This window comes from Rhinoderma darwinii, chromosome 2, assembly GCF_050947455.1.
Source record: "Rhinoderma darwinii isolate aRhiDar2 chromosome 2, aRhiDar2.hap1, whole genome shotgun sequence".
Taxonomy (NCBI): Eukaryota; Metazoa; Chordata; class Amphibia; order Anura; family Rhinodermatidae; genus Rhinoderma; species Rhinoderma darwinii.
In genome coordinates, this window is record NC_134688.1 from 385,667,124 (window position 1) to 385,955,481 (window position 288,358).

A 288,358-nucleotide genomic window follows, 5' to 3' on the forward strand; every position below is an offset into this window, starting at 1 on the left:
GCATCTTCATCATAAGGTTCTCTACCTCGCTGTAAATCACAGGGGGAATACTGTGATATCATTTCAGTATTGGCAAGCTTTTTCCTGTGTCAATAGAGTGTTCTATGGCTCTTCTGCATTCATAATCATCTTCAGCCTCAACAAAGACCCAACCAAAGTGTGTAAAGAGGGTTAGCTTACAGTTGGCTCCAGGGCCATCCGAAGCCGGGTGATTCTGTGGTCTGGCTATAGTCGTTTTGTTCTTAACAGCATATGGCCACTAAGAAGATATTGGGTGGATGCAACATAATTATAGGCTGGGGCAAACCTGCGGAGAGGCTGACTGGATCATCCCCATTGTTGAAGATGAGTATGGTGGCCATTCCACTCATCTCAGAGTATGACCCACCACCCACAACTAGCTTTTCCAGGGCCCTTGGACCGCTTTCACCAGCATTGGTGCATGTGGGCTTATCCCCACCCAGCATGGGACACGTATTAACATTGTCTATGATGTTCTGAAGTACCTGCGCCTGATGGAATTTTTGCTGCAACTGTTGTAGGGGTGTATAGGTACTACAGGCCTCTGACACTCTGACACAGTACTGTTTATCTCCAGTATAACTGGAATCCCACTGCAAACTGGGTTCTGCACCACTACGATCCCTTGTGGCCATATAAGCCAGCTAAATAGCTCATACAAAGACCCATAGTGCCTGCCACATGGGACAATTCCTTAAACAAGCCTTGAACTGACATTGTAGTACTCGATCGGCATCAGGCACAGAATCCCAGCCTGTCAGATCTTTCCAGGCCAGATGGCCCCACAGTTTTGTAGGCCTATAAATTCACCCTCTGATTGATTCCTGGTATAGTATTATTCTTAAGGTCTATGGTGGGAGTGGTATCCCCACCATGAAGAACACCTCTAGGCAGTAAAATATATCATCGATGTTACCCTCTGGTAGATTGTCAATTCAAACACAGCTTGCCGGACATCACCTTTCCAGACTAGATCTCCTTGTTGACCTCTTGGGACTTGGTAAAGGCGGGTTGTTGTTTTTACCTGCTTTTTCCAATCCATCAAGGATATGGTATGTTCTTCTCATCACACTTTGGTATGCTTGTTAGGGCGAACCCGATGGGTATGATTTTGGCCACTTGCCTAGAGGGGTTTGCTGCCCCCACACTGCTTCTGGGTGCGTCTGCTCCTCCTGTCAGCGACATGGATCCTGTTGTGTAAGCGGAGCAAACTGCAAACCACACCAGGTTTACTAAGGCTTTATTTGGATTTGTACTAAGGTTAAGGACCTCGACCCTATGAAAGTCCCCCTTGGACCAGTAGGAATTCGCTCTTGTGGTTGGGTGTCTCACAACTTACAGGTGCCTCTACAGATCATGGTTGTAGCCAACCACTCTCTGTAGAATACCCAAAAGCGACTGCACTGTGAACGTTGGCACATGCAACCTTACTTTCACTGGTCCTTGCAGTGGCTCATTGCTACCTTTGCAGTTACCTCCCTCAGTTGGTGAACCTGATACGTCAGGAGCACCTCTATTCACACGTTTCGTTACAGAGACGGGTACGGGTTATAACCATGCAGCAGTCCGAACACTAGTGTAAGACCTGGAGCCTGATACCCAGTAACTGTCTGAGTACCCTATATACTTCAGATGGTTATGCACACAGTGAGGGATACTAGTGGTAGTGGGAGGAAACTGACCAGTCATATTTAGTACTGTCACTTGGTCAGGGGCTACAATACAAGCCCTATGCTCAGTCCCCTCCCTGGCACAGCAGTCCTTTCTCTTCCACTTGGGGCCAAATTCTCATTCCTCCCCTCTGCCAAATTATCATTCCTCCCCTCCCACTCTCTTTCCCCTACTCTTAATTCTTCCTCTCTCCTCATTCTTGGTTGCCTTCACAGCGCCTGATTAGACGCATTGGCAGCCGCCAGCCTCTTATCTCAGTGCATCGGCGGATATGCGTTCGCCTCACAGTTATGAGAATGCTCCTCTGCTAGCATCATGACTTGCGAGACCCAAGGCTAAGCAGTGGGGAAGCTTTGGTTGCAGGGGAGATGGATTTCTCCCTGGGTGCAGCCACAATAAAGTGTGCTGCTACTGCTGCTACTAATGACATAAAGACACACTTGGAAGGGGAGAGATCTGGACAGAGAAAAGCACAGGACAGACACAAGAGGGCACTTAAAGAGGCTCTGTCACCAGATTTTGCAACCCCTATCTGCTATTGCAGCAGATAGGCGCTGCAATGGAGATTACAGTAACGTTTTTATTTTTAAAAAACGAGCATTTTTGGCCAAGTTATGACCATTTTTGTATTTATGCAAATGAGGCTTGCAAAAGTCCAAGTGGGTGTGTTTAACAGTAAAAGTCCAAGTGGGCGAGTATTATGTGCGTACATCGGGGCGTTTTTACTTCTTTTACTAGCTGGGCGTTCTGAGGAGAAGTATCATCCACTTCTCTTCAGAACGCCCAGCTTCTGGCAGTACAGACACAGCGTGTTCTCGAGAGATCACGCTGTGACGTCACTCACAGGTCCTGCATCGTGTCAGACGAGCGAGGACAGATCGGCACCAGAGGCTACAGATGATTCTGCACAAGCATCAGCGTTTGCAGGTAAGTAGCTACATCGACTTACCTGCTAACGCCGATGCTGCTGCAGAATCAACTGAAGCCTCTGGTGCCGATGTGTCCTCGCTCGTCTGACACGATGCAGGACCTGTGAGTGACGTCACAGCGTGATCTAGCAGAAGCTGGGCGTTCTGAAGAGAAGTGGATGATACTTCTCCTCAGAACGCCCAGCTAGTAAAAGAAGTAAAAACGCCCCGATGTACGCACATAATACACGCCCACTTGGACTTTTACTGTAAACACGCCCACTTGGACTTTTGCAAGCCTCATTTGCATAACTACAAAAATGGTCATAACTTGGCCAAAAATGCTCGTTTTTTAAAAATAAAAACGTTACTGTAATCTACATTGCAGCGCCGATCTGCTGCAATAGCAGATAGGGGTTGCAAAATCTGGTGACAGAGCCTCTTTAAGATACAATTAGAAGGCGGAAAGGTATACTTACACACACCTCCCCCTAACAGCATAAAAAAAATCCCCAAAAGCAATGGAAGAACTTCTGTTTTTTTCAAACCCCCTCCCCCCAAATAGCAACCTCTAACCAATAAATTATATGTACCCCATTGAAAAGCGCAACTTGTCCTACAAAAAATGTCAATGGGAAAATAAAAAAATCACTTTGTCGTGAGGTCCAAAATAAGCCATTAAAGGGTTTAATGTGTTTTCTGCTAAAGTTTCATTACAAAGTTTGTGATTTACAATCTATTAATTTATATTTATTCTGTTACTTCTTTATGCTACTCTGTCAGAAAGCAGCATAAAGAAGTGCCATGTACGCTGATTTCAGCGTGCTATCACTTATTTAGTTATGTTCAGTAGTTTATAAGTATTTCGATTTTATACTTACGACAGGCGGTCAGCGATGTAGCCGATGAGTCCATGTATGTTCATGTATGCACGCTTCCCCCGCCTTCCCCAGATAATTGTCCAGTATGTGTGTGTCTGTTGATATTTGCTACATATTTCTGTCTATATAAGTTCCACATTCTGTATTGTTAAATGTCGGTACTTCTGATTAGTATCTGCATGTTCAAAGATCATTTGAAAGCACATGTGCATAAATAACCCTAACTAACTCAATATGTTGTATCAGCAAGTCAGTAATATAGCTATAAATCACAGAGGGTGACATGTATTTGTAGTCAATGAAGCATGAAAAAATAATGAAACAAGCTAAAGAAAAGTTTACACCGAGAACTCGTAAAAAAACTCTGAGAATATAATTCCCTGTAACTAATGGAATGAATATGAAATACTGCTCAGGAAATAACACTGTGCTTTTTGTTACCACTACTGAAAAATTGTGCACACATAGATCAGAGCGCATAGACAGAACAATGCTGAAATAATTAAAAGTGTATTTCAAAGTGGATTGTTTCCATTTGGTCAATCTAATATGAGATGATGTTGCTTGGATAAGTATAAACATAAAATCCACAGCGAAATACAGTAGCAGCCAGGTAGATGGGATTATATCAACTCTCTGAAAATTTAACCTACACACTGAAACTTTTTCAGTACGGAAATTGACCTTCAGTGCTGTTTTAGAAATTTGCAGCATGTCATTTTATGTTGTGGGTTTCTCACAGATTTTCCCCATTGACTTCAATGTGGAAGTCAAAATCCGTAATAAATCTGCAATGAAATGTATTTTTGTGGATTACTTGCTGATCCTCAGCAAATTCTGCAAATGCGGGTTTTAATCCATTGACTCCGAAGAAAAATTTGCAGCTGCAAATTCGCAACAAATCCGTTCAATTTGGTGCGGACTTGTCTAAATGGGTTGCTCTACAGATTTTTACAGATTTCCTGCAGAAATTTTCCACAGCAAATTCGTCCTGTGTGCATTTACGTTTATGTTTCTATTTTTTGCATCCAGTTCTAATTCTAATTTTGGTTTCAAAATTCTTATCCAAAATACTAACTAAAAATTCAATGTGTAAATAAGGACTTTTGATATAGTAGAACAAGCTATTAATTATGAAGGAATGTAGGAGTAATTCAGAACATAAGGGAAGGGATAAATAAAATAAATTTTAGTATTGTGTTCCTAACTCAATTCTCCAAAAATGTTGGAAAAATAAAAAACATCATTAGTAGACATTGGAGAATATATACAAATTATACGATAATAGGACCACAATTACCAGAAAAATCCCCAATACATTCATAGAACGGCCCCTAAAAATAAAACAGTGAGGAGTTACATTAGAAATATAGAGAAGAGCAAAAATCAGGGTAACTTCACGACATGTAATTTATGTGTTGGTTGTAAAAATTATGGGAAACAAAAGGGGGGTGGAGTTTAAGATTTAAATCAAATTACAATGTAAAAGAATCTAAAATTCAGGGAATGGTTAGTTGAGAAACTACTGGGGTAATAAACAACGAAGTACCCATGTGGCCTCCAGAACATGGGAAGGACTCTGAAGAAATAGAATACTAGGATATGAGAACACTTATAATATTACAATACGTTTAGAAACACATAGGGGTGGAATTCACCAACAGGTTCATGCCTGTTTTGCACAAAAAATTGTAACTTTTTTTTACTTTTACACTGCTCTCGACACTTTTTAAAAATGCAGGCTGGGCTAAGAGGAAGGGCAGGGTCAATCATGGCCTTTTAAGTTTACTATAATTTACGCCAGAAATTGGAGTCAATTATAGCTAAAATCTACACCAGCTCTTAGCTGCCGTAGATTTCAGTTTGTAGGTGCACAGACAGCCCAAGATTTTGTCTAAAACTAGCAAATGAAAGACAATCATAGTAAATCTTGGTCATAGTGTGCTATGTCACTTTAAGAAAATTCAGAAATGCTCACCGAAGGGATTGCAACTCTATGGTATACTGTAGATGTTATACGAAGTCGAGGGGATGAATATCACATGCAAGATAAATAATAGAGAATCAAAATAGAGCTGAGCACCATGAGCCATAAGGTTAAACATTGATACTGGTAAAGGAATACAAAACAGGACAATGTTGCACAATATTTAGAGTATTAAATAAAAATAGATTAGTATAGAAATACTCTGGGGATAGGGTGATTAGCTATTTTGGGAAGAGGTTGTTCGATAGGATTGAGTGTTTTAGGTCATGGGATTAGAAGCAAGATGTGAATGTGGTATAAGATTTTATGAATGCATTACAAAAGAGTCTATAATTACTGAATTTACATATCTGTAAGTTTTTTATTTAAATTAAGGGGATATCTTTTAATTAAGATTCTTCTGTTTGGAAAATCTTTAAAACATTTTTTTTTTGAACTGTGGTTTATATATATTAATTGGGTAATAAGGATACGCATGCAAGAGGGGTATTGTTAGGAAAACACCTGTTCCCTTAAGGTCGCTATGACAACCTGTCTAGCTTCTGGGCGGTTTTTCTTTTGCCATGAACTTATCTCTCTTCTTTGTCCTTCTGCCAATCAGCCGTAGGGTTGTATCTATCCACCTGTCTTTGCTTGTGAATTTTCCTATCTCCTGGTTTCTGATCAAGCTCCTGACTGATCCTGCACTTCTGTTTCCTGAACCTCGTGTATACTGACCTTGGCTTGTCTCTCGTTAACCCTCTGCTTACTGATCCTGATTAGCCTTTCCTGGCTGGTTTTGACCGTGACTTGTCTGATTACTTTTACTCCGTTTCTGGACTTTCAGTTAACCTATTGGCTTTCTGGTTTCCAGCTCAGGTTTGCCTGCATTGCACCTCTTATCCAAAACTACACTCTGTTAAAGTGTAGCTAAACATTTGACAAACTTCTGACATGTCATAGTGACATGTCAGAAGTTTGGATTGATGGGAGTTCGAGACTGAGACCCCCACCAGACGCTAGAACAAAGCATCTGAAGCGCTCGTGTGAGTGCTCAGCCGCTTCGTGTCTACTCTGCTTTTTCCGGAAAGCCGATTGTAACGTCCGTGGCTGCGGGCCGTCAGCTCCAATCCCCCCCTGACAGCCGCAGCCACGAGTCAGGAGACGCCAGCACTCTCTTCCACTCACCTCATGTCCGCTCCTAAAGGGACAGCACACGTACCGGACTTTTGATGAACTTTGACCCATGAGTACCCTGGACTATAAGAGGGGTCCAGCCCCCTGCTTCTATGCCTGAGCATTGTTGATGTTTCCTAAGTTTGTCTATGTGATGGCCTCCTAGTGTGTTCCTGTTTCCTGTTCCTGTACCTGTATCTGTTCCAGTTCCGGTTCCTGTTCCTTGCATTCCATACTATCCTGGTCGAGCACTGTGCTGTGCCAAAGTCGTGTCGTGCTGTATCCCACGTCTGTCCTGCTTCACCTCGCCTGACGTCTACCAGCTGCCTAGTCCCAGCCAAGCCTGCCTTACTGCTGTCCGAGCAGCCACATGTACCTATACAAACTATAGACATTGTGCTATTGACTATCGAACTATTAACATTGCGCCCTGTTGGCCAGCTGCCATACTGCCAAGGCAGTACGGCCCAGTGGGTCCACGAACCCTACGTGACAGTACGCTCAGGTCATGGACCCCTCTGGTCGATTCAAGACCATGACGACGTCACAGGAGATGTGAGCGGATATGCTGGACCTCCGGTCTCGACAGGACCAACTCCTCCAGGCATTGAACATTCTCACACGTCGGCAGGAGGCACAAGCTTCAGCTCCTCCTACTACACCTCCTGGCAGTGTTGATCCTCAGACTACACCTCCTGACAGTGTTGACCCACGTTTTTCTTTGCCACTTCCTGACCGCTATGATGGGGACGCAGGTACCTGTCGTGGATTATTGAACCAGTGCCAGATCCACTTCAGCCTGTATACTAGGACATTTTCGTCTGATGGCGCAAGGGTCGCTTTCATCATCTCTCTCCTCACTGGCAAGGCTCTTGCATGGGCGAACCCTATCTGGGAGAGACAAGGACCAGAGACCCGTGACTTCCAAACTTTCCTCCGGACTTTTCGCATGGTGTTTGAGGAGCCTGGTCGGGTCTCATCTGCAGCGGCCACTTTGATTAACCTACGCCAAGGAGACACCTCCGTGAGTGAGTACGGAGGGCTGTTATGGAACAATGAGGCCCTGGTGGCTGCATTCTGGCATGGATTGGCTACTTAGGGTTGCTAGGAGTGACAACCTTGGGTAAAAATGGACTTCCGTCTAAATTGTCCATACCTGTGACCATAGTGTAACTGCGTATCAGGTCTCTGCGTATCTGGACTCTAGATCCGCTGCTAATTTCATCCGTAGAGACCTGATGGACCTTCTGCAATTACCCATCACCCCTCTGGAGAACCCGTTGCCAGTTGCTTCAGTGAATGGACTACCTCTGCCAGACCCAGTTATAGCTGTGACCAAACCGCTGAGGCTCCAAGTGGGATCGCTTCACTCCGAAGTTCTGTCTTTCTATGTGCTATCCAAAGCTGTTAACGCTCTGTTGCTGGGCCTGCCTTGGCTCCGACTGCATGCCCCAGTCCTGGACAGGAATTCTGGAGAGGTTCTCCAGTGGGGCCCTGAGTGTCAAGGCCATTGCTTGGTTCAGATTTGTTGCCTGGTGCAGCCTTCGCTGCCTCGGTCATTGGCAGGATTGCCGAATCATTATGCTGCATTTTCGGACGTCTGCAGCAAGTTGGAGGCGGAGACATTGCCTCCACATCGGGCGTATGACTGCCCTATCGAACTGATTCCTGGTGCATCCATTCCCCGTGGTAGGGTATATCCTCTCGCCTTGCCACAGACTATGTCCATGTCCGCCTATGTGAAAGAGAACTTGGAGAGGGCCTTCATATGAAAGTCTTCCTCCCCGGCAGGAGCCGGTTTCTTCTTTGTCAAAAAGAAAGATGGCTCTCATCGTCCTTGTATCGAGTACCGAGGCCTCAACCAGATCACGGTGAAGAATAAATATCCATTGCTACTGATCTCTGGACTGTTTGATCGTATACGTGGTGCCAAGATTTTTTCTAAACTAGACCTGTGTGGGGCTTACAACCTAGTCCGGGTGATGAATGGAAGACTGCATTTAACACCCGTGATAAACACTATGAGTATCTAGTAATGCCCTTTGGCCTGTGTAATGCTCACGTGGTCTTCCAGGAGTTTGTTAATGACATTTTCCTTGACATCCTCTATGTTTATGTAGTAGTCTACCTTGATGACATCTTGATTTTTTATCCAGATCCTGTGACGCACCAGAGACATGTCCGTCAAGTTCTGCTGCAGTTAAGGGAGAATCGTCTGTACGCCAAGTTGGAAAAGTGCGTGTTTGACAGAGATGCACTACCCTTCCTGGTCTGCATCGTCTCGATTTGAGGTTTCGAGATGGATCCTGGGAAGGTAAAGTCTGTTCTGGAATGGCCACGTCCTCAAGACTTGAGGGCCATACAGCGCTTTTTGGGATTCACTAATTTTTGCAGGCAGTTTATTCCAAACTGCTCCTTCATGATTTCTCCCATCTCTAACCTAACTAACAAGGGTATGAACGCCAAGGTGTGGACTCCCGAGGTAGAGTCCGCATTCACTAGCCTGAAGAATGCCTTCACGTCAGCCTCTATCCTCCATCATCCGGATGTCTCTCTGCAGTTCTCATTGGAGGTGGATGCATCCTCTGTCGGTGCTGGTGCACTCCTGTTGCAGAGAGGTCCCAAGGGCAAGTCAAGGGTATGTGGATATTTCTCTAAGCTCTTCTCTTCCGCAGAACGCAACTACTTGATTGGGGATCGGGAGTTACTGGCCATCAAATTGGCTCTGGAAGAGTGGAGACATCTACCAGAGGGCGCAGCCCATCCGATCCTAATTTTTACAGACCACAAGAATCTGACCTACCTCCAGACGGCCCAACGGCTGAACCCTTGTCATGCCAGGTGGTCACTGTTCTTTATCAGGTTCCAGTTTGAGCTCCATTATCACCTGGCCGACAAGAATGTGAGGGCCGATGCCTTGTCCAGGTCTTTCGAGACGGAAGACATCTTGGAGAGTCCACAGAATATTATTGATCCGTCTTGCATTGTCTTTGTCAATCCCCTGCAAGTTGGGGAAATTCCTCCAAGGAGGACTTTTGGGCACCTGGCTAAGCGTGGAAGAATCCTCCGCTGGGGACACTCCTCTAGACTGGCAGGTCACACGGGGGTCCGTAAGACCCGGGATCTGATTGCTCGTCATTTCTGGTGGCCCACGCTGCCCAAGGACATTATGGACTTAGTTTCTTCCTGTTCTGTATATGCAGCCAACAAGGTCGCTCACTCCAGACCTTCTGGTCTGCTCCAGCCATTGCCTGTGCCCAATGCTCCCTGGCAGCATATAGCTATGGACTTTATTATGAACCTGCCTCTCTCTGGTGGATGCAGTGCTGTCTGGGTGGTGGTGGATCGATTTTCAAAGATGGACCACTTAGTTCCTCTGACCAGACTTCCTTCTGCTCCTCAGCTGGCCAAGCAGTTCATCCAACATATCTTCCGCCTGCACGGCTTTCCACAGCATATTGTGTCTGATCAGGGAGTTCAGTTTACCTCGAAGTTCTGGAGAGCCCTCTGTGGACTCCTCGGTGTGAAGTTGGACTTTTCATCAGCCTACCTATCAATCAGATCTTGGAGAACTACCTACACCACTTAATTTCCAAGCAGCATGATGACTGGGTGCAGTTGCTTCCGTGGGCTGAATTCTCCTACAATAATTACACCAGCGAGTCCACAAGGAATAAACAGTTCTTCATTGTTTACGGCCAGCACCCACAAATTCCTCTCCCGGTGCCCAATACTTCTGAGGTACCAGCGGCTGATTCCGTTTTTAGAGACTTCCTGCTGATCTGGCAGCAGACTCGATCCTCCATGCTAATGGCAGTCGACCGCATGAAACGAAAGGCTGACACAAGGAGAAGAGAACCTCCTCAGTTTCTTCCTGGCACGAGGGTTTGGCTGTCTTCCAGGAATATTCAACTAAGGGTGCCATCATGCAAATTTGCTCCCAGGTTCCTCGGAGCCTTCGAGATCCTACAGCAGATCAACCCTGTTGCCTAGAAGCTTCGGCTGCCTCCTACCCTCAAGATCCCCAACTCCTTCCATATCTCCCTCCTGAAGCCGGAGGTTCCGAACCGCTACACCAAAACTCCTAGCCCTGTGGTTGCCTCCAGCAGCCCTTCAGACACCTTTGAGGTTAAGGAGATCTTGTACACCAAAGAAGTTAGAGGAAAGACCTTTTATCTGGTGGATTGGAGGGAGTTTGGTCCTGAAGAGAGGTCTTGGGAGCCAGAGGAGAACCTCAATGCTCCTACTCTTCTGAAGAAGTTTCTCTCTCGCTCTGGTCCCAAGAAGAGGGGGCGTAAGAGGGGGGATACTCTAATGCCTGTGGCTGCGGGCCGTCAGCTCCAATCCCCCCTGACAGCCGCAGCCACGAGTCGGCAAGCGCTGGCCCCAGCCTCCTCCTCAGGAGACGCCAACGCTTGCTTCCACTCTCCTCAACCGGATCCCATATGGTGCACGCGCACGCTCCTGCCCGCTCTTAAAGGGGCAGCGCGCGTACCAAACTTTTGATTAACTTTGACCAGTGAGTACCCTGGACTATGAGAGGGGTCCAGCCTCTGCGTCTATGCCTGAGCGTTGTTGATGTTTCCTAAGTTTGTCTCTGTGATGGCCTCCTAGTGTGTTCCTGTTTCCTGTTCCTGTACGTGTACCTGTTCCAGTTCCTGTTCCTTGCATTCCATACCATCCTGGTCGAGCACTATGCTGTGCCAAAGTCGTGTCGTGCTGTATCCCACGTCTGTCCTGCTTCACCTCGCCTGACGTCTACCTGCTGCCTAGTCCCAGCCGAGCCTGCCTTACTGCTGTCCGAGCTGCCACAGGTACCTATACGAACTATATACATTGTCCTGCGCCCTGTTGGCCAGCTGCCATACCGCCAAGCCGGTACGGCCAAGTGGGTCCACAGACCCTTCGTGACACCGATGTATCGGAGTATGGGCTCATAGACTTTCTATTGAGTCCGTAGACTGATACATTTATTTCTGTAAAAAGCCGAGCCGACACTAGGCGGCTGAACGCTCACAAGAGCGCTTCACCTGCTTTGTTCTAGCGATTGGTGGGGGTCCCAGTGCTCGGACCCCCACCAATCCAAACTTCTGACATGTCACTATGACATGTCAGAAGTTTGTCAAACATTTAGCTACACTTTAAGGCCCCATGCACACGACCGTAAAAAACCTCCGTTTTTGCGGACCGCAATTGCGGTCCGCAAAAACGGAGCCATTCACTTTCATTGAACACGGACACCTTTCCGTAGCACTACGGAAGGGTGTCTGTGCCGTGGAAATGTTCCGGGAATTATGGAGCATGTCCGTTCTTTCGCATTTTGAGGGCCGTGCTCCCATACTTTGTATGGGAGCACGGCCCGAAAATGCGGCTGTCAGTCAGTGGCCGTCCGTGCCCGCAATCGCGGGCCGTGATTGCGGGCACGGTCGTGTGCATGGGGCCTAAGACAGTTTAAGACACTGTAGAAGATCCAGCCAATCAGCATGGGCATTTACTCCTGTATTATTGAAGTGCATGCACTGATTGGTTGTCTTGCAGCGCCTTTCTACAGTGCAGTAACATACTACATGTCCTGTACTGCTCTTTACCAGTGGCAGGATGGGCTGCTACTTTGGACAGCAGTTGAGGGCGGTTTCATGTCAGTTTTCTGGTACACTTTGTACAGTACAGAAGCCTGAAGAAGCTCCTGTCCTCATCATAGAAAGTAATTTACAGCTTCCAGCAGCTCTCTTTGACTTTTATATGTAGGGTCTTGCTTTATCTGTATTAGTCATCTGCTTGTTTTTCTTTAATCTTTATTTTTCTTATTTTAGGAAGACATTCTGGTGACTTCATAACTGATTACTGGTTATCCTTAGTTATGGTCTCAAATGACAATATTTTCAACTTATTGTGTTTAATACATTTGTTTTAAAGGTTTTTGTCTTGTGGAAAATGTTTTTGCATAATAAGCTTTTTATGCCTGTCGATTAAAGGGGTTATCCGGGAAGTGAATTTTTTTTTATCAGAGGCTGCAAATGATATAAATAATCAAAAAAAATCAATACTTACCTATCCTTGCCCCTGACAATCCAGTGCTAAGTGTTCAGGGGCATTCCCAGTGGTCATTTACATGTATATAGCATGTGACCACTGCAGCCAATCAGAGGGCTCAGTGGGGCTCAGCAGCCATATGTTGTATTTCTGGCATTATGCCAAAAATGCGATTCGTCACCACAGAGCGCCGCTGAGCTTTGATTGGTTACAGCGGTCACATGCTGCGTGCATATAAACAACTACCAGGAGTGCTACCAGAGCCTAAGCGCTGAATCACCGGGGGCAAGGACAGGTAAGTATTGCTTTTTTGGTTTATTTATTTCACTTGCAGCCCCTACTAAAAAAAATGTTCCTCCCCGGATAAACACTTTAAGCTGAATGCTGGAATGAAGTGGATGATCAAGAAACAACTACATGTACACGAGTCACAATGTTAGCCGTTACATATAGCAATGTAGAAGTGGAATTACATCCTGTGGAGACGTTTATGTGAAACCCTATGGAACGTCTATTTCTTCAGTAAAATTAATCTCAGGATTTTATACTGGTATTTTTGTCGTTGTGGGATCAGACCTTTTCACTGTGGCTGTGTCTCCTTGTGAAAGTGGCTTAGGATATTGTATTGAGTTTGATCACTGAATGTTCATTTCGAGTACCACAAAGTACGTGTTATGAAGAATTGCTTGTTTACTTATATGTTATCAGTGTGGTGCCAGGGATACTTGGGCCAAACCAAACAAATTATTCTGCGGGCTCAGCCCCCATTTGTGCAGAAAATTTCCTGGAAGAAGGCTGCGTTGACTCTGGACTTGATATAAAACAGTGGACCAACACTGTTGCTCAGTGGACCAAAGTCCTGTTGTCAGATGAAAGTAAATTTTGCATTTCATTTGGAAATCAAGGTCCCAGAGTTTGGAGGAAGAGTGGAGAGGCATCAATGCAAGTTGCTTGCGGTCCAGTGTGAAGTTTCCACAGTCAGTGATGGTTTGGGGAGCCATGTCATCTGCTGGTGTTGGTCCACTGTGTTATATCAAGTCTAGAGTCAACGCAGCCGTCTACCAGGAAATTTTAGAGCACTTCATGCTTCCCTCTGCTGACAAGCTTTATAGAGATGATGATTTAATTTTCCAGCAGGACTTGGCACCTGCCCACACGGCCAAAAGTACCAATACCTGGTTTACTAACCACAGTATCACTGCGCTTGATTGGCCAGCAAACTTGCCTCACCTAAACCCCATATAGAATCTATGGGGTATTGTCAAGAGGAAGATGAGAGACACCAGACCCAACAATGCAGACGAGCTGAAGGCCGCTATTAAAGCAACCTGGGCTTCCATAACACCTCAGCAGTGCCACATTCTGATCGCCTCCATGTCACGCCGCATTGATGCAGTAATTCAAGCAACAGGGGCCCCGACCAAGTATTGAGTGCATATACTGTACATACTTCTCAGTAGGCCAACATTTCGGTATTACAAATAATTTTTTTAAATTTGGCTTATATAATATTCTAATTTTCTGAGACACTACATTTTGGTTTTTTATTAACTGTTAGACATAATCATCAACATTAAAAGAAAAAAATTTGGAAATAGATCACTCTGTGTGTAATGGATCTATATAATATATGAGTTTCACTTTTTGAATTGAATTACTGAATCAAATTAACTTTTGGAAGATTTTCTAATTCATTGAGAAGTACTAGTATAATCAAAACTTCTATTTCCCTTTTCCAGTACCATCTTAACTTCAGACAGTTCCACATCAAGTGAATCAAATCCCCCTGGGCAGCTTTATATCTTGGACATCTATCTGTTTCTCTATACCACATTTTTTTGAGTCTTTTCGATGTGTAATAGCCTCTATGTAGGATAAATAGTTGGGAAGCCCTCTGGGAGGGGAACATAGACAGCTACCCCCAGTATATTTATCCATTTTACTTCCGTTATGTTCCCCACATTGTCCTCCCATCTATCCACAAGGGGTCCCCAGTTCACCTCCACCTCATCCAACAACACCCTATACATTTTCTTTATTCCTTTTTAAAGTTTGGATTCAAAAATAGCTCTTTTAAGGATGCCCTCTGTCCAGCTTTGCCCTTCCCATTGTACCTCACGCTTTGCGGGCCAAAGCCAAGAAACAGTATGTCTAGTTTAACAATCTCCTCTAAAAAGTGGAAACCTTTAAAAGTAGCAGCTAATAGTTAACCGGTTCCATATCTACAGTCAGGACTCCTCCTCGTCAGCTCTCATTTACTAAGTGGTTGCCTATCTATGGACAACATCAAACAAGTTGCAAACAATCAATTTTTGGAGTCTGGGAAGAAAACCAAAGTACCCGAGAAAACCCACACAAATACAGGCAAAAAAAAAATCTCAATGCAGATGTTACCCTTTTCTACCCCATTGCTAAAACATTTCTAACTTCTGAGCCACTGTGGTGCCCATGGTTAATATCCTTTTTTTTTTTTTTTTGCAATCTTAGTACCGAATTTTGCTTTATTTCACATCTTCCCACGTCTTGTCATCTTACTCTACCTTCACTTCTCATAATTACTATCCACCTTTGATGGCCATGTTTGGGTTCCTTCCAGTCCTCTAATCAGAGAAGAATTCATTTCATTCTGAAGTAAAATAAGAGATAAGTGATGGACTTGGCATCATACTACTCCTACTACTTACAATTACTAACTTTCAACTCTCATAACTGATGTTACCACAATGTCCTAACACAGAATGAAATAGTGAAATTATAAGATGAATCTAGAAGTTATTATTTCCAGATGTTCTCAGCTGTCAATAGATATTTTTCTCATTTAGCTAAAGAGGGCTTGCATGCTTTCAGGTTCTGATTTAGTTGGCTTGTTCTGGAAACGTTGGTTGAATTACCATTTGGGAAAGTGGTAACGGCATGTGTCAACATACTGTATTACTTCTTGCAGGCCTTCTAATTCTTATATTCATTTAAATAAATATATAGAATGTTCAGTGCTCTCAGGCGGCTGAGAAACAATGTCTATTGTGTGATATTCAATCAGTTATTTAAATATAATGTGTATATATTGCACGAGCCCACCACTTTAAAAATTCTTTCACGTTTTGGCCAACCACATGTATAAACACAGGATATCATCAAATAGATGTTCAAATGTTACCTTATATGACATTAAAAGTTCAGGGCATACAGTAAATCTTCATGAAATCCTCTACTGAAATAACTACAACTTCTGAGGCAACTGAGGTAGCAGACTGTCTATATCCAGTTGACAGATATTATTTCAGATTTGAGCAATCTGAACTACTTTAAAATCACAAACATATACATTATATCTGTAGAAATGTGTTAGGACTAAGTCTCATTAATGAACTTTTTCATTTCAGATACCAACATTGCAGCTATGTGCATAAAATCAAGTATACGATAATGTACTCTTCATAGACAAATAATAGTATATACTGAGTAGCTCAGGTTCATTGTCTTACTGTTAAAGGATTCCACCTTGTATGTCTGTCCTAAAGCTTCTTCGATTGACTATAAGTGCTCGATTACAATGCAGGGGCAACACAAGCTTATAGAATGGGACCACGAAGTAATAAAGTTGATAAATCATGCTTTACCAAATGCTGCCTGGAGGATGAATCTTGGTTTGGCTGATGCCCAGAAACATAGTACTAACTGTAAAGTTTAATAGTGTCACTTCTCATGATTTGGCCCGGGCCCCTTAGTTCTATAGAACATACTATACTTTAGAGAATAACTTGATCCCACCTTTGTAACAATTTGGGTAACACCTTTTTTTATCTTAGTATTTCCGCCAGCACAAAACAAGTTGACTTAAAAAAAAATAAAAAATGTTGGAGAACCTCCACATATCCCTTATCACAACTGAGAGCTATGCCTCACATTCCAAAACCAATGGCCATCTCACTAATGCTTTTGTGGTAAAATGAATGTGAATTTAAAGGTCCTCTTACACTGCCCATCCTGGTTGATCAGCACACGATTGCTCCTGTTACAAGGAGCTATGTATAGGGACAAGCGCTCGTTACTCCTATCGCTCGTCCTCATACATTATTATCATGTCGGCAGCGCGTCTCCCTATTTACACAGGGAGATGTGCTGCCGACAACGATAATATTTAACTTTTTTAAAACGATACGATCAGCAGATGATTGAGCGTTTGCTCATTCATCTGCTGATCCCTGTCCTGTTTACACACGGCAATTATGGGCAACGAGCGTTTTATAACCGATTGTTTGCCCGATAACTGGGCCATGAAAAAGGGCCTTTAGTCTTCACTCTCTTACAGATGTTTCTTTTATTATCTTTCTTCTTATCTCAACATATTCTGAGTTGTGTGGCATGAGATGACCAGCTTTGAAAAATAAAAACATGATTTTATGATACTCTGCCTTGAGATGTCTATAGTATATGTCTCTGTGTGACCACCCAGTGGTTGTGATGTGTGTTGCAGCTTGTCATGGATTTTGCTAGCATGTCGCGATATTGTATTGAATTGGTTTCATGAGAAATTTATATCCTTAACCAAATTTAAGCAAAGGTAAGGGTGGACACATCTGTATATGGCAGAAATATGTTCCCGTAATATGAGATAAGGGAAATTGTTGGTTAGCAAATAGGCAAACTTGTCAATTTTATAATCTCTAACAGTGAGCGACTATATTCAGTCTTCTAGAAAACAGTTAACTTGGGCTCATTTATTAACTGCAACTACTCCATATTTTATATCACAGTTCAAAAATCAGCACTACAGATGTAGCCGTCTTTACCTTGACTTTTAACAAAATAAATCGCTAGATCTCTTATCTTGACTTTTTCAATGACTTTTCAATGGCTTTTGTTGTGTGATATCACGCTGCAGCAAGTTATCAGAATCAAGAAAAAGATGGCTACATCTGTATGCTGACAAGTTCTGCCAATATGACTCTACCTTAAACTACCCCTTGAACATGCACACTGGTAATGGACAAGCATGAATATTTATTGCCACAGTGAGAGGAAGAGAAGCAGACACCTTTAGCTATGCCTATGTTCAAGGGGAAGTAAAGATCATGATGTTAAATTCCAAACTTTGGATACTTGCTCGCCTCAATGGCAGATGGCATTGCATTGACTGTGAAATATAGCTGTTTACACATGCTGATCGCCATTAATTTCTATTACAATTATTGCCATTTGAAGACAATAGCTAGAGGTCATCTACACGTAGCAGTTACTATAAAATATGATCAGAATTAATTGGATCACATTAAAAATGGTAGCATGTAAGCCCATCTTATTAATGAAGAATCTTCTCCTCCTTTCATTACCCATGGTGTCTGACCTGTCGTCTGGCTGGTGGGGTCAGACATCTATGAAGTCATCCAGTTCACTGTTTTGTATATTTGTTTTGGTAGGCTCTAAAATTTGCCCTTTTAAACCCATTGAGTCATTGCCTTTTAAGCCGCTCTCTAAACAAATAGAGCAAGTTTTCAGTATTTAGTTACGGGTAATAGAGCTTGGCACAGGTTTTAGCAATATGTCTGCTTTCTGGCAGTCCTCTTATGTTAATGGGGAAACCAGAGCTAGGCTCGCTTCTTCCACATATTTCTCGGCAATGCCCCCTGAAACCACTTTGCATTTTTTTTCCTGATCATGATATTATTCACTTCCACTGTCTACGGCTTCTAAAGCTTCACTTCCACTCTTGATAAACCCAATTGGCTACGTTAAATCTCCACGTTATGACCTGATTCTTTGTAAACAGCTGCTGAAACACTTGAAGACCATTTTAAGCTGATTCAAAGTCTGTTGGTAGAAGCCATCCATCAGTGAAAATAAGCTGCTATGTTCCCATTCAGTCCTCTGTAGCAGCATGATGAAAAGTGTAGATTAACTCAGTGGGGGAAAAAACAACCGTGAGCTAGGAAAGAGAATCATATTGGATTTACATTTACCGTTAAGATGTTATAAAGCATGTGTATGTAAAAAATGGTCAACAATGCCATACAAGATGATAGATGATAGATAGATAGATAGATAGATAGATAGATAGATAGATAGATAGATAGATAGATAGATAGATAGATAGATAGATAGATAGATAGATAGATAGATAGATAGATAGATAGATAGATAGATAAAGATAGATAGATAAAGATAGATAGATAGATAGATAGATAGATAGATAGATAGATAGACAGATAGATTATTAGATAGATAGACAGACAGACAGACAGACAGACAGATAGATAGATAGATAGATAGATAGATAGATAGATAGATAGATAGATAGATAGATAGATAGATAGATAGATAGATAGATAGATGGATAGATGGATGGATGGATAGATAGATAGATAGATAGATATGAGATAGATAGATATAGATGATAGATAGATAGATAGATAGATAGATAGATAGATAGATAGATAGATAGATAGATAGATAGATAGATAGATAGATAGGCAGACAAAGATTATAGATGATAGATAGATATGAGATATATAGATAGATAGATAGATAGATAGATAGATAGATAGATAGATAGATAGATAGATAGATAGATAGGCAGACAAAGATTATAGATAGATAGATAGATAGATAGATAGATAGTGTAACGTCTATAGCCGGTGGCCGTCGTTCAGACTTACCCTCTGACGGTACCGGCCATGGACATCTGTCTTCTCGTTCCTTGCCTGAGTGTTTTTGTATACCTACATTTTTCTTGCAAATGGTCTCCCAGTGTTTTCCAGTTCCCAGTGTTACCCGTTCCTGCTGCCTGTACCCTGTATCCCGTACTATCGTACCTGCTGATAAAGTCAAGTCGTGTCTTCCGCTGCATCCACGGTGCCACCTGCTGTGAAAGTCAAGTCGTACTTCCGCTACTGTCTACATGCCTCAGGTACCCGTTCTGGACTATAGACATTGTTTTGTACCTTGTTGGCCAGCAGTTACCCCGCTACGCGATACGGCCCAGTGGGTCCACACCCCGCGCCGTGACAGATAGGCAGACAACGATTATAGATCATAGATAGATATGAGATAGATAGATTAGATAGATAGATAGATAGATAGATAGATAGATAGATAGATAGATAGATAGATAGATATGAGATAGATAGATAGATAGATATGAGATAGATAGATAGATAGATAGATAGATGACAGATAGATAGATAGATAGATAGATAGATAGATAGATAGATAGATAGATAGATAGATAGATAGATAGGCTATCCCACGGTTCATCCCATGTAACTGCCCATGTCAATCACAGGCTGCAGCGGACGCCTCGGATGAAACGTCATCCCAGGAGGCCGGCCTGCTAGCAAGCCGGCTAAGTGCTGCAGTTTTCCACAGTGCATATTCTTGGCGAAAAACTGCGCCACAGTTTGGTGCGCTTTTTCGCCCGGAAATTCCCTGTGGCGCACAGGGCAGATATGCTGCGTGCTATTACACAGCGTATTCACCCCGTGTGAACACAGCCTTAGACCGCAGCTCTGCTCTTTCTTCCCTGCACTGATCATAGATATCAATGCAGGTATTTGGAAGATACATATAAGCGCCTTTTGTGGCTTCTCACATGTATCTTCCGTGTCAGAGAGAATCATCTAGGCCAATATCCCAGCAGGCCATTAATAATTTTACAACAACTGGATAGCTGCAGGTTGCAATTGTGATGGTCAATGTGTGCTGACATATTGATAACAAAGCTTGTTTGTGTATATAAAGATTAGACATACCTCCCAACTTTTGAATTTGGAGAAGAGGGTCATTTTAAGCCACGCCCCTAACCACACCCAACATCCCGCATAAACACATCAAATCACGGCCAGATCCTTCAAATAACAAGCGCTTATTCTCACTGTGGATCTCTAGACTGTCTGGATATCACAGATATTGTGGATCCGGTTATGTTGTCTTTGTGTTACTTTTCCTATCTTGGGTATAACATTTGCTCATCACGGCAGCAGCAGCTGCAGGACAAACCAAAAGGCTGAGAACAATGAAAGTCAAGAGGGAGACCTTTTGGTGAATGACTTTTCAATTGACAAGTAGCAGAGTTACATGATGGGGATTTTTTTTTTCCAGTTGTGTAACTCTGCTACCGGTCTATGGAAAAATCATCCACAAGAGGGAAAAATGTTTCCCCATGGCGGAGTACCACATAGAAACACCTGGGAATAAGACATGATGGGGAAACATTTTTCCCTGTGGTGGATGACTTTTCAGCTGACAGGTATCAGAGTTACATAAAGGGGAATTATTTTTCATTGATGTCTAGTTTCTATTGCTGTGCAGGGAAGAAGACAGAAGTCGCTGGAGGTGAGGAGAAGTTTTTTTATTCTTCATATTAATAACTTTATTCTTTTGTTTGGCAGGTTCCGCTGGACTGTTTGGACTACGTCGTAGATGCGTTGGACTACTGCGATTATCTACTTTTTTTTTTTTAAATAAAATTGTGAAAGAGGGTTGTGTGGGGTTCTTATTTCAATAAAAAAATATTTTCTTATGTCTCTGTGTTTTTTTTAATACTTTATTAGCGCCTTGGTAATGGCAGTTGCATGCGTCCATTACTAAAGTGGGGCTTAGGGTTAGCCAGTAAAAAGCAGCTAACCCCCATTATTACCCCAATACCCACTGCCACCAGGGGTGCTGGGGAGAACCGGGTACGATCCAGTACCCAACCATCTGTAGTGACGGGCGGGCACTGGGGCGGGCGCAGGCCGTTATTATTAGGCTGGGAGAGGCCAGAAACAGTGGCCCTTCTCACCCTGGTAATGCCAGGCTGCTGCTGTGTTGTATCTGGCTGGTTATGAAATGTCGTTTTCTTCATTTCTTTTTTTTTTTTTAAACGTTGTGCGGTCCCCCCCATTTTTCATAACCAGCCAGATCCAACATAGAGGCAGCAGCATAGTATTACCAGGGTGGGAAGCGCTACGGTTTTTGGCCCTTTCCAGACTCATAATACAAGCCTGCGGCCGCCCCAGTGCCCGCCCGTTACTACAGATGGTCAGGTACTATTAAAGTATAAAAAAAACATAGACATAAGAAAATATTTTTTTATTGAAATAAGAACTCCCCCACACAACCCTCTTTCCCCATTTTATTTTTAAAAAACGTAGATCATCGCAGTAGTCCAACAAATCTACGACGTAGTCCAAACAGTCCAACCTGCAAAGCAAAAAAATAAAGTTAGTAATATATACAAGGGGGGGGGGGGGCTGTGTGTAGATAGCGCCAGGCACAGCCCCCCTGTAGATAGTGCCAGACACAGCCCCCTGTAGATAGCTCCAGACTGAGCCCCTTGTAGATAGCTCCACACACAGCCCCCTGTAGATAGCTCTACACGCAGCCCCCTGTAGATAGCACCAGACACAGCCCCCTGTAGATAGCGCCACACACAGCCCCCCTGTAGATAGCGCCACACACAGCCACCCTGTAGATAGCTCCACACACGGCCCATCTGTAGATAGCGCCACACATGGCCCCCCTGTAGATAGTGCCACACACGGCCCCCTGTAGATAGCTCCACACATGGCCCCCCTGTAGATAGTGCCACACATGGTCCCCCTGTAGATAGCTCCACACGCAGCCACCTGTAGATAGCTCCACACACACTCCCTGTAAATAGCTTTGCACACGGCCCCCTGTAGATAGCTCCACACACACACCCCACGTAGATAGCTCCACACACGGCCCCTCTGTAGATAGCGCCACACATGGCCCCCCTGTAGATAGCGCCACACACGGCCCTCTGTAGATAGCTCCACACATGGCCCCCTGTAGATAGTGCCACACACGGTCCCCTGTAGGTAGCTCCACGCGTAGCCCCCTGTAGATAGCTCCACGCACAGCCCCCCTGTAGATAGCTCCACACACACTCCCTGTAAATAGCTCCGCACACGGCCCCCCTGTAGATAGCTCCACGCACGGCCTCCCTGTAGATAGCTCCACACACACACCCCACGTAGATAGCTCCACACACATCCCTCTGTAGATAGCTCCACACACGGCCCCCTGTAGATAGCTCCACACACTGCCCCTGTAATGACCGGGGGGTAGGGAAACGGACAAGTGAGCCCTAATCTACCCGCCACTCTGTCCCTGCCTACTTGCAACGACCCGCCCTAGGCGACGGGGTACAACTGGGCGGCGGTCCCTGCACTCAGTAAGTGCACGACAAACACGACAAACATACAAGGGAATACAAGCAAGGGAAAGGGGCAGTTGCCCACGGCAACACCGTGAGCAACCAGAGTGGTGAACGAGCCGAGTCAAGCCAGGAGTGTGCGAGGTACCAAACGAAGAGCAGAAGAGTGGTCAGTAAGCCAGGGTCTGTATGGAGCAGGAACAAAATAGAAGGAGCTGTAGCTGGGCCAGGAAACCACACGAAAAAGAATAACAAGCAAGGAGGAACAGGAAATGCAGGTATAAATAGACAGAGGGCGGGAGCTAGCTGAGTCTGGCCAGGCTGCGATAGGCTCTCCCACTCCTAAGCCTGCCAGCCTGAGTGGTGGAAGCTGGAGTCAGCCTCAGGGATGTAGATTCAGGTGCTGACTGATTAATTAAGGGAGTTAACCCCGAAGCTGTGCCTGGCAGATCCTTTACAGTACTCCCCCTTTTATGAGGGGCCACCGGACCCTTTCTAAGTGGACCTGGCTTACTGGGGAAACGCAGGTGGAACCTCCTGACCAATACCCCAGCGTGAACATCCCGGGCGGGTACCCAAGTCCTCTCCTCGGGCCCGTAACCTCTCCAATGGACCAGGTACTGGAGGGAGCCTTGGACCATCTTGCTGTCCACAATCCTGGCCACCTCGAATTCCACCCCCTCAGGGGTGAGGACGGGAACAGGAGGTCTCCTCGAGGGAGCCAAGGACGGGGAGCAGCGTTTAAGGAGGGAGGCATGAAACACGTCGTGTATACGAAAAGACGGGGGTAACTCCAGCCGGAAGGAGACAGGATTGAGGACCTCAATGACCTTATACGGCCCAATAAACCAGGGAGCAAACTTCTTGGACGGAACCTTGAGACGCAAGTTCCTAGACGACAACCACACCAGATCCCCGACCATAAACAGGGGGTTAGCAGAACGTTTTCTATCAGCCTGAGTTTTTTGTACGCTCTGGGACGCCTCTAGGTTCTTCTGAACCTGGGCCCAGACTGTGCACAGTTCCCAATGAACGACCTCTACCTCGGGATTGTTGGAACTACCAGGTGAAACGGAGGAGAACCGTGGATTAAACCCAAAATTACAGAAAAAGGGAGAGACCCCTGACGAGTTACTGACCCGGTTATTAAGGGAAAATTCGGCGAGGGGAATGAATGAGACCCAATCATATTGACAGTCAGAGACAAAACACCTTAAGTATTGTTCTAGAGATTGATTAGTCCTCTCCGTTTGACCATTGGTTTCAGGATGGAAGGCAGAGGAGAAGGACAGATCAATCCCCAACTTCATACAGAAGGCTCTCCAAAACAATGAAACAAATTGTACCCCTCTGTCCGAAACAATATTGACAGGGACCCCATGGAGACGCAGGATGTGTTTGACAAACAAGGTAGCCAACGTTGGGTAGTTTCTTGAGGGGCACAAAGTGGCACATCTTACTGAAGCGGTCTACCACCACCCACACCACCGACTTGCCTTGGGATGGAGGCAAATCGGTGATAAAATCCATGGAGATATGTGTCCAAGGTCTCTGGGGAATGGGCAACGAACGCAGTAAGCCCGCTGGTCGGGACCTGGGAGTCTTGGACTTAGCACAAACCTCACAAGCGGCGACGTAGGCCTTAACGTCTTTAGGCAACCCAGGCCACCAATAATTTCTGGTAATGAGGTGTTTGGTACCCAGGATGCCTGGTTGACCAGATAGTGCGGAGTCATGATTTTCCCTAAGTACCCTTAGCCGGAATTGCAGGGGAACAAACAGCTTGTTCTCAGGAAGGTTCCCGGGAGCTGAACCTTGAGCAGCAGCAATTTCAGAGACTAAATCAGAATCGATCGAGGAAATGATTATACCTGGAGGCAAAATACAAGCAGGATCTTCCTCCGAAGGAGGGCTGGCCATGAAGCTACGCGACAGTGCATCAGCCTTAATATTTTTAGACCCAGCCCTATAGGTAACCAAAAAATTGAATCTGGTAAAAAATAACGCCCATCGAGCTTGTCTCGGGTTTAGCCTCCGGGCAGATTCTAGGAAAACCAGATTCTTGTGGTCGGTAAGGACCGTTACCTGGTGTCTAGCCCCCTCCAGGAAGTGGCGCCACTCTTCAAATGCCCATTTAATGGCTAAGAGTTCGCGGTTGCCAATATCATAGTTACTCTCAGTTGGCGAAAACTTCCTGGAGAAGTAGGCACAGGGGCGGAGATGGGTGAGGGACCTGGTACCCTGGGACAAGACAGCCCCCACTCCCACCTCAGATGCGTCAACTTCCACGATAAATGGCTCCATTTGGTTGGGCTGAACCAGCACCGGGGCCGAGATAAAGCACTTCTTAAGGACCTCAAAAGCCTGGACACCCTCAGGAGGCCAGTGGAGGAGATCAGCACCTTTGCGAGTGAGGTCCGTAAAAGGCTTAGCGATGACCGAGAAGTTAGCAATAAATCTCCTGTAATAATTAGCGAACCCCAAAAAACACTGTAACGCCTTCAGGGAGGCAGGTTGGACCCATTCCGCCACAGCCTGAACCTTGGCGGGGTCCATGCGGAATTCATGAGGAGTGAGGATTTGAACCAAAAATGGTATCTCCTGTACCCCAAACACACATTTTTCGGTTTTGGCAAACAGTTTGTTTTCCCGAAGGACCTGGAGCACCTTCCTGACATGCTCAATGTGGGAGGACCAGTCCTTGGAAAACACCAGTATGTCATCAAGGTACACTACAAGAAATATCCCCAGGTAATTTCTCAAAATCTCATTTATGAAATTCTGGAAGACCGCAGGGGCATTACACAACCCAAAGGGCATGACGAGGTATTCGAAATGGCCTTCGGGCGTGTTAAACGCAGTCTTCCACTCATCCCCCTCTTTGATGCGAATAAGGTTATACGCCCCCCGTAGATCCAATTTAGAGAACCATTGGGCCCCCTGAACCTGATTAAAGAGATCAGGAATCAAAGGAAGGGGATACTGGTTCCTTACCGTGACCTTATTCAGGCTACGGTAGTCAATGCATGGCCTAAGACCGCCATCCTTCTTGCCCACGAAGAAGAAGCCAGCACCTACCGGAGAAGAAGAGGGACGAATGTAACCCTTGGCCAGGGATTCCTGGATATACTCTCTCATGGCTTCACGTTCGGGACAAGAAAGATTAAATATCCTACCCTTAGGAAGCTTAGCTCCTGGTACCAATTCGATAGCGCAATCGTATTCTCTATGAGGAGGTAACACTTCGGAGGCCTCCCTAGAGAAAACATCAGCGAAGTCCTGAACAAACTCGGGTAGCGTATTCGCCTCCTCAGGGGGGGAAATAGAATTAACAGAAAAACATGACGTACAACATTCATTACCCCATTTGGTTAGCTCCCCAGTATTCCAGTCAAACGTGGGATTATGCAACTGCAACCAGGGAAGGCCTAGAACCAAATCGTACGATAATCCCTGCATCAACAGTACAGAGCATTGCTCCAAATGCATGGAGCCAACAAGGAGTTCAAAAACAGGGGTATGCTGTGTCAAATAACCATTAGCAAGAGGAGTGGAGTCGATACCCACTACCGGGACAAGTTTAGGCAAATCAATCAGAGGCATAGCAAGAGACATAGCAAATTCCACAGACATAATATTAGTAGAGGACCCTGAATCCACGAAGGCACTGCCGGTAGCAGACCTACCACCAAAAGAGACCTGAAAGGGAAGCAAGATCTTAGTACGTTTCCTATTTACTGGAAATACCTGTGCGCCCAAGTGACCTCCCCGATGATCACTTAGGCGCGGAAGTTCTCTGGCTGCATTCTTACGCTTAGGACAGTTGTTCACTTGATGCTTGTCATCCCCACAGTAGAAGCAGAGACCTTCTTCCTGCGGAATTCTCTACGTTGTTGGGGGGACACGGAGGCCCCGAGTTGCATAGGTATCTCTGAGCCTTTCCTGGAGGAACGAAGCAACGGAACTTCGGGAGGCATCATGGGGGAGTCGGAGGAGAAAACACATAAACGTTCATGTTGTCGTTCCCTGAGACGTCGGTCAAGTCGTACCGCTAAAGCCATAGCCTGGTCTAGGGAGTCAGAAGAGGGATAGCTAACTAGCAGGTCTTTCAGGGCATTCGACAGACCCAACCTAAACTGGCACCTTAAGGCAGGGTCATTCCACCGAGAAGCTACGCACCACTTCCTAAAGTCAGAGCAATACTCCTCAACAGGTCTCTTACCCTGACGTAAGGTCACCAGCTGACTCTCGGCAAAGGCAGTCCTGTCAGTCTCGTCATAAATAAGTCAGAGAGAAGAAAAGAAACAATCAACGGAGGAAAGTTCAGGGGCGTCAGGAGCCAAGGAGAAGGCCCACTCTTGGGGCCCTTCCTGGAGCCGGGACATAATTATACCCACCCGCTGGCTCTCAGAACATGAGGAATGAGGCTTTAAACGAAAGTAAAGCCTACAACTCTCCCGAAAGGAGAGAAAAGCCCTCCGGTCCCCTGAGAACCGGTCGGGCAACTTGAGGTGGGGTTCAAGAGGTGCGGTGAGGGGAACTACCAAGTTAGCATCAGGCTGGTTGACCCTCTGAGCCAGGGCCTGGACCTGTAGGGAGAGACCCTGCATTTGCTGAGCCAGGGTCTCACGGGGGTCCATAGTGGTGTCAGGGACCAGGGTAGACTAGGTATGGGCTTGTTATTATGTAATGACCGGGGGGTAGGGAAACGGACAAGTGAGTCCTAATCTACCCGCCACTCTGTCCCTGCCTACTTGCAACGACCCGCCCTAGGCGACGGGGTACAACTGGGCGGCGGTCCCTGCACTCAGTAAGTGCACGACAAACACGACAAACATACAAGGGAATACAAGCAAGGGAAAGGGGCAGTTGCCCACGGCAACACCGTGAGCAACCAGAGTGGTGAACGAGCCGAGTCAAGCCAGGAGTGTGCGAGGTACCAAACGAAGAGCAGAAGAGTGGTCAGTAAGCCAGGGTCTGTATGGAGCAGGAACAAAATAGAAGGAGCTGTAGCTGGGCCAGGAAACCACACGAAAAAGAATAACAAGCAAGGAGGAACAGGAAATGCAGGTATAAATAGACAGAGGGCGGGAGCTAGCTGAGTCTGGCCAGGCTGCGATAGGCTCTCCCTCTCCTAAGCCTGCCAGCCTGAGTGGTGGAAGCTGGAGTCAGCCTCAGGGATGTAGATTCAGGTGCTGACTGATTAATTAAGGGAGTTAACCCCAAAGCTGTGCCTGGCAGATCCTTTACAGCCCCCCTTTAGATAGCGCCACACACGGCCCCCCTGTAGATAGCTTCACTAACAGCCCCCTGTAGATAGTGCCACACACAGCCCCTGTAGATAGCGCCACACACAGCCCCCTGTAGATAGCGCCACACACATCCCCCTGTAGATAGCACCACACAGCCCCCCTGTAGATAGCTCCACCTACACCCCTTGTAGATAGCTCTACACATGGCCACCCTGTAGATAGCGCCACACATGGCCCCCCTGTAGATAGCGCCACACACGGCCCCCTTGTAGATAGCTCCACGCACGGCCCCCTCTAGATAGCTCCACACACGGCCCTCTGTAGATGGCTCCCCACACGGCCCCCTTGTATATAGCTCCACACATGGCCCCCCTGTAGATAGCGCCACACACGGCCCCCTGTAGATAGGGCCACACACAGCCCCCTTGTAGATAGCGCCACACACAGCCCCCTGTAGATATCGACACACACAGCCCCCCTGTAGATAGTTCCACGCACAGCTACCTGTAGATAGCGCCACGCACAGCCCCCTGTAGATGGCGCCCCACACAGCCCCCTCTTGTACATAGCGCAACACAACCCCCTTGTAGATAGTGCCACACACAGCCCCCCTTTTGTACATAGCGCCACACAACCCCCTCCCCCTGTACATAGTGCCACACAACCCCCTCCCCCTTGTACATAGTGCCACACAACCCTTCTCCCCCATATACATAGTGCCACACAACCCCCCACCCCTTTGTACATAGTGCCACTCAACCCCCCTCACCCTTGTACATAGTGCCACACAACCCCTCTCCCCCTTGTACAAAGTGCCACGAAACCCCCACCCCCTTATACTTTGTTCCACACAACCCCCTCCCCCTTATATTTTGTGCCACAATGCCACCAGAGCGGAGAGAGGTAGAGGTAGCCTACTGCTACCAATCTCCGCTCTGCACCGTTAGGAGAAGGCAGGAGGTCTTGCAGCGGCGTTCTGACTGGTGTCGATACCGACCCGGGAGTGGACCAGTCCAGTCACCTTACCTGTCACCTGACCGGTGAGGTCAGATAACAGGTCAGGTAACTGGACTGGTCCACTCCCGGGCCGGCATCGACACCAGTCAGAACGCCGCGCCGCAAGACCTCCTGCCACCTTCTGACGCAGATCGCTAATCGCTGCTGACAGGCGCCCTGCATGCCAGACACAAGCTGTTTTGATACAGCTGCAGCGACCAGCGGGACATTTTTCATAAAGCCAGGGAAGGCGGGACTGTTTCGTCGGATCCGGGACGGTTGGGAGATATGGATTAGAATATATAAAATATCTTTCTGATTAAAGTGGTGCTTTACTTTTAAGCACTGATGGCATATGCCATCAATGTGTGAATAGTGGGGGTCTTACTACTGGGTACACCATAATCAGGAGAGCAAGAGCATGCAGAAGTTTTCAAAATACACATTGTAATTCATAGAAAGGACAGCAGGAGGAGCTGTTGCCCACTAAACTTCCTCTATGGGTGAAGCTGGCGGCTTACATTCTTTTGACATTTTAGGAATGTTTTATTTTGCATGTTGAATTCATGGTTTAAACATATTAACATATGCTGGTGAATCTATATCTGCTGCACAGTGTTTGGAACAAGCTCATAAAAAGTGTTATAACCAAGATACAATATTTTGTTACAATGATACAATTGTATATAGAAATCCTTGTAGTGTTCATTATATTGTGCAGAAAACGATAAACTCATTTTGTAAGGGATATTCTTACGACTTATTCACATGAACATATTTCACGTCCATGTGCTCTACTTTTAAATAACTGACAGCACACTGACCAATGCAATTCAATGGGACTATTTACACATCCGTGTTTTTTTACCGAGCGGGTGTCCATTGCATGAAACTCACGTCCATCTCATGTCCCTGCAAGTCCTACTCTGGTCTGTTTTTGCGGATCAGACTCACCCATTGATCCCTATGGTTGCGTGAAAAACACATCCTTGTGCTGTCCGTTTGTAACGTATTAGTTGCTAAAGAAATGCAGATAAAAAATGGTAAAAACCAGAAGTGCTTGCAGAGAAGAAACACTGACGTGAAAAACAGATGACACACAGAAACCACACTGACGAAGCACAGTAATTGACATGAAAAACAGCCCATTTTTTTTTCAAAAGCAAATCGGATACTCTCGTGTAAATAAGTCCTTACCTGTATTTAATACTAGATACTCACTCCCAGTACTGAGTCACATGTATCAATACGTAGGTGCATGTGTTATCTGTAAAAAAGAAACTGACAATATGTAAAGTTATGGAACTGGACACAGTGGGGCAGATTTACTACAGTCTGCATCTAGAATATGCGCTATTTGTGGCAATTTGGCACATTTTATTTTAGACTTATTTAAGAACAGATGTTGGCTCCTCATAAGACGCGAGAAAACCGGGCTTCGCAAGGAAGGGGTGTAGCTTTAAATGTGCACAAAAGGAAAAGTGAGCTAACCAAAAATTGGTATATGGAAGAGAAAAGTGTCTAGCAAGATGCGCCAGATTTATCATACAACGTGCACCACTGTGATAAATCTGCTCCCGTGTGTGTTTATATTATCTTGGTGCACACGTATGGCTGTTCTCAAATCTTTTAAAATTTTATTTGCGGTGAAAGTGCACACTACACTGCGAATTTTCTGTGCGGATTTGCTCACTGAAAATCTGCAGCGGATTACAGTACCAGCCATGTGGATGAGATCGCATCTACACACTGTGGAATTTTTCCTCACGGAAATAAGCCTGCGGTGCGGATTTTAAAACCTTCAGCGTGTCAAAATCTGTTGTGGATTTTGACAGAAGATTTTCCTCCTTTCAATGTAGAGGGGTGAAATCTGCTGTAAAATCCATAGAAAATCTGCAGCAAAATCATGTCACACGTGTGCACCTGACCTTTGATGGAAGTGGAAAAAACATTTACATTATAAATAAGGTTGTTAAAATGAGAAACATGTTCACCTAACCTTTCGTGCCCTCAACACATAAACAGATTGGCACAACGTGTAATAAAGAAAATGGTGAACACAGAATAGTACATTAGCACAACAGAAATCATATACCTCTGACGGATGGCATGTGTCAGCTATCCGTCATCCATAGACTCCTATATTTAAAAAAAGTATACAGTATGTTTAACATATACATTGTTTTACTGTATGGCACGAGATTGTATTGAAATGGTATCATGACAAATTGTATAACTGAATACGATTCAAGAAAACTTAATACAAACAATTGTGTACATTTTACCGCTCAGATGGTCATTTACAAAGGCAGTCCAACAGTATTTTCAGACATGCCCCAGAGGAAGCAAGAAGGGCGGAACCCAGGGTTGGGCTAGAGAGTTTGGCGTGGCGCATGCTATTGATCGTGATATGTCTTTTATGTTCATTTATCCTGTAAGTATTGACTAAAAACCGTCACGTGAAGTGGTCCAAAAGGTGTTGCACTATCTGTTCCCTTGTTCCCTGTTTGGAGATAAACCGTAGGTTGGTATCCGATTGGAAATATCTGGATCGAGAGACCACCGTATCCCTTGTGGAACTACAAGGTGAACAATATCTGAGTGCACACAAGTTGAACTTGGAACTATCTTTTTGCATACAGACTGGGGGAAAGTGTACCCTCCGAAAATACTGTTGGACTGCCTTTCTAAATGTCCGTCTGAACGGTAAAATGTACGCATTTGTTTGTATCGACTTTGGGGTGTTGAGGATTTCACCTAACATATAATTTTTACCTGCTCCGGTCAAATATAATATAAATTGAGTAAAGAGCTGAGGATTACTATATAAGAAAAGTTAATGGTGGACGACACATCTGTACTTCTAGATATCCAAAGGGAGAAAGAGTATTAAAGGTACATCTAATTGTCACAGCTTTTAGCCTACTGCTAGCGATCATTGATATAGTTTTAACCCTAGTGGTAAATACTATAAATTATACGTCTGGTGCCACCAGTGCACAATAGTATCTTCAGCTGCCAACCGCTGGGTAGCCAAATGCAGGGATCCAAAGAGCCACTTGGTCCAGGGACATTGGTTTGGGAACACTGCAGTAGCTTAAAGGGGTTTCGGATAACATAAAGTGACGGCATATCACTAAACTAAGCCATCACTTTTTGATCGGTGGGAGTCTGACCTCTGGAACCCCCATCTATTCTAAGAATATAGGGATTGCAGCACTGGTTTAGCGCTGTTTTCCCTTTAAACTTTTCCATGCACAGCAGTGCCCCAGCTGTACAGGGGACTGCAGCATGGCACCATTTGCCTTCATCGTTCAGAAAGTGATGGCATATTCAAGTGATATGTTATGACTTTTTAACAGCAACACGTGGAAGACAAGGACGGACTGAGCCATACATCAGGATAACCTCATTGGATCCCCCAGGTTTCTGCATGTCATGTCAGATTGACGAGGTCGAAACAATGTCCTGATCATGAGAATTGAAAGATCCAACTCAATTAGACTCCAGAATTGAAAACATTTCTTAACTTACAACATTTAGTACATTGGAGTCAAAACCAAATTACCTTTATCTTACAGCTAAACAATAAGATAATTGTCAACCAAAAGTTATTTTGGCCAGCAATTTTAACCTTGATTCCGTCATTAAATTCATAAGGGGGGAAGGGGCAAAAACATTTGGTAGCTGATGGATTTTATTTGTGTGTGATGAGAATGTAAGACATTAAAGGCAAACACTAGTTCATATAACACATTGACTGCTCATGTATTCTTCGAAAGTGCGGTTGGATCTACTCCTCTTAGGACACAGTAGACAACAGATGGGAATGTCACTGGAAACCGCAATTCTAAAGATGTGTTAGTTGAATAAAAATATCAAGGGACAGATTTGGTATCAAATGTAAGTTCAACATCTAACAATGTGCAGTACTCATGTTCTTGTGGATTTAGTACATCACAGCCGGTACGTTGCCTCCTGGCTGAACTCCTATTACACAGCTTCCTGCATTATATGTACTATCAGGCCTGTTTTCCATTAATAGGGTTGTAATGACACATGTAGTACTGAGACTTTTATCATTTAGATTCAAGAACAGTAAGACTAGTGTGGGTGCATGCATGCGTGTCTGTGTATGAAAACCAGGGATTACACACATGTTGTAATGACAGGGTAGGGAGACAGACAGGTGAGCCCTAATCTACCCGCCATTCAGTCCCTGCCTACGTGCAACGACCCGTCCTAAGCGACGGGGTACAACTGGGCGACGGTCCCTACGCTCAGTAAGTGCAAGACAGACAAACAGACAAGGGTACACAGAAGCTAGGGAAAACGGGGCAGCTGCCCACGGAGACACCGTGAGCAACAAGAGTAGTGAACGAGCCGAGTCAAACCAGGAGAGAACGAGGTACAAAACGCTGAGCAGGAGAGTGGTCAGAAAGCCAAGGTCAATAACAAGCAGATGATGAGTGGTACAAGCAGCAGCAGCAAGCCAGGAAACAAGCATAGAAGAATCACAGGCAAAGGAGGAACAGGAAAGGTAGGTATAAATAGACAGTGGGCGGGAGCTAGCTCCGTCTGGCCAGGCTGTGATAGGCTCTCCCGCTCCTAAGCCTGCTATCGTGAGTGGCGGAAGATGGAGTCAGTCTCACAGACATAGGAGCAGGTGCAGACTGATTGCCCACGGGCGTCGACACAGAAGCTGTGTCTGGCAAATCCTTTCCACATGTGATATCTTTCAACCAAAAACACCTTTTTTCCGGACTCCTATTAACATGTACGATTGGCTCGGCCAGCAAGTGTTTTATTTTTATGGAGGGGGGGGGCAACTTGTCACTGCTTATGGGAGTCAGAATGATAGATATCCAACCCGCGAAGAAAGAGTTACAGATTAAGAATTACATTACAATGAATTTCAGGCAGGTCCACACTCACCCATTTTTAAATCAACTCACTTTATACTGTACTCACTTGGATTAAGCAATACTCATTTTTGCTTTGGCATACTTTGTAGGCTACTTTGTACAGTAAATATTTGTCTCGGTTCATACCCCTGGTGTTGTTGACAACCCAATCTGACCTTCAGCAGTTCTGTGGGCCCCTCTTGTGGCTCATAGCCGACAGTATGAATTTTACATTTACAACAAGCAATCCCATATCCATTGATTTCGATGAGTGCCCTGTACGACTTTGGGGTCGGCTTCATTCTACAAAGGTGCCTGTCTTAAAAGGACAAATAAAAAAAACAGATCACTAGTGCTCTAAATGACTGAAAACTGTCTCAGTGTGTGTTGGGATATTGTGTATATACTTACATCCCTACCAGAGATGAAAGAAACATATAGAAATCATAAGGGTTTACAGTGCTTATATTTTTGTATATAGAAGTTTAATAATATATCTTAAATATAAGATATCTAAGATACCTATTTAATTAGATATGGGTCCGTATCCCTCCTATGGCCCAATCTGTGCAGCTCTGCCAATCTATTGGGAGAAGGGTAAAAGAGCTACCAACTGAGGGCATACATAGGGGAGTTGGTGCAGTGGAATGGGGGCTTGGATCATGATATTGCCCATTGAGGCCCAGTTGTATAAAATTATTGAAAATTTGTGTAAGCAAAGCCCTCCTAATTCTTTGGCCCTATAGCAGAACCATGGCTATTAAAATATAAGATAAATGATAGATAGATAGATAGATAGATGATAGATAGATAGATAGATAGATAGATAGATAGATAGATAGATAGATAGATAGATAGATAGATATGAGATAGATAGATAGATAGATAGATAGATAGATAGATAGATAGATAGATAGATAGATAGATAGATAGATAGATAGATAGATAAATAGATAGATAGATAGATAGATAGATAGATAGATAGATAGATAGATAGATAGATAGATAGATAGATAGTAGATAGAATATGAGTTTCTACTTCTTCAGATGTATGACTAATATGCTCTGTGGGATTTCTGTGACTATACAGGGAGATCTCTGTTGCCGGCACCGGTAGTAATGAATCTTCTCTAATTAGAATGATCAGCCATAGAGCGATTTAGCAAATAAAACCCATTATAAAAGGCATCCTCAGTGACCATAAAGGCAATGTTCACATATCTGATGAAATACAATTATACCAGAAAACTATGAAGATAAATTTGATATCCTGATTCTGATCCATTTGCACCCATAGCTTAATTGCAGTTGTTCATCCGCTAAGAATCAATTGTGTGTAGCATTGAAGGTCATAGGCTGGGCTTTATTTATAGTTCTCCTGCTGGAGATTCATAAAACTGTATGAACAGGTTCATTTACCATCATACAGTAGGAACCAAATCGACCACGAGACGCTTTCTTTTACACTGGATTTCAATATCTAATTTAGCTTTCTCCTCAGACAGATCACAGAGGTAATCCCAGGCTTGTTTTGCAAGGTTATCCTCTTTGAACAGATCAATGTAATTATGCCTCCGTACGACAGCATTTTATGTAGCAGAGCTGCGCTCTTGTTATTACTGTAAGGACTGAGCTGCATGCATTGGGGATACAACAGTGAAATCTATCAATCATTAATGCAGAGCCCCCACGTCCAATCCTTCTCCTATAGCTGAGATCACAGTAGAATGAGAACTTGCCATTAATGAGATGGATAGATTAGACACAATCTATATAATATCACATGGCCTGTGCAGTCCCCAGGGGTTAGTTCTATTATATGTTTTTACAGGAAGACTTATATTGATGACTACTCGCTAGACAGTCCTGGAGTTATCTGGTCCTTTCAGTACAGTCTACGGTTAATGAAAACGGGTTCATGTACAAATTCCAAGTTGTATGGAGTTGTAATACAGCGCCCATAGAAGTCTAGATGCCTAACTGTAGGTAAGAAATCAAAAGCATACAGAGTTTTCATACGTAATTAAATGCTATTCTCCCCTAAATACATTGCTCCTGGGGGGGGGGGGGAGCATCTATTTAATATGGTGCAATATAAAGGCACCTTACATTGGAACATAGGGATTACGTGTGCCAATGTGCAGGCCCTATATGCACGGCTTTTGCAAGTGAATGAGACCTTAGTTTTAGATTTCTAGGTAACAGCCATTACCTAATATTGGGATGGATAGACAGATAGATAGATAGATATGAGATAGATAGATCGATAGATAGATAGATAGATAGATAGATAGATAGATAGATAGATAGATAGATAGATAGATAGATAGATAGATAGATAGATAGACAGACAGACGGATGGATGGATGGATGGATGGATGGATGGATGGATAGATAGATAGATAGATAGATAGATAGATAGATTGATCTAAATGTGCACTAAGAACCTCCCTATTATAAGTAGATTTAGCTTTAGTGCATATTTATTTATATTTAGTGGTTTAGGTGGCATTAGTGTCGCAGTGTGCTGTCGCCATTCTTTTTCTGATAGATAGATAGATAGATAGATAGATAGATAGATAGATAGATAGATAGATAGATAGATAGATAGATAGATAGATAGATAGATAGATAGATATCAATCTCGCATTTCCCCTTGGCTTTCCGCTTGATCTATCTAAGCATTAAAAGTGCTGCGTCTTGGTAACATGCTTCTGAGATCTCAGCTTGAGGACTGGGGCTGTAGGATTGTGGACTGCTTTGGGGGGCTACATCAACGTAATGATAAAAATTGGAGAACCCCTTAAAAGCATTGCAATATATTTTTTACATTATTAGTTGGGTAATGAAAGAAATCGTTATCAAACCTGCATTATCAGAATTTACATACAAGGGATTTGTAAAGCTGTACAGCACGTCTACATGATAGTATATGTTTTCTTTACAGAGTTTGACACTCGTGAATACTGATAATAAGTGACAAGAACCTGAAGCTTAAAGTGAAGGTCTAGCTTGGAATCACTTGACATATTATATTAGGGAATTATATTACCATCATTCCTACCAATTTTTAAATCCCCATTAGCTGGTAAATTTAAGCTCTGCCCAGGAAAGCCCACAAACCTTACCAAAAATGCCAACTTTGTGGGACATATTTGCACTCACCCGCCTTCTTTGAGGTCCATTTTGCTTGACAATTCCGTGACAAACAGGCCAGTTGGGAGGCATGTTATGGGTATATACTATATTCTGAAACCTCAGCTCACCCCATTCACAGAGTACAGTCTGCCATAAACGACACTTGTATTCAGCTGATGCCATATGGTATTTGGATTTCCCTATCGCTACCCTATGCAGTCCTCCCTATACAATGAGTGTTTTCAGTAATATAACTAAGGCATATTTCTCAAGTGTCCCTCTTCTAGAGGGGCTGTTCCTACTTTTGACCCAAATTCTTGTGTCTATGTTTGCTCCGTAAATGTCCTTCCTTTTGATTTTATAAATACATTTGCATTAATAGATTTACTATATTGATTCAGAAAACATCTGTATGGTTTCTAACTACACATAAGACCCTTCCTTGTATATTATTTCATGATTTAATTTAATTTGCAACTTAAAAATATGTCAAAGGGGTTGTACAGACATAAGAAATGGATGACCTATTCTCAGGATAGGCCATCAATATCAGATCAGTGGGGGTCCGACTGCTGTCACTCAGCCGATCAGCTTTTCTGAAGGGGCCGCGGCGCTCATACGAGCACTGCTTCTTCTTCATTCCTGATCTGCTTATACTCTGAATCACAGACACACTTGTTGATACCCCCATAAAAACAGCGGATCTGTGGAGATGTCGGTAGTTGGACCCCCACCGATCAATTATTGATGGTCATCAATTTCTTATTACTGGACATCCCATTTCATTTATGTTATTTTCATTCTAATGTGTAAATTAAAAAGTATTGAAGTGCATAGACATCCACGAAAAAATGTATCTGTCACAAAATATTCCATTAGTATCCATCTTTGACCATCCAAAAAGTTAGGAGGTAAGTACTAAGGAATTGATATTTATGCTGTTCTTCTATAATACAATTCTAAAAGTCGCTTCACCCTGGAGCTTCAGCCCTAAACAGTTTTTGTATAGAGTTGTGTGCTCGGAGGCTGTACAGTGGCACATAGAGCCCCTGCGACTCTGTATTAGCTCCATAATACGGCATCTGATGGAGCATACCACTGTTTTTTGGAGAGGAAATTGGAGGCATGCAAAGGTACAATAGGACAGATATAAAGTCTATGGGTGCTGTATTACGGCTCCGTGCAACTCATAGACCTTACAGAAAGATGCGATTCCACGGATCAATGATTCTTTTATTTAAAGGGAACCTGTCACCAGCATTTCACCTATTAAACCAGCAATACCTGGTGGTAGTGGGTGAAAAATCATTTCTATATAACCTATAATTGTCTTCTTAGTCGGCTCTGTAGCTTTAGTATTCAGCTTTTTAGTGTTCCCACATCGTATGCTAATGACCATAAAAGAGTCAGATCTTCGTTTGAAAAGAGTCAAATCTTCATTTGAAAAGAGTCAAATCTTCATTCCTCAAGTCTTTTCGAGTTTTCCTCGCCTCCTTACTTTTGATTGACAGCCCCTTGCCTTGCCCAGCACACAAAATCCCGGGTTTGTGCATTGATGTCCCCTTCTGGGGTGTGCGCAAAAAGGGACACCGGATTATTACGATAAAAGGCGCAAAATGTTTGCAGACCGTTATTTACAGTCGGTGGAGGAGTTTAGGAGAGGGGATAACGGCAATGAACTTTTTATAGCAGCGGCCAGTGAGGGATAAGTAAAGTTCAATAGGTGAAATGCTGGTGACAGGTTCCCTTTAAATAGATCTTTTTGGAATCTTGTTATTTTTCTGTCTTAGAAATGTGCTGAACATTATATACTAAAAACATTATATTATTATTATTATTATCAATATTATTCTTATCATATTATAACCGTATAGTACATTTTAATTTAATCTGGCAATAGTGGGACCTTACAGGTGCCAGATTATCAAACGTTCTGGATTAAGGTAGAGTCCATCCAGCCTACAATAAAAAGGATGCGATTATTCCGCTGTTTTCATGAGAGGTTTGTTATCTCGGCTCAGTTTGCTACTTCTAGTTTTATGGGTTTCCAGATTATTTTACTGTCATGTCTGAACACTAGAAGATTACTAGTATTTGATGTTAGATTTTGGTCAGGATCACGCACACAGTTTTGATACAGTTTTTGGCTCAGTTTTATTTTAGCCAAGCACAAGAGTGAACAGAAAGGAGATTTATCAGTCTTTTCTTTATCCCTAATCTTTCTTTTGAATCCAAAACGGTGCCCAAAAACTGCATCAAAACTGCGTGTGTGATCCTGGTTTAAAGGCTTTTGATTTATCTACTCTAGCCATATCAATCTAGGAATAAAACTAATGGTAAAACCAAGTTGATTACACTTTGCATTACGTCAACCTGAGCAAGATCAAATATAGTAAAACTCAGTTTGTCTTTTCAGCTCTGCTGTATCTGCATAAACATTTTTCGATTATTGCTACTAGTGTGTGGCGTAGAAAAGCGATTTCTCGCTACAGTATTGCGTTTATATATATAGAGCACTGCATTTTGTCCAGAGTATCCTTCCATGACTATTCTTCCTCCCTTCCCTTTCATGTAGAACAGAATAACCTCAGCATCTTTTCACTTTTTGTCATACGTCTCATTCAATACTGCGCTCCCTCTTTTCAGGAGCCAAGCTGCTGTCAATCATCACCTTCTCGCAGCCAATAAGACTGGGGGCTGTCAGCCCGGTACCACCCTGAGGAGGTGCAGCTGCTTGGAGAGGAGTGGTGAGAAGCAACAGCAGGAGGAGGAGTGCGAGTGGAGCAGCAAAAACCAAATAGAGTTGAATGATTGAACTTTCTTTTTTAGTTTGTGCAGCTCCCCTGCCTCTATCCTCTTCCCACTGAGTGTGGTCAGCACCGGGAAGCTCCACTATCCTCTTTCCTTGATTGATCTCTTGTACAAGATGAAGGATCACGGCTGTTCCATGACCCTTTTCTTATGGATTATCCTGCTGTGGGGCAGCTTTCCTAACTCAGCTTCTGCTAAGCAGGATGAGTCCTTCTCTACACTGAGTGTGTATAGAGCAAGATGCACATCCAGGTGCCTGAGCCTACACATCACTCGCATCTCTGCCTTCTTCAAACACTTCCAGGTACAGTTCGAGCCTTGCTGTTTCCACGTTTTATGCACCAATTTGTGTGTTATGCAGTTGCAGCAGCATGTAGTGCCAAAAAGATGAGTGACCATCCTCTAAGCAGTGGATTATCAATGGGAACCTTTAAGGAAGTCTTGTAATGATACATCTTTTTGCAATCAGAAATCTAGCAGAACTTGTCATTTAACTCTTGGGGGCTATATCAAGATAACTGTCTGACTTAAGATAATACGCTAGGTTTTACTGCAGTCCTATGTAAGGCTACTAATAACACATTGTGATAGTATGATAAATTGTATCAAATGATAAACTTTGCTCTGATATATCTGTATATTAAATTTGTTAATCTCTGTTGGCAAGAGCAATGTCCTGAGTCGAATGCCAGTGAATGCCAATATTCTTGTAGTTTATCTCAGTTTCATGTCATACTAAGAAATTTTGTTAATCAATTTGTAGAAGTGAAACAATATCATGCAGGTCAAGAAGAGAAAGAACCCAGATGTAGAATTCACTTGCAATAGGACTGTTTGTGCGTTGTGATAATGCTCAAAGTACATTACATTAGAATTACCTGCAGTCCTATGTAAGACCTTGTATAACATGTAATAACATTAGCACTACTACATCTAAAATACCCATCACTTCATATCTGACAGACCCCGCACTGCTACATCTGAGTGACTGAGCATTGATTTTTACTGACATACTCTGCTCTACTGCATCTGACAGATGTAGTACTACTACATCTGAAAGGTGCAGCACTACTACATCTGAAAGACACAGAACTGCTGCATCTGACATGCTTGGCAACATCTGACAGATATAGCTCTTCTACATCTGACCATCTCAAATCTGCAATTATTTCAGAAATGATTCTTCTTACAGAACATTGTGTATCAGTAGGTAATAAGTAAATCAGTCAGGACTTAGTAATGAATGTAAAATATATAATTTGGTCATTTTTATGATTATAAAATAATTGCCTTACAGTTTATTTACCATGTCAAGAAGTTAAAGATAAACATTCATTATGCTTGGATTAACCATTATCTGATGAACTAGGGTGGTTCTACAGGTGTAATGTGGTTATATGTGAGATATAGATGTGAGATATAGATGTAGTAGAGCTGAATTTGTCATTTGACACACATTATGAGATCTGCTTACAATCTTAACTCAATGAGCCATTGTAATTCTGTTCTAGAGTGAAGTAACAAATTGAGCTCTGCTACATCCATCATTACAGAGCTTCTGGCTTTTTTTTTTTTTGCTTCCTCCTAAATACATTTTACTAAAATGTATTTGTGCCATAGGGATGTGCAGAACTGCTTTCATTTATGGGTCACCGATCTCCTAGCACTACATCACTATCTGTCTGCAAAAATCAGTGTTTCTAACTTCAACTTGGGGCACTGGCTGCTGTTTTCGAGTAAACTGGATTGAAATTGACAACCTAATGAGATATTCTGTAAATTTACCTGATTTCCAAAGAAAAAATTGCCAAAAAATTCCACGGTGGAATTGATCAAAGTTTATTTATTTGGTGCTGAGTGTTTGTTTATTTTGTCTGCTGAAGAGCTTCATGCCCGTCTTTATTATGTGGAAGTGAATGGCACCTGTTGGGTATTATGGTGACAAACGCCACCTCGGAGAGTTCTCCGTCACAGCATGTTGAAGTAATAAAAACTGAGAGGGGATGACTTCAGAGATGATACGTTTGCCCCATGCTTTGTTTTCAGCCTCAGGCTCTTCATTGATAAGCCCAGCATTGACTTACATCCAAAAGCAGCATTTTACTTGAAACCAGAAAAAAAAAAATCTCTGCTCACCTATTAACCTATGAAATCCACATAATTATTAGTTGACCTTTAGAGGGCAATAGCTAAAAAGCTTAGACTAGCAGTGTACATGTGTGATACATTTATCCCGACAAGCTCGGAATATATCTTGGCCTGCTGTGGGGTAGCATGGCTCGAACCACACACACCATAAACATTGTCTTTTTAATGAGTGCAACGGTGAACGCAGATTTTCTGTCAGCCAAGATAACATGCAGAAAATATTCTATTCACTTAGATATTTCTCTGAAATACTAGACAAGACGTAGGGCATTTCACTTAGTCTGAGTGCTCCCAATTATTCCCATGTGTTTCTTGGCCAAGGATCTGTCTTTCTATTTACCTCACTTCTTCGTGTTTGTCATTTGTGTAGGAGTTTTTGTGTTTTAAGAAAAGTGGCAAATCTGTAGGTGCTAAGACTTGTCAAAGAAAATGTGTGAATCACTTGTTTTTCTTATGCTATATCATCAGGTCACACTGAGGGGGTTGTCGTCAACCACTCCAATTTAGAAGCCAAAATAATTATTATTATTGTTACTATTATTATATTTATTACTATTATATAGTATTTTTTTTACTCTTTGAGTCGTTATTAAGTGAGTTCTTCTGAAATTTCTCATTCACACTCCCTCCCCTATATCATAAAAACAGGTTTCCAGGAAGCTAATATTTGGAGATATGTTTGGCACGGTTCTCACACTGCGGAGTTGGTGGTCACCAGTGATTTCTTCCTTGACTTATAAAATAGTAACTTTAGGACGTAAAATACATTCATCTCTTGATCGTGCTATTTTGTTAGTCACAAAAAACTCATTGCTACCGCCAGCTCTCCAGTGTTTAAAACTTGGCATACAACTCCAAATATCTGAGAATCCTGAATCCTGGTTAGTGTGACATGAGGGAGTAAGATATCTGGGGTCATACCTGAATTTTCAAGTTTTTGAATAAAATAAGGCTGTAACCATTTTTGGGAATGCTCTGGAGGAAAACTTATTCTTTGGTGCAAACACAACCAGTAGGCAAATTAAACCTAAAAGTCTAGATATCCATGAAATGGACCAATAAGCATGCTAGGAAACCTGAAAAAAGTTATATTAAAACTACATTTTCGGGTCCGGTTATTGACAAGCATGATATTGTTTCAAGCTGTTAAAAAGGCTACTTTCAAATCAGAGACACAAGTCCAGAATGGAATCAGAGTATGAACAGAAGAGGGCGCTGTGACTGAAGAACATAGAAGACCAGGTCCGAACAGTGCATTTTGGATATTTTTGGATGTTTTTACTGCAACAGCCAGATGCACAATGTTAGAAAATAGGACTTTTGGAGACATTTTTGTGCTGATTTTCCCCATTGGCTTAAATCATAAGGAACCACAACAGTGATGTCATGTTCTATATGAACAATTCTATTTACATTTTGAGGACTGTTCCTTTAACTGAAGTGTCCCAATACATGCACTTTGTGTGATATTAATATAGTTGGCAACCCCACCACTTTTGTCTGGACTTCTACATTTGAGACCAGACCAAAGAGATTATATCCAGTACAGCTGCACTTTTTGATGAACTTTTTGAACTATATATTGTCAGGTGGAACTACTTTAAAGAATATACGTGAATTACATAAATGGCAATTATAATCTTTTTTTTAAAAAAATAAGGCTTTGCTGTAATACCATGCAAAGCCCATGGACAAGAGTAACGCTGTTTCTGGAAGAAAGTAGTCAAGTTTTTGTAATCTCGTATAACTCCTTTTAATCAGGTTGAAAAACCTCTATGTACAAGAAAGATAATGATTGTTTATGTACTTGATGTAATAGCATTTTTAGTGTTTGGGTATCTTCCTTAAATGACTTCCAGCCAGGAGAAATGAAATTGGAGATGTACTTTACAATGCAGCTTGCTGACAATACAGCTGTGTTAGGAGTTTCAGCACACAAGTGTTGTCTGTGGTCAGTATTGTAACTCAACTTTCAAGTGACACTGTGTTAAATTCGGGCAGACATTTTCCCTCAAGCCATTTGCTTGTAACCATTTGTGAAGCACCAAACTGTTCAAGTGCAGCTCAATTCTGTTCAAGACACCGCTTAACTTAAATAACCTTTCCAGCACTAAGCTATATATTTCAGCTAGACAGTTTCATTGAATCATATGACAGTTTCATCGATGATTTACATGTTCCTGTAGAAGGATACATCCATGTTTTATAGATAAATAAACATCTGCTACATTACGCTTACCCTGAATTACAGGTGTATGGCATCTGTATTTGGAATAGAACCAATCCACGTGTTAGTCTTTACTAGAACATCTGAAGTCTATATAAACATGGATCTACTGACTGAATTGTCATCTGCTATGTAGGCTTCAGAAGAAGGATGACTGGTCAACTGTGTCTAACCATTACTTATTTAGATTCGGAAGCCGTAAAGATACATTAAATGTAATATATACAGATAATTGGCTAAAAAGAACCTCAATATAAAAGATCTTTGTGCACACTATCATGTACTGTTGTATTTCCATCATATTGGTGCATATGGACCCAATGTTCTACTGGGCAGGGACTTGATGGTTGTTTATTCTTTGCCTTATTTTAGGCAAAGCAGTGTGTGTAACCCCATAGACTAATGTCACTTAAATCCTGTCCTCAAGATCCGCCAATAGCTCAAGTTTTATAGATCTCCCATAGAAAGACTCCATATGTAGAGCCGAAATGTTGCACAAGGGCCAATAAAAAAGCCTTTTTTCACTGTTACTTGGAGTGCTGCCTTTCTTGGACGACTATAGGAGACTGGGGGCTGTGATCGAGCTCCTGTGGCGTGCACCCACCCATACTCTGACTGGTGCTGCTGGACGGTGGACTTTCCATAGAAAGAACAACTATGACAATTACTGATATATTGACATTAATTAAAACACTTCGGCAATCATCAAGTCATGACATGTTGGGGGTAATTGAGGACTGAAGTTGAGAAGCAAGGGTCTACAGGACCTACAATAGCGCAAAATAAGGTATAGAACTGCGGTATAATAGGAATTAGTTTTTGGCAGATCCTCTTAAACTTTTTCTACTGGAGCCTCACGTGCTAAATCATGGTGAGGTTTGGGCCTCTTCAGTGGTCAAAGTCATCCAAAATTTAAAATTTTTCTCTTGAATCCAGTATAACATTGACATAAGAACAACAGGAGTCAATTATGTTGCCATATAAGATCGTATTGTTGCCAGAGAAAAACATCTGCGGCAGGAGTGACTTGCATATGGTCACTCACGTCAATAATCCCTTCCCAACTGCGCCTTACCAACAACTAAGGCTTGCCTCCCCATCGTGACCTGTCTCACAGTTTGAGGAGCTCTATTTTGTGGCACCAAATAAAAAAGGGGACAGAAACTTTCTGTCACCATTCTTCCAGATTAGCAAATGCATAATGTTCTGCCCCTGCTATTCTGCAGTATTTTGACCTTGAGACATTTCTTTATTGAGATCAAGGACAGATAATAGTCAGTTTCGCATCTTAAGATATAGTGTATAATAATGTGGTGATGATTATAATACTTGCAAAGTTAGATATTTAGTACGATTGAAAATAAAAAAAAAAAGACATGTCTAACAAGTTCAACCAAGGGATGGGAGAGGATGTGAATGAAGAGAAGGGGTATGGGTAAACGCTAAAAAAAATTCCCCCTATTGATTCAGAAGAATTTTAAAAAAAAAACATAAGGTATGAGCCAACTGCCCTAAAAAGGACACATTTTCCCTCCCGTTCCCAAATGGTGATCAGACTGGATTAATGTTCAAACAAGAATTCTATACATTTACATAAGCGTCAATGTTATTTTCTTCTAAGAAATTATCTAGGCCTTTTTATTAAAATATCAACTGTTTCTGCTAAAACCAGTTTCAAAGGGGACTATTCCACAGATTTACAGTCTTCTAGAAAAGACTTGTCATCTCTGAAGATTGAACCTTTTTTTCTCCAGATGGAGGGAGTTGTCTTTTGATGAGATTTTACATGGAATAGCTTTTCACCATATTTTTTGTACGGGCCATTTATATACTTATACAAATGTATCATGCCCCCCCCCCCCCCCTTAGATTTATTTTCTCAAGACCTACAACTCCCCTTTACTTTTCACCAGTTTTGGTAAATATCTTGCTATGAGCCATATTACTATGGCTTCCTAATGTAAAAGACTAAATGAAAACTGGCCATATACAGTTTGATCCTTCTTCATGATCTGAATGGCAGGATTGGAGTCTACTAAAGCCATATACTATCATGCCCATTCTAATTTATGGGACAAATGTCTTTTGTTATGTTTTTTTTTTTCTCACATAGATACTAACAAATGTATCACTATACAGAAAGTAACAATTTGTTTCTCATTTAGTCCAACTATGATTTCTTAATTGTTTTACAAAGAACATAGAGTAAACCTACTAAATAGTTGCTACTTTTATAATGCACAAATAAAGCAGCCTAAATAGTTAAATTATAAATTCAGCCCTGCTACATCTGTATTACCATCTTTCACAGTTGTAGCTAGGTTGTTGGTGTGGGTTCGGAATTGTCTTACAAATGAACACCCCTTTTATCCTTTTCAATACCAATATGAGTTAAGAAATATAACAAAATCAAAAGAGCACAAATAAGGCAGACATCTTGCCTTTGATCTGGTTGGTGCCGACCTGTTGTAACGTGTTCTAGGATTATTAGAAACAGTGACGTTTTATCATTGAATAGATTTGATAGTACACAAGAGCAAACACTAAGCACAACTGAAATGAACCTCTCATACTATTACATACAAAAGCTACAGGTATGGCTAATATATATATATTTTTAACTGCAAACATGCAAAACGAGTACAGGTTCTTTTTTTTATACAGTCACACACTTTGTTAACAAAGTTGTTTTTGATGATTATACTTTGATTTGCTAGCATTTTGGTTATGGAAACATTATATGTATTTAAATTGTGTATCTATTTACTGTGTATCTAATTTTGCATTGCCCTGGATATACTAACTACTGCGCTCAGGCATGCAAAGTTGTTTCCATGCACAATATTATTCAGGAAATAACTTACCAAGTGTGAGACGACTCTAAACTTTGATCCAGCATAATACTGACAACAGGACCATTTACAGTATAAAGACTTGTCAAGGGGTCAGCATGGAAAGCTAAAATTCTGTTGTTTTTGCAAATATTGCCCACACTTCTACCAGTGATAGTTAAAGGAAATTTACAATTAATGACTATTTTATATAAAAAGTTAAGTAACTTTGTAAATACTTTGCTTTGCTTATACTGATTTTGAATTACCAGAGATCAGTGCTTTGTAGGAAATCAGATGACAGTTACATAGATCGAGCTAAGCTGTTAGGTCCCATGTTTGACAGTGAAGTAAAGATAAGTTGCTGTCTGTTTCCAAGGGCAACCAGCAGAATTTTGAAAGCAGCTATGTGAATGAGTGGCGAAAACAACTTAAAATAACTCTAAATAATACAAAATACAGTTAAGCAAAGTATATGAAGTCACTTAACATTTTATGTTGGGTTCAACTGTGAAATGTTGTTGATAGTGGAATTATGCTTAATAGTTGCTTCACCATAACCTCAATTGGCAATTACATAAACCACCATACGCTAATATTATTAATACTTTCATGCCCATTTATGAGTCAGTGGCAGTAACATCCATTCCCCCCAGGGCCGGCCTTAGGGGTTTGCAACCTGTGTGAGTGCATAGGGCGCTGCACCCTCCCAGCATGTAGGGGTGCCATTGGACTCTGCCTCTGCTCTGTCCTCTGCTCCTCATTGCACACCCGGAGGAAACAAGAGCCGAGGAGCAAGAGCAGAGGAGGAAGCTCTGCCCACAGCCCATCCTGCAAGAAGACGGTGATCCTGTCAGCAAGGAGAGATGGTAAGTGTCTATGTCTGTCTGTGTGTTTCTGTTTTTGTGTGTGTATATGTTCCAGTATGTGTGTGTATATATGTTTCTATGTTAGTATTTATATATGTATGCCTGTGTGTGTGTGTGTGTGTGTGTGTGTGTGTGTGTGTGTGTGTGTTTATATATGTGCGGGTATATCTGTGGTGTTACATAGGACTGCAGGTAACATCTGCTTCATTATCTGCACTCAGAGAGTCAGTTTTATTTATGTGCCTGTGTGTGTGTGTGTGTGTGTGTGTGTGTGTGTGTGTGTGTGTGTGTGTGTGTGTGTGTGTGTGTGTCTGTATATACAGTATGTGTATGTCTATATTTTTACCTTTCATGTATGTATATATTTCAGAATGTGTGTGTGTGTGTGTGTGTGTGTGTATACATTTGCCCGTTTGTCTAAATATGTCCCTCTATGTATGTACAGTATATATGTTCCAGTATGTGCGTGTCTATATATGTGGTTAATTTTTGGTTTGTGGAGAGCAGCAATAGAAAATCCCGCACAGGGCGCCATTCAACCTAAGGCTGGCTCTGGTCTCCCCGTCCTCCCTTAAAGTGAAGGTTGCCATCAGAACACCGGCTACTGTTTACAGCATCCTGTATTCTGAATATAGAACATCATACACCAGTTGTCCTACAATATCCTATATTCTGATGATGGGCTTCAGGGTGGCTGCAGGAAATGTCATTTCTCCACAACTTCACTGGTCTATTATTTGATCTATTTACTGGAGCATCTTAGCCCCCAAAAATAAATATGGCCACACCTACAGCACCTACATATACTGTCCCGGTATAATAAGAAAGTTACAAAGGAGCCTGAAATGACTGTGCCCACATAATGCAGTGCCCAAGTACTACTTCCATCCAGTGCTCATATAATACTGCCATGCAGTACTCGGGAGTGTTTAATGACTGACCACTCTTGTCTATAATAGAACCATTTATAGGCCTCATTGAATACCTCAAAAAGAGAGCAATTCTAATAATAGAAGCATATTAAACATTTGTTGACTATACAGTTTCCTAATATATAAGTGTAGATACAACTTACAGGACAATGAATAAAGCTGGATTAAATTGCATAACTCAGATTTGAGTCAATCTTCATTTCACTAAGAATTAAAATCTTTTGACCAAACAAAGTCATTCGTTGCTAGTAAATTGATAGGCTGCATTCACACAAATATTGCTTCACCTAAGAAGTATCTGCCCCCACAGTGAACACTATGTGGAACTTTTCTGAGAGCGTATAATGTTCTTACATACCAAACAAAGGGACATTATGGGGGTAATTTATTACGTTTTCTACGCCAGTTTTATGGCTCAGAATAGTTGCAAATGGCACAAGGCGCAAAAAGTGGGACTTTTGATCTGTTTACGCCACTCACGCAACTTAGTCTAGCAGGGGGGGCAGGGCCACATGCAGCAAATCACGTTTACTACAATTTACGCAGGAATCTGGCGTAAATTATAGCGGAAGTCTACTGCAGCAACTAGTTTGCATAGATTTCACCCTGTGGCGCATGGACAGGCAGAGATGTGCCTAATTTATTACAGAGGTATGTGCCTCTTAATAAATTTGGTACATCCTGCTCCAGCACTTTTTATATTAAGACTGACGTTTTGTACGCTAGTCTTAATAAATTATGACTTTAAAGGGAACCCGTCACCAGCATTTCACCTATTGAACTTTACTTATCCCTCACTGGCCACTGCTATCAAAAGTTCATTGTTGTTATCCCCTCTCCTAAACTCCTCCTCCGACTGTAAATAACGGTCTGCAAACATTTTGCGCCTTTTATCGTAGTAATCCGGTGTCCCGTTGTACACACACTAAAAGAGGACATCAATGCACAAGCGTGGGATTTTGTGTGTTGGGGGAAGGCAAGGAGCTGTCAATCAAAAGTAAGGAGGCGGGGTAAACTCAGAAAGACTTGAGGAATGAAGATTTGACTCTTTTCAAATGAAAATTTGACTCTTTTCTGCTCATTAGCATACGATGTGGGAACACTAAAAAACTGAATACTAAAGCTACAGAGCAGATTAAGAAGACAATTATAGGTTATATAAAAATGATTTTTCACCCATTACCACCAGGTATTGCTGGTTTAATAGGTGAAATGCTGGTGACAGGTTCCCTTTAAGAATCTCTACTATTTTATGGAATGGCAACAAATCATCCACCGCGTCACTAAGGTAATATGCTGACTGGGCCTAGAAGACACTGGTGATAATCTGTATCCAAATCCAATTTCCCACACTTCATATTGTAAATGATGACCTTGCCTCAACCAGCAAATTATACATTGGTTGAAGATTAAATCAATATTCTACATTTTCTCAATGATATATTCCGTATGTCATTTTTCATGTTCTGTCCAAATGTCGGAGCACTGCTATATATACAATGCGTTGGCGTAGCACAAAATAAAAACTCATTATATCAAAGTACAGCCAAGGGGTGCTAATTCATTATCCAGATGTTTTATTGCATTGGATCTGAGTTTAGGAAACCATGTAAAACACACATCTTGTGTCTAAAGTAATGATATATTTATTCTGTGTGTATATATTCACTCTTATGTCAGAATATGTATGTTTTATGTCCTTAACCTTAAGAGTTTGCTGTATATCTAAATGCATAGATCAGCGTTTTATGGCTGTTTATTTACTTTATTATTTCCACCGTGTCTCCTTTAGATATTGGCAGCCATCTTGGAATTCCAAACCCTGGCTTCCTCATCAATGACCGTGATACATAATGAATTCACTAAACTGATTTAACAGTGCTTGGCATGATATGGTCTTTTGAGGTCTATTGTTATAATAACTGTACTGTATTGGAATTGATAACTGAATTTCACGTAGAACAAATTACATTTTAATTACGACGATGAGCTCTGCCAGCGAGGACATGTCTCTACCTGACTGGAAGGCCTAGTTTGTATATTAATCATTGGCTTACGTTTTTCCACACTGAAATGATCAACTTTCACAGCCAACAAGAATCAGATTATAATTAAAATGCATTCGGCAGTTAGGGCACGGAGAGCGAAGATACGCCAGCATAGTGTAAACATCTAGTTCATCGCGGTTTACAGAGTCCCCTATGGTTTAAGTACATATTACTGGCAGGAAATATTTCTTCCTTTCATGTAGCAATACATGAAGAATCTTAAATAATGCAGAACACAATCAGTCTGCCTCAGAACTAATCCTCAACTGGAAAAATTAACATCAAAGTAACTTGCAAGCAACTCTCTGTAGATTCTGATTTTACTAGGCTATAATATCCACTAACTGTCTGACAACATCCTCTGCAATGTGATATCATATTGAGAATATTATCAGCTGGAAGACCGTTAAAGATTTAATTTACAATAATGTTAGAAAACATTCTAGTGAGATCGTGTATCCGTAATGTCAGAAATGCCGTAGCTTTTAATGTGTGGTATGGACATGCTAAAGGACTGTAAGGCTATACAGTAGTTGTGTCTGACTTGCTGTCAGCGGTGCTAATACATAAGCAATTTCCTGACTGCTCATGTACCATTAGTTTTATTATTATTATAAATACCTTCAGTACTCACTCCTCGTCACTCTATTTTCCGTTATATCCTAGGAAATGTAGTGAAATTATTTAATCCAAAAAACTGTTAAAATTAAATTTTGCAATGGTCTGGAAATATAGCTAAATTCGCAAATAAATCGTTTCATGCCGGGGATTAGCATGTATTTCAAAGGTACTGACAGCAGTGTAATGACAGCAGTGGTGCAGCGGCAGTCTGTGGTGGCAGCCATTACAGGCCCCAGAGTCTGCTTTGATGCTCCTATGCCAAGGCCTAAGCATGGGAAAATTGGTGTCTGTGTATGGATATTGGCACCAGTTAGTCACTTTGAGTACCATCACAGCCTAACTAACTCACAACTTAAGAGCATCATCGAAAAATGTATGTGTTTTTATGTATCCAAAATTCCTGTAGATTAAATTTCAAATAATCTTGCATTTGAGGGGATCCAAGCATGGCAGATTTTTTTTTTACAATTTTACTTAATGAAATCTTAAAGGGGTTTGGCCATCAGGGACATTTATGTCATATCCACAGGATATGCCATAAATGCCTGATAGATGCACCTATGTCTAGACCAGGGCACCCTAAACCCCGTTCTATCTTTCTCGGTTCGACTCCCTCCCAGGCCATTTCCTGATTACATAGTCGGAGATTCCGAAAACAGCGTAGCTCGCTGAGCTACGCTATTCTTGTAACTCCCATAGAGATGAATGGCAGTTACGGAAGCCGTGTAGCACTGTTTTCATAACTGCCACTCGCTTTTAAGGGAGCTACAAAAACAGCGTAGCTCAGCAAACTACGCTGTTTTCATAACGGAAATCAGGAAGTGGCCCAGGAGGCAGCGGGAACCGAAAAAGCTAGAATGGGGTTTTGGGGGTCCCGTTCTAGAGATGGGACCCGCATCTATCTGACATTTATGCCATATTCTGTGGATATGCAATAAATGTCCTTGATGAGCAAACCCCCTCAATTCCACTCAAAATCTGAAAATACATGCATGACTGAAGTTGACCCCAGTATATGGCAAAAAATGCCATATCCGCTTGAAGCTAGATTTATATTGCATAGTTAAAGGGAATTTCTGGGAAACACATTTATGGTCTATCCAAAGTCTATAGGCCATCAATAGAAAAAACTAAACTTTTAAGTTTGCATCCTTCGTCCATATATGTACTTTGCCCAGCCATATTTACATGGACAAGCACACCATAGGGACACCCCAGAGCATGGGTGTAGCATGGGAGGGGGGGTTAAAGTTCTTATTTCAATGGGGGGACGCCAACAAGTTGCCATGGCCAGGGTCTCTAGATACAGGGCTATGGCAGCATACTGAACCTTTGCCCCAGATGAAAGAAAACCATGCTACGGCTCTGCCCTGGGGTCTATCTGCAGCTGTGGTTGGCCCCCATAATCCTTTCCCATCACAGGCACCATAATATTGGTCCTTAAGGTGTCACTTCCCATCTCTTCTCGCAAGGATGTGTGAATTTCTGTCAGAGATATTATATGGAAAATTCCAATGGCGCAAAAACTGAGGTTTTATATATTATTTTAAACAATAGATAATAAATGAATAAGTATGATGCAATATATCGCCTTCCATGGCAGTGTCATGTCTCTTCCTTCCATCAACACAGGAAATCAGGAAGACCATGTAATAATAATGAAATATTTAAAATAACATGGCATAAATGGAAATTATACTGCTTATCACATCAATGTAAATTTCCCTGAGTCAGCAGATGAACCTACCTACGTAAAAGAGCAGCAAGGGTTATGCCTTACACATGCCCCATTTCCCATTTTTGTATTAGTTAAAACATTTAGTATATATCATTTTTAAACTTGGACGGACCAGTATTTTATATGGAAATGCAACACCATAAATCCTGTGGTTGCTCCTGCAATGCTGCAAGCCATTGTCTCCATTTTCTCCTCTAGAGGGCCACTATGCATCTGACATAGTAAAAAAGCAAAATGAGTACTCTGCTAGTTAGTGACAAAATAGTAAAAGGTTTCAAATACTTTCTTTCATGGTGTTTATTTTTCTACAACTAGAGTATAAAAATATAATTTTGAATTGGCTATTACCAGATATTCTCCCCCAACCCAATGAGTGTTCCTTTTGCAATCGGGACCCTCATCAAGAAACGTTCCCATGCAAAATCATTAATCATGAAAAAATATGGTATCCTTATATTGCTCGTCGATCGGCACTGGTTTGCTCCTAAAACAAGGAACATTAAACAGTTCTTTATGGGGATAACCGGTTGTTACTACAACAATCGTCCACATGCATTTCCATCATGTCGGCAGCACATCTACCTGTTTACACAGGGAGATTGTGCTGCTGCCTAACGACCATTTTATTGGCTGCATAAACAAGCAGATCAGCTGATGAACAAGCGGTTGCTCAGTCATTGGCTGATAGTTGCTCTGTTTACACAGGGCAATTATCGGAAAAGAGCATTTCTATGAACGCTCGTTTGCTGATCATTGGCCTGTGTAAAAGGGCCTTAGGAGCTTACAATCTATAGACATAACAATTATAGTAAGGATCATTATCATTATTAAGATAATCTTTGTATTTAGGGCCAATTTTTCTTCGAGAATTCTTGTGATAGTCTAAATCTCCTCAGAAATGAATGTTCACTACCCATGACCATTTACAACCCCAAATAGTCCTGTTTAAATAGTGTGAAACGCTGGCCTCCCAAGAGATTAGCAGGCTGAGCTGTATGGGATGGATAGGTGGACAGCTGGACTATCATCTCAGATTTCAGGTAGCATCTTCCCGGTGTAGTCACCAGAGATTATAATTGTTTGACTATATTATCAGTTGTTGGAAGGTTAGGATGTTGTGTGAAATATGGATAAATGTTAAATGCTGTGTTTTCACATAGTTCATCGTGTTATTTTAGGAAACATAACACTTATATTGATGTTCACTTGTGGTTGTTCATACTTGTGGGCTAAACTTTTGTTCAGACCCCTAAGAATACTTAACACCTAGTAAAATAAGACACATCTAAACATCTGTTACAAAATCAGGCAACAAGCCCTTGTTGTATTGCTCCGTACCAATTTCATTAAATATTTCATAACGTGTAAATGAAAACAAAATGTACAAAATATAATTATTGTCTTCATCATTGTAGTTAATTATCCCCTGACATATCCACTCAATAAAGAAATATAATCGTGAAGTGGCCATAGTTGTATTTTTGTCATATCTTTCTCATATATTTGTATGTAAAAGTTTTGTCCAATTTGCCATAATTAAGTGGAGACGTGCAATCATGGTATACTTGAATTGGTACAAAAAAACACAGGCAGGCACCCCTATGGCTCTAATGAATTTAGATTACATCACTAGAAGGCTCTATGGTGACCTAAATTTGGTTCAGTGGAACCATGTGTGGTCCGGTTGTTGCAGCCGTTATATAGACTCTTATATACAGCCATCTAAATTCATCCTATGGCATCATACAGCTTCATACAACCTACACATTTTATGGAGCCGTAATACAGCAAGACTTAATGAGCTCTACTGTACCTTCGTATTAACTCGGATTTATTAAATGTCCAATATCTTTAAAGGCCCTTGTACACTGATCATTTATTTTCTTGATTTGCATGTGTCTAAGCAAATTTAAAGTGATTGTCTAGTTTAGAATACTTATTTTCATACGCTCTATTGGGAAACACTGAGTTAAAACAGGGGAAACCTCTGTTCAGGATCTTCATGTCTTGGCAAAAGCAGAGAGCGGTTACAAAGAATGTTTCTTGCTCTGGAGGACCTGTCTTGTCTTGCAATACATAGACAACCTACTGTTATGAATGGGCACTGTGTAATGCTTAGTTTCCCCTGTGGTGGCGCTGTGGGGAAACTGAATGCTTACTGCTAGATTTTCCAACAGATTACAGCTAATCACTAGGGATCCCAGCAGCGGGACACTCTAAAAAGAAGGGATTCTACAAAGCGAAGAACATCATTAATGATAATTGGACAATGTAAATGCTCAAAAATATTAAACACAAATAATAAAACCATTGTCTATTGTTGGTCTTCATTGATTCTACAGACATAATTTTTTTTTCTATAGGCGATATGATCTGTCATAGTAATTGCTTGTAGTAACATATACAATAGACGTTGCTGCCTAGCACACAGCTCTCACGTGAATTATCTCTAGGCAACAATAATGCTTCACGCCCGGAAGTGAGGAGCTTCCCCTCCACAAGCAGTGATGATTGCAACAATAGAAATTAGGGCTTTGCAAATAGTTTTTCAAACCACCAATCATTCATTAGTGTTTTGAAAGTCCTGACTTAACGATAGTGTTTATCTTTACGCTATAGTAACCAGAACATAAATGTGTGATTGTTCATTATAACAATAAATGACAAGTTCACGTAGGTTTCATTTCATCATACTCTCCCACATTTTTTTTCAATTTCCCCATAAATAAGGTAAAGTCATATTGATGTTGTAATGTTGAAAGTTTTTACAAAATATCGATTATATTTTTTCTTTTTTTTACTTTAAAGTTTCAATAATTACTAATCAAATTTTTACAGAAATATTTGTTTTTCGAAAACGTGAGCTGCAATCCTTGTCCTTTCTAAACTGGCTACATCTTCTACATACTTATTTCTACAGGTCCTAAACCATATGAAAGGCATGCTTGTAAATTGGAAGTTTAAAAGCAGGTGCGGCACTATACCGTTTTTTACAAGATTTGGAATATTAAATAAACTGACCCCATAGTGCGAGTTCTTGCTTAGTGTTACTCAATACTCAAATATGTAGTAACCACCGGACAAATTCACCAGTCTTACATATTGCACCTATTTTAAAGTATTCCAGGAACTTCTGTTTTTCTGAAGGTTTTTCCTTTCAGCCAAACACGTTCCTTATAATTGCATAAGATGCCGTTCCTTGAGAGTATTTCATTTGGGCACATTGCAGAGTTAGAAAAATATTATATTATGTAGAGGAATTTTCCAATCCCAAAAAAATGGTTGACACCTTTACTTACAAGTGTTTCATTCACAGTCAAGTTGTTGCTGTGTGGAATGATGTTTCATGAATACATTAATTTATCCAAATGGCAACATAATGATCATTGCAGCAAAATTTTTAAGTCCGTGTATTAAAGTTCTGACTTCAAAACAAGTAAATACACATATTTTACAATCTAGCAACATTAAGTAGTGCGCCAAATGCTCCTAAAATAATTGGAAGTACCAGGAGATGTTTGGAGTACCTATACAAGAAAATATTCTATGAAGTTTAATATTTTATCTAGAAGAGAAGAAAAAAATCTCACTGTATATCAATGATTTTAGGTCGGTTGTGGAATGCAATGTCTAAAAATTTTTTCACGGTCACCATACCCAGAAAGGCTACTTTATTAGAGATCCTCATCTAGTAACGTGTTGGACCTCCTTTGCCCTACAGAACCGCAGCAATTGGTCATGGCATAGATTCCACTAGGTGTTGAAATTGTTTTGCTGGATTATTAGCCTATTCAGACAAGATAGCTTCTCCGCCTGCTCAAACGTCCATCGTCAGGTATCAGAGGACCGCTAAGAAAGCTTTCCCCACACCATTACTCCACCTACACTAGACTGAACTGTTGACAAATTACAGAAAGGGTTCATGCATTGCTTTTCCACTGCTAAGTGATTTAATTGTTGCTCTCTTTTGCTCACTGGAGTCACTTGCTCACTTGACTTTTTGTTTCTCTTAGACAGTAATGGTACTCAAACTGGTCGTCTGCTCTTATAGCCCATCAATACTCAGAAACAACGAGTTGTTCATTCAGACACGTTGGATCTCCAGCATTGTATTTGGCTGCGATTTAACTGACTGTACACTGCCTATTCTTTAGAATGATTCTTGACACCTTCCTCTAACATCTTTCGTCGACAAGTTGTCGGCGTCTACAGGAACCCCATTTTGTCAGATGTTTTTCCCTTAATAACGCCATTATCGCTATACTCTCGACAGCAATGAATGAGAAAACCCCACAAGGTTGGCATTTTTGGAAATAATAACCCCGGCTAGTCTATCACCGATGACCATGCCTTGTACAAAGTCAATGAAATCACTAGATTTTCCCATTATTAATGTGAATTCACACTGAAACAGAGCCACAGATATCTTGTTAACTGGATTTTATGCTTCACTGTGGATTCACGTGTCTAATTTCCAAATAGGAAAGCCCTAATTCTGAAAGGGCAGGTGTCTAATAAAGCGGCATTTCAGTGTATACTGTCACATTTTTGGCCCAGTAAACTTAAGCAGAGAATCAGGCTCTATGGGAAAATATTGAGGACTTCTGAGGACTCAATCACTCAATGTAGAGCAAAGTAATTTTGCAACATTACATTGGTACACCACTATTCCTAAGTAAATAGATGGATCCCACTGCTCTTGTGTATTAAATGTTACAGTAGATGTGCAGGGCTAAAGGGCAGATGTTTTATCAACCATAGGTGTCGGTGAGATCATCCCATCATGATTCTGGAACAGGCAAATGCTATTTGCCCACCAAAATAAACATGCAGTAGACATTGTATCTTTTCTTTTTCACTTCTATGAGAGCTTCTACTTGGTGATTTAAGATTTGTTCGGCTTATAGGAGTCACAACTGGACCATTAGAGTACTAGGCTTGGCAGTAGCTGCTGCAATAGCCTCTAGTCCACTAATTTCCAGAGAACTTTGGAAACTTATGATCTGAAATGAGTAATGGTAATGATCAGTGACAGTATCACTCTTATATATTCTTTTCTTTGTACATTGAGGCGAAAACTAATGACAAATGGTCTCAGAATTTAATTAAAGAGATGTCAGAAGCATGGTGCAATGCGTAAATCATCCTAAACTCATAAGACATAGAAGTTTTATTTGTCACAAATAATTTAGATCTAAAGTATCCAATTGCAATAATCTTTTCAGAATGATATATGCAAAAATGTTCTGTTTCTTCTTAACCCTTTTTGAATCACGTTATCTTTTAATAGCGCACGTGCATTAGGCAAGTGTTAGACAATGTGTTGATGCACAGTTGAATTCTTCTATGAGTACATCAGTAGATAGGAATGTTCTCCTGTAAAGAAACATTTACTTGTTTCTAGTAAATAGCTGTCATTGAGATAAAGCCTAATGATATTTACAAAAAAAAAAAACTAAGATTTGTAACAACCAGAAGTCTATGCAATGACGACATCAAATTCTCTTTTCATGTGGTTTGATGGCTGTATAAGTTTCTAGTTAATAGTGCATGCTGTAGATGTAAGACTACATTTTACTTGTATAAATATTCAGCAACTTTGTTTGCTTTATGAAGATGTGTTCAAGTCATAATGTCATTAGGCTTAGAAACGTAGATCCTGAAAGTATTAGAGGTGGGAATTTCCAAAAAACTAATGTGTAAAATGTCTTAATCTCAAAATAAAATAATATTGGGAACACCTGCTCAATTTAAAGAAATATTATATTCTGTTCGAATAAATGTATGAACCTTAAATGCAGAAGAACACATAGTATGACGTTATATTAAAGCGATGGACTCCATTTCCTACTATATATACACTATACATGGGAACAAATGAGTGTATATTAAGAATATCCTAGAGCCATGGTTGCCCTAGCAAAACAATTTAATTTGCAAGATTTCACTAGTGTTCGTTATTACTATGTAGATGGAAAATGTGCGTCTTGTTTTTGTTTATTTTTCCACATGGCAAATAGTATACCAGCCCTATCCATAATGTCTACTGGGGTCATGGACTGCTTGCCATAATTCACTTTAAAAAGCCTACATTTTCAAGGACCTATACCCATGTATGTACAAAGTTTGCGATTCCAAATACTGAGACAGTCCCATGAATACTCCAGCTATTAGTAGAAAAAAAACACACTACTATGTATGATATATAATCCGTTGTGGCCAGGGTTGGGTTCAGATTAAGAAGTTTACTTTATCCATTTCTTGATTCTAACATGAACATGGAGGGTGTCTTAGTACAGACGTCTATGGCATATTGCTAGGACATGTCATCAATATCCACAATATCTAATTAGTGGAGTCAAGACTACTATGACCCCCATCCAACGCTAGAACGATGTCGCAGAAGCACTAGGAAAGTGTCTTCCACTTCGTCTTCTGATTGCTATGCTCTGAGTTTTTCAAGAGGCCGCATGTTTGGTTTATTGGAGTTAAAGAACGGTTATGCGGCCTTCAGAAATACTCAAGACCTTGCATTCTAGTTATTGGCTTGGGTTATCAGACTCCCACCGATCTACTGAGACAACTCCCTTTATATGTAATGTTATTTGCTATGATCCAACCAAAGCAAGAAGATGTTAGAATGATTGGATCTAACTATTATTCTGCCTATGTAAATATTTCCTGAATCTATTAATTGTAGGCTTGACTGTAGTAGCATGTGTAAGGTAATTCGATAGGGTTCCTGTTTTATAGATTTATTTTAGTTGAAAGTAAAACATTTTTATGTTCCTATGCCAGCAAATAGAGACATTGATAACATGTTACCTGGATGACCATCTCATTGGGAAGGGGCATCAGACTTAGTAAACCCAGGCTAACATAGTAGCTGCCATTTAATACAGAATAAAAACATAAACCGATTATATGGAATACATTATTGTTGTTATTCTTTTCATTATATCATTACTCAACATTAGTGTGGACAAACTAAAAGTCGGAATGTTGTTATCTTGACCTCTGTTACTTTGGAGAATTAGTTGTTTTTTTGTGTCTGGGGAATGATTGGTAAATTGGTGCAGCGATCAATCAACTTGTCATACAAGGCACCTTGTGAAGGAAATAGTTGCACAGACAGAAGATAAGAGAGAAGAGATGACCATTTGGTAATCCTTCCTATATCACTTATATGTGGCTGCAGGAACGTCTGTGATGTCATATAGGCTAATTTTAGTCATCAGGAAGTTAATATGGTGGTGTCTAGCCAAAACGACTTTGGAGTATAGAACATCCATTTCATGCAATTACAGGATATTCCTTAAATAGGTTTTACTTGAGACAGACATACTTTTTTTTTTCCCTTAAGTTTGTTTGATTTGTTTGCCATTCTAATACAATATATATATGATTCCAAAACCAACAGTAGCCTGTATGTAAATAAGCAACCTAATGTACCATATAATAGTTTGATAAGCAAAATTGTAGTGTTTCATCATTGGCTGTATGGCATATGTCCGAGGGCGAATACGTTTAACATAAACTTCAGCCTAAAGTTGAAACTATATGCTGTTAATCACAGATAAATTATTTCCTGAGAGCTAATTACATTACACTCATACAACTTAGTCACTAACCTTGTTAATTCATAAGGCTGAGTTTACACTGTGCATTTTTGTTGCATTTGTAGCATGCATTTTTTGTTTTGGTTAATGAACTCCTATTGAGATACATGGGAGTTTATCTACTAAAAAAAAACAAAAAACTAAAAATGCAACAAAAAATGCACAGTGAACCCAGTCTTAGAGCATAAATGTACCACAAGGTTATGACTTTGCAGGACTTTTGTCAATCTCTGCAAGGCTGAATTAATAAACATGGCTACTAAAGCTATATATGGGTGCTATGTAGTCTACTATGTTCTTAAGGATCTGGGTGATGGTGCAGCACTCTTCTATTTTCCGCAATTGTAGAGTCACATGTTCACTTAATCAGGATTTTCTCTAGGAAAATTTGCTGTGGACTTTCAACATAAACAGTGGCCGAAATCCACCGCTGTTACTAACCAGCGGATTTTTAATGACAGAATTCACATAAATAATTGCTATGCTGCAAACTGAACTAGCCATAGAAAACTTTTGTCCTCATATAATGATAGTTACAATATTCAGACTGTGTTTGGGGAGATAATGTAACTAGCACGCTTGTTACATGGAAATAGGAATAATTGAAGCCACATTGCTCTGCTGGAGACAACAGTGGAAGTGGAGTCTAATTAAGTGGGGTCTAACTACACGTGAGACCTCTTCTCATGATGTGTGTGTGTGTGTGTGTGTGTGTGTGTGTGTGTGCGTGTGTTGTCTGATTGGTAGGAGTCCGACTGCTTGGACTCTCTACAATCACCGGAAAGTGTCTTCCTTTTCCCCCAATGCTTCTTAGAAGACAGCGGAAATGGGGAGGAGAAACTTTTTGGGACTTATAAAAACTTCCCATAAGCCCCATATCTCCCACACAAATTTATTGTTTTATGAATAGAAAAATTGTTAAGAAGTTAAAATCTTGCTGTAAAAATGTTAGCTTTCAATTGAAAAAATATTCATATTTGTTAATAATACCAATAAACTTGAACAAATAAAGTGTTAATATGTTAAAAACTGGCGGTACAAAATACCACTAAATACCCATTCGAAGAGGCCTTCATCTGCAACAGGGCTGTATGTCCAACCACAAATTCCTCGAATACATTAATCTTAGACAAGGGATCCTGGATCCTCCTTATACTCTTTATTAATAACATATAATGTTTTCTGTATTGACTGTACTATTTAACAGACTGTCACAAGTGCCAATGTGTCCTGCTGCTTGTGGCCGTCTTGTTATGGATTACATAGCAAGGTCTCTTTTAAGAGCAGCTTGTGGTCATGATCTATTTTCTTAGGACATATTATCCTATGGCTTCATGTGTTTCTCCCCTGTTGAGTTGAGAAAAGTGTAAGAGCATAACATCCGCAGATATATGATATTTCCTTATGGAGCAATGTCATTTCTATTAATCAAAGTTGGATCTTGCTTGGGGTCTACTACAAGAGGACAATGTATGTTATAGTGATGACGGCAGTTACGATGCTTCTGCTTGTATTTGTCCTGTTCTGGCAGAATGAAAAAATATAATTTTTTTTCTATTTTTAAGCATTTTTTTGTCATTCATTAAAATGGGATGATTTTCATTGCAAACAATTTTTATGGTTCATTTTGAACCAAAACATGATTACCACAATTTTCAAGATCTCCGTCTGTTGACTGAGTGGGAATATTCTTGTTTAGGTCCAGAGGCTGAAAACCCATATAGAATGTAAATTGCTTTCACTGAGAGTTTGCCACAATTGTATCCAGTGAATACATCAGCAGCACAAATCTGTTGTCTTCATTTGCTACAATGAAACAGTGCTTAAAATGTATCAGCTCGGAGTCCTAGCTTACACTGCGGCACATGGAGTTCCATTGGCTTTTATGATTAACTTTGAACTAAATTTTTTTCCTTTAAATGATAATACAGAGCCGAAGTCACTCCATGTGCTACTGTATATTGCTTCCATAATAAGAACATCTCAATGATACAGCATCTGATGAAGCATTCCATCATTTTTACAGAATCCAACAGAAAAGACTCTCTAGCCTCCATATGAAACTGGATGCATACCGAGGTACAGTATGACCCCACAGAGTATGCAGTGCCATGGGGTATACTTTTATGCAGGATCCCTTTCTTTTGAAAAGTCTAGTCAACTACACATTTTAATATAGTAAAAAAAAATAAAAAAATAAAAAAAAAAATATATATATATAAATAAATATATAGGTATGCCAACACATACCACTAGAAAATATGCCAAAGGAACACTTTTGAGGCTTGCAAATGACCATTATAGCCTACGAATACATTTGGCATAAACGAAAATAGATTTTCTGATGTACACGAAGAACATAGAAACGTAATGAGAACATAGCCCTAGTGTTAACCTCTTTTCCGCTGTCAGATTTGCAGATCATGGCAGGGAATGTGAATTCCCTACAGTCCTGCATTTTATAATAGGAGCAGTTCAGATTATTTGCTTATATTAGGGAATTGTTCTTTATGCAGTTCTCTATCGTATTAGTCTAGGTTCTCCTATACTTTAGCGTACTTTAACGTATTCCCAGAAAACTGTTTTAACTATTTATTGAAGAATTGATTTCTGGTTTGGACTACCTAAACTAGCAAGAATTTTATTTTTCTTCCCAATTAAGAATTTCATGCTGTTAGATCATTTAAACATTATTTTTTTACTTCTTGAATCAAACCTTTGATGTTAATATTGGTAGATGCTCACGGTTTATTTGACTTGAACAGTTTGTCTCCATTCCAGCAATAACATTTAGTTGAGTCCTGGTTTGGCAATTACTGACCACAAAACTGAGCCAAATGCTTAACTACTACACTAATCTCCACTTAACTATTAGGCTGCTGGCTGGCCTGTAACGCTCTTCCTCTGCCAAGCCTTGTGTGGCTGTTTCATACTGTTCAAACACAAGCTCATATGATGGATGTGAGGGGGTATAAAGCTACTTCTGTAATAAATAGCTGCTTACCAATGAAGTCAAGTAGCCTTAATAACAGTAGAAGAACAAAGGGAAATAGAACATTCTAGATTTAATTACTTATTCGTTTGTTTCAAGAGATAGCATGTGTTTTTGATCAATATAATGGCCTTTTAGACGAGCCAAGACATTGTAACAATCGAACGATTAACGAGTCGTTCCGTAGCGAGCGATCGTTATTTAATTGGATCTATTATCGTTGAAATAGTCGTTATTGTGATCGGTGTTTAGGTCGCTTGTCTGGCAGCTTTTTGTGCACCTGCTTTGTAGTTGAAAGACAAACGATACCTGTTTAAACTTGCACATTTAGTGACGACGAACAATAATATTTCTCTCATTCAAACGCTGCGATCGCCGATCTACGAGGTTATAGCATTAATCATTCGATCGCTTGCAGTGTTTATACCTAGGCTGATTGATCACTTTTGTTCAATCAAATGATTATTCGAACGAGAATCGACTCTTCTAAAAGGCCCTTTAGTTACTATTTTGATGTCCTAAAAATTTTATGATACTCATGTCTACATATACTGAAGTCCTTTGCAATCGATTGTCTCTCTAGGTACTGAATAGCTTTACTCGAAGACATGGGCTATCTCTCTTGGGGAGATTATGACACCCTATTTATTAATCTATGTTCACATTTGATGTTTTTGTTAGTAAAAGGCAATCAAATTGCAATACAGGTTTCTGTATTATTAATCTTTTTCTCATATTACTGTTCAAGAAAGTGGCAGTGAACAAGATATAATAAAACCGAAGTAATACAATCTAAGTATTACCCAACTAGTAGTCCCTATTTGTGGAATATGGCACATAATACTACAAGTATTGTTTTCTAGCATTCAAAGATAATACACAATAATCTGCTCACCTGTGTACTTTGAAAGGATTCACCAAAGATTTAAGTTACTGCGGTGTTACAATTATTTAAATTTTTATTGCATGTTTCTAAGAAATGCCACAATTTTATAGTTTCCAAGATTCCTAGGAAAAAAGGAGCCAAAGTCCCTCTGGCAGTTTTGATGCACATGGTGCTCCCGACAAGTGGTTTTACTTAGAACTGCAACACAGTGAATAGGGTGGTGCTGCAGAATCTGCACAGCTCCAGGTTTATGTAGCAACAGTGGCTGGGAAAAATTTGAGTGGCCTTGTGATTTACTAGCATTGTGGCCACTTCATGATGGTCTGACCACTGGGACCTCCATTGATCGTTAGAACAAAGTTATTTGACTTTAACTTTAACTCGTTGGAAGACCCCTTTATCCTCCTTAATACCGGATTCTTAATAAAAGGGTTGTGAACGCAACATATTAAAGAAACCCAACAAACTTTATATGGGCATGAGCCATTTCAGTCAGAAACCTAAACACCATCCAACAGGCGTACGTACCCAAACTTCTTGTGTCTTAAATATGTGCTGGAAAGATTGTCCAGAGAGCAATGATCTGACACAGGATGTAACTTCTCCATATTAAACTATTTACGTTTTGACTAGTCTTGTATGTATTCGGAAAGATGGTTTTTGTCCAAGGGTCTATTATTATGTCATGTCAACTTATTACACCAATAAAGAAAAGTAAAGGCTCTGGCAAAACCGTATTACATCAGAATTACATTTTGTGAAGGAGCAGAGATCTCTTCAGCTAAATGTACTAACTGATCTCTCCATTTTTTTTGCAGAACAATGGTTCCTTGATTTGGTGCCAGAATCACAAGCAATGCTCAAAGGTAAATACATGTTTTTAGTCCTTTTAATGCTAATTGATGGTTATTTCTTTAAATAAAAAAAGAAAGTGAGAAAAATGAACCGTTAATAGTTATTGTGGAATTCATGTTCTCTCTTTGTGTGATTCATCCTTCTGTCGTTCCTCCTAGGGCTTTTTAAGTACCATAATAACTCCTTCACTGTTGAGGGCTCCATTTAAACATTGCTTTTCAGTGATAGTGCTTATTCAAGACTTGACAAGTCTAGAATAGAAGTAAGAACTCTTGTTCATTTAACCCCTTTGTTTCCCTGGGAGGGGCAGCAAATCAGTTCAAATACTTCTAATGATGTAGGGGTTGAAGGCAGCTCATTATTTATTGTAGATTTGCCATTAAAAACCCAAAGAGCACATAAACTTATGACTAATTGATTCTATTAGACAGAAATCTCATTAAGCGGTGTCGACAAAAGATGCATTACATCAAATGGAATGATAATTCAGCATGAGTCCTTCTCAAACTATGATGAGAAGGATCTATCTATCTATCTATCTATCTATCTATCTATCTATCTATCTATCTATCTATCTATCTATCTATCTATCTATCTATCTATCTATCTATCTATCTATCTATCTATCTACCTATCATCAGTCTGTCTATCTTAAATCAGAGGGGCCTCATGCATATACACTCAGTTATATTGTAGCAGAATTAAGTCCCATCATTCAAGACTTTAAATTTCTCTTAAAAGTTCACAGTGTTATTTCTGCCATGTTTTAAATAATATATATATATATATATATATATATATATATATATATATATATACATATATATATATATGCTCAGTTTGCTTGATATCATAAAACAAGCTATTTATTTGATTCCTAAGCTACCATGGAAATTACTAAGGTTCTGAGCTACAAAAACTACTACGGTGCATTTTGCATGTAATACCAAGCAACATGGCGCTACCAATGATTTTTTTTCTGAAATATCCTAAAGGGGTTTTCCCATGAGTAGGTAACCATATGTTGTGTGATAAATGTTTGATCAGTATGGGTAGGACAACTGGGACATCCATTGATTACGACAACATGGATCCCAGGAGTGAACAGGAGAATGGAGATGTACCAAGCTTGAGAAGGTATTTTTTATTGATGGGAGATATGGAAACCGCTAAGTCAGTGGATGTGTCATAAATATTATTGCAGAACACCTCTTTAAAGTTTTAAATTAGCAGGTACTTATACCTATTTTATTATGACATTCTGGGATCACTTAGAACCTTAAACGGGTTTTCCCATAATAATTATTAATCATCTATTCACGATAGGTAATAAATATCAGATTGGTGGTGGTCTGACCGCTGGTACCCCCAGAGATCACGAGAATGGGCTTACCTTACCATTCCTGGGAGCCCCATTTGAATGGAGTGGTGGCTGAGCATGCGCTCTACCACTCCATTACCATGGGACTCCCAGAAACTGCAAAGTAAGCCCGTTCTTGTGATCAGTGGGTGTCCCAGCAGTCTTAATCCGATATCTATCACCTATCATGTGAATAGGTGATAGAGCCCCGTTTTTAAAATCTGATGTGACGCTTTTCTGGTGATAACTTTGGAATGCTTTCCCCCAATCCAAGCGTTTCTGAGATTCTTTTCTCGTGAGACATTGGGCTTTGTTAGTGGTAAAATTTGGTCAATACATTCAGTTTTTAATTGTGAAAAACACCAAAATTTAGCAAAAATATTTAAAATTAAAATTTTTATAAGTTTAAATGAATCTACTCGTAAAACAGATAGTTAACCACACAAAATAGTTTCTAATTAACATTCCCCATATGTTTACTTTAGATTGGCATAATTTTTTGAACATCCTTTTATTTTTATGGGCTGTTAGAACTTAGAACTTTAGCAGAAATTTCTCACATTTTCAAAAAACTTTCAAAAGGCTGATTTTTCAAGGACCAGTTCAGTTCTGAAGTGGCTTTGGGGGGCCCATACAATACAAACCTCCATATATCACCCCATTTTAATAACTGCACCCCTCAAAGTCTTTAAAACCATTTAAAAAGCTTCTTAACCCTTTAGGCATTTCACAAGCATTAAAGCAAAGTAGGGGTGAAATGTACAAATTTCATATTTTTTGCAGAATTTTTATTTTTATTTTTTTTCTGTAACACAGAAGGTTTTACCAGAGAAATGCAAATATCCTATATGTGGCCCTAGTGTGCTAATGTACTGAAGCACAGGCAGGAAGAAGCAAAGTAGCACCTAGTGAATTGTGGGGCCTTCTTTTTATTAAATTATATTTTAGGCACCATGCCAGGTTTGAAGTGGTCTTGTGGTACTAAAACAAAGGAAACACCCCAAAAGTGACCCCATTTTGGAAACTACACCCCTCAAGAAATTCATCTAGGTGTGTAATGAGCATTTTGATCCCACAGGTGTTTCATAGATATTAATAGAATTGGAGCAGGGCTCAGAAGGGCAGTAGCGCCATTTGACTTTTGGAGCTCAAATTTAGCTGGAATAGCATACGGAGGCCATGTCCTATTTGCAAAGCCCCTGAGGGGACAAAACAGTGGAACCCCCCCCCCACAAGTGACCCCATTTTGGAAGCTACACCCCTCAAGGAAATTATTTAGGGATATAGTGAGCATTTTGACCCCACAGGTTTTTTGCATAAATTATTGGAATTAGGCTGTGAAAATTAAAATCGACTTTTTAAAAAAAATAAAATGTAGGTTTAGCTATCTTTTTTTTTTAATTTCCACAAGAACTAAAGGAGACAAAGCACCCCAACATTTATAGAGCAGTTTCTCCCAAGTACAACAATACCTCATACATGGTCATAAACTGCTTTTTGAGCACATGGCAGGGCTCAGAATGCAAAGAGCACCATCCAACATTTGAGGCCTACTATGGTGGTATTTACTGCCCTGTGTCATGAAAACAGAGGCTCTTGAGTGTCAAAATATTAGAAACCCCAGAAAAGTGACCCCATTTTGGAAACTTAACCCCTGAAAGAATTAATCTAGAGGTATAGTGAGAATTTTTAGATTGTAAAGTAACACGCTTCAAGGTATTCATCTAGGGGTACAGCAAAAAAACAAAAACAAAAATTGTGAAGTGGCACTCCTCTAGGTATTCATCTAGGGTTATGGTTAGAATTTTGAATTTGTGCAGTAACTGAGGACTACCTGGAAAACCCGCAATGGAGGGAGAGGCAATGGCAGGTCCCACTACCAACCTACCCACCATTCCATAAAATCCAGCCCAAAAAATAAATCAAAGGTCTCAGCAAAAAAAAAGATTTGCTGAGACAACAAATCTCATCTGTATTTATTCTTCTCACCCAATGGGGCTGGTCACTTAAAAAAAAACATTTGTTATGGCCAATAAGGGAGGCATGTCTCACTTTGGTATGTGGTGTCCTTCCGAATGCCTCACTTGGCGCACACCTGGCATTTTTTTGGGGGCTTCTGTTTTTTTTTTTCAGTGTGGGGGGGGGGGGGTTTCTGTGGGGAAATGCTGGCCGGGAATTATCCTGCTAATGGAAGGACCAGATGAACTGCCCTCCCCTTCCTGGTCAGCAAATATCAGGACCTTAATGACTTTTTCCTGAAATTGCAGGAAAGTATCCCTACTGCCACCATATCTGCAGAGGACAAAGGCGTTGTATAATGCCATCTGTGGACAGAAAGCTTTTTATACCACACCTTTGTCTTGCACATTTCGCTGTATGGTTTTATGACCTGATCAGACAGGTGAACGCCACACATGTATTTATTGTACTCCTGTACGCAAAATGGTCTGGGGACTTGGGTGGTGGATACGCGTACAGGGACTAGGCTGCCTCTGCTGTCATGATTGCTGGTCAGTATAAGGACATCCCTTTTATCCTTATATTTCAGGAGTAGCAGATCATCACTACAGACAGCTCTGCTCTCTCCTAATTTCAGTGTCTGACCCAGCAAAGTTTTTGGGAGGCCCTTCTGATTTCTGCGGATTGTTCCGCATGCAAATGTGGATCAGGATGAGAGAACTTTTAGCAATGGGACACTGTTAGAAAAGTCGTCCAGATAAAGATTATATCCTTTGCTGAGCAAAGGATGAACAAGTTCCCATACTATATATCCACTAATTCGTCGGAAGGGGGGGGGGCATTCTGGGGTATCTATATTGGAGTCTTTCCCCTTATAAACTCTGAAAGAGTGGGTGTAACTGGTGGCACTTTCACATAATTTATAAAGTTTAATACCGGGCTCTTTTATTGGGTAAATACTGCCTGAAATGCAATCTACCTTTTGAAGCTCACTAATGACTCATCTACTGCAATGTTTTGTTGGGGGAGTATAAACTTGGGAAAAACATTGTGAGTAGTGAGCCATTACTGGTCTAATTGTATAGAGCCTATCAAAACTTGGGTCCTGTGGGGGGGGGGGGGCAGTGAATGTTGGTGTAGTAGTGCAGGAACTTTAGGATAGCTTCAAATTGTTTCCAGCTCATAATTGTGCTGTACAGGGGGGTATTATATAAAATATCAGGGAACAAATAGTCTCTATTACTTGGCTTACGAGACCAAAGCTTAAAAATAGGCCCCAAAACTAATTCCACTGCCTTTGTGGGGGGTCCAATTTTGGCCTCTTGCAGAAAACGAGTCAGGGTTCTGGGAGATTAACTAATCCGCATATATGTTGGACTACTGGACCATTACATTTAAAAGTGTGTCAGAAAAGAGAAGTTTAATATAATCCATGGCGCTAAACCCTGTAGTATCAACTTGAATGCCTGAGGGGGCTGTAAATTCAGGCACCTGGGTGGTATAATTGTCTGCAGCTACCCATGTCAGCTTGGGCAGAGCAGGACCTATGGCTCTTCTGTGCTGACGAGGGCTGAAATCTTGATATGGACGAAGATGAGAGTATGAACTTCACTTCACCTTCGCTTGTGCTGTCCATATCGGAGCAGGGCATTTCATATGCTTCCTCAGCTGTGAAAACCCTTCTGGCCATATCGGGGGATTTTACAAATACGAACTAAAACCAAAAATAGCTACGCTCATTTTTTTGTATTTTAACAACCCCCCACCGCTATGCCCAAGTGAGCAATGAGAACTGACCTGTTGTATCTAATGAGTGAGGATACCCTACCCACTAGGGGGAAATCTAAATGAGAGGTGTTATTGCTACCTAACAGGGAAATCGGGCAATGGGCAATCTAGGGATACATCAGGGCGATGGCGGCCGGGTACTGTGACAGGTGATGTGACAGTTGATGGCTGGGCACAGGTCACAGGTCACAGAAGGGCAGAAGAGAACTTTGGGTGGATTAATCAGATGACCAGTGGGCACCAAAGGTGGTGATCACTGGACAGTGGGCAAAAATTGGTCAGATCTAAGGATTTTATCAGTTCCTCCACTTATCTTTACTTCACTTCACTGACTGGCACTGACTGGCCAATCACAGCACTTGACAAGACGGGAACATTCCGATTTGGTCTTGTGCCAGTGTGACCTCCCTGGCAACTGTCACTAACAGTTGCAGTCAGGACGCTGTTACCGTGTCACTTAACACGGTGACAGTTTAAAGCCAGGATGAGTCACGCCGATTTGCGGGAAGAGGTTAATTATGAAGAAGACTCTTCTTCACGGAAGTGGAGACTTGAGTAAAATTCTATTTTTAATTCCATATAAAGCATATAAACAATATAGTATAAAAACAAGAATTTATAGGCCATTTTTATATGTATAAAAATCCCAGCATGTCCTTTTCTTGTAGCACATTATCTAAACCTCTAAGCTACAATCTACAGCAGAATATATCACTTCGTATATTATAGCATACTGTAGCTGGCAGTGTGAATCCAGTTGATTAATGTGAATGTGCATCTGCCGCCATTTAATAGGACCTATTCAGTGATTAAATCAACAAGATTAATATTGAGAACATTTTAGTTCTATGGCTCTGTCCCGCTTGACTATTTAATATGGCAGTAGATTATATCTACAAACAGTTAAATACTTGGCCACCATTTAAACATTTAGACTAATCTGATTAAAGATGTCCAAACTCTATAAGTGGTCCGCAGTTTATGGATCATCTTCCTTTTTATGATCCTCCTGAGATTCCTGGTCTTTAGCTTTTGACCAAGGATAATAACTTAGAGCACAAATAAGGTAGATGATTATTCCACATTATTGGAGTTTTCCCTGCCATAGAAAGATTGATGTCAGTGTTGGCAATACTTTGCAGCTGGGCCAAATCCAGTTTAAATGATTAAAATAATAAAATACTAGTCAAGTATTCTGTCTGCATGAACAATGTCGCTTACTGTTTAATTCAAAGATTTGCTTCTCTCTGTCCAGATTCTTTAATAGGTATGCACCGAGCCAAATGGAGTAGGAACAGTGCACATAAGAAATACTTTATCTTCTGTCTAGTTAGGAGATACATTTCAATTGAATTATCTGTGTACTCACATGGATTTGGGAAATACTTCACCAAAAAAACTATTAAATAAAATAAATATTGGTTATTAGTTAAAGGAAATGTCTAATCAAGAAATAAGATGCATTGGGAAAGTCTTTAATTTGGGACCACCAATAATTTTCAGTATGAAAGGGCTCTATAAAGTAACTAAATGGGAAATCCAGTCAAAATGATCTTCCAAGTCATAGATACATGGGAGAAGATCACATTGGTGAAGTCTGTGATATCAAATCACCTCTCATTACCACCCTGGTCAGAGATATCCGTTACTGAATATCTGACACAACATTCTAAGAAAACGGCTATTGATTTGTGTGGTAATTTACTTATTTTGCTATGTTATAAAATTAGTTACTGATTTTCGTAGCAGATTATAATAAGTTCATTAAATAGGTATTGGTTTGAAAATTAGGTTTGCAACATTTTTATGGGGTTACTGTGAGTAAAGACCTGTATGTTTCATGTGTAGAAGAAGTTGAATGGCAGATTTGGTATAGACCCTACCCACCAGGTCCAACCTGTTCGATCGCCAAACGCGCTTTACCCGTTACTGCTTTTGGGAGTGCCACTGGTCATGATCGACTGGGTACCTGGAGCTTGGATCCCCCATTCGAAAATTAGTGCAGAACCTAGCGGTAAGGCAGCAGCACAGAATACAGCTATATTACTTAGTTTCTTAATTGGGTTTTCGTCTCTTTAGGCAACTGCCTGGCAGTGCTATGACATGCGTATTTTAATGTTGTATAATTGTATTATTAGGACATTATATGGTTCACCATAAGGGGGACAAAAATAGGAGATACTGCACAGGGCGCCGTACAATTCAGGACCGGACCTGCTCCTAACACATATAACCTTCAGTCATCATAAGAATGTGGTATATCCGAAAAGAGCTATGCCACCTAGGTTTGAAATTGGGATCTGTTTTACAAGTTTAATATAGTTCAGTTTTTGAATCAGAAATGTTTTAAGGTATAAATACAAAGGGCACGCTGTAGAACAACCATAGTCCAATGGAACACTATGGTAGGTTAATTTTCCATACGGTATGAGTTAATCAGGTGAAATAAGCAATTGAGAAGTGCATTGATTGAGTACATGAGAGAATGAGATGGTTTTTGGATATATACCTCTTCTGCTGCTACTTATTCCATTTTTGCCTTAGGCCGTGTGCTAAGACAAAGCATTTACTTGAAACAACTACACGATGGTTATAGAGTGTACAAAATGCTATTGTTTACCTGGCTACTTTTCTACGCCCTGAGTTGTAAATTTCCCTTGTGCTTTGACAGCAGGAAATGGTCTGCTTGTGTTTGTTCTTTGAACAGATGCTCTAAGCCGACAGGGCTTCATTACATTGTTTGTCATGATGAAATATTAGCTACAATGCCTGCAGTCGGAGGTGGAACATATTCAGGGCACTGGTTGCTTGAGAAAGATAAAATCTGTAGAGCTACTAGTTGTAAAAATTTGGAAAACAACCCTGGTCAATAATTTGAAGAAAACATTTTCTTCTTCGTTATTGTACAGAATACTTGAATCATTTTAAAAGTTGCTCTACCACTTCATAGCTTTTCAGTGACCTTTTTTTTATACACATCATTCTTTATCTTGCTTTAGCTGTGGCCTTAAAACTCATTTTTAGTAATCACAACAAAGATAGTTTATGTTCCATGTTGGGGAAAATAGGCAAAGAACATACTGGAGAAGTGTCTGGCATCAGTTTACCCCAACTTCTATGACCATGCATGTTCAAGGGGGAGTCACGGGGCATATCTGTCAGCCAAATACTCATATGGCTAACATCTATCTCCTCTCATGTGTATGCCAGGTTAAATGTATAAGGAATATGCCCAGTAAGATTCAATCTGTCATGTATGAGCGCAATTAGGGGGATGGCGAGGGATGTCTCACAATGATTTATTGCCAGGAATGACTAATGCTTTATTGGCTTGCATTATATAAAATAAGCCATGGAAATCCAAAAAACCATGGGCGCACCCTAGTATTATATTGTCATTTAAAAGTTTGCGCTAGAAAAATGTCGAACCTGATAGAGTTGTCCTATGAGTAGGTACTATTGTAAATGAAAAAGTGTTAAGCTGGCCGCGTCACCATTTAATAAGTTTCTCCCATTCCTCTCTGAGTGGGGGGGCTAGAAATAGTAGACACATGTAGCTTTGAACAAGCTTTAACTTTCAAGACCGGTTGCTGATGGCTTCATGCAATGTTAATATCCTTAAAATGTCAAAGCATGTAATGTAATGCTACATTAAAGCGGCATATTTATTATAAAAATCAATAAAATTTAGTTGCAATGTGTTTTGATCTTGTACGGGGATTGAAACGCGTTGCAGCTAGTTGTTTTTTTTTGGTGTGAGTATTTGAAGGCAGGAGAAGTCTGGTGCAGCATTACCTGAGCTTCTAATTAAAACACAGCACATATTTACTGCATGTAAAGATTCAGAAGCACTGTCTTCTTTTGCTTCATTTGACTGAATTTATTAACATCACCTTTAATATACAGCATTGACCATCTGCTTCATCACAATTTCATTACAGATTACAAAGAACTATATTTAATACAGTCAAATAATTATAATTATTCGGTATAGGAATTTAAAAAAAAGTGTCCATTTTGCATTTCAGAAATGATACATGATCCCATTAGCATTGGAAAGCTGGAAAATGTTCTTGAGTCGTACTCGTAACACAGATCAATGATGCCTGTTAGCTATAATCCTTACCTGCAAAAGACTGGAGAACAAAGCTAATTTATTATCTTATAGTAACGTTTCACATTATAATGGAAAATTGTTCAAAAGAGTAATAATAGATGTTTAAATGATCTTTTCAATGTACTCAGTAAGTGTTTAACATATGTGACAGATTGTACTGCTATAAATCCATCTGGCAAATCAATCCTTAAAGGTGTTTTAGCTTTAGGAATTTATATTCTATAAATTAGTAGCTGTCCTACATACTCACACACGAGTGTTACTAGAATTCATAGGACCCCATGGGAATTTACCTCACTTGCCATTCTCGTACCCAAGTGGGCTCTTTTAGACACCGGACTCTCTGCTCCCTGGTAGTAATGCCCATGTGTTTACAGCTTTTCACACCTCTTCCTTATTTACTGTAAAATGTAAGTCATTGGTGAATTATTTTAAATGAAGAAAAGAAGAGAAGAAATGTATGGTAATGAATGGATTGATCTAGTCATCTGCCCACTAAAGCTAAAAATTACATACAAATGCTCCCTTAGCCCAGAAGTACGATGGTATGGGCCAGTACATAATGCTTTTTCATTGTATATAGAAGTCCATCCTCTTCAATTGCCTGCTTAAAACTTTGTTCTACACACGTGCTTATTTTCTGGTGCCACAAACTTCACCGCAATGTGTTGTTCATCTTAATGAGAACTTCAACCCAATGCACTTCAGATGTCAACATGGGTGGAACTGAGGCACATTTGTCACTTCATTTGTTTTCTATTATTTTAAAAATGTGTTTAAGTCCAAGCACGGTGACACCTAAGTGGGGTTTTTATGGTTTTCACGTCTTTGCATTTGATTTCTTTATGGTACTCTCACTACCACCTACACCCCAAAAGATGCTTATATTAAAAGGCTTCCTTTGAAATTGACCTTAGTGTGTGTGTATTATGGAATTAAATTATCTCCATTCACAGGTAAAGGCCAATGTGAACCCTAAATATATAATAGTAAAAAAAAAATCCCATCTTCTTGTGTACACTTACACCAATAAGCCATGACATTAAAACCACTGGACAGGTGAAGTAAATAAAATTGATGATATCGTTTCAATAGCAGCTGCCAAGAGGGAATACATTAGACAGCAAGGGAACAGTCAGTTCTTGAAGTTGATGTGTTGGAAGCAGGAAAAATTGGCAAGCATAAGGATCTGGATCTTCTAAATTCCCCAGATCTCAATCCGATTAAGCATCTATTTGATGTGCTGGAAAAACAAGTCCACCTCACAACTTACAGGACTTACACGATCTGCTGCTAACATCTTCGTACCAGATAACCCAAAATAGCTTCAGAGGTCTTGTGGAGTCAATGTATCGTCAGGTCAGAGCTGTATGGCGGCACAAAGGGCACCTACACAATATTCGGCAGGTGGGTTCAATGTTATGGCTGATCAATGTATATTTGTGACTCGCATACTTTTCTGTACAATGTGAGTCCTAAGACAGTAAAATAGGACTTTTGCTTTAAGCTGTTAAAGCTTTACCGGCGTAGAATACTACAGTATCTTCTAAACACATATATCCTACAGTTTCTGGAAGAATGTGAATAGTCTTTGAAACAAGCTAAGGAATTGGCTAGCATTAAAAATCCCCAGTTTTACAATCCTACAGTAGTCTAAACAAATAGAGATTTATAGAGTAGCTGGTGAGCACCATCAAATGGCATGTTGTGAAAACGGCTATATAAATATGATAACAATATAACGTTTCAAAAAGACAGCTACGTACATCCGAGCATACCAGCAATGAATGTGAACTCCAGACAATAGTTTTGATGTTCTATTGGAAACGTGTGTGGCGCCTTTAGCTAATCTAGCTTTTACTGTGAGACAAGCTTGAAATTCATGACACTTAGCTGAAATATTCAAGCCCGTTAATGGTGAAGATTTGCTTGGTAGAGCTAGGTTTACAGGCACATGCCCTGAAAAATGAAGATGACAGCATCAATATATAGCTTTCTAGTAGTTAAAATAATACTTTGACTAGGGACAACAGTTGCAACAGTTATAGAATAGAGATAAGAGTTCAGTGAAGTTAAAACACAGGAATTATACAGTGATGTCACAGTACAGGGACTATGCACGGTACAGGGATTATGCATATTGTGATGTCACAGTACAGGGATTATGTTTACTGTGATGTCACAGTACAGGGATTATGCATAGTCACAGCACAAGAATATTGCATACTATGACGTCACAGGACTGATGTGCACTAGAATAACGCACAGAAGAAACATCCCAGCACAGAAAAAAAAAAGGCACACAATGATGTTACTGTGCAGGGATAATGCAGTGATGCCACAGTACAAGAATAATGCAAAAGTGATAGTAGAGGGATGCTGCACACAGTAGGGGCACAACAAGAAACTATTAATCTCCATAGCAAAACTTAAAATATGCCTCATTCATTTTTTCACCCTCTTTAATCATCGTAGTCAGGGCCAGCCTTAGTATAGATGGCGCCCCATAGTATAGCTGACCCCCACCATAAAAAATTGCCCCATAAAAAAGTATAATGCCCCCCCACAGTATAATGCCCCCTTTAGTTCCCCATACACAGTATAATACCCCTTTAGTCACCCCCATACCGTATAATAATAATATTTAATAATATATTATAACCCCTTCAAGGACACAGTATTTTTTCCTCTAATTGTGCCCACATAGTATGATGCCTAGTAATTGCCACACACAGTATATTGCCCCCTGTAATGCCCCTACACAATATAAAGTCCACTTAGTGGCCTCCATACAGTATAATGCCCCCTCCCCTGGCTGCCACACACAGCCCCCGTGTAGATAGTGCCCTCTTGTAGATTGTGCCATACAGCCTCCCTGTAGACTGCCATAATCCCCCACATCCTCCTTGTAGACAGTGCGATACAGCCCCCCCCACCTCTCCATTGTTGACAGTGCCATGCAACCCCCATTTCTCCCTTGCAGACAGTGCCCCCCAAACAAAAAAAATGGTACTCACCAAGGCCCCGTTCCCATCGTGAACTGAGCTGCTCCACAACACCGATGACGGAATCCTTGTGTAGTCCGGCGTGATCCTGCAGCCTAGTACAGAGTTTCCCGACCTTTTCGGACTCGAGGCACACCTGAAAAAAAAATGTCCTCAGGGCACCCCTACCAAAAGTTGTTTCGAGAAAGACAGAAAATGGCTAAAAACAAGCACTACGCTCTTAGGGTATGTTCACACTGCGTTTTTTGTAAGGCAGAAAAAAATTGCCTCAAAATTCCTTCAGGTAGTGCCACACAGACCCCTTGCAGGTCATGCCACACAGCCCCCTTGTAGATCGTGCCAGACACCCCCTTGTAGGTAGTGCCACACAGCCCCCTTGTAGGTAGTACCACACAACCCCCTTGTAGGTAGTGCCACACAGCCCCTTTGTAGGTAGTGCCACACAGCCCCTTCATAGGTAGTGACACACACCTCCTTGTAGGTAGTGCCACACACCCCCTTGTAGGTAGCTGCCACACAGCCTCCTTGTAGGTAGCAGCCACACACCCCTTGTAGATAGCTTCCACACAGCCCCCTTGTAGGTAGTGCCAGACACCCCCTTGTAGATAGTGCCACTCAGCCCCCCTGTAGGTTGTGCCACTCAGCCTCCTTGTAGATAGTGCCACACAGCCCCTTTGTAGTTAGTGCCACTCAGCCCCCTTGTAGGTAGTGCCACTCAGCCCCCTTGTAGATGGTGCCACTCAGCCCCCTTGTAGATGGTGCCACTCAACCCCCTTGTAGATAGCACCCCCTTTTCTGTAGATAGCGCCACTGTAGCTCCCTGAAGGAGCGGAATCCTTTGGCCGAGGTTTCCGCTCCTGGACGGAGCACTTGATGTCTCTGTCCATGTATTGACAGTCACATCAGGGGCAACTCCTGAAGCGGAATCCCCATCCACAGCGTTGCCGATGCTGTAACCGGCGATTCCACTCCAGGAGAAGCCCCTGACATCTCCGTCCATTTACGTACAGTGACGTCATTGGCTTCTCCTGGAGCCGAACCACCGGTCATAGAACGGGGATTCCTCTTCAGGAGTTGCCCCTGATATCACTGTCCATATCGACAGAGACATCGATCTTACCTGCAAACGCTGATGCTGCTGCAGAATCAACTGTAGCCTCTGCTGCCGATGTGGCCGTCACGATGCAGGACCTGTGAGTGACGTCACAGATCTGCACTGTCACAAGCTGGGCGTTCTGAAGAGAAGAGGATGTTACTTCTCTTCACAGCGCCCAGCTAGTAAAAGTATTAAAAACGCCCCGATGTACGCACCTAATACACGCCCACTTGGACTTTTACTTTTAAACACACCCACTTGGACTTTTGCAAGCCTCATTTGCATAATTACAAAAATGGTCATAACTTGGCCAAAAATGCTCGTTTTTTAAAAATAAAAACGTTACTGTAATCTACATTGCAGCGCCTATCTGCTGCAATAGCAGATAGGGGTTGCAAAATCTGGTGACAGAGCCTCTTTAAAACTGTCCGTGTCATCCATGATTGATGATGGAGTGTGTTTCATCATGAGACAGCCATCCATGTAGCATACAAAACTCTGGCCTCATAGCTGTCACAATGCTGGAAAATGTTGGTGCTTTCCTCAATTTTTACAGATCATATTACAGAATGAACATAAATTTTTATCATAGTCTTTTTTTTATGTAGTATTGAAATAGTGTATATTTGGCTTCCTTGTATATAACATTTTAAAAGACATGTGTTAGACATAGTTTTAGACTGACATGAGAATTCCACAATGATTTTATGCCATGCCCCAGTGACATAAAGTCACTGTCAATCTGTTACAGGATTATCACACAACAATAACACTTCCAGGGTGGTATGGAACCGAGACAAAAATAGTGGGACCTCGCATGCACTTTTAGCTTGTCTACAAATAGTTAGAACTTAGGAGCTACAGTAATCAGTAAAAACATGTTTAACATTTTTAGGCTCTGTTCACACTAGTGTCATGCCTTCGGTTTATAATGGACCAATGACAGCTATGACGGATCTGTTTTCGAGCGGACAATGAATCCTATTGTCTTATAATGGAGTTTGTCAGGTTTCTGTCTGGGTACTGATATTCTTACAGCAAAAAAGCGCTCAGACGACAATATTCTTGCCATCAGAAATACCAGAACTCCTGATGGAAAGCAAATAATGCAAATATGAAGAGAGACCTATTTAGATTGCATATACGAGAAGTCGGGAAGGTGAAGAATTATCACAAATGTGGTAGAATCATAAAGTTGGAATAAAGGCTCATTGTCTGTTAAATACTCAGTTGTTCTAAACTTCCTGCTGAACCACTTTTACAGATAATTCAGGTGGAAAGATGAGTTAATGATTCCGACAGATTTCCTGCTCTTTCCTGTCACTCAAAACTCACTTAAATCAAGGCATACAATGTGAGACTCCGCATCGGACCCAGCCAGAGGCTGTCGGGGATATGCCAAGCTCCTAGTTCAGCCATTCTTATGGTAAATGTTTTGTGCTTTCATGCTGAGGGACTTTTATCAAACATATTAGTCTGCTTTGGGAGATCATTAGCCTTCAAAGACTGAAACATTCCAAGTTCTTTATCCTAGGAACACTCATGTCAGCTAGATGGCATGCGGTGGAAATGTCTGTAGAACCTTTACAACTGAGGAAAATTCAGCTTTATGTGAATGCCACAGATTCTGTTCCAATGATATTATGGGAGAGTGATATAATTTCTTTCCAATGCTGCTCTTTGCAACAGTGAATAGTGAAAATGCTGAAAGTAGTCGTCACAGACGTGGTTGAGGAGATGACACATGGATTTAATTGCCATTGAGCTGTTAATGGAAGCCTGAGAACATGAATATGGGTGAAGAACTCCCAGCTGCAGAAGTTTTCGATTTGGCAGATAATTAGCTAATAAATATAAATGTAGATGAGTATCATTGTATACACCTCATATATCATATGGTGCAGCATATACAGCAGATATGTATATTATAAAGTACTTCTAAGTAGAGAAAAGAAGCTGTCCTGTGTATTTTAATGAACATAAATGGTTCCTAGACTTGTCCAGAAGTACTCACTATGTGCTGATAAGCTTTTATGAGAAAAAGCATCTCCACTGGTTTGTGTTACTTTATTGTATCTCCGTTATGGTGCTAGAAAACATTAGTACAATTCAGTACAAGAGCCCTAAAGAAGAAGAAATGTGTTATTGCTAAACTTCTTAAGGCACGCCATAATGTATACAGCTTTAAAGGAGTTACACATTATGTTACGTTTGTTGGCAAGTTTTATTTAGACTTTTCAAGTTTTTTTTAAAACCATTATGTTTAGTTAATGGAAAAATACTTCCAAGTCTAAAAGGTGCATTGAAATGGTAAACTGAGCTCAGACATAACACAAACGGTATCATTTCAGTCAGAAAACCACATGCCAGCTTACCCTAATAAACCACACAAGTGCTGGGCTGGGTCAACATACCAGATTTGGGTAGTTGTGGTTCTGTGGCTTGTTTTTTTGCCATAGAGACTAGACACCCAACCATTGTTTTTAGGTTGCCCTGTGCACTGTTAGATCAAGATGCATCTCTATCATACATGTAGCACTCTGGCAAAGTCTGCTGTGTAGACAACCTAATTCATGGGACACACAGACAGCAGAGGGCCCCTGTGCAAGAACAGTATATGGACCCCTTGCTCTCTAATAGCTAATCATGATCCACCCTTATGTCTCTTTAACAATCTACCAATAATTGAAGCCATTGTCATTAGCTCAGTCCCTATAATGTAATCTACCAGACAATAAAGCTGTCCATACAACGCTCGTTCAGCTGACAACTTTTCCTACCGACTCCCCCATACACGTGCGCTTGGCTCAGCAGAGTGTGCATGCGTTCCCAATAGGGAGAAAGCCGCAGTCACGCACCTCTGGCACCATCTTATCACCTTAGGAACAATATAACTAAGCATGTTGAAATCCAACCTGCCTGGCTCTTCTTTCCCCTGACATTTTCATACATATTAGATGGTCGTCCGACATTCAGCTTATGTGTATGGCCACCTTAAGAAGCTGTTTTTAAGGGTATGTTCACACGGCCAAATTTCAGACGTATACGAGGCGTATTATGCCTCGTTTTACGTCTGAAAATATGGCTACAATACGTCGGCAAACATCTGCCCATTCATTTGAATGGGTTTGCCGACGTACTGTGCAGACGACCTGTTATTTACGCGTCGTCGTTTGACAGCTGTCAAACGACGACTCGTAAAAATACAGCCTCGTCAAAAGAAGTGCAGGACACTTCTTTCAGACGATTTTGGAGCTGTTTTCTCATAGACTCCAATGAAAACAGCTCCAAAAACGAGTTGGTAAAAAAATGAGTTGGTAAAAATGCGAGTTGGTAAAAAACGTCTGAAAAGCAGGGTCTGTTTTCCCTTGAAAACAGCTCTGGATTTTCAGACGTTTTGGTTGACTACGTGTGAACATACCCTTAGATGGCAGTGCGCCCCCCTACTGGCTCCCTGTTCAGCTACACAGGTTGCCTGTATATACCATATATACACTATATGCACTCCACCACTGAACCTAATGCAATAAATATCTGCAGGTGACATAGATGACAACATCACCTTAATCTCATCCATCTATCCTAGCTTAAAGGGTATTCTCATAATTAACTATTATGACAAATGAGTAAGAAATTGCAACAAAAATTATCAGAGAGTGTCCAATAGATGATATGGCAAAAAAATGAATGGCAATATTTACATCTTTCTGCTGCAAATGTGCACCAGGGCATTCTTGTTCTCAGGATTGGTGGGGATCACAAATTTTGGAGCACCACCGAATTGACATGCAACGAAAGATAATCAAGAGGAAGAACTTTAAAGGAACACTCCAAGCAAAACGATACACTGTGTTATGCCTAGGACCAATGTTCCCTCTAAGTCTTGGCAGCTCCTGAGCGGGGCAGTTAGGGAGCAGGGCAAGTCTCCATCAACGGCGGGCGATCTGATGACCAAAAGTAATACCCCCAGTAATCGCTAATATAGCGACTAAATAAAAGAATAAGAAAACTTATTTTAAATTCGTTTTAAATTGCTTTTTTAAATACTATAATAATACAAGTACACCAGTAAAATAGACCGTTATAAACACCAATTATAGGCATCAATGAAAGAATCCTTCATTACACCAGTGCCCTTTTAGAGAGTGCCACACAGCCCCTGTAGACAGCACCACACACATCCCCTGTAAACAGCTTCACCCCCCCTGTAGATAGCGACACACACAGCCCCCCCTGTAGATAGCGTCACACACATCCCTCTGTAGATAGCGTCACCCCCTGTAGATAGCATCACATGCAGCCCCCTGCAGAAAGCACCACACGCAGACCCCCTGTAGATACTGCCACACAGACCCCCTGTAAATAGCGCCACACAGACCCCCCTGTAGATAGCGCCACACAGACCCCCTTGTAGATAGTGCCACACAGACCCCCCTGTAGATAGTGCCACACAGACCCCTGTAAAAACTGCCACACAGCCCCCCTGTATATAGTGCTACACAGCAATTCCCCCCTTTATGTAGTGCTACACAGCCCCCCTCTCCCATTGTATATAGCGCTACACAGCCTCCCTCTCCCTTTGTATATAGCGCTACACAGCCCCTCTCCCCTTGTATATAGTGTTACACAGCCCCCCTCTTCCCCTTGTGTATATAGCGCTACACAGCCCCCTCCCCTGTATATAGCGCTAGACAGCCCCCCTCTCCCCTTGTATATAGCGCTACACAGCCCCTCTCCTCTCCTTGTATATAGCGCTACACAGCACCCCTCTCCCCTTGTATATAGTGCTACACAGCTCCCTCCCCCTGTATATAGTGCTACACAACCCCCCTCCCCATGTATAAAGCGCTATACAGCCCCCCTCTCCCCTTGTATATAGCGCTACACAGCACCCTCTCACCTTGTATATAGCGCTACACAGCCCCCCTCTCCCATTGTATATAGCGCTACACAGCCCCCCTCCTACCCATGTATATAGCGATACACAGCCCCCTCTCCTTTTGTATATAGTGCTACAAAGCCCCACCTCCTCCCCTTGTATACAGTGCTACACAGCCCCCCTCTGCCCTTGTATATAGCGCTACACAGCCCCCCTCCCCTGTATATACTGCCACACAGTTCCTTAAAATAAAAAAATAAGGTTGTACTTACCTTGCCCTGTTCCAGCAATAGACGGAGCACTACATTGCCTCTCCAGCCTCTCCGACGTGATGATGTATCATCACCCCGGTCTGCGCGACTCCCAGCGTATTATAGGCTGCAGGCCTAACGTGACCTGCAGCCTACAGTATTCATTTGTATATGCTTCCTGGGGACACACATACAAGTAAATGTGGCTGTCGCTAGCACCTGAGCCCCCTTCAGTGCTAGCGATACCCCTGCATCCGCCCGCCGCTTTAAAGTTTAGTAAGCGGGCAGATCCTGGAAGGTGCGCGGCTGCGCAGCCGCACACCTTATAGGGAACACTGCCTAGGACAGGGCCTGAAGAGATTCCAAGTGTTTTGCAACCTCCTAAACTATGCCCTAAACTAGAAATAAAACAGTGTATAAGTTTTGCCCATAGTGTCCAGGATTAGTAAAAGGTTCTTTTTTTTTTTCCAGAATCCACGCCTGTCCATGAGTTGTGTCTGGTGTCACAATTTAGTCCCTTCACTTGAATGGGAATGCGCTGCAATGCCAGACACAGGCCATGAAAAAGAGTGGTGATAGATCTGGGAAAATATCTTTTTTTTTACCTAATCCTGGACAACCCCTTTAAGTTTATGCATGGTGTTTGAGGATATTATATACTACATGACACAATTAAATGTGCTCTCCACCAAAAAAATTTAGTTGAAGGCAACACAACTTTAGAATAGTCAATGTATAAGCGAAACGTATGTGTAAGGGTTATTTATCTTTACATCAAATATTGACAGAAATTGGACTTACATTTTAAAATCAGTACAAGAACGAAACCTATTTCCTCATGTGAACATTCACTTGCTTTGTATTGCCAACTAGTGGGTAGTGTAAGGAAGTATATGACAAATTTACTTTGACATCTACAGTGTAATTTGGATGATGTGGTTTCTCTCGTTCCCACATTTAACTAGTTCAGAGTTGTTAGATGAAATCGGAAAACCCATAAACATGGCCAAAAATAATGAAAGTATCCAGCCCAAAATATTTCACATTTCAAATCATTTCATAGAATTGTATTATTGTGTTAGTTTAGAGCTTGTGTGTACTAATATACATGTTCTCCTTTGCTCTATTGACTTTTTTTTTATTATTAAATGCAAAATTTAATCTTGATAAATTTAGAATTTTACATTCCATCCTTTTAAAAATGGCCCCGTTTAAGAATTCATTAAATTAGTTTTCTTTTTGGAAGGTTCATTGCTAGCTGTTATAAATTCTAAGCAGAGAACTGTTACATTATTTTTCCAACAGTAGTTTTATTATTAAATCTTACATTTGTAACTTGTTATATGTTCCTTTTCTGAAAAGAATAGTCTAGTGATGTACAGACCATTAAATCTCTACAAAAATAAATGCAAGATATACGGTCGGGCAATGGAAAAGTTAACATACACACGATGGTGCCCTGCTTGGGAACTAAATGCATCTTTAAATTTGCTTTATTCGCTCGACTGAACACTGTGTTTAGAATGAAGAGCTATTCACTATGCAGAGCTAGAGCAAGCCTTCTTCATTCTTTAGAATTACTTGGGCACAAAAATAATCTCTGTTTAAAAAAGCAAGTGAACTATGCAAACTAATCAACTGTAAATTTTTGCCATTTAGAGAGTAGTTGATTAAGTAGTGTCTTGCAGTATCCCAATTACCAGTGAACCATAGCTGATCTAGCACGTTAGCAGAAGACAGTGCTTCAAAGATGCAAGGCAAATTAGTGACACAAATGCTTTTATGTGAGTGTCAGTGTCTGCCAGTTCCTGTTAAAGCTATACTGCCACTTTTTGCCCTTATGAACTGATTTGCAGTGAGCAAATACATGCCCAGAAAACAGGGATTGAAAGGGAAAATTAATTCACGATTAAACATTGGGGGAATTCAAATGTCATAAAAAATGGCCATATATTTTGTGTTTTTCAATAGTTAGATATTTTTTATGAAATTACAAAATCTATCTATCTATCTATCTATCTATCTATCTATCTATCTATCTATCTATCTATCTATCTATCTATCTATCTATCTATCTATCTATCTATCTATCTATCTATCTATCTATCTATCTATCATCTATCTATCTATTCATATCTATCTATCTATCTATCTATCTATCTATCTATCTATCTATCTATCTATCTATCTATCTATCTATCTATCTATCTATCTATCTATCTATCTATCTATCTATCTATCTATTCATATCTATCTATTCATATCTATCTATTCCTATCTATCTATCTATCTATCTATCTATCTATCTATCTATCTATCTATCTATCTATCTATCTATCTATCTATCTATCTATCTATCTATCTATCTATCTATCTATCTATCTATCTATCTATCTATCATCTATCTATCTTCTCAAACCATCTATAAGTGTTTTATGTGCTTGGGTATGGTAAAGTAATAAAATACACTATTCCTTAGGAGGCCTTCTAAGGGCAAATTTACACCGACCCCTGGCAGGGGAAAGGTTAAAATTGGGCATTGATTTTACTGGAAAGATCCATGTTAAGCTGTGGTTGACTGAGGGTTGCAGAGGCTTCTTCTGGGTGGCGTGTGCACCCAGCAGGACGGCCTCGATCTGGCTACGGTCGTTACTTTTTGTTTGGTTCTTAACCATGCTGCTGACGGATATTTGTAGGCTTCATTATTCACTCACTGGGTGGCAGATACATAAGTAACAACTTCTAAAAACCTTTTTACACTGCTCTGGCCGGGGTCAGATGCTACTGCTGAGAAGATGCACAGAGACAGCTGACAAATGGAAACAACTTAGCAATATAATGTTAAGCTGCCAGTTTATGTGCAAGTTGGAAAATCCAACCAGCCTGCATGTTTGTTTATTTTTTACTTTTTTCAATTATTAACATTAATTAGCTACCGATACAATGTATCATTTTGTCTGGTTTATCAAGTTACTGCTATTGTCAAATCTGTGCACTCCCTTAAGTATATGTTTTAAGTAAACATTAAGTATTTTTATATCCCAGTCAATACTAGCAGTTAATTTGTGAATAATTTACCATCTGTCTTTTAACTAATAGTATTCAGTCCCCGAAGATGACTTGGGGATCTGGGCTGCAAGATAGATAAAATGATAAAATCTTTACTTACATAGCATGTCTACACATAAACACATTCTGCCCCCACCTTTGTTGCCACAGGCTTCAAGACTGAATTACAATAGATGTAGCAGAGCTGCGTTTCTTAGTTCATCAAAACTGAGTTTGCCATGTGGCACAATATTCATGATATAAGGGCCTGTTCACATCACTGTTGCCCTTCCGTTGAGGGGTTCCGTCAGAGGTTTCCGTCAGGTAACCCCTCAATGGAAAGGCAAACCGAAATCTCAGCTTCCGTTTCCCTCACCATTGATCTCCCTTTCCATTGAGGGGTTACCCGACAGAAACCTCTGACGGAACCCCTCAATGGAAGGGAAACAGTGATGTCAACACAGCCTAACAATTTCTTATCAATGGTTTTCCACAGGACATAATGTAGATGCTAAAGCTTTATCTTAAGCTTTGTTCACACCTGGTCGTGGATTTTGTTTATAATAAGTCACAATTGAGTTTTAGATCCGATGTACGACAGACACCACTGACACATGGCAGAACCCCATTTACTTCTAATGGAGTCTGACAGGTTCCATCTTAGGCCCGATGCAAACAAACGTGCTTTTGCGGACGCAATGCCCCCAAAAATGCACAGGAGAATTGCGGCCCCATTCATTTCTATGGGGCCAGGCACACGACCGTGGTTTCCACGGTCCGTGCATGGCCCAGGAGCCCGGATCGCAGAAAGAATGGTCATGTCTTATTATGGCCGTGTTCTGCGGTCCGGGCTCATAGGAAATAATGGCCGCGGCCATGAACATGGCCCGCTATTTGCGGGCGGCTCGCGGGTAAAACTCTACACCTGGCGGACCCAAAAACCACGACCGTGCACATGGCTACGGTCGTGTGCATAAGGACTTAGTTTCTGTCATGTTGACAGTGAGAATAGTTCTGCATGCTGCACAGAGTTTTTGATGGAGGCTCCGAACCAGTGGCGTAACTACCGCGGTAGCAGCCGTAGCGGCTGCTACGGGGCCCGGGGCTTGAGGGGGCCCGTGCCGCCAGCCGACACGCCCACCAAAATGCCCGGTGGCGCCGCTAGCAGCCGTTATGGCTGCTACAGCGGTAGCGCTGCTACTGTGGGGCCCGCGCCGCCGAGCCTTACACAGGTCCTCTCATGCCTGTAGGTGTCGCTAGCACCGGAGGGGGCCCCAGTGCTAGCGGCAGCCAAATACATGTGCCTGACCATGCAGTGCCTTACAATGACACTGATTGGCTAGTGGCGCGATGACATCATCGCGCCGCTTCCATGCTTGGAAGGTGCTGATTGGCGGGGCAAGTCATTCTGCCCCGCCAATCAACGTCATTGGAGGACGCTCGTTCAGCTCCTGCAGACATGCTCAGAAGAGAGCATGTCTGCATCACCAGTGAACAGCGTGGGAACGGGATCATGTGAGTAAGTCAAGTTTATATATTTTTTTCCTCATACAAATGTGAATGGCATTATCTATAGTGGGGGGGTCTATCTACAGGGGGGGGGTCGTCTTTATGTGGGCTATTATATATAGGCGGGGTCTATATGTGGGGCAGTAGCTACAGGGGGGTCTATATGTGGGGGTGTGGGCCACTATATACAGGGGGCTCTATATGTGGGCCATTATATACAGGGGGGTCTATATGTGGGCCATTATATACAGGGAGGGGTCTATATGTGGGGCAGTAGCTACAGGGGGGTCTATATGTGGGGCAGTAGCTACAGGGGGGGTCTATATGTGGGGGTGTGGGCAACTATATACAGGGGGCTCTATATGTGGGCCATTATATACAGTGGTGGTCTATATGTGGGCCATTATATACAGGGGGGGTCTATATGTGGGGCACTATATACAGGGGGGTCTATATGTGGGACACTAGCTACAGGGGAGGTCTGTATGTGGGGATGTGGGCCACTATCTACAGGGGGGTCTATATGTAGTGCACAGTCTACAGGGGTGGGCTATATGTGGGACACTATATACAGAGGTGGGCTATACGTGGAGCACTAACTATAGGGGAAGCTATATGTAGGGCAGCATGGTGGCTCAGTGGTTAGCACTATTGCTTTGCAGCTCTGGAGTCCATATGTGGGCACTATCTACAGGGGCTTCTATGTAGGTCACTATCTACAGGGGGCACGGTGTGTGTGTGTGTGACAGTTATATTTAGATGTGTTGAGAATTTTAACTTTGTTTATAGGTGCAGAAATGTTTTAAAAGTGAGAAGCTGAAGACATGTGAGCGGAAAACTGCAGAAATGGGTCATGGCCGGGAGAAATCCATCATAGATGTCTGAACCGGAGGGAGAAGAAAATAACTAGAATCTGAGACGTCACCGGTGAGTCACTTAATGTAAATGTTTATTCTGCCACTAATCAGTATTGTAGTCACTGTATGATCTGCAGCGAGATGATGGTGGTATGATTTTTTTTGTGAAACCGCATCTCCCAGCATATCCTTACCATTGTTCCGGCCATGCTGGGAGCTGTAGTTTTACGCCGTACAAACCTATACGCAGTGGCGTAACTACCGCTATAGCAGCCGTAGCGACTTCTACGGGGCCTGCAGCATGAGGGGGCCCGTGCCACCCGCCGGGACGGCCCCATCCCATGGCCGCAGGCTCCGCTAGCAGCCGCTATGGATGCTACAGCGCGAAGCCACTGAAGGGGTTGTTCCTACAAAAGACATGCATCCCCTATCCACAGGATAGGGGATACATGTGGTATCGCTGGGACGCCCAGCGATGAGGAGAACGGGGGACCGAAAGTCCCCCCTAAGTTCTCCATGACAAACCTCGGACTTCCGGGGTCTGTGTCGGCAGCTCCATGGAAATGACTTGTGCACCGGTCGTGCTTGTGCGCATGCGTGACCAGCGCTCCTTTCATTTTTATTGAACTGCGCAGACGCCGGAAGTTCGAGGTTCGTCATGGAGAACTTCGGGGGACTTTCGTTCCCCCGTTCTCCTTATCGCTGCCAGTGATCCCACATGTATCCCCTATCCTGTTCAGAGGGAATACATGTCTTTTGTAGGACACACTATAGGCCGTTTTTTTTTTGGGGGGGGGGGGCTGTATGGCGTTATCTACAGAGGGGGTCTGTATGGTGTTATCTACAGAGAGGGCTGTATGGCGTTATCTACAGAGAGGGCTGTATGGTGTTATCTACAGAGAGGGCTATATGGCGTTATCTACAGAGGGGGCTGTATGGCGTTATCTACAGGGGGGCTGTATGGCGTTATCTACAGGGGGCTGTTTGGCGTTATCTACAGGGGGCTGTGTATGGTGCTATCTATAGGGGGGCGCTGTGCGGTGGAATCTATAGGGAGGCACTGTCTACAAGGGGGGGTGATACCCAGCAGAGGGGGGGGCCCCAGTCAAAAGTTTGCTATGGGGCCCAGTCTTTCCTAGTTACGCCCCTGCTCCGAACAGAACCTTCGATGTAAATGTGAACAAAACTTTTACCACTATAGTAAGGTATTGTACATTACTAGGATATGTCATAACTTACTAATCGTTGAAGGTTCAACCTCTGGGAACCCATAACAATGTCTAGAATTAATGGGCCGCAGTGCTAGTAAAGAAAAGTGGCCTATTTTGTATTTTTTTCTCAACATATAACTATTCTACACACATCTCAGCTCCATTCACTTGAATAGGGTCGTATTGCAGTTCTCTGCAGAGTACCTAGACAGGAGCAGTGCTGTGCAAAGAAATAGCTAATGGGTCAATGTAGCATAGAATCCCTTTAAATCCCCTTTTAGATTTCTAGCAATCAAAAACTGGTGGGCTACACAGACTCCTTCAATTTTCAGATGTAATTGTGAATTATTGTCGATACAGAATTACAGACACTAAAACTCCTTGTAAAAGCTGACCTTCACCTTCATCCACAATTGTGACTGTAATGGAGGTGAAAAAAATCTCATCATTCTCATTTCCCCCTGAAAGTATTCACATTAAACAGATCTTTAGCGTTTTACACCTGGGATACCAAGTCAATAATGTAGATAACTGTGTCACCTCTGCTCAGGCAAATCAATGTATGTCAGACATCTGTCATTTTGCTGATAACCGTTCACATGTGTTAGATGTGCTAGACTGACTGAATGCTTTTCATGTCGTTATTAATTTACTATGACTTCGGATGTAAGATTTATTTATCCTCTAATGTAGATTGTGTTGAAATTCTTCATTTGCAATATTATTGAGGTCATGTATATACTGCAAGTCAGCAACTTGTATGTCAAGTCACATTTGTATATTGCAGTCTCTCGCTGCCTGTGTCAAAAAAATTCACGTTGATGGAGGTAGAGTGAGATTGCATTAGCGTTGCTTATACATCTCATATATATTTGATGAATGTGTGTTTGTATCTATATTCCCCACCCTAATATCTATCTATCTATCTATCTATCTATCTATCTATCTATCTATCTATCTATCTATCTATCTATCTATCTATCTATCTATCTATCTGTCTGTCTGTCTGTCTGTCTGTCTGTCTGTCTGTCTGTCTGTCTGTCTATCTGTCTGTCTGTCTGTCTATCAATCTACACAGCACACAAATAAATGGCGACAGCACTCTGCGAACACCAATGTCACCTAAGCCGCTAAATATAAGTAAATATGCATTACTGCTAAATCTAATTACAATAGTGAGGTTGTTAGCGCACATTTTGATCCAATTGTGTGAGCCCACCTGCCACGACAAGGCATCTTCCATAGGTGGGAACCTACTCTGCACATACAACCAGAACTGGGACTAAGCCTACATATATCTGACATATGCAATTTCATCTTCCCACTAGCTTGGAGAAGGCATCTACAGCCAAAATTTAAAACCCCCTCCCTTCGACCCTTTATTTCTGGAGGGTATATCTGTCTTCTGGGTGGCTTTGCTGTTTTCCTGCCACAAGTAGCAAGGGGGAAGTATAATCCCATTGATGCCTTCTATAACAATCATTCCGTTGTTCTTTGTAATAGTAATATGGAGGTTTGGACGTTGCCATTTTCTGTCATCATGCTAAACCAAAGGTCACAGGGATTTCCATAGCTAACACCAGTTTAGTTTGCACCATTAGCAGGCCAATATATTTTCTAGGCTGAGAACAATTTCAATAAATTCATATTTTTACCATGTTTTTTCCCTACCCAAATTGAAAATGCGAATTGATTTTGCACAATAAATAAAAGAACCAGTGGACAGTAATGAATATTTCAGCAAGTTTTAGCATTCATCATGTTCGATTCAATTAAAAAATAGGGTGAAATTAAATATTTCAGTCTCGGTATGACATGCATAGGCCACTTTGCTCTATTGGAAAACACAATCATTAAACAGTCTGTAGTGAGGACAATGTTAGGGAATATTAAATTCTCAGCCCTCCTGCATGTGTATTGTAAGAGCTCCCCTACTGCTAAAAGGAGCAATTGTGATGATAACGCTATATCCGGGAAAGTTATTTTAAATGGAGACTTCAGTGAAAGCTAGAGTTTGCCTAAGGGGTTGTTTTTTATGGAGTCCTACAGGTTGCTTAATAAAAAATGTGCACCTTTTTAAAAAATAAATACAAAATAAAAATGTGCCAGTCTTGTGCACGGGCTCTTTGTGGTATTGCAGATCTACCTAATTCAAGTGAATAGAGCTGAGCAACCATTCCAAGCGCAGGCCATAGACTAGAGTGATGCTGTTTATAGAACCAAGTACACCATTTTTTTAAAAATCTTATACAACAGAGACAAATGAGAAAAAAGCATTCATGGAGGTTCACGTGCTAGCCAATGGCAGTGCACCTTTAATTTACAGACTGAAGATTTGCATATCTGTTAGGTTCTCCATTGTCTTCAATGAAGTTCTCACATTCATCAGTCTTTTGTAGAGCATTGTGGCCCTCTCTTTCTGGAGATCCCAGCAGCCGGACCCCGACCCAAGCTATCTCGTGACATTTTCTGTCCTCTCTTTCCGTTCAGGTTGCTACATGCTTATGTATTTGGAGTAGGGGACTACATATATTCCTGTTGAAGTTCTTCTTCTTGTTGGTCCACCAAAAATGGAAAGATTTTTTTATAACTATTAAAATATAAAAGCTGAGAGCAAATAAAAAATATAACTGCAATGGGATTTGTTAACCTAGCTAATGTGGTTAATGGAAACTTCTTTAAGCAGTCTTACATTTGTACTGATCCATGTAGCTTGTTGAAGGGTGACCGGTACAATATGTTATACGGTATCTCATACAAGCATGTGTTCACTGAGTGGCTTAAATTACAAGACCTGTCACTTTTATCAGAGAAGTAATGTTAATGGAGAAGAGAAATGCGCTTCCATATCATTCATGTGTCAGTAATAAATGACAGCATCTTAATGAAATTACTTGCCAGATGATTTATCTTAACTTTTGCAGCTTGGTTAGAATGTGTATGTGGTACTGATCCTGATGGGGTTTTTGCAATAACCTTGTTATATTAATTATAGGCCTAAGCATCTCGCAAAATACAATACAGTGTGTCACAGCCAAGTAATGTCAGCTATAAATCTGCCAGAAGGATCAAAATAATTTTGAAAATCAGAAGTCTTTATGAAGTCTAATATGATGTATATTACTCTTATTTGTCATCAAATGGGCTGTTCTGCAAAGCAGGTGCCAACTTATGAGATGTCCTGATGAAAGGTTTTTCATACCCTCTTTGTGGCCGACCGTATTTAGTTTGAGTGAGTAGGTCACGTTTAATTTTTCTACCATTTTCCACTCCAAAAAACGGTCAACCAGGTCGGAACAAAAGCCTATCTTATTGCACGCTACATGAGTGTGTCCAATGTTTTTCTAATTTCAGTTCATAGTGCAGAAGCCACCAGTGATCAGCTATTATCACTAGGGTTTCATAAGTCCTTCATAGCGGGAGCTGCCCTTCGCAGTGACTCTTCACTCTTGTTACTAGAGAGGGTCCCGAGCAGGGATCTTCTTCTATATGCCCTAATTGGGAATATAGAAAAGAGTTGACCTGATCACCCTACTCCTTTTTAACATTGCATTAGATGTTGGTAAGAAGAAGGTGACAATATAACACATTGTGCCCCTACCACACTTGATACCATAGTATAGCAATTGTCAGATTTTTCTAAATGGAATGTAGCTGACAATGCATTTGAGGTCAGTAGTTGATTTATTGGGACCTTTGTATTAAAATACACCAACAAAAATGGACCAACAAAATGAGTAATCTTCCCGATTTTTCTTTTTTTTCATTCTCCATCTGCTTGTGCAACCATTCTACATTTTGACCAAGCGAATTAGATCCACTATACATATGCGATATATATATATATATATATATATATATATATATATATATATATATATATATATATGGATGGTATTTTCTGCTGGGGAAGTCATTAACACTATGGCAATATTAAAAGTATTGTTTTAGGTGTCTACTGTTACTAATGTAGTCATAGTCGGTCAAACAAAGAACTGTTGTGACTCCAATTTATGTGCTAATTGCATGAACTATATTTTTCCTCCTAAAACTATAATTTTGTAAATTCCATTTAATTCTACTTGTCTCCAAAATAAATCCTAGCAAAATTTTTTAGTTAATTCCAAGCTTTGCCTTTATGGAGACTCCACCTAATTATTAGTCTCTTGTATGCATAACCTTGACAGGAACTGAAACACAATCATTACTCTATGAAAAAGTGTCAACTTGGGTAGTACATATAATTCCTAAAATATACAATCATACCTGCATTTATCACAGGGAGCCACTCTATTCACATTAATACTTTGCTAAACCCAGACTGAAATTGCCTTTTAGATTTATTTACATTTGATTTAACATATAGTACATTTAATTTGCTATAAAAATAGCTGATATTTACTAAAGGTTGAAGTTCTAACATTCCTTCCCCTTAACTGACATTATTCGGGCCACCAAACGTGCTGCATCATGAAAGTCTTTTGAGGCATTAACTAAGAAACAATGGCATTTTATTATTGCGTGAATAGCAAATAAAAGCCTCAAGGCTACGGTAGTCCTTTAATACGGGATGTATCCATTAAATGGGGATGTGTGCTTAAAAGACAGATGGATCATTTAGGATAACTAAGTTGTCGTTCATACAAATTAGCAATTCTGAAGCAAAATTGGGATTTGAAATGTGTTAGGAATAGCAAATTTTAGTTATAATACGTATTATAATGTCAAGTACACAGTAGTAAAAATCTACTAAAACATAAATTATGTCATATATTACTCCAATTAAATATGTATGGGTGTGTAATATATATATATATATATATATATATATATATATATATATATTTATATATATATATATATATATATATATATATATATATATATATATATATATTACACACACACACTCCAATCAGGCATAAAATTTAAACCACTGACAGGTGAAGTTAATAACATTAATTATCTCGTTCCAATGGCACCTGTCAAAGGATATAGGATATCAAAATAAATATTATGCAGCAAGTGAACAGTTAGTTCTCGAAGTTGAAAACTTGGAAGCAGGAAAAATAGGCAAGTGTAAGGATCTAAGCAACTTTGACAAGGACCAAATTGTGATGGCTAGACGACTGCGTCAGAGCATCTCCAAAACGACGGGTCTTGTGGGGTGTTCCCGGTATGCAGTGGTTAGTACGTACCAAAAGTGGTCCAAGAAAGGACAACCGGTCAACTGGCAACAGAGTCATGGGCACCCAAGGCTCATTGATGAGCGTTGGGCATGAAGGCTAGCCTCTCTGGTCCGATCCCACAGAAGAACTACTATAGCATAAATTGCTAAAAAGTTAAAGCTGGCTATGACAAAAAGGTGTCAGAACACACAGCACATCACAGCTTTCTCCGCTTGGGGTTGCGTAGTCACATACCAAAGTGCACATGCTGACCCCTGCCCACCACAGAAAGCATCTACAATCGGTATGTGAGCATCAAAACTGGACCATGGATAAATGGAAGAAGGTGGCCTGTCTGATGAATCACCTTTGATTTCATGTGGATGGCTAGGTGCAAATCTATCGCTTACCTGGGGAAGAGATGGCATCAGGATGCAATATGGGAAGAAGGAAAGTGGGTGAAGGCAGTGTAATGCTCTGTGCATCACTCTGCTGAGAAACCTTGGGTATGGCATTCATGTGGATTTTACATTGACACGTACCACCTAACTAAATATTGTTGAAGTCCAAGAACACCAATTATGTCTTTGTGGCATCGGTATTCCCTAATGGCAGTGGCCTGTTTAAGCAGGAGGATGTGCCCTCCCACACTGCAAAACTTGTTTAGAAATGGTTTAAGGAACATGACTAAGACCTTATGGTGTTGACTTGGCCTCTAAATTTACCAGATCTTAATCCAATCAGGCATCTGTGGGATGTGCTAGAAAAACAAATACGCCCTACAGAGACCCCCTCCTCACAACTTACAGGACCTAAAGCAGGGGTCTCAAACTCGGCCGGGTAAGTGGGCCGCATATAGAAAAAATGGGAAGTTGACGGGCCGCATTACTTTCAAATTTGATACAATACAAAATTATTGTTAATCAATTAGTTATTTGAACTACTATAACACTATATTACTAGAATAATAACACTACATTACTATAATAATAGCGCTAGGTTTAAAATTTGAGATATTTCTCCACGTGCTTATTTCAACAATCCAGCTTTCCAGTTTGTGTCGCTAAATGCAGTCCGGCGGCTCAGTTAGCACACATGTCAAGATTGGGCAGCCCCTTTTTAGATAGTGCCGCAGTGCCCTCTGTGGATGCTGCCTCAGTGCCCTCTGTGGATAATGCAACACACCCCTAGATAAGGCTGCCCCAGTGCCCTCTGTAGATAAGGCTGCCCCAGTGCCCTCTGTAGAAAAGGCTGCCCCAGTGCCCTCTGTAGATAAGGCTGCCCCAGTGCCCTCTGTAGATAAGGCTGCCCCAGTGCCCTCTGTAGATAAGGCTGCCCCAGTGCCCTCTGTAGATAAGGCTGCCCCAGTGCCCTCTGTAGATAAGGTTGCCCCAGTGCCCTCTGTAGATAAGGCTGCCCCAGTGCCCTCTGTAGAGGCTGCCCCAGTGATGTCATGGGCTTGCCCAGAGCTGGAGTCCCGGAGCAGAGCCGCCTCTGGCACTCTGCCTGGGATTCCAGCTCTGCTCCTGACATCACTGTCCATATATGGACAGAGATGTCAGGGGCAACCCCAGAGCTGGAGTCCCAGGCAGAGCGCTAGTAGGCTCTTCCTGGGACTCCACCTGTGCTCCTGACATCACTGGGACTCCTGCTCTGGGGAAGCCCCTGACATCATTGTTGATGTATGGACAGCGATGTCAGAGGCTTCCCCAGAGTCCCGGAGCAGAGCCGATAATAGCGCTCTGCCCGGGACTCCGCTCTGGGGAAGACCCTGACACACTGTCCATATATGGGCAGCGATGTCAGGGAATTCCACAGAGTCCCGGAGCAGAGCTGATACTAGCGCTCTGCCCGGGACTCCGCTCTGGGGAAGACCCTGACACACTGTCCATATATGGCCAGATATGTCAGGGAATTCCGCAGCGTCCCGGAGCAGAGCCTATACTAGCCCTCTGCCTGGGACTCCGCTAGGGGGAAGACCCTGACACACTGTCCATATATGGGCAGATATGTCAGGGAATTCCGCAGTGTCCCGGAGCAGAGCCTATACTAGCCCTCTGCCCGGGACTCTGCTATGGGGAAGACCCTGACACACTGTCCACATATGGGCAGCGATGTCAGGGAATTCCACAGAGTCCCGGAGCAGAGCCTGTACTAGCGCTCTGCCTGGGACTCCGGCTCTGGGGAAGCCACAGATATCGCTGTTCATATGTGGACAGCGATGTCAGGGAATTCCACAGAGTCCCGGAGCAGAGCCGACACCAGCGCTCTGCTCGGGATTCCGGCTCTGGGGAAGCCCCAGCCATCGCTGTTCATATGTGGACAGCGATGTCAGGGAATTCCACAGAGTCCCGGAGCAGAGCCGACACCAGCGCTCTGCTCGGGACTCCGGCTCTGGGGAAGCCCCAGACATCGCTGTTCATATGTGGACAGCGATGTCAGGGAATTCCACAGAGTCCCGGAGCAGAGCCGACACCAGCGCTCTGCTCGGGACTCCAGATCTGGGGAAGCCCCAGACATTGCTGTTCATATGTGGACAGCGATGTCAGGGAATTCCACAGAGTCCCGGAGCAGAGCCGACACCAGCGCTCTGCTCGGGACTCCGGCTCTGGGGAAGCCCCAGACATCGCTGTTCATATGTGGACAGCGATGTCAGGGAATTCCACAGAGTCCCGGAGCAGAGCCGACACCAGCGCTCTGATTGGGACTCTGGCTCTGGGGAAGCCCCAGACATCGCTGTTCATATGTGGACAGCGATGTCAGGGAATTCCACAGAGTCCCGGAGCAGAGCCGACACCAGCGCTCTGCTCGGGACTCCGGCTCTGGGGAAGCCCCAGACATCGCTGTTCATATGTGGACAGCGATGTCAGGGAATTCCAGAGTCTCAGAGCAGAGCCGATACTAGCGGCTCTGTGTCCCGCGGGCTGCAGATGACAGCCCCAGGGGCCGCATGCGGCCCGCGGGCCGCGTGCTTGAGACCCCTGACCTAAAGGGTCTGCAGCTAATGTCATAGTGCCAGAAACCACTTGTGTAGTCCTTCCCTCGATTGGTCAAAGCTGCTTTGGTGCATAGAGGTTGACCTACACAAAATTAGACATGGTAGTTTTAGTGTTATGGCTGAACGGTATATATATATATATATATATATATATATATATATATATAGAGAGAGAGAGAGAGAGAGAGAGAAACATAGACCACAGCAACGGCACCAGGACTTCAGAGTAGATGAAAGCAAAAGTGGATTTTATTCACCTCAATACAGCAACGTTTCGGTTCAACAGGAACCTTTCTCAAGCCTTTCTCTGTGATTGTTAATTGATGTAGATTCCCTCTATTTATACTTGACACCATTGTTTGTTTGTGATGGCTTGAGAAAGGTTCCTGTTGAACCGAAACGTTGCTGTATTGAGGTGAATAAAATCCACTTCCCTTTCATCTACTCTGAAGTCCTGGTGCCGTTGCTGTGGTCTATGTTTCTCTCTATTGGATGTTGGGGAATTGATTCACCCCCAGGCAACGAGCACATGGCCTGATTTTCTGGAGACTATTGGAGTGCTGTGTTCATCTACTATTGGACTGTATATATATATATATATATATATATATCTATACATAGATACACTACCATTCAAAAGTTTGGGGTCACCCAGACAATTTTGTGTTTTCCATGAAAACTCACACTTATATTTATCAAATGAGTTGCAAAATGACTAGAAAATATAGTCAAGACATTGACAAGGTTAGAAATAATGATTTTTATTTGAAATAATAATTTTCTCCTTCAAACTTTGCTTTCGTCAAAGAATGCTCCTTTTGCAGCAATTACAGCATTGCAGACCTTTGGCATTCTAGCTGTTAATTTGCTGAGGTAATCGGGAGAAATTTCACGCCATGCTTCCAGAAGACCCTCCCACAAGTTGGATTGGCTTGATGGGCACTTCTTGCGTACCATACGGTCAAGCTGCTCCCACAACAGCTCTATGGGGTTGAGATCTGGTGACTGCGCTGGCCACTCCATTACAGATAGAATACCAGCTGCCTACTTCTTCCCTAAATAGTTCTTGCATAATTTGGAGGTGTGCTTTGGGTCATTGTCCTGTTGTAGGATGAAATTGGCTCCAATCAAGCGCTGTCCACAGGGTATGGCATGGCGTTGCAAAACGGAGTGATAGCCTTCCTTATTCAAAATCCCTTTTACCTTGTACAAATCTCCCACTTTACCAGCACCAAAGCAACCCCAGACCATCACATTACCTCCACCATGCTTGACAGATGGCGTCAGTCACTCTTCCAGCATCTTTTCAGTTGTTCTGCATCTCACAAATGTTCTTCTGTGTGATCCAAACACCTCAAACTTTGATTCATCTGTCCATAACACTTTTTTCCAATCTTCCTCTGTCCAATATCTGTGTGCTTTTGCCCATATTAATCTTTTCCTTTTATTAGCCAGTCTCAGATATGGATTTTTCTTTGCCACTCTGCCTTGAAGGCCAGCATCCCGGAGTCGCCTCTTCACTGTAGACGTTGACACTGGTGTTTTGCGGGTACTATTTAATGAAGCTGTCATTTGAGGACCTGTGAGGCGTCTATTTCTCAAACTAGAGACTCTAATGTACTTGTCTTGTTGCTCAGTTGTGCAGCGGGGCCTCCCACTTCTCTTTCTACTCTGGTTCGAGCCTGTGTGTGCTGTCCTCTGAAGGGAGTAGTACACACCATTGTAGGAAATCCTCAGTTTCTTGGCAATTTCTCGCATGGAATATCCTTCATTTCTAAGAACAAGAATAGACTGTCGAGTTTCACATGAAAGCTATCTTTTTCTAGCCATTTTGAGAGTTTAATCAAACCCACAAATATAATGCTCCAGATTCTCAACTAGCTCAAAGGAAGGTCAGTTTTATAGCTCCTCTAAACAGCAAAACTGTTTACAGCGGTGCTAACATAATTGCACAAAGGTTTTCAAGTGTTTTCTAATCATCCATTAGCCTTCTAACACAGTTAGCAAACACAATGTACCATTAGAACACTGGAGTGATGGTTGCTGGAAATGGGCCTCTATACACCTATGTAGATATTGCATTAAAAACCAGACGTTTGCAGCTAGAATAGTCATTTAGCACATTAACAATGTATAGAGTGTATTTCTGATTAATTTATTGTTATCTTCATTGAAAAAAACTGTGCTTTTCTTTCAAAAATAAGGACATTTCTAAGTGACCCTAAACTTTTGAACGGTAGTGTATATAGATATATATATAGTAGAAGAAAAACATGCAGCACTCCGAGGAACAGTAGAAAAAAAACTGTGATTTATTCAATCAACATCAAGTGATACAATGTTTCAGTCTAGCGATAGGACCTATCTCATGCTTGGGAAAGGTCCTATCACTGGACTGAAATGTTGTATCACTTGGTGTTGATTGAATAAATCACAGTTTTTTTTCTACTGTTCCTCGGAGTGCTGCAAGTTTTTCTTCTACTATATTATACAGTCCATGGAACGGGACTGTTTGTTTGGCACCCATGCACCTTTGATACTGTGAGTGCTGCTGTTTTCTACTTTGTCTATATATATATATATATATATATATATATACACACACATATATATATATATATATATATATATAGTGTGTGTGTGTGTGTGTGTGTGTGTTTTCTCTGACATACTCTAATCATTGTATATAAAAACTAGAAAAGAACAGGAGTTGTTGCCCACAGCAACCAATAGGATTTCAGCTTTTATTTTTTCAAAGCAGGTTAAAAATGAAAGTAGTGATCACAGATTGATTGCTATGGGCATAACCAATGGTCTAATTTTCATATATAAGGCCCGTTGTATTTTACTTCTGGTTTGCTATACATATATTCTATATTATAGCCAATCAAAAATTACAAGACAAAGTGAAAGGGGTATTCAGTTTGTAAAGTGTTCTAACCAGTTTTTTCCTATCCACTGTAAAGATGATAACTTTTAGATTAGTGAGGGTCCGACCACTGGCACCCCGACTGATCACCAGAATGGCCTGCATGACTGCAGTGAGGATTGAGTAGAGCAGCGGTTGAGCATGCACGGTGCCGTTCCATTTAAAGTCAATGTGACTGATTGAGACAGCAAAGTACAGCAATCGGCTGTTTCTGTTTGCCCCTTAGATATTGAAAAGGAGCATGCTCGACCGCAACTGCCTTTAAGCTCCTCCTTACTCCGGTGGAGCAATAAGGAGAAACTGGGGGCTTGGGACCCCTGTTCTAGTGATGGGTGGGTGTCCCAGGAGAGGGACCCAAAGCAATCAGACATTTATCACCTATGGGCATAGGTGAGAATTGTCAATTGTGGAAAGACCTTTTTAAATAAGTTACACAAGTTTCCTAATTCTCAAACAAGGCGGCTGAATCATCCTAAACACATATGCTTTTCTGTGTAGATACATTTTCTTTTTCTTCCGGCTGTCAGATTTTCAACATAGTGTCAAGAGTCACCAAGAACATCCGGATATTAATTACATTGACTTCAAATGTTCTACCAAAGCTAAACATTACGTTGAGAACATGATGCTAAAAATTGTTTGTGAGTTATTCAGTGTCACGTTCCATCACCTGGGGATAGCAAGGCTTCATTAAATAAACGAAATACCTTTTTTTAGATTGCACACAACTTTCTAGACACCCAGTTAACATTTAAACCACATTGCAGTCATATCTAAATGCATCATGTTCTTAGCTATTGATATTCAAGTGGATCCAGATTGGATCTTCTCGTTGACAGAGTGACTGGTGACATTGGTGATATGATATGGTGTTGACAGAGCAAGAGTTCAAAGGCATGGTTGGAAGTTGTATTAAGCACATCTTATTAAAATCAGCCCATCATCCAAATAGCCTTAGGGGCACGTTAGCAGTTCTAAATACTGCAGTGAAAAATGACTATCCGCTTTATTGATGGAGGTAGTCAGAGCAGAGAATTGTAATATGATATAATGTTACCAGACTTTAACACATGTTTTGCTAAAGCTCCCTGACAGAAATTTCATAGAAGAAGCGGTATTAAAACTTTAACCATATATTATTCTGATTACATGAATTTATATTTGTTACTAGTGCTATACTCCATCTGGATGTTATAAAAATTTCCCATAAAAGATTATCAGGTTATGCTTCTGCATTCAATCTTACAGAGAAAAGCAAAAAATAAATAAAAAAATACCTAGTCTAGAATACATACAGGGCTTTGAAAGCTATTAGGATATATTCACACTGTCCAGTTGTAATGTCGTTTTTTCTTCCGTTTTTTTTTAAATTCTTTTTTGCCTAAACCTTAAAGCATTCATTTTCCGTTTACACAGAAATTTGCACTGTTCTGATTCAGATATTTATGTGAAACTACTGCCGTAGCATCTGCTATGGGCTCAGAAGAGGGTCACTCAGGCGCAGAAATGCAACTGCTTTTTATGGGTAGAAAAAATAATCAGCTGCTCTCTATGTTGGGTTATTTTGTGCAGAAGATCTGCTCAAGTAAAAGTAGTTATGCTGCGATGCCACCCTACACTTCACTTTTATGTGTGTCCTGTGTGTGTGGAGGGGGTTTCTGAATTTACTTTGGGGCTTTAGTTATGCTTCTAAAAACAAACATAAGATATTTTAAATATTTTCTTTATATTTTTCCACTTTTTATTCATGTTTTTTGCTAAATCAAATTTTTTTTTAAAACGGCATAAAAACGCTCAATGTGAACCTGACCATAAATATATTCTATTGATTAATGGGTGGTGAGGGGATGATGAAACAGAGGATGATGGAGTAGTTTTATAAACAGCTCACCCTTTATCAATATTCATTGGAAGCAAAGTAGATAAAATAGAAACAATTACAAACTCTAGTAAAGCAATCCTTTCATTATTATCTTATTGAAGAACTGGGAAAGTTGTGAAAAATATATAGGAGATATTGGGACAGCTCAAGTTAGTAGACGAGACTATGAATTGAGGATCTATTAAAATAAAGTCTAACATCATTATATTGTTGGCCAGGAGCCAACATGTCACTTTACATGTATAGTAGGGAACAAATAAATATTAGGGGGTTTATGAAAAAATGGACCCACCAGCAGGTATAGATTGTGGAAATAATTTTTTTGCATATTCTTACAACATATCACATTGTTGGATTCTCCAAGGTTTTTAGTAAACATACAAAGTGTGGCGGATAAACAGCCTTGCCACTTTGGAGTGGTACCTGCTGCTCCTAGAGCCACAGAAAATGACTACGTTTCTCTTTATTATGTCTCTCATAGCCTAGTTATGCTGAAACAAACCTGGGAAGATGTAAGACTTGCTACACTAAGATCTAGATTTCCATAACCGTTCTTCATGAATTATTCAAAGATTTCCCCACATATAGATGTTTATCTTTTTCCAGCTATCACATAGCCATCATAGCATACTTTGTCACCATAGTCCTTTTAGAAGTTGTACTCTCCTTATCACATTTGACTTATTAGAAATTGTTGTTTCTTCTCCCCATAAAGTTACTTCTATTGGAAGGTGAAGTACATAAGTTAAGGGCAAATTAGCGTGTCTCAAAATAAATCAACAATAAAAGGCAATCATGTAAGGTTTAGCGTTATGGTTTATAACTAAACTCATAATGGCCTGCTGGATCCATCAAAGTTTTCGTTGTTTTGGTGGCAAGAACAGGACGGTACTATTCTTGGTAGCGAAAGAGAGGGAAATTTTGGCAAGCCCCACAAACAGAACCCCGAATGGCAATATGAACATAGCCCAACAGCAAGGGTACTATGCCAGAAAAGTGGACTACTCATGTAGCAAAAGTCAGTGGCTCACCGTCATATCATGAAATGTGGTTTAACCCCTTCCCCCTGCTTGCATTCTGGGCCCTAATGGCCAAGCCATTTTTTAAATTTTTCCATTGTCACATTTGAAGAGCTATAACTTTTTTATTTTTGCGTCAACATAGTTGTATAAGGTCTTGTTTTTTGCGGGAAGACTTGCAGTTTTTATTGGTACCATTTTGGAGTAGATGCGACTTTTTGGTCACTTTTTATCACATTTTTTTTATGTCAGGATTAACAGAAAACAGCAATTCTTCCATAGTTTTTCATTTTATTTTTTACGGCGTTCACAGTGCGGGTTAAATAATGTAATAGATTTATAGTCGGGGTCGTTACGGACATGGCGATACCAAATATGTGTAACTTTTTTGCTTTATTGTGTTTTGTAATAGTAAAGCAGTTTATAATGGGAAAAAGTGGGTTTTTCATTTTTTTTAAATTAACTTTATTCAACTTTTTTTTACTTTTATACTAGTCCGATCGCTATTATAATACACTGCAATACTTTTGTATTGCAATGTATTACTACTGCCTGTCCGTTTAAAACGGACAGGCATCTGCTAGGTCATGGCTCCGGCATGATCTAGCAGGCATTCACCACAGGCCGAACCGGGGGCCTTTATTAGGCCCCCGGCTGCCATCTCAGACACAGACACTCGGCGATCGTATCGCCGGGTGTCAGTGGGAGAGAGAGGGAACTCCCTCCCTCTCTCCAAAACCACTCAGATGCGGTGCACGCTATTGTGCACCGCATCTGAGGGGTTAAACGGGTGAGATCGATACTAATATCGATCTCACACGGCAGAGCAGGGACGCCCCCAGCCCTCAGCTGCCTCTGGCAACTGAGAACAGGGAGATTTGACGGCTCCCTGCTCTGTCTACTTTATTCTAATGCAGCGCCGTGGAATAGCGGCGCTGTAGAATAAAGCCCATTAATGACCGACGTGAAAAGGCTAATCGGCGGTCATTAAGGGGTTAAGTAAGACCACATAAAAACGACTAAGGCCTCTCACACACGAGCGTGTTCGGTCCGTGATATATATTGTCCGTACGTCGGCCACATTTCCCGGACCAAACACACTACAGGGAGCCGGGCTCCTAGCATCTTAGCTATCTATGACGCTAGGTGTCACTGCCTCGCTGTGGGACAACTGTCCTATACTGTAATCATGTTTTCAGTACGGGACATTAGTTCCGCAGCGAGGCAGTGACACCTAGCGTCATAGATAACTATGATGCTAGGAGCCCGGCTCCCTGCAGTGTGTTCGGTCCGGGAAATGCGGTCGACGTACGTACCGTATATCACGGACCAAACATGCTCATGTGTGGGAGGCCTAAAGTGTCTTACAGCCGATATTTATTTCAAGACACAGATTATACAGCCACAACGAGTTAAATTAAAAATTCACCTCTGCTATGGTATATCTATAAATTGTACATTTGCAGATAGGTAAACCATATATTTATTACAAATTTCATGTTCCAGAGCGCTGAAACTGACAACTTTCTATAGCACAAAATTTATTTATGTGTGTTTTTGTTCTACAATGTAATTTTTCTTGAAACTGCTTATGGTTTAGTTGTTTAAAAACAATCGAGGAAAACTCAATTTTTGACGATGTAGCGTGTGATAAACTACAAACATCTTTATCACTGAGTTATGACGCATTGGTATCTTAAAAACAATAAAATGTCAGCACAGTTTATTCGGTTGTGTCTGCATTACTGTGCTTTTATTGTTCTGTCTGGAGAAAGCCATAACATACACATCATTCATTTCAACTGTTCTGCTAAAAATATTCTCAGCCTTGGCACCAACTCAAAATCAACCAATCAATTTACAAGTACTAAGATTTCAGATGGTATCATCTAAGTTTTCGAGTGTGCAGAACTGTGTCCTGAAAATAACCCCCGAATTGTCTATGTAATTAAATTAAAATGTAAGTATTCAATCTAGGACAAATTGATATGTCAGACAATAAATTGCAAGTAGTAATCAGTAGTATCCTTTTTTAAAAATCACATGACAAAATTTGGCATTGGATTAACTCGTGTGTGTGTGTGTGTTTGGTACTGGTAATTCTTTTTCTAAAATATCATACATGCATGACATTCACAATATGGTGGCTTGGAGTTAGAGTGGTTCTCCGCTGTGGATAATCCCTATTTTTGATCTTCCTATTGTGTAGGGACCCTTCTAACAAAGTATCTTGCTGTGAACCAGCTGTTATCTTTAGGGAAACGTGACTGTTAACACCTTCCACCCGTTACAGCCATTTTCTGGATTTTCATTTTTTCCTCATCCCCTTATAAAAGTCAGAACTTTTTTATTTTTCTGTCGATAAAGCCACATGAGGGTTTTTTTTTTTTTTGCAAGACGAGTTGTAGTTTTTCAAGATTCGATTTATTGTACCATATAATGTATTGGGAATCTGGAAAATATTATTTGTGAGGTGGAATAGGAGAAAAACTGTGATTCTTCAGTCTCTTGAGGGGTTAAGTTTTTACGGCTTTCACCGTATGGTAAAAATTGCATATCATCTATATTCTACCTGACAATACGATTACGGCAATACCAAATTTATATCAGTTTTTTTATGTTTTACTACTTTTACAAGGAAGAAACAAAACTTTGTTCAAAATAAAATTTTTGTTTTGTCGCCACATTCTATAGAGCCATAACTTTTTTAATTTTTCCAGCGATTGAGTGGTATGAGGGCTTAGTTTTTGCAGGGTGAGCTGTAGTTTCTATTGGTACCTATTTGAGCTACATAAGACTTTTTGATCACTTTTTATTTCATTTTTTGTGAGATATGAAGTGACCAAAAAAGTCCCGGGTGTCAGCTGTAATACACATCTGACACCCGCTTCGTACGGAGCGCAATAGTACATCGTGGTGTGGATAGGGGTTAAAGGCTATGTACACCTATAAAATCGTGTTTTCTTAAAATATAATTGTCCATCAGTGTGATTGGTGCAACATCCTAAATAGTTTTTATTTAAAAAAATTATTAATTTTTGAGATACAGCTGCTTTTGTATACTGTATACAAAGCAGCTGTATTTTGCGCTAAATCCTGTGTCAGTTCAGCGGCACTGACGGGCTTAGTGTCATTGGATCCTGCGTGACACACAGGATCGAGCTGCTATCGATCACATCAAGTTCATAACTTAGATGTGATCGATTACATGACGGATTCAGGTCATAGCAAACAATATAGCTGCTCTGTATACAGGATACAAAGCAGCTGTATCTCAAAAAGTAAATATATTTTTGCACCAATCACACTGATGTACAATTCTAATGAAACAATTTCAAAGGTGTGCATAGCTTTTAAGGCCCTTTTACACGGGCCAATTATCGGGCAAATGAGCGTTCATTGGCTGATTTTATCGTTTATGCTGCAAGATATTGTCGTTGTCGGCAGCACATCTCCCTTTGTAAACTGATAGAAATATTACTATGATAGAAATCTTAGTAACAAGCGCTCATCCCCATTCATAGCTCCTTATGAATGGAGCAAATGAGTGCCAAACAATGAGCTGTTGGGCAGTGTAAGAGGACCATAAGTGTTCAATTTCCCTGCACCACCACCACAGGTAAAATTAAGCGTTAGACATTGTCCATGTCTGGTATGCAGAACAGGACAGGTTCTCCAGAGCAATAAATGCTCTTTGTAACAACTCTGCCGAAGAGATGAAGATGATGAAGATCCCCCTTTATTAACTGGGCAACCCCTTTAAATAAACTATTCATTCTTTCGAGTAGCCATATGCTGATATCTCAAAAAGGTGTAATTTTTTTGTAAAATTATTTAAAGGGATTGTACAGTTTAAACATATCAAGCCTGTATCCTGGATAAATATAATTCATGATCATTCTGAGTCCGCCAGAGAAGGAACCACTCCTGAATTGTGGCTCTATGCTCTAACTAATAGAAGGGGCTATAGACCGGTTTCTCCAATCCTAGCTGTTGCAGTGGGAGACCGGGTGTCATTCACATTCAGCTCCCGCGGTTATAGTGCGGACACCGCTTCTGTGCCTGCATGATCACAATCACGTACATGCACGGCGGAATGCACAAAATGTTTGCCTTTCCATGTCTTGCATGTACGTGATTATGCGCCGAGGTGTTAAGGAAATTAATCATAATGTAAAAACTTGAAGCACCTAGGCTGGGTTCACACGTGGCGGAATTTCACTTAAATTCCGCTGCGGACACTCCGCAGCGTTAATCCGCAGCGGAGCCGTTTCTCCATTGACTTCCACTTTAATTTAGCAGTGTTCGTTTAGACGATGCGTAAAATTCCGCTGCGGAGCATAGGCTGCGGAGCGGAATTTGGTGTCCGCAGCATGCTCTGTCTGTTGCGGAGCAGTGGCGGACTGGTTGCGGACTCATGGCGGAATTTCTCCATTGACTTCAATGGAGATTCTAATTTCCGCAATGAAGTCCGCAGCTGTCATGCACATGTTATGTGTGCTGCGGATGCGTCTTGCTTTTTTAACTTGACATTTCTTCATTCTGGCTGGACCTATGTATTTCTAGGTCTACAGCCAGACTGAGGAAGTCAATGGGGCTCCCGTAATGACGGGAGTGTTGCTAGGAGACGTCAGTAAATAGTCACTGTCCAGGGTGCTGAAAGAGTTAAGCGATCGTCAGTAACTGTTTCTGCACCCGGGACAGTGACTACCGATCCCAATATACAGCTACCTGTAAAAAAAATTGAAGTTCATACTTACCGAGAAATCCCTGCTTCTGTCTCCAGTCCGGCCTCCCAGGATGACGTTTCAGTCTAAGTGACGGCTGCAGCCAATCACAGGCCAATAACAGGCTGCAGCGGTCACATGGACTGCCGCGTCATCCAGGGAGGTCGGGCTGGATGCCGAAGGAGGGACGCGTCACCAAGACAACGGCCGGTAAGTATGAATTTCTTTGACTTTCACAAGGGAAAGTGCTGTCCCTTCTCTCTATCCTGCACTGATAGGAAAAAGGGAAGTACTTTTACCGCAGTCCGCAGCAGCTAGTCCGCATCAATTTACTGCACATTTTGGGCAGATCCGCAGCAGAATCTGCAACGCAGATTCTGTGCGGCATTGATGCGGACAGTTGCGGAGGAAATCCGCCACGTGGGGGCATGCCCCAAAGGAGGACCTTTTTATAGACCTCAGTTGAGAAATTCTGAGATTGCCCACACTACTAAGGAAGTCTAAGGCTGGGTTCACACGACCTATTTACAGGCGTGAACGAGGCATTTTACACCTCGAATTACGCCTGAAAAGACGGCTTCAATACGTCGGCAAACATCTGCCCATTTCTTTCAAGGATTTTGCCGACGTGCTGTCAAACGACGACGCGTAAAAAAGACGGCTCGTCAAAAGAAGTGCAGGACACTTCTTGAGATGTAATTTGAGCCGTTTTTCATTGATTCCAATGAAGAACAGCTCCAAATTACGGCCGTAATTGACGCCTCGCAAAACGCGAGAACATGCAATAACGTCTGAAATTATGGAGCTGTTTTCTCCTCAAAACAGCTCCGTAATTTCAGACGTAAATGCAGTTATCGTGTGCACATACCCTAATGCTTTCATTCACGAACCTTCTATGATGTCTACATGTATACAGTGCATCACCTTTAGCTAATTGCATTTCTCCTTTTTTCTCTTTTCTGACAAGTGAACAGAAGAAAGGTGGAAACTTACACAGAGGGTATTGACCTCTGTTTTGACACATCGCTGTAGGTCACATGGATCCATTAGTAATGTGGATGGTGGAGAAGCAATAGGTGAATGTAACACATGCATCTCCGCTACGCTTTTTTCTAAAACCATTAAAGTTTTCCAATATGTTTCTTCTTATTTGACTTTTTCAAAATTTAATTGGGGGTTATATTAACCGACAGTTGTGTACGTATAGCTAAACGCAGACTTTGTCTCCATTAGAAAAAGTTCAATGCAGTACACAAAACAGCTAAGCAAGTATCAGCAAGTAAGGTGTCCATGGAAATTGAAGTTCAACAAAATAATATGGCTCAGGAGGGAAACTTTCTCTAACTCTCTCTTCTCTCATAATTGCTATTTTTCTTGCCATAGGGGAAGCTCTCAATATCAGTTGAAGATGTTCACCTGCAATCTGGTGACATATTCTATGCTAGAAATATGCATGAAATAGCTCTGTCTAGACTGCAGTGATCACATACTCCTTGTCAGAATTTAGGAAAAGAAAGGGGCAGGAAAAAATATAAGCACTAAATGTGGCCCTACAGGGTAGAAAGTTTGAAGAGGTGGAGGATTCAGGCTAAAGTTGAAATGCTTTGGTGAAATGTGGGGCATGAATTATTCTTTCTTGAGGGTGATCACCATTGATACATTTTGGAAAAATGGACTGGCACATTGGATATTACTTGTAGCATGTCAACTTTTTGTGGAGTTTCAGCCCAAAGAGCCATTGCCTTTTATCTGTGACTTTAAAGAGATTGCACGGGATTGGAAAAAAGTTTTTCACTCTTGTTTAAGTGAATGGGGCTGAGTTGCAATAGTAGAAACAGCCCATGGGCAAGAGTAATGCTGTTTCTGAAAACAAAAAGCAGACCTTGTTTTCTTATCCTCTATAACCCCTTTCATGTAAAATGTATAGATGCGTTAAGTATATGGGTACATGGACTCATTCTTTTCTACTATTAGCCTTCCACATTTTTTCCTCCTATCTCCCACAGGTCATCCAGTGAAAGCTGCATCTTTTACACTTTCCATTGTCCTGATCCTCATTAATTATTTACCATAGTGTCACATCCTATCTGCATTTTTCGGTTTACCCTTTTGCTGATAACCCTGTGGGAATCTTAATGCTGACTAAACAGCTTATTTTCTTTTCGATATGAATATGTGCACGACAGAATTAAAAGTAATTGACTTGCCACTGCCATTCAAAAATATTTTTTGTGTAAATTGTAATATATTAGTGCAATATGCTGACTATGGTAAGGAGACACTTTAAATGCTTTGTGCTTTCAAGCAGTAAAAATGTTAATTATGGTAAAGTGCAAGTGTTATTGGAAGGGGCCATTGATCTTATTTTATGATTTTCTGCTAGGAAATCTGTAACAGCAAGAAATTTTTTTTTTTTAACTGGTTGTTTTTTCCTCTTGCTTATAAAAATATTACACCTGCACAAACACATACATAATACTTACCTAATAATGTTTTTATTTATATAGACATATTTAAATACAATAAAATGTGGTTTTCAGGTAAGAATTATTTAGTATTTTTATTTAATAAAATATTCTGATCAATATTAAAGGAACAATCCAGGAAACACTGATACACTGTGTTGTGCCTGGTGTAGTGCCCGAGAGAGTGGTGATTGACTCAGGGATTTGAAGTACACCAACAAGAAGTCAGGTCCCCTCAGACCCTACACTAGGCATAACACACAGAGGCAGATTTATTAATACTGCCCTAAATTCAGACAGCTTAGAACTAGACTAGATGTGACAAATTTATCACCAAGGCTTATGCTGAATGATAAATTTGGCGCACATTTAGACACATCTGTCTAACTTTACACCACGTCTTGGTTGGCTTATTTTAATCCAATTTGGTGTATATTAAGCCACACCCCTTTACCGCTAAGCCATGCCTCCTTGCCAAGCTCATTGCAAACATCTGCTCTTTTTGTGCATTTCATTGTTAAATTTGTCTTAAAATTATTTGCACCAAAAAGATGGGGCAACTTAGGCCAGAAATCTGGCACAACAAGAATAGTTCTTTTGCCCCAGTGTATCAGTTTTTCCTGGATTGCTCCTTTTAACAGTACATTTTCAACAATTTTTAATATAAAATTACAGTTGGTTATACTACATTAAACAACCTTTCTAATCATAATGGGGCGCTACTACATAAGGCTGCAGTGTGGTGCTACTAGACCATTCATTTTCCATGGGTAAGCTCGCATACATACCCCATTTGAAAAAGATCTTTTTCTATTTCATTTTTGCTTCAAATGCTGGGTCTTCCTTTCCATCTATACTTACCTTGACTTTGACCTGTTTTTTTATGGCGTATTTTATGCAACCTCCTGACTCTGGGCACTTAGGAGTACATGGTTTTGTATAAACCCTCTGTCTCCCTTAACCTAAACTTCTTGTACAATTAGGATGCATGTACGCTCATATAAATTCAGATATCAAACCTTGATCCTCATTTAAGGTATATGTAATTACCAAGAAGCTTTCTATGTTAGTTATGCTAGATTCAATTGACCTGAAGTAACCACACTGATATGTTTAGATCCCTTTAAATTTTATATTGATTTCATTTTATTGTTGTATGTTCAAATAAAATTTTTGTAATTATTCTCTAACTAAACTGTGGCGTTATGGCTTCTGTTTCTCCAGTTTTTTCTATGATCTAGTGAAGCTTTGCTACAATATTATTACACATTGGAAGTGCTCGGACACTTGTCATTGGCACTTAACCTGTGATTTGATCTGCTGAGTCTATATATTTAAACTTTATAATCATTGTGGGCAGTGGGCTACATAGTTGAGATGTTAGTAAGATTATCCAGTGTACATAACTCTATTAATGCAGATTCACTACTGAGAAGTGCATGATCCTCAACAGTTTTACCTGTTTTCCATAAAATGACACAGAAATACAAAAAACTTGTGCCCACTTTAACCAATAGATGTCCATGTTACCCATTGTTTTGATGATGTAGTCCTACAGTGCTGAGCAGAACTCTTTGTTTATCTAATAGAAAAAGGATTGCCCACTCAAGACCCTACCCTTTCAGCTAAATATGATCTAGGGCTTGTCCATAACAGACCACTCTATTAAAGTTCTTATAGCTTTTGGGGAATTATATACCGTTAAAATGGCCATCCTTCCAAAGATTATCACTGATGGAATATAGGGTTAGTGGATGACTGCCATTATCTTGCAATAATCGCCTGGGACTATTATTTTTCCGTGTTCTTGGAAGTATTCGAAGCTTCATTGTTACCTATATGTGATATGCTAACATCAGTAACGTTCCTAGTAATTTCCAGGAGCCTTCATTCACCACTGAGTGTGTCACTGGAGGGAAAACAGAACATGCTTACTCAAAATACTTTTATGTGCTTGTAAAAGTATATTTTTATTTTAACTAGTAATTGGCAGCTGAATCCTAAAATACACTTCAAAAATCTTGTTATAGGTTCTGAATGCCTTTCATACATGTCACTATTCCATAAACTAGTACATAAATATGTCAAAATCAGTGAAACCCTCCCTCATTAGGCCTCCCTGCCCTCTAATATCTTCTATCTCCCGTAAAGGTCACCTTCATATGGGTGTAATACTTTTTTTTTTGCACTCGTATTATGGACGCAACACCTGGACCTCCTGTGGTTTATCAGAACTGAAATTGGAGCACCATAGAAACCTATGATGCACTAACTCCTGTCCTGATAAACAATAGGCCTGGGTGTTGCGTCCATAGTACAGGCGCAAGAAAAAACGCCCTTATTACGCCTGTGTGAAAGCAGCCAAACAGATACAGGCTTGAAAAACATGCAGAGAAGATTGATATAATATGTGTGTGTATATATACAGTGTGTATATATATATATATATATATATATATATATATATATATATATATATATATATATATATATATATACATATATATTATAAGACATAGCAATATTCCTTTAAAAAACCTATCTATCTATCATCTATCTCTCCTTATATTTGAAATCTACTTTCCTAAAAGCATTTGAGAAAATTAATTCAGACCAGTTAATTGTAAGCTTCTCCCATCGATGTCTAGGTATCATATATTTAGAAACCATACTGCTGTTACTGGAAGCATATTGTCAGCTTTCTAGGCTATAAATAATTAACTGTGTTCATTATAAATTCAGGAAAACTATGCTAGAATTTCAGAAGGATCCAATTTCCACGAAATTGAAAAACATAAAACAAGCTTTGTGTATAATCGGTTCAATATTTTTTTTAAATAAAGGCTTCGTGGGTGGACAAAATCAGATATCACACTGTGCAAACTTTTCAGTTCACAGGAGTCAGAGAGCAGTCAATGACAGATTCCATGTGAGTCACAATGCAAGTTATACTGTTATGTCTGCTGCTTTTGTTTTTTTCCTGGATTGCAGTATTATGTTCCCAAGAAATAAAAATAAAAGACAACTGCAAAATGACAACCGTTTGACTAAGTGTTTGTTCAATCTTTCAACAGTGCTTGGAACCTTGCAAGGAAAACTGGGATTTGAAAAAGAATAGCTGCCAAAGTCTCTGTGAGGTATGTCAGATTTATTCTGGGTATGGACGGAAATTTGTCTCCTACATTATGCCATGAAAGAATAGAATGTTTTCCTTTTGGTGACTTGACAACATTCTATTTTTTCTAAATGAAACATATCTGAATGCTAAATTGTATCAATTTTTCGAGACAGCCATATACTTCAGGTCGAAAATGCAGACACACTCGTCTGATCATTCATACATAAGAACGTTTACAGGGATATACTCCCAAAAATATGCCAGATAGCTCTGGTTGTTATAGTCATACAATGGAGCAATAAATATACCATCTTTTTAGACAAGAAAGCATAAACCATGAAAATTAGGGAAATTGCTTCATGAGGGTTGTTTTGTCTTTCTCTTGATAGTATTTTCAGTATCGTCTTCTGTAAATATGTAAATTGCAAGTTAATGTAAGAGGACCTTTCAAGCCTCGGAATAGAATCTCTTACCTAAGACCGTCAGTTGTTCTTATTCTGAGTTATCAACATATAATGACTGCTGAATTGCCAAAGGTGACAACCACAAGTGGCATCCATTAGGTTGTCCATGTGGTTGTCCTACAGTTTTCCATAGGCTTAAAAATATATGAAAGTTCCTGTGTCTTCTTGCTTGAAATACTTTAGTATTCTCCTTATCTGTTTCCAAGTTATGTCAGTCTAACAGATAAAAAAAGATGTAAAATTAACAACCTCTAATGGCAGTCATTACATTATCCACGATGTTGTCACTTACAGTAGCTTTCCACAGTCCTTGAAGGATGTATATATCTACATTGTTATGCATTGTCATGCTTTTTTCTATATAAATTACATTTACTTCCTAATAAAATGTGGTATGAACCCCTAAAGGTACTTTAATGACCTTCACTTTTATAAAGTCAGCATCTCTTTTAGACTAAGATAACACGAAAGTAGACAATACCTCGCAAAAACATAACTCCAAGATCTGTAATTCCATAAAGAGAGAAAATTCTTATATAATGAAACCTCTTTTGCACACATATATATATATATATATATATATATATATATATATATATACACATATACATATATATATATATATATATATATATATATATATATATATATATATATATATATATATATATATATACAGTGAAGGAAATAAGTATTTGATCCCTTGCTGATTTTGTAAGTTTGCCCACTGTCAAAGACATGATCAGTCTGAATTTTTAGGCTAGGTTAATTTTACCAGTGAGAGATAGATTATATAAAAATAATAAAAATAAAATCACATAGTCAAAATTATATATACTTTTTTGCATTGTGCACAGAGAAATAAGTATTTGATCCCTTTGGCAAACAAGACTTAATACTTGGTGGCAAAACCCTTGTTGGCAAGCACAGCAGTCAGACATTTTTTGTAGTTGATGATGAGGTTTGCACACATGTTAGATGGAATTTTGGCCCACTCCTCTTTGCAGATCATCTGTAAATCATTAAGATTTTGAGGCTGTCGCTTGGCAACTCGGATCTTCAGCTCCCTCCATACGTTTTCGATGGGATTAAGGTCTGGAGACTGGCTAGGCCACTCCATGACCTTAATGTGCTTCTTTTTGAGCCACTCCTTTGTTGCCTTGGCTGTATGTTTCGGGTCATTGTCGTGCTGGAAGACCCAGCCACGAGCCATTTTTAATGTCCTGGTGGAGGGAAGGAGGTTCTCACTCAGGATTTGACGGTACATGGCTCCATCCATTCTCCCATTGATGCAGTGAAGTATTCCTGTGCCCTTAGCAGAGAAACACCCCCAAAACATAATGTTTCCACCTCCATGCTTGACAGTGGGGACGGTGTTCTTTGGGTCATAGGCAGCATTTCTCTTCCTCCAAACACGACGAGTTGAGTTAATGCCAAAGAGCTCAATTTTAGTCTCATCTGACCACAGCACCTTCTCCCAAACACTCTCAGAATCATCCAGATGTTCATTTGCAAACTTCAGACGGGCCTGTGCATGTGCCTTCTTGAGCAGGGGGACCTTGCGGGCACTGCAGGATTTTAATCCATTACGGCGTAATGTGTTACCAATGGTTTTCTTGGTGACTGTGGTCCCAGCTGCTTTGAGATCATTAACAAGATCATTAACAAGTTCCCCCCGTGTAGTTTTCGGCTGAGCTCTCACCTTCCTCAGGATCAAGGATACCCCACGAGGTGAGATTTTGCATGGAGCCCCAGATCGATGTTGATTGACAGTCATTTTGTATGTCTTCCATTTTCTTACTATTGCACCAACAGTTGTCTCCTTTTCACCCAGCGTCTTACTTATGGTTTTGTAGCCCATTCCAGCCTTGTGCAGGTCTATAATCTTGTCCCTGACATCCTTAGAAAGCTCTTTGGTCTTGCCCATGTTGTAGAGGTTAGAGTCAGACTGATTAATTGAGTCTGTGGACAGGAGTCTTTTATACAGGTGACCATGTAAGACAGCTGTCTTTAATGCAGGCACCAAGTTGATTTGGAGCGTGTAACTGGTCTGGGGGAGGCTGAACTCTTAATGGTTGGTAGGGGATCAAATACTTATTTCTCTGTGCACAATGCAAATAAATCTATATAATTTTGACTATGTGATTTATTTTTTTTATTTTTTATATCATCTATCTCTCACTGGTAAAATTAACCTAGCCTAAAAATTCTAGACTGTTCATGCCTTTGACAGTGGGCAAACTTACAAAATCAGCAAGGGATCAAATACTTATTTCCTTCACTGTATATATATATATATATATATATATATATATATATATATATATATATTATGTGTGTGCAGTAATAATCGCTTGTTAATAATCAATTTTGTAAGTCCTAGTTGATAACCGTTTAACACCGCCCTAGCAGATTTTGCCTGTCAACAGACTGTCGCAGTGCAGCTATAGACTATGCAATTTTGGGTAAATCTGGAGCATCTTACTGATCAGTAATTGAACCTTATTTTAGAACTTCAAAGATGAGTAATGAAGAGAAAAACACTTACAGCTCTGAACTAAATAGATGTAAAACAGAGCAATGGAGATGAAGGCCAGGGGGCAGATGAGACCCCAAGGGACAATAAACCATTTTAATTAACTAGCTGCAAATTTGCAACTCACAGAAGACAACACTTTTCTTCACATGTGCAGTACTTTTAAGTGAAATGCTATAATTAAAGGAACACCAAATCTACTGTAAAACACAAGCTACATTATATAAAAAGCCCTCTAGAAATAGTGCGGACACTTAGGGATGACTACTTCAGGAGCTTATCAGAACTAAGAATTATCAACAAACCTTTTCATCACCGTAGAGGCATTTGTCCCTAAGCACAACAGACTTCCTATCAGATAAACTAAGCCTAATATAGCTCATAACATATGGCAACAGCTTACATGAAAATATATAATGGTTACAGTAAGTACACGTAATGTATATTCAACTTCTACGGTATAAAGACTTGTGTATATATGTTGACAGAACTCATTGTGATATCTCACTGTGTTGTAGTTTTCGATATGGTTCTAGGCAAACCTACTAAAATGTCTTAATTGAGAGTTATCACGATAAACAAAAAATTAGGTTACATGAAATATTCAGCTCTGCTACATCTGTGCATATATCGTTTGTTGCTGTTCTTTCAAATCCTGGCATAACATTGTCTAAGGAAGAGCATACATATTATATTGGCAGCAAAGGCAGCAGCTCTGTGGCCTATCGAAAGGTGGGGCCCGGGTTTAAGTTTGCTTTCTCCCACAGCACAGGGGACCTGTACAGGGCCTCCACTCTCCACAGACCCAAAGGTCCTGTCCTTTTCTCCTCCAAAAGATGTGAAGGAGGGCGGCACATAAACAGTGTCTCTGGATGTAGGCATGTGAAATTGGGCGTCCTATGAACCCTGCATTCAAATGGGGTGGGATTTTGTATGTTTCGATTTTTATACAGATTTTGTATTATATCATACATTTTACTATCCCATCTAATTTTCTATCGTGGGCTCATTCTAAATGAATTCATCAATTTACTCTGAACTTAATGAATCAGACAGTATAGCACACCATGGAATGAAAGTCAGAAGAACATAAATTGAAGCAGTGAAGCAGTTATTGAGACAATGTTTTTTTGCCCCATTTTCCATTCTGCTAGTGAAGAGTATAGTAGATATGGAGTCATCAAAGGAAATAATAGTAAATTCTTACATCATCTTTCTTTCAGCCACTGTTTCCGAAGAAGCACTATGAATGTTTAACCAGCTGTGAGTTTCTCAAATCTGTCTTGTCAGTGAAGCAAGGCGACTGCCCAGCACCAGAGAAAGCCAGTGGATTTGCGGCAGCATGTGTCGAAAGCTGTGATGCTGATAATGAATGCTCTGGGGTAAAGAAGTGCTGTTCAAATGGATGTGGTCATACATGTCAAGTACCTAAAAACCTGTACAAAGGTGAGACCGCTTAGAAAGATATTCACATTTTGTGTAGTCAAGAATACAAATTTTTGTGCGAAAATCTGTTTTTGGTTTAATTTTACATTGATGGCCCTTAAACATAGTGGCCATTCAAATCAACGGGCTGTCTGTGCAATGCAGGAAAAATCCTCCAGACTGATAGACGCTCTTTGTAATCCCTTTCCACTCTGGTCAAGAGTTGATGATCCTGAACAGGGGACCCCCCTATTAACACAGAGTTCACTAATAAAGTATATGATGAGAGTGCAGTACGTAATCTGCTATGGGCACTGCTCTGTGTATTTACATATACACATCCATTAACCCCTAACTTACATTTGAAGTAAATGTGTGTCATAGTTGGGAGCGGTAGTATGGAGCGGGCTCAAGAGCTCAGTCCGCTCCATACCAAGCGGCTGTTGGCTGTAAATTACAGCCGACACCTCGCTTTGACGGCAGAGATCACGCCGATCCCGGCCATTTAAACACTTAGATGCCACAGTCAATTGCGACCAGGGCATCTGAGCAATAGCGGGGTGCCAATGGATTGTCATGGCAGCCAAATGAAGGTCCCCAGATCTGCCATGTTACTCTTTCTTTTAATAGGAGTTCATCAACTGTACCAGAACATTGAAATACATAAGTATTGCAGTGTATTGTACCAACGTTCACCCTAGTGGGACTAAAAAAATGGCAACATATATTTAAAGGGGTTATCCGGGTTATTAAAATTCATGACCTATCCTTAGGATAGGCCATTAATATTAGATTTGTGTGGGTTTCGACTGTCTGCACCCTTCCGATCAGCTGTTTGAAGGGGCTGTGGTGCTCATACCCCAAGCAAACTAATATTAATGTCCCATCCTAAGGATAGGCCATGGAAATGTAATAACCCGGATAACCCCTTTAATAAAGTTTAAAACAAAAATAAATAATGCAAGTTTAAAAAAACAAAAACATTTCTAATTTTTTTAATTAAATAATGTAAACAATAAATATATAAACATGATTTGTATTGCCACATCTGGAAAAGTTTGAACTATCAAAATATAAAATTTCCACATAGTGAACACCATAAAATTAAAATATAGAAAAAAAAAACATCAGAATTTCAGTTTTTTGGTCACATTGCCTTCCAAAAAATTTGAATAAAACGTGCTAATAAAGTACCAATAAGTGATAAAAAAATTATTAAGAAAAACGACAACTCGCCCCACAAAACAACAAGCTCTCACACAGCTCTATAGCTGGGAAAAATAAAAAGTTTTATGCGTCTCAGAATATGGTGACATAACGAATTGTTTTTATTTTGTAAAATTAGTAAAACATAAAAAAAACGATAACTTCATTATATGGTACATTTAATGATGCCATTACCAACTATAACTTGTCTACCGGAAAGAAAAAAAAAACCTCTCATACGGCTGTGTCGAAAATAAAAAAAGTTATGGTTCATGGAAAGGGGGAGGAAGAAACATAAATGAAAAAAATGTAAAATGGCTGCGGTGGAATGAGGTTAATAAAGAATACATATATACTGATGAGCCCTATAATTGCTTTCATAATCTGTGGACGCATAATCAGAGCCCTGTATATAGCTGGGTCCTCAAGATCAGAGCTTGGTAAACTTTATTATGACGGTCTGATAAAACCTCGGCATTCACCTAAATTGAATTGAGATTTTACCCAAGGAATGTATTATATACTATATAGCTCCAGCTCGCAGGGCTCAGATAAATACTTTTCATAGATGTCCTTGTAATTGCAATACATCATAATAGAGGTAAAAACTATAATATTGTTCTGTGGAAGAGTTTTGACAGGGTTGACAGTTAATTATGTTACTACTTCCCTCCCTGCAAATGTTCAGTGAATAGCCTGACATTAGTTTATTGTCTGACCAGTCACAGCAGGATCTCGGCATTCAATGAAAGGCTTTTAAAAAGCAGATGCTTTTTACCTGGAGGATAAGAGGCTAATTGTGCTTCCTTTATTACCCCTTCATTATTTCAAGAAAGTGATACTAAAGAGTGGTCGGACATTATAAAAGATACATGATTACAGTCAAGCATGTCCAATTCTGCAAATGAAGGTTGCCTCTAAGTGAGTGGAAAGTAGTCATTATTCCGAATAGGGCATGTTGTTCTAGAGAGTCATGTGTACCTCACACCATTACATTACATGATGAATTAAAGGAAATACTTAGCTTAATAGTACTAATGATATCTCGCACATCTGGCGGTGTATATTGCTCTAACAGAAACATGCTGACATGTACGTTCACTAATGAATCATAGAAACTAAAGGAAACATTCCAAAGCAGAATCTATTCACTTCGCTACACAATTAAAGTTAGATTGATAATAACAATGGAGCCTGCTTAAAATAGATTGATTTTGAATATTCCAGTATTGCCCTACTGGGCTTGACACAGGGACAGACTGACCATTCGGGCATTAGTGTAGTCCGAAGGGCTCATGGCAAGAGGGTGCACATGGACCCTTAGCCAGTTACAAAATTTTAAAGAGGCTCTGTTTAAAGAGGCTCTGTCACCACATTATAAGTGCCCTATCTTCTACATAATCTGATCGGCGCTGTAATGTAGATTACAGCAGTGTTTTTTATTTAGAAAAACGATCAATTTTTACCAAGTTATGACCTATTTCAGAATTATGCTAATGACTTTCTTAATAGACATCTGGACGTTTTTTACCTTTTGACCAAGTGGGCGTTGTACAGAGGAGTGTATGACGCTGACCAATCAGCGTCATACACTTCTCTCCATTCATGTACTCAGCGCATAGTGATCTTGCAAGATCACACTTGCTGCCACTTTCTCACACATTAACTTTACTGAAGTGTCTTGAGAGTGAATAGACATCGCTTCCAGCCAGGACGCGATATCTATTCACAATCCCGACACTTCGGTAATGTTTGTTTGGGACTTACAGCACAGCTCATCGAGATCCCGCTTACTGTCATTAAAGAGGCTCTGTCACCAGATTTTGCAGCCCCTATCTGCTATTGCAGCAGATAGGCACTGCAATGTAGATTACAGTAACGTTTTTATTTTTAAAAAACGAGCATTTTTGGTCAAGTTATGACCATTTTTGTAGTTATGCAAATGAGGCTTGCAAAAGTCCAAGTGGGTGTGTTTAAAAGTAAAAGTCCAAGTGGGCGTGTATTATGTGCGTACATCGGGGCGTTTTTAATACTTTTACTAGCTGGGCGTTCTGATGAGAAGTATCATCCACTTCTCTTCAGAACGCCCAGCTTCTGGCAGTGCAGACACACAGCGTGTTCTCGAGAGATCACGCTGTGTCGTCACTCACAGGTCCTGCATCGTGTCAGACGAGCGAGGACACCGGCACCAGAGGCTTCAGTTGATTCTGCAGCAGCATCGGCGTTTGCAGGTAAGTCGATGTAGCTACTTACCTGCAAACGCTGATGCTGCTGCAGAATCAATTGTAGCCTATGGTGCCGGTGTCCTCGCTCGTCTGACACGATGCAGGACCTGTGAGTGACGTCACAGCGTGATCTGCCAGAAGCTGGGCGTTCTGAAGAGAAGTGGATGATACTTCTCTTCAGAGCGCCCAGCTAGTAAAAGTATTAAAAACGCCCCGATGTACGCACATAATACACGCCCACTTGGACTTTTACTTTTAAACACACCCACTTGGACTTTTGCAAGCCTCATTTGCATAACTACAAAAATGGTCATAACTTGGCCAAAAATGCTCGTTTTTTAAAAATAAAAACGTTACTGTAATCTACATTGCAGCGCCTATCTGCTGCAATAGCAGATAGGGGCTGCAAAATCTGGTGACAGAGCCTCTTTAAGTCCCACACAAATGTTACCGAAGTGTCGGGAGTGTTAATAGACATTGCATCCTGGCTGGTAGTGATGTCTATTCACTCTCAAGTACATGAATGGAGAGAAGTGTATGACGCTCATTGGTCAGCATCATACACTTCTCTTTACAACGCCCACTTGGTCAAAAGGTAAAAACACGCCCAATTGTCTACTAAGAAAGTCATTAGCCTAAATCTGAAATAGGTCATAACTTGGTCAAAATTGATAGTTTTTCTAAATAAGAACCACTGCTGTTATCTACATAACAGCGCCGATCACATTATGTAGGAGATAGGGCACTTATAATGTGGTGACAGAGCCTCTTTAAGTGGAGGGTCTGCAAAAAGATAAAACAAGTGTATCATGGCCATAGTGTTGTTAAAGGGCCCATGGCATTCAATGCCTGAGGGCCCAGATCACATATACTTCCCCTGGTTTGACATTAAATTTGCCATTTTTATCTTATAAGACTGATATTTTTGGAATTTACTGTTATTGCTTTGAAGAGCATATGTCAATTGACAAATCTATTTGATTCTACACAGTGGTGTAACTATAGTCCAATGGGGCACAGTGCAAACTTTGGACTGCCCTCCCACCTGCTCAAAGATAACATAGATAAAAGACAATTTTCTATGCATGAAAATAAACCTCTAAATAGAATACAATTAACAAATAATACCACTATCTATTGTAAAAGGAACAAATATCACCATACTGTTACTGAATAGTATACCAAGGCAAATATTACTAATGATACCACTACATCACGACCACATATTACAACCACATAGTGACTAAATAATACCATCATGCTGTTACTGAATAATACCTCTGTCATGAATATATATTGCCACCACATAGTTACTGAATAATATTACCATACTGTTACTAAATAAAAACCCACTATACAAATACCAATATTATCACCATACAATGACCATATAGTGGTAGATACCAGTTCAACAGAGGTTCTCTACAGAACATATAAGCAAATACAGTACAGTTGCATCCCGTGACATACAGGTGATGTCTTCTCAGATTGGAGGAGTTCAATTTCCCTTTCCTTCTACATCCGGGCCAGACTGGCATGACAACTTCTTCCAGCCACAAATTATCTTTCCTCTGCTTTTATCAATCCGCTACAAAAAAATTGCCTTCCATATTGCTCCACTTAGGGCCAAACACAGTAATAGTGCCCTCCTTTTGTGCTCCACACCGTAATAAAGCCCTCAAAGAGTATAAGTGCCACCTTTAGGCCTCACACAGTAGTAGTGCTTCTCTTAGTGCTCCACCCAGTCATAGGGCCCCTTTGTGCTCCCTACACAGTAATGTCTCCCTATGTGGTGACAGAGTAGTAATGTCCCCCTTCATGCTCCCACACAGTAGTAGTCCTCTTTTGTGCTTCATATAGAAGTTGTCCACTTTTTAGCCCTAATATAGTAGTTAGGTCCCCCTTTATGCCCCATATAGTAGTTGTCCCCTTTTGTTCCTCTATATAGAAGTTCGGCTCACCCTTCTGCCCTCATGTATATTTATTTATTTCTGTTACTTATATAGTGCCAACAGTGTTGGTAATGCAGACACATCCCCATTCAAATTAATGGGTCTGAACTGCAATGCTAGACACCGCCCTCAAACAGACGTGATGCTGTTTCAAGAAAAATAAATGATTCTCTTTTACTAATCCTGGACAACCACTTTAAGTTATGAAATCATTGAATTCCATAATGTTAATTTGTTACAGGACAAATAATTTTCTCATTTTGTCTGAGCTACTGTTCTCCATCTGTTAATATCGCGGGACAAAAATGTTAAATCCTAACAATTATAACATTAGATGGAACATATAGTTTGTCTGACACGAGCCACCTGGATAGACAATTTTTTTTCTGCTCTGTGCAGTCATTCTGGAGTTTTCTTTCCCTGTTTAACTGTGTAGTATCTTATTCGTTGTACACATTTCTTTTTATGATCTGGCTCATTTATGAGGTGGCATTGATGTTAATTGTAGTAATATTGTAAATATTGTATAATTATCATTATTTCAGCTTTACCTATAAAAAGTTGAGTAACTTTGTATAAAGTTTCCTTAACTTACTTTATTGATATTAGTTTTGTTGTTGTCTTCTCTATTCACAAACCCAAAGCAAAGGTAAAAAAAATCTGCTGGTTCCTTCAAGAAATCTGTATGCAGTTTCTATGCTCTCAAGTCATGTTACAGTAACAGTCCGTGGCGTAGCTATAGGGGTCACAGCGGTCACAGTTGTGACCGGTCCCCTAAGCCTGGGTTGCCATACAGCATGCTGGTAAAATAAATTTTCTGTGCCGTGAAGCCGGCACTTCCTGGTTACGGTCACATGGTACACTTAGTGTACCATGTGACCGTGACGTCACGTGCCACGTCTTGCAGCCAGTGCAGTGGTAGATCCAGTGCGGAGGACTCCAGGTGAGCTGCAGAGTCTGTATTGTATTGTAATGTAATGTATTGTATTGTGTTGTTGTAATGTATTGTGTTGTGTTGTATTGTATTATGTTGTCTTGTAATGTATTGTGTTCTATTGTGCTGTCTGTGTTTGTGGTGGAGAGGGGGGCACTATACTGTATGGGGAGCTGATATGGAGGCATTAAACTGTATGGGGGGCTGATATGGGGGGCATTATACTGTATGGGGAGATGATATCGGGACATTATACTGTATGGGGCTGATATGGGGGGCATTATACTGTATGGGGAGCTGATATGGGGGCATTATACTGTATGGGGAGCTGATATGGGGGCATTATACTGTATGGGGACTGATATGGGGGGCACTATACTGTATGGGGGCAGCTATGGGGCATTATACTGTGTGGGGGCATTATACTATGGGGGCTGTTGGGCAAGGCGGCTGGGCATAGGTGCCCGCAGGGGTCTGGTGATTGTGGCGTTGGGAAGGTGTAGGGGGCCCCAACTGAATTCTTGCTACGCCCCTGGTAACCGTAATAGTGTAACTGTTTTCTGAGCTCCCACAATATACTGCTCTTTGATAACAGCAGAATTGTACATTTCTGTATTTCATCTGTATTGAGTGTAACGTATAATAAAATTAAAACATAGTAGATCTAGCCTAGCAGTACATGCTGAGAATGAGGCAAATTATCATGAGTTGTTGTGAAGGTGACCAATATAGAGGTTTCTGTTGTTACTTTTGTCAAATGGCAGCAACAGAAAAAAATAAAATTAAATTATCTTTGGAAGTAACAATATTACTAAACTTTGGTTTGATCCATTCACTGATTTACTTAAGATTTCTTTTTGTTTCTATATTTTTATTGAGTATTTATATATAAGGTAACATGTACAAAGTAGTAATACATTTTAGAAAATTACAATTGAAGAACTGAACATAGGAGAAAAGTATAATAACATTATAAAAATAATTAAAGAATGAAACATTAGGTCTAAAAGATTCAAGGGGTTGTCCAGGAATACATTTTATTTATATTTTAACTCAATGGGACATATATAATTAACTTTGTAATATAATGTCTATTTACCTGTGGCAGCGTTACTTAGTTCTGATTAACCGCACCCAGAGTAAATTTTTCATTTCCTGTGACGTTCTGTGTCTTTGCTAAGCTAGCACTTCCGTCTATTCAGAGGCACGGAGCGTCATCAACTACGATTACAGGCAGGGGGCTGGGCGGATGTTTCATGAGCTCTTCAGATCTCCGCCTCTGGTCCCACTGCCTGTAAATGTAGATGATGACGCGCCGTGCCTCTGAATAGCCGGAATTGCTGACTGATCAAAGTACACGTCCCCTCCTCCTATTATATCGTCGTCCAGGCATCCTCCTTCTTCACAATTGTTATTCCCGCGCTGTCTGCATGCTTTGTCTCTCCACTAAAACGCCCCCTCCTCTGCTTATCTGGACCACCAGGGACCCTCCTCCTTCTCTATGTTCACCGCACCTGCCTCCTCTTGCTGCGTCCGAACCCCGCCTCCTATCGCTTCTATCCCTTTTTTATTTATTAGCCATGTGGTCTAAATCACGTAGGGTAGCCGCTAACATCACTGTCCATATACCGTATAGACAGTGATGTCAAGAACTTCCCCGGAGTCCCAGAGCAGAGCCTATACTAGCGGTCTGCTCTGGAACTGCGACTCTGGGGGAACCCCTGACAACCTTGTCCATATATGGACTGTGATGTCTAGAGCTTGCCCAGAGGGATCCCAGAACAGAGCGGGAGTTTAGGATCTGCTCCGGAACTCTGGGGAAGCCTCTGACATCTACAGAGGGCACTGTAGCATTACCTAGGGGGGGTGGCATTATTTACAGAGGGCACTGTGGCATTATTTACAGAGGGCTCTGTGGCATTATCTACGGGTGGGTGTGTGGCAGCATCTACAGAGGGCACTGGAAAATCCACAGCAAATACAGTAGCAGCAAAGTGGATGAGATAAAACAAATCTCATCCACATGCTGCGTAAATGCTGAGCGGAAAAAACGGTCAGCAATTGACCGGCGGTGCAGAGTTTTATTCCTGCAACATGTCAATTGTATTTACGTAAATGCTGCTGGTTTGTTGTGGGTTTGCCCCATTGAATTCAGTCGGGAGGTAAATCCTGCCACAAATAGCAGTTCTTGTGTTTTTTGCGGCGGGTTCGCAGCGATCCCGCCGTAAAAAAACATAACTCAGAAGACAAAAAATATGTTATATTTACCTAGGAGTCTGTTTCTTCCTCCAGGCCGGAGGCAGGGCGTATATGGTGTAACACAAGTCAGTATCTCCAAATATCAAAACATACCTTGTATGTATACAACCACTATGTACACATTGCTTGCTCTAAAATAGAGCCACGGTGACACCAAATCAATGTCAACGTAAGTACTTATCAAAACTTAGACCATATATCACATGAGACCTCACCCACCATAAGCCATCGCAGCTGCCTATACACTGTCCAACAGCCCAAGGGCCCTGCCTTATGATTTACACTGTCCTCTTTTTGTACATTGTGTACATGTGTTTTTAAAAGGTATGTACAACTGTTTTTGTGTCTTAATAAAGAATTTTGTATTTTTCTCTACATTGGATGGATATTCTTTATTATAGCTTTAAGGGAATTTTCTGTCGGTTTATATATCTTATATAGGTTCCCATGTGCAGTGATTATGGGTTAATTGTATGACCTTACATATATTGGGTATTCTTTCTCGGTTTAAATACTGAGTGATTAGTTTATTGTCTTTTTATAAAATTGTCTTCCTGTTGTATTGAGTTTGTGTCACTGAGATGAGTAAAGTGGATTGTGAGATGCATGTAGGTAAATAAAGTCTCTGTATAGTAGTTTAGAATTGATCAGGGTTTTCTGAATAATAAGTAATATTAAAATAAAAACATAAATTAATATATAATGTTTTTTGGACAGACACCCTCCCACTTACTTGCCTGCAAATAAACTTTCTAGGACTTCTGTGATTTTCTCCAATAGAATGCATAGACTTTGAGCGAAATCTAAATATGTAGATTAACTTCAGACAAAGCCTTAAATTCATTGTCCGCTCACTTCTTTATAGTACTAAAACAAACCATGAGGGCAATGGCCATAAATTAGAAAATCCCCGTAGCCCTGAATTTGTATTATCACAATACTCATCCCAATAATGACAATCTAAGGGTATTACAAGTAAATAATTCTCTAATATAATCTAGTAGGTCCCCCGAGGGTGAACCCCCCTACTTTAATCTTATTGAGACTGAAATAATAACCAGGTACAAGAACCTGCTAAGCTTATGTATCTAAGCCGTTCATGTGCAATACTGACCCAGCGTGATGTTCCAAGTTATGCAATACTTACTCTCTATACTATTTTGTAGCATTTTACATAGTCCTGTTCAATAAATATTAACTTAAAATGAATGTCTATCCAGAAAACTATTTTGTTTCTTTAATCTAAGATTTGTTCAGAGTTTTGTGCAGGGTAATTTCACAATATAACGTAATAGGGATTGTACCTCCTTTTTTCTGATAAAAAGATTTAAATCCCCTGCATAAACTTACAAATTTGGCTGTCTGCAGCCACCACTAGGGGGAGCTTAGGAGCTTTTTTGTATACAGTTCACACAAGAAAACCATATGCAGTAAGTTCCCTCTAGTGGTCTGCAGTCAGCCAGTATTTTATCATTTTTCTCTATGCCTATAAAAGGGAATTTGGAGCTCTGTATCAGACAAATGGAGCTCTAATGCCTATAAGAGTATATTATGAAATTAATCAGCAAATTATATAAAATAATATAGTGTTTAAAACGTGGACATCCATTGGAATAAGAGATATCTGTGTTCCTTTTTGCACACTTCTACTGCAACTGTTCTAATATGTATGGTATGTTTGAACGTAGTTGCCCTCTATTACATCCGAAGTTTGATATTATATTTTTATTTTTTGATGCAAATTTTCAGTTACACAAAAAAAAGTGAAAACAATTGTAAATAAATCACATCTGTTTCAGGTGTTCTTGGCGGCAGTTTTACAGAAGAACACATTGAAATGCACTTGTACTTGTTCACCTCTTTTGTGATTTTGAAATCCATATGCTGACAATTACATTCGACAGAGAGGTTGAGTTATTTCCAATCAACTGAGTCCAATGGATCTTAATGTAAACCAGATGGGCATTTCTGCATGCAAATTGCAGTCATTGCACATGACAATTAAGGATGAGGTTTAAAGCCTACAAATTCAACCTGACAGAGTTCATAACGCTCATCAAGTGAAGCTAGAATAATGATTGTTGGCCTACAAGCAACATGTACATTGCAATGTTTATTCAGGTATATGTATATCTTAACCCCTTGGCGACATGTAACAAAACTCTATTCCATACTCTGCGGGTGTCGGCTGTATGTTTCTTCTATGACTGTATGTTACTGCAACGAAGATAGCTGCGATTCCGGCCATTTAATCACTGCAGTCAATAGCAGCCACAGCATCTAAGCTGTTAGAAAGCGAGAGACGCCTCTGTCAGCTCATCACACCCCCATCCCTGTCACACGATTGCAGGGTGCCAATGGTTGTCAAAGCAGCCTGCGATCTGCCATCTTTATGCTCCTATTAAATCTTGCTAGAGGCACGGCTTAAAAGTAGCTGGTAAATAGCACAATACACAGCAATACATAAGTATTGCAGTGCATTGTATGAGCGATCAAACAATTGCTTATTCAAGTCCCATTGGGGACTAAAAGAAAAAAGTAAAAACAGTTAAAAAACATTTTCAAAAACATACATTATTAAAAAAAATCAATATAAAAAGTACACAAAACTCCTCCTTTTCCATTTTCTCCTAAAGTAATGTGAAAAATGTAAAAATAAACTCCCAAAAATTTAATACAAATCAAAAAGTTGTATGCACCCCAAAATCGTACCAATAAAAACTGCAGATCGCCGCAAGCCCTCACATGACTCCATCGATGGAAAAATAAAATAGTTATTGGTTTTAAGAATATGGCGACTCAAAATAATTGTATTTTTTCATAAAATTTTTTTTTCGTAAAAGTAGTACATCATAAAAAAAAACTTTATAAGTTTGGTATCTCTGTAATCATATTGACACAGAATAAAGTTAACATGTCAATTTTACCGCATGGTAAACGTAAAAACGAAACCCCAAAAAATAAGAAATTATTTTCACTTTTCCAGTACATTATACGGTACTTTTATATGGTGACGTTAAAAACTGAAACTCATCCAGCAAAAAACAATCCCTCATACGGCTATGTCAATGGAAAAATAAAAGAGTTTTTGGAAGTCAGGGAGGAAAAACCCGAGACGTAAAAATGGAAAAATGGCTGTGTCGCCATGGAGTTAAAACATAAGACTTTAGGATATGGTATACCCTAGTTATAGGAATAAGGCTGTACATAACATAACATTATTAACAAGGTTGGTTATAGTTCTAAAGCAAGTTATTGTTGGATATGAATGTTTGAACCATAATAGAAATTGTCTTGCATGATCTGAATTGGTGCCATTGGTTCTTAAAGGAACAGTGTCATCACAAATTATTTTTTTATATGTTAAAGATGTTAGTGCTTTATTAAAAACGTTTATATTCATTTGTGTGTTTGTGTTTTACTTTTTCTTATTTTTACACTTTTTCTTCCCTATGGGGGCTGCCATTTTTTGTTCCATTTCTGTGTGTGTCGATTAACGACACACACAGACATGGAATACGGCAGCCACAGTCCCATAGGGACTGCGAACGGCTCCCGTCCCATTGACTGCCGTGTACGGCGTCTGTGTGGGAACTGCGCATGCGCCGCTCCCACACAGTCCTATTCGAAATTGGCGCCGTCCGGTGCCATTTTCCTGTGGACCGGAAGTCGCGGCCGGACAGTAATATTACTACTTCCGGTCGCGGCTTCCGGACAAGTGCACATGGAACAGCGGCAGCAAAGGGAGCGGACGGGCCGGAGGGAGCCGCGGCGGCAGGAGCAGGTAAGAGATTTCAATGTATGTTAGTGTTTGTGTGTGTTTACTACTGTATGTAAACCTACTACACTGTGGGTTACCTCAAAAAATGGCGACACACAGTGTAGGAGGTTAAACCTTTCAAACCCCTCGTTTATCCCGGCACTAGCCAGGATAAAGGAGGGGGGGATGCTGAGAGCTCACTAGAGCGAGGGCTTTTAACCCAATGTTGCAATGCTGCAATTTTGGGAACTAGCTCCATCTAGTGACCAAAAATGGGTAGTATTATAAATTAGAAAAAATTTATAATATTTCCTGACTCGCGAAAAAAATAAAAAAAATTTGAACAATGTTTAATCACCCACACACTAAATGATTAATTTTTAAAAAAAAAACATGTTTTTCTGGCGACACATTCCCTTTAAGGAATTGTATAGAAGTAGAACAAGTGTCTGCTTTTTGTCCAGAAGTCGTGCCATGGGATGTATCTATAGTTGCAGCTCAGCTCCTTTAACGTAAAACAATTTACTCTCAGACATTTTAGCCTCTGAATAAGGCCCTCTGGCTTTTTCGATACATAACATCTTTGTACTTTCTATGTTGTAGGTGTTCCTCTAAAGCCAAGGAAGGAGTTAAGTTTCAGTGAACTCCAACATGGAAATCTTGAAATTAGATGGTCTTCAAAATTTAACATTTCTGTTGAGCCCGTGATCTATGTGGTTCAGAGAAGATGGAATTATGGCATACACCCAAGTGAAGATGATTCTACACCCTGGCAAACAATTTCACAGGTTTGTTTTAAATCCTAAAAAAAATAAATTCTATGTGATTTATAGGACATGCACATGTGTCTTTGAAATATTTCCTGCTCTATAATGTATAAGTTCGTTAACTAAGGCCAGTATTATTTAGTGTGAAGAGAAACTCCTAAAAATCCCCGTGTAAATGTATGTTTACACGACAACGCCAAAAATGTCTGAAATTACGGAGTGGTTTTCAGGAGAAAACAGCTCCTGATTTCAGACATTTTTACAAGTGCACGCCTTTTTTGCGGCATCTTTTACGGACGTAATTGGAGCTTTTCTTCATTGGAGTCAATGAAAAACGGCTCCAATTTACGTCCCAAGAAGTGTCCTGCACTTCTTTGATGCGGCCGTAATTTTACGCGCCGTCTTTTGACAGCGATGCGTAAAATGACAGCTTGTCTGCACAGAACATCGTAAGACCCATTGCAAGCAATGGGCAGATGTTTGCCGACGTATTGGAGCCGTCTGTTCAGCCGTAATTCGAGCAGTAAAACGCCTCCATTACCCCTGAAAATTGGTCGTGTGTACATACCCTTAGAGTGTATGTTCCTTCTCTGTTTTTATATCATGGTTCCAACTCCCTAAAAAAATTCCTAGCAGGTTCAGTTGTTGCACTGAAGCAAAAATCAGAAATGAATTATTATCATAAAAGACAAGTCCCCTTTTAAGAGAACCGGACAGGAGCCTTTACGTTAATAAATCTTACTGATACAGTAGTAACACTGATCTAATAGGTAAAGTTAGGCCAACTAGATGGTATAACAAAGTGGTAGGTTCAACATACCTAGGCCCTTATGCAACTTCCCATTTGTGGACCCTTTCTGCCATTAAATAGAAGGCTCCGAGAGGTCATAAGTCACACAGCTTTACAGCCTTAAAGCCTTCCAAACAGAAAGGGCATTGTTTCTAAGTAGTCCGCAGAGTTGGTCTAATTTCCTCTACCCCTATTGGACAATTGTGAATCTTTAGGTGATGCACATGTTCCTGCTACTCCAGTTTTGATAAGGCATCATATCAATGCCCTAAACTGAAGAAAACCTCTCCTGGTGACGTGATCCCTTAAAGCAATAGGTTATAGTCAGTCATTAGGTCATTAGTCATATGGTTACTACTACCTATCATTCTTTGATTGTTTTACACATTTGTTGGGCAATACATTTTTTGAATCAAATTAACAAATTAACAAAAAGTGGATTCATAAACATGTACACACATTTGGGACTTACTCAGAAATATACAAACTTCACATTAGTCATGACATAAATGGGCAACAATGTGTGTGTGTGTGTGTGTGTCTGTGCGTGTGTGTGCAATATATATGTGTGTGCGTGCGTGCGTGCGTGCGTGCGTGCGTGCGTGCGTGTAATATATATATATATATATATATATATATATTTATTTTTTTTCAAACTATCTACCACATCTGGCTTATTCTACACCAAATCCAGTTTTTCCATTCCATGCAGAAAACTGCTTTCTCGTTACTGATATTTTAAATTATTGCCAAAATAAACGTAGGAAGGAGTGTAGTATTATGTGGTTAAGCACTAGTCTATGAAGTGGGAGTTTGTTGGCTAAGAATCAATATTAACTTTGTGTGGCCTTGCAAGAATCTCAAACTGCCTCTATTACAGTAAATTAGATTGTAAGCAATGAGACCATATGAATTTCCTATATCTGCTGACAGGTCAAAAGAGTTGAACTAATTAACTTTAAGCCCTAAATCCTTACACTCAATAATATAAAAATAGATATTCCACATGTTTGCCATCTGAAACTTTGGAAGTGGACACCAAGTTAAAAAGTTTAGCACCTATACATGTAATAAATTTGAATAATTATATGAATAAATACATTATTTTTTAACAAGAAAATCTGTAGATCAATGGCACGTAGAATTATTTTATTGAAATCCATGTGTATAGCAGTCTATTTTCATCCTCATTCCATCCATCTTCCATATGGCTATTGTTAATCTAAACAGGAACCTTCCCTGTGCATAGGCACTTTAACAGTTTGAAACAAAAGAGGGTAAGCACCCAAGTTTCAGTTTATCTATTCTGTAAGGGAAGGGAAAGGAGGGTGTGTGATGAATTGAGTCCCCCGGCTCCAGCATGGGAAGCTTGGATGTATGAACCAATAGAAGAAATCAGGCTCCATTCTATCTGACCTATGTGCCTCACTCTCCTCTATGAACATCCCTAATTTCACATGTTTAATTTGTCCTAATTCTACTGAGAGTATTATCCTTTAAACAAGGACAAAGAGATATATATCCCAATGACAATTGGTACGGGTTCTGAGCAAACTCAATATACACATCCTAATAATATGAGATTTGAGGGGAAAATAATGTTCACCCATCTTAGGAAATACCTTCTTGTGATCAGATTTTTACCTGATTATGACCCAAGCTCATAATAAAAAAAGAAGAAAGATAGGCTAATGAAGAGCTGATAATATTTGTTGCATGTATAGATAGATCGGGACTGATCACTGCATCAGTTGTGTACTTAAAAAACAAATGGGGCTCCATATCAAAGATCAGAATAGGCTTCCATTATAGTGCTGCTATTTGCTACCAAGACAGGAAAGCCTGGTGTTTCGTTCACTCTTGATGCCCTTTCCATGGTCGATTACCCACTCTCTTGTTTGATAACAATGCAGATCTCCTGGACAAGGGAGTGCTGCACATGTTCTTGCCACCCAATAGCAAACAGGGCTGGGCCCCTACTCTTTAAACAACCAATAGCAGCTACATGGTCTGTTTTTATGGTATATATGCACTTGCACTCCATATGACACTAGGCAGTATATGCACCACTGAACATAATATTTTAGTAAAATTAATATTTCTCACTCATAATACACTCCTCAGCATTGAAATTGCAACACCAAGAAGGACAAGCCGTAAGGTTACGCAAATCGAGGAAGTAGCAGGTGTCGCTAAGATCTGAAAATGATCAAATTTTCAAGAACCTAGATTCAATCTGTGTCATTTGGGAGCAGCATAAAAGCCAGATTGAAAGCAAAGGTTTTTTAGCCACATGAAACCAAAAAATCGAATCACGTGGTGTGGGATGATTGTGTGATGTCATCAATGTGCCAGTTATCGACACTGAGGGGGACAGAATCCATCACAGATCTCAGTGCTGAAGACCTGGCCACTTATTTTAAAGTTAAAATTGACAACATCCGAGATGACATTATCTCGCAGTCCCCTAATAACATCGATCCCCTTCCCTCCCGCACTCCCTCTTCTTCACTTTCAGCATTTGACCCAATAACAGAAGAAGTCTCTAGGCTCCTCTCTTCTCCTCGTCCTACTACCTGCCCTAGTGATCCTATCCCCTCAGACCTCCTCCAGTCCCTCTCCCCGGCTGTCACTAGTCACCTGACTAAAATATTTAACCTCTCTCCTTCTTTTGGTATCTTTCCCTCCTCTTTTAAACATGCCATTATAAACCCATTACTGAAAAAAACAACTCTTGACCCGTCCAGCGCTGCTAACTACCGACCAGTCTCTAATCTCCCCTTCATCTCCAAACTCCTGGAATGCTTGGTCTACTCTTAACTTATCCGCTATCTCTCTGCTAACTCCATTCTAGACCCCTTACAATCTGGTTTCCGCACTCTACACTCCATGGAGACTGCCCTTACTAAAGTCTCAAATGATCTCTTGGCGGCTAAATCGGACGGTAAATACTCTCTCCTGATTCTTGTGGATTTCTCTGCAGCCTTTGACACTGTAAACCACAAGCTCCTACTTAACATGCTCCACTCTATTGGCCTCAAGGACACAGCTCTCTCTTGGTTTTCCTCCTATCTCTCTAACCGCTCATTCAGTGTGTCATTTGCTGGTTCTACTTCTTCTCCTCTTCCCCTTGCTATCGGGATTCCTCAGGGATCAGTCCTAGGTCCGCTCCTCTTTTCTCTCTACACAGCCTCTATTTGACAAACTATCAGCAGATTTGGCTTCCAGTACCATCTCTATGCTAATGATACCCAATTTTATGCCTCTTTCCATGACATCGCCCCTGCTCTAATACAAAACACCAGTGATTGCCTGTCTGCTGTCTCAAACATCATGTCCTCTCTCTATTTGAAACTGAATCTTTCTAAAACTGAGCTCCTTGTGTTCCCACCATCTACTAACCTACCTAGACCTGATGTCTCCATCTCCGTGTGTGGCACTATCATAACTTCTAGGTAGCATGCCCGCTGTCTCTGGGTTAGTTTGAACTCCGATCTTACCTTTACTCCACACATTCAATCACTTACACGCTTCTGTCATTTTAACGTCAAAAACATCTCCAGAATCCGCCCTTTTCTTACTGAGTAAACAGCCAAAACTCTCATTGTTGCTCTGATTCGCTCTTGTCTTGTAACTCATTAATAGTCGGTCTTCCCCTCACATTTTGTAATAAATACCTGCAGTCCTATGTAAGTAATAATTTAAGGTAAAATATAAAGTTCTGTCAAATTAGATTACCTAGAAAAAGGAAACTTCCCCTTTTTAAAACCATCTGAGCTCTAAAAATTTAAAATAATGTTTTTTTCAGTTGAAGGCCATAGAGGTGCCTTTGCAATATAAGTAGACACCAATATTATATATTTCACATGGTAGCTAGGTGACTCTATAACAGATTTTTCATTGGGGTCCAGAAGCTTCATGCTACATCTCTGGTTAGTAAATATAAAACATGATAACAATAGTAGAGTAAGGGCTCGTCCACACGCTGTAAAATACTGCATTCTTTCAGACCGAAATTGCGGAGGGAAAAAACGCAACATAATACAGTAGCAGCATAGTGGATGAGACTTAAAAAATCTCATCTACATGCTGCGTACAAATTCCGAGCCAAAATTTACCTGCGGTGCGTAATTTTCGGACTGCAGCATGTCATTTCCTGCTGCGGAATGTAGACAGAATTGCTGCGTTTTTCAGAGGAGATATCACCATCTCCCAGCATTGTGAAAAATGCAGCAAAATACGCACTACATCCACACGCTGTGGAAAGTCTGCAACATTCAATAGTATTGCTGCAGAAATATTCTGAAGCAATTCCGTTGTGTGTGGACAAACCCTTAAGCATCCTAATATCCAGGCCAAAGCAGAGTGGCACCCAGGATTTATGGTCCACCAGACCCCCTCCTAGCTATACCACTAAAATAAGGATGTATTTTCTGTAATTAGTTTCTGTACTTTGTTTAAGTAACTTGAGCTTAACCACCAGACATAGTAATAATTTCAGCAGACACTTGAGGATAACTTCTTTCATGGGGATAAACCTCTGTAGAGATAAGAAGCATTGAGCAAATAGAAGGAGCAATGAGAAGGGCCACACAGTGTTTGAATGCATTTGACCTGCATGGTGGTTACCTAGTCACACACATTAAGCCAAAGACATACATTAAACTAATGGGGTCATTGAATGGTCGGTTTATAAATCCATTGATTCTCAGTCAGCCCCTTCCTCGATGGCCAAATAAAACACATTTGCAGCAGCAATGCTTGGATGACGAGGCTAAAATAATAAATATAAACCATTCGAATAACACTGCGCTATACAGTACATTGTAAATGATCAATTATGTAGCAAGGAAACTATGAGCGAGCATTGAACTTACTTGTGCCCGTTTTTACAGGTTATAAATTTCAATGGTTTGTGCAGTTATTTTAAGTTGGGTTCTATTGATGTTGGCAGAAGATAAATTGACATTTAAATTGTTATCCACTATTAACGGTTACATTAATCCAAATTATTACAGGTGCTTAAAGAGTATTTCCACCCCACCCCCTTTTAAAAAGTAAATAAAAAAAATAAGCATCTATGTAAATGGGTCCATGGGTTGGTATTTTTTGTTTCATTGCTACTAATTCTTTTCATCTGGATTTAAGTTTTATCTGTTGATGAGAAAGCTGGGTGACAACAAACATGGTGACCATTTTATCTTTCAAGCCGATTGTCATCCAGCTTTTCTACATGCCTGAATGATATATCACTTGTATCACCGGATAGCTAAGCGGATTTGTCATTAATAAAATTGCCAGATTTGTAATTCAGAACTCTATAAAAGGAGGGCGAAAATACATTTCGGTGCTATAATGTATTGGTTGTCATCTAGCTTTCTCCGAAATGGATCTCTAAGAAACTAGTTCACACAGGGAAGTTTTGATGCAGTAATGCATACATTTAACAAAAAAATAAATAAAAGTATGCGTAATGTAAAGAACACAAAATTGCATGTGCACAGACCTCAATGGCAACGAATAGAGTGCACTACCGGTCCGCAGGTACTGTAGTCAATGTGCAACATATATACCTCCATGAGGAATTGTGATGAAAACTCTGTGTGCCTCCATATAAAGTAAAGTGGAAAAACGCAAGCACTCGTAGGGTTGGTGGACCCACTGGGCCGTACCGCCTTGGCTGTATTTAAGCTGGCCAACAGGGCACAGGTTAAAGTCTATCGTTCGTATAGGGTACCTGTGACAGTAGCAAGGCAGGCTTGGCTGGGACTAGGCAGCAGGTAGACGTCAGGCGTGGAGTAGCAGGACAGGTGTGGTATACAGCACAGCACGATTACAGCTCAGCACGGCACTAGATGAGGATACAGGTTACAGGATACAGGAACAGGGAACACTGGGAGCAGGAAACACTAGGGGACCATTTACAGGACAAACTTAGGATATGACAACGATGCTCAGGCATCGAAGGATGGGGCTGGGACCTTCTTATAGCCCAGGGTGCTCTGGGAGCAATCAGTTCAATCACCCACATGCGTGCGCTTTGATAAAAAACAACATAACAGAAAGTTTAATTACTTTGAATAAAAAACCAATGCTTTGAGAAAATCTATTTCTATGTCCATCATTTCTATAGAGTGCTTTGGTTTTTCTACTATACTGTATTGTGGGATATCCGTCCCAAACCCTTATAGCATTTGCATATTCCTGTCTAGGAGTGCTGTCAATCATTCTTTCTATGCCTCTATATAAAGTCGTAGGCACACACATGTAGAGTGTGGGTTCATCAATTTATATTGGCACTGAATTTTGGATCTGTGTGACACAGATTCTGAATATTTGGGTGCAGCGATTTTTATACGTTTTTTTCAAAAAATTGCAGTGAAAAGGATGGATTTATACTCTGTGGACAACAACTTGTCAACGGCTTGACAGTAGAGGACAACTGTAGACTTAGATTTACCTACCTACCTACCTACCTACCTTTATTCTAGGCAGAAATACTCATCAAATATATACACGAATATACTAATATGATTATAGGAATAATATTTCATTTGAACCTTTTCTATCTGTAGCCATATATTAAAATACAAACATTTAGGAAATAATTATTTTAGTGTAAGGCCTCACACAGAGTTTTTTGCAGGCAGAAATTCTGCCTCAAAATTCAGTTTTGAAGTTTGAGGCAGATTTTCCTCTGCCTGCACGCTGATTTTCACGGCGTTTTTCTCCCACGGCCATTGAGCGCCGCGGGCATAAAACTCCATGAAATACGCTTTCTCTACCTCCCATTGATGTCAATGGGAAGTCAGAGGCGTAAACGCCCGAAGATAGGGCACATCCTTTCTTTCTCCCGCGAGACGGTTTTACGGCTTGTGGGAAAAAGACGCCTCCGCCTCCTATTGAAATCAATGGGAGGCATTTTCGGCCGGTTTTTGCAGAGTTTAGTCAAAAAACTCTGTGTGAACCCAGCCTGATATTCATTTAGTGTATTTTGGTAACATTTACAAAATATCTGAAGTTTGAAAAAATAAATAAATAAAGATCACAACATATCCAGACATTTTTTATATATATATATATATATATATATATATATATATATATATATATATATATATATATATATATAAAACATAAAAATGTAAATGTAAAAGATGTATTTAATTATTTCCTAATCACTTTTTATTGTGTGAGTAACAAGCATATTGCTTCTATTTAAATCTAATCAGTATGGAATTTTCTTGATCAGTCCACAGATGAAAGGGTACAGCTCTCTGATGTCAGACCGAGCAGGTGGTACCAGTTCAGAGTGGCTGCTGTTAATGTGCATGGAACAAGAGGCTTTACAGCACCCAGCAAACACTTCCGCTCATCTAAAGGTTAGTGGCACTATTCAAGGCTCAAGATTTTGCAGAATTAATCATTTTATTTATATCTAAATCTATCTATCTATCTATCTATCTATCTATCTATCTATCTATCTATCTATCTATCTATCTATCTATCTATCTATCTATCTATCTATCTCTCTCTCTCATATCTATCTATCTATCTATCTATCTATCTATCTATCTATCTATCTATCTATCTATCTATCTATCTATCTATCTATCAATTCTACCGCCTTAACCGAGCAGTGACTTGGACCCGTAACAGTGCATTCAGTCACATACTCCCTTAAAAGTGCCAGCCACAGGCTGGGACCCAGGGCACAAACACTCAGTGTTGTCAAAGAAGAAGGTATTTTAAATAGGCACTGCACTTTGAACAAACATTGCTTATATCAATAGTACTATCGAATATAATAAACTTTGTAATACATCTTATTGGAGAAAAATGCCTTTCTCTACATTAAAGCTCCTTCCCTCCCCCTTCCCTACTAACTGCTAATTCACTCCGAATTTACTGCTAAAGCCGTCTTCTCAAGATAAGATTGACTATAAGTTCACTGAGTGATCAGGTTACAGGTGCCCATAGTAGTCTATGTAGTGGGGAGGTGGAGGCAGAGAGACACACAGAGACGCTTCTGCAGCTGCTTCCAAGCAAGTGTGATATGTCAACCCAGTGCTGGATTCTAAGCTACACTGCTCAATACTGATGATGTCCTCCATGCTGCAGCAGCTTTTATATATGTGATAGATAGAGATACGAGAGCAGGATTCCCCTCTTTTCTCTGTGCAGTGAATAGAAGACATGATAGCAGTTAGTCTCCGCCCACTAGCTCAAAGACCACTGAGAATTAGAGAGAGAGCCGGCAGAGGGGAAAACTGCTAAAAAAAAAAAAATGCAAAATACAAGTCATATAGTGGCTAGAAATAGTGTTATTCCTTGACTATACACATATGACATCTTATTCTGAAAAGTCACCTGAAACGGCAAGTACGCTTTAAGGGGGGAATTTATCAACCTTTCTACCTCTTGTAAATTGCGAATTTTGGCCTTCTTGCAGTACTTTTGTGAAAATGGGCGTGGTCTAATAAAAGGGACAAGGCGCTGCGGGCCAAGAAATTTATTAAAAATTTAAGCCAGAAGACTAAAATAAATTATAACAGAAATCTACGCTAGCACCAAGGTAGAGACCCATTCTTGGCCCTGTATTTTGCTCCCCCCCTTATAAATAAACCATAAGAGGTTCTGACCACGGGCAGTGTCAGGACGTTGTTTGTGACGCAGCATTTAGTATGTTGAGTTCTGACGCTGCTCACCATCCGGACCTTGTATTAACCGCAGCATGGTGAGGACCTGTAGAGGAGAAGCAAAGAGGAGCGGTGGCGTGAGGATATATATCTTTTTATTTTATGTCCGATGGGGTAGGGGAAATTGTTGGTGCACTGGCAGCTAAAATGGGCAGCTTAAATCAGCCCTTGTGACCTAAAGATGGAAGGCAGAAAGTCAGTACAGCATAGTGTTAGGGCATGACCACACATGGCGGAATTCCTCCGCAACTGTCCGCATCGATGCCGCACAGAATCTGCGTTGCAGATTCTGCAGCGGATCTGCACAAAATGTGCAGTACATTGATGCGGACTAGCTGCTGCAGACTGCGGGAAAAGTGCTTCCCTTCTCCCTATCAGTGCAGGATAGAGAGAAGGGACAGCACTTTCCCTAGTGAAAGTAAACGATTTTCATACTTACCGGCCGTTGTCTTGGTGACGCGTCCCTCTTTCGGCATCCAGCCCGACCTCCCTGGATGACGCGCCAGTCCATGTGACCGCTGCAGCCTGTGCTTGGCCTGTGATTGGCTGCAGCCGTCACTTACACTGAAACGTCATCCTGGGAGGCCGGACTGGAGACAGACGAAGGGAGTTCTCGGTAAGTATGAACTTATATGTTTTTTTACAGATACATGTATATTGGGATCGGTAGTCACTGTCCCGGGTGCAGAAACAGTTACTGCCGATCGCTTAACTCTTTCAGCACCCTGGACAGTGACTATTTACAGACGTCTCCTAGCAACGCTCCCGTCATTACGGGAGCCCCATTGACTTCCTCAGTCTGGCTGTAGACCTAGAAATACCTAGGTCCAGCCAGAATGAAGAAATGTCAAGTTAAAAAAGCAAGACGCATCCGCAGCACACATGACATGTGCATGACAGCTGCGGACTTCATTGCGGAACTTAGAATCTCCATTGAAGTCAATGGAGAAATTCCGCCATGAGTCCGCCACTGCTCCGCAACAGACAGAGCATGCTGCGGACACCAAATTCCGCTCCGCAGCCTATGCTCCGCAGCGGAATTGTACGCATCGTGTAAACGAACACTGCTAAATTAAAGTGAAAGTCAATGGAGAAACGGCTCCGCTGCGGATTAACGCTGCGGAGTGTCCGCAGCGGAATTTAAGTGGAATTCCGCCATGTGTGAACCCGCCCTTAAATAAAAATACATGTCAGTAACCTGTCCATCAACAGCCACTTGTTGATGGTTTCCAATTAGCGAAAGGGGACAATATATTTGACATTTTATGTTTACTAGTATATCACTTACTTTAGGATACAATGGCAAATCCATTTCATTAGTTGAACTTATACAAATGTAAGGGTTTCTAATTGTGAAACACTGCAACAAACATTTAACAAGCAGTGTGCACTTAGTTTCCTTACTGTGAAATATTTTACGCACTAATATATACTAGGTTCTTCATACTGTGAGAACTATCAGTTCTGTAAATCAAACGCGTTTTTTCGCCATATACAGTTTTTCTGTGTTGCAAATGCCCATATTTGGTAAATACAAAATATGGGCATGTACTATACGGACATGGCCTATGCTCTGATTCTATCAAAAGTAAGGATTTTTTTTTTATTGTTTTATATATTTTTTTTTACCTATCTGCCATTTATACTCCTGACCTGACTTTTTAAATTAGATAAATTACAGCAGACATTTTCAGCAACTATGTAGCTATTATTTAGTCACAAGGTCACCCAGACTTCATTAAAATTCCTTGTGTCTTCTCTGTTCTCCCTCCTGCCAACTTCCTGTTAATCTTTGACTGCTCTTGTTAGGTATTATACTGTTTTAAATATAGTAGCTGATCTATAGCATTCTATAAAAACAAAGTTTTAGTGTTGAAATACAGTATCCTGAGGGACATTTTGATCTAAGTTTTATAATAGTGACTGCAGATCCTCATCGCTCATAATTGCTTGAATCTATTGATATGATCCATGTCGTTTCCTAACTTGACGTTCAATAATTAGCTGTCTAACTCTGCTGAATAAACTGTTAGTATTAATTAGAAGCTTTCACCCTGAATATGACGCATTATAGTAAATTATTGCCAGGATCATGGATTGTGGTTCAGAACACTGGTTATATTTGCTTTCTATTTATACAAATGCCCATCTGTTACATTCCTAACATCCTACATGTCTCCAGCCATTCCAGATGTAGAAAATACTCTTTCTTGTACATGAGCAATATACTGGAACAAACTAACCATTTCCTTTACCATTTAATCATCATGATGGTTTTAAAGTTACAGAACATGAACTTGTAATTGGCACCTAAATCCGTACCAGGGTTATTAACCTCTTTTTCTTTTAGTATTTTTTGTCTGGACAACTTAAAATTCAGACAGATAAATTGTTTTTACACAAATTGGAAAACCATAATTAATGATAAAGATAATGAGCAAAATATGTCTATATAACAGAATAGTGATATTAAAACATTAGCAGCATTTACTGTGGTAGAATGATTATAAAAGTGATCACAATAATCTGCACAAGATCCTCTAGATTAACCTTTTTCTGCACTATTACGGTGGGAAGAACTGATACTTCCCACACCCTGCTGCAACCGCCAGGATTAGAGATAACTCGGATTAAGGTAAGTAAAGGTTTTATTGCAGAGAGAAGGTGCTCTTTATGTAATCCCATCAACGCCCCTCACATAGCAATCGTGGGGTGCCAATGGGTTTCCATGGCAGCCAGGGGCCAAACAAAAGTACCCTGTTCTGCCATAAATGTGATCCTTTTAGGCCTTTCCTGAGGCAGGGTCTGATAGGCTGCCTGTCAGTAAAACACTGATGAGCAATAATACACAGCAATACAGGTGCATTGCACTGTATTATGTAAGTGATCAAGAATTGCATGTTCAAGTCCCGTAGGGGGACAAAAGAATAATGTACTGGGAAGCTGAAAAAAAATTGTTTGCGGCTGAAATTGGAAAAAAACTGCGATTCCTTCATTATTTTTGGGTTTCATTTTTACGTCTTTCACCGTGTGGTAAAAACAACAACTTAACATTATTCTGCATCTCAATACGAATATGGTGATATCAAATTTATATACAGTGAAGGAAATAAGTATTTGATCCCTTGCTGATTTTGTAAGTTTGCCCATTGTCAAAGACATGAACAGTCTAGAATTTTTAGGCTAGGGTAATTTTACCAGTGAGAGATATATTATATTTAAAAAAAAACTGAAAATCACATAGTCAAAATTATATATATTTATTTGCATTGTGCACAGGGAAATAAGTATTTGATCCCTTTGGCAAACAAGACTTAATACTTGGTGGCAAAATCCTTGTTGGCAAGCACAGCAGTCAGACGTTTTTTTGTAGTTGATGATGAGGTTTGCGCACATGTTAGATGGAATTTTGGCCCACTCCTCTTTGCAGATCATCTGTAAATCATTAAGATTTCGAGGCTGTCGCTTGGCAACTTGGATCTTCAGCTCTCTCCATAAGTTTTCGATGGGATTAAGGTCTGGAGACTGGCTAGGCCACTCCATGACCTTAATGTGCTTCTTTTTGAGCCACTCCTTTGTTGCCTTGGCTGTATGTTTCGGGCCATTGTCATGCTGGAAGACCCAGCCACGAGCCATTTTTAATGTCCTGATGGAGGGAAGGAGGTTGTCACTCAGGATTTGACGGTACATGGCTCCATCCATTCTCCCATTGATGCGGTGAAGTAGTCCTGTGCCCTTAGCAGAGAAACACCCTCAAAACATAATGTTTCCACCTCCATGCTTGACAGTGGGGACGGTGTTCTTTGGGTCATAGGCAGCATTTCTCTTCCTCCAAACACGGCGAGTTGAGTTAATGCCAAAGAGCTCAATTTTAGTCTCATCTGACCACAGCACCTTCTCCCAATCACTCTCAGAATCATCCAGATGTTCATTTGCAAACTTCAGACGGGCCTGTACATGTGCCTTCTTGAGCAGGGTGACCTTGCTTGCACTGCAGGATTTTAATCCATTACGGCGTAATGTGTTACCAATGGTTTTCTTGGTGACTGTGGTCCCAGCTGCCTTGAGATCATTAACAAGTTCCCCCCGTGTAGTTTTCGGCTGAGCTCACACCTTCCTCAGGATCAAGGATACCCCACAAGGTGAGATTTTGCATGGAGCCCCAGATCGATGTCGATTGACAGTCATTTTGTATGTCTTCCATTTTCTTACTATTGCACCAACAGTTGTCTCCTTCTCACCCAATGTCTTACTTATGGTTTTGTAGCCCATTCCAGCCTTGTGCAGGTCTATGATCTTGTCCCTGACATCCTTAGAAAGCTCTTTGGTCTTACCCATGTTGTAGAGGTTAGAGTCAGACTGATTAATTGAGTCTGTGGACAGGAGTCTTTTATACAGGTGACCATTTAAGACAGCTGTCTTTAATGCAGGCACCAAGTTGATTTGGAGCGTGTAACTTGTCTGGAGGAGGCTGAACTCTTAATGGTTGGTAGGGGATCAAATACTTATTTCTCTGTGCACAATGCAAATAAATATATATAATTTTGACTATGTGATTTTCTGTTATTTTTTTAATATAATCTATCTCTCACTGGTAAAATTAACCTAGCCTAAAATTTTAGACTGTTCATGTCTTTGACAGTGGGCAAACTTACAAAATCAGCAAGGGATCAAATACTTATTTCCTTCACTGTAGATTTTTTTTTCTAATTTACTACTTTAAAAAAAAAAAAATTTCTTGAAAAAAAAAAATTGTTTTGTTTCACCACATTCTGAGAGCTGTAACTTTTTTTTATTTTTCCATGCATTGAGCGGTGTGAGAGCTTATTGTTTGCGGGACGAGCTGTAGTTTTTATTGGTATCATTTGTTGGTACATACAACTTTTTGATCACTTTTTATGAAATTTTTATGGAGCGCATGAGTGGGCTCCATACTTCTCCCCCTGCACCAGGACGTATCGGTGCGTCCTGGTGCATGAAGTAGTTAATTTCTATAGGCCATAGACTCCTTTCTGTATATTTATGGATGTGTGTCTGAGCCATAGAAATGATCCGCAAAATATATAACATGTCCTATTCTTGTCCGCAATTTCGGCACAGATTCCCCCTATAGAAGTCTATGGGCGCTTCCACAATTGTGGATGGCTACGGATGTGCATCCGTATTTGTGGATCCATATTTGCAGACAGTGAAAACCCTTATGGTCGTGTGCATGAGTCCTAAAGGCTGAAAACTCTTACGGCTGAGAATATGCTAAAGTTCTGTCTAATCAAGTCAATTCTCTGTGAACTAAACACGCTGGGCTTCAGGCTGATTCTTTTTTCCTACACTTAGGGTCCTATTACACAGCCTGATATGGGCTGTAAAAACGAGCGCCTTTCAACGAGACAACTCGTTGGTCAGCGCTTGTTTGCTCTTTTTACAAGGAGCAATGCTTGGTAATGTATGGGAACGAGCGATCGTTACTACTATGTTTCGTCCCCATACATTACCATCATGTCGGCATCACATCTCCTAGTTTACACAGGGAGATGTGCTGCCGACAATTATAATATTTAACTCTGCATAAACTATACAATCAGCCGATGAACCAGCTTTTTTTTAATTTTCACAGAGAGATGAGCTGCATAAACGATACGATCAGTGTTTGCTCGCTCATCGGCTCATCGTTGTACTGTTTAAACGGGGCAATGATTGTGAGCGAGAGTTCATATAAACGCTAGTTTGCCCAATAATTGGCCCGTGTAACTTGGCCCGGGCCTTAACACATTCTAGCAATTGATGAACTAGGTACAATTGTTTCTAGTTGTTTAGTTGTTAGAATGTATGTACGGTTTTCAGCTTCTGTAAGCAAGCAATCTTCCGTTTACTAATTGATAACTAAAATCTTGAAAATAAGGATTTGAAATGTGTTCTAAAGGAATTAAGTACAGTGATAGACAGACCATTAATTCTAATATTTTAGGATTCTATAATGACAGGGTTTATTCCACAGGGCTGGCACTTACAAATGTCGTGCCAGTATGAAAAGGGGTCAAAATGTGAGCCCAGTGACTATAAACTTGTAAGCTTGGCCTCCCATTGTGGGCAAATTCTTTGTCGTTTTTTCTTAGAGATGCTATCCTAGAGTATCTCAATGAAAATAAACTTATAACTCCATGTTTTTTTTGAGGGATCGGTCCTATCAAACTAATCTGATAAACCTTTATGAAGAGTTCTAGACAGGACTGGGGTGAATCATTGGATGTCATATATCTTGATTTTTCAAAAGAATTAATACTGTGCCGCATAAAAGGTTGGTACATGAAGTTGCAATGATGGGACTGTGGGAAAATGTGTGTAAGTGGGTAACTGGCTCAGTAATAGAAAACAGCATGTGGTTAGTAACAGTCATACTCAGACTGGGTCACCATTACTAGTGGGGTACCACAGAGGTACCTTAATCTAATCTTAATTAAGATCGTAGTCTAATATATTTATTAATGACCTTGTAGAGGAATTGCCCAGTAAAATTAACATTTTTGCAGATGATACTAAACGGTGTAAAGTAATTAACACAAAGGAAAACAATATTCTGTTACAAATGGATCTGGAAATGTTGGAGGCTGGGTAAAGAAGTGGCAAATGAGGTTTAACACTGAAAAATGTAAGGTTATGCACTTGAGAAGGGAAAATGCATGTCCCCATTACACACTAAATGGGAAAACACTGGGTAAAACGGACATAGAAAAGAACTTAAAAATGTTATTGGACAGTAAACTTTCCTGTAGCAACCAGTGTCAGGCAGCTGTTGCCAAGGCAAATAAGATCATTGGGCGCATCAAAAGGGCATAGATGAATGTTAAGAGAACATAGTTCTAAATCTTTATTAAGAATGCTCATGGAATATTGCAAACAGTTTTGGGCACCGGTGCAAAATAAATACATAGCAAAGCGTGAGCGGGTTCAAAGGTGGGCAACTAAAGTAATAAATGGAAGGGTTGAATTACAGTACCCATCAAAATTAGGCTTATTTAGTTTAAATAAAAGAAGACTGAGGGTTGACCTAATAACTATGTATAAATATATCAAAGGTCAATACAGTGATCTCTCTTATGAACTATTTATACCCAGGACCCGTAACTATAACAAGGTGGCATCCTCTATGTCAAGTGTAAGACGGTTTCTAGACAGACATAGAAGGGCATAGAACTGCAAATCTGGATCAACATTACAGGATAATAGGCTGAAGTAAATGGACGTATATGTCTTTTTTCAGCCTTACAAACTATGTTATTATAAAACACAAAGTAGCTATCAATGAATTTGCATAAAACCATGAACCTATTTTAGTTGTCCATATTTACAGTCCAGGAGTATAGCAAAACTTGGTGATAACCTCTGTAGGATCTGTAATGGCAGTCATATTAATTTACAGTCCATTTTTTTTTTTTTCGTTTTAAGTGAAATTCTCTTTGAAAGGTTGTCTGATTTAGAATACCCTTTTCAATTGCCCTAGTTTACAGCTGATCCCTGGGGTTCCCAGCAGTGGGACACTATGTAATCCATTTATTTTCAGGGGAAGCTTCTAACAAAAAAGGAATTGTACAATGCAGACAACCCCTTTAAGTTGTTAATTGTTGTTGTTAGATACCCATAATGGGAAGCACAAAACATGGCTACCACTGGCGTAAATTCAGATAAAATGTATGTACACTTATATCTACTGTATAGTGTGCATGCTATGTGAACTTTGTGCTCTGGACGACATATCATTTATTTATCTTTTATGTTTTCTTTCATATATTTTAGGTTTCTATAAATGACAGTTCACCTTCTATAACTTGTATTTCTAGTTTTACTTTACAATGTATGTGTCGTGGATGTGTTTGTCATCGGCCTTTAAAGAACAAGTAACAGAGAGGTTTTACGTCATGTTCTACGTATTGATTGTAAGCAGATGAAAACTGGTATTCTTTGTACTACGAGTCACTAACTATATATATATATATATATATATATATATATATATATATACACATACATTTTTGTTCCTCCTTTTGCCCTTTTAATACAATAAAAACAGTTTTTATAGTACATATAAGTGTCATTGAATATAAATATTTCATACATGACATTTGAGGCACATGAAGGTACACTATAGGCCCTTAGATTACTTTCGGTTCTGTATTCAGAATCCATTTAACAAGTGTGTATGAGGCCTAAAGCTGTATAATAACGGCAATGTATATAATACAGAACAATAATTGTATAAAAGTTCATACCTGGGGAATAAAACTCAATGCGGAGAACTTGCATCATCCGCCTTCATGTTTAATGCAGTAATCTTGTATTGGCATTGTAAATTGACTGTCCTGTATCCTCAATCATTCAGAACAACCCAAATTTTAAAATCTATTCAATTCATCCATTTAATCAACAGGTACATACAAAAACATAGACTAGAAAAAATATTATATGTAGAAAATCAAATGACTCAAATGACTTAAAGGAATTGTCCATTTATATGTAAGTCTTCTGCAGTCAGAGGAAAATGGGAGTACACCCAAGCTTTCCCATAATACGTATCTTCAACACGAAATAAAAAAAAGCTTGAGAAAATAATGGAGTTCTGAGTAGTCGTAAAGTAGATGATTTCATGTGTGAGACACCCCCTTATGACCTACAAAATACCCTTTCACAAGGGATAACACAACCACAGACAACACATTACGGAATCCTCATTATATTGAAATGTATAACAAGGACACTGATGAAGTCTGAAATTAACTATTAACCTTATGCAAACCTTTATAGCATCTTAACTCAATTCCCACCCCTCCCCCACACACTTGTTTTCTGTTAATGCTGGAACTTTCATCAGTTAACTTTTTTTTTTGGTAGCTACATCATTTTGTTTTCTTTACAAGACCCCTAGACCAAATGTGATTGGGAATAAATAAGAATGCTTTTAGGATAATAACAATTAACAAATCCATATTTTATATTCTTAAGGGCAGCACATAACTTTACTACTTACTTTAATGATCATCTTCAGTGAAAAAATAAAATACCAATAACTCATAATAGCACAATGTAAATCTTGTTTTCAGGAACCGTTTAGTCTTTTTCAGTTCAAATAAAAGGCAGGTCAAATGTTAACATATATCAGCCACTTTCTGGCCATTATCTGCACTCAAAGGCCCCAGTTAACAATTAAACATGGACACAACAAAAGAATCAATATATTACTCACAAACTGCTCACTTATCAAGTTAATGCATTTACTAACTCAGTTGACACTGTAGCAGATACAACTACAGCAAATAATTGGCCGTTCGGAATCTAGTGTGTATCAAATCCATTATTATTTATCAAGACTGGCGTTTTATACCCCAATCTTAATCTAAAAATGTTGGCATAAAATGTGCCTAATTTAATAAGAGACGCATGCTTCTTAATAAATGAGGCCCATCCCTGGCTGTCCATGCGCCAGAAAATAAAATCTACTCCAGTTATGATCTGCAGTAGATTTGCGTTCTATTTTATGAAAGTTTTCATTTCGCCCCCTCCACTTTGCTCCAGAGAAGTAGAAAAAACATTTTGCCCACATTTCAACTTTTCTACACCAGAAAGCTGGCATAGAGGACTTCATAAATTCTCCCTATTTGTTCGCATTTTATAGTCATCCATTTGTGAATGTCACGACACAAGAGAACACACATTATTCTATGACATTATTAGATGACATTAAACTCTGAGTAACCTTAATGGCATTGTAAATTGACTGTCCTGTGCACTCAGTCATTCTGAACATCTCAAATTTCAAAATCTGTTCATTCAACAGGTACAAACACTAGCATAGGCGAGAAATACATTTTATATATAAGAAATCAAATTATTTAAAGCATTAGTCCATTATGAAAACTCCCCATTAGATTTGTTTGCTATAGTCAGCTGACAATGGGAGTCCACCTCTGCCATCTCATAATAATATGCGTACTCAACAGGGTAAAAAAAAAAAAAAGCTCTCTCATCCATTACATGTCATTCGCATGTTTTAAAATGGAAACCGGGAAAATAACAAAGAAAAACAAACAGAAAAAAAATAAAAATGATTGATGACATTCTATCACTGTGGTAGATTATTTTCAGAACATAACATTTGCACATTTCACGCTGCCAGAAGTTGTGCGCCAAGATTTCCCTCCCACCCAACACGTTAGAAAGGTGAAGAGTCCTGTTTCAAAAGGGTTGGAACTGCAAGAAAGTATGTCAGGGGTCCTACTTTATTAAACAGCTTAAATACAATGTCCACTCTTGAACATTATTTTGTGTATGTGTGTGTTTTATTTTAATCTAAAGCGGTCAAATTCTGCTGATTAATTTCTCAATATATCTTAATAGGGGTTGGAGCTTCTCTATCCCGCTACAGAGCTCCAAATCACCTGATAGATATCAAATTCTGGTCTTCTGAAGCCACTTTTAGGGGGAACATAGGAACTTACTGCATACTACTTTAAAATAGAATTCAATAATAAAACAGTGTGCGGTAAGATTTCAAGCTCTCTCTGGTGGTGACCGCAGGAAACCGGAGATCTGTAAAACACTCAGTGATTTCTTCAGGGTGTGTAATGATACAATCATAGTGTGTAATGTGTAAATGATAACAGACATTAAGAGCATTCATTGGTAGAAAAAGTGTACGTTGGTATGAAGCTGGGGATATTTTGACGCTTCATTCAAACACTTGTCAACTTGAGGGTATAAAAAGTGAACAGTTTACCAGATATATCGCCAACAATGATGAAATAGGGGACAAACTATCATTCATGCAGTTTCCCACTTTTAGCCAAGGTCTGCATGGCCTGTCCACTGATACATTCCTATAAAAAGTAGTTCATGTATAAATTGAAAGAAAGCTATTTGTTTCTTGAGGCATAAACCTCATATTGAGGCCTCATTTACACGAGCGTGTGCGTTTTGCGCGCGCAAAAAACGCTGCGTTTTGCGCGCGCAAAAGGCACTTGGCAGCTCCGTGTGTCATCCGTGTATGATGCGCGGCTGTGTGATTTTCACGCAGCCGCCATCATAGAGATGAGGCTAGTCGACGCCCGTCACTGTCCAAGGTGCTGAAAGAGCTAACTGATCGGCAGTAACTCTTTCAGCACCCTCGACAGTGAATGCCGAACACAATATACACCAACCTGTGAATAAAAAAAGACTTTCATACTTACCAAGAACTTCCTGCTTCCCCCAGTCCGGGCTCCCGGCCGTTGCCTTGGTGACGCGTCCCTCTCTTGTCATCCGGCCCCACCTCCCAGGATGACGCCGCAGTCCATGAGACCGCTGCAGCCTGTGATTGGCTGCAGCCTGTGCTTGGCCTGTGATTGGCTGCAGCTGTCACTTGGACTAAACTGTCATCCCGGGAGGTCGGACCGGAGTTATCGGTAAGTCAGAACGTCTTTTTTTTTTTTACAGGTTCATGGATTTTCGGAGCGGAAGTCACTGTCCATGGTGCTGAACCAGTTTAACGCTTTCAGCACCGTGGACAGTGACTGTCTCCTGACGTCGCGTACCCGAACATTTTTTACCGGTTTCGGTCAAAACGAGTTTGGCCGAACCCGGTGAAGTTCGGTGCGCTCATCTCGAATTTGACACTCCGTTTGGATGTTTGTAAACAGAAAAGCACGTGGTGCTTTTCTGTTTACATTCAGGAGTTTGACAGCTCTTGCGCGAATCACGCAGTTCGCACGGAAGTGCTTCCGTGCGGCATGCGTGGTTTTCACGCACCCATTGACTTCAATGGGTGCGTGAGTGCGCGAAAAACGCACGATTATAGAACATGTCGTGAGTTTTTTTCTGCGCACACGCGCTGAGCGCAATTCACGCATCGTCTAAACTGCCCCATTGACTAATATAGGTGCGTACGACATGCGTGCAAACCACGCGCGTCGCACGCGCGTATATTACGTTCGTGTAAATGAGGCCTGAGAGTGATTTCATGGTTCCATTGCTTGGTGCTAGTAAACCCGTCCCCCGTCCCCCCCTTACTGCCTTCAATAAAAATCTTTCTTTCCCCCTCATGGGACTAATGATTTTCTAATGTTGAGCAGCTGGCTTATGTGTGTCATTTGCTGAGCGCTGTGGAATCCTTAGGATATATCTTTAATGTTTTAAGAGCTGGAAAACTTGTCTTTACCACCATGCCAAGGCTTTAAGAATGGAGATAAAAATGATATAAGACTAAAAAAGACAACTTTTTAATTTCTTTAATTTTGCAACAGAATGCAGCTTTTTTTGAAGATTTGAAACTTTACTGTAATTTTAAGATTGTATTACATGTACTGAATAGTGAACCATGTTCTCCCGTCATACTACTTAAACATTGTGTATCCTATCTATCTGTCTGTCTGATCTTAATGTACATGCAAGCAGACGTGCAAAAATAAGATGGCCTGAGTGCATAGGGTTCAACATACAAAATGAGTTAAACGCTAAGGTACTTCTTAATTGCATAGCAGTTATGTAAGCCCCACCCATATGTCCCACGTCGTGAGATGAGGCCATGCCGTAGACTCTACTTTAAATAGTAACAAAAAAATGTTGTTACTATTTTGATGGTTTACTGTTTGATTGAATAAATTTGTTTGAGTGACATCACTACACCAAGAACGATGACATCACTAGTCCCAGCCCCAGGACATTTTCAATCAGTCACATTAAATGTTAAAGATTACTGTTGGTAACTTTGTTGAAAAAGGTAAACTAATTGTAAGGATCCATTTAAGACTACATGCAATTGATTAATCAGATAAAGAAATGATTGTGGGGGTGTAGATATTAATTATAGTGTGAAGGGAAACAATAAATGCCCTTTAACTATTCTCACTAGCAGAGTAACATAATGTTATCTGGGTTATAGTGAATTTACATCAGGGGTTAACTGTTGTGGAATAAAAATAGAATGTAAAGCTAAATACATTGTATTCATACCTGAGACAGAATAATTGCCTTTCCTCGTCATCTCATTTTACTAGGAATCTTTCTCTTTCTTTATGTTTTACATCTGTTATACAATGAATACAAATTACCGTTCATTTCATTGTGATAATGGAAGATTACTACTAACAAAGACTGGGGATTCAACTTAGTATGTTGATTATTTAACTAATGCAGCGAGCGTGGAAATGTATTGAATAGCTAATTTAGCACAGCAAAAACATCCAGGTGCACACTGAAGTTAAAAGAACGCCTGACCTCATCTTGTTAAATGCTTTCAAGTTCTGCATTTTTTTGTTCTCGATCTATGAGTGACGCTCTACTTGACCTGCTATTTTTGTACTCGGTTAGGCTCATGTGGAATACATTTCTGTGACTATATTGTGACATATTTCAAATTGAGCAGAAATGCATCACCATGAATGGATTTAACCAACTTCCAAAAGACAGGTCATCATACAGTATAAAATAACACAACAGGAGGCTAAAAAAATATCACACCTGGTGAAAACAGATGCATGACGAATCAGGTCTTGAGGAGCACTTCTATTATAACATAAGTTCTGTATATGATTGTTGTTATGCAGTATTGTAATGCAGGTATTTGTGTAAAATAGATAATATCCATTTTCATCAAGTTAATATCACTAATTATAATTTAAGATATGCAAAAATGTATGTGAATGGGATAATTAGAGAGCCTCCTCAATATATTACAGACTATGTTTATATGATATTCATTTATAAAATACCCTGTGGCACCCTCGTGGTCATTGGGTGCTCCTGAATCTTCATATACTTCAACCGTTTCCTCTGCCTTGTGACAATGTCTTACCCAGCACTTACAGATGCTAGTATATCCTGAGATCCAGAAATGTGTTCCTCCTCTACCACATTTCCCTGCCATTTAACAAGCCTAAAAAAAAGAATAATTCTGCTTTATCATCTGGTAAATGATGCCATGGCCTATATCTCAGTTCTCTGCCATTCCAGAGCCTTCTCTCTTAGCTTTTGGTTCTTTAAATGATTTATATCATGTCTAAGACTTGACCTCCCTCTCTTTGTGGATGGCTGCCTGGTGCGTCATTGTTTCATGAACATTGCACCTCTGTCTGTTCCTTTTCTCTTTTCCTCTTCTCGCTCTCTTCCGATCACTCTTTCCTCCCACTCTTGCATTTCTTATTATCTTGCACTTTTTCCTTTACCCCATTTTTGTCCATTCTCCAGAGAAAAAAAAGAAGAGTTATTGTTTTGTTTTATGACAAGTCACACCTTCATTATGGCAACACGGAGGCATCTATTTAAATGTGTTGTGTAACAGCGCTCAATTCCTGTCCCATCAGTTGTTCCTTAATGGTTTTCCAATTAAACGGTCCACTCCTTTATGACAAAAAAACTTTCAACAAAAATTTTAAAGCCTCAAATATTTTGGTTTCTAGATCCATCAGCTCCACCAGCTCCAACTAACCTCAAGATCGCCAACTCAACTACCAATAATGATGGCACTGTTACTGTACGCGTCACCTGGGATCTTCCAGAAGAACCTGACATTCCTGTGCATCATTACAAAGTGTTTTGGAGCTGGACATCCCACGGCAAATCTGTTGTTCCAGCAAAGAAGAAGCGTAGGAAGACAACAGAAGGGGTAAAAAAACAGACTTACTTAGCATATCAGTTGTTATTTTGTTTTTAATACTTTAGTATGACTACAATAACCGTATTTCTGACTAATATGACCAGTAGCAATTCAGACTAGCTCTTTTCATTGGTTAGTAGTTAATACCGTCATAAACTAAACACAACAGTTTTTGACATTTGTATGTACATTTTCCAGGTAATGCATATTGTCAGCTTTACAATACTAAAATATTTTGTAACACATTTTGAGAATATGTAACTGTAATATATTATTACATTTCAGAACCAGAACTATGTGATATTAGAAGGATTACAGCCCAACAGCAATTATATGGTAGAGATTCAAGCTATTACATACTGGGGGCAAGTGCGTTTAAAAAGTGCAAAGGTCTCTCTATATTTTTCCTCCGGACCTACAAGCTCATCTAGTAAGTACATTTGTGCATAAAATATGAGTGTTGAAGGATGCATTTTAAGATTATTTTTGTCATAAATGGTATGGAATGGTCCCATTTGATGCAATAAAGTGGGAACTTATTGGGAATATGCCTTTAAAAATAGTATTGAAAGACTGGCAGCATAACTTCATTTACGTGAGCAACAATTAATGATTGAATAGTAGTGTGTTGTATCAAGCCGTGGTATATTTGCACAAAAAATATCCCATATATTAGCACTAGACAACAGAAAGCCACCAGCTTGTTCAAATGTCATTCCATCACTGCCAGGCCCCCGACCACATGGCAGCTGCTATTGCTTTAGTTTCACCCCTGCACCAGAGATAATGGGATAGATTTACTATTGTTGCACCAGAATTCTGGCCTAAGTTGTGCCTTTTTTGACATATTTGTTATTCAATTTCACCAAAAAGAATATAGAAAAAGGATCTTGGCTTACTAAAAAGAGCGTGGCTTAAAATGCACCAACATGTGGCAAACTAAGCAAACCAAGAGGTGGTATAAGAAAGAGAAAAGTGTCTAACAATGTCTAGCAAGATGCACCACATTTATCATACAGCGTGCACCAATGTGATAAATTTGCTGCCTGGTCTAAGCATACGCTGTCTAAATCTTAGACTACATTAGTTTTTTTGCCTCAGTGTGTGGGAAATGTTAGATTTACCTAGTAAATTATCATTGGGCATATATGAAGTGTAGGGGTGAAAAATATGGAATACTCATGTAATAACTGAAAATTTTCCCCTGAACATAAGTTAGGACAATTGAATAAAAAAAAACATCCTGTGGAACAGTTCAAATGCCAGTCAATATGAGTGACTTTGAATTATAAAATAAATCTGGTGCTCCCTGGACTTCCTCCCGGTCAGGGTTGGTAAGGTTCCTGGTGAAGATTCTACTAGCTGTGTGTTCTGATCCCTGACATTTAATAAGTAATTTTTATAATTATTAGTGCTGTCAACTACTGTCTATCTTCTGAAAACCACTGTCGATAGTGGTCTCAACAGTTTTTTCTGTTTGCTGTTGAAAAGTGCCCTCTTTCAGATTCTTATAATGCCGTGTACAATATCCAGTGAATAACTTTTGTTTGACTGTGATTTAAATGTGTCTCACAAGAGGAGAGGTAAAACTATAGCATAGGCTTTTACCAAAACAAAGGGCAATGAATGAACTTTGCTACCCAAAGATGGCAGGATCTCTACCTATCCTAAACATAAATGTTGAAAGTTAGAGGAAGCTAGCATAGGGTCAGTGGGCAAATCTAGTAAAAAAACACAAAGGCCTAACTATGGGAGGTGCAGAGGTTGTACTTGTCCGTGGGTCCTGGAGTCTAAGGGGGCCGTCTGCCTCTGCCGCATATGAGGAGCCTCATACTATTAATTACACACGATAGTTTGGCGCCATGTTACAGATTTTGCATTAAAGCCCAGGAGCTTCATGTTCCACCTCTGAAAATACATAATAAATGTAATTTCATAAATTATAACAGAAACATTATTTAGAAAAAACAGCAGTTAGTCTACAATTGTGAACATGATATTACAATGTGTTCTTGATCATTCCAGTATATCAGACATGCTTTAATTCATTCATTTTGTATTTCTTTGATTTTCACTTTTCTAATGAAGATCAATATAGCCCTGAAAAATAATTCCTAGTCAATGGATTAATTACAGAAATACAGTCTACTGTTAATACTAGATGATGACTTGCTGCTAATAAATCATTTAATTATTTTCAGAGGATCAAGTATCAAAAGTCAGTAAAATGAAGACTGATACTCTAGTGCCGCCTCAAAGAAAACGCACAGCTCACAGGCTTGAAATTGGAGCTCCATTCTATCAGGATAATCAACTGCAGGTCAAAGTTTACTGGAAAAAGACAGAAGGTGAATACAAATTATGTTCTCATAGTAAATGTTTTTATTTTGTGTGCATCTCATACATAAGAAATACAGATCTGCAAATCTCAGTAAACTGCTAATTAGTTTTGAAACCCAAGGCGATGTTCTACCCCCATCAGCTTGGTGATTAGAGGTTTTGAGTGAATAGATGGCATTCCTATTCTGTGTATGTGCGTACTAGTGTGTGTATATATATATATATATATATATATATATATATATATATATATATATATATAGTAAATCCTTTCAAAATACGAGACAATACACCTTGATAGTGAAAAAAGTGGATTTATTCACCACATGCAACGTTTCAGCCCTACTCCATGGGGCCTTTCTCAAGCATTTTTGCAAGAAAAGCACAGTTTTTTTCAATGAAGATAACATTAAATGAATCAGAAATACACTCTATACATTGTTAATGTGCTAAATGACTATTCTAGCTGCAAACGTCTGGTTTTTAATGCAATATCTACATAGGTGTATAGAGGCCCATTTCCAGCAACCATCACTCCAGTGTTCTAATAGTACATTGTGTTTGCTAGCTGTGTTAGAAGGCTAATAGATGATTAGAAAACACTTGAAAACCCTTGTGCAATTATGTTAGCACCGCTGTAAACAGTTTTGCTGTTTAGAGGAGCTATAAAACTGACCTTCCTTTGAGCTAGTTGAGAATCTGGAGCATTACATTTGTGGGTTCGATTAAACTCTCAAAATGGCTAGAAAAAGAGAGCTTTCATGTGAAACTCGACAGTCTATTCTTGTTCTTAGAAATGAAGGCTATTCCATGTTAGAAATTGCCAAGAAACTGAAGATTTCCTACAACGGTGTGTACTACTCCCTTCAGAGGACAGCACAAACAGGCTCTAACCAGAGTAGAAAGAGAAGTGGGAGGCCCCGATGCACAACTGAGCAACAAGACAAGTACATTAGAGTCTCTAATTTGAGAAATAGACGCCTCACAGGTCCTCAACTGGCAGCTTCATTAAATAGTACCCGCAGAACGCCAGTGTCAACGTCTACAGTGAAGAGGCGACTCCGGGATGCTGGCCTTCAGGGCAGAGTGGCAAAGAAAAAGCCATATCTGAGACTGGCTAATAAAAGGAAAAGATTAATATGGGCAAAAGCACACAGACATTGGACAGAGGAAGATTGGAAAAAAGTGTTATGGACAGATGAATCGAAGTTTGAGGTGTTTGGATCACACAGAAGAACATTTGTGAGACGCAGAACAACTGAAAAGATGCTGGAAGAGTGCCTGAGGCCATCTGTCAAGCATGGTGGAGGTAATGTGATGGTCTGGGGTTGCTTTGGTGCTGGTAAAGTGGGAGATTTGTACAAGGTAAAAGGGATTTTGAATAAGGAAGGCTATCACTCCATTTTGCAACGCCATGCCATACCCTGTTGACAGCGCTTGATTGGAGCCAATTTCATCCTACAACAGGACAATGACCCAAAGCACACCTCCAAATTATGCAAGAACTATTTAGGGAAGAAGAAGCAGCTGGTTATCTATCTGTAATGGAGTGGCCAGCGCAGTCACCAGATCTCAACCCCATAGAGCTGTTGTGGGAGCAGCTTGACCGTATGGTACGCAAGAAGTGCCCATCAAGCCAATCCAACTTGTGGGAGGGCCCTCTGGAAGCATGGGGTGAAATTTCTCCCGATTACCTCAGCAAATTAACAGCTAGAATGCCAAAGGTCTGCAATGCTGTAATTGCTGCAGATGGAGCATTCTTTGACTAAAGCAAAGTTTGAAGGAGAAAATTATTATTTCAAATAAAAATCATTATTTCTAACCTTGTCAATGTCTTGACTATATTCTCCAGTCACTTTGCAACTCATTTGATAAATATAAGTGTGAGTTTACATGGAAAACACAAAATTGTCTGGGTGACCCCAAACTTTTGAACGGTAGTGTATATATATATATATATATATATATATACATATGTATATGTAGATATATATATATATATAGATATAGATATATAGATATATCTATATATATATATATATATATATATATATATATATATATATATATATATATATATATATAGATATATATATATATAGATATATAGATCAATATATTAATTTATATTGATCCATATTCTGACACCTAATGTGGCGTACAAAGCTAAGTATGGTTGGTTGTACAAACATAGAATACTGACTTGTAGCCTACATGACCAGTTGTGATGAATAGTCTTCATGTCCTAATTCTGTGGTTAGCATGCACAACAAACAAATAATTTTCTGGCTGGTATACTTGAAGCTTTTCGATTGGGTAACATGAAATTTGTGATCTACTGACATGCTTTTCCAGACATAAATTGAATATGCGCTCAATATCTTACCCCCATATGGTTTGTGAATGTCTAATTGCAGCCAAATGAATTGAGAAAGGCCTAGTAGGTGCCGAAACATTGCCTGTATATTGCATCTTTGTCCTGAAATACACTATGGTATCTACCTCATCCTGTCCTAATCTATGTATCATAAGTCTTTGTGAATCCGTGAATTGATAAATCCAGCTCTGCTGCATCTATTTCCATATTAAAGGGAAATAGCCCCCGGCCACCGTGTCCAGGAGGATGAATGGAGAGGTGGCTATGCATGTTTTCCTGATCATTACAGGGCTGTTTCCGTATCTCCCTTAGAAGTGGATAGAAAGAACCGAGCACATGCGCGACCATGTCTACATTCATTCTTTGTCTGGATATGGTGACCCTCGTTCTCCAGATAGATGCATGACCCAGAGGTGGGACTTGCACTCAGCAGACATCTATGGCATATCCTTCGGATATGCCTTAAATGTCTGAGGTGGGAAAACCCTTTAAAATATATTAAAATTACATCAGATCAAATTAGGAAGACTTTCGTTTACAATTAGTCCCCATTCATTATAAGAAGGGCATTCTCAGTTCAACCATAAAGACATTGGAATTTTCTAGTGTTAAGATTTCATTTTAATAGGATTATCAGTCATTTGGTTTCAACAGATTGATTCCAAATCAAATTGTCCTACACTTTAAATATGAACAAATGTTAACAGATATATCGTTTACCAACTGCATAGCATTCACTTAAAATAAAATGGTAACAGATGAATTTAATTTACCATCTTTTCCTAGGTTAGAAATGTTAAGCATAGGATGTGGTGTTAAAATCTGATATCTCCAAAACAACTTTTTATATTGAGAACTTTATGTTTTGCTCATTTTACTTCAGAACAGGGCTACCATGTCTCCTTAGAAAATTCAGAGTGGCTAAGCCATTAAAGAGGTTGTCTCACCGCAACAACCCCTTTCTACATGCCCTATTGGCTCTTATGGATGTCAGCCTCCAAATATTAACCAGAGCGAAGAGCCACTACTCAAGAAAGGTACTTGCTTTGGTGGACCCTCCCCTGTCATATTGAATGTATAACATTTGAATGACAGGGATAGGATTCTACATATGGCCAGGCACAGCTTCCTCTGACAACATAAGATGTTTTCCGGGGGTTCTAAATCACCGTGCCCGCTTCATCTAAAAAAAAGGGGTAGTTAAAGACAAAATCCTTTTAAGTCATCTTTGGCGATATTATTCTATTTTGAACAAACCAAGAAAAGTCACTGAAATATACTTCACCCCCCCCCCCCCCATTTCCATTACTACACTATAACAAACCTTTTGGGGGGTATAACTGTGCCAACTAGATTACTATTATTAGGGCCATATATGTCTATATGACATCATTTAATAGAGCCTGCCCTAGTGATAGAAACTCAAAAAATCAATTGGTTGTGTAACATTAGCCAAGGGGGCCACCATCATAAATAAGGAGGTTACTGTACTTCCTACCCTCTACAAGATTACATACAAGGAACATACCAGTGCTAGAGCGTAGTGATCATCCATGAACACCTCACCATTAGCTGTTGGACATTAATGGACCTGCATCTAGTTTTTGCATCGGACCCTGTGCTATGTCCACCACTATTTCCTAGTAATATTTATTATTCCAATATTTTTTTTTTCTAATGTACTGTATTATTTCCAGTAACAGTGTTTTTTAGACTCTGTCCAGCCATGCATCAATAAGTTCTTTTCAGACATAACAGCTTTACAATGTTAGGGCTGTAGTGTTAGATCATGTGAACATAATAAGGAGATTAATGGAATGTCCTCATATTATTTGAAATATTCTCCTTAAAATACTATTTACATGAAGTATATATTGACATTGATGTGTATTCATCTCACTGACTTGTTTGTACTTGCCATCATTATGACATATCTATGGTTAAATATGAAAAGGTCTATAGTTCGGTAAGCTTTAAAGTAAGCATGGATCACTAAACTGAACTCCATCTGCTTACAGAACCTTTGAAATGTTCTCAGTGATTTTTTTCAGCATGAGCTTTCTTTGTAAATCTTCAGAAGACTCCATTTAATAAAAGTAAATGGTTTTATATAAACCTAACCTAGACACACATTTTAAAAAAAAACAACATTTTGAATGCTGATTTTAAATACTGTACAATTATGTGAGATTAATAATGTAATGCAATGGCTCATCATAGTATTATGGCCCTATACACTTTTCCATCAGCAATGGTATATACGTCTGGATGCTCATCTATGCGTTTTGGGATTACAAATGGAACTAGGCAGGGGTGTCCCCTATCCCCACTTATCTTTACTTTAGTCATGGAACCCCTAGCAACCTTAATTTGTTCCTGTCCAGAGATCAGTGGTATTAAAGTTGGGAAAACGGAACACAAGATTGGTTTATTCGCGGACGATGTGATTATTGCGATGTTTAATCCCACGGTCTCAGTATCTGCAGTTGCTAAGATTTTGGAACAGTTTAGTCAGGTTTCCTATTACAAGCTGAATGTGAGTAAGTCTGTAATACTAGGTATGAATCTATCACAAGATCTTAAGACGTCTTTGCAAAACGCATATTCCTTTTTATGGGCAGTTGACTCTATTCCATACTTGGGTATACAGCTGACTTATCCTACTTCCCTTTTCCATAAATATAATTACCTTCCACTATTACAACAGGTTGAGAAAGAATTAGCTACTTATTTAAAATACGAGGCGTCCTGGGTTGGCAGGATCTCGACTATTAAAATGATGGTGTTACCTAAAATATTATATGTGTTTCGTAATTTGCCGATCTACCTGTCCAGAACCTATCTTAAAAAACTTCAGGGTATAGTTAACAGGTATGTCTGGAAAAATTCTCGACCTCGAATTTCAGCCGAAGTTTTATATAGACCTATTAATAAAGGGGGTTTGGGCCTTCCGCAGATGTCTCACTACTATTATGCATTTTAGATCAGGTTCGGTTCTGGCATATCAAACATCCTACAAAACATTGGATGTGTATGGAAAAAGGGCTGCAGACTAATATTCCAGTTGATGCCCAATTGTGGTTACTTTCTACAGGGGGTAAATTGCCTAGGTCGCAATTCTTAACACTAGATGCGGGATTTCGAGGGTGGAAAAAATTTTGTGGGAAGGATCCTATTTTCCCGTTGAGATATCCTGATATTCCTCTTCGCCTTATTCCCTTTCTAATTCCTGATTTAGCGATCCAAAACTGGATGGATGCGGTGTATTGAAACTATTTCTGATCTCATGGAAAATAATCACTTGATGACGTTTGCTGATATATGTCACAAGTTCGCATTATCCAAGAATGATTTTTTTAAATACTTGAGGGTGAGACATCTGCTGAATTCCTTTCCTGCTTATGCTGATGTTCCTAGATCTGTTGAGGAAGTAGCATTCAAAAATCTGACTAGAACATCGAAGGGTATATCTAGAATTTATGCGGTGTTATGTGGGTTAGTATCTAAATCTAAAATGGTCTGTCTATCTCGGTGGGAAAGGGATTTGGACTTATCTATTACTTTAGAAGATTGGGAATCTACTTTTCAGCTGGCCGGTTCTCTTTCAAAATGTGCTACACACCTAGAGGCTTCCCGTAAAATCTTGTATAGATGGTACTATACCCCGAATCGTCTATCTCTAATATATCCTTCGTCATCTGATCAATGCTGGAGATGTTCAATGTCTAGAGGTACTACTCTTCATATTTTTTGGGAATGTCAGCATATTAAAATCTTTTGGTCGCGTATTGCACAAATTTTAGAATCTGTTTTAGGAGCTCCGGTTATACTATCTCCAGCCCTTGCCTTGTTACATGTGGGAATAGTTGACTACGCTTATTCCGATAGACTTCTACTTTTTCATATGCTGGTATCGGCCAAAATATTAATAGCCAAATATTGGAAATCCACTAACATTCCCCACATCTCGGAGCTCATGCATTATGTGAATAATAATTGTATGATGGAGTGCTCGTTGGCTTCCATTCAAGGTGTGTACAGAAGGGCTTCCTATTGGGATAAATGGAAAAATTCTAATTGTCATAGCATTGTGTTGTAATAATAACGGGTAACAATACTGTATGTGTCTATGTAGACCACGTTCTTGTTTTTCTTCTTATGTTCTTCTTTTGTTTCCTTGAGGCTGGGTTCACACGACCTATTTTCAGACGTAAACGAGGCGTATTATGCCTCGTTTTACGTCTGAAAATAGGGCTGCAATACGTCGGCAAACATCTGCCCATTCATTTGAATGGGTTTGCCGACGTACTGTGCAGACAACCTGTAATTTACGCGTCGTCGTTTGACGACACGTAAATGGACTGCCTCGGCAAAGAAGTGCAGGGCACTTCTTTGCCACGTAATTTTAGCTGTTCTTCATTGAACTTAATGAAGCACAGCTCAAGATTTACGAGCGTCTCAGAGCGTCTCAGACGCCTCGTAAATTACGAGGAGGAGCATTTACGTGTGAAACGAGGCAGCTGTAAACAGTCTGTCTTTTCACACGTAAATGCCTCTCATCGTGTGAACATACCCTGAAGTTCGTTGTTTCTCTTCTCTGAAAAACTTGTGAACCAACAATTGGATATAAATGTATAATATGTCTCGAATCCTGTGGATTCATATGTTGTAAAGCGTATTGGTTCAATAAAAACTTTTATTATTATAAAAAAAAAAAAAATAATGTAATGTAATTATCATATCCACATACCTAGCATTTCCAAACTCATAAATGGGTACATATGTGAATTAGTCAAGAGTTTTTTTTATTTAAATTTTTATTGAGGGGGTTGTCCCATGAAGACAATACCTTCTCTAAAAACAGACGCCCTGCACTCCGCTTATTGTCCCAGTTCTGACTTCTTCTACCCCAGCATCAGCTGCTCTTACTTAGCTTTTTGTTCCAGCTCAAAAAGGGATCACAAACTGGGGAACTATGGAAAGGGGTTGTCTTCATAAGGCATCCTCTTGAAATAACTTTAAGTTGGTTTTGACTCTTAGCGATCATATAAATAGCGTTTCTCCGCTATGTCCTGTCTTCTGTTTGGGTCTTCAGGCTCCTCAGGATTTCTGTGATAATAAATATCTATCTTGTGACTGGTTGACCTGTTGCTCTCCAAGACTTCCAAACACAACAGTTTTTTTGGAATGAGCTGAGTTTTCTCTGTTCAAAGTATGAAAGATCTATTCTAGTCATAGAATAAAATATAGGTTTGATTCAGTTAAAGGGGTTGTCCAGGAATACATTTTTTTTTATATTTTGACTTAATGTGATATATATAATTAACTTTCTAATGTATATTTATATATGGCAGCGTTACTGTGTTCTGACTTGCGGTCATGTGACCGCACCTAGAGTAAACTTTTCACTTCCTCTGATGTTCCGTGTCTTTGCTCAGCCAGCACTTCCGGCTGAGAAGAGGCACGGCGCGTCATCAAGTAGGTTTACAGGCAGTGGGCCGGGCAGATGTTTCATGAGCTCTTCAGAGCTCTGCCTCTGGTCCCACTGTGTGCAAACGTAGTTGATGACGCGCCGTGCCTCTGCAAGCCGGAAGTGCTGCATGAGCAATGATATGGAATGTCGTCTCTCATAGTACACGCCCCTCCTTCTTCTACTCTCCGATGTAGTAGGGGGCGGCGTTCAAGGTATGCCTCAATCCCCGCACGCCCTGAAGGTTACTGTAACGGCAGGGGGTAGGGAGACGGACAAGTGAGCCCTAATCTACCCGCCACTCTGTCCCTGCCTACTTGCAACGACCCGCCCTAGGCGACGGGGTACAACTGGGCGGCGGTCCCTGCGCTCAGTAAGTGCACGACAAACACGACAAACATACAAGGAACACAAGCAAGGAAAAGGGGCCGTTGCCCACGGCAACACCGTGAGCAACCAGAGTGGTGAACGAGCCGAGTCAAGCCAGGAGTGTGCGAGGTACAAAACGAAAAGCAGAAGAGTAGTCTGTAAGCCAGGGTCGGTATGGAGCAGGATCAAAAATAGCAGGAGCTGTAGCTGGGCCAGGAACCACAAGGAAGGAAACCAAAGCAATAACAAGCACCGAGGGACAGGAAGTGCAGGCTTAAATAGACCGAGGGCGGGAGCTAGCTGAGTCTGGCCAGGTTACGATAGGCTCTCCCACTCCTAAGCCTGCCAGCCTGAATGGTGGAAGCAGGAGTCAGTCTCAGGGATGTATTCTCAGGTGCTGACTGATTAGTTCTGGGAGTTAACCCCGCAGTGCCTGGCAGATCCTTTACAGTACCCCCCCTTTTATGAGGGGCCACCGGACCCTTTCTAAGTGGACCTGGCTTACTGGGGAAACGCAGGTGGAACCTCCTGACCAATACCCCAGCGTGAACATCCCGGGCGGGTACCCAAGTCCTCTCCTCGGGCCCGTATCCTCTCCAATGGACCAGGTACTGGAGGGAGCCTTGGACCATCTTGCTGTCCACAATCCTGGCCACCTCGAATTCCACCCCCTCCGGGGTGAGGATGGGAACAGGAGGTCTCCTCGAGGGAGCCAAGGACGGGGAGCAGCGTTTGAGGAGGGAGGCATGAAACACGTCGTGTATCCGAAAAGACGGGGGTAACTCCAGCCGGAAGGAGACAGGATTGAGGACCTCAATGACCTTATACGGCCCAATAAACCGGGGAGCAAACTTCTTGGACGGAACCTTGAGACGCAAGTTCCTAGACGACAACCACACCAGATCCCCGACCATAAACAGGGGGTTAGCAGAACGTTTTTTATCAGCCTGAGTTTTTTGTACGCTCTGGGACACCTCTAGGTTTTTCTGAACCTGGGCCCAGACTGTGCACAGTTCCCGATGAACGACCTCTACCTCAGGATTGTTGGAACTACCAGGTGAAACGGAGGAGAACCGTGGATTAAACCCAAAATTACAAAAAAAAGGAGAGACCCCAGACGAGTTACTGACCCGGTTATTAAGGGAAAATTCGGCGAGGGGAATGAAAGAGACCCAATCAAATTGACAGTCAGAGACAAAACACCTTAAGTATTGTTCTAGAGACTGATTAGTCCTCTCCGTTTGGCCATTGGTTTCAGGATGGAAGGCAGAGGAGAAGGACAGATCAATCCCCAACTTCATACAGAAGGCTCTCCAAAACAATGAAACAAATTGTACCCCTCTGTCCGAAACAATATTGACAGGGACCCCATGGAGACGCAGGATGTGTTTGACAAACAAGGTAGCCAACGTTTTGGCGTTGGGTAGTTTCTTGAGGGGCACAAAGTGGCACATCTTACTGAAGCGGTCCACCACCACCCACACCACCGACTTGCCTTGGGATGGAGGCAAATCAGTGATAAAATCCATGGAGATATGTGTCCAAGGTCTCTGGGGAATGGGCAACGAACGCAGTAAGCCCGCTGGTCGGGACCTGGGAGTCTTGGACCTAGCACAAACCTCACAAGCAGCGACGTAGGCCTTAACGTCTTTAGGCAACCCAGACCACCAATAATTTCTGGTAATTAGGTGTTTGGTACCCAGGATGCCTGGATGGCCAGATAGTGCGGAGTCATGATTTTCCCTAAGTACCCTTAGCCGGAATTGCAGGGGAACAAACAGCTTGTTCTCAGGAAGGTTCCCGGGAGCTGCACCTTGATCAGCAGCAATTTCAGAGACTAAATCAGAATTGATCGAGGAAATGATTATACCTGGAGGCAAAATACAAGCAGGATCTTCCTCCGAAGGAGGGCTGGCCATGAAGCTACGCGACAGTGCATCAGCCTTAATATTTTTAGACCCAGCCCTATAGGTAACCAAAAAATTGAATCTGGTAAAAAATAACGCCCATCGAGCTTGTCTCGGGTTTAGCCTCCGGGCAGATTCTAGGAACACCAGATTCTTGTGGTCGGTAAGGACCGTTACCTGGTGCCTAGCCCCCTCCAGGAAGTGGCGCCACTCTTCAAATGCCCATTTAATGGCTAAGAGTTCGCGGTTGCCAATATCATAGTTACTTTCAGTTGGCGAAAACTTCCTGGAGAAGTAGGCACAGGGGCGGAGATGGGTGAGGGACCTGGTACCCTGGGACAAGACAGCCCCCACTCCCACCTCAGATGCGTCAACTTCCACGATAAATGGCTCCATTTGGTTGGGCTCAACCAGCACCGGGGGACAGGAAGTGCAGGCTTAAATAAACCGAGGGCGGGAGCTAGCTGAGTCTGGCCAGGTTACGATAGGCTCTCCCACTCCTAAGCCTGCCAGCCTGAATGGTGGAAGCAGGAGTCAGTCTCAGGGATGTATTCTCAGGTGCTGACTGATTAGTTCTGGGAGTTAACCCCGCAGTGCCTGGCAGATCCTTTACAGTTACATATAAAAAGTGATTATGCGGGTTGCATAAATATAGGGAAGGTGGGTGTTATATAAATACAGGGATGATGGGGTTATATACAGGTATGATGGGGGGTCATCATCCCTGTATATAACCTCCATCATCCCTGTGTTTAACCCCCATCATCCCTGTGCATTAAGCCCCAAATCCCTGTATATAACCACATCATCCCTGTATATAACCCTGATTATCCCTGCGTATTATCCACATTATTCCTGTATATAACCCCATCATCCTTGTGTATAACCCCCATCATCCCTGTGTATAACCTCCATCATCCCTGTCTATTACACCCAACATCCCTGTATATAACCCCATCATGCCTATATGTAACCCCCAACATCCTTGTGTATTACCATCATTCCTGTATATAACTGCCATTATCCCTGTATATAACCTCTAACATCCCTGTATAGAGATGATGGGGGATATATACAGGGATGTTGGGGGTAATGCACAGGGATGTTGGGGGTAATACACAGGGATGTTGGGGGTAATACACAGGGATGATGGGGGTAATACACAGGGATGATGGGGGTTATACACAGGAATGATGGGGGTTTTACACATGCATGATGGCGGTTATGTACAGGAATGATGGTTATATACAGCGATGATAGCAGTTATGTACAGGAGTGATGGTGTTATATACAAGGATGATGGGGGTTATATACAGGGATGATGGCGGTTATGTACAGGAATGATGGTTATATACAGGGATGATATCAGTTATGTACAGGAGTGATGGTGTTATATACAACAATGATGGGGTTATATACAGGGATGATGGGGGTTTTACACATGCATGATGGCGGTTATGTACAGGAATGATGGTTATATACAGCGATGATAGCAGTTATGTACAGGAGTGATGGTGTTATATACAAGGATGATGGGGGTTATATACAGGGATGATGGCGGTTATGTACAGGAATGATGGTTATATACAGGGATGATATCAGTTATGTACAGGAGTGATGGTGTTATATACAAGAATGATGGGGTTATATACAGGGATGATGGCGGTTATGTACAGGGATGGTAGCGATTATATATAGGGATGATGAGGTAATACACAAGGATGATGGTGGTTATGTACAAGAATGATGGTGTTATATACAGGGATGATGGTGGTTATATATAGGGATAACGGGGATTATATACAGGGATGATGGCGGTTATATACAGGGATGATTAAGTAATACTCAGGGATGATGGCGGTTATGTACAGGGATGATCCTGCAGACATAGAGGGGCGTGGCAGTATGCAAATAGCTGAGATGCCGTGGAGGGAGGAAGGGGGGATGTAAGCTGTCTCCTCAGATGCAGCAGAGGGATCATGAGTATGGTGGTTTACAGGACAGGAAACAGCCAGGACCAGAAGCAAGGAATGTAAACAAACAAAAAGAGCAGCAGTGACGATTAAGATCAAACAGAAACTGGTTAGAAAGTATGTAGGGGATTTTAGGGAAGTCAAACCAAGGCTGGGGGACACTTTTAGAAAATATTTTTTTCCTGGCCAACCCCTTTACGGATCTGTGTTGGTTTTCTTGCCATACTTAATTTTTGGAAAAGTTTCCATTTACACCAAGGTTCAGATGCATGAATACTCCTGTTCCTTTTTTTTATTTCTAACAATTTCACATTGCTTAAGAGACGCACAAAATACAATAGTCCATTTAATATTGATGTTTGAGTTAATATTAAATGTTTTAAATTTATGCTGGGAAATATTATGACAGGAATCAGTTAGCCTATTTTTGTGAAATGTATTATGCTAGTATAAATACAGGCTGTATTGGTATTATCAGATATAATATTCTGTCTGTTGTAGGGTACCATCTGTCTCTTCAGCTTACTGTATGACATTTTTGTTGTAATAAGCTGTAAACTTCAGCTCTGTCCAGAAATTTTTCTCTTGTATGAGAATAACAAAAACTTCTCAACTGTTTCTAGAAGATCCCTAACGACCGATTCACATGCCTTTTTTTTCCTTCCATCGGAGGTATACATCGGATACTTCAGACGTAATACCTCTGATTGAAGGTGGCAACAACTACAACTCTATAGGCATGGAGAGAGTGCTACCTGAAGTGCTGTACTCTGGTAAACTCCTGACATCACTGTCCATGTATGAATAGGGGTATCAGTAGCTTTGCAATGAAGAAGTCCCTGGCTGGAACATCAGAATTGCTCTATATGCACAGTAATGTCAGGAGAATTCCCGGTCAAGATGCTCTTCTCGGAGATATGTCTCCCCCACATATATATTTGTTTAACATATATGTGTGATGGATTCACTGGTTGCCGATAAAGGATGAAAATACTCGTCCTGAGAGGCGAGTGGTTTCCGCAATAGGATGAGCATTCTCGTCCTGTGAGACAGCCAGTGTGTCAGCGCGATCAGGAGCTGGGCAACTGGTGTCATACACAGAAAACTCTTCTCTCCGTCTCTAACCCCTTGAAAGCCACGATCAAAGCTGTTTGCGGCATTCAAAGTGAATAGGAGAAGGGGGGTCTACCCTTTGATCGCGTCACAGAAAATCCCTGTGATGCGATCGAGGCCCATACCTTGTATGGCCAGATAGCCCAGGGTCCATTGAAGGACCCCACGGCTGTCTGACCATATTCTCTGCTGTTAGGGCATACTGAGGTATGCCCTAACAACTGCCTGTGTACAATCAGTACACAGGCTAATGTACTGGCATATAGATATATGCCAGTACATTAAACGTAAAAAATGAAAAATCCCTCTGTGGGAGTAAAAAAAAGTAAAATTAATAACAAAAAAAAGTAATGTTAAATAAATAAAATTTTTATAAAAAATACACAAATACAATTTTTTTTACAATTAATAAACTTTTTAAAATATGTCGCAAAACATGAAATAATATAGACATATTTGGTATCGACCACAACCGTAACAATCTGTGCAACAAATGTATAACATTATTTATGATGATTGGTGTATAATGTAAAAAAATAAAAAATAAAACTGCAGCGGAACTGCTATTTTTCTGCATTTTTGCCAAAATAAGAATTTATATAAATTAAACGATAATGTATTTGTACCAAATAATGGTACCTACATAAAGTACAACTCGTTCTGCAAAAAACAAAGTCTCATACAGCTACGTCCCATACAAAATAAAAACTTTTGAGCGCCAGGATGCAAAGGGGGAAATATACAAAAATGGTTCCGTCCTCAAGACCAAAATTTTCCGTGCCCTTAAGGGATTAAATACGGTGTATCCGTCACACATAGGCTCACATGTTAGATAAAAGTATACTGCGCAGTATACTTTTTTTTGCAGGATCCCTTGTTTACTATGTTATTCCATCCTTAGAAAAAATAAAAAGATATACCAGCGTCTACCAGCCCAATGGAGGCCAAAAATACACTCTTTTGGCCTTCTTCAGGCTTTTGAAGCTTTACGGACAACCTTAGTGTGTACATTCGGAGCTTTCACAACATACACGCTAACTGTAGAGCATAAACGCTTTGTGAATGGGGCCTAAGGCCATAATGGAGTGTACTGCACGTATTTGCTGCAGACTTTTTACGTTTCTCCACTCATTGTCTTCCACTTCAAGCCAGCACCAGGGAATGTCTATTAATGTGATTGTTGGGGTATCCAGCTTTATCTTATAGATATTCCATAAATGTCTTTTGTCGTAATACCCCGACTGCAAAGTCTTATTTATAGGTAACAATTTGAGTGTGATCAGACTGAGATTGTTGCAATATTTTTACGTATAAAACTGACCTGCATCACACTAGGGAGTCTTAATCTGATCTGGCCAAAAATTATGCTACGCCTGCTGTTAAACACGAAGTTAGAGTTGAGTTTCTGAATTCATTTTTGTCATAGACATAGTGATTTGTGGATACAGTAAATGTGAAGTCAGTAGTGTCAATGGCCATCTTTCGCCTATTTTTTGGCCTTGCAAGTGTTATGAGCGGTGTTGAAACAAGTGCAAAAATGTTCATTGAAATAAGAGCAAATCTTATATCTATTCTGTAGTTGAACCTAGAAAACATCAATGGGCTAACCAAAGGGAATGTACAATTTCTTAGGTAAATATGATATTGGAGGTAGTGTACAGAGGAGGTTTGCCTAATACAAAGGGTCATGCAATGTAAACCTATTCATATTAACTGCAAACATTAAATACAATGCGAGAAGAAATCAAAAGATGAATATTTAAAATTCTTTCCCTGTGTTGCCGTGTTCAAAGTGAAGAAGCGTGGCAAAAAATCCAGGGCACATCTGTATAAATAAGGCTCAAAGCAGAGTTAATTGACAGAAGAGATACAAATGGCATTCTTTTACAAGTGCCTTAAGGAAAATGGGGCACAACATAATGCACATTGGCTGAATTAAGAATTGGCTACAGTGATTAGTTCTGGTCTGTAGCTAATCCATTTAATCAGGCAGGAATGCTTGGGTCTTCACTTATATCCTTGCACTTTCTTAAGACATAGGAAGACAATACTCATAAGTTCATCTCCACACTGTACTTCCATACAGTAAAAAGGGAAGAAGAACAAAGCCCTATTGTACTGAGAAAATCCATGCCTATTGACAGGGCATAATGAATTTGTCTTTGAATAGTATTTTTTTTTGCATTCTCTTTTATTGAAAGTGATTTGTTATTCTTGGTTGAATGCAAGCTGACTCTTTTTATATAATTCCTTTCATTGAATGAATAGATCCTAAGAAGGTATTTCTCTAGGGGAAGACACAGCTCATCAGCACAAATGTTACTACATAATAGATCCAGTCTACCCAAGCTTTTTTTTAATACAGCTGACTGTTGAAAGTGAATATTAGGTGCAAAATAAGCTTTTACCATAATTACTCCATTTAAAAGTCGGAGTTATTATAATTCAGCCGGCCCGTGATGAGAAATTCCCTTATGCAGCCCTGCAAGTGCCATAAGGAAAACATGACAAACCGTACAGGTTTAGCATCTTCATAAGGGCTTTTATGATGTGCTTATGGCCATAGCAACAGCCACTTTTAAAAGATCCATTAACACAATACAGGCTGCCATAAATGATACCTGTATGGGTAGGTATAAGGATGTGAAGACAAGGGAATATACAAATCACTTGCTAAATCTTGTTGTTATCGACGTTAATGTTCTCGTCTTAATCTATTCCAGACATTAGGGAAAATTATCCGTTATTTTAGTTTATTTTTTTTAACATTGTTTGATTAAAAACGTCCTACTATTTTGTGTATACAGCTCCTTTGCAAACCTATGTGTCTCCGTGTTCACAAACGACAGTGTAGTTGGGTTCTGCAGTCATGTGTTACTTTGCTACTTCTGCCCCTTCTTATACTATTTTGAGGTTAGAAAGAAGAGAGGCCCGATGGGTAGTAACACATTACTGCAGTATCAGACTACACAGCTTTTGCTTGTAGTCTGTAACCATGGACACATAAGTTCTGCTTAGAACACTGCAGTATTTTTATTTGCAAAGTTGCTTAATTTTTTTGAGTTAAGATGAATTGATGAAATAAAAAGTAACAAAAAATGCATATATTGTAACTTTTAACACTATATACGTTTCTGAGATTTGCCTATATAAAATATATTCCTAGTCATCAAGGCAAATGAGAAAGGGAGGAATTGAAAAATATCTGAATTCTTACTTGTTAAGCAAATTTAGAAGTATCATGAGAATGAATAGCATAGAATGCATACTTGATACATTCCCTTTGTAATTAAGAACACACATCTTCATGCATATGAAAACCTGCAATGTTGCTATAATTTGAACGAGGGGTTGTGGTTGTGCATATTCATGGACAAGCCTCAGAACAGAAATTGCTCTATCACAGTCATATGGTTTCAGAATTATCTAGCACAGGAACCTGCATTGTGGTATCTGCTGAATCTACATGTGGATTATACATTCTTCTTAGAGATATCAATTTCAGTTCTTCTCGGTTGCACGCAAATAGGCTTGAACAGGCACAGTACATTTGAAGGAACACGGTCTGGAGATTATATGTTTGGCCCATTGGGATGTGCTCTATTCCTTAGAGAGTAGACCTCTTAAACAAGGTTTTTAAAACTTTCGAAAAAATGTGCATGAAACTGTTTAAAAATGTCCTAATAAATTTTGGGTGGTACTTTCCAAAGATGTTTATTGGGAGACAGAAATGCAGTGCAGGTTCTAGGTAAAAGATGTGTGGTGTGTCTCACTGAACCTTTAAGAAACATTGAGAACACTCTGGAAGACCTAGTATGTTGGTGCATTACAGTTACAGCCCACTGATTTTAATGGTATGTGTGTAATGCTTCAATTCCCCTGCGGTGGCGCTGCAAGCAAATTGAAGACTTGCTGCTGGGTTCCACAAATTACTACAGTTTATTTCATCCCATAGACACCCTGTGACTAGTTTATTATTAGGGAACTGTTCTAACAACAAGGGATTATCCAAAACAGACAAAACCCTTAAAGGTTATTCCCATCACAGAAAGTGATGGCAAATGACTAGGATCTGCAATCACTTTGATTGTTGGGGGTTTGACTGCCGAGAACCTCACTGACCCTGATAATATTCTGTCATCTTCTGTGATGGGAATGACCTTTTAATCTATAGTAACATGGATTGATCAATGTATATGACAGGCAGTATAATTTATTTTCTCCTAAAAAATCTAGTGTTGCCTTTGAACTTTCTATGAAATGATGGTTCGTTTTTTACCAGCTAAAAGTAAATATTTTAGGTATGAAACATAGAAACCTGGAAACTAACCAACATTGATAAGTTGATGAAAGATTTGGGAATATGATGTTACCTGAACCATGTAAAATGTATGGTGATGTCTTTAAAGAAGGGATTTAGAGGATGATAACACAGGCCTAGGAATTTACAGACATCCTCAGATTATAGAAAGATCCTTATTACTGTTTTAATTATTTAAAGTATAACAATATAAAATATTTTACACCTAAAACATTGTGTAGTTAAGGTACTCCATTAAATAAAATATTAAATGATAGATTTTTAGCTTGTAGTAAAAGTTCCCTAGAGGGTCGTTGCCACAGATCTGTGGGATGCATGTGGTACCTCCAGACATTGCTTCTGTCACAAACATCTTACTCCTTCCTTTACTGTTGCTGCAGGTACAGTTACAATCCCCCTCTATATTGAGGACACTCTTACAGCTAGCTCTATCGTGCTGGAACTCTTGCTGTTGGCTTTGGTATGCTGACATGTTGCAGCCACCCTTATTATTCTGGTACTGTGGCAGCTGACTGCTGTTAGGCTGGGTTCACACACCCTATTTACGGACGTATTCGGGCGTTTTAGCCCCGAATTACGTCCGAAAATACGGCTCCAAAGCGGCAGCAAACATCTGCCCATTCATTTGAATGGGCTATACGATGTTCTGTGCCGACGGTCATAAAAAAGACGCCCGCGTCAAAGAAGTACCTGTCACTTTTTGAGACGTAATTGGAGCCGTTTTCCCTTGACTCCATGGAAAAACAGCTCCAATTACGTCCGTAATGGACGCAGCAAAAAGCGCCTGCACTTGCCATTACGTCTGAAATTACGGAGCTGTTTTCTCCTGAAAACAGCTCCGTAATTTCAGCCGTAACGGAGGCTGCCATGTGAACATACCCTTACTGTTAGGGTATGTGCACACACACTAATTACGTCCGTAATTGACGGACGTATTTCGGCCGCAAGTACTGGACCGAACACAGTGCAGGGAGCCGGGCTCCTAGCATCATACTTATGTACGATGCTAGGAGTCCCTGCCTCTCCGTGGAACTACTGTCCCATACTGAAAACATGATTACAGTACGGGACAGTTGTCCTGCAGAGAGGCAGGGACTCCTAGCATCGTACATAACTATGATGCTAGGAGCCCGGCGCCCTGCACTGTGTTAGGTCCGGTACTTGCGGCCGAAATACGTCCGTCAATTACGGACGTAATTAGTGTGTGTGCACATACCCTTATTATGCTGCTACTGTTGCTGCTGCCTTTAGGATGCGGCAAGCCATAACTTTTTTATTTTTGCGTTAATGTAGCCATATGAGAGTTGTTTTTTTTTACGGGACAAGTCTGTATCTGTATCTGTACTTTTTTTTTTTTTTTATCTTTTTTATTTTACATAATATATCATTTTTGATTAAGAATTTTTTTTTGTGTTTTTGTTTATTTTCTTTTTTTTTAAATATATTTTTAAACATTTTATTTTACTTTTTTCTACATTTTTTTTTAAGTCCCACTAGAGGACTTGACTGTTTAAGTAGGATTGCTCATATAATACTTTGCAATAATTCTGTATTGCAGTATATTTTGCTTGTCAGCATTACGCTGCCGCTGGCAGAGGCCCAGTAGGTCTACAAAGATGGCAAACCTAAGGGCCTTTAAAGTCTAAGGGCCTTTATTAGGACCCGTCTTCCATGACAACCCATTGGCAACCTGCAATCGCGATGTGAGGGGGGCGATAGGGTGACAGAGGGATCTCACTGCCTAATGAAGCTGCCAGTTGAGGACCTGTGAGGCGTCTATTTCTCAAACTAGAGAATCTAATGTACTCGTCTTGTTGCTCAGTTGTGCAGCGGGGCCTCCCGCTTCTCTTTCTACTCTGGTTCGAGCCTGTGTGTGCTGTCCTCTGAAGGGAGTAGTTTACACCGTTGTAGTAAATCTTCAGTTTCTTGGCAATTTCTTGCATGGAATAGCCTTCATTTCTAAGAACAAGAATAAACTGTCGAGTTTCACATGAAAGCTCTCTTTTTCTAGCCATTTGGAGAGTTTAATCGAACCCACAAATGTAATGCTCCACATTCTCAACTAGCTCAAAGGAAGGTCAGTTTTATAGCTCCTCTAAACAGCAAAACTTTACAGCGGTGCTAACATAATTGCACAAGGGTTTTCAAGTGTTTTCTAATCATCCATTAGCCTTCTAACACAGTTAGCAAACACAATGTACCATTAGAACACTGGAGTGATGGTTGCTGGAAATGGGCCTCTATACACCTATGTAGATATTGCATTAAAAACCAGACGTTTGCAGCTAGAATAGTCATTTAGCACATTTACAATGTATAGAGTGTATTTCTGATTAATTTAATGTTATCTTCATTGAAAAAAACGGTGCTTTTCTTTAAAAAATAAGGAAATCCTCTTCTTCATCCCCAAAAAGCTGGAGATACTGTATACGTACATTCACTATATCTACCAAAACGATGATGTTTAATGAATATATTAATAAACCTGTATATCAATGCATTTATTCGTATCCAAGTGAGTATTTTTTAATTAACTATTTGCTCTGACTGAAAACAAATTGAACAGATGCACAGAAACAGATTGATAGGTCAGATTCAGGACCAGATGGATACATACATGCATACATGGATAGAGTAGACCGTTCTGAGGTGAATGCTGATAATTAATGGAAACATTGACTGGCCAGAAGAAATATTATGGTAGGTAGTGCTTTGTAATGACATTCTCACTTATAAAAGACATTAACCTCTGATCTTTGTCCTCTAAGTAATATTTCACATCTCACCTACTGTAGAGCTATAATCCTGAACATGCACATACTATAATCCTAAATAAGGATGTATTGTACACCGTTATCCCTAATATGTGTTTTACCTTTGAGAATATTATAAGAACGCTCATAGTAGGCTGATAAAAGTGTACAGGTAGTACCATGTAACCTAATAGATGTATTGGTAAGGCCACCCATCCAGCATCAGCATGTGTATGCAAAAAAGTTCACCGATCCTGCACTGCCCCCCAACCATCTGCTTACTCAAATTGTAAAGACTATCTGATCAGACAAGACAGAAGATCCTTAAGTCCTTTGTATGTTCACATATGGAATCAACCTGTGGAAGCTTCAAAGCTATATTAAATTACTAACATTTTTATCAATCTCAATATATTCATGATGGATTTACATGCTTCAGGATTGATTTAAATCAAACTACAAAGTTGTTGATGAATATTTTATTTCATATGACACTGAAATAGAAAACTTTGCAGTACATTTTCTACATTTGTACACTTATTTGTAACCAGTAAGGCATGTGATGAAAGGCTATGCTTTACCTTAACGTGTCTACAGGATTTTATTTTAATTTAATATAACATTTGAAAGTGGGAAACACACAGGTCATATTAAAAAGCTGTAGGTATGTTTGGCTGTAAACCATTTTAGGTTAGTGACAAAAATTGAAATGCTTCCTTCCTAGTACTAATTCAAATCACTACACACCCCATCATTTAACCTTTGTGGCAGCAGCACACAACATCCCTATGCACTGCACAGCATATGCTGACATATCCTCGATCCATATGGTACTGGATAGGTGATAATTTCTTGATCGGTTTGGCCTGACTGCTGGGACCCCCACTATCCATCAGAACGGGTGTCCTGTTTTCCCCCCAAGCTGTAAGATCGTTTGCCGAAGAGTTGAATGGATAGGTGGTTTAGCATGCACCCTGCCGCTCCTTTCAAACCATATGGCACTAATGGAAATTTCCAAGCGTTGTGGATATGTATTATGTTTTTGTAACCAGAATACTGTAATTTACTTTGCTTGGGGTAAAATGATCGCTTGCATAGATGTGTGGATCAGAGCAGCTTCTCTAAATGAGACATTCATCCATTTAATAATTTTCACTTACCTATACAAGATACTGAGGTCTTATTATTAGTTAGCAAAGCCTGCTGTTTAATTGTTTTAACAGCTTCTTGAGCTTACGTATAAGGCCATTTAGCAAATAATATTGACTATGGCTATGCCTGTGCTTTTTTAAGGGACATTTTGGAGGAAAAAAAATCAGAAGTAAAGCCTATATATGACTTGTCCATTTGGTTTCATTATGAAAGGGAGCAACAGCTTACTCTTATTGTGAATACAGCTCAAGGCATTATTAATAAATGGGCAATTATATGTCCATAGAGTTTTGTTCTAGAAGAACCCCGCAAAGGGTAAATTCCTTTTGTTTTACTTATATTTAGGAGATTTGTAGAGTTAGGGAACAGACTCTGCGATCCCTCCATGACCTGTTGTTATTGATTGCAGTCATCCAGATGATAAAATGCACAAGAGCACCAAAGAGCACATAAGATATATCACTAAATATTGTCAGATGAATAATGAAGACTGGGGACACCTGGTTTGCCAGGAAGTTAAAGGGTCATAGGTTTAAGATTCTTGATTTTTGTGATGTTTTAACACATGTTAGCTCTGTGATTTCAGTATGTTTTAGGGTATGTGCACACGATAGCTGCCTTTTACGTCTGAAATTACAGACTGTTTTCAGGAGAAAACAGCTCCGTCGTTTCAGACGTAATTGCTCCTCCTCGCATTATGCGAGGCGTCTTTGACGACCGTAAATTTGAGCTGTTGTTCATTGAATTCAATGAAAAATGGCTCAAATTACGTCCAAAGAAGTGTCCTGCACTTCTTTGACGAGGCAGTCATTTTACGCATCATCGTTTGACAGCTGTCAAATGACGATGCGTAAATCACAGGTCGTCGGCACAGTACGTCGGCAAACCCATTCAAATGAATGGGCAGATGTTTGCCGACGTATTGGAGCCGTATTTTCAGGTGTAAATCGAGGCATAATACGCCTCGTTTACGCCTGAAAATAGGTCGTGTAAACCCAGCCTTAAAGTTTACCTCTGGTTTGGAGGTGTACAAAAACATTAGGGAACTGCATAAACAGCTTTGGCCTATATTCATTTTCTACTTATTATTGGAAATGTCCCCCCCCTCCCCACACCCAGTAGAGCAAAGAAGCCACAAAAAATTGTAAATTGTCATGTCTACTTTGTAAGCTGGTAAGCATATCGTCCGGCTCTGCTGAAGAAACTTTTTTTTAAGGGTGCTTATCAAGAGGTCCCCAACCTTGTTATATTTGGTCTGCGTAATGGTGGTTCTCTTAGGAGCAATATGATCAGATATATTGGTCTCTCTTGGAATGGAGATAGTTCTACTGCACAGAAAAGCAGGGGAGCATTTGCCTAGAATTAAGGATTTAAACAGTAATTGGCTGCTTCCCTATGTCATTGCACAGGACTCGTTTGCTTGCCCAGAAAGCCATAATATCCTTAGCACTTGTTGCTCCCTTCTCGAGGGAATATGGGCTCCATGTAACTCCATTTTTTGCTTAGAAACATTTTGATTGAGATTGATCAGATTGAGGGCCCTCATACAGCACAATCTTAAAATAAAAAAAATGTTTAAACTAATATAATTTAGGATGTTTTTTCGTTTTCAGATCTACTGCATTATTTATTCCCCTGGGAAAATTGTATGCTAATACATGACTTACAAATGGTATAACACTAACGGTTGGCTACTTTTTCCTCTTTCAATTCAGATCCTCTTTTAGGACTCTATCATGTACAATGGATTCCTGAATCATGTACACACAATGAAAGCAAAGGACCAGAGAAAGCTGTAACTCAAGTAAGTTTTCATTAAGGATATTGTAGCTGAAATATAGATTGTCAAGCAAGAGGAGTTAATGAAAACCAGTGAGAAAATAAATGGGTTTTCTGCATTAGAACATGCATGGCTATATGCCCTTTTATTTTTCTGCTTTAGATCATGCCTAGCTATATGCCCTATTATGTCATGTGGACTCAAATGAGACATCGGTCTGTTAGCTAAAGCTGTGTCTAGTTTTGGCTATGGCGATCTAAGTTCAGCTCAGGCCTTAAATTGGACCGAACCAAAGCTTTAATATATTGTTCATTTAGTAGAGGCTTAGGAAATATGATAATTCACATTGTGTGGAGAAGGACTTTGCATTGAATTAGTGCTCCTGTTTTGCTATATCCTGCCATTGAATTATTTGCTAGTGTCATGTGACATTAGCAAGAATAACACTCCCTTATTTATACAGTATTTTGTAGAGGTGTTGTTGGTGCATTTTAAGCTGGCCTTTTATGCTGGTTCTAATACTTTGCTTGTTTTGCTTGGATGAATATTCACATTCACGCTGCATTATACCAGCTATTATCACGTCATGGGAATTTTTCTCTCTGTTAGAAGCAAGACGCTTTGATGCAGTGCAGCCCAGGTGATTCATAATGTACTGCCAAAGCAGCCAGCCCTTCCATAACATTTTAGTAGCCACCCACAGTGTAAACAGGTCTGCTCTGTCTATTGTACAGTACTATAGTGTAATATATTAATGCAAAGTAAATATAATTCACATTCAATCACTATGTCGGAACTGGGCTGTGGGCAGTGAAATAATTGTTATAAAAGCATTGTAGTAATGTAATAAAGAAGTCATTAGTTACTCATTTATATATTGAGTACTGAGTCCAAAGGACTTCAATTAATCTTCAGCAGAGTTAAGTTGTGAAAAATTGCCCATGATCCCCAAAAATGATCTGAACTCCAGACATGCATGTAAAGGAATAAACTTATTTTACATGGAATGGGTCAGTAGGCTAAAGTATTACAAAATATGACCAGGCTGATCTATGAGCATCTGAAGATGTTGCAGCACACTCCACACTGCTGGTAAGACCAAATTGACTCCTTAAAGTGTAACTAAACCTTCAACAAACTTCTGACATGTCACAGTGACATGTCAGAAGTTTTGGTCGGTGGGTGTCCAAGCACTGAAACCCCCACCGATCGCTAAAACGAAGTGGCAGAAGCGCTCGGGTGAGCGCTGAGCCGCTTTGTTTCTGATCGTCTTTTTTCTAAAAGTCAATGTAGCGGTGTACGGGCCCATAGACTTTCTATTCAGCTTGTACACCACTACATCGACTTTCAGAGAAAAGCCAATCAGAAACCAAGCGACTCAGCGCTCAATGGAGCGCTTCTGCAGCTTCGTTCTAGCGATCGGTGGGGGTCTCAGTGCTCGGACCCCAAACAATCAAAACTTCTGACATGTCACTATGACATGTCAGAAGTTTGTTGAAAGTTTATTTACCCTTTAATAACATAACAATATAAAAAAAAAGTAAACTGGATGTTTTGGCAACGCCATGTCTAATATTACTGTACTTTGCTTATAAGGCATAAACCCCCCTAAGTGGTGCTTATTAGCCCTGGTGTATGCGCTGCTGTTTCTTGCAGTTTATAATAATAATTCTATTCTTGCAGTAATGGAAATCAGCACTACATGCTCTTACTTCCTAGGGAGATTATATGCGTAAATGCTATAAGTGTACTAAAGTGTAACTTTTATTTATTTACATTTTAGGAGCAAAATACACACAAATGATTAAAATATCTAAGTGATCTCATGGTCTGAAAAGTGGTAAAGTCTGTTTTTATATCAGGCCTCATTGCAAAGTCTATGTAATGCAGTTATGATACCACCGCACTACATAAGTAAACAGAGACAGCGGCTGCAGCTCGCAGCTAGTAGAACACCAAATTTCAGATAGCGCATTGAATTAAAATAAGAATAGCCCCCCCTTATAAGCCCCTACACCACTGAGGATGCAACAGCAGCGGTGAAACATGTCGGGGGGGGGGGGGGTTATTCTTATTTTAATTCAATGCGGTACTGTATCTGACTTTTTGTATACTAAAAACTAACTTTACCAATATTCAAACCATCAGACCGCTTTGTTATTTTAACCGTTTCTGTGTATTTTGTTCCTAAAATTGAAAAAAATAAAAGTTACATTTTAGTACACTTATAGCATTTCACAGGTACCTGGGGAACAAGGGCTATTTGATTTGCCATTCGGCAATTTGGTGTTTTGTCTCCAATCTTTGCCCACCAGATACCTGGGACCACCAATTGCATATGTGCCACATTTAAAGATGTTACACAAAGACAGTTAGTACATGAGGTGATACATCATTAAGATAAGCCGAGGCAATAAAACTGAGGTTATAGAGATGATGACTTGGGAGTTAAGGCATCTGGAGTCAGTCTGATGGGGGGTGTGAAGTGTGTCCATGTAGTGGCTCATAAATCCAGGTGTTAGATTGTTTCATTAGAGAATGCGAGTCATAGCCGCCACTCTACTCTGATGAAGTAGATCTAAAAAGCAAGCATCAGTGAAATAAATATATAGCAGATATTCAATACCCAAATGTAGTCACTAAAAGATGTTTTATGACTTGTACAATTAGCCTTCATATGACCCAAAAAATAAAAGTAACAAACGTTGCAATACTCTTACCAGTCCAATACTGCTACAGTCCCATGCCACAGTTCTCTGCTTTGTGTGACCACTGTGGCCAACTGATGCACATTGTGGTGATATCACAATGGTATAAATTGGTGGTTTTGGTGACTGACATGAAGTCACAATACCATATTACTTTTAAAACAAGAATCAGTGGGACCCGACGGAAAGCAAATAAAACAGGACTAGTATTTTTGCATTGTGCGTCAATTGAAGGCTATTTGTACAAATTGGAAAACCCCTTTAACAACAATTAACCAAAAATCTGTTTAAACATTGTTATTGCAATGATGACAACTAGCGAACCAAACACAAGTTTTAGTATTGCACTATATGCAATAAATGTTCCAATACTTAAAGTGTAGCTAAACGTTTGACAAACTTCTGACATGTCATAGCACTGAGACCCCCACCAATCGCTAGAACGAAGCAGCTGAAGCACTCGTGTGAGCGCTCAGCCGCTTCGTGTCTGTTCGACTTTTTCCGGAAAGCCGATGTATCGGTGTACGGGCTCATAGACTTACTATTGAGTCCGTACACGGATACATTTATTTCCGGAAAAAGCTGAACAGACACGAAGCGGCTGATCACTCACACGAGGGCTTCAGCTGCTTTGTTCTCAGTGCTTGGACCCCCACTAATCAAAACTTCTGACTTGTCACTATGACATGTCAGAAGTTTGTCAAAAGTTTAGCTACACTTTAGCTACACAGATTTAGCTGTTGTTTTAGTGCTTATAAAACAAATTTGTTTTCCCTACACAGGATCACCACATTATCCTACCAGCATTATTGTTTTCATGCCAATACAAAGTCACAATACAGCCAGCCAGATCTAAGGGCCATTTAAAGGCTGAGAGCATATTCTTCACAACTCCTCCCTGTTCAGCACTGAAAGGCAAAAACCACAAACACATCAACTGTCCAACTGAAGGAGGTAAGAAATAGTCTGGCCAGTTACTGGGATCAAATAAGTTTATGTTTTGTGTGTTGGAACGATACTGCTCCATTTTATTGTTTAATTGAGAGAGGTTTAAGATAAATCATGTGATTGTCCTGCCCGTGCTGAGCTTTTTTCCTATGAAATATATTATATTATCCAGCTCTTCTAGTTAAACGGGTTGTATGAAAACGGGTATTTAAGTGAATATGGACTTGCAATACTAGACATAGACCATCTATAAGAGTGGTGCTGTTTCTGGAAAAAGCAAATCATTGTTCATAATCTCAGATAATTTCTTTAATACTTTTTTTTTTATTGGCAAATCTAAGTAATTTAAGTAGCCATGTTACATAAATCCTGACTGCATCACCACACCAAATGGTAGGTTAGCGTATATATACAGGCAGGTTAGCAAATACAATATAAATAATTCATTAAATAATTAATAATTAAAATATACCTATCTTCTGTATCAATAATAACATACAGTGAACTTCTTTTCAAATTTACTAAAATATATTAATGGGTAACTCCCTTAAAAAGAAAACTTTCCAAATTTGTTATTCATAAGAAAGGGGTATCCTCCACCTAGTGACTATGTTATGCATGTGCTGTTTTTAATAGGCACTGCTCATATAAGTATTAATAGTTACCTAACAACAAAATCAAAAGAAAAAAAAATACCATGTGACTGACTACACTGGATCTCCACAATCTTGTGGTTACCAAAGTAGTCACCCACGGTTCTGTATCCATATTATTTATGGCCCCAGTATTTTTCCTGGGGAAAAAATCTGCCTGAACAGATGCCTCTGAGGTATTTTTGGTTGGTTTTAAATATTGTGGTTTCTAAGGCTGAAATTGGGATAGAGTTACGGGGGACCAGCAGGAGAGACTTTGTCTCTCTGCTATATTACTATATTAGTTAATGTCAGTTGTACTTTATTGCATTGTATTCCCCCATTCCAGATTCACATTAGTATATTTTATTAATTCTACGTTTTAAGATGATATAATTTTTTAATATTATATATTACAAATCCAGACGTATGTAGACTAATAGAACAAATGTATATGCCTGCAGTTAGGTGGACACAGTTAGAAAGAGAACGATACCAAAAGGAAAATATCCTAAAAAAAATAAAAATGTGACATATTTGTTTCCTGATTTTAATTTCAACCCTCTATTCAATTTGAGATTAAAAGGCAAAAACACCTGGCTCCACCTAAAGTACATTTTTGTATTACAAAATAAACTTATGTAGCTTTGATGTTCTTTAAATTGATTCTCTTGTATCATAATGGAATGTAAACTCTTCATGGTAGAGGTTTTTTGGGTCAACCAAGTTACTTTTATTTCAAATTATTTCCAATTGATGTTAAAAAACCTAAAAGCTTCGAACAAATAGAGACTTTCTTTGTGTGTAGTGAGGTGTTGAAGTTCAGTTAGCAGTCTTTCATACTCCTGTTGCTTTTACAGAGATTTAGCATTGAAGTTTACTGTAATTCAGTGAAATGTTTGTGAAGTACTGCCAGTTGTCGGTAAAGGCTTTCATTGTTGGCAAACCCTCCCTTACTCAAGAGGAGTTAACTCATTTTCAAAATGCATTTGAAGAACTTGCAGAACATTATTTGTATTACAAAAACAACACAGAATGCACAGAACAAATACTAGATACAAAGGAAAAAGAAAAACATTATTGGTTTTATATCCAGTTTTATAATGAATTACATAGATTGCTTTGTGAATTCTATATAAACAAACCCCTCCTACACACAGACAAGGTAATGACATATGGTAAAAGACCGTAAAGAGTGCCAAGATGATCTGGAGTGCAGTCAATTTGTGTATGTAAATGTTTAATGTACTGAAAGCATAGAGCTGAGTTTGGACTGGCATTTGGAATGCAACTTGAAAAAAAAATAGCAAAAAGAAGATTATAGATTTCTACTATGATAACTCAGCAGTGTGTGCTAAATTAGGCTTCATTCACATCTGCATTGTGGTCCCGTTCTGACGTTCGGAGCTTTCCGTCAGAATCGGACCCTGAACAGACACAAATTAACACCAGAGGTTTCCGTTTCCATCACAATTTATTTCAATGGTGACGGATCCGGAGCCCATGGTTTCCGTTTGTCTCTGTTGTGCACCGGATCCGTAGTTTTACCAGAAGCAATAGTGTAGTCGACTAACTATTACTTCCGCCATAACGACGGGTCCGGTGCACAACCGAGACAAACGGAAACCATGGGCACCGGATCCGTCACCATTGAAATCAATGGTGATGGTAGCGGAAACGTCTGGTTTCTGTTTGTGTCAGTTTGTGTCTGTTCAGGGTCCCGTTCTGACGGAAAGCTCCAACGGAACGTCAGAATGGGACCCTAACGCAGATGTGAACGAAGCCTTAAATGGGTTGTCTCATCAAGAGAACCTCCTCTCTAATAATGGCCACACTGGTAATCAGCAGATCACTGTGGGTCGAACTCCTCCAACCTCTCTGCCAATAACAGATGAAATTACATGTGGTCATACATCTACCTAGCATGATGGGTCAGATTGGGAGCTGCTCTTACATAGAAGCTCTGGTTCATAGAGTGGGGGACCCCCTCTATGACATCCATATGCCCAAGTAGGGCATATGGACAGGTTTTGTCTTGATGAGGCAACTGCTCTAAGAAGGAGTGAATGTAGTGAACATTTCCTCCAATACATCTTTAAATTAGACTCCAGCCGTATGCATTGGCTATACAGGAGGTTCTTCCTGCAAGCTTTTCTAACTTTTTAATGTAATAAATATGACTCAGTTAATGTAATTTTACTGGAATGACTAATAGAAAAAACAGGAAGGAGGATCTGGTCTAACTATGGTATACTGTAATTTTGTTACTATATAACACACCACCCGTGATACTTAAATAAATAAAACACGCTGCGGGTTTGTTTTCACCTCCAATGCTGCCTAGTAAGTTTTTGAGTTTAAAGAAGTTGTGAACTTTGGATAATCCCCTTTTGTTAAAATGGTCTCCAGATGATTAGCAGACCACAGGCTATCTTACTGCTGAGACCTCCCGCAATTGGCTATAAGGAGGAACCTGGCAGCAAATGTTCAATATATCTGTAGCGCCACCACAGGTGAAATAAAGCGTTTTTGTGTTCTAATTGAAATTAATGGGCTGCTCATTTATTGCACAGACATGTGGTGTCCTCCAGATTTAAAGAAGCTCTTTGTAGCTATTTTCCACAAATTGTTGAGGGTGCTGAATGGAAGACCCCCTCTATTAACTCAGAATTTCCTTATAGGGTATTTGGAAATTGGTTTTCTTAACCCATTTAGTAGGAGTTTATCATTAGATTATGTTACCAATTTGATAAATGACTCAAAAACACAAATCTAAAGATCTATTGTTCGATCACAAATATATTTTTTTCCCACTTGATAACTTTATAAGGTAGAATAATTCTTGATAGGATCATTATAATGTCCATAGCATGGTTTATTTTTGTATATGCATAGTTTCTCTGACTGAATCAGAAATTTAGTATTTCAGCATTCATATGATTTTTAAAGATATCTACCTATTTGACATTCAGTATAGACCATAAAACCCATCTGTGGATATTTATATATTCATGCCATGCTGAAACAAATTCAGTCTATGTATACATTATTTATTAAGTACCTCCATTTCTCTTAGAATTAGCATATTGAATTTATTTAGTCTGCATGTGAAGTAGGTCAGGGAAGCCACATTAAAATGCATTAATAAAATGTTGCCATTTAATTCTAATCTTTTTTTGTTCATTTTTATTTTTGTTTAAGAATAATAGAAGCACCACACATTTAACAGCATAAAAATTATTTCTGGTTACTTAGATTTCTTATGTATATATTAGAGTCTATTCGCATCTGCATTCCGGGTTCCGTTGCTCTGCTTTGTCATAGTAGAAGTACAATAAGAATACCGGAAGCTTCGGATCCGTTGCATGATTGAAACCAGAAGTGCCCGACTGAACCCATTAACCTTCATTGTTTTCTGTCATTTTGTCGATGCTATCTTATCAGGCAAAAAAAACGAAATCTACTGACGCAATGTGCACAGACTTAGTCTTTTATATATATATTTTTTTGAGTCATCATCATAATTTTATTGTACCTTACAGGACAAGTTGTCTCTAAAGTGTTGGCAAAACCTGAAAACCTATCCGCTTCTTTTAATGTGCACGAGGGAAACATCACTGGATATTTTTCATGGAAACTGTCTAAATTGAACCTTCACCAACCTATGACAGGATTTCAAGTCACATGGGCAGAAGTCACAACAGAAAGTCGGCAGAACAGCCTACCAAACAGTATAATTTCACAGTCTCAGATATTGCCTGCGGTAAGTGTGAATTCTTTAGTTTGTACTTTTACTGTATTGCGTCTCTTCAGAAAGAAATTTGGAGGAGTCATAAAACTTACCTATGCTGTCTTCTTCATACAGGACCATTATGTTCTTAGTGTCCACAATCTGAGACCTTCAATGCTTTACCGACTGGAAGTTCAAGTGTTAACAACCAGTGGTGAAGGCCCAGCAACAATAAAGACCTTCAGGACACCAGATACACTTCCTCCTATACCTCACCGTAAGTGATCTGAAGCTTGCATTAATTTAACTGCATGGGATCGAATATTTTACAATTTGAATGTGATATTTTTCTTTATTGCTTTTAACCAATGTGGCTGGTTTTGTGTATGATTTAGAAAATGTAATAGCTAATGTATAATGAAATATAAAATTACCCATCGCCTGTGTTATACCTAAGCAGGTCTAGATCAAGGTTGGAGTAAACCCCTGGGCAAAACATTGATGGTGGCCCCATCACCAGTAGCAGTGAAATATAATTAGTGAATAAGTTATGTTGTACATAAAGATTAGAGAATTGTCGGCAGATTCTGCTGGTGCCAACAGGATCTGATGACAATCTAATGTGTATGAAGGCAGTCCCACTATCCGCTGGGGTCTGGTGAAAACAAGGTTCAGCATATTGGATTATAACATGCCTGATTCTTTCTTCAACCAGCTACTTATGACTGCAATCTACATGCATGCCGACCATCAGATTTCTACTTAGTTTAGTTAAGTTAATATATATATTTGTAAAAGCGCCATAATTAACTTTTCTGACTTATATTAAAAATATCATATTGTTAATGTACAGTTCAAATAGTTTCAAATTCTTGTAGTTCAGAGTGTGAAGGGCTGGAGGAAACTGGGTGATGGAGGCCCGTGTTGGTGGAGGCTCCTTGGCAATTGTCCCATCTACTCTACTTATAATTCGGCCGTGTAAAAAAAGAACACATTTACAAGATATTACAGTTTCGATTTTCCCTGTCTGATTTCATTGCTCTCTCCAGGTGGTTTGGTAGCAGTTCACCCTTGCTGCCTACATAGAAAATATGGAGGTCGAAGGAGTAAGTCACTATCAAACACCGGTGATGCTGAAATGTATATTTATAATTAGGATTGGTTATTTGCTGGAGAAAATATCTTGGGCTAGCAATCCTACTAAGTCTATACCATTTTTAGACACCTGATGCAGATTTATTAGACAGAAGCTCAGACTTTGATTACATTTCCTGCAGGTTACTTCTCTTTAGTCCATCAGCTAAAGGAGGGAGTATTGTCTATAATATTATGTTCGGCAAATAAACATTTTACATGTAGGTAATTACTTTCATGCCCGTAAATTGATGCCGGATACATAACATTACAAATTTACAACATTGCTTCCTGAAGAAAAAAAACCTCTGTATAATAAAACACACAGTCCCTACAGGTCTGCATTATGTGCTCATGAGCATCCTTAGGATAGGCCAACAATGTATAATGAGTGGGAGTCTGCCCCTGTATTATTTTTTCAGTCACAGCAATGTATATATACGAGTGTGGCTGCGTCTGGTACTGAAACTCAGCCCTGTTAAAGGAATGGGCTGAGCTGCAGTACCACGTACAGTCACACTCGTGACAAGCTAAAAAATGAAAGGGCCACAGCAGTCACTGGGCCCCTTTTGTTCTGCGGAGCGCTCGGGCTAACTGGTAATCCTACGGATAGGACATCTATTGAAAATCCTGAAAAAAACAAACTTTAATGATAATTCACTATGATGCACATTAAACATGTTGGCTATTGGTTCATTGATTGACTTATTAAAATATATAAATTAGTATATTATTTTTCATCATTATTTATAACATTTAAATGGAAACCGTGTCTACTATCTGATTAAAATGGGGAACTCATCTACATAGGACTTGACACCGAATTGTAGAAAACTGGTCTGCAGTTCAATGCCCTCTTTGCAATAACCCTAGTTAATTCATTTTGGACTGTCTTTTCTGAAATTATTTTTATTCCACACAAGTTTTGGTGGCATCTAAGGTGTTCAGCTGACCGACTTTTATCATGGTTGACATAACTTTGTGTATCTTTATTATTCAAGCATGGTGCTCCACATCAGCTATGTATTTGTACAGACAAGCTTCTACCACATTGCAGTACAGTGTGTTCGTGATTAAGGGAGACAGTAAGATTCTGGCAGACTCACCCTCCCTTCAGCTCTTTGTTGATGACAGTCTCAACATTGATAATATTTGTATCTTGCTATGTCAAAATTCATCTTGGCAGCAACATGGGACTGTATGATTTATTTCATACATTGGACCGTGCCCTATTTTCACATGTTCTTCGCTACCGAATTCCTCTTTAAAACATCTGAAAAAAGGTTCATAGAAAATAAAAAACACACTTTTAGGGAAGTTTTCCAGAAACCGTTCAAAGTAACGTTCATTCTCTGGAATGTTAAGACACAAAACAGTTATGGGATGCAAAACAATTAGGTTGGTGATGAGTACACGTACCATTATCGTACACAGCTGCACAGAAAGCGAGGTGTAGTTGGCAATTACGACCCAAAACTGTGTTTGTTGATACATTCTTGCTTCAGTTTACATTCTTTGCAGTGTAAAGATTGCATTGTGCACCCAACCAAGAATGATGGAGTCTAAATTCACCTTTAATCTTACCTGTTTAGTACTCCATGTTGGCATTTGGATTTTTTTTCTTTAAATGGGATATCATTTGAGGTTTTCTTTCCTCTATCAGGTAGAAAATCATTTTTGAATAGTATTTTCAATTTTTTTTTTTAAAAAAAAGAACATTTTCCAGTATGTGAATCTGCATGGATATAGTAAGCATGTGTAAATATAACATTTAGGGGGAAAAAAAAATGTCTGGAAGTCTGAATCCATGATGATTTTTTGCAATACAACAAATTCACAACACTTTTACATTAAGGAGGATCTTTATGAGAGCTCTGAAATCCCAGAAGATAACAACAGCTGTGGTTGGTTGTCACATTTTATGGCTCTTAGCTCTGCTAAACCAACGTACTATTATCGGGTTACTTATATATTGAAAATGGTGAGGAATTAAATCATAAAATATATTAGAACTTTTAATTTAGGCTGGGTTCACACGTGGCGGAATTTCACTTAAATTCCGCTGCGGACACTCCGCAGCGTTAATCCGCAGCAGAGCCGTTTCTGCATTGACTTCCACTTCTATTTAGAAGTGTTCGTTTAGACGATGCGTAACATTCCGCTGCGGAGCATAGGCTGCGGAGCGGAATTTGGTGTCCGCAGCATGCTCTGTCTGTTGCGGAGCAGTGGCGGACTCATGGCGGAATTTCTCCATTGACTTCAATGGAGATTCTAAGTTCCGCAATGAAGTCCGCAGCTGTCATGCACATGTTATGTGTGCTGCGGATACGTCTTGCTTTTTTGCCATGACATTTCTTCATTCTGGCTGGACCTATGTATTTCTAGGTCTACAGCCAGACTGAGGAAGTCAATGGGGCTCCCGTAATGACGGGAGCGTTGCTAGGAGACGTCAGTAAATAGTCACTGTCCAGGGTGCTGAAAGAGTTAAGCGATCGGCAGTAACTGTTTCTGCACCCTGGATAGTGACTACCGATCCCAATATACAGCAACCTGTCAAAAAATATAAGTTCATACTTACCGAGAACTCCCTGCTTCTGTCTCCAGTCCGGCCTCCCAGGATGACGTTTCAGTCTAAGTGACGGCTGCAGCCAATCACAGGCCAAGCACAGGCTGCAGCGGTCACATGGACTGGCGCGTCATCCAGGGAGGTCGGGCTGGATGCCGAAAGAGGGACGCGTCACCAAGACAACGGCCGGTAAGTATGAAATTCGTTTACTTTCACTAGGGAAAGTGCTGTCCCTTCTCTCTATCCTGCACTGAATAGGGAGAAGGGAAGCACTTTTCCCGCAGTCCGCAGCAGCTAGTCCGCATCAATTTACTGCACATTTTGTGCAGATCCGCAGCAGAATCTGCAACGCAGATTCTGTGCGGCATTGATGCGGACTGTTGCGGAGGAAATCCGCCACGTGTGGTCATGCCCTTACAAAGCTTTATTTACATAAAACCAAAAAACTCACACGTAGCGTAAATACTGCGAATTCTCCGCAACAGAATTTGTTGCTGAAAATCCGCACCATAATACAGTAGCAGCAAAGTGGATGAGATTTGAATAAATCTCAGCCACACTCTGCGTAAATGCTGAGTGGAGAAAAAACGCTCAGAAATTGACTTGCGGTGCGTTTTTTTAATCCGCAGCATGTCAATTGTATTTGCATAATCACTGCTTATTTGTTGCGAGTTTTCCTCATTGAATTCAATGGGTAGGTAAGAGCCGCAACAAATAGCAGAAGTTGCGTTTTTTGCGGTGGAAAAGCAGCGATTCCGCAGCAAAAAAATGCAACTCAGAAAAAAAACCTCTTATACTTACCCAGAATTCTGTGTTTCTTCGTCCAGGATGGCCTCCTAGGATGACATTTCATCCCATGTGACCGCTGCAGCCAATCACAGGCTGCAGCACTCACATGGAATGAAACAACGTCCCGGAAGGCTGGGCTGCAGGATGGCGGATGGACACGTAGCCATGGCTATATAAGTGTAAACTGTTTTTTTTATGTGAAGATTTCCGCAGCGGACATTTTAGCCGAAAAACTGCACCACAATTTGGTGCGGTTTTTCGTCCGGAATTCCCTGCAGTGCACAGGGCGGATATGCTGTGTGAACATAGCCTTGTAAAGAGTAACGATTATTTAAATAAACTTCCAACATGTCAGAAGTTTATATCAGTTGTTATAACAGATCCTCACCGATTGTTGTGATGAATAGGTAGTAGCATTTGTCTAAGTTCTTTGCCCTTTTGATGCCCATGGCATTTTTTTTTTTTTACTCTACTGTGGTAGAGTAGAACATTTGACAGGCTATACAAAGTTTAGATCTGTTAGGCCCCCTGCGCATGACCATGCCTGTAATCACTGTGGACAGCAATCCCCATAAAGTATGGGAGCATGGTCCGTAAAAAAACAAAAAAAAGAACATGTCCTATCTTTTGTGGAGCCTTTCTACGGCACGGATACCTTCCCGTAAAATGGTGTCCGTGGGCAATGGAAGTGAATGTGACCAAAATTTCAGTCCATAATTATGGGGCCTTACACTGATAACCCTGCTTTTCAGATTAGAGGTGGAAGATTCCAAGAGGCACAGTTCTCAGCCGAGCACTTCTGTCCTTTTGTTTTAGCAATCAGAAGTCTCAGCACCCAGACCCTAACTAATATAAACGTCTTAGGCCTCATACACACGACCAAAGCCATGTGCACAGCCATGATTTTCGGGTCGGCCAACCGCGTAGTGTCACCTGTAAAGCAGCCCGCAAATCACGGGCCGTGCACATGGCCGTGTCCATTATTTTCTATGAGCCTGGACCACAGAACACGGCCGTAATAAGACATGTCCGTTCTTTCTGCGGTCCAGGCTCCTGGGCCATGCACAGACCGTGGAAACCACGGTCGTGTGCATGGGCCCATAGAAATGAATGGGGCCGCAATTCTCCCGTGGATTTTCGGGGGAATTGCGGCCACAAAAGCACATTTGTGTGCATGAGGCCTTACATGTCACTATAACATGACACCGGTTTATTCAAACAATAGCTACAATTTAACATTCATAACATTCATTATCTTCAGAAGAATGTGCCGCATGGTTTTTGAGAATTTGTTAAATTTACCAATTGATCCATTTAGTTACATTTTAAATCCATTTTGTAGCTTATGACGTTTGCGGCTGAAACATTTAATGTGTAATTAAACGTTTAACAAACTTCTGACATGTCATAGTGACATGTCAGAAGTTTTGATAGGTGGTGGTGGTCCAAGCACTAAGACCCCCACCAATCGCTAAAACGAAATAAATGTATCGGTGTACGGGCTCATAGACTTTCTATTGAGTTCGTACTCCAATGCATTCATTTCCGGAAAAAGCCGAACAGACACGAAGCGGCTGAGCTATCACACGAGCGCTTCAGCTGCTTCATTTTAGCGATTGGTGCTCGGAACCCCACCAATCCAAACTTCTGACATGTCACTATGACATGTCAGAAGTTTGTTAAACGTTTAGTTACCCTTTAACATTTTATAAAATGCCCCTAATTATTTTAGCTGAGTTTCTATAAAATTGGGGTTAGTGTATGTGATGTTTCTGTGTTGTGCATGTTTTGCATTGAATTGTCTACTATGGTACTGGAACATATCTTTTTTCTCTTTTTTTTTTATTCAGCACCTACAAATTTGCTAGACATGTAGTAAAAGTAATCCATATTTTAAGTAAGACTTAAAAGGGTATTCCCATTTCAGACATTTATGGTATATCCATAAAATAGGCCATAAACGTCTATGCCAGGGGTCTCAAGCACGCGGGCCGCCGGCCGCATGCGACCCCTGGGGCTGTCATCTGCGGCCCGCGGGTCATAGAGCCGCTAGTACAGTCTCTGCTCCGGTACTCTGTGGAATTCCCTGACATCGCTGTCCATATATGGACAGTGTTGTCAGGGTCTTCCCCAGAGCGGAGTCCCAAGCAGAACGCTAGTATAGGCTCTGCTCCGGGACTCTGTGGAATCCCGTGACATCGCTGTCCACATATGGGCAGTGTTGTCAGGGTCCTCCCCAAAGTGGAGTCCCGGGTAGAGCGCTAGTGTAGGCTCTGCTCCGGGACACTGTGGAATCCCCTGACATCGCTGTCCATACATCGACAGTGATGTCGGGGGCTTCCCCAGAGCAGGAGTCCCAGTGATGTCAGGAGCACAGCTGGAGTCCTAGGAAGAGCCTACTAGCACTCTTCCCGGGAGTCCAGCTCTGGGGTTGCCCCTGACATCCATGTCCATTCCCCAGAGCCAGAGTCCCGTGCAGAGCGCTAGTATAGGCTCTGCTCCGGGACTCTGTGGAATTCCCTGACATCGCTGTCCTTATATGGACAGTGTTGTCAGGGTCTTCCCCAGAGCGGAATCCCGGGCAGAGCACTAGTATCAGCTCTGCTCCGGGACTCTGTGGAATTCCCTGACATCGCTGTCCATATATGGACAGTGTTGTCAGGGTCTTCCCCAGATAGGAGTCCCGGGCAGAGCGCTAGTATAGGCTCTGCTCCGGGTCTCTGTGGAATTCCCTGACATTGCTGTCCATATATGGACAGTGTTGTCAGGGTCTTCCACAGAGCAGAGTCCCGGGGAGAGTGCTAGTATAGGCTCTGCTCCGGGACTCTGTGGAATCCCCTGACATCGCTGTCCACATATGGACAGCTATGTCTGGGGCTTCCCCACAGCCGGAGTCCCGTGCAGAGTGCTAGTATAGGCTCTGCTCCGGGACTCTTTGGAATTCCCTGACATCGCTGTCCATATATGGGCAGTGTTGTCAGGGTCCTCCCCAGAGTGGATTCCCGGGCAGAGCGCTAGTGTAGGCTCTGCTCCGGGACACTGGGGAATCCCCTGACATCGCTGTCCATACATCAACAGTGATGTCAGGGGCTTCCCCAGAGCAGGAGTACCAGTGATGTCAGGAGCACAGCTGGAGTCCTAGGAAGAGCCTACTAGCGCTCTGCCCGGGAGTCCAGCTCTGGGGTTGCCACTGACATCCATGTCCATATATGGACAGTGATGTGAGGAGCAGAGCTGGAATCCAGGCAGATTGTTAGAAGTGGCTCTGCTCCGGGACCCCAGCTCTTGGCAAGTCCATATATGGACAGTGATGTCAGTGGCTTCCCCAGAGGCACTGTGGCAGCATCCACAAAGGGCACTGTGGCAGCATCTACAGAGGGCACTATGGTAGCATCTACAGAGGGCACTGTGGCAGCATCTATGGAGGGCACTGTGGCAGAATCTACAGAGGGCACTGTGGCTGTACCTACAGAGGGCACTGTGGCATTATCTACAAGTGGGTGTGTGGCAGTATCTACAGAGGACACTGTGGCATTATCTAGGGGTGTGTGGCATTATCTACAGAGGGCACTGTGGCATTATCTCCAGAGGGCACTGTGGCATTATCTACAGAGGACACTGTGGCACTATCTAAAAAGGGGCTGCCCAATCCTGACATGTGTGTCTGCCAAACGCTGCCAACTGAACCGCCGGACTGCATTTAGCGACACTTAAACTGGAAAACTGGATTGTTGAAATAAGCACGTGGAGAATTTTCTCAAAACCTAGCGGTATTATTATAGTAATGTAGTATTATTATTATAGTAATATAGTGTTATAGTAGTTCAAATAACGAATTGATTAACAATAATTTTGTATTGTATCAAATTTGAAAGTAATGCGGACTGTCAACTTCCCATTTTTTCTATATGTGGCCCACTTACCCGGCCGAGTTTGAGACCCCTGGTCTATGCTGTGCTGCTACCATAACTTTCTTATAAATAAACGAGAGTTATAGAAACCGTTTTCAGAATCCTGGCCACCTCTCCACTGAGTTTCCGCCTCACCAGGAAAGGGGTCTGGGACCTGCAACTATCAGATATCATCAGACGCATCTATTGAAAAATCGGATTACATTCATCATTTTTCTAGTGTAGGTTGTACAAACAATGAGTTCATTTGAGTGATTGCTATTGGCATCACCACTTTGCGTTTTTTTTTTATCCTTTCACATTATATTTTATATGTTTGAGAGGTTTGCATCCTATGTTAGGAGTTTACAAGACACCAAGCTATATATTCTTCATATCTGAAAACTAGGAGGTTCAATTTATGATTTTCTCTTTCAATCAAGCCTAAATGCATAATTAATGTTTTGTTTTTCAGGGCCTCATATGAAGCAACACCATCCTCACCATTACAAACCATCTCCGGAAAAATTTTGAAGACGTTTTGTATCCAGAATTATATGAACGGAACTTTGCATGGTAACCAACACACACATTTGGAAGGACAATGTAGAATTTTAACTGGATATTTTTCAGTTTCATGATCACAGGAAGTCATGTCTGCTTTGACCTCTCCTGGATATTCAATGTGTCTTCTTCTCAATTCCCAGTATGCATTGTGTAGCTTATATTGAAGGATAGATTTTCAGCCCTTGTGTTGTTTTATTGTATTTCACAAAGATTGGAATGTGCTGTATATGGCACTTTTATTTTTTACGTGTATCATTTATTCCTTGTAGTCAATGGTTCTGTGAATATTATATATTGTAAATACAGCTTAATATAGATGCTTAAATAACTATTTAGGAACAGGAAGAGGCCAGTGAAAAAAGTAAAAGCAATAAGATATGCAAACATTATAAGACATTTTACTTTAAAGAATGCTGGTCCAATGGACTAACTGGGGCAACAATTATAACAGTAAATATATTGTTTAGGCTCTGTTCACATCTTTTGCTCATATTTCCATTATTTTGTTTCTTCATAGGAACAGAATAATGAAAAGTTTGGAATCGCCGGATCAGTTAAATGATGGACATGAACAGCACCCAACAGAACCCTTTGACTTTAACTGGTTCCGTCGGGTCCGTCACCCTTTCTGTAATTTTGCCAGAAAAATATTGCTGCATCTTGCATTTTCTTGTCCGGCAAATACGACTGGATCTGAAACGGAGGCTTCTGATGGAGCCTACGACACAGATGTGAAAACAGTCTTGGCCATATATAGCTATGATTTTACAATATGGTGCCGAAATCAAACATATCATTTACGAGCAATTCACAAAGTTGATAAACAGAATAGAATTCATTTAGAAGTTACCTATAGAAGTTTGAGTTCCATTCAGCCATAAAAAGTTTTTGTGCATATATGTTGCTTAAAAATCCTGTGACGTCCATTATTTGCAGCAGATTAGGTATTGTCCTTGGCAGTCATGCTACATTTTTAGATATAATTTATTTTTATTATTTAATTATAATTTTCTTCATTTATGTTTCCTGGACTTAATACAATGTCTCCCAGTGGCTATATATTTTACCCAAATAATAACTTAAGCTAAGATTCTCTTCAAATATATTTTGAGAAATAATCTCAGTAGCTTGAGTCTATGTCTAATCGTTGTTACTATTTATATGGACAGGCTTAAAAATTATTTTAGCATAGCAATTATTAGCTTATTTGACTAATATTGTGCATTGTGTTGATCAGAATAAAATAGCACTCTTATTATTTGTATTCTTTATGTATGTAATATATGGAATTTAAGGCTGTGTTCACATCAGCGTCGGGTTCTGTTTGGGGTTTCCGTTCATCCATTCCATCAGAGGAACAGATGAGCGGAAAGCGGAACAGAAACTATAGCTTCCGTTTGCATTATTATTGATTTCAATGGTAATGCTTCCGTTGAAGTTGGTTTCCATTTATTTCCGTTCCGTAAAGTTTCCATATTTTTCATGGAAACTATAGCATAGTCGATTACACTATTGTTTACGTTAAAAAATGGAAACTTTATGGAACGGAAACCAACTGCAACGGAAGCATTACCATTGAAATCAATGGTAATGGAAATGGAAGCTATAGTTTCAGTTTAGCATTAGCTTTCCGTTCATCTGTTCCTCTGACGGAATGGATTAATGGAAACCCCAAACGGAACCCGACTCTGATGTGAACAAGCCCTAAGACAATTTCACAAATTGTGAATTTGAAAGTTGATAAATATACAAATATGAATCCAAGTATTTACATCGTATTTTTAGACTGCTAAAATAAATCAGCAATACAGTATTTTTATAGCTTTACTTGCTGAGGGTTAATTTTATGTTTAGAATGGAAGTGACTACAATAGATGAGTTACAACAGTGGCATTGTGTTTGATATATAAATTTTATTAATAGTAATATTTCATTAGTGTGCAGTGCAAAAACACTGTACTGTGTTAAAGATCTTTTAAAGCTAAACTATCTGAGAAAAAAAAGCACACTCTGACCAGCCAACGAACCAACCATCCAATACTAGTTACTTAAACACACCTACACAAAAGCAAGCTAACCAGCCAACCAACACCATCCACCCAAACATACGCTCAAACAATGGAAACCAGCAAACCAATTCTATACACCCAAACCAACCAATATAGATACATAATCAAATACAAACATATGCACCTGCCGACTAACACAAAAACATTCACAAACACACACACATATATATATATATATATATATATATATATATATATATAAAGCATTCACACTCCAACAAACACAAATACTCTCAAATCATACATACAGACACACACACACATATATACACTCGCAAACACACACCTATATACATATATACGTGTACACACACACACACACTTCTGTCTCTCTTTATACTGATACACACATGCTTTTTACATGTACTTTCTTTGTACATATTTCTGAAAAGGTCAAATGATTTATATTTCCAAAGGAGAATGCATAATGTATACACTTCAATTCAATTTATAGCTTGTTTTAAAACAACATTGACAATGTCCAGCTGGAAATAATTGTACTTTGTCTATGCAATTATATCAAGCAACACACTAAACATTTACATATGATAATTTTGTATATTTGTATGTTTTTCTTAATGACAGCTCATTTTATAAAACCATAAAAGTGTTATGCTCATTTATACTATCGGCATATTATTTAGTAACTCATAAGAACTATAACAACAAGACGAGGTACTTTTTCCATTTAAGAGACTAAAACATTCGAATAGTGACCAACTGGTGCACCCGATTTTATTACAGTGGGCTCCTAACAGCATATAATGTGTGTATTGTCAGATACAATATTATCAGATGTATATCATTTACTGTATTTAGTTTCAGGGCATGATCTTGTGAGGCAAATTCATGAAGTAGTACAGATTATTAGATCACCTGTGAATTTGTCCTTAAAGGGGGTTTAGTTTAGAAAAAACATTTTCATATATCCTTTTAGTGACTTCTGAGTTAATAGAGTGGGGTCCCCTGTTTAGAATTCTCATCGCTTGGCCAGTGTGGAGAACAGTTACAGAGAGGATGTCTTGCTTTGGAGTACCAGTCTTATCCTGTATTACAGGACAATACATTGATTTGAATGGACACTATGTAATGCTTTGTTTCCCCTGTGATGGCGCTGCAGGAAAAGTAAACATCTACTGCCATATTTACCTACAGATTACAGCTGATCGCTGGGGACACTTGGTGATCAGTGTATTGCCAAGTGAACAAGTAGGGATCACCAACAAAACCCCTTTCATGAGATGCATCAATAAAAGTCACTAGTTAATGTGGTATTCAATAGTTAATTCTGTAGATTGTATTCTGCTTTATAAAGTAAATGTTTAAGAAAATGTCCAATCAAAAAGGAAAGTCTAAAAAACAATCTAACTATTTTATGAATGTCAACCTTAACTAGGTAAGGTTCACCTTTACATACTGTATGACCTGTTGGGACTTGAGTGGGTTTTTTATGCATTATTCCCTTGATGTTTTAGTAACTTCATGTTGCCAAAATTTAAAAGTGCAGCAGTTTCAGAATAAGATGACCCTGGGTCCCTGGTGTAGTAAAATCACCCAGAGTAGTGATGTCACATAATATGAGATATTCAGCTAATCAATTGACAAATACGAAACAGCGTGATGAGGGATACACTAATGGGCTCAGTTGCCCATATGGGGAGCCATGCCATATCTTCAGATACCTATTGGACACATGACTACTTTGTTCACATTTTGGGAGGCATCTGTCTGCTCTACATAAAGGGGGTCATGTAACAATGCATTTATGCCAGTTATCTGGCATAATTGCATTGAAAAATGGCATTCAGCATTAAATGTCATATTTATGAAGATCCCGAGCCGCTTTTAAAGACTCAAACAAAATATTCACTTGTTCAAGCAAAAACAAGACATGACTTTCCACAGAAGTGCGGCTGATTTACTATGTTCTCTATCACTTTAATTGTTATGCAAAACCTGCCATCGTTCAATAGTCATGGTTATGATCTGCACTATACATATGCGGGGGTTGGGGAATACAGTCCTCACTTTGATCAGCAGACTAGCATACACCTCATCCATTACACCTTTAAAGTTGGCATTATTTGAAAAAATGTATGTGATAAAATTGCATCTTATTTCAGTATTGGCCTATACAGCAAGTTTTACAAATTTATGAATCAGCAATGAAAAATTATTGTAAATTAATTTTTGTCCAGCGGCCATATTCTTGCCACCTATAAATTTTTTCTCATTTATGTTCTGTGTTTATTTCCTTTCACTATAGTGCCAGAATCCGTGTAACATTATGCATAAAGAAGGAGCTCTGTAGAAATTGGCATGATGTTAATAAAGCAATGCACGTCGTAATATTGCCATTTTATTTAAGCTTATTGTGTGTTTTGCGTGTTGAGCATGTCTATATGTGTGTCTTCAGTTGTAGGCATGATTCGTTGGAACACATTTAACATTTCCTGACTATATCTGCATTGAATCACTTGTCATAAAACAGATCCTCCTGTACAATGACCTTCACTGTGTCTACATCTGTTTGAATATATAAAAATATTCTCTATTGGCAAGCATGGCTAAAGTCTAGGCCATCATATATTTATTTATCTATGTTAAAGAGAAAAAAAAAAATTCTGTTCCACTCATAAAGTTTATAAAATTAAAGGAAACAAGTGTAAAGATGATTTTGTAAAGAAATTTGTAAATGTAAATAGTATCTTATGTTACCAATATCATTGTTAGAATTTGTACATAATGTTTATGAAATAAACTACCCCTAAATGTAAAAAAAAAAAAGTATTTTTGTCTTTTTAATATATTTTGTGATATTTTTAGTTTTTACGACCGGATTACACTTGATACATACAGCTTTTTATCTCTCTCTCTCTCTCTCTCTATATATATATATATACATCAATCAACCTTCGCTATTCCAACCGGCTGACTATGCAAATTGCATAACACTGCTTTATGGCAGTGGGCTTCAGCCTGCTGAATAATTGGCTAGGTCTGTGGTATGAAAATGAAGGGAGATTTTTCGAATTTTGACACAGAGACATCAGTTTGGACAGTTTAGTCTGTTAGTAAAGAATTTTTCAGACTGTAGCATACTCAGGTCCCTAAATGCATAAGCTGCAGCTCCAAAGCCACTGCATTTATAGACAGTTCCATCTAATATTATCAGTTCCGTTACCCCTACAACTATACTAGCCATAATACAGCTGTATAGTTCTACGGAATTTGTGTTATATTTCGTAGCTTACTGAAGATGGATTTTTACAGATTCTCTTTGAGTTTAATGGGATCTGTATGAAACAGCACACGACCGTAATTCTGGATGAAAATTACGGTTGTGTGCATTTGGCCTAAGTATGCAACTAATAAAGGCATCCATAGGGCATCATTCTTACATGATCTGTGTCAACTTTAGTGAATATTTAGCTCTCCCAAGTTGCTGAGAGAGGATGGATGGATGACAATGTGTGGTTAATTTAACCCCTTCCCGCTCCTGGACATACTATTAGGTCATGGTAGCTGTATCGTTCGCGCTCCATGACCTAATAGTACGTCACGGGAGTGAAGGCCATTTCGGCCGTCCTCCCGACACATACAGGAGCTGTGACAGCTGCTGTCTCATACAGCAGCTGCCGCAGCTCCTACAGTGGGGACCGATCGCTGTGTCCCCGCTGATTAACCCCTTAAAAGCCACTTTCAATAGGGATTGCAGCTTTTAAGGGGTTAAGCTACAATTGCCGGCCTGCTACACGATAGCGGCCGGCGATTGTAACGATGGAAACCGGACACCAAACAATGGCGTCCGGCTATGCCATCAACGGAAGCCTAGTGGGTCCTGACAAAGTCAGGACCCACTATGCTTGCTGTCAGTGAGTAGCTGACAGCTCTAATACACTGCACTACGCATGTAGTGCAGTGTATTAGAATAGCGATCAGAGCCTCCTGCCCTCAAGTCCCCTAGTGGGACAAAGTAATAAAGTAAAAAAAAAGTAAAAAAAAGATGTGTAAAAATAAGAATATAGAAGTTTTAAAAGTAATAAAAGTAAAAATCCCCCTTTTTCCCTTATCAGTCCTTTATTATTAATAAAAATAGATAAATAAACAAATAAGCTATACATAATTCGTATCGCCGCGTCCGTAACGGCCTGACCTACAAAATTATTTCGTTATTTATCCCGCGCGGTGAACGCCGTAAAAGAAAATAATAATTAACCGTACCACAATCACAATTGTTTGGTCACCTCACCTCCCAAAAAAATGGAATAAAAAGAGATCAAAAAGTCGCATCTACCTAAAAATAGTGCTGATCGAAACTGCAGTTCGTTACGCAAAAAATAAGTCCTCGCACGGCTTTATTGATTGAAAAATAAAAAAGTTCTGGCTCTTAGAATAAGGTAACACAAAAAGTGAATGATTTTTTACAAAACATATTTTATTGTGTAAACGCCATAAGACATAAAAAAAAACTATAAACATCTGGTATCGCCGTAATCGTATCGCCCCGCAGAATAAAGTGAATATGTCATTTATAGAGCACAGTGAACGCTGTAAAAAAAATAGAATTAAACAACAATAGTAGAATTGCTGTTTTTTTAGTCCCCCCGCCACCTAAAAATAGAATAAAAACTGATCAAAAAGTCGCATGCACCCCAAGAAAACTACAATGGATTCCTCAAGGGGTCTAGTTTCCAAAATGGGGTCACTTTTTGGGGGTTTCCACTGTCCTGGCACCATAAGACCTCTTCAAACCGGACATGGTGCCTAATAAAAAAGAGGCCTAAAAAAAATCCTCTAGGTGCTCCTTTGCTTCGGAAGCCGGTGCTTCAGTCCATTACCGCACTAGGGCCACATGTGGGATATTTCTCAAAACTGCAGAATCTGGGCAATAAGTGATGAGTTGCGTTTCTCTGGTAAAACCTTTTTTGTTATAGAAAAAAATGGTATAGGTTAGGTATTGGATAGGTTTAAGCATTCCGACGTTATTACCACATAAAGTGAAATATGTCAGATTTGAAAAATGGGCTCTAAGCCTTAAGGCCAAAACAAGGCTGTGTCCTTAAGGGGTTAATCAAAAACACAAATTTCAGGTTCTCGGAAGCCAATCAGGCTCTAAACTTGTCTCTGCTATTTAATTTGTTTTTTTCTATTGATTCTATTGAAATCAATAAAAATTATATTTGCTATATAACTTCCCTGTTTATATTTTTCTTTAACTATTACGGCCATATAACCCCAATTAAATAATGCTGTAAAATAAACAGTCCATACGTACAATGTATACATACAATTAATAGATAGCACATAGTACTTGCATACTCATTACAGAAAAAATGGTTTCTAACAGTGTCCAGATAAATAATGTCTTGCAACTCCATTGTAAAAAGTACATACACTGACCAAATAATGTGACACAGTGATTATATAGTCTCACAGACTAATGGAATAATGCTATCCACCAATATGTATCCTAAGCATACAATGAACGATCAAGACATAAATATATCATCAAAAAAACAAAAATTGTCTAAACCAAAAATTACACAAAAGTATTCCAAAAGTAGAAAAATACAAATCTTTATTATCCCATATTAGGAAATCCCCCCCCCCCTCAATGACATACAATAGTTAAAAACATACAATTAAAAAAGCCTTGTATGGGAAGGTCCACCATGACACTATATAGTTATTATAACAAACAGTGGAAAATAATGTGAAATAATTCACCACAGAACAGGAATCTAGAATCTGATCTCCCTAGATACACCACAGGTATATTGCACAATGATGGTAACGCAATGACAACAATAAAGATATCAATACCTAAGTCCGTTACCTGTGGTAGACATGCTGGCAAATGACAAATCCCTAATCCGAGGAAACACCTCAACGCGCGTTTCACTACCTTCATCAGGAGGTGATTGTGCTAGTCCCTATACACATTTAAATACTAATCCTAAAGCGGTGATGTCCAGTGGCGCATAGCCAGTCACGACCCCTCCAGACGTCAGACCATCCGCGTCACGGCCAAAAGTATGCATGCCAGATACCAAGCTTCAATATCAGTGAGTGTTTTGACAACTTCTAGTCTGACATCAGAGAGATCACATGACAGATACGCGCACTCATCACAACCCAGGTAATTTCTATATAATCAATTTGTAAAACGAATATGAGAAAATGTCATCTGTCAATATATCAGAGAGAACAACCATCACAAATTACATACAGAAGACATACATAGATGTAGAACTATAATTGAACAAGCTATACATACATGACCATATAATATATCAGTTACATATATATATATATATATATATATATATCCACATCTCTATATGTCTCCCCAAATTACAAATGTAACAAAAAAAAATCTAAAATAGCCACATACCCAAGCCTATATATGCATGCATACATTGCATGTAAAGTAATATTTCACATTCACATATACACATACATATGAAAATGCAGAACCAACAGACCGTAATCCGTCCAAATGTATGTTTTATCCAAATTTCAACTACAGGTAGTTATTATACACATATATATATATATGTATGTATATATATATATATATATATATATATATATATATATATATATTTATATATATGTGCAAATAAGTGCTTAATAACCATTTAACTGAAGCCATAAAGAGAGGACCGCAAGAGATGGTACCATTTCCCCACACACACACAGATGCAGTTCCCAATTAAACAATATAAATAGTGAAAAATTACATAGAGAGTAAAAATATTCATAAATATGCTAGTTGATAGTAATTATATTTAAATGTCTTAAATGGATTCAAAATAACCATCCCCTGCAAAGATGAATGGCCAAGCGCCCGAGTCCCGCAAGAACAGGCGAGCCAAACCAGCACCAAAAATATCTGGGATGGATATCCTGCATCCATGCAAGCACAAAATTGTGTTGAAAAATATATATACATACATGTACACAAATAAATACTTATATACACACACACACACACACACATATATATATATATATATATATATATATATATATATATATATATATATATATATATATATATATATATATATATATATATATATAAGGTCCAGTATCACGTAACTAGCAAAAATAAAATGACATTAGTCATAGACAAAAACTCAATATCTATAAAAAGAAAGATGCAAAACTCTGTGATTCATTTAGATCTTTTGGAGACAAGGTGTCCAAAGTTACAATCCACTTAATTTCCTTACGCAGAAGATTTGTTACAATATCACCCCCGCGATTACCCAAATAGATACGATCAATCCCTCTCACTCTAAGCAACCTCTAGTTGCTTCCATGATGTTCCTTAAAGTGTCTTGCAAGGGGTTTACTTCTATCACCAAATTCAACCTCATCATCTTTAGTTTGATTATTTTGGATGCCCTTAATATCCTGAATATGTTCCAACACTCGCACTTTAAGCTCCCTTGAGGTCATCCCAACATAGATTTTTCTACAAGGGCACTGAGCATGATAGATCAGATTCCTGGTATTACAATTTTCGAAATGCAAAATTTTGTACATCTTGGTATAATCAGAGCCAGAAAAAGAGCCAGAAAAAGAGTCAGTTCTCTCCATTACCAGACAAGCTCCACATTTACCACATGACACATTACCCCATTTAGGCCCCTTAGATCCAAATATATATTGGTTAGATAAAGGAGGAACTTAATGGCTCCGAACAAGCATGTCACGGAGATTAGGGCTTCGGTGAGGTGTTATGGCTGGAACAGGGGTGAGTAACTTAGACAAACGTTTATCAGTTTTTAATATAGACCAATGTTTATGGAAAATACCACGCATAGCATTCCACTGTTTATTATACCCTGATATAAATCTTACCACATCTCCATCAGACCCTTGTCATCTTTTAGGTTTCTGAAGATCAGTCCTATTCTTGGTCTTTGCATATTCATATTCTCGAATCACATGGGTTTTTTTCATAACCTCTATTGAGGAATCTCTTCATCAGAGCCTTGGACCGAAGTTCAAAACCATCATCAGAAGAGCAAATTCTTCTGGCTCGAAGAAATTGCCCTCGTGGGATGACCCTAATGATGTGTCTATGGTGGGAGGAGTCAGCCATTAGGTATAAATTTACACAAGTAGAATCTTTAAATCCCAAAAATTTATTTCAGTTTTGCTATATTTGCTCGGAGTAATATACCTGTGATGTACCTAGGGAGATCAGATTCTAGATTCCTGTTCATGGTGAATTATTTCACATTATTTTCCACTGTTTGTTATAATAACTATATAGAATCATGGTGGACCTTCCCATCCGAGGCTTTTTTAATTGTATGTTTTTAACTATTGTATGTCATTGAGGGGGGGTTTTCCTAATATGGGATAATAAAGATTTGTATTTTTCTACTTTTGTGTATTTTTTGGTTTAGACAATTTTTGTTTTTTTAATGGAATAATGCTGTCTAGTGAATAGTGTCATACAGTACCCAATCAATACAGGGGCCTGCTGCCTGTATTTCGGCAAGATAGAAGAGGAAGCCTACATTGTCGGAAGAAATTACTCGATGGCATGATGTCATGACATCAGGTGAAGTGATATAGAATGATAAATAAATAGATAAAAAGTCTAAATTAATTAAATTGTGACATTTTTGCACATCTCAAAAATGTGTAACAGTTAAATGATATATAAAAAAAAAAGTTTAAATTTCAACCCAGGTGAGATCTTTATGAAACTTCAAAGGTCAGCAAATTAGTGTTGAGCATGATTTCTTTTTTTTATAAACTTAAGTGAATGGGCTTGAGCAGGTCAATGCAAAAGTTTTGGAAAAAGTATTTATGTGGTGCATGTCATTGCACCATTTGTTTAATTTAGCATTTATGATGCCATGATCGTCAGAAGAATCCCTTCTGGCTTTATTTAATGGAAAATCACAGATGGTTACTGGTCACTGCTAGTGAGAATGTTTTCGGCATAGTAAATGGGCCACTAAACTTCTTTCAGCATCATTTAAGGTCAGGAGAAGGTGAGGTTAAGTTATTTAACTAAAAGGTTTAAATAAAAAAAAGTATCAGATAAGTAAGATTTGTATTTTATAATCTTATTTTTTCCAAGTAATCACTAAAGCTACTATACTTTATAAATACGTTTTATGGCTATTTTGTTATTTACAAGGATTCAACATTTGCAAAGTTTGTAGGAATGATTTTTCAACCAGAAAACGGATAAAGTAAAAAGGAAATGTGTTGTCGACACAAACCATTAGTTTCATTCACCACATGTGCAATGACCCATGCTGTATACACCTGTGGTTACTACTAACATGTTTATGTGAACGATTTTCCAAAAGTTTTAACATCTGTCTCAGAAGTTCAAATAAAGATTTACAAAGGGAATAGCCTAAGACCACCAAGAATTCTGAAAAGACGAAACTCATAACTACGAGTCACTCTGACTTGGTAATATAAAGTCTAAATATATATATATATATATACAAAATTATTATTTTTTGTATACAGCATGTTTGATACCCTATTCTTGTCATTTGCATCCAGTAAGGGAGGGAGGGTAGGAAAATATTGTGTATTATTCGGCATTGTTTAACCCCTTCCCGCTTTTGGGCGTGACTGTACGTCCAAATACAAAGTGCGTTCCCGCACTCGGACGTACAGTCACGCCCTGTAGATAAAGCGAGCACAGGAGCTGTGCGCGCTTTATCTTCAGCGGCTGTCAGCTGTTATACACAGCTGACATCCCGCTGCAATGGCTGTGATGGCTGTTACCGCCTGTTATCGCAGCCATTTAACCCCTTCAATGCGGCTGTCAATGACGTCCGCCGCATTGAAATGGTTGACAAAGGGAGGGAGCTCCCTCTGTACCCCCCCGGGCCCCCACGCGATGGATCGCGGGTGGCGATGGTTGCTATGGCAACCAGGAAGCCGTTGCTAGGCTGCCCAGGTACGGAAGCCTATTAGGTCCTGCACGAGGCAGGACCTAATACGCTAACTGTCAGATGATGAATGACAGTTACAATACACTGCACTACATAAGTAGTGCAGTGTATTGTACCGGGGATCAGAAGACCAGATCTTCAAGTCCCCAGGTCAGTGTAAAAGAAAAAGTAAAAAATGTACAAAAAAATGTGAAAGAAAAATAAATAAATAAATTAATAAATAATAAATAAATAATAAAAAAAAAACACTTGCCCTGTTTCCCTGATCAACTCTTTTATTATTAGAAAAAAAATGAAAACATGAGAAAAAACTATACATAATAGGTATCGCCGCGTTCAGAACGGCCTGATCTATAAAAATGTCACATTATTTTTACTGCATGGTGAACACCGTAAAAAAATGTAATAAAAAACAATAACAGCATTTTATGTTTTTGGTCATCTTGTCTCAAATTTTTTTTTATAAAAAGTGATCAAAAAGTTGCAAGTAACGCAGAATGGTACCAATGAAAACTACAGTTCCTCACGCATAAAACAAGTCCTCCCACAGTGATATCAACTAAAATATTAAAAAGTTATGGCTGTCAGAATATTCCCACACTAAAACATGATTTTTTTTTAGAAAAGAGTATTTTTATTGTGGGAACGTAGTGAAACGTAAAAATACGATATAAATTTGGTGTCGCTGTAATCGTATCACCCTGCAGAATAAAGTTAACATGTTGTTTATACTGCACGGTGAACACTGTAAAAAAAAAAAAAAAAAAACCGTGCTAGAATGCCTGTTTTTTAGTTTCCTCATCTCCCAAAAAATGGAATAAATAGTGATAAAAAAAATTGCGTGTACCCCAAAATGGAACTAATAAAAATTACAGCTCGTTCCACAAAAAACAAGCCCTCACACAGCTCCATCAACGGAAAAATAACATGTTATGACTCTCAAAACGCAATGATGCAAAATGATGCTAAATGACGGCCCAGACGAATTTTTTAGGTCCAGTAGAATTTCACTAAATACCCAACATCATCATTTGCTGGACCCCACAGGTGGACCCTGTAGATGCGGCGGAGATGAGGAAACTTTAGCGCCTTGTGCAGCTTATAGGCCTAGTGAAGAAGTCAAATATAAGGCAGTACTGGAGCGCAGATATTTTGTATAATACCCAATAAACCCGGCCTGTGTATAAAGGATTGGTTCAAAGCGTACCACACCAATCCATGGATTATTCATTCACCCCATTATTACATCATCCTATAATGCCCTGTTGCACTCCGCCCAGTTTACATATGCCCTGATGTACTCCGCCCAGTTTACATATGCTCCCACATTATAAGCTGAAATACCACTAAAACACCAAGCAAAATCTGCGCTTCAAAAGCCAAATGGTGGTCCAACTGTGCCTGGCAGTGTGCCCAAACCGCAATTTATGACCACATATGGGGTATTACTGTATTCTGGAGAACCCGCTTAACAATTTATGGGATGTGTGTCTACGGTGGTACAAGCTGGACACAACACATTGGGCACTGAAATGGCATATCTGTGGAAAATAGCAATTTTCAATTTGCAACATCTATTGTTTACTCATTTTTGCAAAACACTTGTGCGGTCAAAATGCTCACTACACCCCTAGATAAATTCTTTGAGGGATCTAGTTTCTAAAATGGGGTAATTTTTTCTGGAGTACTACTGTACTGGTACTATAGCTCAATGCAACATGTTGACAAAAAACAAATCTTGTAAAATCTCCACTCCAAATACTAAATGGCGCTCCTTCCCTTTAGAGCCTTGCTGTGTGTCCAAATAGCAGTTTATGACCACGTGTGGGGTATTTCCCTACTCTGGAGAGAATGCTTTACAAATGTTACGTGCCTTTTCTCTTTTATTTGTTGAGAAAATGAAACATTTTGAACTAATGCTACGTCTTATTGGAAAATAATGTAATTTTTCATTTTCACTGCCCATTTGTAATAAAATCTATGAGACACCTGTGGGGTCAAAATGCTCACTACCCCCCTAGATGAATTCCTCAATGGGTGTAGTTTGCCAAATGGAGTCACTTTTGGGGAGTTTCCATTGTACTGGTACCTAAGGGGCTTTGCAAAAGCGACATGGTGCAGAAAAAGCAATCCAGCTAAATATGCTCGCCAAATGGCACTCTTTCCCTTCTGAGCCCTGATGTGTATTTATACAGTGGTTTATTACCACATATGGGGTATTTCCGTACTCTGGAGAAGTTGCTTTGCAAATGTTATGGTGCTTTTTCTCCTTTATTTGATGAGAAAATGAAACATTTTGACCTAAAGCTACATCTTAGTGGAAAAAAAAATAATTTTTAATTTTTACTGCACAATTCTAATGAAATCTATGAAACACCTGGGGGGTCAAAATTCTCACTACACCCCTAGTTGAATTCCTCTAGGGGTGTAGTTTCCCAAATGGAGTCACTTTTGGGGCGTTACCACTGTACTGGTACCTTAGGCGCTTTACAAATGAGATATGATGCCGAGAAAGTAATCCAGCAAAATCTGTACTCCAAAAGCTAAATGGCGTGCATTCCCTTCTGAGCCCTGATGTGTATTCATACAGTGGTTTATTACCACATATGGGATATTTCCGTACTCTGGAGAAGTTGCTTTGCAAATTTTACGGTGCTTTTTCTCCTTTATTTGATGAGAATCATCTTAGTGGAAAAAAATTAAATTAAATGTTTCATTTTCACTGCCCAATTCTAATGAAATCTATGAAATACCTGTGTGGTCAAAATAATCACTATGAATCACAGATGAATTCCTCTAGGGGTGTAGTTTCCCAAATGGAGTCACTTTTGGGGGATTTTCTTTGGTTTTGCACCACAAGATGTCTTCTAACCTGACATGGTGCCTGAAATAAAATTTAAGAAAAGGAAGGCCGAAAAATCCACTAGGTGCACTTTTGCTTCTGGGGCTTTTGTTTCAGGCCCGTAGCCCACTAGGGCCACATGTGCGATATTTCTAAAAACGGTAGAATCAGGGCAATAAATATCCAGTTGTGTTTCTTTTGTAAAAAACTTCAGTATTACAGGAAAAATTGATTAAAATTGAATTTCTGCAAAAAAAAGTAAATTTGCAAATTTCCCTTCCACTTTTCTTTAATTCCTGTGACACGCATAAAGGGTTAAGAAACTTTCTAAATGCTGTTTTGAATACTTTAAGGGGTGCAGTTTTTAAAATGGAGTGATTTGTGGGGGTTCCTAATATATAAGGCCCTCAAAGCCACTTCAGAACTAAACTGGTACCTGTAAAAATAGCCTTTTGAAATTTTCTTGAAAATATGAGAAATTGCTGCTAAACTTATAAGCCTTGTAATGTCCTAGAAAAATAATAAGATGTTCAAAAAATGATGCAAACATAAAGTAGACATATGGAAAATGTTAACTAGTCACTATTTTGTGTGGTATAACTATCTGTCTTACAAGCAGATACATTTGAATTTAGAAAAATGCTAATTTTTGCAAATTTTCTCTAAATTTTGGTGTTTTTTACAAATAAATATTGAATTTATCAACCAAATTTTTTCACTAACATAAAGTACAATATATCACGAGATAGGTAAAAGAGCATAGGTAAAAGAGTGCATAGGTAAAAGAGTTCCGGAGTTATTACTACATAAAGTGACACATGTCAAATTTACGATGTTTGCTGTGGGGCATATATAATGCACAGCGAACAGCGTACATTTGTTCTATGGGTCAGTAATAGAGATCAGCAAATTTCAGATTCAGTCAAACCGGCCATCAGATTCGATCAGATGCCATCAGATTCAATCTGACTAAATTTGTATCAAATCAAAAGTGCCCCGATTGCCCGTAACAGTCTTGTATGACATTCTGAGGTCTTCTAGCGCTGTTTCCAACCCATTAAAGCTTTTTTAACTCCAAGACAGCATTAGTAATGTCAAAGTTACAGCAACATACACTATATGGCTATGGTTAAGATGTCTTTCCATTAAAAGTGCACTGTATTGTTGCTTGATGCTGCTGTTATTGCTGGCTAAGTTTGACACAGCACAATGTGTAAAATTTGGATGGGACTATTAGCAATTAGATATATGCAAAATAATGAGTGACGTCACTTCCGTGACGTCTGTACTAGCAGGCACCAGGATTCAAATGTAAAATTTATTTATTTAAAAACAAATTGTCATTTGGACAAAGACTGATGTATAACGGTGCAGTATAAATGCCTGATGCAGAATAAAATGGCAATTCTTGGTGGCACAATTATTAGCAATTAAATATATGCAAAACAATGCGTAACGTCACATCCGTGACATCTGTATCAACAGGCAGTGGCAAGCTATTAGCACCAGGATTTAAATTTAAATGAATCTATTTATTTGAAAAATGCTTGGCGCAATGCAGAATAATAAGCAAATTTGTGGTGCAACTATTCAATATATGCTAAACAATGAGATGTCACGTCTGTGACATTTGTTTTTTAGAAGGCAGCGGACATCCATCAGCACAAGGATTAATATTATTGAAGAAGATTTGTGAATGATGTGATGAAGATTGGTGATTCGCAAATTAATGTAAGAACTGTATAGCTGCAGCAGCACTCACTCACAGCAATAACTGGCTGTGCCTGCCTCACTAACACACTGACACTGACTGACTCCTATTGCTCTACCAAATCTATCTATCAAATTATTGTATATCTATTCTCTTCTCTTCACTATGAAACACACTTACTGACACTAATCCACTATCAATCTGTATTCTGTGCTTTACTATTTCTCACTCTTCGTCTGACGTCCTCTCTCTCCTCTCTGTATCCCCACAAAGCATTAGCATTTCCTGACTGGGCTGTTTTGTGGCTATGACTCATATGAGTCTCATCCACTGAGTCATCAGTGACTCACACACAATACCCCTGATTATTTGCTGTGCTAAACGGAGGGCTTCTTTCAAGGCAGTATGCCCACCAGGCGACCGCCTGAGGTTATGTGGTCCTTCTTTTCTGTCTTCTTGTCTTTTTTTAGAATTAGAATTAGAGAGAAAGTCTGCAGAGGGCAAAACTGATAAAAATAGAAGAATACAAGTCAAATAATGGTTAGAAATAGTGTTATTCCTCATGTACACACAAAAATTCATTATGAAAAGTCACCAGAAAAGTTATGTACGCTTTAAATACAATTAAATAAGGTTTATAAATAAAAAAGTGCACAGTAAAAAATATCCATAAAAATATATATTTTTTTAGCAAAAGCATAAAAAATAAAATACAAAAACACATATATGATATCATAACCACCCAATAATAAAGATAATAAGGGTAAAACATTATTTAAACCACACGGTGACCGACGTAAAAAAAACACAAGAAAAAGCTGAATTGCATTTTTTTCCTATTTCCCCATTTTTAAAAATAAACGTTAATCAAAATTGTAAATGTACACCAAAATGGTTCTATTAAAAATAGGATTAATTCTGCAAAAAACAAGTCCACTTACTGCTACATCGATAAAATGCGGCAACACAAAAACAATTATTTTTAAGTATTTTATTGTGAAAAAGAAGTAAAACAATAAAAAAGTATACATATTTGGTAATACCCTAATCAAATAGAAAAAAACACGTTATTTATGTCGCATGGCAAACGGCGTAAATTTTAAATGCAAAAAATAACTGTAAAATTACTTTTGTTTTTCTTCCCCCAAAAAAGTTAAAAGCTAATTAAGTACACCAAAATGGTGCCATTGAAAAATACAAGTGATTCTGCAAAAATAATCCTGCATACAGCTGTGGAAAAATGAAAAAGATATTGCTCGTGGAATGCGACTATGGTCCTTAAGGATCAAAAAGGCCTATTGGGTTAAAATTTAGGTCTATTGATAAAAAAACCACCTTCAAAAACACCACATCTAGAGCATGCTACATTTAAAAGAGACCCTCACAAGAGTCACAAACGTCAAAAGAAACTAAACAAACAAAAATATCTGTAAGTAGAGAACTTCATATTCCCCAAATTGAATACTGCAAAAATCTGGCTGCAGTGTTTTTAGCAACTAAAAAAACGGTGAAAAAACTCCACCAAGAACCTTTCCGCAACCTATAAATGATAATTCTACATGTTGAAATATTCAATGTTTAGAGGAACGCAGCTGCAGTTACATTCACTTTTTTTGCAAATGTGGTTTTGTTTTGTAAAACACTTTCTTATTACCAATTTCTATTCAACTTTCTTAGCTTATGCCAACATTTGCAATTTATTACCTGTGGAATATCAAGGGAGAATTTGTAAAATACATGAAGTACATTGCTCTGTTCTGAAAGCATGATGTTCTGAATGCAACTGTTCTCTTCTGAATGCATGATGTTCAACATTGTCAGGAATTCTTCAAAATAAACATATGTCTTGGAAGTGATTTGTAAAGTCTGATGTCATTGTAAGAACATTGTTGCATTACTGGTTTGTTTGAATCTCATTTACATACGTTTATCTAGTTTAACCTATTATCATTAACCCCTTAATGACCGGGCCTGTTTGGACCTTAATGACCAAGCCAGATTTGTCAAATCTGGTATGTCTGACTTTATCAGAGAATAACTCTGAGAAAGTTTTGAATATCCAAGTAATTCTGTAATTGTTTTTCCGTCACATGTTGTACTTTATTTTAGTGGTAAAAGTAGACTTATACGATTTGCGGAAATTAATAAAAAAATAGAAAAATGTAAGAAATTTTTTAAAAATTATAATTTTTCCCTATTTTTAACTGCAATATGTCACATATGTACATACATACTGCAAAATTTTTTTTTATTAAATATATATTTCCATCTCTTTACTCCATTTTGGCAGCACTTTTGAAAAAAAAAATAATTTTTGAGCAATTTAGAAGACTTACAAATTTAGTAATAATTTTATAAATTTTGAAGTACATTTTGTTTTCCTGCACAAAGCCAGGTTTTCAGAGGCTCATAGGTGTCAGAATGGTGGAAACCCCCACAAGTGACCACATTTAGAAAACCACACCCCTTAAGGTATTTATTAAGGGGTGTTGTAAGGGAGGGAGCACCCGGAGGCTTTCAGGACTGCTTGAAAATGTTTTAGGCCCCACTGTACATTTGGAGAGGTTTTGAACTACCAGAACGATAGAAACTCCCCATAAACTACCCCATTTAGAAAACTAGACCCCTTAAGGTATTTATCTAGGGGTGTAGTGAGTAATTTTACCCCACAGTTTTTTGCAACATTTAATGCATAGCAGGTGAAAAAAAAACAAAACACTTTTTTCATAAAAGTATCACTTTGAAGTCCGATTTCTGTGTAAGGCGACCATGAGAATGAAGAAACAAACCCCAAAATCTATCACCCTGTTTCTCCTGTTTTCAAAAATGCCCCCATTGTAACCCTAATGCGTTGCCTGGACACACGGCAGGGCCAGAAAGGGAGGGAGCACCCAGAGGCTTTCAGGACTCATAATTTGCTTGAAAATGTTTTAGGCCCCACTGTACATTTGAAGAGGTTTTGAACTACCAGAACGATAGAAACTCCCCATAAACGACCCCATTTAGAAAACTAGACCCCTTAAGATATTTATCTAGGGGTGCAGTGAGTATTTTGACCCCACAGTTTTTTGTTAAATTTAATGCATAGCAGGTGAAAAAAAAACAAAAACACTTTTTTCATAAAAGTATCACTTTGAAGACTGATTTCTGTGTAAGGCGACCATGAGAATGAAGAAACACACCCCAAAATCTATCACCCTGCTTCTCCTGTTTTCAAAAATGTCCCCATTGTGACCCTAATGCGTTGCCTGGACACACGGCAGGGCCCGAAATGGAGGGAGCACCCGGAGGCTTTCAGGACACATATTTTGCTTGAAAATGTTCTAGGCCCCACTGCACATTTGGAGAGGCTTTGAGCTGCCAGAATGATAGAAATCCCCCATAAATTACCCCATTTAGAAAACTAGACCCCTTAAGGTATTTATCTAGGGGTGTAGAGATACACAACACAAAAATGTAAAAAGGAGGACTTAATGGGAATTCTCAGATAAATATGGCTATATATTGTTTTATGCTCATTTTTAATACATTTTCAAATTAAGTGATAGAAAAATATACCTGTGTAAATCGGCTGCTGTGTTAGAAATATGTTGCATTCTTATCTTGGGGGGGCCGTAGAGAAGAAAAGCGATGCTACTTTCTAATAAGGGAGGCATGTGCCTAGAAATGCATTTGACTTTCTATATGACTATGTCTTGCTAACAAAGCAGTTTGTCCCACATTTTTATCATTCTGATGCCGTTGTCAACAGCGTTCTGGTCTGATGTGTAACAAATAATAGCAGAAAAAATAATCTGTACTGGAATGAAGGGCAATATATACAAATGGAGGAAAATGTATCCAACTATGTTGCAAACTCGAGTCTGTTCACTAGATAGAAGAACACCTGCAGGGCTGTCATGACAAGCTTTTTTTTTTTCAGTGACTAGTTGTACAACGTCTCTTTAGCTCCATCAATCCTTATGAGGGACGAACGTGCCAAGTGACGCGGTACACCATAACAGGCCCCTGCCCGGCAAGGTAGGAACCGCTATGTGCACAAACAACCAATCACCTACAGAATATATAGAGGGCAGTGTCCAAAACCATCTATAGGAACAGTAAAGGATCACTAATCCCCAAAATGATGTCAGTATTTCCAGAAGTATTGTCGGGTGTACTACGTCCAGTAAGAACCCGAACAAAACTGTAACAAAGCCCATGGTGTATTGATAAGGAACAGCTCGATTATTAGAGATCCTCCAAATAAAAAAAGATCGTGCCCATATCACGATATGCATAAATATGAATGTAACAGCTGTATGTGGCAGGACATAGTCATAAGAACAGTCAAAATAAAAAAAATTGTGAATGTGGGATTTTGTACTGGACAATTAATTCCAGCACTTGATCACCCACAAATAAATAAAAAAAATCATAAGGGGTAAAATTAGTTTCACAGTCTGAAAAAAATGTGCTCTACAACCTCTCCCACAAGAAATAATCCGTACTTGGAAAGTCCACAAACAAAAAAGAAAATATAAAGAAATTGACTCCCTAAAAAGACCCCCCACCCATTATTATTATTTTTTGTGTTAAATGCTAGTAATTTTAAACCGTGTGAAAGGTTTCGAAACAGGGGTGTTACAAAGGGCTGGTTTTGATGGACACATGGGGCAATAAAAGCAGGTATCCCTCCTCCTGCCATGCTTGCTACATACCCGACACCTTCTTTGGGGATATTTTTGGGTCTCAGTGGAAGGAATAGGGTGTAAAAAGTGGCGCTCTGAAAGCCTGCGCACATCCTCAGATTCGCAGGATTGTGCAGGTATAGTGGACTAAAAAAGGAGATGCTCAATGACCTTCTCCTGAAATTGAAGAAAAGTGAGCGTTCCTTGGCTTTTTTGAAAATAACAAAACTGTTATAGGTAGCAACCTGGATGAGGTAGATTGCTACCTTTTTGTACCAGGCCTTATTTTTGTGCTTCACCAGGTAAGGCTGAAGCACCTGGTCGGAAAAGTCTACACCCCCCATAAATTTGTTGTAGTCTGTTACACAGACAGTTTTCTGTTTTGCAGTGGTAGCCCTCCTCTCCGTAATTGCCACAGTGGTGTCCGTGTGTACTGTGGACAGCATGTAGACATCCTTCCTGTCGGTCCACTTCACTGCAAGTAATTCCTCACTTGCAAGGGCCATGGATGTTCCTGTTTCCAAACGCCTGGACACCAACTGTTGTGGGAATCCCACTCTGTTCTTCCATACTGTCCCACAGGCCCCTGTATTTGCAGCATGGAGGGCTTTATAAAGGGCAACACCTGTATAAAAGTTGTCTGTATAGACGTGGTACCCCTTGTGCAGAAATGGCTCCATTAGGTTCCACACTATTTTGCCAGAGGTGCCAATAGTTTCTGGGCAGCCTTGGGTATGAATTTGGCAGTCCCTGCCTTTATATATTTTAAAACCACAGATGTACTCTCGCACACTTTGTATAACTTCACCCCATATCTGACTCGTTTGGAAGGGATGAATTGACGAAAAGAAAGACAGCCTTTGAAGCTCATGAGCGATTCATCTACAGACAAATTTTTGTCAGGTGTGTACAACTTTAAAAATAAATAATTTAGAAGGGTGATTAATGGCCTTAATGTAAGCCGATCATAGGCTGGGTCACTTTTTGTGGGGACTTTGGAATTGTCGGTAAAATTCATGAATCGCATTAGGGCCTCATAGCGGTTTCTGGACATCACTGCTGCAAATACAGGGGTAGCGTGGACAGCACTAGAAGTCCAGTAGGACCGGACAGATGTTTTTTTAACCAAACCCATATTGAGGTTAATGCCTAAAAACTTTTTTATTTCTGGGACACTTGTGGGGTTCCACATTCTTGAGTAAATAGATGCAGGCTTTTGCAGAACAAACTGGCTAGCATAAAGATTAGTCTGCTGGACTATCAAGTCTAGGACCTTATCGCATACAAATAAATGAAAAAAATTATAGAGGGTAAAATTTTGGATATCAACATTAATTCCTGGAGTCGTCTATGCCCTATATGTCCTATTAGAACACTAAAGTAAACCTAAAAACGACACAATTATTATTATTTTTTTATATAACAGACGTAAAAAAAATTCAATAACATAAAGCCCTAATGTAGTATTACGGCCCTAAACACTAACCCTAAAGTAGCACGAACGCTAAACTAGCACTAACGCTAATCTAGCGCTGACACTAATCTAGATTTTATATATGATATGATGTATATATATATGTATATATATATATATATATATATATATATATATGTTTTTTCACTTTTTTTTTACCTCACAGGACGCAGACTGATCTCTCTCTCCTCTCAGAACAACTACAATGAGAGGAGAGAGAAACACAGCCCATGTCCTGGCTGTGTTATGAAAATAACTGTCTGTGATGTCTGTGATAGGTTTTATCACAGAGATCACCTGATCAGGGACCAGTCACAACGGTCCCTGATGGTTGCTGTGCCAGCAGCTGACACAGGCAAGTTATGCACAGCGCATGTGTGCGCCATTTTGGGGGGGATCGGTCGAGGGGGGGATCGGACGGGGGGGATCGGACGTGGGAGGGGGCTATGCTGCAGAACATTGGATTACCTGTTCTCTCTCCTCTCTAAGGAGTTATTCCATGCCCATGAGAGGAGAGAGAAATGGTAATGATCTGCCGCTTTGCAGTGAAAGCCGTGATGTAATGATTCACGGCGATCACGTGACCAGAGACCACTCGTGATGGTCTCTGGTTGTTTCTCCGAACCCTCAGCTACCTCCAGTAGCTGAGAGAATGGAGCTTTAATTGTTTATTTCGGCGCTACATTAGGCTAAAGTGATCACGCTAAAAGGCGTCGCCTTAGCCTAAGGCCCCTTAGTTACCAACGTAAAAAGGCGTATTGTTGGTCACTAAGTGGTTAAAGGGTTTTCCAGTCCCAAAAAATGTACGAGTGCTGCTTCCCCTTTATTTCTACTTGCTCACTGTGAATCATCGACACCCTTGTTGCAGCGGTTCACAGTATTACTGCCTTCTCCTATTCGCTCGAATGGTAGAAGACTGTAATACTGTGAACTGCCACTACAAGTTTGTCAACAATTCACAGTGAACAAGTAGAAATAAAGGGGAAGCAGCTAAAGAAAGGCAACCCCATGAAGTAGTCCAAAATCCAAATATTTTAAAATGATGAAATACTCATCTCAAGCAAGTAATGCAGAAAGTTCCATAGTCACACTACCTTTCAAGTAAGAAAAACATTATGATGAAATGTTATTTACTCTAGACATAGTTTATGCTCGTTTATTATATTTACAGGCCTGGGTACAGTAAGACCATTAGACAATTATCTGTTTTGATCTTTAATATGGGCACATTGTGGCTAGGTTAAAGGGTTACTCCCATCACGGAAAGTGACAGCATATCACTAGAATATGCCATCAGTTTCTGAACGGTTTGGGTCCGACTGTTGGGACCCCCACAATCCTGAACTTGAAGGGGCCTCAGCAATGCACTAGCGCTGCTTTTGCTCTTCTCTTACACAGCCCTTCAAAATTTTTCTCTGCACATTGTAGCTCTGCTTATTAGAGGCCTATAGCATGTAAAGAGCTGTTGCAAACTATCATGGTGCAAACCACTGCAAGGGTAATGCTTAGAAAGGTTAGACATTTTTTAGGGCACATAGTTATAAGTTAATAAACTCAAAGCTATATGTAATTTTTGCTTTTTGGATGAAAAAGGTTTAAAACTAATCTAAATAGTTTTTCTAAACACAAATTAGAATTTGCACGTTGGTCATAGTAGATCTCAATGTGAAAATCCGAAAAGAATAATGTAAATCCACCTTTGCTATTTTCCTCTAAACCAGGGGTCTCAAGCACGCGGCTCGTGGGCCGCATGCGGCCCCTGGGGCTGTCATCTGCGGCCCGCGGGACACGGAGCCGCTAGTATCGGCTCTGCCCCGAGACTCTGGAATTCCCTGACATCGCTGTCCACATATGAACAGCGATGTCTGGGGCTTAACCAGAGCCGGAGTCCCGGGCAAAGCGCTAGTACAGGCTCTGCTCCGGGACTCTGTGGAATTCCCTGACATCGCTGCCCATATATGGACGTGTGTCAGGGTCTTCCCCAGAGCGGAGTCCCGGGCAGAGCGCTAGTATCGGCTCTGCTCCGGGACGCTGTGGAATTCCCTGACATCGCTGTCCACATATGAACAGCAATGTCTGGGGCTTCCCCAGAGCGGAGTCCCAGGCAGAGCGCTAGTATTGGCTCTGCTCCGGGACTCTGTGGAATTCCCTGACATCGCTGCCCATATATGGACGTGTGTCAGGGTCTTCCCCAGAGCGGAGTCCCGGGCAGAGCGCTAGTATCGGCTCTGCTCCGGGACGCTGTGGAATTCCCTGACATCGCTGTCCACATATGAACAGTAATGTCTGGGCCTTCCCCAGAGCGGAGTCCCAGGCAGAGCGCTAGTATTGGCTCTGCTCCGGGACGCTGTGGAATTCCCTGACATCGCTGTTCACATATGAACAGCGATGTCTGGGGCTTCCCCAGAGCCGGAGTCCCGGGCAGAGCGCAGGTACAGGCTCTGCTCCGGGACTCTGTGGAATTCCCTGACATCGCTGTCAACATATGGACAGTGTGTCAGGGTCTTCCCCAGAGCGGAGTCCCGGGCAGAGCGCTAGTATCGGCTCTGCTCCGGGTGGCTGTGGAATTCCCTGACATCGCTGCCCATATATGGACAGTGTGTCAGGGTCTTCCCCAGAGCGGAGTCCCGGGCAGAGCGCTATTATCGGCCCTGCTCCGGGACTCTGGGGAAGCCTCTGACACCGCTGTCCATACACCCACAATGATGTCAGGGGCTTCCCCAGAGCAGGAGTCCCAGTAATGTCAGGAGCACAGCTGAGGTCCCAGGAAGAGCCTACTAGCGCTCTGCCCGGGACTCCAGCTCTGGGGTTGCCCCTGACATCTCTGTCCATATATGGACAGTGATGTCAGGAGCAGTGCTGGAATCCCAGGCAGTGTGCCAGAAGCGTCTCTGCTCCGGGACTCCACTCCAGCTCTGGGCAAGCCCCTGACATCACTGTGGTAGCATCTGCGGTGGGCACTGTGGCAGCATCTGCGGGGGGCACTGTGGCAGCATCTCCGGAGGGCACTGTTGCAGCATCTCCGGAGGGCACTGTGGCAGCATCTCCGGAGGGCACTGTGGCAGCATCTCTGGAGGGCACTGTGGCAGCATCTCCATAGGGCACTGTGGCAGCATCTCCAGAGGGCACTGTGGCAGCATCTCCAGAGGGCACTGTGGCAGCATCTCGAGAGGGCACTGTGGCAGCATCTCCAGAGGGCACTGTGGCAGCATGTGCAGGACACTGTGGCATTATCTAGGGGTGTGTTGCATTATCTACAGAGGGCAAAGTGGCCTTATCTACAGAGGGCACTGTGGCCTTATCTACAGAGGGCACTGTGGCCTTATCTACAGAGGGCACTGTGGCCTTATCTACAGAGGGCACTGTGGCCTTATCTACAGAGGGCACTGTGGCCTTATCTACAGAGGGCAGTGTGGCCTTATCTACAGAAGGCAGTATGGCCTTATCTACAGAGGGCACTGTGGCCTTATCTACAGAGGGCACTGTGGCCTTATCTTGGGGTGTGTTGCATTATCTACAGAGGGCACTGCGGCAGCATCCACAGAGGGCACTGCGGCAGCATCCACAGAGGGCACTGCGGCAGCATCCACAGAGGGCACTTCGGCACTATCTAAAAAGGGGCTGCCCAATCTTGATGTGTGTCTGCCAAATGCTGCCAACTGAACCGCCAGACTGCATTTAGCGACACTTAAACTGGAAAGCTGGATGCGGCCCGTCAACTTCCCATTTTTTCTATATGCGGCCCACTTACCCGGCTGAGTTTGAGACCCCTGCTCTAAACATTGTATATTGGACCACATAGATATTATGTTTATTGTATTAAAATAACATAGAATGTGTTCACTCTAGTATTAGGGAGTAAAACATTTTCAAGCCTTTTCCTTTAAGAGTAGTCCATACTTCCTTGTGCTTGCTTGGATATGTTCCCATTTTTTGGTGAATAGAGTTGAAAGAGAGAATTTATCTTACTATCTTACTCTAGTCTAGACACAGCCTATAAGCACTATTTCTGGTGGCCACTTTCAGATGGGTCCACTGTCAATCTAATACCTATGGCAGCTAGACCATCTTTGCTGATGTCAAGAAAAACAAAGTGGACATAATGGCCTTTCCCCTTCAGATCCTATTATTTTTCCCAGTGATAAGCAACACCAGCTGTGTCAAAGAGCTGATAATATTCCTCATTCTATTGAAAGGATGATTAAAGTGGTTTACGGTGATGAGGAAAAACATGGTCACTTTCTTAAAGGATCAGCGCTACTCCTGTCTATGGGTTGTGCCTGGGTTTACCAGAAAATCCAATTTTCATTATGACTTCCACTGAGGTAAACCAAATAGGTTTACCAAGTCTTGAACTCTAAATAAATAATAATGGGAACTACTAGGTGAAATTGTAAAATACAACTGTAACGTTCACGGCCACGGACCGTCGTTCCAACTTAACCCTAGACGGTCGCTGCCATGGACTTGTGAGTGCTGGCCAGCATTTACTTCCTATGAGATACCAGCACTCACTTCTGCTCCACTCTGCAGAGTCCCATAAGGTGCTCGCGCCCGGCCTTAAAGGGCCAGCAGGCGCACATGTAAAACATTACCAATTAGCCCTATGTCCAAGCAAAACATTACCAATTAGTTCTATGTCCAAGCAATCAATATTTAGTACTGGGATTCTTACTGTATGGCACCTATTAAGGTTGATAACTAAATGCCATATTTGGTGCCTGTACTATGACATAATATATATATATATATATATATATACACAAAAAAGAAAGCAGCAGCACACAATAAATCAATGTGTGGGTGTCAAGCAAGTAGTCCTGATCCTGGACTAAGTCGTGTATATGAAAAAAAGATCTTGCAACACTCCAGTAGAAGGTAAAAAAACTGTGATTTATTCAGTCAACATCAGTGTAACGTTTCCACCCTGCAATACAGAAAGGTCCTATTGCAGGATGGAAACGTTGCATTGATATTGACTGAATAAATCACAGTTTTTTACCTTCTATTAGAGTGCTCCATGATCTTTTTTCGTGTGTGTATATATATATATATATATATATATATATAAAATGAAAAATGTAAATATCCTTCACCACTAGGTCACTTCTTAGCAACTATACAAAGCTATATGTAAAATATGAGCTAGTTCAGCTACCATGTAGTGGATAAAGAGACTATCAACTGTTTAAGGGCAAGGAAGAAGCAATATATTTAAAAGAATGCAAGTGAAGTGATAATTAATTTCTTGTCTCAACAAAAAGAAATGTAAGTAACCACCCGTGTAGCTAAAGGCCTTAGGCAATTGCCTTCTATACCCGACCCAACACCAATATAGTTATGAATGGAATTTCCTAACTAGTCATCATAAACACATAGGTAATTGTTATACAACTGCCTCCTTTCATAATTTTTGTGTAAAAGCAAGAGATTGTTGTCATAGAAGAATTACCATAGAGTTGTCCAATGTAGCTATTAGAGTCAATGGTTGTATGCATTGTTTTATTTATTTTTCTCACCAAAATGCATCCTAAAGAATTAGAATGTAAAGAAAAAAATGGACCATAGAATTGCGCTGCTAACATCGGACTAGTGTTTTCATCAGGCCTAGAGACCTGTTTATATTATCAATAAAGCTGTCCATATTTTTCTTTACATTACATTTTATGCCTAGCGGTTACCTTTGTGCTGACTGGATTGGGACCTAGCTGCAGCTTTATCATATCCATTTACTTACCTACACCAGTGTTGTGCCTCAATAGGTGATTATTATTCATCTCACTGTTATCTTTTGCTCCATTACCTTGGGTAACCTGCACCAAGTGGCGCCGTGTTTTTCTTCCTTTCCTTTAGGCTAAAGAATAAGAAGTACATTTAAACTGTTGCTTACTAAAAACCTAAATGCTAATAAAAATTATAATAATAATGGCTGAAAGCAAAGCAATTAGGTTACAAAAAAACTTCTCAAGAAAAAAAACAGGTGCATACGTATACACACCCAAAATACAATAAAAATGTATTGAAACAAACTAATAGTATATGTAAATAACAATTTTTTTTTAATCAAAAACACTTAAAAAAAGTCAAGGACTAACCAGACAAAGAGGGTGGTCCATGATACGACCCACACCCAATACATATCCAACAATAACAATACAAACATTATGGGGACATCATTCTGCAATTGGATTAAAAAAATATAAAAACAATAAATATGTCATAGTAGTGAAGGTTGCATGATTGACCACTTGTGTTTTTCTTAAGAATACACGGTATCTGGTATTAGGTGCATTATACCTATACCCCTTACATCAAATAAGGGTGGTGCCCACTCTCTTGTTTGGTATATTTTTTTGGTATTAATGGTATGGATACAAAGCAAGAACGTATAAAATAGTTATATGGTTTTCTACAATTGTATTGACAGTACTAGAAAATCAAGGTCATTCACTTATTTGAATTTTCCCAAAATCCACTTATCTTCTGTCTCAGCTTGGGGCATTCCCTACTGAACAGACTAAGCGGTAAAATTATTTTGGTGGAGCATAACATTCTTAGGGTAGGAACACACAGCGTGTTCAGTGCGGATACGCTGCGTCAAGCTTCGCAGCGTATCCGTCCCGAAAACCGCAGGGAACGCTGTCCGAAGATGTGGTGCGATGTGGCGCCTGTGATTCGCTACAGTGGTCACATGGGATAAAATATCGTCCCAAGAGACCGGACTGGAGAAGAAGCAAGGAACTCTGGGTAAGTCTAACTTTATTATTTTTTTCTTTATTATTTTTTTACACAACAACATCAGCGAAAAAGTAAAAAGTTATCACTCTTGTAATGAGGTGATGCAAAACCAGAAAAATATGCTGTGTCCTAAAGACCAAAATGACACTCTTCTTAAGGGTTTAATTTAAGGCAAAAGCACTATTTGATATGAGTCTTTTATCTCACCTTTAAATATGAATGTCACAATATATTGAATTAGAAATTACAGAAGCGATAAGAAAAAATTCAAGAAGTTAAGGGTAATAAAAATAACTACAATAAGAACAAAAATAGCAGTAATTTATTATTACATGATGTTTTTATTGTCATTGTGCTAAGTGAACGTTTAGCAATCCTATGTTCCTTCCCATTCATTTTATAATTTACACCCACAGAATATCACCACACGTTAAAGCAAAAATTTTAATTTTCCAGATAATCCAAAATAATGGAAAAATATGCCCAGATGGATTTTGTTTTTACATTTTTACTATATCCCAAATTTTTGCACATAACTCATATTAACTTTTCAAGGTACTTGTAATTATTATTGCTTCCTAAAATATAAATGCTCTAGAGACTGACCAATACTTGGATCACACTAATCTTACGCGAAGGATGAATACTGCCTGAAAAGAAAATGCTATTTTAGTTAGGTAACCACAAAAACAAGGCCACTGTGTGTTATTAGGTCTGGATGTAATATTATCCTTATGATCTGCACAGGGGGTAAGAATTATAACATCCCCTCAGATGGGAAAAGGTATCACCACTTCTAAAGATTACAGGAATGTGATTATTAAGCTAACACTTTAAAAACCCAAGAGATGACAGAATGCCTTCACATGCTTCAGACCTTCGTGACCACACACATGCAAAGTAAATTAAGAGACTTGAAACTGCTGCACTATATTTTCATGATAAGCAAAAGCAGAAGCCTACTGGTTGAATGGATAAGTAATGCCAGATAACAATATTATGTGGAATGAATATAAGAACTTACTTCATTTTATCAAGGCAGAATACTGAACTAATAGGCCGCACTCTGTACCCATTCATTTCCATAGGCCACGGACACCTTTCTGTATATTTACAGATGTGTGTCCGGGCCGTAGAAATCATCTGCAAAATATAGAACATGTCCTATGCCTATACGCAATTGCTGCAAAATTGCTGCAAAATTGCGGACGGATACGGATGTGCAACTGTAGTCGTCCATAATTGTGGAAGCATTGGTATGTGACGGCAGGGGATTCCCCAAGAAAATGGCGTCTGACATGTTGGTGACATCATTTGTAGCTTCCCTTTTTTTTTGTGGATCCGTAAATACGGATTAATTACGGATGCATATTTGTGGACAGTGTGTCAGATATGAGGATTACTTGCGGATGACTACGGATCCATATTTGCGCACAGTAAAAAACACTATGGTCGTGTTCATGAGGCCTTAGATAGCTGTAATAACGGTAACTACGATTATATACAAATAGTATATAATGAAGCAAAGATTTTGCATCTTTTCACATGTGTTTTCTATCTTTTAACTATGTAATTTAACCTTTAAAACATAAGTGGGACCAGGGGCATAGTGATTGTGGTGACCGTCGCAGGGAGTGTGACCAGGCCTAGAGAGGAATGGGGCCTGTCGACCCCGCACCCCGTGCGATGTCCGCTCAGTTGACTATGGCGGAGCAGAGAGCCGTTGGTTCCTTGCCTCACCATTAACTCCAGTAAGCCACAAGCTGTCTTAGGGCTGCGGCTTACTAGAGATTAATGAGAATCAGACTGATGTCCCAGCGCAGGCTGCGGGGAGATGTCACTGCGTCGTGCTGCCTGCGCCAAGCAGCGGGCTAAAGATGAAGAAGCTCATCATGGCAAAGGGGTTAGGTGAGGTTGCATTTTTTTATCGGCACAAAGAAGGCACTATTAATGGAGAATTGTGTCTAACTACTATATGACCTCTCTTTTATATGCGGGTCCTAACTAACTACTATATGGGGGGCCTTATTACTATATATGGGCAACTAACTACTATATGAGGGCCTATCTACTATATGGGGGCACCTAAATACTTAATGGATGGCCTAACTACTTTATGGGGGTACTTTACTATATGGGGCACAAAAAAAGAGAACTACTATATGGGGGCACAAAAAAGGACTACTACTGTGTGGGGGGCACAAAAAGGAACATTACTACTGTGCGGTGACACTATTACTTTTTGGGGGGCACTATTACTGTGTGGTGCACCAAGAGGAGCACTATTGCAGTGCGGGGCCTAACGAGGACACTATTAATGTTTAAGAATAGGTGGGGAGAATGCCTTAAGATAATGCTGTCTGTGCTGTAAATTCTGCAAAGACAAGTCGTGGCTGAAAGAAATCATCTTGGCGATCTGGCCCGGATTAAGAAGAAAAGGGAAAGTGAACTACAATCTGAGAATGCGTCACCTGTAAATCACTAGATTTAACTGTACTGTATGGTCTGCAGAGCACATATGTAGGACTGGTATCTACTACAATATGGTCACTATGTGGTGGTAATATGTGCTCATGTTTTGTAGATATTATTCAGTAACAGTATGGTAGTATTTAGAGAAAGTATTCGGCACACAGAGTCGTGAGTTTCAATTTCTTAGAATTTATTATATTAGATGCCAGGGATTTGGTGCGTGCAACGTTTCGGTCAAAGGATCTTCGTCAGGCACTACAAGTGTACAGAACATTACACGTGAGTATATTTGCATCATATACATATATAAACCATAAAATAACATAAAACATGACATAAGTAAGAAAAAATAAAATTGAAAATGAAATGAAATATAAAGTAACAAACGAAAATAATAATGTTACAACAAGAACAGAATCGGTGAATGGATGACATCCTAGTCCTTGGCTCAACAACACGATATAGTCAGATATACGGTACAAGGTGGTTTCGTTATATCTGATTTTCCCTCTCCCTCACGCTTTATGATTACATAGAACTATTTGCCCCCGTATACACAAATCAACGATAATTAAGATGCATGTCATTTGGTGACAACAATCTGTGACACTATTGGGCCCCCTAATAACATTTCACAATATTTACCAGTACCTACCATGTAATGGATGATACTGATTGTGCCTATATATATATTATAATCCAGGCCACCACTATTTCCACTCCTAACCTATCCTCCTAGTGACATAGGCTTAAAAAAACATACCACATCAGCGCTACTGCTGTTTTCCTTCAACAGGACATGCCCCTGTCATGGCACGAGTTGTAGCTCGCTGCGAAACCAACCAGGAACTTGTAACAGGGATTTCCCCCAGCAGTCACACGCCCGAGAGAGTAGGCGTGACAGGAGACAGGGCCGGCCAATCAGGTGTTGGCTAGGCAGGGACTTGACAGGGGATATACCACGAGCATCTCCCCTAACTAATAGAACGCCCTCAGCGTGACGTCGATAGCTAGACGCACGCTGAGGAACACCCACCGCCCGCCTTACACAGGGATATTTAAACCACGAGTGTTACACTCATATTAGCGCCAAAACAAGCGGAAACCCGCCATTCTGAGGACAGCGCCGATCATCTGGATATACCAGCGACCTGGGGGAGCGAGGTATGACTACAATAGCCTTGCACTCACTATAGTTCTTCTTTGCACCTGTGAGACGATAGTAAGCAGCATGCTTACCATAGATTGCCTAAGTTGTCCAGCTAGATAGTTTAAAGGAGTGAAATTGTAAACTGATAACACATTAGCAGCCTACAGCAAATGTGTGCATGGGTCACCTGACCTCTAACAGACCTATTATGTTAGCTAAGTCACTTTGTGTTATCTGCCCACTTGACTATAAAACATCAATGCGTTGTACAAGTGATTATACCTACAGAATAACAAGTATACAATGTTTACCCTGCAATGTCTTATTTCCTTAAATACTGAAGTCTAGATATTTCATTTGGAAAAAAGCTTCTACAAAACCGTCTATCAGTATATATTCTTCCTCTATCAGGGATCGGGGCAACATGGAATAGTATGATTGATGGATATCGTCAATTACTAAATGATACCTTGTATCATCTAGACCTCTGGGAGGCATTCCACCTTGTACCGTATATCTGACTATATCGTGTTGTTGAGCCAAGGACTAGGATGTCATCCATTCACCGATTCTGTTCTTGTTGTAACATTATTATTTTCGTTTGTTACTTTATATTTTATTTCATTTTCAATTTTATTTTTTCTTACTTATGTCATGTTTTATGTTATTTTATGGTTTATATATGTATATGATGCAAATATACTCACGTGTAATGTTCTGTACACTTGTAGTGCCTGACGAAGATCCTTTGACCGAAACGTTGCACGCACCAAACTCCTGGCATCTAATATAATAAATTCGAAGAAATTGAAACTCACGACTCTGTGTGCCGAATACTTTCTCTAAATACGATTGGGTTCGGACCCTATTCGTGCACCTCCTCTGAACTAGTGCATTCTGAACCAATCTCTACCAGTATGGTAGTATTATTCAGTCACTATGTGGTGGTAATATGTGGTCATGATGTGGAGGTATCATTCAGTGACAGTGTGGTGGTATATTATTCAGCCACTATGTTGCGGTAATGTATGACCATTGTGTGGCAGTATTAATGATTAACTGTATAGTAGTATTATTCAGTTACTATGTGGTGGTAATATGTGTACCTGGTGTGGCGGTATTATTCAGTAACAGTATGTTGGTAATATTAAGTCACTAAGTGGTGGTAATATGTGATCCTAGTGTGGAGGTATTATTCATTAACAGTATGGTGGTATTTTTAAGTCACCATGTGGTGGTAATATGTGGTCATGGTGTGGCGGTATTATTCAGTAACAGTATGTGGAATTTTTCAGTCACTATGTGGTCGTAATATGTGTTCATGATGTGGAGGCATTATTCAGAAATACTATGGTGGTATATTATTCAGTCACTATGTGGTGGTAATGTATGGTCATGGTGTGCCAGTATTAAACAGTAACAGTATGGTAGTATTATTCAGTTACTATGTGGTGGTAATATGTGGTCATGATGTGGAGGTATCATTCAGTAACAGTATGGTGGTATACTATTCAGTCACTATGTGGTGGAAATGTATGGACATGGTGGTGTGGCAGTATTTATCAGTAAAAGTATGGTAGTATTGTTCAGTCTCTATGTGGTGGTAATACGTGGTCATGATGTGGAGGTATTCTTTGTCCCTTGTATAGTGGTATCATTGGTAATATTGGCCGTAGTATACTAGGTTCTGATCAGTAACAGTATGGTGGTATTTGTTTCTTGTTTAGTGAATAGTGGTGTTATGGGGTTACTTTATGACTGTATAATTTAGAGATATATTATAAATAAATTACTCTTAATATTGTGCCAGTCACAGCAGTAACCATACAAATTTGCCAAAAACCTGCCAGCCACAGTATCCTTATAAGACATTAACCTTATCTCTTTCATGGTCTTACACTCGAGACTACTCCACCAATAAGAACTTGCATGCAGGCAACCTTTCAACAGCATTTGAATGCAGCTTTGTCTTCTCATGCCATTCTAGTCTGAAGCAGACCAGTTTGGAAGAAAAGATGAAAGATGGTCCGCATATTAGTACAGTGCTAGGAATCAAGGTGGGTTTCACTCAACCCTGGAAGTGTGGTTGGTAAATTGGGAAGGAAATGGGAAAAAAAACCTGTGAGACAAACTGTTGCCACCCGGGCTCAATGACGTATTGCCCACAGATAGGGCAGCATTTTTTACCTGACTGGTCCACTTAAATGACAAATTCAGTTGTCCATGAAAACAGAACATACAATGATCAAAATAATAGAAATGGTCCATTCCATTTAGTGTTTATGTGTAAAAAACGATGAACAGGAGACAAAGATCCCTGATGATATGAAACTATTTTCTTTGTGTTTCAGTGAGATCTCTGATAACTTATTTTAGGGATTCCAGCAAGGTTGTAAAAATAAATATGACCTACTATTAAAAAATGACTGTCGTCAGTCCTAGGCTATATACACAAAAAGTCTATAAGATTTTATTCGTCTTGTCAGATAGGTCAGACTCCAAATACTATATCTGGTTGTTTTTTTCTTGATAAAGGCTCAGAAGTATAGTTTCTTTGTGTTCCAGAGGGTCATTTGGAGTTTTTTTATGACAGTAATGTACAATTCACAGTGTGAAATAGAAGTATAATACAAAATACAACTACTAAAATAATTCCAGAAGGTTCACAATAATTTTCATTCGGTTAAAATAGTAGATGATGTTGCCTTTCTTATATTGAATATTTGATTTTGCGTATACTTTATGTTTTATTGAAATGTATGCATAAAAAATTACTAAACATCCAGAGAATGTTATACTGTAAATGTGTTTGTAATTTTATGTCATGAAAATCAATCTCCGCATATCATTGAGTTCCATGACACTACTAATAACTGGATTTTCTCATCAAATGTATTTTGCATCACAGAAAACACATCCTGAGTAGAAGCAAGCCACTTTAAGTTATTTAATGTGTTTATTTCTATCTTCTTCCATGATGGGGAGGGGTTGGGAAAAATAAATCTTGTGCTTTATATATTTGATTTCGTAATGTTATGAACAAATTAAATAATTCTTACAGTATGATTTTTATTTGTGTTTTTATAGAGCTATCTTTGTAAAAATCTATGAAGGTAATGTGATTTTTTAATAACAATTATTTAACCTTTTTTTTCTAATCCTTTTTTAATTTAATGCAAAAAAAATATAGATATACAGTGAAGGAAATAAGTATTTGATCCCTTGCTGATTTTGTAAGTTTGCCCACTGTCAAAGACATGAACAGTCTAGAATTTTTAGGCTAGGTTAATTTTACCAGTGAGAGATAGATTATATTTTTAAAAAAAAAAGAAAATCACATAGTCAAAATTATATATATTTATTTGCATTGTGCACAGAGAAATAAGTATTTGATCCCTTTGGCAAACAAGACTTAATACTTGGTGGCAAAACCCTTGTTGGCAAGCACAGCAGTCAGACGTTTTTTATAGTTGATGATGAGGTTTGCACACATGTTAGATGGAATTTTGGCCCACTCCTCTTTGCAGATCATCTGTAAATCATTAAGATTTCGAGGCTGTCGCTTGGCAACTCGGATCTTCAGCTCCCTCCATAAATTTTCGATGGGATTAAGGTCTGGAGACTGGCTAGGCCACTCCATGACCTTAATGTGCTTCTTTTTGAGCCACTCCTTTGTTGCCTTGGCTGTATGTTTCGGGTCATTGTCATGCTGGAAGACCCAGCCACGAGCCCTTTTTAATGTCCTGGTGGAGGGAAGGAGGTTGTTACTCAAGATTTGACGGTACATGGCTCCATCCATTCTCCCATTGATGCGGTGAAGTAGTCCTGTGCCCTTAGCAGAGAAACACCACGAAAACATAATGTTTCCACCTCCATGCTTGACAGTGGGGACGGTGTTCTTTGGGTCATAGGCAGCATTTCTCTTCCTCCAAACACGGCGAGTTGAGTTAATGCCAAAGAGCTCAATTTTAGTCTCATCTGACCACAGCACCTTCTCCCAATCACTCTCAGAATCATCCAGATGTTCATTTGCAAACTTCAGATGGGCCTGTACATGTGCCTTCTTGAGCAGGGGGACCTTGCGGGCACTGCAGGATTTTAATCCATTACGGCGTAATGTGTTACCAATGGTTTTCTTGGTGACTGTGGTCCCAGCTGCCTTGAGATCATTAACAAGTTCCCCCCGTGTAGTTTTCGGCTGAGCTCTCACCTTCCTCAGGATCAAGGATACCCCACGAGGTGAGATTTTGCATGAAGCCCCAGATCGATGTCGATTGACAGTCATTTTGTATGTCTTCCATTTTCTTACTATTGCACCAACAGTTGTCTCTTTCTCACCCAGCGTCTTACTTATGGTTTTGTAGCCCATTCCAGCCTTGTGCAGGTCTATGATCTTGTCCCTGACATCCTTAGAAAGCTCTTTGGTCTTGCCCATGTTGTAGAGGTTAGAGTCAGACTGATTAATTGAGTCTGTGGACAGGAGTCTTTTATACAGGTGACCATTTAAGACAGCTGTCTTTAATGCAGGCACCAAGTTGATTTGGAGCGTGTAACTGGTCTGGAGGAGGCTGAACTCTTAATGGTTGGTAGGGGATCAAATACTTATTTCTCTGTGCACAATGCAAATAAATATATATAATTTTGACTATGTGATTTTCAGTTTTTTTTTTTATATAATCTATCTCTCACTGGTAAAATTAACCTAGCCTAAAAATTCTAGACTGTTCATGACTTTGACAGTGGGCAAACTTACAAAATCAGCAAGGGATCAAATACTTATTTCCCTCACTGTACATATCAGCCATTTTTCAATGCATTGTTTAAAAATATATATATATATGCTTCAAAATTTTATTGAAAGAAGCACTCCACTTTTTATTTTTTTATTTCCCCCTACAATTGTACATTGGTGTTTCAGTGGGGTGCTGTGTGCAGAAATGCTTACTGTGCTTTTGAGATAACCGTAACTCAAGTTCTCAATGCATTCCTATGGGAGCCAGAACGAGGCTCCATAGGAATGCATTGAGAGCCTGAGTTCTGGTTGTCTGAAAAGTAGTGATTCCAGACCAGGTCAGAATGAAGATCACGTGGGCGGCGCTGGACCCAAATGCACGGATCGGTAAGTATTTCTGCACACAGTACCCCACTGAAACACCAATGAACAAATGGAGGGGGAAATGTTAAAAAAAGTGGAATGCTTCTTTAAGTACTATGTATATGTTGTCCAGGTCAACTGGCTAAATTAAAAAAAATTCTCATTGAAACTAGAGGTTTTTTTACTGTCTCCTTCTGCACTCTGTAGAAAATTCAGATTTAGCTATGTTACTAAAGTAACAAGCTAGTAAGCATACAACCCACAGAGGATTGTGCAATACATAGTGACAAACGGGATCTGTACACCATCATCTGAGACATACCTCTGTGATAGCACAATTACGTCACAGGGTCAATGAGTCAAACCAAAACCTCTTATTATATAAACCTACTTAGAACTGCCCCACCTTGCCTGAGCAACAATGTTCCATGGCTCCTGTTCATTTCTAAAGGTGTTTGTTGTTTGCTCTTTTAAACAGGTATTACCACTAGGCCACAACGCTCACTGAAGCGCCCCATCCCTTAAATCAGCTTATCGGGAGGATGCCAGTAGTTGACCTGCAACCAATCTGATACTAATATTAAAGATTCAAAATGCCTTTCTTCATATCAAGGAGATTACCAGCAAAATTAATCAATGAATTTGTAATATGTTCTGCTATCTTTGTTTTTTGATTTTCTAATAGCACAGCCAACATATTTTAGATGACAAGCCATACATTATTTGACGTATACCACATATTTATTTTTGCAGTTTATATATTTAATATTGTATGAAAGGATGTTAGAATGTGACAAGAAATATTAGTAATCTAAGCCAAGCCAGTATAGCATACCTGGCATCTCACTTGGCAGCACCTGTGTTTCTCTATAATTTAACAAAGTTGGTGTACAGTTTTCATTCGATTGTAGCTTGGAGACGGTATGGTTGCAAGGGAGCTACCTTTAACCAAGAGATCAGCAAGATCGTCATCTTTGTAAAGAATGGGTAAGTTTATTTTGATGATACCTACAAACTGATGGTATTCATTGCTATAATCAGTTGAGAACACCACTGTGGACCTTTTAGATTGGCGCGTCATTGAATTTTCATTTTTAGCCCGGAACATATCATTGTCTCCAAATAGTAGGGAATTCCTAGGTTTGTTTGAAAAATGTTTCTGCCACACTCTACTACCATCCTTTTCAGACAACCTCTTGCAGTAAATCTATTGTATACATTAATAGACTGTGCTTAAAAAGATTTACTATTTTAACAGGCCCTTTTAGTTTGAATGCTCTTCCTTACTCAAATAAATTTAATTGTATATTCCAGATGACAGCGGCATGTAATACCATGTTACTGGCTGTGCTTTTCCTTAAAAAGCCTATTAATAATTAAACTGAAACTATCAAATCCTAGTTTGATATCCAGAAAAGATAAAGATCTAACAACAATCGAATGAGTAAATTTGAGATTTATTTTATTGCGGTTTATGTAAGATATAAATGCCGGTATGGATGCAACATCACTTTCCCAAATCATGAGGATTTCATCTATGTAGCTTCCATACCAGTGGATGTTTTTAGTTAAGTCATTTTGAAGGGTATAGATGTAAGTCTCCTCCCATAATGCCATAAACAGATTAGCTAATGACGGTGAACATTTTGCACCCTGGATCTGTAAATAGTACATTTCATTGAAAACAAATTGCTTATGGGATAACAAGCATCTGGTCACATAAATAATAAATTCACACAAATCTTCCATATAATGACTGTACTATAGGTGGTGTGCCAAAGCTATCAAGGCCAGATCATGTTGTAGGCACGAGTTTAGAGCGCAAACATCACATGTCAGCAACACATATGAATCTTTCCAATTAAAATTGTTAAACATCTTGAGAAACCTCCTTAATTTCTTTTATATAGCCAGGTATGCGTGTTACCAATGGCAGTAATAGGCCACTTACACAGTTTTTCATTGAGTCATCCATGCTGTGTCTCAATGTGTTTGTCCAATCTTTCTGTAGATCTAGCAGATTTAATAATGAACATTAGTTTTTAAAATCTTGGCTCACAAGCTCATTATTCCACGCACCAAGTTCATCATTAGGTTTCAATGTAGATTCATTATCTCGGTAAAAAAAAAAAAATTTTTTTGACAGTAAGGAGCCTGGAAAATGTATTGAACTCCAAAAGAGTTTTGAATAAATCAAACTGTCTGGATGGCACAAAACATAGGCCTCTAGCACCCACTTCAATTCATTTTTCAGTCAGCATACACGATGAGAGGTTTACAACATTACTTTGATCTTAGCCTGACTGAAAATTGTCAGAGATACGTTGTCTGTCCATATTATTTGCGTTGCATGATGTGTGTGCTGGATGAGAATTCTCATCTGCCGATTTAATCATGTTGTCATTTTGATGACCAACTGCACCCTCCGTATCCGATATTTCAGAGGTCTCATATTCAGAAGAACTAAAACTGATATGTAGTTTCTGTTTTCCAGTCCTAAACTGACCCGGATGCATAATCCTCAGAGTCCCACTGATATTTAGATTAGAATTAGATTTAAATATTTTAATTTGAGTTTAATATTTCATTTTTTTATATTGCTGTAAGGAATTATATTCGATCAACATTTCCTTTGTTTCTTTGATGCAAGTTTTAATTTATTTAAGTTTATCCAGTGTATAGGATATAATCAACCTGATGAAGCAATCAGAGAGGATTATATTCCATTTCACCAGAAATTGTTCACTGTAGATTGTAGTTCAAATCTTTTTGATTCGTAAACCACTAGGTTTTATTTGTTTATCCACATATGTGGTAAGTGTGGTGTAATCCAACCAAAGACAAAATTCCTTTTTTAACCCCTTCCCGCTTTTGGGCGTGACTGTACGTCAAAATACAAAGTGCGTTCCCGCACTCGGGCGTACAGTCACGCCCTGTAGATAAAGTGAGCACAGGAGCTGTGCGCGCTTTATCTTCAGCGGCTGTCAGCTGTTATACACAGCTGACATCCCGCTGCAATGGCTGTGATGACTGTTACCGCCGATCGCAGCCATTTAACCCCTTCAATGTGGCTGTCAATGACGTCCGCCGCATTGAAGTGGTTGACAGAGGGAGGGAGCTCCCTCTGTACCCCCCGGGCCGCCCCGCGATGGATCACAGGTGGCGATGGTTGCTATAGCAAACAGGAAGCCGTTGCTAGGCTTCCTGGTTGCCCAGGTATGGAAGCCTATTAGGTCCTGCCCGAGGTAGGACCTAACACGCTAACTGTCAGATGATGAATGACAGTTACAATACACTGCACTACATAAGTAGTGCAGTGTATTGTACCGGGGATCAGAAGAAGTGAAAAAGAAGAAGTGAAAAAAGTAAAAAAAAATGTGAAAGAAAAATAAATAAATAAAAGTTTTAACTAATAAAAACAACAATCGCCCTGTTTCTCTGATCAACTCCTTTATTATTAGAAAAAAAATGAAAACATGAAAATAAAACTATACATAATGGTATCGCTGCGTTCGGAACGGCCTGATCTTTAAAAATGTCACACTATTTTTACCGCACGGTGAACACCGTCAAATTTTTTAATAAAAAACAATGACAGCATTTTAGTTTTTGGTCATCTTGTCTCCAAAAAATGTAATAAAAAGTGATCAAAAAGTTGCAAGTAACGCAACCTGGTTCCAATAGAAACTATAGTTTGTCAATTGTCACGCATAAAACAAGCCCTCCCGCAGCGATATCAACTAAAAAATAAAAAAGTTATGGCTGTCAGAAAATGGCGACACTATTTTTTATTGTGGGAACGTAGTGAAATGTAAAAAACCTATATAAATTTGGTGTCGCTGTAATTGTATCGCCCCGCAGAATAACGTTAACGTGTTGTTTATACTGCATGGTGAACACTGTAAAAAAAAACAAAAAAAAATGTGCTAGAATGCCTGTTTTTTGGTTTCCTCATCTCCCAAAAAATGGAATAAATAGTGCTAAAAAAAAATCGCATGTACCCCAAAATGGAACCAATAAAAATTACAGCTCGTTCCACAAAAAACAAGCCGTCACACAGCTCCGTCAACGGAAAAATAACACGTTATGACTCTCAAAATGCAATGATGCAAAACAATGCTAAATGACGGCCCAGACTAATTTTTTAGGTCCAGTAGAATTTCACTAAATACCCCACATCGTCATTTGCTGGACCCAACAGGTGGACCCTGTAGATGCAGCGGAGATGAGGAAACTTTAGGGCCTTGTGCGGCTTATAGGGCTAGTGAAGAAGTCAAATATAAGGCAATACTGGAACGCAGATATTTTGTATAATACCCAATAAACCCGGCCTGTGTATAAAGGATTGGTTCAAAGCGTACCACACCAATCCATGGATTATTCATTCACCCCATTATTACATCATCCTATTATGACCTGTTGCACTCCGCCCAGTTTACATATGCCCTGATGTACTCCGCCCAGCTTACATATGCTCCCACATTATAAGCTGAAATACCAGTAAAACACCAAGCAAAATCTTCGCTTCAAAAGCCAAATGGTGGTCCAACTGAGCCTGGCAGTGTGCCCAAACCGTAATTTATGACCACATATGGGGTATTACTGTATTCTGGAGAACCCGCTTAACAATTTATGGGATGTGTGTCTACGGTGGTACAAGCTGGGCACAACACATTGGGCACTGAAATGGCATATCTGTGGAAAACAGCAATTTTCAATCTGCAACATCTATTGTTTACTCATTTTTGCAAAACACTTATGCTCACTACACCCCTAGATAAATTCTTTGAGGGATCTAGTTTCTAAAATGGGGTAATTTTTCTGGAGTACCACTGTACTGGTACTATAGCTCAATGCAACATGGTGTCAAAAAACAATCTTGTAAAATCTCCACTCCAAATACTAAATGGCGCTCTTTCCCTTTAGAGCCTTGCTGTGTGTCCAAATAGCAGTTTATGACCACGTGTGGGGTATTTCCCTACTCTGGAGAGAATGCCTTACAAATGTTATGGTGCTTTTTCTCTTTTATTTGTTGAGAAAATGAAAAATTTTGAACTAATGCTACGTCTTATTGGAAAATAATGTAATTTTTCATTTTCACTGCCCATTTGTAATAAAATCTATGAGACACCTGTGGGGTCAAAATGTTCACTACCCCCCTAGATGAATTCCTCAATGGGTGTAGTTTGCCAAATGGAGTCACTTTTGGGGAGTTTCCACTGTACTGATACCTAAGGGGCTTTGCAAAAGCGACATGGTGCAGAAAAAACAATCCAGCAAAATCTGCTTGCCAAATGGCGCTCCTTCCCTTCTGAGCCCTGATGTGTATTCATACAATGGTTTATTACCACATATGGCATATTTACGTACTCTGGAGAAGTTGCTTTGCAAATTTTAGGGTGCTTTTTCTCCTTTATTTGATGAGAAAATGAAACATTTTGACCTAAAGCTACATCTTAGTTGAAAAAAAAATTACATTTTAAAATTTTTGCTGCACAATTCTAATGAAATCTATGAAACACCTGGGGGGTCAAAATGCTCACTACACCCCTAGTTGAATTTCTCTAGGGGTGTAGTTTCCCAAATGGAGTCACTTTTGGGGGGTTACCACTGTACTGGTACCTTAGGAGCTTTACAAATGAGACATGGTGCCGAGAAATTAATCCAGCAAAATCTGCTCTCCAAAAGCTAAATGGCGTGCCTTCCCTTCTGAGCCCTGATGTGTATTCATACAGTGGTTTATTACCACATGTGGGGTATTTCTGGACTATGGAGAAGTTGCTTTATAAATGTTAAAGTGCTTTTTCTCCTTTATTTGATGAGAAAATGAAATATTTTGAACTAAAGCTACATCTTAGTGAAAGAAAATGTAATTTTTCATTTTCACTGCCCAATTCTAATGAAATCTATGAAATACCTGTGTGATCAAAATAATCACTACACCCTATATGAATTTATCTAGGGGTGTAGTTTCCCAAATGGAGTCACTTTTGGGGGGTTTCCTTTGCTTTTGCACCACAAGACCTCTTCTAACCTGACATGGTGCCTGAAATATAATTTAAGAAAAGGAAGGCCGAAAAATCCACTAGGTGTTCCTTTGCTTCTGGGGCTTTTGTTTCAGACCCGTAGCACACTAGGGCCACATGTGGGATATTTCTAAAAACTGCAGAATCAGGGAAATAAACATTCAGTTGTGTTTCTCTTGTAAAAACCTTCAATATTACAGGAAAAATGGATTCAAATGGAATTTCTGCAAAAAAAATTAAATTTGCAAATTTCCCTTCCACTATGATTTAATCCCTTAGTGACCACTAATACGCCTTTTTACGTGATTCACTAATGGGCTTTAGGCTAGGCTGACGCCTTTTCACGTCAGCCTAGTCTAAGTCCTGCACGGGTCTCCCGTGCAGGCAGGAGCCGGGGCTCTGCTGTCTGATGACAACTGAGCTACTGCTCCAACGCCCGCGATCGAAGTTTACTTCGATCGCGGCCGTTTAACCCGTTAAATGCCGCCGTCAATAGCGACCGCGGCATTTAATTTTGTTTACAGAGGGAGTGCGCTCCCTCTGTCACCCATCGGCGGCCCGCGAATGCAATCGCGGGTCTCCGATGGGGTGTCATGGCAGCTGGGGGACTGATAAAAGCCCCCAGGTCTGCCCTGGACATATGCCTGTTAGGACGCGCCGGAGGCACGTCCTAACAGATTGCCTGTCGGATTTACACTGACAGGCAATCATGCTCTGGTATACGAAGTATACCAGAGCATTATAGCAGCGATCGGAATATCGCACAGTAAAGTCCCCTAGTGGGACTAATAAAATAAGTCATCAAAGTGAAATAAAGATTATTAATAAAAAGTTCAGTAAAAAAATAAATAAAACCATTTTTTTCCATAAAAAGTGGTTTTATTTTGTAAAAGTGTAAAAAAAAAAAAAAAGTACACATATGTGGTATCGCCGCGACCGTAATGACTCCATTAATAAAGTTAATATGTAATTTAAACCGCAAAGTGAACATCGTAAAAAAAAAAAGCAAACAACTATGGCGAAATTGTAATTTTTTTCCATTGCCCCCCAAAAAAGTCATAATAAAAATGAATCAATAATTCCCATGCACCCCAAAACAGTACCATTCAAAACTACGTCTTGTCCCGCAGAAAACAAGCCCAAAAAATCACTACATTGATGGAAAAATAAAAAAATTACGGCTCTTGGAAAGCGACGATGCAAAAACAAATAATTTTAGTTCAAAAGTGTTTTTATTGTGCAAAAGTCGTAAAACATAAAAAAACCTCCACATATGTGGTATCGCCGTAATCGTACCGACCCATAGAATAAAGGTAACATGTTATTTACGTCGCATAGTGAACGGCGTCAATTTAAAAACGCATAGAACAATGGCGGAATTTCAGTTTTTTTTTATAATCCCCCCAAAAAGGTTAATAAAAGTTAATATAAAAATGATATGTACCCAAAAATGGTGCTATTAAAAAGCACAACTAATCCCGCAAAAAACAAGTCCTCATACAGCTATGTAGACAAAAAAATAAAAACGTTATAGCTCTTTGAATGCGACTATAGAAAAACGAAAAAAATAGCTTGGTCATTAAGGCCTAAAATGGGCTGGTCACTAAGGGGTTAATTCCTGTGACACGCATAAAGGGTTAAGAAACTTTCTAAATGCTGTTTTGAATACTTTAAGGCGTGCAGTTTTTGAAATGGGGTGATTTGTGGGGGTTCCTAATATATAAGGCCCTCAAAGCCACTTCAGAACTAACCTGGTACCTGTAAAAATAGCCTTTGAAATTTTCTTGAAAATATGAGAAATTGCTGCTAAACTTATAAGCCTTGTAACGTCCTAGAAAAATAAAAGGATGTTCAAAAAATGATGTAAACATAAAGTTGACATATTGGAAATGTTAACTAGTCACTATTTTGTGTGGTATAACTATCTGTCTTACAAGTAGATACATTTAAATTTAGAAAAATGCTCATTTTTGCACATTTTCTCAAAATTTTGGTGTTTTTCACAAATAAATATTCAATTTATTGACCAAATTTTTTTACTAACATAAAGCACAATATGTCACAAGAAAACAATCTCAGAATCTCTCAGATAGGTAAAATAATTCTGGAGTTATTACCACATAAAGTGACACGTCAGATTTAAAAAATGAGGCTGTGTCATATGGTCCAAAGGTGGCTGCGTCCTTAAGGAGTTAATAACTATTCCAAATTTGATTGTAAGCTCTTTACAATTCATATCATCATGTTTAAGACTATGTCTAAATGTGCCCACTATAACTCTCACATAGTTTTTAGTTTATGGTGGTGTCTGAATTAGGGTACACAAAAAATCCACAAGACTGTGTACGATACATAAAAACCTCTCATAATAGTACTCAAACTGCAAGACCAGCATCTTCACTGTATAATATATACAGGATATAAATAATAGACAGAATTGCAACTAGGTAACTAGAAAAAGTGACAACCTAGAAATAAAGAACCTGATGTCACTGAATATATAGGTTCCTCTTGTTTCATTTTTCCTTAACATTTTAAGTCATAGTCTCTTGCAAATTATTTGTTTTTATTTGTGAGGGTCATAATAATGTTTTACAATGTTTTAGCCATCATTCTATCTGCATATTGACTATTGTAAATTGCACAATGTTATTTCAATTTGATGTTTCTATAAGCAGCCCACCACCTAGTTCTAGAATAGGGAAAAAATCGAGCAAAGAAGCAGCACTCAATAGCAAAAAATGAAATTTATTCACCCAACACAGCAACGTTTCACTTCCTCCATGGAAGCATTTTCAAAAGTTCTAGAATAGGATATTCATATATAATACATACATGAACATAAATATTCAATTACATCTTTACAGAAAACTAATATTAAGCAACGGGAAAATACCAAGATTTAAAGGCTCCTATACCTTGTATTAAAGATTTTCACTGCCTTTACATTATTGCAACAAAAGTCTGCAATGTTGAAAATTTATCTAACCGAGACATATAATCTTATACTATCGTTTAGGAGAGCCATGACCCACATCCTCAATACACTATTTGAATTTATAGTAGTCTGTCCCTGTTGTTTCCTGAAAACTGATATGTCTGGAGATATTTTTCAGCTAGTAAGTTTAATGTTTGTTGGAATTATCTTTATTAGTGGAAATGAAAAATTTTGATATTTCCCTCTGGACGAGGACACAAGGATCAAAGGAATTTACTAGAATCATCAGCTTAACGAAACAAATTGCAGTCAATCCTCCACATATGATCTTTAACACATTTAAAATTCCCAAGTGTTGACTCTTGGCTTTCATTTGTTCATTACTACAGTTGTTTTTCCACCTGGTATTCTGCTTCCAACAAAACATAAATGTATTCATGATTCTGGTCTTAAAGACAATTTTCTAAATCTTAGATCCTTAAATATATAATATAAATCTGCTTAAATGGCAATTTATTAACTGCTAATATTTTTTTTTTCAAAAATAATTTAGCAAATATGAATTGGTCTTAAAATATATCCCTTAAAAGGGCCAGTAGGTAAAGTAAAATATTTTAGATGTGCCGTAAATTCAGTATTTACATTTTAAATACTATAAATATTAACTGGTAATCTTATGCAGGATGAAGGGCAAAAATAAACTCTTTTGTTGCCCTAGGCAGAAGTTTTAGAAAACCTGTATGGTGTCTGTATGAAAAATATATACAGCATTATCAGCAGTTTTCTAATCCATAAATTGCACCCCCACTCAATGGCACCATAGGCGGCTACCTACTTTGCTTATCCCTCATTCTGGCCTGGTGTCACTGCCATTAAACACATAAAACACATACGTGATGGCAGCCATACATTAGTGACTCCGGCAACCAAATATTGTTGCTGAGCATAAAGTATATTACAGTTATTAAGCAATATCTAATTTACTATTTTACTATATATTAAATTACTATTTCTAACTATACAACTTGATTGCTATGTCATACCTAAACTACAACTTCAACAATTTAATTCATAATTGAGGTCACATAATCAAGTATCTGATTTTTTGATCTATGTAGAAGAATAAAGTGGTTATTACTCCTCTAGTTGCTTACTACACAGAGTTTATATAAAAGCACTAAAAATAGGCAGGGGGCAGGTGAGACTATGGGTCCAAATAAAAAGGTGTATTCACTAATATGGTTTACAGAGGAATATGGCAGAAACATGAGGATTAAAGGTCAGATTACAAATATTACAGATACAGGTACAAGTACATATAATATCTAGAACACATTGTTACTTTGGGACTTTCATGAAGTCAGATCATTTGGAGTAGCAGATCTAGATAGGAAATGAAACAGTAGTTTTGACGTTCCTAATATATCTTTATATTGTTTGTAGAATTTTTTTTTACATCCCCTGTATAGATATAAAGTTAAATTATAAAATTGAGGGTGCTTGCAGCCCCCACTAGAAGGAGCTTGGGAGCTTACAGTATACTGTTTTAGAGAAATTTACTATTCAACTCTATGGAGGGAATTTATGAAGGGTTTTACGCCAGTTTTCTTTTTAAAGAGTCGCAACTTATAACATACGGTATATTTGCGCAATAACTTAAAAAAGTGAGTAGGGCTTAGTGGAAGAGATGGAATTACTCGTGTCCCGGCAAACTTACTTTAATTTAGGCCAGAAACAGGTGTAAAGTATGGAAAAATTCTATGCTAGCGCCTTTGGGCTTCAGACTAATTCTGTCATATGAAACGCCAGTCTTAGTAAATCTGCCCCAAGTCTGAATAAGGGATTTGGATCTTAGTATCAAGAAAATGGAGTTCCAACCACCATAAATATATATTAAGAAATCAATCAGCAGAGTAGTTTTTAAAGGTGGACAATCTCTTTACATGTTTGCATGTTGTCTTATTTGATTATCCAGACATGTCATATTTACAATGTTGATTTCACATACAAAATTATCCTCTAGGTAGAAAAAAAAAATAAAAAAATAGGAGCGTTACCTAATTAACAATGGCTATTTCTAAAGCCAGCTCCAGGTTTACTTGGGCTTTTGGGCAATAAAGTCACAGTGGGCTACCTTAATGCTCAATGTCTTCCATCTACCCAGTATATTATGCACCAATAAGGGCGCCAGTAACATCTTTGTCCCAGTTTTTGCAACACTTCTTATTGTGGGCATGTCTGTCTTTTTGTAATATATTTTTCTGCATTTCTACCAAAAAACAACATAAAAAATACTACTTGTAAACATACCCTAAGAAGGACAGAGGCAGCTGTATGCCGCAACGTTTGTAATTTAATAACTTTACTGATGGAAATATAGGTACTGGAATTTTTCAGATTGCCAAAATAATATATATTTTTTTTTGCCTGCCCACAGTCATATCTAAAATAGCCCTTACTTTTATATGTTTACATCAACATATATGTATGAGATCTTTTATTTTGCGAGACGAGCTGTAGTTTTATAACACGGCATTTTGGCATATACATACGGTAACTAAGCAGCACTAATTTTATTTAAGCCATTTACTGATCACCATAAATAATGTTTCACTGTATTGCATGGGTTGTTACGGTTATAAGGATACCTAATATGTTGATTTTATGCACTACTTATAACATTTATTTAATAAAGTATGTTTACAAAATTGGTTTATTTTAATAGTTTTTACGCCATTATTGTTTTTACTAACTTTACCAAAACAAAATGCAAATTTTACGTTCCACTTTTTATTCCCACCTATAATGTACTGGCACATAAAGGTATATCTGTATATGCCAGTACATTATACCTGTGCAAAAGAATACTATTGAAGTATTGAGGCAGAGAAAACCGTCATATAGACAACAGTGCAGCCTGTGGCTCACTGTTTCTGCCTCCCATAAAACAGGTCCAGAGTTTCAGACCCAGCAGAGACCTAATAGAAAATGCTAAAAAAAATATTAAATCTATAGAAGTTTCAGGAGAGCACCTGCAGAGAGGACCTCTCTCCAAACATCCTTTGTCATAATGGGTACTCCCGCTTAAAGTGAGCCCCAAAATCTGTCGACCTTATCAGGTGCTGGTTCCTGCCTTGGCTATCTTTAAGCAGTCACCTATTCTTATTTTATTTCTATGACTAGCGACGTAATATACACAATATATATCATATGCGTGCTTCCAACGATAGGAGAACATTTGTCCAAGTACTTGTCTGAATGTGCGTCCTAAAAAAACCAGCGTGACACGAGATGACCATATAAAATAATGGAATAAACCAAACATGTTCTGTAGTCAATCTCCCACAGAGCCTACAAAGAAGGGATCTGCAAAACAGTTCATAATAAAAACTAAAACAACTTTCTGCCATTTGGAAAGTTCTTAAGCATCTGTAAGTTTATTTGAAAAAAAGAAAAAGAAAAACTTTTGAGAAGTGGTTGAGACACATTACACAACATAGGCAGGTGCAACTGTGTGCATTTTAAAGTGTGTTTTGTATTTTCTTTGTCTGTGATGTGTTTGTGTGAAAACACTGTACATGTGTTTCAGATTAAGATATGTGTTTTATTAGTAACTAGGGAGTGACAATAAAATCAATTCTATTTTTGTAATGCATGCTTATGGCATCTACATTTTTTTTTTTTTTTTTTAAATAGACAAATTCAGTACAATAAACAATAAAACCACTATCATGCAAACATTTCCTGTATGGGACATTCGGGAGCTTTGACTGTTAATAATTCCCTTTATATGAATGTCCTATATATCACATAGCACGTTTTCTTACAAAAAAAAAGAATCAGGGTGACTACTTCCAAAAGATACTTGAATATTTAATAAAAATTTACTACATGTTTATTGTTGCATTGCTGACCTTGCAGCTGGAATTTTTACATTACTGAGTTATTTATAGTTTAAAGCATGGTTCAAGGTGGGTGGAAAGTACACTCAAAAACTCTGCATTTTGGAAAAATACACAATTGGGGCCAAGAGTGGCTTCAAACTGCCAGAAAAAAATACTGCACATTCTGTAGAGAATGTTATTTTCTCCTATTGACTACCAGCAAACAAATGACTGCTGTGTTTTAGCAACCAATGAACAGCAGAAACAATTCCACAAATAAGCCAATCTTATCTAAAGAGCGCTGGAGTCGGATGCACCTAATTTATTAAAAGGCCCATACTGTGCCCGCTCCTTTGGTAAAATAGTGTGAGAGGCATAATTGCTGCAAAAGCCTAATTTTTGTACACTTCGCCTAAATACTATGGCCCACATTTACTTAACTGGTGTATCTTACACCAGTTTATGTAAAGGAGTAAGTTGGAGTGATTTGCACCAATTTATTTAAAGGACCCATGTCTCTTTATAAATTCGGTGCATTTTCAACTATATGAAGTACAAAAGATTTACACTTGAAAATTTCTGCCACAATTTGCATAATTTTTACCTATTTTTCTTAATAATTGTGGCCTAAACTCCCTCCATTTGGAGACCATACCAACTTTTCTTGACAGTTAGTTGCATATCACTGTTTGCAAGTTGCAGTTTATGCCAAAACATGGATTAAAGGGGTTTTCCCATGAAGGACATTTATGACATATCCACAGGATGTGTCATGAATGTCAGATGGATGCGGGTCCCACCTCTGGTACCCAAACCTATCTCCAGAAAGGGGCCCCCCTAAACCCCTTTCAGCCGCTCTGGCAGGGGAGATACCATGATCACTAAGGTGAGATTGGGACTTTTTTTGCCAGGTTTTTGCTCCTCGGTCTTTGGCTGAGACCATGTGTAGTAGGGTCCTAATCTGAGGTTAGTAATCATCTCTGCCGGTGGGTTGGTCACCATCGGGAGGGATGATAGAACACCGAGGAGAGGGGCAGAGAACCACATGGTTGATGCTATCGGTCGGGTAGCTAGAAAGTCTGTGTTGCTAAGTGCCCCAGGAGTGGTGACCCTGGCGTGCCCGAACTCACTGGGCGATGGAAACCACTGAGTGATGGCACACTTACACGCACTTGTCTTTCACGCTATTTGAGCACACACCTTTATTTTCCCGGCCATCTGGTTGGGAAATGAGGAATTTTTATATCTGGCGAATGTCCAGGCTGTATCTCAGCGCACATTCACTTATTTAATTTTGTTTTTCACTGTGTGTTTGTCACGTGTGTCACAGGATTTTTGGATGCGGTGCCCTTTTGGGACCCTTCCAAGGTCTAGGGTGAAAATGTGTGGCCTTCTGGTTCCTTTTTCCCCTGCAACCCGGCCTCCCTTCTTCGGAAGGGAGGTGCAACCAGTTACAGGCTCCAAGGTGGACACTGGGGTGGCAGCCCAGGTAGAAGCCTTGGAGTGTTGTTGGGTCCCCCTTAGCTTCGGTGAGAGGGGATCATCGATCCTCGATCCTCTAGGCCTATGGTTTGGAGGGTCGGGGAATGGTTATGCGGGGCCTCTCTCCTTTAGGAGTAGGGCTGCGATAGACCGCATCCTTTGTGCACTTTTTTTTTGCACTTTGGGTGACAGAAAGCACGACTCGGACTTTCTAAAAAAAAAAAAATCTGTGTTACAGCTGAATGAGGTGTTTTCCGACCATGAAAAAGGTTATATGGTCGTGAGTTATGTAAACAGCATAACTCGCTGAGCTACGCTGGGACCCGCATCTATCTGACATTTATGACATATCCTGTGGATGTGTCATAATTGTCTCTCATGGGAAAACCTCTTTAAAGGCTGTCACCACATTATAAGTGCCCTATCACCTACACAATGTGATAGGCACTGTAATGTAAGTAACAGCAGTGTTTTTTTATTTAGAAAAACGATCTATTTTCACCAAGTTTTGAGCGATTTTAGCTTTATGCTAATGACTTTCTTAATGCCCAATTGGGCGTGTTTTTACTTTTGACCAAGTGGGTGTTGTGAAGAGAAGTGTATGACGCTGACCAATCAGCGTCATACACTTCTCTCCATCCATATACTCTGCACATAGTGATCCTGCGTTGTTCACTATGTGCAGTCACATACACCCACATTGGGGCAATTATAATGTGGTGACAGAGCCTCTTTAACTGCATAATAAATGTGGTCCTTTGGGTGAATCAGGCCTAAGGTTCAAATTGTCATCATTTTAGGGGACAAAATATGCATCAAATATGGCAATCAGAATAAGATCTTGGATCAATTACATATCTCAAGCACAGAATTTGTAATGTAACATCTTAAAAAGCATCCAAACCCTTCTCATTTAATACAATTTTTGCACAAAATATTACAATTAAGCTATATGTTAGTAGATCAGAAGTTAGAACACTAGCCAAATAGGTTGGTGATTATTTAATTGTACTCATATTGACATGTTTCAGCTTTTTTTTTTTCAAAAGTGATTCGAGAAAATTAAGCCCTATTTGGTTGTTTAAGTCGGGAGATATGGTGCATACAGATAAACTACAATATACATTTATACACAGGTGGCCATAGCAAACTGATTAAAAATGTAGTACAAAAGTGCAACATAGTAGAGCATCCACTGTTTAGGTAGGTACAGCTCCCAGGTAGTAGCAGATCTGAGAATGAAATCCAGGATTCCGTCAACACAAGACAGAAAATAAATCAAGAACAATGAGTCAAGAACAGCCATATACTCGTTTTTTAGTTCAGGGACAAGTGTTTGCTCCTACTAGACAAAGACTAATACAACCAATATTACTGCCATACAGTGATCATATAGTGGTCTAATGCTAGTTCTATACTGGCAGCCTGTGAGTATCATCACGCTGCAAACCATACAAGAGAATGCAGTACTGATCAGACTCACAGGTGACGTTTTCTCTCATTAGAGTCATTCACTTACAGTTTTTTCTATAATTATTCACATTGCCTCAAAATTGAAATTTCCCCATCTCTCCCTCCAATCTGTCATAGACAGAATAATGTCCAGTATGATAATCAATAAAAAACTATACCAGACCCCTAAATTTCTTATCACCCCAGATCAGACCCCTAAATTACTTCAGACAACAAACCAGACCCCTTAATTTATTTAGACCCCTAAATTACTTCCGACCCATGACAGGATCGCCTCCTAAATAAATTCAGAAACGTATTTAGTCCCCAGTGAAGACCTCTAAATTAATTTGGACCTCAGACCAGATCCCTAAATTTCTTCAGACCCGATACAGGATCCCTAAATTACTTCAGACTCTAGACCAGATCCGTAATTAATTCAGACCCCAGGCCAGACCCCTTTATTGATAAAGACCCCTAAATTACTTCAGAAGCCAGACCAGATTCCTAAATCATTTCAGTGCCCAGAACCAAAGCCGAATACATACCCCCAGACTGCTAAAGTCATTCCAGACCAGTCCCCTAAATCAATTCAGACCCCAGACAAGAGTATTCCATAAAAGTAACTTGGTAGTTACCTTTGGAAATGATAGTACAATAATGTTGCCATTAAGCCAGGGACGTCTGTCTGAAGGATGGCATCCCATTTAAGCATGAAATGGAGTTTGTGCTCTCGAAGATGCCAATCATGGATGGAATATAGAGATGAGGTGACACAGTTTTGCTTGGAACTAAACTGACAGGCTCAATAAAAGAAATTGACTGGGAAGATATAGCTAATTTGAGAAGCAAGTGGAATATCTGGGTCTGGGGAAAATCTCATAGCTTGGGGGCTGGTATTTCCTTGTAGTAATTCTTGTAGTATTAAGAGCCTTGCATATAGGAGAAAATTATCTTAGTATGACCAGATTGTTGTTCAGCCACCAGCAAAATTATTTGGAATCATGTCCAGGCGTGAAAACTAGAATGAAAAAGATATGGGTCGTGTTGGATGGTTGGATATGTAGCTTGAATTTAAGTCTCAGTCTTCTACATATTTAAAAGGAATGGTGGCCTAATGGGGAAGTTTGGTTGCAGGTGGTAGTGGTACATTAGCAGTAGAAGGGCCTCTTCAATATCAGCTCAGAATAATACTTAAAGAGGCTCTGTCACCACATTATAAGTGCCCTATCTCCTACATAAGGAGATCGGCGCTGTAATGTAGGTGACTAATGTTTTTTATTTAAAAAAAACGATCTTTTTTCACAACGTCAGGAGCGATTTTGGTTTATGCTAATGAGCTTTCTTAATGCCCAAGTGGGCGTACTTTTACTTTCGACCAAGTGAGCGTTGTACAGAGGAGTGGATGACGCTGACCAATCAGCATCATGCACTCCTCTCCATTCATTTTCACTGCACTAGCGATATAGTTATATCACTATGTGCAGCTACATACACAAACCCTAACATTACTACAGTGTCCTGATAATGAACACACATGACCATCCAGCCTGGACGTCATGTGTACTCAGAATCCTGACACTTCTGAATCTTTTTTGTGAGATTCCGGCAAGTGAAACCAAATCTCGCGAGATCACGGAGGTAAACGAGATTTGGTTTCACTTGCCGGAATCTCACAAAAAAGAGTCTGAAGTGTCAGGATTCTGAGTACACATGACGTCCAGGCAGGATTTCATGTGTATTCATTATCAGGACACTGTAGTAATGTTAGGGCTTGTGTATGTAGCTGCACATAGTGATATAACTATATCGCTAGTGCAGTGTAAATGAATGGAGAGGAGTGCATGATGCCGATTGGTCAGCGTCATGCACTCCTCTGTACAACGCCCACTTGGTCGAAAGTAAAAGTACGCCCACTTGGGCATTAATAAAGCTCATTAGCATAAACCAAAATCGCTCCTAACATTGTGAAAATAGATCGTTTTTTTTAAATAAAAAGCATTACTGTCACCTACATTACAGCGCCGATTTCCTTATGTAGGAGATAGGGCACTTATAATGTGGTGACAGAGCCTCTTTAAGGGTTTGCTTATGCCACTGTTAGTTTTGAGACTTTAGCTGCATTAAAGTAATGAAACCAGAGGGGTACAGATAAGCCCCAAAAATTCCTATAATAAATCATAATTTTCAAGAAAATCCTAGGTATTTTGTGGCTCCAGATAAAGTCTGAAATTTTAGCATAAAGTGAAGTAATTTTAAGGCAACAAGACAGGTAAAGTAACCATTTTGACTGCATTGATTAACCATATCCAGGAAAGCATAGGGTAGGTGTACCATTTTTTTAAAGTAATAAGCTAGGTTTACCATTGCCAAACAGTTACCAAACCTTTGCAATCATTCTTTTTTTCTTCAGTTCAGTTCAGAAATCCTAGTGATTGTTGTGTCTTTTATCCCGTGATAGTGCTTTATTTTTATGCTTTTTTTTATGTTCGTTTTTTATTCTTTATTACTGTTAGGCCAGATTCACATGAACAAGGGGAAACTCGGACGTGAAAAAAACGTGACGTTTTTCACAACCGAGGTGCCTCCGTGCGGGTTCCGTTTTCATGGAAGACTTGAGTCTATGGAGGGATCCGTGAAAACTGAACAAAATAGGACATGTTCTATTTTTCAACGGACCCTTCACACGGTTCGTTTAAACAACAGCCGTGTGAACGGTCCCATTGAAATACATGTGTCGGCTCGGGGGGAGATTTCTTGCTCTGATATGTTCTATCAATGATACATTACTTACCTTAGTCAATATATATGCTCCCAATGCTTCTCAGATCCGATTTCTAAACAAAACCATGCGGAAAATTCGCAAAATTCAACAAGGCCAAGTTACGTTATGTGGAGATATTAAGTTAACCTTATTCCGGAAAGAGTTCTGGATACTACTAGTAGGAGCAAGAGGTCTCTCCCTACCTTATTGCCATGGTTTCAGCGGGAGGATGTTTATGATATATTTAGATGTCATAATGCTTTGTCCAGAAAATTCACCTTTTATTCGTCCTTTCACCACACCTTTTCTAGGATAGATTTGTTCCTGGTGGATAAAAGGTTGCTTCAGTCGGTTGTTAGGGCTGAGGTGGGAAAAAATCACCTGGTCAGACCATGCCCCAATTTCCATACAAATAGCGCTGTCGCCCTTGTCTCGTCCTTACATGTCTTGGCGTAATAATACCTTCTTAATGGCACTTGCCCGTTATAAAGGGCGTATTTCCTCTCAATTGCAGGAATATTTTGATCTTAATGATTCCCCGGACATGGATCCCTTTATATTGTGGAATGCCCATAAAGCGGTGAGGCGAGGCCTTTTGATTCAACAGAGTTCCCATTATAAAAAGCAAAAACAGGCGGATACGGACAGAGTTCTGGTCCAGATTAAGGCCCTGGAGTTCCAACAACAATCCTCCCCTTCAATCACTTTACATGACGCTTTGACTAAATTCAGACAGGAATTGAGGGAGCTTTTAATAGCAGACTTTGACAAACATTTAACCTCCCTTCGCATGACCTATTACACTTCATATAACAAAGCTAGTAAATTTATGGCGAGACGAGTTAAACAGAAACAGCAAAAATCCAAGATACTGTTTTTGTTAGCGGAAGGTAGTGATCCAAAAATTTAGAGTCCCCAGGATATTGCAGATAAATTTAGCTTGTTCTATTCCAAACTTTATCATTTAAAGGACAACCCTAATAAACCTCACCCTACTTCGGAGGCCATAGAAAATTTTCTAGATCAGATCCATTTGCCTAAAATATCTCCTCTTCAACTTGACCAGCCGAACGCTCCTATCCTGCCTGAAGAGGTGACTAAAGTTATTAGACTTGCCAAACCACATAAAGCTCCAGGGCGGATGGATTCTCCTCTGAATATTATAAATGTAATGAGTCTATTTTAGCCCGGATCCCTACTCCGGAAGTTACAGGATCAATTGATGAGATTTATATGGAATAATGGTCGGCCTCGTATAGCTCGGCATCGACTTTATATACATCGGCAGAAGGGGGGGGTATGGGTGTGCCAAACCTTGATGCATATCACAAGGCTATAGTGGTGCGTCAGTTGAGATACTGGTGCCTCCCATTCTCAGGCTCTAGTTGGCCTACGATTGAAAGACATTTGATAGGAGATGTTTCTCTTCCCTCGTTACTTTTGACCCATGCAAAATTTCCTAATAGCTTGATGCCAAAATTTCCTACAGTGCAGGTTTCGCTTCAAGTATGGAGAGAGATCCCTTCCTCTGCTTCTACTCACATGCTTTCTTTACCAGTGGATGCTCTTGAGTTTTTGATTCCTAATTTAGAGATGAGGGTTTGGGCTACTGTAGGAATTGAGACACTGGACAACATTTTCCAGAATGATTCTATTAAATCCTTCTCGGAATTGAGATCGGCGTTTGCAATTTCACACTCTGATTTTTTCAAGTACCTGCAGGCTCGACACCTTCTCCCTTCTAGGTCTCACATGCAAGTTCAAATTCCCTCTAAGCTGCATAAAATGCTCTTCACTTCCTCCACGGGGGATACAAAATTAACAAGGCCTTTCTATATGATCTTGGGGGGATGTGGTGGCTTCTAAGATCCTGCAAATGTTCAAGTGGGAGGGGGATTTGGGGTTTACTTACCTTATTGACGATTTGTTTAAAGCTATTAAGTGGACACTTAGGTCTACTATGAATTCAAATCTTCTGGAGGTTCACCACAAAATCCTTTTAAGATGGTATTATACTCCATCTAAGCTGTCCAAGGTCTTTCCGACTTCTAGTCACTTGTGCTGAGGGGGGGGGTGTGGGGGAGTGGGATCCTTATAACACATTTTCTGGGATTGCCCGGTTATTACTACATTATGGGTGGCAGTCTTTGATATCTTCTCTAGACTATTGGGTATTCCGTTTGTACCGAACGTGGCTATGGCTCTCCTGTCCTTAGATATGGTATCTGTTTTGCCGGCTCACAGGGCTCTAGTCTGTCATATTTGCCTCTCGGTTAAACTTTTGTTAGCTAAAAAATGGAAGTCTGACATGGCTCCTTCTCTGGGGAGGTTATTGATAGAGTTTCGTCACATTGTGTGTATGAGAGACTTTTTGTACTCCGACAGAACAGGTTAGGTAGTTTTAAGGCCCAGTGGCACTTGTGGACAGATATGTTCCCTTGTTGAGGTTCCACGCTTGGGCCTTTGGGCTTTGGCCTGAGTCCTCCTCCCAGTCGGGTTATTATTATTATTATTTTCTTTATGCCTTTGTAACATGCTATTGGATGTACAGATATTTTCTTGGTGCTTATCCTTGTTTCCCTTCCTTCCCTCCCTAACTCCCCCCCTCCAGTTATTCTCATTTGAATGCCTTCATTGTCCTTGATTGTACTGTTTTGTACTTTTAGACATGTGCAAATCTAGTATTTCTGCAAATTGATGGACTTATTTGATAAATTAATAAAAAATTAATGAAATACATGTGTCCGTGTGACGGCCGTTGTACTCTACTTTTGCCTGAATTCGGCCTTATCATGAGAATTATACAAAAAATACAACATAACATATTTATTCTAATGCAAAAGGTTGCACTATAATACTTTTATTTTATTTTTTTTAAATCCACTTTTTATTACAGTCATTTTAATACAGAGAATATATTGTTTCACCATCAGGTTGTCACTGGCAGCCAGCTTTCCCCTCCTGCACCGGTTATATTGTTAGAAATGTCTCTGCAGCGTAACATGTGGACCAGTCTGATGTTTAAAGATTTTGGGCAATCTGCAAGTAGATAAACTAATGGACTATCACAACTTTCTGTAGCACAGAGTGCCATAGTTCAGAGAGTTCCATTGATTAATGTACGTAAGTATGTGTCAAAGAGAGGCTGAAGAGTAGTGACAATTTTCCCTGCAACACATAAATATTGTAAACCTTACAGATGAGAACTCAGAGGTCCCAGTAGTGCCTCCTTGAAGAGCATATCTGGGGGATACCGTGAATACGTATTCTCATTTCCTATCTTTTGTTTCTACAAAATGGACTTTGCCTCTTGTTGGCTTGGTTACGGTGCTTTCTACCTTATTTTGTGAAAACACTGAATTCTTCACAGCTTATTAATGATTATGGTTTCTAAAGATTAGTGGTTTCACCACGAGTAGTGGCAAGCAGGAGCTAATGAAGGCACGAAATTCCATAAATAAACCAATGAATACTGTTACAAATCTCGTAAGCGCATGATTTACCTAGGTATGCTATGTTCTGAATTATCAAGTATGATCAAATATGGGTATCATAGATGATTATATTGTTGTTCATTACTCACCAACCTTTGTAAAACTTTAAAATAGCACGGGCAGTTTTGTAAATGTTAATGGTTCATTACATGTCAATATAGTGTACGGGTTGGTTTGATCAATTGAAATAATGACATTAATTGCAAACATGAAAATGAAAACAAACAGTACCAAATGTATTAAGTGACCTATTTGCACTGCAGAAGTTTTATTCTTTTCTTTACTTTTCATTAGGAAAAAAAATACAGCTGCACCTCAGTTAACTATGGAATCTAAATCTGAATTTTTAATCTGTTGTGTAATCATTGCTTTCAACATTGAATGCAAACTATGAAAAGGAATGTTAAGCATGCGAAAATAATATTTTCAGAAAATATTTGACGATACGTAACCGTAATTTATACTTTTACATTAGCACGCTCATGACTTTGCATTAAACATTTTGGCAAAGTATGAATAAAGCCTGTATCAGTTAAAGGCTATGTAAACCTTTAAACACATTATATATATATATATAAAACCACAGAAAAGGCCATACTCACAGATTAGGTGGTGGGTAAAATACCCGTTCCAAACAGGACGCAACCAGGTCAGAGAATGCTGTTGATGGGAAGTGCCCAGGTGTGTTTAAATAATGATAGCCACTCCCACTTACCTTGAGGGGAGTGGTGTGTTGGGCATGGAAGTAAATGTGTAATAATAATAAATAAATAATAAAATACTGTGTATAGTGCACATGTGAGGTATAGGGGACATGACTATGTGTAGTGTGTAGAAATCAGGGCTGTGAGTGAAACAAAAACGTGAGTAGTGTGTAAAACATGGAGGCATAGTGTATGGATAGTGAGGCACAGCATATATCGCCGAATAGCAGCCTATTTATAACGCCCATATTGTAAGAGAGCGGGCTGCCCTGCATGCAGTGCCAAACATCCGCACACCAGGCTATCCCAGCATCATAAGACCCGGGCGCGTCCTGAAAAAAAGTATGTACAATGTAAGTAACCATGAGAAAACATGGGGTATTAGTTGTTGTTTTGGCCAAAAAAACGCAAGCTCGCAATCCACGTCACGGATCCCCACACTTGCGAGTCCCTACCTAGAACTTTTCGTTCCAAAATCTAAGATATACAAAAAATGGGACATAGAATGTAATTAAAACCACAGAAAAGGCCATACTCACAGATTAGGTGGTGGGTAAAATACCCGTTCCAAACAGGACGCAACCAGGTCAGAGAATGCTCAAGGTAAGTGGGAGTGGCTATCATTATTTAAACACACCTGGGCACTTCCCATCAACAGCATTCTCTGACCTGGTTGCGTCCTGTTTGGAACGGGTATTTTACCCACCACCTAATCTGTGAGTATGGCCTTTTCTGTGGTTTTAATTACATTCTATGTCCCATTTTTTTTGTATATCTTAGATTTTGGAACGAAAAGTTCTAGGTAGGGACTCGCAAGTGTGGGGATCCGTGACGTGGATTGCGAGCTTGCGTTTTTTTGGCCAAAACAACAACTAATACCCCATGTTTTCTCATGGTTACTTACATTGTACATACTTTTTTTCAGGACGCGCCCGGGTCTTATGATGCTGGGATAGCCTGGTGTGCGGATGTTTGGCACTGCATGCAGGGCAGCCCGCTCTCTTACAATATGGGCGTTATAAATAGGCTGCTATTCGGCGATATATGCTGTGCCTCACTATCCATACACTATGCCTCCATGTTTTACACACTACTCACGTTTTTGTTTCACTCACAGCCCTGATTTCTACACACTACACATAGTCATGTCCCCTATACCTCACATGTGCACTATACACAGTATTTTATTATTTATTTATTATTATTACACATTTACTTCCATGCCCAACACACCACTCCCCTCAAGGTAAGTGGGAGGGGCTATCATTATTTAAACACACCTGGGCACTTCCCATCAACAGCATTCTCTGACCTGGTTGCGTCCTGTTTGGAACGGGTATTTTACCCACCACCTAATCTGTGAGTATGGCCTTTTCTGTGGTTTTAATTACATTCTATGTCCCATTTTTTTTGTATATCTTAGATTTTGGAACGAAAAGTTCTAGGTAGGGACTCGCAAGTGTGGGGATCCGTGACGTGGATTGCGAGCTTGCGTTTTTTTGGCCAAAACAACAACTAATACCCCATGTTTTCTCATGGTTACTTACATTGTACATACTTTTTTTCAGGACGCGCCCGGGTCTTATGATGCTGGGATAGCCTGGTGTGCGGATGTTTGGCACTGCATGCAGGGCAGCCCGCTCTCTTACAATATGGGCGTTATAAATAGGCTGCTATTCGGCGATATATGCTGTGCCTCACTATCCATACACTATGCCTCCATGTTTTACACACTACTCACGTTTTTGTTTCACTCACAGCCCTGATTTCTACACACTACACATAGTCATGTCCCCTATACCTCACATGTGCACTATACACAGTATTTTATTATTTATTTATTATTATTACACATTTACTTCCATGCCCAACACACCACTCCCCTCAAGGTAAGTGGGAGTGGCTATCATTATTTAAACACACCTGGGCACTTCCCATCAACAGCATTCTCTGACCTGGTTGCGTCCTGTTTGGAACGGGTATTTTACCCACCACCTAATCTGTGAGTATGGCCTTTTCTGTGGTTTTAATTACATTCTATGTCCCATTTTTTTTGTATATCTTAGATTTTGGAACGAAAAGTTCTAGGTAGGGACTCGCAAGTGTGGGGATCCGTGACGTGGATTGCGAGCTTGCGTTTTTTTGGCCAAAACAACAACTAATACCCCATGTTTTCTCATGGTTACTTACATTGTACATACTTTTTTTCAGGACGCGCCCGGGTCTTATGATGCTGGGATAGCCTGGTGTGCGGATGTTTGGCACTGCATGCAGGGCAGCCCGCTCTCTTACAATATGGGCGTTATAAATAGGCTGCTATTCGGCGATATATGCTGTGCCTCACTATCCATACACTATGCCTCCATGTTTTACACACTACTCACGTTTTTGTTTCACTCACAGCCCTGATTTCTACACACTACACATAGTCATGTCCCCTATACCTCACATGTGCACTATACACAGTATTTTATTATTTATTTATTATTATTACACATTTACTTCCATGCCCAACACACCACTCCCCTCAAGGTAAGTGGGAGTGGCTATCATTATTTAAACACACCTGGGCACTTCCCATCAACAGCATTCTCTGACCTGGTTGCGTCCTGTTTGGAACGGGTATTTTACCCACCACCTAATCTGTGAGTATGGCCTTTTCTGTGGTTTTAATTACATTCTATGTCCCATTTTTTTTGTATATCTTAGATTTTGGAACGAAAAGTTCTAGGTAGGGACTCGCAAGTGTGGGGATCCGTGACGTGGATTGCGAGCTTGCGTTTTTTTGGCCAAAACAACAACTAATACCCCATGTTTTCTCATGGTTACTTACATTGTACATACTTTTTTTCAGGACGCGCCCGGGTCTTATGATGCTGGGATAGCCTGGTGTGCGGATGTTTGGCACTGCATGCAGGGCAGCCCGCTCTCTTACAATATGGGCGTTATAAATAGGCTGCTATTCGGCGATATATGCTGTGCCTCACTATCCATACACTATGCCTCCATGTTTTACACACTACTCACGTTTTTGTTTCACTCACAGCCCTGATTTCTACACACTACACATAGTCATGTCCCCTATACCTCACATGTGCACTATACACAGTATTTTATTATTTATTTATTATTATTACACATTTACTTCCATGCCCAACACACCACTCCCCTCAAGGTAAGTGGGAGTGGCTATCATTATTTAAACACACCTGGGCACTTCCCATCAACAGCATTCTCTGACCTGGTTGCGTCCTGTTTGGAACGGGTATTTTACCCACCACCTAATCTGTGAGTATGGCCTTTTCTGTGGTTTTAATTACATTCTATGTCCCATTTTTTTTGTATATCTTAGATTTTGGAACGAAAAGTTCTAGGTAGGGACTCGCAAGTGTGGGGATCCGTGACGTGGATTGCGAGCTTGCGTTTTTTTGGCCAAAACAACAACTAATACCCCATGTTTTCTCATGGTTACTTACATTGTACATACTTTTTTTCAGGACGCGCCCGGGTCTTATGATGCTGGGATAGCCTGGTGTGCGGATGTTTGGCACTGCATGCAGGGCAGCCCGCTCTCTTACAATATGGGCGTTATAAATAGGCTGCTATTCGGCGATATATGCTGTGCCTCACTATCCATACACTATGCCTCCATGTTTTACACACTACTCACGTTTTTGTTTCACTCACAGCCCTGATTTCTACACACTACACATAGTCATGTCCCCTATACCTCACATGTGCACTATACACAGTATTTTATTATTTATTTATTATTATTACACATTTACTTCCATGCCCAACACACCACTCCCCTCAAGGTAAGTGGGAGTGGCTATCATTATTTAAACACACCTGGGCACTTCCCATCAACAGCATTCTCTGACCTGGTTGCGTCCTGTTTGGAACGGGTATTTTACCCACCACCTAATCTGTGAGTATGGCCTTTTCTGTGGTTTTAATTACATTCTATGTCCCATTTTTTTTGTATATCTTAGATTTTGGAACGAAAAGTTCTAGGTAGGGACTCGCAAGTGTGGGGATCCGTGACGTGGATTGCGAGCTTGCGTTTTTTTGGCCAAAACAACAACTAATACCCCATGTTTTCTCATGGTTACTTACATTGTACATACTTTTTTTCAGGACGCGCCCGGGTCTTATGATGCTGGGATAGCCTGGTGTGCGGATGTTTGGCACTGCATGCAGGGCAGCCCGCTCTCTTACAATATGGGCGTTATAAATAGGCTGCTATTCGGCGATATATGCTGTGCCTCACTATCCATACACTATGCCTCCATGTTTTACACACTACTCACGTTTTTGTTTCACTCACAGCCCTGATTTCTACACACTACACATAGTCATGTCCCCTATACCTCACATGTGCACTATACACAGTATTTTATTATTTATTTATTATTATTACACATTTACTTCCATGCCCAACACACCACTCCCCTCAAGGTAAGTGGGAGTGGCTATCATTATTTAAACACACCTGGGCACTTCCCATCAACAGCATTCTCTGACCTGGTTGCGTCCTGTTTGGAACGGGTATTTTACCCACCACCTAATCTGTGAGTATGGCCTTTTCTGTGGTTTTAATTACATTCTATGTCCCATTTTTTTTGTATATCTTAGATTTTGGAACGAAAAGTTCTAGGTAGGGACTCGCAAGTGTGGGGATCCGTGACGTGGATTGCGAGCTTGCGTTTTTTTGGCCAAAACAACAACTAATACCCCATGTTTTCTCATGGTTACTTACATTGTACATACTTTTTTTCAGGACGCGCCCGGGTCTTATGATGCTGGGATAGCCTGGTGTGCGGATGTTTGGCACTGCATGCAGGGCAGCCCGCTCTCTTACAATATGGGCGTTATAAATAGGCTGCTATTCGGCGATATATGCTGTGCCTCACTATCCATACACTATGCCTCCATGTTTTACACACTACTCACGTTTTTGTTTCACTCACAGCCCTGATTTCTACACACTACACATAGTCATGTCCCCTATACCTCACATGTGCACTATACACAGTATTTTATTATTTATTTATTATTATTACACATTTACTTCCATGCCCAACACACCACTCCCCTCAAGGTAAGTGGGAGTGGCTATCATTATTTAAACACACCTGGGCACTTCCCATCAACAGCATTCTCTGACCTGGTTGCGTCCTGTTTGGAACGGGTATTTTACCCACCACCTAATCTGTGAGTATGGCCTTTTCTGTGGTTTTAATTACATTCTATGTCCCATTTTTTTTGTATATCTTAGATTTTGGAACGAAAAGTTCTAGGTAGGGACTCGCAAGTGTGGGGATCCGTGACGTGGATTGCGAGCTTGCGTTTTTTTGGCCAAAACAACAACTAATACCCCATGTTTTCTCATGGTTACTTACATTGTACATACTTTTTTTCAGGACGCGCCCGGGTCTTATGATGCTGGGATAGCCTGGTGTGCGGATGTTTGGCACTGCATGCAGGGCAGCCCGCTCTCTTACAATATGGGCGTTATAAATAGGCTGCTATTCGGCGATATATGCTGTGCCTCACTATCCATACACTATGCCTCCATGTTTTACACACTACTCACGTTTTTGTTTCACTCACAGCCCTGATTTCTACACACTACACATAGTCATGTCCCCTATACCTCACATGTGCACTATACACAGTATTTTATTATTTATTTATTATTATTACACATTTACTTCCATGCCCAACACACCACTCCCCTCAAGGTAAGTGGGAGTGGCTATCATTATTTAAACACACCTGGGCACTTCCCATCAACAGCATTCTCTGACCTGGTTGCGTCCTGTTTGGAACGGGTATTTTACCCACCACCTAATCTGTGAGTATGGCCTTTTCTGTGGTTTTAATTACATTCTATGTCCCATTTTTTTTGTATATCTTAGATTTTGGAACGAAAAGTTCTAGGTAGGGACTCGCAAGTGTGGGGATCCGTGACGTGGATTGCGAGCTTGCGTTTTTTTGGCCAAAACAACAACTAATACCCCATGTTTTCTCATGGTTACTTACATTGTACATACTTTTTTTCAGGACGCGCCCGGGTCTTATGATGCTGGGATAGCCTGGTGTGCGGATGTTTGGCACTGCATGCAGGGCAGCCCGCTCTCTTACAATATGGGCGTTATAAATAGGCTGCTATTCGGCGATATATGCTGTGCCTCACTATCCATACACTATGCCTCCATGTTTTACACACTACTCACGTTTTTGTTTCACTCACAGCCCTGATTTCTACACACTACACATAGTCATGTCCCCTATACCTCACATGTGCACTATACACAGTATTTTATTATTTATTTATTATTATTACACATTTACTTCCATGCCCAACACACCACTCCCCTCAAGGTAAGTGGGAGTGGCTATCATTATTTAAACACACCTGGGCACTTCCCATCAACAGCATTCTCTGACCTGGTTGCGTCCTGTTTGGAACGGGTATTTTACCCACCACCTAATCTGTGAGTATGGCCTTTTCTGTGGTTTTAATTACATTCTATGTCCCATTTTTTTTGTATATCTTATATATATATATATGTATATATATATATATATATATATACATATATATATATATATATATATTTATATATATATATGTATATATATATATACATATATATATATATATATGTATATACATATATATATATATGTATATACATATATATAAATATATATATATAGATATATCTTTATAGATCTATATATATAGCTCTGTGGCTTGAATAACAAGTGGTTTGTATATCAAGTGGAGTTCCAAAAACCGGATTGATTTACTGTGTTGTGTGTGACAAAGTGGGGGGCCATTGTATGTGATATATGTATTGATTGCTTGCTTGCTACAAAGTTAGCAAAAGTGACATTATTTAAAACCATTTTTCCCTTGCAGCTTCCTTCCTGCTGAATAGCTGAGTAAGGGGGAGGGGTTAGCTGCTACCAGGTGCTATAAATCAGGCCTCACTACTCTGTAGAGCCTGCTCTGTGGCTTGAAACAACAAGTGGTTTGTATATCAAGTGGAGTTCCAAAAACCGGAGTTCAAAAGAGGAGTTAAAGCCCAAGTAAGTGCTCTTCTACTTCTTTATCTTTTTGATTAACACCTGTTCGCTGTTTTTTTTGTAACTGGGATAATGGACAGCAAGATTGGAGGTTTTCTTCAGTGCACAGTTTGCCATATGTATGCACGACTGGAGCCGGAGTTCCAGGGTGAATATCTCTGTGGCAGATGTGAGCATGTTGTTCACCTGGAAGCTCGTATTAGAGATCTGGAGGAGCAGAATGCAACACTGAGGAGGATAGACAATTTTGAACGGAGCTTGCTGCTCACAGAGCATGCAGTTAGTGGGTTACAACTGGAGGGTGAAGACATGGGTGAGCAGGATCAGGTAAGTAGCTGGGTTAATGTAGTTAGGGGCAGTAGAAAGGGGTCAAAGACAAGGAAGGCCGATCCGGTTTCTGACATTCGAGGCAAAATTGCCAAGTTGGGTGATGATGCGAGGGTGTCAGTCTCAGAAATGGCAGCCCTAGTGGATACTGATCTCCCTAACAGCCGGGAGAACAGCCCATCTAGTAGTCGGCGGGATGGTAATGCAGGTAAGCCAAGACAATTGATAGTCGTAGGGGATTCTATAATAAGGAAGACGGATAGAATTATTTGTCGCCAAGACCACCTCAACCGAATGGTTTGCTGTCTCCCTGGTGCCAGGGTTCGGCATGTGGTGGAACGGGTGGACAAATTGCTGGGAGGGGCTGGTGATGATCCAGCTGTCGTGGTCCATGTCGGTACCAACGACAGAATAAATGGTAGGTGGAGGAGCCTTAAGAATAATTTTAAAGAACTAGGCTACAAGCTGAAGGGAAGGACCTCCAAAGTAGTATTCTCAGGAATACTGCCTGTGCCATGCGCATCACAGGAAAGACAGCGGGAGCTTAGGGAGTTAAATGCATGGCTGAAGTCTTGGTGTAGAGGAGAAGGATTTGGGTTCCTAGAGCACTGGGCTGACTTTTCATTGGGGTACAAACTGTATTCTGCAGATGATTTGCACCTAAATGGAAGGGGGTCCGCTGTGCTGGGGGAGAGAATTCTAGCTGGGGTGGCGGAGTATTTAAACTAGGGCTGAGGAGGGAGGTCAATGTAGAAAAAAAAGGGGTAGCCAGGTTAGAGAGGGGTCAGACTATATTGGTGGGGGGAGAAACAGAATGTGGGGAGAGGACTAGACAACAAGATAAGGAGATCCTTTCGTTACAAAACATCAGTGTAAATAAAATGGACCGATTAATGTCAAATCACATTTCTGATAATAAAAGTGAAAAACTGACAGGCAAGTTAAAGTGTATGTTCACAAATGCCAGAAGTCTAGCAAGCAAAATGGGGGAGCTGGAGGCCTTGATACTGGAAGAAAATATAGATATAGTTGGTGTTGCTGAAACATGGCTGGACTCTTCACATGACTGGGCTGTAAATCTACAGGGTTTTACACTTTTTCGTAAAGACAGGACAAATAGGAAAGGTGGTGGTGTATGTCTGTATGTGAGAAATGATATGAAGGCGAGTGTGAAAGAGACAATAGTGGGTGAATACTGTGAGGAGGTTGAAACCTTGTGGGTGGAACTAGAAAGGGAGGTAAACACTGAAAAAATTACTTTTGGTGTAATCTATAGACCCCCCAATATAACTGAGGAGATGGAAGTTCAGCTATATAAACAGATGGAGCGGGCTGCACAGGCGGGTACTGTAGTGATAATGGGAGATTTTAATTTCCGGGATATTAATTGGTGTCATGGTTCGGCTTCAACTGCAAAGGGGAGACATTTCCTCAACCTGTTGCAGGAAAATTTTATGGGCCAGTTTGTGGAAGACCCGACTAGAGGTGAAGCTCTGTTGGATCTGGTCATTTCTAATAATGCAGATCTTGTTAGGAATGTCAATGTACGTGAAAACATCGGGAACAGTGATCATAATATAGTTACATTTTACCTATACTGTAAAAAACAAACGCAGGCTGGGAGGGCAAAAACATTTAATTTTAAGAAAGCCAATTTCCCCAGGATGAGGGCGGCAATTCAGGATATAGACTGGGAAGAACTAATGTCAAATAATGGGACAAATGATAAATGGGAGATTTTCAAATCTACTTTGAGTTATTATAGTGCAAAATTTATTCCTACAGGTAATAAGTATAAACGACTCAAATTAAACCCCACATGGCTTACACCTTCTGTGAAAGGGGCAATACATGACAAAAAAAGGGCATTTAAAAAATACAAATCTGAGGGTACAGCTGTAGCCTTTGTAAAATATAAAGAGCTTAATAAAATCTGTAAAAATGTAATAAAATTAGCAAAAATACAAAATGAAAGGCAGGTGGCCAGGGATAGTAAAACAAATCCCAAAAAATTCTTCAAGCATATAAATGCAAAAAAGCCAAGGTCTGAACATGTAGGACCCCTAGATAATGGTAATGGGGAGTTGATCACAGGGGATCAAGAGAAGGCAGAGTTACTAAATGGGTTCTTTAGCTCTGTATATACAACTGAAGAAGGAGCAGCTGATGTATCCGGTGCCAGTGCTGTTAATATATAAGTTGATATACTGAATTGGATGAATGTAGAGATGGTCCAAGCTAAATTAAATAAAATAAATGTACACAAGGCCCCGGGACCAGATGGGTTACACCCTAGAGTTCTTAAGGAGCTTAGTTCAGTTATTTCTGTCCCCCTTTTCATAATATTCAGAGAATCTCTAGTGACTGGTATAGTGCCAAGGGACTGGCGCAGGGCAAATGTGGTGCCTATTTTCAAAAAGGGCTCTAGGTCTTCCCCGGGTAATTATAGACCAGTAAGCTTAACATCCATCGTGGGGAAAATGTTTGAGGGGCTATTGAGGGACTATATACAGGATTATGTGACAATAAATAGCATTATAAGTGACAGCCAGCACGGTTTTACTAAGGACAGAAGTTGTCAAACTAACCTAATCTGTTTTTATGAAGAGGTGAGCAGAAGTCTAGACAGAGGGGCCGCTGTGGATTTAGTGTTTTTGGACTTTGCAAAGGCATTTGACACTGTCCCCCATAGACGCCTAATGGGTAAATTAAGGACTATAGGTTTAGAAAATATAGTTTGTAATTGGATTGAGAATTGGCTCAAGGACCGTATCCAGAGAGTTGTGGTCAATGATTCCTTCTCTGAATGGTCACCGGTTATAAGTGGTGTACCCCAGGGTTCAGTGCTGGGACCACTATTATTCAACTTATTTATTAATGATATAGAGGATGGGATTAATAGCACGATTTCTATTTTTGCAGATGACACCAAGCTATGTAATATAGTTCAGACTATGGAAGATGTTCATGAATTACAGGCAGATTTAAACAAACTAAGTGTTTGGGCGTCCACTTGGCAGATGAAGTTTAATGTAGATAAATGTAAAGTTATGCATCTGGGTACCAACAACCTGCATGCATCATATGTCCTAGGGGGCGCTACACTGGCGGATTCACTTGTTGAGAAGGATCTGGGTGTACTTGTAAATCATAAACTCAATAACAGCATGCAGTGTCAATCAGCTGCTTCAAAGGCCAGCAGGATATTGTCGTGTATTAAAAGAGGCATGGACTCGCGGGACAGGGATGTAATATTACCACTTTACAAAGCATTAGTGAGGCCTCATCTAGAATATGCAGTCCAGTTCTGGGCTCCAGTTCATAGAAAGGATGCCCTGGAGTTGGAAAAAATACAAAGAAGAGCAACGAAGCTGATAAGGGGCTTGGAGAATTTAAGTTATGAGGAAAGATTGAAAGAATTAAACCTATTTAGCCTTGAAAAAAGACGACTAAGGGGGGACATGATTAACTTATATAAATATATTAATGGCACATACAAAAAATATGGTGAAATCCTGTTCCTTGTAAAACCCCCTCAAAAAACAAGGGGACACTCCCTCCGTCTGGAGAAAAAAAGGTTCAAGCGGCAGAGGCGACAAGGCTTCTTTACAGTAAAAACGGTGAATTTATGGAATAGTCTACCGCAGGAGCTGGTCACAGCAGGGACAGTAGATGGCTTTAAAAAAGGGTTAGATAATTTCCTAGAACAAAAAAATATTAGCTCCTATGTGTAGAAATTTTTCCTTCCCTTTTCCCTTCCCTTGGTTGAACTTGATGGACATGTGTCTTTTTTCAGCCGTACTAACTATGTAACTATGTAACTATGTATAATTCAATGTATTCGAGGATTTTAGACAATTTTTTTATTGTTTTCTGTTACCATTTTTTTTTTTACTTTTTGAGATACAGCCTTTATATGTATCCAAATCTAAATCCGTCAGGCCAGCGTGACTGACGACTTTCAGTGACAGCAGGTCCTGTTTGTCTCTGACACACAGGATCCAGCTGTTATCGATCACATCTAAATTCATGTGATCCAGCATTTTGGACTTTGAAAACGTCTGAAAAAGAAAGAGTGTCAATCCGGCCTCAGAGATGAATGCCTTTGTAAATCTTCATGTTATGAATCATGCCTCAATTTATTTTTCTAATAGTTTCCGTAAGAATCTGTGATTAAAAAAAATCATGCCTGGATGCCTCTGTATGAAATAGAAAGTATACAAAAATACAATATGGGCCCAGAGATTTCTATAAGTACTATATTACAATTCCCCACAACACGGATCGGTTCTACAGTTGTCGGCTTAAGGCATTGCCTAAAAGTTTTGCATTACTTTTTATAGTTATCTGAAAAACATAGTTTTTTTGCTAGTTTAATAAATCCTCCCAAAATACTTGTCAGACACAATAAAGCATAAAGATACATTATATTTTAGCTGGCTATATGTTTAAACCAGCTGTCTAACTATTGATCTTATTGTTCATTCCAATCTTGATCTATTATTCAACCTCGCCCAATAGAGCCACCACAATGCACACTGACAGATAGGTATTTTATGACGACACCTCACACATGGGCACATACAGATATCTTTAAACTAATTTCAGATGTCATGGAAATTGTGTGTGTTTTAAATGCAGATTTTAACATAGAAAATCTGCTTTAAAAAATATCCATTAATATGCTACTTTAAAAAAATCTGTGCGGTTCATAAATATGTATCTGCTGCAGGCCCTATCTGTTCTAAATCTTTTTGTCTAAATGTTGCATGGTAGTTATTTCCTTGAAAAAAATTAACTTTTTCTACAAGAAAGCTAGACTCTTTTTGTTTGTTAGAGGTAAAAAAGTGTGGCACTAGTTTTCTAGTTTTGGGCCCAAGGAGTTTATATATTTCCATTCTAAAATTATTAAACCCAACCTCTGTTGGTATCTTATAATGGTTACATTGATAAAAAATAATAATGGGATAACTTTTTGTTCCCTTCATTTGAGATCAGGGACCATGGTTGTTGAAGCTGTGATTGGAGCTTGGAGGGACCCTATAAGCTATTAACTATGGTGCTATTTACACCATTATACTCCTAGCCATCTGATTTATTTCCAAAGGTATGACAGAGCTCTCCCGCACCTTGGCATTCCCCCATATTCAATGCTGTTTGTGATTAGTAAAGTAATAAAAACAATAAGAGCATCCTTATAATCAGAGACTTTAAACATTGAAGTGGAATACAGTTACAATTCTGGAAGAGGTTCCTAGTGAAAAGACTGGAAGAAAAAATATCTCTAACAAAAATTCTACTATTATTTTTATACAGTCCTAGCCAAAATAGTATTTCCTACCCCTAAAATAAAAGTAACAGTTCGGTGCTATTAATTAATGAATTGGCAGAATCGTGTATTTCTGCAAATCATACCTCCAAGTCTGTTATAATGACAATATGCTTGTAATAGGAATAATGCAGGAATGACGGGAGAGAGACAGCTTTAAAGGAACACTAATCTGCTGCACCTTCATTTATTATTCGGCTATTTCAACAATGTGTCAGGTGTAGCTCATATGATGGGTTAACGTGGAAGAGAGAACTTCAGACAACATTTCAGCCAACAGTGTCAAAAGAACACTGACACTTGTCAGTCAGTTATTGGTGTAGCTGCAGGCCATCAATTGTTATGTGAGTATGAGAGATGGCATTTACTTAGCTTCTTTGGTCTAAATTTTTTGGTATTTTAACATCCGACACTCTTGATATATCCTATACTATGAAAGCTAAACAAAAAGAAAAATATGTATTTGTGTATGTATATAGAAAGATATAGAGCACAGTAACGGCACCAGGACTTCAAGGTAGATGAAAGCAAAAGTGGATTTATTTCACCTCAACACAGCAACGTTTCGGTTCAACAGGAACCTTTCTCAAGCTTGAGAAAGGTTCCTGTTGAACCGAAACGTTGCTGTGTTGAGGTGAAATAAATCCACTTTTGCTTTCATCTACCTTGAAGTCCTGGTGCCGTTACTGTGCTCTATATCTTTCTCTATTTGATTTTGGGGAATTGATTCACCCCCAGGTAACGTGCACATGGCCTGATTTGTTATAGCATTGGAGTGCTGTGTTCATCTACTCTGGACTGTGTGTATGTATATATATATATATATATATATATATATATATATATATATATATATACACTACCGTTAAAAAGTTTGGGGTCACCCAGACAATTTTGTGTTTTCCATGAAAACTCACACTTATATTTATCAAATGAGTTGCAAAATGACTAGAAAATATAGTCAAGACATTGACAAGATTAGAAATAATGATTTTTATTTGAAATAATAATTTTCTCCCTCAAACTTTGCTTTCGTCAAAGAATGCTCCATTTGCATCAATTACAGCATTGCAGACCTTTGGCATTCTAGCTGTTAATTTGCTGAGGTAATTGGGAGAAATTTCACCCCATGCTTCCAGAAGGCCCTCCCACAAGTTGGATTGGCTTGATGGGCACTTCTTGTGTACCATACGGTCAAGCTGCTCCCACAACAGCTCTATGGGGTTGAGATCTGGTGACTGCGCTGGCCACTCCATTACAGATAGAATACCAGCTGCCTGCTTCTTCCCTAAATAGTTCTTGCATAATTTGGAGGTGTGCTTTGGGTCATTGTCCTGTTGTAGGATGAACTTGGCTCCAATCAAGCTCTGTCCACAGGGTATGGCATGGCTTTGCAAAATGGAGTGATAGCCTTCCTTATTCAAAATCCCTTTTACCTTGTACAAATCTCCCACTTTACCAGCACCAAAGCAACCCCAGACCATCACATTACCTCCACCATGCTTGACAGATGGCGTCAGGCACTCTTCCAGCATCTTTTCAGTTGTTCTGCGTCTCACAAATGTTCTTCTGTGTGATCCAAACACCTCAAACTTCGATTCATCTGTCCATAACACTTTTTTTTCCAATCTTCCTCGGTCCAATGTCTGTGTGCTTTTGCCCATATTAATATTTTCCTTTATTAGCCAGTCTCAGATATGGCTTTTTCTTTGCCACTCTGCCCTGAAGGCCAGCATCCCGGAGTCGCCTCTTCACTGTAGACGTTGACACTGGCATTTTGCGGGTACTATTTAATGAAGCTGCCAGTTGAGGACCTGTGAGGCGTCTATTTCTCAAACTAGAGACTCTAATGTACTTGTCTTGTTGCTCAGTTGTGCAGCGGGGCCTCCCACTTCTCTTTCTACTCTGGTTAGAGCCTGCATGTGCTGACCTCTGAAGGGAGTAGTACAGACCGCTGTAGGAAATCTTTAGTTTCTTGGCAATTTCTCGCATGGAATAGCCTTCATTTCTAAGAACAAGAATAGACTGTCGAGTTTCACATGAAAGCTCTCTTTTTCTAGCCATTTCGAGAGTTTAATCGAATCCACAAATGTAATGCTCAAGATTCTCAACTAGCTCAAAGGAAGGTCAGTTTTATAGCTCCTCTAAACAGTAAAACTGTTTACAGCGGTGCTAACATAATTGCACAAGGGTTTTCAAGTGTTTTCTAATCATCCATTAGCCTTCTAACACGGTTAGCAAACACAATGTACCATTAGAACACTGGAGTGATGGTTGCTGGAAATGGGCCTCTTTACACCTATGTAGATATTGCATTAAAAACCAGACGTTTGCAGCTAGAATAGTCATTTAGCACATTAACAATGTATAGAGTGTATTTCTGATTAATTTTATGTTATCTTCATTGAAAAAAACTGTGCTTTTCTTTAAAAAATAAGGAAATTTCTAAGTGCCCTAAACTCTTGAACGGTAGTGTATATATATATATATATATATATATATATATATATATATATATATAGACATAAACACACAGTGAAAACTCCCCAGAAAATCACCCATTTTAGAAGACCGATTTTCCCCATCATTTTAGTCTATGGAAGCTGCCCCTGCCACTAACCACCCCCTAATCTGAATAAATGCCACTTTAGTCAGAAGCATGAGGACGAGACTTGCTTGGCACATCAGGGGAGATAAGCTGGCAGCAGTGCACCAGATCTTTGGGGCAGAGAGGAGCAATTCAAGCACCACAGAGTGTCATAGAAAAGGAGGGAGGCTGTCAGAAACGGGGAGGGTGCAGGATGAGTAAGCAAGGGAGACTGACACTGTGGTGTCAAGGTTAGTAGTGAGGGGGGATATGGAGAGCAGAGCCTGACTGGGGTCTTAGAATGAGGGGAGCCATGCTGGTGTACTGTATAAAAATGAGCTAGGAGCCATGCTTTGGACCAGGAATCGGAGGAGAACCATTCTGGGGACTAGGAAGGAGAGGGAAGCCATGCTGGGGACCAGAAAGGAGAGGAGAGTAGTGCTAGGGACTAGAAATGAGGGGAGGGAGCCATGCTGGGAAACAAGATTTAAAGTGGAGCCATGCTGGTGGAGACAAGAAATGAGAGAGGGGCCATGCTGGGGACTAGAAATGGGAGGGCCATGCTGGGGACTAAGAATGAGAGGAGAGCCATGCTGGAGACCAGGACAGAGATATGGCTATTCTGGGGACTATGAATAAGTGGAGGACCATGCTGGGGACTAGGAAGGAGAGGGCCATGCTGTGGACTAAGAATGAGAGGAGAGCCATGTTGAGACCAGCAATGAGAGCGGGATATGCTGGGTACTATGAATGAGAGAGGGCCATGCTGGGGGCTAACAATGAGGGGGAGCAATTCTGGGAACTAGGAATGAGAGAGGGACCCATGCTGGGGACTAAGAATAATAGTGGGCCTTGCTGGGGACTAAGAACGAGAAGGGGAGCTGTGCTGAAAATTAAGGATGAGAGGGCTGTTTCTTTGCGTGCTGTACATGTTTGCTAACTGAATTACACTCTTTAACCTCTATTCTGTGTACTTTTTTTTTATTTGAGAGGACCACCCCCACGTACATTGCAAACCCGGAGGCCATTGTCTGGCCTCCGGATGCCATGTCAACCATTGGCAGCCCCCAAAATCGCATTGCGGGGGCTAACGATGTGCTACAAACCCCCTAAATGCAGCGATCGCAATTGGTTGCCACGTCTAATAAGTTAATTGCCGAAATTAGCGGTGATAGGCCGCTGATTGGAAACAGGGAGATCAGGGCAGACACCCTGCACAGTTAACCGCCACTGCTTCATGAGGGCTTATTTTTTGAGGGACGATCTATAGTTTTCATTGGTACAATTTTTGGTGTACATGGGATTTTTTTTTGGAGGGACATGATCAACAAACGCTATTCCGCCATTATTTGTTTTTTGGCCTTTACTGTTCAGGATGGATAAGATGTTAGGTTGTTACGGCTGTAGCTAACCAATTATGTTTACTTTCTCAAATATATTTTTCCTTAAAGCATTATGTAGGGAGAAAAAAGTTTTTTTGTTTTTTCTTACTTTGGGTATTTTTTTTCTGAACATTTTATGTAACGTAAAAAAAAATTGGTCTTAACGCATTATAACGTACATGTACGTTATAAGTGTTAAAGGGAAGTATGGAGCGGGCTCACAGTCTGAACTCGCTCCATACTTAGCGGGTGACGGCTGTGTAATACAGCCGTCATTTTGCTGAAACGGGCGGAATCAAAGATCACATTTGATTCCGCCCGCTTAACCCCTTAGATACCGCTGTTAATCTCAACAGCAGCATCTCCGGCGTTAGAATGATGGGGATGGCCCCCTCGGACAGTCCATCACTCTCGCCGCCAGGCGATCGTAATGTGCCAATGGTTGTCATAGCACCCTAATGAAGGCCCACAGGTTTTCCATGTTTGTACTCCTATGAAGCTCTGCCTCCGGCAGTGCTTCATAGGAGTCTGTCAGTATATGGATATACTGCACTACATTAGTATTGCAGTATATCATGCAAGCTATCCAATGATCACTGGTTTCTTTCAACAAATAGTTTTTTCTTTGTAAAGGCGGTAAAACACAAAAAAAAAACTATATAAATTTGGTAACGCCGTAATCATATCAATCTGTAGAAGAAAGTTAAAATGTTGTTTTTAACACACGATGAACACCATAGAAATTAAACCCAAAAAAAGGTCGGAATTGCTTTTTTTTTTCCCATTTCACCCCACAAAGATTTTTTTTTCAGTTTCCTAGCACATTATATGGTACATGAAATGGTGCCATAAAAAAACGACTCGTCCTGCAAAAAAAAAAAAAGCTCTCATACGGCTACGTCGACGAAAAAATAAAAACGTTTTGGCTTTAGGAAGACGGGGTGGGAAAAACTAAAATGAAGAAATTAAAATTGGCCCGGTCATTAACCCCTTCCCTCTTTGGCCACTTTTGACCTTCCTGACAGAGCCTCATTTTTCAAATCTGACATGTTTAATTTTATGTGGTAATAACTTTGGAATGCTTTTACCTATCCAAGCGATTCTGAGATTGTTTTCTCGTGACACATTGGACTTTATGTTACTGCCAAAATGTGCTCGATATGTCCAGTATTTAATTGTGAAAAACACAAAAATTCAGCGAAAAATTTCAAAAATTAGCATTTTTCTCAATTTAAATGTATCTGCTTGTAAGACAGGCAGTTATAACAAACAAAATTGTTGCTAATTAACATGCCCCATATGTCTACTTTAGATTGGCATAGTTTTTTGAACATCCTTTTAGGGCATGGCCAGACGTGGCGGAATTGCTCTGCAATTCCGCTGCGGACAGTCCGCTGCGGTAATCCGCAGCGTACACGTTTCTCCATTGCTTTCCACAGCTTTTTAGTTAGGTTCATGCACACGTTGCGGAAAACTCCGCTGCGGACCATAGGCTGCGGTGCGGAATTTGGCGTCCGCAGCATACACTGGCTGTTGCGGACGTGTAACGGACTTGTTGCGGACTCATTGCGGAATTTCTCCATTGACTTCAATGGGGATTCAAAATTCCGCAATAACATCCGCAGATGTTATGTGTGTTGCGTAGCGTATTGATTTGACAAACATGACATTTCTTCATTCTGGCTGGACCTATGTATTTCTAGGTCTACAGCCAGACTGAGGCCCCATGCACAAATAACTTAAAAACCACCGTAGAAGGCCCATAGAAGTCAATGGGGCTCCCGTAATTACGGGTAACTACTTGTGTGCACCCGTAATTACGGGAGCGTTGCTAGGCGACGTCAGGAGATAGTCACTGTCCAGGGTGCTGAAAGAGTTAAACGATCGGCAGTAACTGTTTCAGTACCCTGGACAGTGACTTCCGATCACAATATAGATCAACGTGTTAAAAAAAATAGAAGTTCCTACTTACCGAGAACTCCCTGCTTCTTCCTTCAGTCCGGCCTCCCGGGATGACGTTTCAGTCCAAGTGACGGCTGCAGCCAATCACAGGCCAATCACAGGCTGCAGCGGTCACATGGACTGTCACGTCATCCAGGGAGGTCGGGCTGGATGTCGAAAGAGGGACGCGTCACCAAGACAACGGCCGGGTAAGTATGAATTTCTTTTACTTTTACTAGGGAAATGGCTGTCCCTTCTCTCTATCCTGCACTGATAGAGAGAAGGGAAGCACTCTTCACCTGAATACGCAACGGCTAATCCGCATCAATTTAATGCCCATTTTAGGCAAAGCCCAACAGAATCTGCAACGCAGATTATGTACGGCATTGATGCGGACAGTGGTGGAAGAAATATGCCACGTCTGGTCATACCCTTATTTTTCTAGGACGTTACAAGGCTTTGAACTTTAGCAGTTATTTCTCACATTTTCAAGAAAATTTCAAAAGGTTATTTTTACAGGGACCAGTTCAGTTGTGAAGTGGCTTTGAGGGCCTTATATATTAGAAACCCCCAAAAAGTCACCCTATTTTAAAAACTTCACCCCTCAAAGTATTCAAAACAGCATTTAGAAAATGTCTTAACTCTTTATACATTTCACAGGAATTAAAGCAATGTAGAGGTGAAATTTACAAATTTCATATTTTTTTGCAGAAATGAATTTTTAATCCAAATTTTTTTTAGAACACAGAAGGTTTTACCAGAGAAATGCAACTCAATATTTATTGCCAAGGTTCTGCAGTTTTAGGAAATATCCCACATGTGGCCGTAGCGTGCTACTAGAATGAAGCACCGGCCTCAGAAGCAAAGGAGTACCTAGAGGATTTTGGGGCCTTATTTTTATTACAATATATTTTAGGCACCATGTCAGGTTTGAAGGGCTCTTGCGGTGCCAAAACAGTGAAAATCCCCCAAAAGTGACCCCATTTGGGAAACTACACACCTCAAGGAAATTATCTAGGGGTATAGTGAGCATTTTGATTGCACAGGTTTTTCTACAGAAATTATTGGAAGTAGGCCGTGAAAATTAAAATCTACATTTTTTCAAAGAAAATGTAGGTTTACGCATTTTTTTTCTCATTTCCACAAGGACTAAAGGAGAAAAAGCACCACAAAATTTGTAAAGCAATTTCTCCCGAGTAAAACAATACCCCACATGTGGTAATAAACGGCTGTTTTGACACACGGCAGGGCTTAGAAGGGAAAGAGCGCTATTTGGCTTTTGGAGCTCAAATTTAGCAGGAATGGTTTGAGGATGCCATGTCACATTTGCAAAGCCCCTGAGGGGACAAAACAGTGGAAACCCCCCACAAGTGACCCCATTTTGGAAACTACACCCATTGAGGAAATTATCTAGGGGTATAATGAGCGTTTTGACCCAACAGGTTTTTTGCAGAAATTATTGGAAGTAGGCCCTGAAAATGACAATCTAAATTCTTTCAAAGAAAATGTTGGTTTAGCTAATTTTTTCTCATTTCCACAAGGACTGAAGGAGAAAAAGCACCATAAAATATGTAAAGCAATTTCTCCCGAGTAAAACAATACCCCACATGTGGTAATAAACGGATGTTGTTTGGACACACGGCAGGGCTTAGAAGGGATGGAGCGCCATATGGCTTTTGGAGTTCACATTTTGCAGGAAGGGTTTGCGGAGGCCATGTCGCATTTACAAAGCCCCTGAGGGGACAAAACAGTGGAAATCCCCCCCAGAAGTGACCCCATTTTGGAGACTACACCCATTGAGGAAATGATCTAGGGGTATAGTGAGCGTTTTGACCCCACAGGTTTTTTGCAGAAATTATTGGAAGTAGGCCCTGAAAATAAAAATCTACATTTTTTTCAAAGAAAATGTAGGTTTACCTAATTTTTCTCATTTCCACAAGGACTGAAGGAGAAAAAGCACCACTAAATTTGTAAATCAATTTCTCCCGAGTAAAATAATACCCCACATGTGGTAATAAATGGTTGTTTGGACACACGGCAGGGCTTAGAAGGGAAAGAGCGCTATTTGGCTTTTGGAGATCACATAGAGCAGGAATGGTTTGCAGAGGCCATGTCACATTTGCAAAGCCCCTGAGGGGACAAAACAATGAAAATGCCCAAAAAGTGACTCCATTTAGGAAACTACACCTCTTGAGGAATTCATCTAGGGGTGTAGTAAGCATTTTGACCACACAGATGTTTCATAGAATTTATTAGAATTGGGCAGTGAAAATAAACACAATCCTTTTTCTTCAATAAGACGTAGCTTTAGCGCAAAATTTTTCATTTTCAACAAATAAAGGAAAAAAAGAACCCAACATTTGTAAAGCAATTTCTCCCGAGTACGGCAATACCCCATATGTGGTCATAAACTGCTGTTTGGGCACACGGCAGGGCTCAGAAGGGAAGGAGCGCCATTTGGAGTGCAGATGTTGCTGGATTGGTTTCTAGGCGCCTGTGGGTCCAAAACAGTGGAAACCACCAAGAAGTGACCCCATTTTGGAAACTACACCCCTCAATGCATTTAACTAGGGGTGTAGTAAGAATTTTAACCCTGCAGGTGTTTTGTAGAAATTAGTGTGCACTCGATGGTGCAGAGTGAAAATTGGATTTTTTCCATAGATATGCGGATATGTTGTGCCCAGCTTGTGCCACCATAACAAGACAGCTCTCTAATTATTATGTGGTGTTTCCCGGTTTTAGAAACACCCTACATGTGGCCCTAATCTTTTGCCTGGACATTCGACCAGGCTCCGGAGTGAAAGCGTACCATGTAAAATTGAGGCCTAATTTGGCGATTTACAAAGTATTGGTTCACAACTGCAGAGGCTCTGATGTGAAATAATAAAAAGAAACCCCTGAGAAGTGACCCCAAGTCACTGCAAGGCATTTATTAAGGGCTGTAGTGAGTATTTTCACCCCACAGGTCTTTTCCATAAATGATTGCACTGCGGATGGTGCAAAAATTTATATTTTTCCCTAGATATGCCATTTCAGTGGCAAATATGTCATACCCAGCTTATGACGCTGGAGACACACACTCCAAAAATTGTTAAAAGGGTTCTCCCGGGTATGACGATGCCATATATGTGGAAGGAAACTGCTGTTTGGGCACATTGTAGGGTTCAGAGCGGAGGGAGCGCCATTTGGCTTTTGGAGAGCGGATTTTGCTTGCTAGTAGATTTGTTGGAGTGTTGCTGGTGTTTCCATTTATAATGTGGGGGTACATGTAAGCTGGGCAGAGTACATCAGGGGCATAGTCAGGTGGCATAATAATCGGGGGGTAAAAAAACAATAAAATGATCCATAGATGTGTGTTACGCTGTGAAGCAATCTTTTCTGCACAGGCCGGTGTCGCACTGATATATGGCGTCCTTTCTTATCCCCCTTTTGGTCCACACTCCGCACCTTTGCGGTTTGGGGAATTTTGCTGGGAAAGTGTTGTCCTGGTATAATATTGGCACCCTCGCTTCTAGCAGATATGTTTGAGTCCTCCCCTTCTTGGCTCCCAAATTTTAGGTCCTTGATAAATCGCCTCTTGAAACAGAAGAAATGTTCCCCTCGGGCCGTCACAACTGCATATTTTTCATTTCCTGACTTATTGGAGCCATAACTAATTTTATTTTTTCATAGACATAGTTGTATGAGGGTTGTTTTTTTGCGGACGAGCTGTAGTTCTCATTGGTACCATTTTGGGGTTCATGCGACTTTTTGATCACCTTTTATCCTATTTTTTGGGAGGCCAGGTAAATAAAAAAACGCAATTCTGGCATAGTTTTTTAGGTTTTTTTTATACAGCGTTCACCACGTGTTATAAATTACATGTTAACTTTATTCTGCGGTTCAGTCCGATTCCGGCGATACATATTTTATAGCACTTTTTTATGTTTTACAACTTTTTGCACAATAAAATTACTTTTGTAAAAAGAATGTATTTTTTCTGTCGCCAAGCTGTGAGAATCATAACTTTTTAAGTTTTTTTTGCAGACGGAGCTGAATGAGGGCTTGTTTTTTGCGAGACGAGCTATAGTTTTTATACGTGCGACTTTTTGATCACTTTTTATTCCAATATTTGTAGGGCAAAGTGACCAAAAAACAGAAACTCTGGTAAAGTTTTTTATGTTTTTTTTTACGCTGTTCACCGCGTGCAATAAATAATATAATATTTTGATACCTCAGGTCGTTATGGTCGTGGCGATACCAAATACGTATGGTTTATTATTATTTTTCAATAACAAAGGATTTGATAAGAGAAAAAGGGCGATTGTGTTTTATATTACTTGAAACTTTTATTGTTTTCAAACTTTTATTTTTTTCACTTTTTTTTTATACTTTTTTTTTTTACACTTTTTCTCAAGTCCCACTAGGTGACTTGACGGTCCAACTGTCAGATTATTTTTTTTCTAATACATTGCACTACCTACGTAGTGCAATGTATTAGATCTGTCAGTTATTCACTGACAGCAGGCCGATTAGGCTTCGCATCCCGGCGGGGCCTAATCGGCTTCCGTAATGGCAGAGCAGTAGGCCATTGTGTCTCATGTTGCCATAGCAGCAGTCGCCAGTCCTGATTGCCTGTCAGGGCTGGCGATCTGCTAGCAACCGCTAAGATGTAGCAATCGCTTTCGATTGCTGCATCGAAGGGGTTAATTGCAGGGATCGGAGCTAGCTCCGGTTCCTGCCATTACAGGTGGATGTCAGCTGTAACATACAGCTGACTTCCACCGCTGATGACGCCGGGTCAGCTCCTGAGCCGGCGCCATTTTGCCAGCGGGCTACGGAAGCCAATCAGGCTCCGCCGCCGGGCGGATCTTGACCGGCTTCCGTGCTAGGCAGATCGGGAGGCCAGTATTAGGCCTCTGATTGCCACTGCATCCACCGGAACCCCGGCAATTTAATTGCTGGGGTTCCGATGAGCTGCAAACATCTTATATGTAGCGATCACATTTGAACGCTGCATTGAAGAGGTCAATGGCGGGGATCAAAGATAATTTCGGTCCCCGCCATTACAGCCGGATGTCAGCTGTAAGATACTGCTGAGATCCGGCGATGATGGCACCGACTCAGCTTCTGAGCCGGTGCCAAGCATTTGGAATAAGTATACGACATTTTTTCGGGAAGCACTGGCTTTCCATGTCGTATACTTACGACAAATGTCGGGAAGGGGTTAATAATACACTGCAAAACATCCATATTATATTGTATTATGCCTGTTAGTGTAAAACTATCAGGCGTCCCATTGGACCCTGCCTCTGGCATACACATAGGCCCCTGGCTGCTATGGAAACGATTGAGATCCACAGATCACATGACCTCTCTTTATCTAACCACTTAGATGCCCAGGTCACTATTGACTGTGTCATCTGAGGGGATAAACAGCTGAAATTAAAGTTATCTCTGATCCCAGCCATTGCAGCAGAGTGTCACCTGACAATAGTACGGTCACAACTCTTGTGCCCACACCATGTCCATGTTGTACATTTGCGGCTTTGGGCGCTAACTACATAGCACCAGTGCCATAACTGTACAGTGGATGTCGCCAAGGGGTTAATGACTTAACCTGGTATAAGATGCTGTTCATACTGTTAGTACATTTGTTCCCTTATGTGAGGTTTCCATTGCTTATAAGTTGCAAAAAAGCAACTATGCACTATTTGTGAAACCCAGACAAGTAGATTTTCAAGATTAGTGTGAATTTTAGAAAATCCCTTTACTGTGGTCAATAGAAAATAAATTATTTAAAGAGGCTCTGTCACCAGATTTTGCAACCCCTATCTCCTATTGCAGCAGATCGGCGCTGCAATGTAGATAAGAGTAAAGTTTTTTGTTTTTTTTTAAATGAGCATTTTTGGCCAAGTTATGACCATTTTTATATTTATGCAAATGAGGCTTTCTAAAGTACAACTGGGCGTGTTTAAAGTTAAAGTACAACTGGGCGTGTATTGTGTATGTACATCTGGGCGTTTTTACTTCTTTTACTAGCTGGGCGTTGTGAATGGGAGTGTATGATGCTGACGAATCAGCATCATCCACTTCTCTTCGTTAACACCCAGCTTCTGGCAGTGCACAGACACACAGCGTGTTCTCGAGAGATCACGCTGTGACGTCACTCACTTCCTGCCCCAGGTCCTGCATCGTGTCGGACGAGCGAGGACACATCGGCACCAGAGGCTACATTTGATTCTGCGGCAGCATCGGCGTTTACATTACAAAAATGTAAGGTTGCAATAGATCCACTTTCAAGGATTCCAGAAATGTTTTAAAAAGAGTTATCCATAAGTTATAAGCCAAAATACTATTTAACTATTTCACAAGGCAGGTGCTATAACAACCCCAGGAGGGTCGTCACCAAAAAGCAGGAGGGTAGTCACCATTCGATCGATTATGTCATGAATATCTAACCTCTGAAACATTACATGTTATCATACAATACTGGGAAGTTTATTTCTTTGAATGTCTACAGCGGAACTCAGAAGTGTGGAAAATAAATCTGAAGTCTAAATTAGGAGACATCACCCATCAGTTGTTTTCATGAAAAAGTGGATAGAAGTCACCATAGAAGTGTTTTGTGGAGACCTTGTTCACACAGTTAAGATTTGCTGCATATTTTGCGTATATTTTTTTAGTCAAAACAAGGAACGGAACCTAAACAGAAGAAATATATAAAAGAAGCCCTTAAATATTTTCTAAATATATTCCTGACAGTCCTTGAGTTTCAAGATATTATAGTTTTACAATACATTTAATGGCTTCAAACGACATAAAGTAAAAGTAATTAATAATAATTAATTAAAACAGATATTGTCAGTAATTTTTTCCAAAACAAACTATTGTTTTTTTTAAAAATTTGCATTACAGTTTAGTGTGGTAACCGGCCATATGTTTCAGCTTCTTTGAAGCCGTAGCTATGAATTTTCTAACTACTATTTCGGTATCAGTTACAGCACCTCAGGCCTGTACTCTATATGAAAATCAATTAGTGAACTTATTGTTTTAGGCTATATTTTCTTCTATAGTCTTGGAATTCACAACTTACAAATCTATTTTCAGAAAGCTTTTGAATCACTTCAGAATTCTTCTTAGTCAGGTCAAAGAGGTTTCCACAAAACAAATAACATTAAAAGGTAGATCGCCTAAAGTATATAGTTTGGGCTTCTCCATACAAAGTGAATGACAGTCTTTTGCTTAAACCTTTTAAAATCCTTTAATTATTGCAATTACGGTACACTTAACCCTGTAGACAACCATCTTGACTTTGTTTTTATTGGATATCCCTAAAAATTAACTTAAGACTGCATGTGGTTGAAAATTTAAAATTGGAGAATTAAAGTATTATAACAAATTTTTACCTAATTATATAAAATACTATTTTAATGACCAAGTAAAGGCCTTATGTCTGTCAAATGATTGACAAGAGCTATTTGGTATCAAACTCTCCTGTTAGAACAGGTTAACAGTGATTTTCTTGTTTAATTGTGTCAGTAATGTTTATATGTGTTGGCACAATTAAAAATTTTAATAATATATATCAAGTCTACTAGTAAAACTAACATTCGGCCCTAAAATGGCAAAAGGTCTACAAATATATTGTATTTACTTAACCTCTTAAAGACCAGGGCCAAAAGCCATATCTTTTCTATTTCTTCATCGACATAGCCATATGAGGGTTTGATTTTTGCTGGACAAGTTGTAGTTTTTTATGGCACCATTGATTGTACCGCATAATGTACTGGGAATCTGAAAAAAGATTATTTGTGGGGTGAAATGGGCAAAAAACAACGATTACACCATTTTTTTTTGGGGGGGGGGTTTGTTTTTACAGCGTCCATCAGGTGGTAAAAACGACATATTCACCTTATTCTACAGGTTGATAGAATTACGGCAATACCAAATTTATATGTTTTGTTTTATGTTTTACCACTTTTAAAAAAGTAAAAGTATTTGCTAAAAACAAAAATAATGTTTTGTGTCGCCATAGTCTGAGAGCCATCAATTTAGAGGTCTGAGGGCTTAAATTTTGCCAGGCGAGCTGTAGTTTTCACCGATAGCATTTTGGGGTGCATGCGACTTTTTGATCACTTTTTATTATTTTTTTTTCTAAGAACTAAGGTGACCAAAAAACAACAATTTGCAGGTTTTATATATTTTTTTTTTACGTCGTTCACCGAGTGGGTTAAGCAATGCTATATTGTGATAGTTTGGACTTTTACGGACGCGCCAATACCAGTTATGTTAACTTTTCGTTTTTTTAACATTGCTTTTGGGGAAAAATGGGAAAAGGTTTTTTTTTAACTTTTAATATTTTATTTTTTTGGAACATTATAAAAACCTTTATTGCGATTGACTACAGCATTTAAGGTATTAAAAAGGCGGAATAAAAGTGATCTTTGATTCCGCCCATTGCAGTGAGGTGTCGGCTGTATAACACAGCCGTCACCCGCTTAGTATGGAGAGAGCTCAGCCCGTGGGCCCGCTCCATACTTCACCTTAACGGCTACCACATACTAGTATGTGGTATGTCGTTATGGGGTTAAAGGGAACCTGTCACTATGACATAATGTAATGCCAGGGCTCTGCGCTCGTTGGTGTACTACCTCTCCTAGCAAGCACAACTGCCACGATACCTTTGTTACATGCTGTACGGTTCCTGATCCTCCACACTGCTGCACACTTGCACTTTCTTTCTTGCTAATTCTGCCCATAGGGCCGGCGAGCGCTCAATTCCTGCATCTTATAGGGCGAGTGTGCACCCAAATCCTTCCCCAGCCTATCGCTGTCAATCAACAGGTATATTATTCTGCTTTACTGGACACACCCTGCCTGAGTAATATTGGAACCTAGTGTTATCCAGCGAAGATTCCTGTATGCATCTGATTATGTCCGCTATTGCTATCAGTTATCAGCCTGTATTCAGTCTGTTATTGGTATCAGTAATCAGCCTATATCCAGTTGTCCGTTGCCGTGCTGTATCCAGTCCGCATTTGCCGTCTGTGGTAAGCCGGTACCAGCCTGTATCCAGTTCGCTGTTGCTATCAATTATCTGCCTCTGTTCAGCTACTTTCTACCAGCCTTTATCCAGTTCTGTGTTATCAGCCTGTAACCAGCTATCCGGTACTAGCCTGTATCCAGCTCTCTGTTATCTGCCTGTATCCTGCTATCCGGTACCAGCCTGTATCCAACTGCCCGCTGCGACCTGTGTCCTGTTATCTGCTGCCAGAAGATATTCTCATTGATGGAGTAGCCCGTGGGTCCACAACCCGCTGGTCAAAACAGTTTTCTCAGGCCATGAACCCCGCTCACGATCCCAAACCTATGGTACAGATACTCTATGATGTCATCCAGGAGATCAGTGATCGTCAAGATCAAATACTACAGGTTATAAAGACTTTAGCTGTGCAAAAAAATGGTTATTCCTTCTCCAGCAACTCCTCAGCCTGTACAACAACTTGCATCTTGTTCACACTGCGGTAGTTTCCTTTACCAGTGTATAATTAACTTTTACCTGCATGCACA

General features: G+C 40.0%; 1 protein-coding gene across 2 annotated transcripts; it reads left to right on the top strand.

Annotated features, from left to right (window-relative positions):
• Nucleotides 1–39,861: 39,861 nt before the first annotated feature.
• Nucleotides 39,862–204,052, top strand: ANOS1 (anosmin 1). 2 transcript variants are annotated; one of them, XM_075853979.1, is made up of 15 exons: nt 39,862–40,220; nt 65,646–65,693; nt 115,025–115,087; nt 119,292–119,514; nt 132,433–132,617; nt 140,639–140,768; nt 156,506–156,711; nt 156,988–157,132; nt 158,904–159,050; nt 182,193–182,281; nt 185,748–185,919; nt 190,088–190,308; nt 190,411–190,552; nt 199,130–199,230; nt 199,739–204,052. In XM_075853979.1, the coding sequence occupies exons 1-14, from the start codon at nt 40,032–40,034 to the stop codon at nt 199,186–199,188; spliced, it is 2,019 nt and encodes a 672-aa protein (XP_075710094.1). In that variant the 5' UTR covers nt 39,862–40,031; the 3' UTR covers nt 199,189–199,230; nt 199,739–204,052. The 2 variants fall into 2 exon arrangements, with proteins under 2 accessions (XP_075710094.1, XP_075710093.1); XM_075853978.1 differs by having other exon boundaries at nt 199,130–204,052.
• The last annotated feature ends 84,306 nt before the right edge of the window (nt 204,053–288,358 follow it).

What these genes read in the sequence shown, in the direction of transcription:
- ANOS1 (XM_075853978.1), top strand. Translation starts at nt 40,032, where the DNA reads ATGAAGGATCACGGCTGTTCCATGACCCTTTTCTTATGGATTATCCTG. An exon ending in GCTGCCAAAGTCTCTGTGAG is followed by an intron (nt 115,088 to 119,291) that starts GTATGTCAGATT and finishes TCTTTCTTTCAG; the next exon opens with CCACTGTTTCCGAAGAAGCA. An exon ending in CAACTGTCCAACTGAAGGAG is followed by an intron (nt 185,920 to 190,087) that starts GTAAGAAATAGT and finishes TGTACCTTACAG; the next exon opens with GACAAGTTGTCTCTAAAGTG.